Source organism: Carcharodon carcharias, chromosome 18 (assembly GCF_017639515.1).
Source record: "Carcharodon carcharias isolate sCarCar2 chromosome 18, sCarCar2.pri, whole genome shotgun sequence".
Classification (NCBI taxonomy): Eukaryota; Metazoa; Chordata; class Chondrichthyes; order Lamniformes; family Lamnidae; genus Carcharodon; species Carcharodon carcharias.
Window position 1 is genome coordinate 40827363 of NC_054484.1, and position 246485 is coordinate 41073847.

At 42.8% G+C, this 246485-nt stretch overlaps 2 protein-coding genes across 3 annotated transcripts; both read right to left on the bottom strand.

Moving 5' to 3' along the window:
- Nucleotides 1-4424: 4424 nt before the first annotated feature.
- Nucleotides 4425-65131, bottom strand: LOC121290768 (immunoglobulin-like domain-containing receptor 1). Of its 2 annotated transcripts, XM_041211660.1 has the most exons (8): nt 64927-65131; nt 28547-28717; nt 24481-24630; nt 22922-23041; nt 20389-20535; nt 14938-15072; nt 10483-11357; nt 4425-7383 (listed from the first exon to the last, which is right to left on the bottom strand). In XM_041211660.1, exons 1-8 carry the CDS (start codon nt 64970-64972, stop codon nt 7342-7344), a joined length of 1686 nt encoding a protein of 561 aa, XP_041067594.1. In that variant the 5' UTR covers nt 64973-65131; the 3' UTR covers nt 4425-7341. The 2 variants fall into 2 exon arrangements, with proteins under 2 accessions (XP_041067594.1, XP_041067595.1); XM_041211661.1 differs by lacking the exons at nt 28547-28717; nt 64927-65131 and adding an exon at nt 27666-27786.
- Nucleotides 65132-95795: 30664 nt separating this feature from the next.
- Nucleotides 95796-233746, bottom strand: ildr2 (immunoglobulin-like domain containing receptor 2). Its single transcript, XM_041210879.1, has 10 exons — nt 233625-233746; nt 168425-168801; nt 162953-163072; nt 122039-122095; nt 107917-108063; nt 106977-107126; nt 106380-106493; nt 102664-102859; nt 97678-98323; nt 95796-95831 (listed from the first exon to the last, which is right to left on the bottom strand). Exons 1-10 carry the CDS (start codon nt 233744-233746, stop codon nt 95796-95798), a joined length of 1965 nt encoding a protein of 654 aa, XP_041066813.1.
- Nucleotides 233747-246485: the final 12739 nt, after the last annotated feature.

Consider the following 246485-nt stretch of genomic DNA (forward strand, 5'->3'; position numbering starts at 1 on the left):
GTTGTAATTCATGCAAACACATTCCTTAAATATTGCCTATCCACAGTCAACCCATTTAGGAAGGTTCCCCAATCCATCATTGCCAACTCGTGCCTCATACCCTCATAGTTCCCTTTATTTAGATTCAGGACCCTGCTTTTGGATTCAGCTTCTTCACTCTCCATCCTAATTAGCAAGTCTATCATTTTATGGTCACTCTTCCCCAAGGGATCCCACACAAGATTGTTAATTGACCCTTCCTCATTGCACAATACCCAGTCTATGATAGCCTGTTCTCTAGTTGGTTCCTCAACTAGTAGCCATTACTAGTAGAGTGCCATTTTCAGTTTGTTTGGGATGCCACAAAAAATTGTCTGACAATGGTCCTTGGTACATGGGCAAGTCATTGAGATGTGAACAACTGGGGCATGAATTACATTATGTCATCACCACATTATCCAACAGCCTAGTGGAGTGAATGGTTTGTACTGTTAAGTCCTTCATTAACAACTGCTGGGAAACAAAGCAGGATTTCCAGGTCACAATGCTATACTTAAGGACAAGGCCATTGAGTGCAAGTTTACCCTCACCAGCTCAGATCATGATTGGGAGGTAAGTCCAAATGGCTCTTCCAAGCCATCGCCTATCCAAATTCACAGTTGCATGAAATGAGTTACTGGAAAACAGGGGAGGATGAAGGATATGCAAGTAAAGAGTTATCTAGTTTGACCATTGGATAAAAAGTTGAGGTTCTACATCTAAAAGAGAGAACCTGGTTTCCAGCTGAAATATCTAAGGTTATGTCAAGGGCCACATCAAGGGATCATATGAAGTGGTGACACCAAATGGAATGATATTACACAGAAATCAATGTCAACTCAGGAAGATGTCCAATTATGTCACACCCAACAATACTATCGCAAACAGAACACACTCAATGGTGAGATTTGAATTGTGTAGAAGACAATGGTCAAGACAACCATTGCGATGTTGTTATGCAAGATAGCAACACAACTATGAATCAAGACTACTGTGAAAACATTCAGAGATCTCAAAGAAACTTCAGTGACTAGATTGGTATTAGCAAACCACCTTTATGTTCCAGAGATTCAAACTTCAAAGTTATAAATTCACAATACACAAAAGTTTTACTGTAACATATATAATATTTTGAATATACGAATTGGAGGAGTAGGCCATTTGGCTCCTTAAACCTGCTCTGCCATTCAATAAGATCACAGCTGATCTGATTGTTGGCTCAACTCCACATTCCCAGCTACCTTCATTAGTCTTTTGACTTCCTTGCTAGTCAAGAATCTACCTACCTCCGCCTTATAAATATTCAATGACCCTACTTCCACCACTCTCTGGGGAGGAGAGTTCCAAACACTCACCACCCTCAAAAAAAAATTTCTACACATCCCGTCTTAAATGGGAGACCCTTTATTTTTAAATTGTGTACCCTAGATCTAGTCTGTCCCACAAGGGCAAATATCCTTTCAGCATCCACTTTGTCCAGTCGCTCAGGTTCATATATGTTTCAATAAAATCGCCTCTTATTGTTCTAAACTCAAATGGACAAACGCCCAGCCTGTCCAAACTTTCCTCATTAGATAACCACACCACCTCCCCCCGCCCCCATTCCCAGGTTTCAGTCAAGTGAACCTTCTCTGAACTGCTTCCAACACATTTATATCCTTTCTTGAATAAGGAGTCCAAAATTATAACCAGTACTCCAGATGTGGTCTCACCAGCACCCTGTACAACTGCAGCAAAACATCCCTTTTATAATCCAGTCTCCTTGCAATAAACTACAAGATTCAATTTGCCTTCCTAAGCACTTGCTGCACCCGCATACTAACTTTTTGTGATTCATGCACAAGGACATCCACGTCCCACTGTACTTCAGAGTTCTGCAATCTCTCTCTATTTCAATACACCATTTTTCTATTCTTCCTGCCAAAGTGGGCAAGTTCTCATTTTCCCACATGGGGAATTTTTGCCCACTCAACTTAACCCATCAATATCCCTATGCAGACTCTCTACCTCCTCTTAACAACTTACTGTCTTACCTATCTTTGTGTCAACAGCAAATTTAGCAACCATACATTCGGTCCTTTCATCCAAGTCATTAGTATAGATTGTAGTTGAGGTCCCAGCACTGATTCCTGTACACTCCACTAGTTACATCTTGCCAACCCAAAATGACCCATTTATGCCTATTCTGTTTCCATTTAGCTAACTAATCTTCTATCCATGCTAATATGTTATCCCCCAAACCATGAGCTCTAATATTAAATAAACAAGGATGTCATAAGTGTGTAATCTTAACTTTAAAAGCAAGGATGATGCTGCAATATATCTTTGTGGTATGTCCATAATCTGTAAATATCAGATATGATGTCAGCAGTCACATGCCACAGTAGTTGAAATGTGTTATTTAACCAAGCAAGAAATGTTAGTAAAAGCTCTCCAGTATATACTACTGCAATGTTTGAATAAGGAACTCAGTGTAGTTTTACCAGTCCTACTCAAGTGATTGGTGAGTTTGTTTGAAGAATAGAAGGAAACACAAGAGGTGCTATGTAAATATAAGTTCTTGTATGTGAACAAAGCCCATTATCTTGAGCCAGCTCAAGCCTGACTGGTGTATTATAATGCCAATTTTATAATTGATATTTCAGTATTGAAAAACAATTCTAAAACTAAACTATTAAATGTGTTAATTTTTTTTAAAGAAACAATTATATGTTTTCAGGGAGCATGCCCTTGAATTTACCTTGTTTTGCTGTAGGGAATATGAAGGTGTATGCAAATTCAAAATATTCCAGCATGCATTTCCTTATTTTCTATTGGGAATTTAAAAATAAATTAGCTTCTCTCAGTAATATATGTTGCTACGAGGATAGAGAAGTTTTCTTTAAATTGACAATTAGCAAAAAGCAGTTTTCAATGAAACAGGTGTTTTTGTGTCAATGTGCATGATGAATAAATGTCATAGATATTTCCTGGCCAGGGTTCGAAGAGGGGTCAGGGTGTGGAAAAAGTATGGCCCCACATTCCCCCTTGAAAATTAACCTCGTTCCATCAACACTTGTAGCCAGATTCAAATTTCACCTGCCAAAAGGATTAATTCCCAGGATCCAATAATGTTGGATATGGCTACATGTTACTTATATTTCTTTAATGCTTTCAACATAGAAAAATGTCCCAAAGTTCTGCACAAGTGCTATAACCCAAAGAAAATACATAGTGAGCCATTAAAGCAGCTACTCTGAGGTGGTGACCAAAAGCTTGATCAAAGACGTGGATTCTAACAAAGGTAGTAAAAAAGAGATAGGGAAGCAGACAAGTTTAGGCAGTAAATTCCGGAGCATGGACATCAAATTCAGTGAATAGATAAGATACAACAACTTAATAAAAGAGCATCCTGAAGATAATGAATTTTTTTCTTGCTGATATTATCTAATGGTCAGTTAAGAACATGAAATGCTTCCTCTGCAAAGTTCAAGTGGTCTTATTGAATATTGTCCAACTAAAATGTTAAATGATAGACAGGTCCCCTATTAATGTACACGTTTAATTTTGCATTCATTTTCACTTTCCCACAACTACAGTCTTAAGAAATAAATATGATGCAAAAGAAAATATTTATTCCAAAGTACAGTTCATTTGTATTAAATATAAGACAAAACAATATGCAAGACGATACTTTAAAAACTATCTGCTTCATAGTCAAAATTTGGAAATAACTCCAACTTGTTAGGTCTCCCAGTCTTTCAGACTTTATGAAAAATCTATAACACAACCACTTGTAATCCTTCCTTCCAAAATGTACATATTCTTAAGAGATTAAATTTTTTGGTAAATTTAGAATCTATAAAATACAGGGTAACTGAAACGTCCATATTCAGCCTCAGAGTTAGCATAATACACTGGGACACGACTGTAATGCAGTCTGCTATAGCACAGAACTCTGTATAACACAGGTGCTTCTCGGACTCCAAAATTTTCATTTAAATTTAATCGCCACCCAATAAAATGAAACGATGTCAAACTTAATTTCAGGTTACATTTAGAACTAGCCAATACAAATGGCAGCTTTGCAACAAATGAAGGGGCTTAGCCAGTGAAATTTTCCCATTGTAATTAAACACAGGTTTTTCTGCATAAATATAGGTCGAATTTTGGATAGGGTTATGTGTACTTGTACTGATACTCAGACAATTGGCCAGTGTAACAAATCCAAACTCTTAGGACATCCAGTAAGTTGAAGAAGTTAATGACACCGCCAAGACTGAGCCTCTGCCATCGTCCCATAAAATAATCCACTATGCAGAAGCAGCACTGAGATGGTTGGAAGCCAAGGAGAAGTCAACGACTGCAAGGGTGACGTAATTTCAGAATATTCTACATTTAGCAAAGGAAGAGGCGAGGCGCATACGTAAAATGTTAAAAATTGATTTATTTAACATACGCCCACCCATTCAATAAATGGACTTTGATTTTGTTGACTATGCGCTCTCAAAATAATTCCATAATCTGTATAAGCGAGAATTAACCATTTGTGAAGTTAAATCATCTGATTACATATGTACATTTACATTTGTTACAAGAAATAAAATTTATTTTAATTCAGTTGATTTCATTTTGTTATCAGGAGTTAATTTGTTTGCTTGCATCAAATCTGATGGTTTCTCTGTTTAGGCTGCCGTTTTAATTCATTTATCTGTAGTTCTGCGTTATTCTGGCTGCCGGTTTGGTGCTTTTATTATAACATGGTCTCACCTATAATATGGGCCAGGGAGAAAAATCATGGTTCTAGTGCGTCACCTGTTTCCAGGCCCCTTATCCCAGCACCCTGACCCTCACATCCTTTAGGTCCCAGAATTGGGAACCATTGTCACAGTGGGGTCAAACTGTTTCACGTTGTTCAACAAAATTTTGACTTTGGTACTCTATGCCTCTACTTATAAAGCTCGCCAAAAGCTCAGGTTTCATATGCTTTGTAACCACAACTTGTCAGACAATAACATACAACTTCATCATTCATATTATGCAACCAACTCCACTGCTTTGAACCTGGCACTCTACCATATCCAGACAGCAACATCTAAAAGATTTGAACCTCCAGCGCTACAAACGACAATCCTATGTAAAACTAAGAGTGACTTTCTATTGGTGTATTACTTCTGGCTTCATTTCCAAATTTAAAAATGGCACAGCCTTCTAGTAAATTCGTACCAGCCATTTCAGCTGCAATCATGTACTCTCTCTATCCACACAAGTAGGCTTTGTTAATAGAAAAATTACACTTTGTATTGAGTGATAAATGTTTTCACATTTTAAATTGAAACTATCCACACATACAAATGCCCAGTATGGAACAAATAATAGGAGAGCAAAGTGCTGCAGCTGCTGGAAATCTTGAAATATAAACAGAAAATTCTGGAAATACTCAGCAGGCCAGGCAGAATTGGTGGAAAGAGAAACAGAGTAAAGCTTTAGGTCCATGATCTGTTCTAGTTCTGCTGAAGGGTCATTGACCTCTGTTTCTCTGCACAGATGCCAGACGTGCTCAGCATTTCCATCAGTTTCTGTTTCTATTAAAAATAATCCCTTTTGCCAGCCCTCCAAAAAGCAGACTTCTCATGAGCCTCTCATTCCCCTCAGCAAGAAACCCAACAGCAGCTGCCTGAGATCCGGTTTGGCACACACTTAAAACATGAATTTCAAAAAAATGTTATGGTATGAAGAAAACAAAACGTTAAAGCAATAAATTGATCATTTAAAAAATGAGTAATTAATAAAAGTGACTATTAAAAAATGCCAAACAACTGAGCAAACTAATAAAACCTGCTTGCCTTTTGACATAAAAAAAGAGTTAGAGGCAGACTAGGTCCCAAGCCCTGGTCACCTAGGGGTGTGGGGGAAGGGGCCAGGACCAAGACCAAGTTAAGGAGTTGGGTTTAATCATTATCGACCTTGTGTTCATCATTGGTGGTTCACACTCCAAGCTGACCTCGGTGGAATTCAAATGAAAGTGGTGGTCAGAAGTGGATTGCTTTTCAGCCTGGATTTTCCTCCTCACCTGGACTAGTGTGTGGATAGGTTTTTGGGGAGGGATGATGACGATGACCATGATGAGGAGAAGGAGGAGCCAAAAAGGTTGGATGTGTGTGCACGCACACCTGTGTCTGTGGGGCTCATCTAATCTCAGGGTTCTCCGTCAACCTTGCACACACACCCTCACGTGCACTCTTTGCAGCTTTATTGAAAAGCCCAAACTTCTCAAGTCGCTCTTCCTAACTCTGCCTCCTCATCTTCACGATGTCCTGGTGAACCTACAATGCCCCTTTTCTATTACTTTGATATCCTTTCTATTTCAGGGTGCTCAAAATTACACTAGTCTATGTCTTGCTATGTCTTTCACAACCAGCACTTACTCACTCACCCTTGGGCCTGGCAGGTTTGGAAATTTTCTCATTGAGGCAGCATTCGGAACATATGTGATGCCACTTTCATGCTTCCCTTAGACCCCAATGTTCCAGCTGATCTGGGTCTCACTATTGCTGTAACCACCGTTCCTCGTCTGGGCTCACTGGCCTGCTGTGCCATCTTGGGGCCTGTAGTCTTTTACTGGGCTGGTGCCTACACAAGGGGTGGAGTGGGGTAAGAGTATGACCAAAGGTGGACTACATCACCCAGAGGGCACCCTGGTTGTGAAAACAAATTGCCACATGGACTCGGGCTCTTGCTCCAATAACCCTTTGTGTTACAGAACTTTGTCCCAGAGTGGAGTGTCCACTGCGCACTTGTCTGTGAACATAGAGGCAGGCAGGCAACTACTTGAGAGGAGGTGGTGCTGCCCAAGCTTGGGCCCCCATGACGGCATAGAACCTGGTTATAACCACCACCTCCCCACGTTCTCCAAGGCCTTGCTGTGGATCATGCTATCGTGGGATCTCAAAGGTAGAAAACATTTAATCGTTCTCGTTCAGCCTGGTACAACTAGGCCCAAAGAAATGGTTGGAAGGAACCTTATATAATCAATTCCCTGTGAAGTGTCGGTCATTTTTATTAAATTGACACAATTTAAACTACCATTTGTCCATGAATATCCATCTCTATTTTTGTTCATATTAGTAAAAATGGCAAAAGCTTCCTTGTCCATTGTAATTAGATTCTATTGCAAAGTCACATATTTGAAGCAGGTCTTGAAGTCATATAAAATTGGAGCTTCTGTTCTGTCTGCTGAAAGCCCAGGATGGAAAGATATGCTCAAAAAGGGATGTCAAAGGTTGCCATCTATATTACAGCCCACCCTGTACTTATTATGGAATATGACAAGGGGACGTTTCTTCATATCACTACACTTCTACCACTGCGAGAACTCCCCCGTTCCTGTTAACGAAAAACAAAATACTTCAGTCTCATTTGATTTTTTTTGTGACCAATACTTTATAAATACCTAAATTTTACAAGTTTTATTCATTTCATGCATTTTGACAAAATTAACGAAGGAAGCTGAATAAAGTACAAAGTCAGACATAGTATAAAATAGCACTTCAAGTTTCAATACTTGCAAGGAGGAATAGTCTTCCATCTCCAAACAATTACAGCATAATGACTCACAGGACCATCATTTACATTGCTTTCTGTAGCAAGATCTCTGCTATTGTATTGTATGTGTGTTTGTGAGTGAGAGAGAAAGATCACATTAATGAAATAATATAGCTAGGCTCTTTTATTAATATTAATGGTGCAAGTATTTTCCCTGTAGGGCGTGATTGCAAGTATGGCCCAGTCAAGGTCAGGAGCTTTGCTTTTAAGAAGAATCAGAAGTGTAAACTTCCATTGTACACTCCAGAGCACCCAAGCAACTTTTAAAAAACTCTTGATGGGACGTGGATGTTGTTGGTTAGGCCAGCATTTATTGCCCATCCCTAATTGCCCTTGAGAAGGTGGTTGTGAGCTGCCTTCTTGAAACGCTGCAGTCTATGTGGTGTAGGTACACCCACAGTGCTGTTAGACAGGGAGTTCCAGGATTTTGACCCAATGACAGTGAAAGAACGGTGATATATTTCTAAGTCAGGATGGGGAGTAGTTTGGAGGGGAACTTACAGGTGGTAGTGCTCCCATGTGTCTGTTGCCCTTGTCCTTCCAGAGGGTAGCGGTCATGGGTTTGGAAGGTGTTGTCTAAGGAGCCTAGGCGAGTTCCTGCAGTGCATCTTGTAGATGGTACACACTGCTGCCACTATGCATTGATATTGGAGAGAGTGTGAATGAGGTGCCAGTCAAGCAGGCTGCTTTATCCTGGATGTTGTCAAGCTTCTTGAGTGTTGCAGCTGCACTCACCCAGGCAAGCAGAGAGTATTCCATCACACTCCTGACCTGTGCCTTGTAGATGGCAGGCTTTAGTGAATTAGGAGGTTAGGTACTCACTGCAGAATTCCCGGTCTCTGACTTGCTCTTGCAGCCACAGTATTTATATGGCTGGTCCAGTTCAGCTTCTGGTCAATGGTAACCCCCAGGATGTTGATAGATGGTAATGCCACTGAGTGTCAAGGACAATGGTTAGATTCTCTCTTGTTGGATATGGACATTGCCTGGCACTTCTGTGGCAAATGGTACTTGTAACTTGTTAGACAAGCCTGGATATTGTCCAGGTCTTGCTGTGTTTGGACATGACTGCTTCAGTATCTGAGTCATCACAAATCATGCAATCATCAGCAAATATCCCCACTTCTGACCTTATAATGGGCCTTGGACACTACCCTGAGGAACTCCTGCAGCGATGTCCTGGAACTGTGATGATTGACCTCCAACAACCACAACCATCTTCCTTTGTGCTAGGCATTACCCCACCTGCAGAGAGTTTCCCTCTGATTCCAGTTGTGCTAGGGCTCCTTGATGCCACACTTAGTCAAATGTTGCCTTGACATCAAGGGCAGTCACTCTCACCTCACCTCAGGAGATCAGCTCTTTTGTCCATGTTTGAACCAAGGCTGTAATGAGGTCAGGAGCTGAGTAACCCTGGAGGAACCCAAACTGAGCGTCAGTGAGCAGTTTATTGCTAAGCAAGTGCCACTTGATAGCACTGCTGATGACCCCTTCCACCACTTTAATGATGATGGAGAGTAGACTGATGGGGCAGTAATTGGCCAGGGTAGATTTGTCCTGCTTTGTGTGTACAGGACATATCGGGGCAATCTTTCCACATTGCTGGGTAGATGCCAGTGCTGTAGCTGTACTGGAACAGCTTGGCTAGGGGCGCAGCTAGTTCTGGAGCACAGGTCTTCAGTACTGTATGCAGAACATTGTCAGGATCCATTGCCTTTGTAGTGTCCAGTGCCTTGATATCCCATTACTTGATATCCCGCGGACAGAATCAAATTGGCTGAAGACTGGAATCTGATACTTCAGCATCGTCTTTTGCACTGCTGTGCTGGGTTCCCTCATCAACGAAAATGTGGATTTGTGGAGCCTCCTCTTCCAGTGAGTTGTTTAATTGTCCACCATTCACAACTGGATGCGGCAGGACTGCAGAGTTTAGACCTGGCCCATTGGTTGTAGAATCACTTAGCCCTGTCTATCGCATGCTGCTCATGCTGTTTGGTACACTAGTTTTGTGGTGTATCTTCACCAGTTGACACATCATTTTTAGGCATGCCTGGTGCTGCTCCTGGCATATCCTCCTGCAGTCTTCATTGATCTAGTGCTAATTCCCTAGCTTGGTGGTAGATTGGGGGACATGCTGAGCCACGGGGTTACAGATTACACTCTACAATTCTGCTGCTGATAGCCCACAGCATGGTTGCCCAGTATTGGAGTTACTCTATCTGTTCAAACATCTATCCTATTTATGATGACGGTAGTGGAGGGTATCCTCAATGTGCCTGCACAAGGACCATGCGGTGCTCACTCCTACTGATACTGTCATGAACAGATGGATCTGCGGCAGGCTGGTGAGGATGAAGTCAAGTATAATTTTCCCTCTTGTTGGTTCCCTCACCACCTGCTCCAAACCCATGTCCTTTAGGACTCAGCCAGCTCAGTCTGTACTGGTGCTTTCGAGCCACTCTTGATGATGGACATCGAAGTCACCCCCCTCAGTGCTTCCTCCAAGTGGTGTTCAACATGGAGGAGCACTGACTCATCAGCTGAAGGGTGGAAACAGTACGTGGTAATCAGCAGGAAGTTTCCTTGCCCATGTTTGACCTGATGCCTTGAGACTTCAGAGTCAATGTTGAGGACTCCCAGAGGAACTCTCTCCCAGCTATATACCCAGATTCAAACCCGGGTCCCCAGAGGATTGCTAGTACTGCGACAATACCACTATGCCATTGCCTCCCATATCATAACCTTCAAACATGTAGTACACAAGAACAGATTAGAGAGTTAGGAAATTTTTTTATAACCACACTTCTGACAGATAGAAATGACTATGCTATAAATGTTCCGAAAGATACCTTATAAAACAATAAAAACCAATAAACTTACTGACTGTCGTCCATTATTAGATCTTCGTGTACTGCTTTGCTCTGATCCCCCATCTACAGAATGGTAGCTTGGGGGCTTCTCATGATACTTAAATGGCTTCTTCAAGGCTTCCAACCAGTCTGTCATTCGATCATCTGGTCGGACCCTGTTGTATCGAGAGTGGTTATCATAATCATCTAGGGAACTCCATGACCCTTGTTGTCTTCCACGAGGTGGAGGAGAATAGCTTCGATCTCTACGTCTATTTCTTCTTTCAGGTGAGTAATCTCTATTACTGCGGCGATGTGGTCTTCTTTCCTCCTCATAACCTCTTCTGCCCTGCCTCTGGTTTGACCCACTGGGTCTTGGCCTATCATCATTATCAGAGTCATCACTATAATCTCCATAATTTTGTCTTCTTGGAAGGTACTGACCTCTCTGCAGGCCATCTTCAAAATCATCTCTCCTATTCCCTTGAGATCGATTAGTTCTTCTGTCTTGTGAGCTCCTGCTGGATCTTGATCCTTCTTGAGATCTTTGATTCCTGGGGAGCCCTACATCCAAAATATCCTCATGACTTCTAGCCCTTCGCTGATTATTCCTTCGGGATGAGTTACTGGTTCGTTGTGATGAAGGGAGGCTAGTTTCATGGACTGCCTCCAATATGGGAGGTAGATGGATAACACGACGATCTACTTCTCTAATTCCAACTTCGTTTAGTGATGAAAGCACACTGGGAGGTGCACTGCCACTTGTACGGATTCCATTTTGTAGAGGCTGTATAGTATTCAAGTTTTTCACCTCGTTCTCTATGTAGTCCAGCATCTTAACAGAAGAATTTGGGTAGCCATTGTAAGGGACCATAGTCAATGGTATACTGTTCTTTGTGGAAAAATCTACATAATGGAAACAAAAAAAGGAAGATTAAATTTTTGAATAAAGGATTTTATTTGAAGGGGATAAAGTCACATATAGAACATATTTTTACTTTATCATGGACTGTGGTTTTAAGATTGGACTGTGGCTTTAAAAACTACCATGGGTGCAGTTTAAAAGAGATGTTCACTGGAGCAGGAAGAAGAAAATCTACAACGTTGCTATTTCCTGGAACATTATGTGCCAGGTTGGACAGAATGGTGCTGGAAAGGACACCTGGTTTAAGAGGGAAGTGCCTAGCGATGGCATTTTGATTGGCTCCTGACCAAGTGGCCAGGCTCTGTGTGAGGATAATGCAGTAGATCAGCTCCTAGCCTGAAAAGAGGAAAGACCTGAAACCTCTCTCTCCTGTGTTTTGTAAGACTCCAGTAATCCTCCCACAGTAGCTAGCTAGCTAGCTGCTCCTCATATCGCTGTATCCTACTTTCTTTGTTAGGAAGTAAAGGGGAAAAAGTCACCAGTAGAAACATTTAAAGCAAGTTTCAACTGGAGAACCAGAGACTGCAAGTGCTGGGAGACCACCTCGTGTCAGCCACAACAACCTCAAGGAATTTGGAAGAAAGCAATCAAAGTCAACCCATCTAATCCTGAAATCCGGATTGGTGCTATTGAACTGTTTTATCTCACCTGGTGCATATAAGTAGAGTTTAAGTTAGAGTTAAAAGTTAGCAGTTCATATTTCTCTTTTGCCACTGGTTACAGGCAATTTGTTTAATAAACAGTAATTTACCTGTTAAGTTTACAAACCTAGTGCTCATATTCTTTTAACCTATATTAAACAGTTAGGTAGAATTTGGGCAATCTGGTGGTCTAATTAAACTTCTCACATGTGTCTCGGCTCGGGGAGCAGTGCAGCTTGACACTACAGGGCACTGTCCCTAGTGAGTCGTGACAGTAAGGGAAGATAGTGATAGCAAGAGAATTATAGAGTTATAGAATGAGAGTCTAAAAAAAATGGCTAAACAAAGTGAGAGGAAATCCTATTAAAAATGAGTTAATACGTCAGTACAGCAATATACACACAGTGTCCATAATGTAACAAGGAGCTGGAGGCAATCGTGCATTGGGAGGGGCCAATTGGCAGAGATTACTGAAACACGGCTACAGGAAAATCAGGACTGGGAATTAAACGTTTCAGGGTATAATTACTGGAGGGAAAACAGGGAGGTGGAGTAGCTGTACTTATTTGGGATAACAATGGCAGTAGAAAGAGGAGACTCAGCAATCAGCAAGACAAAAAACAGAATCCACACAGATAGAGATTAAAGACAAAAAGGATCCATCAAGTGTGATCTACAGATCAGCTAATAGTGGAAGAAATATGCTGACAATGGGAATCGAGTCCAATGTAGAATAATCATCATGGGAGATTTCAAGTACCTGAAATTATTTGGACAGAAGAGCTATGTAAATGGAATAAGGGGATTGGATTTCCTCCAATCTGTCTAGGACTCCTTTTCAACCCAAAAGTCCAACATGGGAACATTTGGCTTTGGATCTAGAATTGGGAATAAACTAGAGCTGAGAGAACTAAAAGTAGGGAACATCTCAGCAATATTGGCCATAACATATGTTTGAAGATGATGATAGAGAAGAACATAACAATGATGAAAACCCAAGTTAACACACTGGAGAAAAATTGATTGAGGGGCTGAGAATAGAAGTTGTAGAACAACAATGGGGCACTTTTAAAATGGTGTCAATAGAGTGCTGGAAAATATATTCCTCTAAAAGGAAAGAACAAACTAAATAATATTGGGATTCCATGGATGAAGAGACGTAAGAGAACAGTTAATGGTTAGGAAAGAGGTATACATTAAGTATGTAGACAGCAGACAAGATTAGGAGGAAAGTTATAAAAAGCAATTAGAAAGGCAACAAGGAACACGGAAATCAAATTATCATTGAACATAAACCAAAAGTGCAAATCATTTTACAGGCATATGAATAAAAAAAGACGACTGATGGAAATAGATCATACTCTCATCCGCCAGCCCTCTACTCCCTCTGGGCCTGCTCCCTGGCCCCCTGCTGCCACTGGGCCTGAACTAACCACCACTGGTGTTCATTGCTCTTCCAATCACAGTTTGTTTCTGTCTAGTGAGCCTTTCAGCAATAAACATGGCAAAGAAACAACCTGTGATTGGAGGAGCTGCTCCTTGCAGAATCTTCTATTCCAACTTACCTGATTGAACTGGTATTTTCAAAACTGGCTCCGGGGACTGCATAGAGGGGCATCGTGAGCCACATCTGGACCGCAAGCCGTACATTTGACAAGCCTGGTATAAATGCATTTCAGGGAAAACTAGGCAAGCATACGAGGGAGATGGGAATAGATGGTTACGATCATAGATTTAAATTAGAAAAAATGTTAGGAGACTTGAATGGAGCATAAATGCCAGCTTGGATTGGTTGGGCCTAATAGCCTATTTCTGTGCTGTATATCCTAAGTAATCTTATTTAATAGGCTTCTAATTCTCCCACAGGAAGAGAGAGAATTAATCTATCCAGAAATGTTGCATGAATGGATGCAATACTTCAGCTGAGGCTGAAGACACTAGTTCAGATTCAGCTGGAGTTCTGAATCTGGTTCTGGATGACACACTTTAGGAAGGATATGAAGGCATTGGAGACAGTGCGGGGATGAGGAACTCCAGTTATGAAGAAAGACTGGAGAAGTTAGGGCTGTTTTCCTTGGAGAAGAGAAGGCAGAGAGATTTGATAGAAGTATTCAGAATCATGAAGGTCTGGACAGAGTAGATAGGGAGAAACTGTTCCCACTCATGAAAGGATTGAGAACAAGTAATTGGCAAAAGAAGCAAAAACGTGATATGAGAAAAAACATTTTCATGCAGCAAGTGGCTAGGATCGGGAGTGCACTTCAGTTGAGGCACTCAAAAGTGAATTAAGACTTTTATTTGAAAAGGAAGAATGTTACAAGAAGGCAGGAAAATGGCACCAAGTGAGTTGCTGATTTGGAGAGCCTGTGCTGACATAATGGGCAAAATGACCCCCTCCTGCGCTGTAACAAATCTGAGAGTCTATAATTGGGCGAAGCATATAGTGCAGATGGCCAACTGTCCAGTTTTGGAGCTACACCAATAGGCAAGTTTCAGGAATGGTAACTATGCTTTCACTATATGTTTCTTTTTAAATGCAGCAGTTATAACCCCAGATTGAGTCTGTATTTGAGTAGGCATGCATGTGTAGAGCTTCTTTTCCTTTTTCAAGTACAGGTTTTTAAACAAAGCTACCTCATCTAATTTTATGCAAAGTGGAAGGAAAAAGAAAAATTGTGTCTGAATCAGAATGAAACTTGGAGCAGTAAAAATAAAATACAATCAAAAAACAATGCCATCTTAAAGTTTTCTTCAGTGCTGCCTTAGCTCATTGTTAAAGTTATACAAAGTAAAGTAATACAAAAGGTGATGAAAAGGAAATATTACATTACCACAGAACTCTTAGTAACTGGGAGGGGAATAAAAATAAGCTATCAGTTCAAATATATGCAGTAGCACATTAATACTAGAGACTACATGCCTCTCTGAGATGGCCCATTCATGTAGAATGAGTTTAACTGGGAATGCCTTTCATCGTCACTGTACACAGGCCTATTAAACATCCATGGCCACATTCCCTTCTTCACCTGTTTGGCTAGCTGATGTCTTGCAAGCGCTAAATGAGAAAAAAAGTGTCCCAATTAACTATTTTATTCAAAAACATTCATTAGCAGAAGCTTCAGAAATATAAAATTGCTAATTAGTATATTATGGTTCATAATCTAAAACTGTTGCTAGAATTTCACTTAATAGCCAGGCATTAAATTGCAAAAGCAAAGTACTGCAGATGCTAGAAATGGGAAACAAAAGCAAAAAACGTTGGAAATACACAGCAGGTCAGGCAACATCTGTGGAGGAAGAAACCAAGTTAATGTTTCAGGATCTGTGACCTTGTCCTGATGAAAGGTCACAGACCTGAAACATTGGCCGTAACCTCCGACTAGCGTCAGAAAATGCTGGCCCACAAGAATTAGAAGAAATAAATGCACACTTACCTGGTCTTGAAAATAACATTGACACTTCCCTTTGCCAGAGTTGCTTGGGGCCTGCATCGAAAGACGCATCGCAGTGTATTCAAGGAGATCCCATGCCTTTTACAGCACGAGCTGTCGCAAAGCAGATAACTTTAAAGGACATGGGAAATTGACAGGCCAGGGGAAGGTAAGTGAATAGGATATCAAGATATCAAGGCAGGGTTTGGTGCGGGGGGATGGGGGGAAGATGGTGGTCCATGGAGGCAGGATGGGGATGGTGGTCTATGGGGGCAGGATGGGGGTTGGTTCAGGTGTGTGGGAGAGTCCTGTGGGGTCTTTACAATTGCTACTTAAATGTTAGAAGAACTTTTAATTCTACTAACTTTTTCTGGGTAACTATTGGTATAACCCTGGTGGAGCCATCTAAAGTTTGTGGTTTAATTCGTATTTCAGATGGTTTCCAGCGTAGCACAATTGTCCAGAGGAAGTGTGCACTTCTGGACAATTGCTGTGCAAACCCTTACCTGGGAACTTGCCAGAGGGATTCCCCAGCACATCTTTCAGGTACCCCCCAAAATCTGACGCTGGGGTGCGTGTTAGTTACAGACCAATAATTCTCTCTCTCATAGATGCTGCCAAATCTGCCGAGTGTTTCTGTTTACATATTACACTGCTGATCTTACAAATTTATTGCTGGCAAAACTAAACTTTCCATAATCTAAAAGTGCACTGTCCATATATTAAGGTGTTTGTTGGGACTAACGAGCTCACTTGCAATCTAGTAACTGTAATTAAATTCCTGAACTAGAATGTAACTAACAGAAGATTATGAACATTACTTTGTCAGAATTTCCTGTGGGTTTGGGGCATTAATGGAGCAGCTGGAAGGATATTTAACCACACTGGTGCCTTTACATTCATGACTGTCACAAATTTTGAAAGATTTAATGGATTTTGTTTTTATATATTGCGTGTGTCACATTGCAGTGTATTTCCAAGAATCTTTCCAGCTATGTATGGGTTTAATACCCCTCCAACTGTTCCATCGATGCCATAAATCTATAGAAAACAGACAAAATTTTGCACATTTATGACTGTTAAATGTATACATTTAATTTTGTAATATATCTCATTTTTCTATTTCAGTGGTGCCAAATCTAGAGAGATCTTTTTGAAAAGGTAATGTAGTTCTTCACGCTCCTAATGACAGAAATCTGCAATTCTCAATATTGTACAGGATTCTCCGTGTTCTCCGCTTATTTGCAAACTGGCCAACCTCAAATTTTATTCACTTCTAAATGAAGCATCAGGATACAATGGAAAAATGCCCAATTATAAAAGTGTCTATGATCAGTCAGCCTATTCTCTAAGAATGCATCATTCATTAATGTGAGCTCTGCCCAAAAGCAAGTCCTTGGCTGATTATCTGCTGCTGTTTCATCCTGGGGCATTTTTTTTTTTTAAAGCAGTTTTTATTCGTGGTAGTTTGCCACAGCCTTCCACTCTCAGGGGCAGGGTGAGGGGACAGGTACCAAACTTACCTCAGCCAGAACAGGAAGTGAATGTTGTTGGCACTATGCAGAACCACTGGCCATCTAGCCAACTGAGCTAACTGGCCCCCTTGTTGTCTCAAAGGACATCACAATATAAAAAAGATGCAGCTCTACAAATCCTGCATTGCGCTCACTCTTTCCTTCCCTTTGGGCTCAAGTTCTTTGTTAAATCCAACAGTGCGTGCTAACTGGGTGATTGCCGGCTGTCCCTCAATTCAAAGATGATGTCTACTCATGTCACGAGTTTCACTGTGGGTCTTCATGTGACTCAACAAGCTTATTCTTGACCCACAGGCCTTTGGTAGTGGGATCCAGAGTGCAGGGTTCACTTCCTTTTCTTTCCTTCACTGTTGCAGCTCTGCCTCGTTAAAGTGTTGGGGGCTCAAAAACTTGATTCACTTGATGGACGAGTTGTCTCCATTCTGAACGATTGGGAGGAAGTTGCGACCAGTCATTAAGGTCAATGCCACCATGCTTCAAGGAGAGCTGCAGAGGCCCCTAAAGAGTTTGCTTTGTCCTCCGCTGACACGTTGACCATTTGAGAGTTGAGAGAATAGGACCTGATAGGGGAGAGTGTTTTTGGCCATTAAGACCCCGTGGCCAGACCCAACAAAGTTAATTTTGTAGGGGTTTTGCCTGAATCCTTGTGAAGTTGGCTTCAAGAAGGAGACTAGTGTTTGTTCAACAGTCCTCCCACTGAACCTGGAAGATGTGGTGGATGCATTGCTGATATTTCTCTAGCCCTCCTATGTGTTGCTGATACACAATCCAGGGATCACTACAGTACAGGAGTGTGGTGATGACAAATGCCCTGTACAATAGGACTTTAATTGACTTGGGGGCCTTTGTTGGGAAACACTTGCTGCCCTGGTTTGTTGAAGGCTGGACTGCTGTAGCTGATCTGATGCTGGATCTCCTTGTCCATGGTGACCTTTGGAGAAAGGTGGTCCTAGAGTCATAGAGGTCTACAGCACAGAGAAAGGCCCTTCAGCCCATCGAGTCCGCACCGATCAAACAAGTACCTAACTATTCTAATCCCATTTTCCAGCACTGGGCCCATAGTCTTGTATGGCATCGCAAGTGCACATCCAAATACTTTTTAAAACATCATGAGGGTTTCTGCCTCTACCACCCTTTCAGGCAGTGAGTTCCAGATTCCCACCATCCTCTGGGTGAAAATAATTCTTCCTCAGATCCCCTCTAAACCTCCTGCCCCTTACCTTAAATCTATGCCCCCTGGTTATTGTTCCCTCCACCAAGGGGAAAAGTTCCTTCCTGCCTACCCTATCTATGCCCCTCAATTTTATACACCTCAATCATGTCCCCCCTCAACCTCCTCTGCTCTAGTGCAATCACATCCTTCCTATAATGCGGATTCCAGAACCGCACGCAATACTCTAGCTGTGGCCTAACCAGCGTTTTATACAGTTCCAGCATAACCTCCCTGCTCTTATATTCTATGCCTCCGCTAATAAAGGCAAGTATCCCATTTGTCTTCTTAAACACTTTATCTACCTGTCCTGCTACCTAAGGGGCCGGTGGGCATGCATACCAAGGTCCCTCTGATCCTCGGTACTTCCCAGGGTCCTACCATTCATCGTGTATTCCGTGCCTTGTTTGCCCTACCCAAGTGCATTATCTCACATTTAGAGATTAAATTCCATTTGCCACTAATCAGCCCATCTATATCCCCCTGTAATCTACGGCTATCCTCCTATTTACCACCCCATCAATTTTCTTGTCATCCGCAAACTTACTGATCAACCCTCCTACATTCAAGTCTAAATCATTTATATATACCACAAACAGTAAGGGACCCAATACCGATCCCTGTGGAACCCCACTGCTGCCAAGGTATAGGACATTCAACGTATTCCAGAGTCTCTCCTACAACATATATGGGAGGTGGAATATTTGGATGACCAGCTGTGGGCCAAGACAATTTTGTTAACATTCAAGGTCAGGCTGGGTTTCTTGTAAACGCAATTGAGGAGGTTGAGTGGCTTGAAAATCTGGTGCAGTGTGGGCAATGACACTGCAGCCATTTGCAAACTGTAGATCATGTATATCTATGGTAGTCAGTTTAGTTTTGGCACAGAGGTGACTGAGGTTAAAGAGTTTTCCATCTGGATGGTATTTAATGCTGACACCAGAGGGCAGTTGATCTTTGATCAGGTGAATAGCCACTATCAGGTAGCTGTAAATAGTATGGGGGCTAGCACAGAGCCTTGCTTGAGCCCAGCTTGGATTTTGAAGGCATCTGTTTCAGGTCTCCTACTCAAGACAGTTGCAGGCTTATCATCATAAAGCAACTGAAGGATGGTGATGCTTCCAAATCAGTGCACAATCCACAGAGCCTCACAATTTACTGAGTCATTGGGCTGAAGATGGTCACCAAATCCTTGGTGTTTAATCTATTTAAAAGCAATGGAACTGATTGAATATGTCTGATGAATTCAGAGAAAGGGAGCATGGTAGCTGTAGGCACAAGGTGGGAAACCTGGATCTAAATAACAATCACTTCACTGCACACACACTTTCATCACCATAAATGGAGAAGGAGAATGTTGGAAAATTCTCTACATTGTCTTTGATCTTTGAAATACTTTCTACTGTCAACTCTTCATTTATTTTTGGAATGTGAGCAACATGAGCTAAAGTCCATGTAGTACTGACCTGAACAACCAAATGGTGTGCTGGGCTACCTCAGAAGGCATTAAGAGTTAGCCAAATATCATGGTAAAGGAGTCACACAGTCCAGAGAGAACATTAGTGAACTAGTTTTTACAATGATTTGTTGCCTTTCTCCCTAGCACTGGCCCAAAAATCAGCAGATTATATATAATTTACAGCACAGAAACAGGCTATTCAGTCCAACTGGTACTAGCAATCTAGATGCCTGGGTTAATAATTCAGATAAGTGAACATGAATTTAAATTCCATCATCCTTCAAGAATTGGAATTCAGTTTCTTTTTAAATCTGAAAATAAAAGTTTGGTTTAGTATGAAATGATTGTGGATCGTGGCACTAATGTTTTTTCATGAAGGAAAGATATTGCCGCTACCCAGTTTGGCCTACATGTTACTCCAGCCCCACATCAATGTGGGTTGACTCTTAATTGCCCTCTGAAATGGCCTGGCTTGCTAGCAAGCCATGGTGTTATGCAAAGACAGGTAGGGATGGGCAATAAAACTGGCCTTTTCAGTGATGACTATGTCTCAAGAACGAAGGAAAAAAATTCATGATGAATTCCAAATTGTTAGAAATATACCTTTACCTTAATTTACACTATGATAGCCAAATAGTCATTGGATTGATAGCTGTAAATTCTTCCATGTCATTAGCTACCTTTGTAGGGGGAGGTGTAGAAGGAAGATAATTAATTGAAAAAAGACAGCTTTTACCTTCCTCTGGACAACAACAACGTTTTGGGCAGCAGATGCATTGGAGATAACAGCAGCACTTTTGTGGGCAGCACTGGCACCAACAGATACTAATCAATATGAATAATAGCAGGATACCCATGATAATAAATATCACCGTAAGCCAATCTGAAACAAAGAAAAAAGATAGGAATTAATAGACAGTATTGCAGAAGAATCTATTGCAGTGAAGGACTCCCAGTGTTCTGCTTAATACATTGTGTTCTGCTTAGTTTGAGTGAGGAGATGTATTTTCAAGAGAGCAATCCCTTTCAAATTATACAAATACTTTTTCATAAAACAAATGCAGTAAATGTACATTCACAAGTAGACTTGTTGCGCTGAAAAACTCTTTCTATGAATCCTCTCTCTTGCCTTTATTTCTATATGTTGTTATGCACAATTGGTTTGGTCAGTATTCACCATTGTATTGCGTTAAAGAGGAATGTAGATTACCATGAATAAATGTGTAACTGTGGCTGACTGATTCACTGACACCTGTCCAAACTACAATTTTCCAAGCATGTGCACGTATTGGGAGCCATGAGATAGTTACGAGAGCACTCTCAAGACATCTAACTGAAGTTATTCCAACTATTCAAATAGCAATATCCTCATGCCTACGTGAGGGAAAATTCCTGAGGCACTACCAATTGCAACATGATGCACAATTTAAAGGGCAGGATTTTTTCAGATGGGAGTTATCCTCACCCTTCCACTGAAGAGTTGGCGAGGAACACATCCCTGCCAATCAAGGCAGCCCTGCCGCCATTTAACACTTGGCTGGAGGCAGAACTTCTGCCCAAGGGAAGGGTGGAATTCCTGCCTAAGAGAGCTGCCACCCAACCTGATTAGTCAGCAGTTCTGTAGTCCCAACAGCACCGTCTGTAGCAGTGGCAAGGATTGGGACTACAAGCAGTTTCCAGATTCAAAGTCCCAGTAACCTAAGGACCAGATAAGTTGGGGGCCTTACACAGAGGGGAGAGGTTGAGTGAGGCCCAACGGGTGGGAGAGGGCATTGGAGAAAGGAGTATGCAGGTCATGATGGAGGGGCCAGGACCAGGGTGCAGGAAACACCAGCAGGGGTGTGCCCAATGTGGAAAGGGGGCCTTGAGGGAGGCGCTCCCCCTCCCTTACATCTGAGGCATGAGCAGGGTGGCCTGCTGAGCTTCCCCACTGCCCCTGAACTCCTCCTGCCAGCATCAAAATTGAGGCAGGGCAGAAAGTGCCCCTTTACTGGTCAATAATTGGCCACTTATGGGCCTCAATTGGGAGGAGGTAGGTGGACCAGCCACCCGAGTCCTTGTTCCCAACACCCCCCACAGGAAAATTATGGACAGGGTGGTGGGAGGGCCACCCTGGGAACTTTACAGGCGGCAAACACGCCACCAAGGGACTGGGAAATTCTGCCCGATGTCATTTCTCTCCAAATTATGCGATATTTATAAATATTTATGTCACAAAACGGGCTAGATTTTGCTGTAGCAGGGAATCTAATGGCAGCTATTGTTAGACAGACTTGCCCCCGCACCCTACAGCTCTAACTAATTTTCCCCCCAAGTAAGATGCTGAAACTGCAAACTGATAACAGTGCAGTGTGGGAAACATGATATCTCCTTAACCAAGATTTGAGGATTAGTAAATAAACAGAAGGAGGGTGAATTTGATATCAACTCAGGTGCAGAAAGAGGATTAAAGAGAAGGGCAGAAAGATTGAATTGAGAGAGAACAAGGAGAGGAAAAGCTAATTTTAAAAAAATTGACATTTTTTAAAAAGTCTCCCAAAACAATTCGTAGCATGAAAGAATGAGATGTTACACTTACAATCATTACTTTTCTGTGCCAGAGAAGTTGATTGGCAGTCATTAACACTTATCATGGTTTTAAAAGGGTACTCTCACTCTCTAGCCTTCAATATCTATAGCAGGTTTAGCTTGTATCTACTGTGCAAATATTGAGCAACTTTTAAGACATTTAAATGGTGAGGTAGATAATGAAAAGTTGTTTTCACAAAGCTAATGGTAGAGCGGCATATCTTGGGTAAAAGCATTTGGATATTCACACTTTACTCCATTTGCTTCTTTCTGAAGTTGCTGTACTGTTTACACAAATAACCGAGAGCCATCAGCCTCACCATTATTTTGACAGCAAAATAGGGTCTGTTACTTTATCTGTTTAAAAGTTAGTTTTGTAGGAAACACACATGGTTACTTAAAGCATTTGGAGAAGTTTTGGTTTTGAGGTAACAGTTGGTTTTAAACTGGTTGTTTGAAGGAAAATTAAGAAATTAGACTGGCTGCTTCAGTGTGGATTGCTGGCTACCGATTATTAGTAACTTTTCCTACCTGTTACAGTGACAATCATTAAAGATTTGAGCAAATCAATATAATTAAACAAATAGATAATGATGATTTAAGTCATTATGATGCTGCAGATATATTTTAGTGAAGTGACGTAATTATATGAATTGATAATTCAGAAAAAGAGCTTAACACACAAACAGATTGAAACATACGCAAAACAATAAGTCGAACTTCTTTGTCCGAATCCCCCGTCGTGTCTCCTGGTGCCTCAACAGTGCAGAAATAAACACCATGGTCCCACCACATCACTTCAGTAATCCACAGGTCAGCTCCTATAAAAGTAAATACGTGCACATTACACAAAATTGATCCAGATTGAATTATTAATTGATGCAGATTTGACAGAGTAATTTTCTACCATTAACTAAATAAATGGACTCTGAAAAGTATTTCATTTCATTTCATCCTGGGTCAGTAACAACCCTTTGGTTTTGCTGCCTGGGTAGTGTTTGAACTTGGGTTGTCCACAAAGTGCCACTCGGCATCCTAAAGCAGAAGGATATTGATCTCTCACTTGTGCTTGATTGAAATGGATAATGGTTATCACTTTTCTCCAGATAGTTATGATACTTTCAATGGCAGCACAGCTGGCAACAATTCATAGCTCAACTTTTCCTGTGCAATATTATGATCATCATATAAAGGTGACATCAAACATTGAGAGAGGGTGTGGGGTGGGGGCAGGATGACGACATTGGGTGTTGAATGGTAGTCAGTGGAAGAGTTGTGACATTTGACAAACAGCTTAAGGTAATGTTAGGACACAAGTTCAGCAAATAGAATAGAGTAGGGAGGGAAATTCAACAAAAGGCATTGTATCAGGTATCTCAGGATCCTATTGAATTTTAGTTCCTTTTGATGGGTATTTATAAAGGCACCGATTCCACAATGAAATGATCCATCCTGTCCCCACTGCCCCAATCTCCTCCCACCCCTCCGGGCAATGAGGTCTTGAAATAACCTTGGAAGTCTCAAAGCCTGAAAGATCCGTTGATATTCCTAGCAATAAATTCTAATGCCATTTTAAAGAAAACGTCTGCCATGATATTTTTCATTTCCATCTTAGTTTTATTCAAACAACTGGTAGGGTCACCATTGGCATTGCTGCACAATAGTCTTGTGTCTAGAATGCAGTTTTATGCTTACTTACAAACCTGGCCTATCCCTTCAAGGCCACTACTATAATCAGACAAATCCAAGTACTTGCATTTGGTTGTAAGCTGCTGAAGTAGAGGATAGTTTTAAGTTTCAGGCTCCAAGTCAATGACTGTTTTTGTGATTGGTTTCTGCAACAGTGTGATGTCTGGAACATGACAGATCCATGACTTGCAACTCGCATGAGTCTTATGCTGGATGATAGGGTAGATGGTAATTTGTAGTAAAGTGGGATTTCACTGAGCACCTTTCTCTTGCACTAACATGGCTTCTTTCAAAATGCCAAGGAACTGTTTCTTTAATGGGGACTCTCTGATAATTGGGATATTCTGATAAAAATGTATATAGAGAGCAAGTATTTAACAATGTCATTGAAGCTGGCAAGATCTTAACTATGCTATGCCTAGCATGTAGATCCCTAGTGCTAATAGAACACAGGTGAAACTTGTCAGCTAATAGCATCATAGAGTGTGATCTTATAACACCACAAACAAATACTTTACAATGGCTGGTAGAGAGAGAGAGGGAGGGCGGTCGGTCTTAACGTGATGCTTACTGTTCTGAATGGTAATCTTCCTTTGTCTGTAGTCATGCCCCAATATCGGCTCATTCTGTCCCCGTTTCTGAATAACAATTCGCACAGTCCGCTGGTCATCATGGCAGTCATTGGTTGGATCCTGGCCCATGCTCAACATAGCAATGTATGCTGGAAGAGAAAAAGAAAATTAATCACAAATCAAAGAGAATTACCTATTTCTTTCTTCTACTTTTCCTGAAATTAGTGGGCTATGGCCTGTTACACAAGCATCAGCAACCGCTGGGATTATGTAAATCCTTCCAAGGTGCAATTCAACTGCCTTTCAGAAGATTACAGAACTACAGCAGTAGAGAAGGTAGCCATTCGCTGCATCACCAACTCTATACCAACTCTGACGATCCAAAATGAATTCAATTGCTCTGCACTCTTCCCAAAGCCGTGCTGTTGTTTCTCTTTCAAATATTTCTCTCTTTTCTCTTAAATGATTCGCTGGTCACTATCTCAACCCCTTAATGCTTTGAATTGCTTCAAAGGTTTTGCTTTACAAACTTCCCTATACATTAATACATTTCCAAACCAGCTTGATGCAATCTGAAATTTAATCTAGGTAACCTAACCCTAATATATTGATAAAATTTTTAAATCTGCTAATTTCTGATCCCTATAATATTTTTACCGTCTTAATGAAAAAGGACCTACTTAAACTTAGTCCTTAGATACAAGCCCTCACCTATTTCAAATGTAGTAAAAATCCCTTTGACCTTCTTACCATCAACAGCCTGACTTTCCACTATCTAACATCAATACTCCTTCAGCAGAGATTCTTGTATGACTTGCAGTGTGCACGAATTCTTCTCATTTAGAATTCTTCTCATCATGTGGCTGATTTCTGGCTTCCTTATTTGACAAGTGTAGTTTTAATTTTGCTATTTCTCATGGGACAAAATTACCTACTGTATCTTTTAAAATAACATTAAGATGCTTTTATTTTTTTTTGCTTCTACTTAATTCTTCATCTAGTTCAAAGCTTTCTCTTGCTGGGTATTGCACAACAGTAACTTGCCTGACCTTCGAATAGATACAGCAAAAGGTCAACTATACAATTAACAGAATTTGTTTCTGATCAAATCTGAGGCACTGCTAAATAAATTTGAGGAACTTTGGTTGTGAAGATATATTGGAGGTGTTAGGACTGCTTTCCTTGCAGAAACGGTGGGTGAAAGGGGATTTGACAGAGGTGTTCAAAATCATGAGGGGTCTAGACAGTGTAGAGAAGAAGTTGCTCCTACTCGTGAAATGATTGAGAACAAGAGGACAGAGATTTAAAAGTAACCGGCAAAAGAAGCAAAGTGATAGAAAAACGTTTGCATACGGTAAACAGTTAAAGGTTTGGAATGCACTGAATGCAATGGAGACAGGTTCAATCAAAGCATTCAAAAGATAATTAGACTTTTATTCGAAAAGGAAGAATATGCAGGTTTATGTGGAGGTGAGAGAATAGCACTAAGTGAGTTGATCATTTGGAAAGCTGCTGCAGACATGGGCCAAATGGCCTCTTTCTGTGCCATAACAATTCTGTGATTCAGAATAAACTAATTCACATGACAAGATGGAAGCTTTGGAGAATTGCTAGCACTTTCAGTTCTCACTTGTTTGTTCATCATCTCTTCTCTCTACCATTGGGGTTCCCTGTGATTATTACATGTTTACTTCAGTTTTGCATGCGTGTCAAACCAACAGTTTTATAGCCATCTTTTTGTCCTCAACTGATTAAAGTGACAACTCAAATTGTTGATAAAAACTAGTTTGTCAAACTGCAGTGTCCTTTATATTCTCATTTTTGACAGCTATTACATTATTTTTGCATTGATAATGCCTCCTTCACCTCAGTATCTTCGCAAACTATTCTCTATTTTACTCCATTTCGTGTTCACTTTTTACACTAGTGAATGTAAATTAGAATGTTTGTACCTCAAATGATAAATAGCTTTTCAATGATAGAAAGGGTTGCCAACAGTCCAGATCTGTCTTACAGTTTCCAGGAATTAAAGGTCAATTTCCAGTACACTGGCCAAGAGCAATCCAGGAGAGAAATCAAAAGAACAATAAATAATTATGCTTTAAAAAACAAAAGCCTTTGAACACTTTTGTTCACTAGTTACCCAAAAATATTGGACATAGGAAAATGCTGTTGACAGAGTCAAAAATCATCCAATTGAGTAATGAAAAGTCTATTCATTTTCCTACTGGCAAAGGAATGCACTTCATGGACATGTCAGGCAACTAATAGCGGAGATAAGGTGATTGGCAGGAGGTCATCATGTGATAAAACCTATAACAATATTTCCAACCAGAAGTGGAAACCCTAATTATGGATTATCAAGGTACGTGAACAAATTTGCATTTATAAAACATCCCATCAAGACTCCCAAAATGTCCCAAAACACATCACAAATAAATTTATTTTTAAAAATTGACAATGCATTTATTCTATGGTCTACCACAGCAGCCATTTTGCACCCAACATACCACAAGGTTACCAACACTACAAGGTAGCTTTGCTCCATGTTGAATGAGGCATGTTGAACAGGACCCTGGGATAATTCTCTGCCTTCCTTCAAATAGTATTATCTGACCTTCAATATCTACTTGAACCAGTGGAACAAGCTTAGGTTCATATAAAGTATGGCATCTCAACAATGAAGAACTCCCTTGAATACAGTGTGAAGCATGTTAAAATCCGGAAGTGAAATTTGATCCGAAACTTTGACTCAGATGAAAATGTTGCCAACTATGTCAAACTGACCCTGTAAATATTAGAACTACTGTAGATCTGAGATAATCATCCTTGTCCAATATTCAGAGCAGTGTGCTACATTTCCATTTTCAATACCTCTTTCTTTCAGTAAAAACAACAGTAATAATCATGAAATAATACCAGCAAGTTAAAAGCAATCAGATAAATGCAGGCTGCTTAGTGCTTAAACATTCTTAGTGAACTTAGTGCTTAAAACATTCCTGTATATTTTGTCTCATTCTTATTACTAACTACTGAAATTTAAAATCTCTAGAAATGCAAGATACAAACATCTGAAATTTATATAAACTCGCAATGATAAATAGTAACACTTTATTTTAGTATGAAGCACTTGAATAATATGATCCTATGGCATGATTCTATTAAACAGGTACTGCTCACACACATTTGTGCTGTATTTCCATGTTTTCACATCAGATGGTGCTGTTGCATAGCTGAACATTTACTACCGAAAGATAGCCTTTTCCTTCACCAAATGACCTACTGAGTCTGTTTATTCAAGTGGGAGCTGGTTTCTAAAACAGTCACTTTACAAGAACATAAGGACAAATGGCATTTGACCTGAAGAAGAGAGATGACATAAATGTAAACTGTGTAAAAATATTATGTTTAGGATACAGGAACATGATGATGCTCTCACACAGGTTTGGCAAAATCTTGTGATGGTAACATAAGACCAACAGTAGGCCATTCAACGACTTGAACTTGTTCCACCTCTTCCCTCTCTCAAATGAACAGTTTACAACTGTTCAACAAATAGAGTTATCAACCTGTTAATGTTAACTTTGCTTCTCTGTTCTCAGATATAGCCTGACTTGCTGAGTATTTCCAGCATTTTCTGATTTTATTTCAGATTTTCAACATCCATAATATTTGGTTTACAACACTCACTGCCTGTCCTCATATATGAAGAACGGTCACTTACACAAGGTATCAGAAGCTATTGGTGCCTCCAGTAGCAAACAGTGCCCTCAGGAGAGATGGGGAATATAGTCTTACACATCAGTGCTTCTGAAGTTGGGTATTTAGCATGCATTCAACAATAGTCAGTATACTATAAAGCAGCAGGACTTAGTTTCAATACTTGTCACAAAATGAGTATAAAATACCAGCTTGGTCCCTTTATTCAGTGTTTAAAAAAAACATTATTTCAACCAATTTAAAACTCGTTAAATATAAGATTGCTAAAGATTATTCCAAAGATTAGTCAAAAGGCAGTAAGAAATGGGAAAAGGAAATCAGGAAATGTTCAATAGTAATACTTACATGAAGAATAGTACTCCATTATAGGATCTTTGCAAAATGACTTGAAACGCCAAGTGACAACGACATCCTGAGACTGAGAGGATGTTGAATAATCACATCTTAGAGCAATGGAGGAAAAAAGCATTGCCACACGTTGGGTCTCCTGCACCGTGACCAACAAGGCAAGACATGCTGAAAGAGAAAGTTACAGTTAGACTTTGGTTTGAACTGAATTACATTAAAATCATTCAATATGGTACAGAAATGGGATTTTAACATTACAATCCATCCTTTGGTAAATAATCGCTAAGTGGTGCAGGTCCATTAGTAGCCTTCACAGCAATATTTTTTTACTACTGAATAATGGAGTTTTGAATTTTGACTGGTGTATACAATCTGTTCATCTTTCAATAGCTCACATAAAGCAGCCTAGAGCTGCTGCAGAGAGTGAAGGCACCGGACAAACTATCCAGATGGAAGGACTCCAGAGCTGTCTTATTAATTGATCGGACAAATGTTTGAGAAATGCCCATTACGGAGATAGTTCTGGGAATGTTGTGCCAATATGATTTTCAATGATATGGACATCGCTTTGAAACAATTATTGAGCAGTCTTAGAGACTGAACATTGCAACTTCTACAGAAACAACATATTTAATCAAGGCAAATGATAATGAATTTTTTTAATCAGTGATTTGAAAGATATGAAGATTTACTTTTTTTAAACCCTGAACCCCCTCCTCCCCCCACCAACAAAACCAGTTTATCTTGCAGAACTAGGATTTTCCAACAAGAATACTATTGTGCAAGTACTGACTTGATTATTTAGGATTGTTGCATATTTTGGTTTGAAAACTACAGACTGCTATACCATACAACAGTTTTTTGTTTGCAAAAGGAGGGCATTTAGTATGACTGGATTTAGGAATTGAAGAAATTTTCAGAAATTCCCCTCAAGATTAAGGAGGATATGGCAGATTTACATAGTCCACATGCAAGGTTCTTAATTCATGCTTTATTTTAATATGGACAGAGCTGGGCTAACAAATACATGCATACAGGTCTTATGATCATTAGAAATGTTTGGTTGCTAACAGCCCACTCTCAATAAGTTAATAACCTGGACCCACAGTTTATCACAATTCAAAAAAAGTTCACTTTATTTTAAAATATCTTAGCCAGATTCATATTTTTGTAGGTTTACAATACCATCAAGATAAAGGAGCAGAGGCTTGTTTATAATAAGAAATGCAATAGATAGAGACCCGAATTCTTCAGTGACATTTGTGATTCACCAAAATGCTGAAAATATGAGCCAGTCTATGAAAAATAATTGCAGAGAAAGCTATCCCAAGATTTCTTACTCCACCTCCGATTAGAAAATAAATTCAGTGGGAAGCAAGAGGCTGGCTCAAAGTATTTGAGAAGCACCACTTTATAGCTGCAGCTTTTCTCTACACAAACAGTAGGAAGTGAATACGATACACTCACAAAAGTTATTATCCCAAAACCTGCATGTCAGCTTTGAAACTCCTAGTCCCAGCCATACATGGAAACATTTAATACTCCGACTGATCTGAATCCAGTCAAAGCAACAAGAGAGCAAAATGGCAGATCCAACTTTATGATCATGTTAATTAATCTGATATAGTTTTAAAATAAATCAAGGTCACCAATGATAAATTTCAAGTAAGTGGAAAGCAAAACTGTATAGAAATATCTCTAGTTAAGCCTAGTTTCTCTAAGGCACCACTTGTGGATACAATATTTAGATAGGAGTTTGTGTGTTTACAGCTTTTGTCAGTAAATTTATATATAATGCCCAATTCCATTTACCAGCCTGCATGTAAAAAAGGAACATTAGGAAAGCTAGCCCCTTTTGTCTATTTTCGAATTATCAGAATTACAAAGCAACCATTTGCAAAGTCAGACATGTGCTTAGCTTAAATGAAATGTTTATATAACTTCTTAAAATGTGGTGGTCTGTTATCTCCCAATAGATTGGAGATAATAAAGTAACAATGTGCAGCATCCACTGCACAAGATCTGTAAATCCCTCTGCTAATAGCATGAGTGATAGATTATGAACATCCAAGGTAAGTCACAAGAGAGAAAGAAAAAGAGAAAAAAAGGAGCAATCAATAGAAAGTCCCCATTTGGCTACCTGCTTATTATGACTATCTTTTGTTATGCAAACGATTTGATGGATGTGAAACTGGCAGAATTTACAAGTCCTGCCAAATGTGTATAATTGTACAGAGAATAATAAAAATACTGCATAAAATCATGTACAAGAGAGGAAAAGCCCAGGAATTCTGTAGTTTGTATTTTTTTGTTATCTTATCTCTGCTAAGTTTGTTGTTGTTATTTGGGTCATAAGTATGCGCCAGCACTTGGAACAATCCAATTACTTTCATTTCCCTGCTCTTTCACTACATCTCTGCAATTTTTTCTCCTTCAAGTATTTATTCAATTCCATTTTGAAGGCGACTCATCTATCTGTATTTACCATCCAATGAGGCAGTGCATTCCAACCAGAGCCACTTGCATTGAGAAAAAAGGCTTTCCCTCATGTTGCCTCTGGTTCTCTTGCTAATCACTTCAAATCTGTGCCCCATTGCAAATAATTGAAACTGCAATTAATCACTGTGGCTTTGTTTGATTTACACGTATGGTGCAACGGGACTACGTTTCATGAATTACCTGGAAAAACTCAGCAGGTCTGGCAGCATCGGCGGAGAAGAAAAGAGTTGACGTTTCGAGTCCTCATGACCCTTCGACAGAACTTGAGTTCGAGTCCAGGAAAGAGCTGAAATATAAGCTGGTTTAAGGTGTGTGTGTGGGGGGCGGAGAGATAGAGAGACAGAGAGGTGGAGGGGGGGGGTGTGGTTGTAGGGACAAACAAGCAGTGATAGAAGCAGATCATCAAAAGATGTCAACGACAATAGTACAATAGAACACATAGGTGTTAAAGTTAAAGTTGGTGATATTATCTAAAGTTGTTGAATTCAATATTCAGTCCGGAAGGCTGTAAAGTCCCTAGTCGGAAGATGAGGTCGTGAGCTCCCTCCCCCATCCCCATCCCCTTTCTGTTTCCCCCTTCCTTTTTTTTTCCAATAAATTATAAAGATTTTCCTTTTCCCACCTATTTCCATTGTAAAAAAAAACCCACTAGAGCTATACCTTGAGTGCCCTACCATCCATTCTTAATTAGCACATTCGTTTAGATAATATCACCAACTTTAACTTTAACACCTATGTGTTCTATTGTACTATTGTTGTTGACATCTTTTGATGATCTGCTTCTATCACTGCTTGTTTGTCCCTACAACCACACCCCCCCCACCTCTCTGTCTCTCTATCTCTCCGCCCCCCCACACACACACACCTTAAACCAGCTTATATTTCAACTCTTTCTTGGACTCGAACTCAAGTTCTGTCGAAGGGTCATGAGGACTCGAAACGTCAACTCTTTTCTTCTCCGCCGATGCTGCCAGACCTGCTGAGTTTTTCCAGGTAATTCTGTTTTTGTTTTGGATTTCCAGCATCCGCAGTTTTTTTGTTTTTATCTCTACGTTTCATGAGGTCACTCTGGCTTCTGGGGGAGTATAGTAACTACAGAACATTCCACTAATGGCTCACGGAAGGGAAAACAACATAAGTCCCTTCTGGAATGCATCAGATATAATTTGGATCAGTTGAATATGAAATAAAGTACATTTTTCCAAAAGAAGTCAGATCCATTTAATAGCTGAAAGGTGAATACTAAAGGTGAACAATCAGTCCCACAGGATTTAAAGCAAATTGTGGCAGTGGCCTAAGAGCAAAGAGAGCCCAAGCAAGATGCCAGAAGGGAGATCTTGCGTAGATCAGTAGAGTATCAATATCAGTATCGCTAAGGGTGATGAATTTCAAGAAAGCAAGTAAGGAGGTGAAAGGGGCATTAGTCAGAGTTAGGAACAGTATTTTTCCCAGGGAAGAAAAATGTAGGATGCAGGTGGGAATGGAAATGTGCATGGTGAAGATGAAAAGGTAATTAGATGCCAGTGAAATCTTGTGCAAGTTAAAGTGCTTATATAGAGGGTGAGGTGGAGAGTGTGATCAGTCACCTTATTTGCACAGTGTCCAAAAGAGATGTGCACCAACAAATTTTAAAACTGTTTGTACTGTATGTGCTGAGAAAGGTGAACATTACAATTTCACATCAGAGTGTACAGCAAAGAAATAGGTAATTCGGCCCAACTGGTCTAAGCCATTATTTATGTTCCACATAGAATTAGAAGAAGAAGGATAAAAGAAGGCTATCAACATACCTCATTACTGCTTTTTCCTTAAGTGCCTATCTAACTTCCCCTTAAATGCATCAATGTTATTTGCTATTTGCTTATGGTAGTACACCCTGGGTAAAGAATTCCCTCATACATTTATTAGTGCCTCTTATACTTAATGGGGCTAGATTTTTGTCTCCTAATGGTGGTGTGAATCAGATTGCCTAACACTGAACTTAATTTTTTTTGCTAGAAAAATAATTCGCATGCGAGGTCCCTTTGCCATAAGGTCAGAAGTGGGGATGTTGCACAATGTTCTGCACCATTCACAACTCCTCAGGTACTGAAGCAGTCCGTGCCTATATGCAGCAAAACCTGGACAATATCCAGGCTTGGGCTGACAAGTGGCAAGCAACATTCATGCCACAAGCGCCAGGCAATGATGATCTCCCAATAAGAGAGAACCTAACCATCTCCTCTGAACATTCAAAGACATTACCATCGTTGAATCCCCCACTAACAACATCCTGGGGGTTACCATGGACCAGAAACTGAACTGGGCCAGCCATATAAATATTGTGGCTACAAGAGCAGAGCAGGGGCTGGAAATTCTGTGGAGTGTAACTCACCTCCTGACTCACCAAAGCCATCTACAAAGCACAAGTCAGGAGTGTGATGGAATACTCCCCGCTTGCCCGGATGAGCGCAGCTCCCACAACACTCAAGAAGCTTACATCATCCAGCACAAAGCAGCCCCTTTGATTGGCAATCCATCCACCACCTTCAAAATTCACTCCCTCCAACAGTGACGCACAGTGGCAACAGTGTGTACCACCTACATGATGCACTGCAGCAACTCATCAAGAGCACCTTCCAAACCTGTAACTTCTACCACCTAGAAGGACAAGGGCAATATATGCACAGGAAAACCACCACCTGCAAGATCCCCTCAAAGCCAGACACCATCCTGACTTGGAAGGATACTGTCGTTCCTTCACTACTGCTTTGTCAAGATCTTGGAACACCCTTGCTCACAGCACTAAGTGTAGCTACACCACCACATGGGCTGCAGCAGTTCAAGAAGGTGGCCCACCACCACCTTTTGAAGGAAGCGATTAGTGATGGGGCAATAAAAACTGGCCTAGCCAGCAACACCCACATCCTGTAGAAGAATAATTTTAAAAAACCCACACCATTTTCATGTGGCCTTTGGCAGGTTGGGAAGCCTTGAGTGCAATACGCACTCACCTCTTCTGACAGGCATTCTGCTTTATAATGGAAATTGGACACCATTCTACTGTGTCAATTTCAGGCAATGTAGCTGGAAATGTTTGTGAAGATAGGAACAGAGTTAACATTGAGTCCAAACTGATGACTCGTTGGATCTGAAATGTTAACGGTTCTTCTCTCCACAGATGCTGCCAGGACTGTTGAATTTTTCCTGGAATTTTCAGTGTTTATTTCATATTTTGAGCATCTGCAGTATTTTGCTTTGACATTAATGCAGCTGGAAGGTTTGGTTGTGACAGCTGTAACAATTATTAGCTGAGTTTCAAACGCTAGGAACACATGACTGAGTTTCAAAGTCTGAAAACTGCTTCCACTCAGTTGGTGGTCTATGGATTCAAGAACTATTGAAGCTTTTAAGAAGCTGTAATAACAGAATATGCCTTTGATGTGGTTTCTTGTTTGTTTACAAACTTAATAGACACTCATTTTGCACTGGAGACTTTTTCCCCCGTTTCCATTATGAATGATAGGGTGTTTGAATTAATATTTTAAAAAGGTTTTTAAACAGGACTTCCCCACCCCCCCCCCCCGCCACTGTCACCCCACAATGATTTTAAAATAATTCCTTTTGCTATTGTATGGGGCTCCTAAGGACTACATGGTGCATATAGAGTGAGTGGCTGTAAGGACATAAGAAATAGGAGCATGACCAGGCCATATGGCCCATCGAGCCGGCTCTGCCATTCAAAAAGATCATGGCTGATCTTGGGCTCCAACTCCATTTTCCTTCCCACTCCCAATATCCCTTAATTCCCCAACAGCTGAGGTTTAATCAACAATGGGAGCTGGGCTGTTGCGTTGGAGAACTATGCACCGAGGTTGGCTTCCTTTTTGGCCTTCTCCTTATACCCTGCGCACTCCCTCTTGGCTTGCAAAATGCACTGTGAACCTGACCTCTGTGAAAAGCCAGGCCATGATCTCTAGGTTTGGGCTCCACACATTTCTCCATCCCTACCCTATCAAATCTTTTCATTGTTTTAAAGACCTCCATCAGGTCACCTGAATCTTCTCTTTTCTAGAGAAGAGGTCCCTAGTCTGTTTAACCTTTCCTGATTAATATATCCTCTCAGTTCTGATATATCAACTGAGTTCAAGCCATAGACAGAACCAAGATTTTAGAAGCTGCCAGTGAACACTAATCATGGATGTTGGCACATAAGCGTTCTCTGGGAGGTTTAATTAATCACTTACAGGCTGCCCTCTAGTTCTTGTTCCAGAAGTATCTCTTGCAATACACTACAAATTCTCAATGAACAGCCTTCACGAATGAGTGTCAGCTGTTTGCAAACTGGGATTCCGCAATATAAATGTGGAATATTCTGCAGCACAGTGCAGTCTATGTACAAGATGTTGCCACTAAATACTTAAAATACTGAAAGCATAATGAAATAAATTCCAAGGATGCATATAAAACCAGACTGTATTATGTTTCGAAAAGTACAATCAATGTGGTTGGTGTAAGGTACTTCAAATTCTCAAGCTTTGCAAAAATCTCAGTTCACAGACAAAAGAACAAAGGAACACAGAGGTGTTGAAGGTGGTGATATTATCTAAACGAATGTGCTAATTAAGAATGGATAGTAGGGCACTCAAGGTATAGCTCTAGTGGGGGTTGGGGGGCATACAAGATTTAAAAATAATGCAAATAGGTGAGAAAAGAAAAATCTATGTAAGTTATTGGGAAAAAACAAAAGGAAGGGAGAAGAAACAGAAAAGGGGTGGGGATGGAGGAGGGAGGTCAAGATCTAAAGTTGTTGAATCAATATTCAGTCCGGAAGGCTGTAAAGTGCCTAGTCGGAAGATGAGATGCTGTTTCTCCAGTTTGCGTTGGGCTTCACTGGAACAATGCAGCAAGCCAAGGACAGACATGTGGGCAAGAGAGCAGGGTGGAGTGTTAAAATGGCAAACAACAGGGAGGTTTGGGGGGGGCGGGGGGGGGGGGTAACATTTTGGCATGGATAGAAGATTGGCTAGCTAACAGAAAGCAAAAAGTTGGCATAAGTGGGTCTTTTTCTGGTTGGCAGGGTGTGCCACAGGAATCAGTGCCGGGGCCTCAACTTTTTACAACATATGTAAATGGCGTGGATGAAGGGACTGAAGGAGTGGTTGCTAAAATTTGCTGACAACACAAAGGTAGGCAGGAAGGTAAATTGTGAAGCGGACATAAGACGGCTACAAAATGACACAGATAGGTTAAGCGAGTGGGCAAAGACCTGGCAAATGGAGTATGGGGGCCAATGTGAAATTGTTCATTTTGGCAGGAAGAACAAAAAAGATTATCTAAATGGTGAGAGATTGCAGAGCTGAGATTCAGAAGGACCTGGGAGGCTTAGTGCATGAAGCACAAAAAGTTAGTGTGCAGGTACAGCAAGTAATTAGGAAAGCTAATAGAATGTTATCATTTATTGTGAGGGGAAGTGATTACAAAAGCAGGTAACAGCTTCTGTTGTACAGGGTATTGGTGAGACCACATCTGGAGTGTTATATATGATACTGGTCTCCTTAAAGGAAAGATGTAAATGCATTAGAAGCAGTTCACAAAGTTTATTAGACTAATACCAGGAATGGGCAGGTTGTCTTATGAGGAAAGGTTGGACAGGCCAGGCTTGTGTCCACTGGAGTTAAGAGTAAGAGGCAACTTGATTGAAAGTTTTAAGATCCTAATGGGTCTCGTTAGGGTGGATGTGGAGAGGATGTTTCCTCTTGTGGGAGAATCTAGAGCTAGAGGTCAATGTTTAAAAATAAGGGGTCACTCATTTAAGACAGAGATGAGGAGAGTTTCTCTCTCAAGGGTAGTGAGTCTTTGGAACTCTCTTCCTTAAAAAGGTGGTGGTGGATACCGAGTCTTAGAATATCTTTAAGGCAGGGCTAGGTAGATTCTTGATTAACAAGGGGGTGAAAGGTTAAATCAGGGATAGGCAGGAATGTGGGGTTGAACTTACAATCAGATCCGCCATGAACTTATTGAACAGCGGAGCAGACTCAAGTGGCCTACTCCTGCTCCTAATTCATATGCTCATGTGCATGTATGTTCTCTTCCCTCAAGGAACTAGGAAGCCCTCCACAATGATCAAAAGGTAGAGGAAGTAGGTGCTCATGGAGATCAATGTCAGGAGTCTATCACGGAGGACTGGGTGCAGTATTGCTAGAGGTTAAATAACTTCAAGCAGGTGGTTAAGGTCATGGAGTGTTTCCTTAAATGCCATATCCTACCAGCTGTACCACTAGCAATACTCAAGTCACCATCCTCTTCACTTGTCTCCCAACATTCTCTCTCACCCATGACTCAAATGTCATGTTGCTTCACCTTACCCACACACTCTTGACAATGTTGCAAGCCACTCACATCTCTCAATTTGCTCACAATGCCATCTAGTCAATTGTGGCAGGAGCATCATCCCAAACACATTGTAATATACTTATTGACAGACTTCCCTCTCATTTTCAGGACAGGGTGGCACAGTTAGATGCCTCCAGCAGCTGCATGTGCCAGCCCCCATGGAGGAAAGGATGTTGGAGATAATTGGAGTGGTCATCAGTGAGGCTGTGGCCAGCAGCTTCACTGAAGTCATCCAGGATGAGGACATGTTCCTGCCTAATGCATCTTCTCACATCTCACTTCATTCTTACCCCACAATTTGTTCTGATATACAAGTGCAGATGGTGCAACCATGCACCTCTTGCTTTCTATTCAGGTCCTTTTCCTCACCTCAAACCTCCCTTGTAGACTTATGCTTTTAGCCACCAAAAACCTGCCACCTGGTCAGCCAGTGGTGCCTGACACCAAAGCCAAAGGCCTCCAAGTAAGAAACACCATCACTTGATTTGACACACTCAGCCATCAGTCCAGATACTGGCATTATACATACCAGAAGGGTAAAATAGGGGCAGGATTTGCACACGTCACCAGGCATGTGTGGGCTGCAGTCAAGCAGGGGCAAGGATAGCTCAAACAAGGTCACAGACAAGTTCTTCTGTAGAGGACTCCAGTGAGGACTTTGATGGGGTGGCATACAGGAAGAAGCTGATCTTGGTTTCCATTGCAGCAAATGCAGAAGCCACCCAATGTTGGAATGCTGCTGTGGAAGCTCAGACTCGGGTCATGAAATCTCTGCTTGTTGCCGTGTGAGCCAAGTTTGGTGTCCCACAGCCATGATGACAGCAGTATGAACCTATGAAAACTACTGCTCAAAGGGAATATGGGGTCTCACAGCAGTCTAGCAATCTGCACTCCAGCAGATTACTAGAAATGCTGAAGCACTGTAGCACTAACCTGCTGCCTTCTCAGGATGACAGCATGTGTTCCATTCCATTACCATTCCACTAAAGCCCTTGCAATTGCTCATCAATGAGCCAGCCCAGACTGCCACCGCCTGTGCGGAGATAACAGTCTGAAGTGGAGGGCTTTTTGCAAGGCCACGTGCAGTCTGCCTCACTGAAAGAGGGCAGCAACATTCCCTCTAAGCTGTGCAGTTTTCTGGTTGCACAACAGTTACTGTGCAGGGGTCAAACAAGCTGCACATAAGAAGCAATCCATTTACAATGTGCACATGTACAGTCATGCAGAAATCTTAAATGGGACCACACAGTGCAACAAACAGTTCATGCATAAACCCAAATCAAGGAAGATTGCATCATGGCTGATAGACAGCGGCTGACCAGACACTGGGGTTGCACAGCCTAGGAGCAATAGGCCAGGCAAAGGCACCTGCAAGACAGGAACTAACCATGATTAGTTGAGTAACGTATGCAGTATTGAATGCCCTGTTGTATAAAGTTGGTTTGGAATTGTTATATTGTGGAATCTTTTATTTCTGGATTGTGGCCAAGAGGATATTTAAAATGGTCCACAACTAAGAGATAGCAAAATAGAGAAGTGTTGAGCAAAAGGGGTCTGGATATTCATCTAGAGGTGCTGGAATTTGATATGTTCACAGACAGCCCGTCTGGAATATGGATACGCCAGCTGTCTCCTCCTCCTGAAGTGGTCACTAATGCCCTGGAGGCAAGGACCGTCCACTTATAATGACCAGATTATCATGGATACAACAGACACAACAAATTAGAACATCAGCTCTGACTAGCACTGGAGGGCACCCACCAGCCTGCCTTGAGTAATCCAAGCAGTGGAACCTTTATTCAGCATGCAAGTAGTCTGCCCTATGATATTCCTCATGCAGCATGGCTTTGAGTGTAGATGGCTCTTATTTTATGAGCGCTGACCATGGAAGATGGGCTGGCAGAGCAGAGTCATCAGCCACACAGAGTGGTTAGCTCTGGTCACTGAGCAGACACTCTCTGGCTTGACATGGTAGCTCAAATGATGGAACTGTGGAGTGGCACATGATGAAAGAATCACAACTGTTGCCAGGATAGCTACATTCACCAGAATTATGCTCTGGGCATGACTTCACGTCGAGTGAATAGTTTCAGAGCATCTCGCATTACAATATGGTGCCCGCAAAGCCACATGTGGCAGTTGATGGCTCCCTGCACCATAGCAGGCTTGCTATCCTGGCAAGTTCTGCTCCCCCTGCTTCTGGTTTCGAGAGAAGACAATAAAAGTTACTTTTCCTGATCTACAGGGCCTCTGACCTCTCAGTTACAGAAATGGTTGGTGAATTGTGAAATGATGGTAATGTTTCCAGCTCTATCCTAGAAGAATCTGCTGATGTAGAAATTGAACGCTGTGGTCACCTCACGATTGCCATTGGTAGCTTCATTCTCACCCTCCTTTGCAGGTGCAGGTTCGGTTGCAGACCAGTGACCACCTCCCTGGTGAAATGTAGCTGCTGAACACACCACTCCTGGCATAGATTCAGGTTAAGTGTTTCTGAAAACTCTAGGTGGGTTATGCTTCCTGCTGAAAGCCCCCTCTTTCTGCAACAGCTCATTCCCTCTGGTGATGCTGTTCTATATCCACCAGATGCTGCAGTACAAGGGGGCTGCAACTATAGCCTCAATACTAGGAAAATGCGTACTCAGAGGCCTTTCAGATGCACACAACCCCTTCCAAACTTCCTGATTTTCCCAACTTTTCACAATTCCTCAAAAACAACTCACCTGTAAGTCTGGTGGTGATGCCTTTAAATTAGGTGGGGATCCCTTGTGCAGCTGAATGTGTGGCATGTTTAAGAGAGGGCCTTAACCAGGGCAGCGAGATAAGGCCAGAAACAGAAATAGCTGGAAAAACTCAGCAGGTCTGGCAGCATCGGCGGAAAAGAGTACAGTTGACGTTTCAAGTCCTCATGACCCTTCAACAGAATGAGGACTCGAAACGTCAACTGTACTCTTCTCCGCCGATGCTGCTAGACCTGCTGAGTTTTTCCAGGTAATTCTGTTTTTGTTGAGGGGAATTTTGCAGCCTCAGTAAAACCAAACTATGAGGCATAACCAGGTATCCCATAGACAACAATGTACCCTTATAAGGTAATGCAATAAACTTTTCAAAATACTATATACAGGTGTGCACGTGCTAAACGTAGCCATTTCTGAAATTAGCATATTAACATAAACTAAACCACAAATACAGAAGTGTATTAAATGGTGTATCACAAGACAAACAAATTTCAAAGCTCAGGCATTTAATCAATGCTAAAGCTTTGACCTCCTGTGGTTAGTGTTATCTGAACCTCTCGATTTGTTTGCAGCCTTAATCAGACACCCCTTGACAGCAATTATTCTAGATTATTTACTCTATTTTAGTATCAGATGTAAACAAATAGACCTTCAATTAATTGTTGGAAAATCAGGATATCAACATGTAAAAGGAAGAAAGCCAAGTGCACCAAGCTGCTTAGTGACTGCTTTTCTTATGACATGTTCATCATACAATGAGCAAAATAGAAGTATTACAGTTCAAAGACTTCAGCAGAAATAACTATATTCAAAGTCATATAAAGGAGGATAATTTAAAAATATACTAAAATAAATTGAAAATGGTTGAGCTTTTATAAAGTATTTTAGGACTGCTCCTGTGTCAGTCAGTAATTAAACAGGCATGGCAAAGGGTATAAAATCCAATGTATTCCAGTAATGAGAAAAAGGAGTGTATCAAAGGCTGGGATTCCATAGGGGAAGAGGGGATGGTGAATGTTAGAAAAGAGAGTTTGGAATATCGTGAAACTAACCATTGTTGAAACAGTTTATAATTAGTTGATTTTTTTTTTAATGGAAAGGAAACTAGATAGCTTTTAATATTCTTGTTTTTAAAAGGAACATCAAGAACAAGAATGGAGAAGCAGGATGGAGCAATTAGACTGGAAGCCCAATATTAACTCAAGGCATGAGTTCAGAACGGGGGCAGTGTTGGAATGTGGTCTGGACCATGTTAACCCCTGGGTCTCGCTTCCATTTCCAATGATGGCCTCTACCTGATCTTAACATGAACCTATACCCGACAGGGTGGGGTTTTGGTTGCCAAAACATTCCCCAGCAGTCAGCTAAGTATATTGTCGGGGTTCTGGAACCACAGTCAAGGGAGAGGGAGGAAGCCCAGTGCAGGGGAGGCCAAAGGAAGTCTTCTGCTCTTTCTGGTTCACAAAGGGAAAAAAATATATCTTCCTTTCTTGACCAGCTACTGCCAAGTTTCTCTGGTGAACCTGGCATGTGTTTGGGTCACATGACTGCATGGTAAAATCATGCCAGGGTCTGATATTTGCAGAATTGCAATGCCCTTGCCTGCCTATGGTAAGACCTCGCAAACTGCCAGAAACATGTCAACTAAGCTGGCAGTAGCAACCAACCCAGCTAGGAGAATCCGGTCTCTAATTTTAACTTCTTGATGCACCATCTCGTTGGCAGGGGTGGGAATGGGTGGAGAAAATCCATGTAAAAAAACACCATGCTGACTTGGTGAGCTTGTTTCTGTCATTACTTGTATCTGAACTGGGCACTTCAAACACAGCACATACTTGAACTACTGTTTTAAAGATCAGAAACTGTATTTTGTACAAAACATAATTACACATGGACTTCTTTTGGGAATATGAATATAAATGGGTTTTTAAAAAACAGTAAATGCTGCAGTTATAAGAAACAAAAAACATTTAGTTTGTTGCCCTTAAAGGGTTAACAAAAATAAAAGTTTTGAATGAAACTGAGATTAGGCTGCAACAGCTGGTTATTGCACAACCCACTGCATCATGACTGCTGGCCACCTTTGCTGTAAACAGTTTTACTCCATCTACAGCTAGTTAACAATTACCTACAATAAATGCTTGAGACGGTTTCATATTTCAGGATTGCTGCTAAGAGATGGCAATGCAATATGATAATCTTTGGCAGATTGCAAACAAACATGGCTGAAAAATTAAATGGCTCAATCACTCACTTAACGATTGGAATGCTAACTGTAAAGTAATGTAACCAGCAGATTAAATCAGAAAAATATAGATCAGTGCATTTCTGTGGTTAAGAAGTCTGCAAAAGACCTTGCCTAGTAGCGGGAGTGGAACAAATATAAATCAAGAACAAGAACATGGAGGTCACAGAGCTGTACTTCAATGCTTTTGTTCGAGGTCCTATTAAAAATCACCTTTTCACATTTGTTTCAAAACTGATTCCATTATGATTAGGATGGTTTCAGACCCCATATCTGGAGCATTTATACTACCCAGTCCTCAGAGTCAAGCCAGGGTTGCAGTAGGGGTTCTACAATTTGCTGTAGTATCCCAAAATAGGGAGACAGGACAAAATTGAAAGTAACCCAGCACTCCCAATCCTCAGTATCATGATAATAGCTGATTGTGGTTGTGGTCTCCATTATTAGATACCTTACAGTACTCTGGACTATACATGGGGTCATCTGACTGGGGGGGGGTTGAAGGTCAGATAGCACATATTGGAGCCTGTCTTGATAGAGTTCAGAAAGTGCAGATGTGTTCATGTTAGGAAAATGAGTTCTTAATAAAAAGTTAGCTCGGCTACAATGTCGACGGCTTGTGTGCACAATTTTTAAAAAAAGAAACAAGACAAGACATGATGTCAGAAGTAAACTAAACAACAGTTTGGAGGGCAATCTTGCCGAAAACTGGAGAAGGTACCAGAAGTAAATCGAGCTGTATCTCACAGCAACTGGCAGTGATAAAAAGGACCCTCTGGTACAATTTCCCATCTTTCTTCAAGTAGCAGAGGAAGAAGCCCTATAAGCTTATAACACATTCATGTTTGAAAGGGATGAGAAACAAAAAGACTTGAAAGATATAATGGAAAAATTCAAAGCCTACTGCAGCCCAAAGAAAAACAGCTCGAATGAAAGATACTGATTTTTTATGTGCTGGCAAGGCAGTGACAACATTAGTCAGTACGTAACTGAGCTGAGAAAACGAGCAAAATCATGTGAATTTGGAGAGCTTGAAGAATCACTCATCCGAGGTAGAATCATTTGTGAGATCACAAATGACTCTCAGAACAACTTTTGAGAGAAGTTGATTTCACGCTGGAGAAAGCAATAAATATCGGCAGGAGGGGCAGAGTCAACAAAATGCCAGATTAAAACAGATGACAGAAGATAAGCCACACCTGGTCAAGCAGTTAGATGCAGTCAAACAGAAACAGCCCCAGGAAAGAACAAACAGACAGCCTGAAGGTAAAAAGAGCAAAGCTGCCATTAAAACATTTAAATGCAGCCAATGCAGAAAGGAGCATTTACCACATAATTGTCCAGTCTACAGAAAGCAGTGTAAGAACTGTGATGAACTAAATTACTAAGATTGTAAATTGAAGAAAGTGCGCATGATTGCAGGTGACACAGAAACTTAACTTTTTATTGGTGCGGTAACAAATTCCAAAGACGAATGTAAGGTTGATTTAAAAATTGCCAACATGATGGTGAATTTCAAGCTTGACACAGGTGCACAAGCAAACGTCATTCCCGTAAGTCTGTATCGTAAGATAAGCAAAGAAAAACAGCTAACTAAAACAAAAGTGAAGCTGTCTACTTATACAGGTGAAAAAATTGCAATAGAAGGCAAACGTACTCCTAAAATGAACTACAAAAAAGTCTCAAGTATTTCCATTCATAATGGTGAAAATTTGATGCAAAACCCATTCTTGGAATCAAAGCTTGTGAAAATTTGAAGCTAATCAATCAAGAGAATAATGTCTGTCACCACTGATGACATCCTGAGCGAGTATAAAGATGTGTTCCAGGGGATTGGCTGCCTAAAAGGAGAACACACCATCAAGATTGATGAAACTGTAACACCCAAAATACACCTGCCCAGGAAAATACCAGTGATGTTGAGAGACCGACTGAAAGCAGAGTCGGACAGAATGGAGAAACTTCACATCAAGAAAACCGAAGAACCAACAAAGTGGGTTAACCTAATTGTAATGGCAGAAAAATCAGATGGAAATCTGCAAGTCTGTCTGGATCCCAGAGACCTAAACCAGGCAGTACAAGAGCGCATTACCAGCTGCCCACAGTAGAAGAAATCACAAGTAAGCTATTTAGTCTTGGAATAGAGTTCAGGCTTCTGGCAGGTCAAGCGGGATGAACGCAGCACCTATCTCTGTATCTTCAACACAGGTGATATAGGTTTTTACACTTACCTTTTGGTATTAACACAGCTCCAGAGGTGTTCTACAGAACAGTGAAACAGCTGTTTGAAGGATTAGAGGGCATGGAAACCTATATCGACGATGTGCTGGTCTGGGGAGCCTCATGAGAAGAACACGACCACAGACTGAGGCAGGTGCTGGCCAGAGCTAGAGAAAACAACCTCCAGTTGAAGAAGGAAAAAAGTGCAAAATAGGTCTTCATGAAATCTTGGGACATGTGCTAACAAGTGAGGGGCTGAAACCAGACCAGAGTAAAATCAAAGCAGTTGTGAACATGCCACCCCCAGAATATGAGAAAGACTTGGATGTTTTTGGGAATGGTGACCTATCTTGGCAAATTCATTCCGAATATGTTAGGCCTGACAGAACCTCTCAGGGAGCTTCTACAAAATGATGTGGAATGGCACTGGGAACAAAGTCATCAGAAAGCTTTGACCAGTCTGAAGAGAATACTGACCCAGGCACTAGCAGTGGTATGCCCAAATAGAGAAAGAATTGCTAGCAATTGTGTTTGGCCTAGAACACTTCCACCAGTTTGTCTATGGCAAAGACATGGAGGTACAGTCTGATCATTAGCTTTTGGAAGCTAAACTTAAAAAGCCCCTGAACTATGCACCACCAGGAATCCAAAGATTACTAATGCATCTGCAGGAGTACCAGGTCAGAGTTAAATACAAACCAGGCAAGGAAACGTACATCACAGACACTCTGTCATGTGCACACCTACCCTCATGGAGGAATAGGATAAAGAAACGGAAGCACAGGTCCACATGCTGGCAAAGAACTTACCTGTGGCTGTAACCAAATTGGATAAGATCAAGGAAGCAACCAAGAACGACGCCACCCTGATAAAACTGAAGCAGATTGTGTGGGCCAGCCAGTTTGCACATTGAAGCAGAGCCCCCTCTGCTCTACAAGAGTACTGGAACTTTCATGAGGAGCTTCTTATAGAAGAGGGAATACTTTTCAAGGGAGAAAAGATCATAATTCCTGCAACAGAGGAAAGAAATGCTGCAGCACACACAAGAAAGTCAACTCGGCAAGAAACATGCAGGAAAAGAGTGCAAGATGTATTGGCCTGGAACGGGAGCACAAATTGGGGAAATGGTGAATGTGTGTGCAGCGTGCCAAAAGTACAGTAAATCACGACAAAAAAGAACCACTTCAACCACAGTGTTCCAGAGAGGCCCTGGCAGAAAACTGAAGTGGACTTGTTCACATTTGACAACTGAGTACCTACTAGCAGCAGATTATTACTCAAAGTATTTTTGAGCACTGCTGAGAAATGGTAGTAAGAGCAGCATTGTAATAAATCATTTAGAATAAATTTTTGCTCGTCACGGTATATCTGAAGTGTTCATCTCAGATAATGGTCCACAATTTTCAGGCACTGAGTTTCGCAAATTTACATAGGACTGGGAGTTGTCACACTACGCCAAGTCCCAAATATCCACAATCGAATGGAATGGTGGAACGTACCATGCAGACCTTAAAACACCCATTCAAGAGGGCAAAGGCAGGTGGAAGAAACCCCTGATTAGCTCTGCTGGAATTCAGCAATACTCCGTTAGAGGGCATTTGATCATCTCCAACACAGCTTCTGATGGGGAGAAGACTAAGAACTGCTTCCACTGCACCCCAACTGTTATTTCCACAGCCAATGAGCTACAGTATGCAGGACCTGCTCAAACTGAGACAGCAGCAGCAGGAACAGTACTTTGATGGAGGCGCCTGACAACTGCCTGACCTGAACATGGGATTCAGTATGAAGGGATCTGGATTCCTACTGTTGTCACAGGAATCACAGAAGAACCAAGGTCTTACATAGGGCAGAACAAACGGACAACAGTACAGGAGAAACCGGAAATTCTTACAGAAAACAAATGGAACACAACCCTGCTCTGAACCAGAAAGTGTAGCTGAAGATCAAAAACCAGAATGCACCAGTGAAGCAGCAGATAACCAGACAAAGCCTGAGAGTCCTAAAACTATCCAAGGGGTGATAGTGACACAGAGCTGGAGAAGGCTCCTTGTCCTTCAAAATCACCTCTATCATCATTCAGAACATCCAGTGGAAGAATTGTGAAAAAGCCACAGAGATAAGTGAAGAGCAAAACAGACTGATCAAAACAGAGTGAGAAAGGATAGATAAGAGACTTTGTATACTTGAGCTGTAAAAAGTTTTTTTTAAAAAGGAAATGTCATGATAATAGCTGATTGCGGTTGTGGCCTCCAGTATTGGATACTATATGGCACTCTGTACTATATATGGGGTCACCTGACCCAAGGTTGAAAGTCAGATAGCACATGTTGGAGCCTGTCTTGATAGAGTTCAGACACTGCAGGTATGTGCTCATATTAGGAAAATATGTTATCATTAAAGTTAGCTCAGCTACAATGTCGACAGCCTGCATGCATCATTAGAACAAGAAACAAGACACTCAGTGTTTGTCAATGACACCTGGTGGAAAGTATTTGTGTACAGATTTTGAATGAGCAGAATCAGGCTTCAAGTATTTGAAAAGTTTACATTTGCTTTGTTACTTTAATATAAAGGCTACCGAGTGTAGCATCCATGCTAAAATACCAACGAAAGAGAATGTCATACAACTGCGAAAACCTTTGCAACAAAGATCTGTTGCAGCCAGGCCAAAAGAGGAAGTCATACAGATTCGAAACATTAACTGTTTCTCTCTCCATAAATGCTGCCAGAGCGGCTAAGTTTTTGCAGCATTTTCTGTTTTTATTTCAAAAGAGAACTCAGTTTGGCTTTGGAAACATGGGGCCTGTGCCTTTAAAATAATTACAACACTTCAATGATTCTATTGTAACAGTATGGTTTCACATAGCTACAGTAACTGATAACACTCTCTGGACAGTTATCATACTAACTTCAGCTCTTGTTTATACTGCACCCTTTTGGAAAGGTAACGTAACATTTAATTTTCATTCTTCAAATGGGAAAATATCAGTTTTCACAAACTATAAAAACACATGATTCAAAATATCAGGAAGCTCATAAAACCTCCCATCCATTACAGGAAACATAGAAGGAAAAAAACATTAGAGACAGGCATTAAGAAAGTTGTAATTTATTAATTGTGTACTAATTCCTGTATAATTCAATTGGAACATTCTTCATTAAACTGGCTGTTGTTGGAACAAAATGGGACAGTGACCCTTCCAAAAAGAAGCTTTGCTCATCATATTGAAATATCTACACAACATTTTAACTAATTTGCTGCTAAAATCTTCATCCAGGCCTTTGCCACCTACAGACTCAATTATTCAAATGCATTTCCAATTTTTGTTCAAATGCCCTTATGGCTGGCCTCCCATTCTCCAATTTGTGATCTTGAGCTTAACCACCCCTACGCCGCTGAGCTCATGAACCTAGATTGACTCTAAGTGATTAGGATGCTTTCAGACCCCAGATCTGATGCATTTATTCTACCCAGTCCTCAGAATTAAGCCAGGGCAGCAGTAGGGGTTTAACAATTTACTGTATTGTCCCGAAACAGGGAGACAGGACAAAACTGAAAGTAATCCAGCATTCACAGTCCTCGGTGTTTGTCAATGACACCATTTTTACTTTCTTATCCTCATGTTCAAATTCAAGAGCTACCTCTGTATCCCTCTCCAACCATACAACCCTCAGAACACTCTGCATCCCTCCAACTCTGGACTTGTACATAACTCTGCCCCCACTCTCTTTGCTTCACCATTAGTGGCTGTTCCATCAGTGTCAAGGTCTTGAGGCACGGAATGCCCTGCTAAAAACCTCTTTGCCTGTTTCTACTCCTTTACAACGCCTCCCAGCTCCTTAAGCAAGCTTTTATTAACTCTGATCTTTTATTTAGCTTGCTGTCAATTCGTGGTGTGAAACATCTTGGGACATGTTGCCAAATTAAAAGGCACTGTATAAATTCATGTTGTAATTACATATAAACCAGGCAAAAATGGTGATTAAGTGGTACTAACCCTTTAACTCCCTCTAAAACTTTAAATCCCAGAGTGGCTGATGGAACAAAAGTCTTCAGGCAGTTGTAAGTATTTTTACACTGTTTCGACAGTGAAAATGCTACAGGCAATATATTTAAAAGTGCTCTCAGGGTGTAGGTTACGCTGGTAACGCTGTGTTTTTTATTGCTCTTCCTACGATGTCCTGAAGGTTGTGCTGGTAGCACTGGGTAGAACTGTCCTTGTGCTGATGATACTCCCATAATCCCGAGTAACAGGATTTTGACCAAGAAACAATACAAATGGAGTGGAGTGACTTGGAATTGGCAGTGTTCTCATGAAGTTCTGCTCCTGTACTTTTTGATGTAGAAGTTGAAGAGGAGATGAGAAGGGCTATTGGTTTAAACTTGATAAGTTACTGCAGTACATCCAATAGACTGGATAAACTGCAGTCATAATGGTGGAATGGGTCTTTTTTTTCCTTTATTCTTTCATAGGATGTGGGCATCATTAGCAAGGTCAGCATTTGTTGCCCATCCCTAACTGCCCTCAAGTGGCTTGCTAGGCTTTTTTAGAGGGGAGTTAAGAGTCAACCACATTACTGTGGGTCTGGAGTCACATGTAGGCCAGACCAGGCAAGGATGACAGATTTCCTTCCCTAGCGGGCATTAGTGAACCAGATGGGTTAGTACAACAATGATAGTTTCATGGTCACCATAGACTAGCTTTTTATTCCAGATTTATTATGAATTTAAATTCCCCCAGCTGCCATTGTGGGATTCAAATCCATGTCCCCAGGGCATTAGTCTGGTCTCTGGATTACTAGCTCAATGCCATTACCACTAGGCCAACATTTCCCCCTATTTGAGCAACAGATATGCAATTGAAGTTAAAGGCAGAAGTCTAAAGCCAAAAAGTAATCTGATCTTTTTTCACACTGTATTCCCAATTGTCTTGTTTATACGTTGACAGATGTAAAAGATACACGATTTGAAAATCCAGGCTGCCTTCCAAAAGGATAGTTTCATCAGGATCTCGACCCTCTATTAAAAAGAGTGGAGTGTCCAGGATTGGGGTTGATATAAAATGATTGTCCCATAGGTAATGACTGCACTTCAAAAGGTAATCCATCAGTTGTGAAGATCTTTGGGATATACCGGAGATGCAATATAAATGTTTTTTTTTTTAAATCCAGCTTGGCTCAACACATAGCAACCTTACATTTTGAGTCAGAAAGTTGTACATTCCACCCCACCCTATTGCCAGTGCAATAGAGAGACAGTGGCTGTCCTTTGAATAAGACATTAAGGTGACAGTCCACCTGCCTGTTCAGTTGGGTGTGGAAGATCCCTCACACATGCTTCCATCAAAATCAACAATAGCTCATTCATTCCCATGCTTGTTATTGTTCCTTTTGTGCACAAAAGCCTACCACATCTTCCCAAATAAAAACAGTGGCTGTACCAAGTATTTACTCCTATGTGAAGTGCTTTAACACATTGGAGGCTTGCTAAAGTAAGCAAAGCCAATTGAGAACCTATTTTGGAATTGCATGCTCTTCCAAATTCGTCCCTTTTTCTAAAGGAAGGTGATAATTTATTCTGGTCTGCTGTCCCAAAGCCCACCCATCTTCCAATACCTTTCCCATTCATCTCACAGAAGCCTAGATAGAATGTGTTGGTGGGCGATTCAAAAAGGTGAAATCACAGACTAGCCAAACCCTGATTTAATAAAACACGCACATATGCACTTTCAAACTTATGTCACTGGATAGGCATCAGAAATGGGATTATGGATGATATTTCTTCCCAGCCAGTGGTAGTGATCTCACCATTGACCAACCTGAAATCATACCCAGAATATTTCCTGGGATTTTCATGGTTTCTTTGGCACAACATAAAATGCAATGCCTCCGAGGTATCAGTTGTTTCCTAAAATGGAGGGCAACCAGAATAGGTTGCATGCTTGAGGGAGAAGGAACAAACCAGGTGGCTAAAAATATTTCCAGTGCATAGTGACATACCAATTGTTACTTCTTGTACCTATCCTAAAAAAGTGAGGCCATTATCATAAACATCAGACATTAATTATAAATTCAATAGCTTTAGTTTCAATTTGCTATTGTTAGCTCTTGCTTAAGAAGTGCCAATATCTTTATCTGGTTAAGATAGAAGGCAATCCCTCGATATATTTTTTCCAATGGAAACAACCATTTGCTTTGCAGCTTTTAGCAGGATGTACCCTATACCAAAGGTATTTCCTTCAAAGGCAATACTTTATGCAGTTGGCTTTATTCTAAAGCCCCTTTCACTAAAAAGACTAGGACCTCTTTTTAAAAGGTTTTACAGCAGTGGTCTAGTGCAATTTATTATTTTTTATATTACATACTTTCGATGCTTGATCCTCTAGCAGATTTCAAAATTTCCATTCCAAAAATTCTCAATTCATCATATAAGGGCTCTTCTACTGTTGTGGGTATCCCCCTATTGTGGCCCTTGCCTTCCCATTTCATAGTCATCGCAATAGGCTGTGACTACTGAAAGTTAGTTGCCCCTCTTTCTTGTCACATACCTCTCCCTTTCTCCCCAAACAACATTTCCACCATTATCTTTGCAGGAGGCTGCAACAGTGCCTCCTACAGTCATTGCAGACACAAGCTTGTTGTCTTCTCTGAAGCTCATAAATTTATCGACAGCACTGAGAATGACATCTGCTTCCTGTTTAGGTTTGCTCATCATTCTTCAGAGTACCCCCGGCAACTGTCAAGTCTCTTTTCAAACACTTACTTTTGCTGTTTCAACTGTCTTTTAGCTTCCCGAGTATCAATCACAGCTGTGCCAATACTCAGGTTAGAGACATGCTGCTGTAACAGCGGTTAAACGCTGGTTACACAGCTCGAAATCTGGAACCGGCTGATTCAGTCTCTATTTAATCTCTATTTCTCTGGTCGGCAGATTCTTGGATCCACTAATTCAATTACTATCTCCTTACCTTTCTGAATAATAATCCCATCACCTCTGAATGCAAAAAGATGAGTGCCTTAAGCTGGAAGGTTTTTTGCCACTTTGATCTTCAATTTCTTCTGGCCCATCCTATGAACTCTATAACTTCCTTGTATAGCCTCCGGCCTCTGCAGACAGGCACCCAACCATCAGTTCTTATTTTATTTTGTTCAAGGGATGTGGGTGTCACTGACTGGACCAGCATTTATTACCTATTCCTAATTGCCCTCGAGAGGGTGGCAGTGAGCTGTCCTCTTGAACTGCTGCAGTCTATGTGGTATAGGAACATGCACAGTGCTGTTAGGAAGGAAGCTCCAGGTTTTTGAGCCAGTGACAGTGAAGGAGTGGCGATATAGTTCCAGTTCTTATATGGTGCTTGTATCTAACTATTGGGAAATCTGTCCAATTTCTGCTCTAAGATCATCAACAGTTTTGGACAACAAATTTATCTATTCTCATGTATTCATTCTCTGTTTTTATGCAAGTGCCTTTGATCATTGGTGGGTCTGTAAAGATCATCACATTCCCGAAAGGGAACCTTAACTCAAACCCTCCCAAGATGCTTGTTGGCCAGACTCGCAAGTTCTTATTTCCTTCCTTTCTTTCTAAAGAGATTATTAACAGGTCAAGTCCTGCCGCAGTCACCACTGTTTGTTTTGGGTGGGTTCTGAACCCCTAAATGTCATGGGAACAGACTAGCAAAAAAGGTCAGTCATGAGGTTACTTTTTGAAATAAAGTCAGAACAAGTTTTCAGATAAACTATAGCAATAAACTCAGGCAGTGATTTACAGACTAGCGCAGGTTACATACTTTGTATTATGACTGAACGAGGAGTGCACAATAACTTCTCTTCTTGCAGCTTTTGGTCTTTGGGCTCTTTTCTGTTGCACTCTTTTACCACACACACACACCACCACCCACCCCCTTGTTTCTTGTCTGGTTTGTTCTCATGTTTTCTATATTTCTCCATTGTGCAGATCTGATGGGGAGGCCCTCTTTCATCCTGATGCTTGTCTAATTAAGCCCTCCCTCATCCCAAATATCTTAGCCCTGTGAGCATAATTTCCAGCTATCTCTCATTTAAGCATCACTTCACTTACTTAAATGTTTTTCACATTCATCTTTGTGCAACCGTCTCTTATTTTAAGGCTCCAAGTATTACCCCCTAGAAGGGCATTGACTTTCCAAATCTGCATTTTCACATGCAAAAGTAATTCCCATTAACAATCTCAAGGTCCCAGTCTTTTTGTTGGGAGTAGGTTATTTTATTATTTGACAGTTTTCCCATGGTCCCACAACAATACTGTGCGTTATTTCTAAGTTTTCCTTTACTATACTACCAAGACAAGCTCCTAATAAAGTTAGAAGTTAATATCTAATAATAGATTTTAACAATTAGTATTCTGTTAACAGCCTAATATTCTTACATCACATGAGAACTGTATGATATTTACACAAGGAATGAGCAATGTTACTTTGGAAAAAAAAGTTTAAATAAAACTCAAAGGGTCAACTCCATGCACCGATATCTTCATTCCTTGAAAATCAAAAGGAATATAGAGATTGTAGATTGAAATAAGTCCCATGAAGGAATCATTGATTAATTTTTGTAGATTTCAATATTTCACTGATGTTCTTTTAAGCTGCCCTTTTCTATAATTTGAATGGTAAAGAATGGCAATATACTAGAATACCAACACTTGTTACTTCCCAGCACTTGTGCAATGCATCAGATTGCTTGAAACAATGCCATTATATAAATCCCATCCACAACAAAATCCATGGTTTCCTAAACAAAAACAGAGTTACTTGGAAAAACTCAGCAGGTCTGGCAGCATCGGCGGAGAAGAAAAGAGTTGACGTTTCGAGTCCTCATGACCCTTCGACAGAACTTGAGTGTTTTTATCTCCATGGTTTCCTATCAGGATCAGGTAAATAGAAACAGAAGGAACTCATGCGACCTCAGAACATCCCAACACAATGAATGAAGTGCTTTTTGAAGTGTAGTCACTGTTCAATGCAGGGAACTGCAGCAGCCAATCTATGCTTAGCTAGATTGCACAAACAGCAATAAGATAATCATCAACCACATAATTGATTGAGGGATAAATATCAGCCAGGACACCCAAGGGAACTCCTTTGGTTCCTCTTCTTTGAATAGCACAGGTCACTTGGACAAGTTCATTCAAGCGGCAATTTTTGAGGATGTTAAAAGGAAGAGAGGGAGGAGGAGCTGTTTAGGGATAAAATTATAGTGCTTAGGATCTGGGGGGCTAAAGGCACAGGGAATGGGGTGCACAAGAGGGCAAAGTTGAATGAATTCAAGAGGTCTTGGAGGTTGTAGAACTAGACAGGGTAACAGATATATAGAGTGGTGAACTCAATGGGATTTAAATTAGAAGGATGAGAATCTTAAATTTGAGGTGGATGAGGCAAATGATTCAATGTAGGTCAGTGAATAAAAACAAAAAACTGCGGATGCTGGAAATCCAAAACAAAAAACAGAATTACCTGGAAAACTCAGCAGGTCTGGCAGCATCGGCTGAGAAGAAAAGAGTTGACGTTTCGAGTCCTCATGACCCTTCAACAGAACTGAGTGAATCTAAGGAGAGGGGTGAAATATAAGCTGGGTGCAGGGAGAGAAGTGGGGGGGTGGTGTGGTTGTAGGGACATACAAGCAGTGATAGGATCAGATAATCAAAAGATGTCACAGACAAAAGAACACAGAGGCCTTGAAGGTGGTGATATTATCTAAACAAATGTGCTAATTAAAAATGGATGGTAGGGCACTCAAGGTACAGCTCTAGTGGGGGTGGGGTGGAAAGGCTAGCAGGGCATAAAAGATTTAAAAATAATGGAAATAGGTGGGAAAAGAAAAATCTATATAAATTATTGGAAAAAACAAAAAGGAAGGGGGAAGAAACAGTAAGGGGGTGGGGATGGAGGAGGGAGTTCAAGATCTAAAGTTGTTGAATTCAATATTCAGTCCAGAAGGCTGTAAAGTGCCTAGTCGGAAGATGAGTTTGCATTGGGCTTCACTGGAACAAAGCAGCAAGCCAAGGACAGACATGTGGGCAAGACAGCAGGGTGGAGTGTTAAAATGGCAAGCGACAGGGAGGTTTGGGTCATTCTTGCAGACAGACCACAGGTGTTCTGCAAAGCGGTCGCCCAGTTTATGTTTGGTCTCTCCAAGACCGCATTGGGAGCAACGAATGCAGTAGACTAAGTTGGGGGAAATGCAAGTGAAATGCTGCTTCACTTGAAAGGAGTGTTTGGGCCCTTGGACGGTGAGGAGAGAGGAAGTGAAGGGGCAGGTGTTGCATCTTTTGCGTGGGCATGGGGAGGTGACATAGGTGGGGGTTGAGGAGTAGGGGGTGATGGAGGAGTGGACCAGGGTGTCCCGGAGAGAACGATCCTTACGGAATGCCGCCGGGGGGGCGAAGGGAAGATGTGTTTGGTAGTGGTATCATGCTGGAGTTGGCGGAAATGGCGGAGGATGATCCTTTGAATGTGGAGGCTGGTGGGGTGATAAGTGAAAACAAGGGGGGGCCCTATCATGTTTCTGGGAGGGAGGAGAAGGCGTGAGGGCGGATGCGCGGGAGATGGGCCGGTCACAGTTGAGGGCCCTGTCAACAACCGTGGGTGGAATACCTCGGTTAAGGAACAAGGAGGACATGTCAGAGGAACTGTTTTTGAAGGTAGCATTATCAGAACAGGTGCGATGGAACTGAGAGAATGGGATGGAGTCCTTACAGAAGCGGGGTGTGAGGAGCTGTAGTTGAGATAGCTGTGGGAGTTGTAGGCTTGTAATGGATATTGGTGGACAGTCTGTCACCAGAGATTGAGACAGAGAGGTCAAGGAAGAGAAGGGAAGTGTCAGAGATGGACCACGTGAAAATGATGGAGGGGTGGAGATTGGAAGCAAAATTAATAAATTTTTCCCAAGTCCTGACGAGAGCATGAAGCAGCACCGAAGTAATCATCGATGTACCGGAGAAAGAATTGTGGAAGGGGGCCGGAGTAAGATTGGAACAAGGAATGGTCCAACCCTGACATTGTCATCAAACCTGTTGACAACCTGTTGTTGTCTGGCGCATCGACCTCTACCTCGCGGAGGCTAAGCGTCAACTCACAGATACTTCCTCCTACCTCTCCCTGGACCATGACCCCACCACTGAACATCAAGCCATTGTTTCCAGGACTGTCAGTGACCTCATCTCCTCTGGAGATCTTCTTCCCACAGCTTCCAACCTGATAGTCGCCCAACCTCGGACAGCCCGCTTCTACCTCCTACCCAAAATCCACAAACAGAACTGTCCCGGTAAACCGATTGTGTCAGCTTGCTCCTGCCCCACGGAACTCATTTCTCGTTATCTTGACTCCCTTCCCACCTACACCCGTGATTCCTCTGACACCTTACGTCACATCAACAATTTCCAGTTCCCTGGCCCCAACCGCTTCCTCTTCACCATGGACGTCCAATCCTTCTACACCTCCATCCCCCACCAGGATGGTCTGAGGGCCCTTAGCTTCTTCCTCAAACAGAGGCCCGAACAATCCCCATCCACCACTACGCTCCTCCGTCTGGCTGAACTTGTTCTCACACTGAATAATTTCTCCTTCAACGCCTCTCACTTCCTCCAAATAAAAGGTGTGGCTATGGGTACCCACATGGGCCCCAGCTATGCCCGTCTCTTTATGGAGTATGTGGAACATTCCTTGTTCCAGTCCCACTCCGGCCCCCTTCCACAACTCTTTCTCCGGTACATCGATGATTACTTCGGTGCTGTTTCATGCTCTCATCGGGATTGGAAAAATTTATTAACTTTGCTTCCAATCTCCACCCCTCCATCATTTTCACATGGTCCATCTCTGACACTTCCCTTCCCTTCCTTGACCGCTCTGTCTCAATCTCTGGTGATAGACTGTCCAGCAATATCCATTACAAGCCTACCGACTCCCACAGCTACCTCGACTACAGCTCCTCACACCCCGCTTCCTGTAAGGACTCCATCCCATTCTCTCAGTTCCTTCGCCTCCGTCGCACCTGTTCTGATGATGCTACCTTCAAAAACAGTTCCTCTGACATGTCCTCCATCTTCCTTAACCGAGGTTTTCCACCCACGGTCGTTGACAGGGCTCTCAACCGTGTCCGGCACATCTCCCGCGCATCCGCCCTCATGCCTTCTCCTCCCTCCCAGAAACATGATAGGGTCCCCCATGTCCTCACTTATCACCCCACCAGCCTCCGCATTCAAAGGATCATCCTCTGCCATTTCCGCCAACTCCAGCATGATGCCACCACCAAACACACCTCCCCTTCACCCCCCCCGGCGGCATTCCGTAGGGATCGTTCCCTCCGGGACACCCTGGTCCACTCCTCCATCACCCCCTACTCCTCAACCCCCACCTATGACACCTCCCCACGCCCACGCAAAAGATACAACACCTGCCCCTTCACTTCCTCTCTCCTCACCGTCCAAGGGCCCAAACACTCCTTTCAAGTGAAGCAGTATTTCACTTGCATTTCCCCCAACTTAGTCTACTGCATTCGGTGCTCCCAATGCGGTCTCCTCTACATTGGAGAGACCAAACGTAAACTGGGCGACCGCTTTGCAGAACACCTGCGGTCTGTCCGCAAGAATGACCCAAACCTCCCTGTCGCTTGCCATTTTAACACTCCACCCTGCTGTCTTGCCCACATGTCTGTCCTTGGCTTGCTGCATTGTTCCAGTGAAGCCCAACGCAAACTGGAGGAACAGCACCTCATCTGCCGACTAGGCACTTTACAGCCTTCTGGACTGAATATTGAATTCAACAACTTTAGATCTTGAACTCCCTCCTCCATCCCCACCCCCTTTCTGTTTCTTCCTTCTTCCTTTTGTTTCTTCCAATAATTTATATAGATTTTTCTTTTCCCACCTATTTCCATTATTTTTACATCTTTTATGCCCTCTAGCCTTTCCACCCCACCCCCACTAGAGCTGTACCTTGAGTGCCCTACCATCCATTCTTAATTGGCACATTCATGTAGATAATATCACCACCTTCAACACCTCTGTGTTCTTTTGTTCTTTTGTCTGTGACATCTTTTGATTAACTGCTCCTATCATTGCTTGCTTGTCCCTACTACCACACCGCCCCACCCCACTTCTCTCCCCCCACACCTTAAACCAGCTTATATTTCACCCCTCTCCTTAGATTCACTCAGTTCTGTTGAAGAGTCATGAGGACTCGAAACGTCAACTCTTTTCTTCTCCGCCGATACTGCCAGATCTGAGTTTTTCCAGGTAATTCTGTGTTTAGGTCAGTTGGTATGGTTGATGGGCGAATAGAACTTGTTTTAGATTAAGATATAGACAGAGTTTTAAATTGGTTGAAGTTCATGCAGGATGTATGATTGGAGGCCAGCCAAGAGATAAGTCTGAAAATGAAAAAGGCATGAATGAGGGTTTCAGCATAAGGGTTGACAGAAAAGCAGAATTCAGTAATTTTACAGAGATACAAATAGGTGATCTTTGTGACATAAAGGATATCAGAAGCTCAGCATTAAATAGGATACGACAGGGAAAAGGATGGAATTGGTTTCAGGGGTTATGAGGGATGATAGGCGATGACCTCAGTTTTCCTAATGTTTAACCAAAGAAAAACACTCATCCAGTACCAGATGTCAAACAAAGCAGTCTGTCAACAAAGCAGTGTAGAAAAATACTTATATTCATATACCATCTTTTAGGACCTCCAGGGGTCCCAAAGCACGTTACATTAATGAAGCACTTTTTACAGGAAATGCAGCAGTCAATATGCTATCAGGAAGGATTCACAAAAGGCAATGTGATGTGGCCAGATAATCTGTTTTAGCGATGCTGGTTGAGGAAGAAATAGACCAGGAAACTTCAATGCTCTTCTTCAAAAGCAATACCATGGGATCTTTTACATCACCCAAAAGCCAAGACCTCGGTCTAACATGTCATCTGAAAGACAGCACCTCTGACTGACACGTTGCACTGTCTAGATTTTTGTGTTCAAATCTGTGGAGTGGTGCTTGAGCCCACAACCTTTGAGTCAAGATGGATGTATAGGATAGAGCTGTGTGCCGTCATTTTACAAAACCTGACCCCATGTCTCTGGATGATGTCCAGAGCTAATGATGCAGGGGTTGGATGAAAAGCCATTGCTATGGATACTCTGATAAGTAAAAGAGAAATAAAGCTTAGGTGGCATCCCATCCAGCTGGACAATGGAAGATGAACAACAGAGCAGAATAGTGTAAAAGGCCGCAGAGAGTTTGAAGAGTACAAGGAAGGACAATGCACCATGGTCATAATAATAAGGGGTATGTGATTTTAATTAGGGTCTTTGCAGTGCTGTGGCAAGGCTAGACACCTCACTAAAGAGGCATTCAGATGTGGAGTTACAGGAAAGGTAGGGGGTGACATCATGATCAAGGACTTGAGAGGAAAGGTAGTGAAAGGCAGGATGGAAGTTTGTAAAGAGATGGGTCAATAATATAATTTTTGAGGAGGGTTGGGGAAACGGCTATGGTGGCAATGGTTATTTGAAAGGATGTTTTTCAGTCCATTGTGGAGTTTTACTTGGAGCTGGTGTACTTGGTCACCACTTTTGTCCCTTCCGATACGGCGTGCTCGGCCAGTTCCCCAGGCAGAAGCAGATGCACGGCGGTCTGGATCTCCCAGGAGCTGATGGTGCTGCAATTGTTGTAATGGGCCAGGCGGGAAGACTCACCCACAATGCTCTCAAAAATATTGCTCACGAACAAGTTCATGATGCTCATAGCCTTGGAGAAGATGCCGCTGTCAGGGTGAACTTGCTTCATCACTTCGTAGATGTAGATGGAATAACTCTTCTTCCCCGACTTTCGCTGCTTCTTCCCACCCTTTGCTGATGGTTTCTTTAAGGCTTTCTTGGCTCCCTTCTTGGAAGTTGGTTTCTTCCCATCAACCATCTTCAGCTTACCCAAAGAAAGAGGGACTACTTGCAATGGTCAATTTGCAGAGGTACCAGAAAGGGAATTTGGGTGATCAGGACTTAATGGAAATTGGGTCAAGGGAGCAGGAGGTGGCTCTCATGGACAAAATGAACTTGCAGAAGGCATGGGGATGATAAGAAAGAAACTAGAGCTGGGGTAAAGGGAAAGGGGAGGTGGCAGAGGTAAATGAGCAAGTGGTATCAACCTTAAGTGACAGTAGTCCCTGAGCTCCCTGCATTTGTTGGAGGCAGGGGTGGATGGTTTATAGCAGAGATCCTGGGGCTTGGCAGAGGAAAGAATGCCTTAAACTGCTTAGTGTGGTTCAGCAGATCCTCCCATAGCCTACAATTGGTTTAGCCATTCTGAAACCTTCAAGTTTGTGCTATTTGGACTCGGCAGGTGCCCTTGGGGTGAGAGAAATAAGGATTTTACTGAGGACAATCACATCAGAAGTGGTGAGGGAGTGGCTGTGCAGATCAACAACTACAAAGTGTCATGGTAAACTAAGAACCAAAGACTTGACAGCTAGGAGTTTGAAAGTGCCGTTGTCAATGTCTTGCGAGAAGCATTGGAAAGTGGTGGAAGAATGTGGTCATTGAAGAATACAGGATAGTGGTTGAAAATATCTGTGATCAAGACAATGTGGGTGAAAAAACCGTCAAGTGGGTGCCTAGGAATATGGGTAGGACTGTTTACATGGAGGGAGAGGCTCAGAGAGGGCTGCAAGGCATTGAAATCAGGGCAAAATTAGTTCAAATCACCAAGGATGAAGAGTCACTCAGTTCAGTGGTTGGGGGAAGAAAGGAAGGAAAAATGGAAGGTGGAGTAGAAAAGCAATTCTAAAGTTGAAAATTGAGGTGCCTGAATGAGAAGTGAAAGGTGACTGGGAATAAAAAGATCAAAGTGTGATTTGGTGATAAAGGTCTTGCCACCACTAAGGCAGTATGGGCAGGGCAGATCATAGAATCTGAAAGTAAGGTACAAAGCATTGGTAGCTGTGAGCCAAGTTTCACCTAAAACTGTCACTAAAATAAAAACCACGATAAGGCCTTTTTTTTCTTTATTCTTTCATGGGATGTGGGCATCACTGCCAATGCCAGCATTTGTTGCACATTCCTAATTGCCCTTGAACTGACCTTGCTAGGTAATTTCAGAGGGCAGTTAAGAGTCAACCACTTTTACTGTATAAAGCATAGAATGTACAGTAACAGGATGCAAAAGGATTGGATTCATCACTTCAATAGGTACAGCCTTAAGTATTTCTGATATTACTTGAGTAAAAACACAAATACTGATGAGGTTTTAAGCCTTTATACTATATTAAAACGTTGAAGCATTGAAATACAATTGTACAGGAAGAGTGATACCAGAGCAGCAACTTCAAACAGACCAACGTCCTTGACCTGCAGGCACAATGCAAATCAAAGAACTGATGCGGATATCAGACAACGCCTTTATTTATATCGTTAAACAGCCAGGACTATACCGAAACTCAACAGTAATGTGTTGTCCATTGTTTTTCAGTACAATCCTGATCATATGAAAGATATGTTGCATAGAAATCTGGCAATGAGAAGCTATAGAAAAGCTAATATTTTTGGCATAAAAAGTCTTACAAAATACTTGGCTATGATCCAATAGAAGATTTGAGGGACTGAATGGACTACCCTCATTCCTATTTATTCGGGATGAGATCAACAAAATGGCAAGTTGGAGAAAGAGCAAAATAAAGTCAACTAAACATTTGGTTAGGTGATTTGATCATGAAATTCACCAAACTATCACACCCATCTGAAAAATGTGGTATGTGAAAAGAAAAAGCATGGAAGTCCAAAGCCAGCAAAGCACATTAGAAAAAATCCTTTAGAATGCAGTAATACCTATCAACAGCACTGCAACTATCCAAAAAACAGGATGAAGTGCATGGGTCTGATCTTAATCTTACAGGATCCATGTAGATACAGATACTGAAAGCCATCAGAGAAACTCCTCATATTAGTTTCATTACAATCCCTGTAGAGACCACTAATGTTTAAAAAGAAATTTGAACTTCCAGCTAATAGCCAGAAAGGATGACATGACAGGATTTTACATTTTAAAACTTTAACTGTAATATATGACTAAAACACTTGACTAAACAAAAGTGTTTGTCATTTGTTACAGTAAAAGCTTTAAAACATGAAATCTTGGCAACTTATACTTTAAACTGCAGAAAGGAAGGTTCCCCTTTTATACCTATCACACATCACACTCTCCACAGAATGAGAGCCCTTCTGGAAAAAGTTCACATTTCCCCATTTTGCCAAGCAGTAACTGAGTGATCGCCTCCAAGTGCTTCCCTTAGTTTTTGGAAAGTTTCCTAAATCCACTACCAGCAGTAAAGTTTGTCCCAATAATTCTTTCCCTAGTCACACCAGGACAAATCTCCCAGATTCTTTAGATGGCTGCAGGATGCATCTTTTCAACTAGAGACTTTCTCCCTCCTACAGGTGGCTATGGTAATTCACAAAATCAAGCAGCCTCTGCTAACCATACAAAACTTCTGTCTGTCTGTCTAATGTTCTAGGAAAGCCTGAAAGCTGACCTTTACAATGCCATGGAAAATAATGCAGAGGAAGCCAATGTAAATCACATGGGCCTTGTATCTAGGTAGAAATGTTAATTAGCTATCTTTGAGCACCCAACTCTCTTGTTGTGGAACTAAATGAACAGTTTAAAGCACAACTGCTCACAACCAGACATTTTCAATATTTTTCTGGGACTTTGGAGACTCTCAGTCTCCACTGTTATCACACAGGTAGCTGTCATTGCATTCAAGCACAAATACCTTACACCTTTTTTCCCAGTAAAACAATCAAACCTTCCTTTGATCGCTAACAATCAAACCACCTGGGCTCACTGCTAGGCAGACTTCAGAATGGGTCACAGAATCACAGTACAGAAGAGGCCATATGGCCCATCAAGTCTGTACCGATACGTGAGAAAAACCTGACCTACCTACCTATTCCCATTCACCAGCACTTGGCCCATAGCTTTGAATGTTAAGACGTGCAAGTGCTCATCCAGGTATTTTTTAAAAGGATGTGAGTCAACCCGCCTCCACCACCCTCCCAAGCAGTGCATTCCAGACCGTCACCACCCTCTGGGTAAAAATGTTTTTCCTCAAATCCCCTCTAAACCTCCTGCCCCTCGCCTTGAACTTATGTCCCATTGTAACAGACCCTTCAACTAAGGGGAACAGCTGCTCCCTATCCATCCTATCAATGCCCCTCAATCTTGTACACCTCGATCAGGTCGCCCCTCAGTCTTCTCTGCTCCAACGAAAACAATCCAAGTCTATCCAACCTCTCTTCATAACTTAAATGTTTCATCCCAGGCAACATCCTGGTGAATCTTCTCTGCACCCCTTCCAGTGCAATCACATCCTTCCTATAATGTGGTGACCAGAACTGCACACAGTACTCCAGCTGTGGCTTCACTAACGTTCTATACAACTCCAACATGATCTCCCTACTTCTGTAATCTACGCCTCGATTAATAAAGGCAAGTGTCCCATATGCCTTTCTCACCATTCCACTAACATGCCTTCAGAGATCTATGGACACACATGCCAAGGTCCCTTTGTTCCTCAGAACATCCTAGTGCCATGCCATTTATTGAATACTTCCTTGTCAAATTACTCCTTACAATGTGTATCACCTCACATTTTTCAGGGTTAAATTCCATCTGCCACTTATCTGCCCATTTGATCATCCCGTCTATATCTTCCTGTAGCCCAAGACACTCAAACTCACTGTTAACCACCTGGCCAATCTTCGAATCATCCGCAAACTTACTAATCCTACCCCTCACATAGTCATCTATGTCATTTATATAAATGACAAATAATAGGGGACCAAGCACAGCTCCCTGTGGTACGCCACTAGACACTTGCTTCCAGTTACTAAAGCATCCTTCTGTCATCACCCTCTGCCTCCTACAACTAAGCCAATTTTGAATCCACCTTATCAAATTACCCTGTACCCCATGTGCCTTTGCCTTCATTAAGTGTCCCATGTGGGACCCTGTCAAAGGCTTTGCTGAAATCCATATAAACTACACTACCCTCATCTACACACCTGGTCACCTCCTCAAAATATTCAATCAAATTTGTTAGGCATGACCTCCCTCTAACAAAACTATGCTGACTATCCCTGATCAATCCTTGCCTCTCCAAGTGGAGACAGATTCTCTCCTTCAGAAATTTCTCCAATAGTTTCCCTACCACTGATGTAAGACTCACTGGCCTGTAGTTCCCTGGCTTATCTCTACAACCCTTCTTAAATAGCAGGTCACTTGATCCCCTTCATTTTTACCCTAAATTTAAAAACATAATCCCAAAATATAATAATCTTTACACATTTGTACAGTGTTAGGTGTAAACGAATGAGGGTGGTGAAATGAGAAAGCCTGTCCTAGAAAATAGCTCCTTCTGTTTGTTAAAAAAGACTTTATAAAATTCTAGTATCTTTAAAAAAGTGCATGAAATAATCAAGTGCTTTTGGGCATCCTGAGAAGTATTTAAAATTGCTCTAGGGAGCCCTTGCACCGGCACTTCTTAAAAAGCGTCTGAAAAAGCCATGACAGATATAATGATAAACAAGTTAGCTCTGCGGTGTCCAGGGGGTGGTTGTACTCATTGCAACGCGCAGTACCTGTAACTCAGGTATAGGAGGAGCTATGAAGAAGACGAGTCCACCCAAACTGCTCGAAAACACCCTCCATATTAGACCAGGTTAAGAACTGGCCTAGACGCCCCCTCCCAATCATCCAAATGGGAAATCACTTTGAAAAACGGCACAATTCTACTCGCTTGAGAAAACAATAGTCGGGCAGGAGATTCACGAGATACTTTTCCACAGAGGCTCTTTACAGGACTAGTGCCATCCTTTCGCTTTGGATTGTAGTTTGTTCAGTAAAAGCCGCACATCTAAATCCTCTGAAACACACCAACCGAATCCAATGGAGCGGTTTATTCAGTCACCCCCCGCCCCCCAAAAATATTAACTAAAGTCCTCCTGCCTATAACACTGACCTTCGCTCATAGAAGGAAGATGTTGATTTTTGAAGCGGCGGAGGTTTAACATTGGATCAATCCCAACTCACCTGTTCATCATAACCAGCGCGCAGGTGCGCCCAGGTAAAAAAAACCCTAGGTCCATTATTTGTGAGGATTAAAATATTGAGGCCATACTGTTCACACAACAGGTTAGTTGACAAGGACATGACCCTTTTGCACATAATCCAGGGAGGCTCGGACCAAGCGTGGTCCCCATCACTTCTCTTACCTGTTTGAGCGAAGGAGAACACGACGTAAACGCTGAGTTTCTTCATTGCTACTTCCTTCCAAATTCCTTCTTTAAATTCTCCGACCGTTTGCTTCGCTTTTCCAACTCATCGCAAAGTGCAGGACTAATTTCCGGTAATAAATACCACCGGCCTCTTGCTTTGGGTTGTTTTCTCTCCTGCGGAACCGGTTTATTGTGTCGAGCGACAGCGCTGACTTTGTTTCACAATAAAAGCCCCCGCCCCACGCTCACCGAACAGGTGGGACACGTGACTTCAGAGGTACTCCCTGACTGGCAGCCCGCAAAAAATGTGACCAAACCAGACTTCAAATAGATATATCCATTGTAATAAATTTATCTTTCATTTTTTTTTTCACTTATTCATTAAGGGGAGGCCATCGCTGGAAAGCCCATCCCAAATTGTCCTTTGAAGGATGGTGGTGAGCTGCCTTCTTCAACTGCAACAATCCACTGTCGTGGTTTTGATATAATCCAGCGGTTTGCCAGGCTATTTCAGAGGCAGGTTAAATGTCAACCACCTTGCTGTGGGGCTGGAATCAGTGTAGGACCAGCCTGGGTGGGAGGCGATGGCGTAGCGGTATTGTCGCTGAACTAGTAATCCAGATACCCATGGTAATGCTCTGGGGACCTGGGTTTGAATCCCATCACGGCAGAAGGCGATTGTCATAAAAACCCCAGGGAACCCCTTTAGGGAAGGAAATCTTCAATCTAGCCTACATATGACTCCAGATCCACAACAATGTGGTTGACTCTCAAATGCCCTCTAAAATGGCCAAGCAAGCCACTCAGTTGTATCAAACTGCTACAAAGCCTCAAAAAAGGAATGAAACCATGACAAAGAGCTGTGACATTGTATTAAGAAAACATTACCATTAGGAAAGTGTTAAACTTGATACTTGGTCAAACTTGAAAATAAGTAGGGGATAATGGCTTGAACAATGCCCCGCACCGGAAATGACAAGGGCAAACTCAGCCCTGTCAGCCCTTACTAACATCTGGGAACTAGTGCCAAAATTGGGAGCTGTCCCACAGACTAGTCAACTAGATAGTCATACTCACGGAATCATCTCTTACAAATAATGTCCCAGACACCACCATCACCATCCCTATCCCTGGATATGTCCTGTCCCTCCGGCAGCACAGTGATATACATTCAGGAGGGAGTTGCCCTGGAAGTCCTCAACATTGGCTCTGGACCCTATGAAGTCTAATGGCATCAAGCCAAACATGGGCAAGGAAACCTCCTACTGATTACCACGTGCCACCCTCCCTCAGCTGATGAATCAGTGCTCCTCCATGTTGAACATCACTTGGAGGAAGCACTGAGGGTGGCAAGGGCACAGAATGTTCTCTGGGTGGAGGACTTCAATGTCCATCACCAAGAGTGGCTCAATAGCATCACTACTGACCGAGCTGGCTGAGTCCTAAAGGATATAGCTACCAAACTGGGTCTGCGGCAGGTGGTGAGGGAAAAACATACTTGACTTCATCCTCACCAACCTGCCTGCCACAGGTACAGACAGTGTCAGTAGGAGTGACCACCATGACAGTTGTTGTGGAGTTGAATTCCTGCCTTCACCCTCCATCATGTCATGTGGCACTACCACCGTGCTAAACGGGATAGATTTTGAACACATTTAGCAACTCAAGACTGGGCACCCATGAGGCGCTGTAGGCCATAAGCAGCAGCAGAATTGTACTCAAACACAATCTGTAATCTCATGGCCCAGCATATCCCTGCTCTACCATTACCATCAAACCAGGGGATCAACACTGGTACAATGAAGAGTGCAGGAGGGCATGCCAGGAGCAGCACCAGGCATACCTAAAAATGAGGTGTCAACCTGGTGAAGCTATAACACAGGACTATTTGTGTGCCAAACAGCATAAGCAACAAGTGATAGGCAGAGCTACGTGATCCCACAACCAACGGATTAGATCTAAGCTCTGCAGTCCTGCCATATCCATTCGTGAATGGTGGTGGACAGATAAACAACTCACCGGAGGAGGACGCTCCACAAATATCCCCATCCTCAATAATGGGAGAGCCCAGCACAGCAGTGCAAAAGATAAGTTTGAAGCATTTGCTGCAATCTTCAGCCAGAAGCGCCGAGTGGATGATCCATCTTGGTCTCCTCCAGAGGTCCCCATCATCACAGATGCCAGTCTTCAGCCAATTCAATTCACTCCACATGATATCAAGAAATGGCTGAAGGCACTGGATAGTGTAAAGGCTTTGGGTCCTGACAAAATTCTGGCAATAGTACTGAAGACTTGTGCTCCAGAACTTGCCAAGCCCCTAGCCAAGCTGTTCCAGTACAGCTACAACACTGGCATCTACCCAGCAATGTGGAAAATTGCCCAGGTATGTGCTGTACACAAAATGCAGGAAAAATCCAATCTGGCCAATTACCGCCCCATTAGTCTACTCTCGATCATCAATAAAGTAATGGAAGGGGTCATCAACAGTGCTATCAAGCAGCACTTGCTTAGCAACTATCTGCTCACTGGCACCCAGTTTGGATTCCGCCAGGGCCTCTCAGCTCCTGACTTCATACAGCCTTGGTTCAAACATGGACAAAAGAGCTGAACTCCCAAGGTGAGGTGAGAGTGACTGCCCTTGACATCAAGGCCACATTTGACCAAGTGTGGCATCAAGGAGCCCTAGCAAAACTGGAGCCAATGGGAATCAGGGTTAAACACTCAACTGGTTGGAGTGATACTTAGCACAAAGGAAGATGGTTGTGGCTTTTGCAGTCAATCATCTCCAGGACATCACTGCAGGATTTCCTCAGGGTACTGTCCTGGGCCCAACCATCTTCAGCTGCTCCATCAATGACTGCCCTTCCATTATAAGGTCAGAAGTGGGGATGTTCGCTGATGATTGCACAATGTTCAGCACCATTTGCAACTCCTCAATTACTGAAGCAGTCCATATCCAAATAAAGCAAGACCTGGGCAATATCCAGGCTTGGGCTGACAAGTGACAAGTAACATTCACGCCACACAAATGTCAGGCAATGACCATCTCCAACAAGAGAATATCTAACCATCGCCCCTTGACATTCAATGGCATTACCATCACTGAACCCCCCACTACCAACATCCTGTGGGTTACCATTGACCAGAAACTGAATTGGACTGGCCATATAAATACAGTGGCTACAAGATCAGATCAGAGGCTAGGAATCCCGTGACAAGTAACTCACTTCCTGACTCCCCAAAGCCTATCTACCAGCTACAAGGCACAAGTCAGGAGTGTGATGGAATGCTCCCCATTTGCCTGGATGAGTACAGCTCCCACAACGCTCAAGAAGCTTGACACCATCCAGGACAAAGCAGCCTGCTTGATTGGCACCACATCCACAAACATTCACTCCCTCCATCACCGAAGCACAGTAGCAGTAGTGTGTACCATCAACAAGATGCACTGCAGGAATTCACCAAGACTCCTTAGGCAGCACCTTCCAAACCCACGACCACTACCATCCAGAAGGACAAGGGCAGCAGATAGATGGGAACACCACCATCCTGACTTGGAAATATATCGTCGTTCCTTCACTGTTACTAGGTCAAAATCCTTCATCAAAACCCTTCCTAACAGCACTGTGAGTGTACCTACACCACATGGACTGCAGTGGTTCAAGGAGGCAGCTTACCATTATCTTCTCAAGGGCAACTAGGGATAGGCAATAAATGCTGGCCCAGCCAGTGAAGCCCACATTCTGTGAATGAATAAAAAAAAAAGAACAGCAGGTTTCATTCCCTGAAGGACATTATTAAACCAGTTGGGTTTTTACACTAATCCAGGAGTTTTATGGTGACTATTACTGACACAATACCAACATATGGCACCTTTAACATAATAAAACATCCCAAGGCACTTCACAGGAGGATTATTAAACAAAGAATTACACCAAGCCAGGACAGATGACTAAAAGTTTGAGAAAAGAGGTAGGTTTAAAGGAGTCTCTTAAAAGAGGAAAATGGGGTAGAGAAGTATGTACCAGAGCTGAAGGCCTAGGAACCTGAAGGCACAGCCATCAATGGTGGAGTAATTCAAATTGGGGATGCACAAGAGGCTAGAATTAGAGGAGTGTAAATATCTTGGAGGGTTGGGGGACTGGAGGAGATTACAGAGATAGGTAGGGGGCAAGGTCATAAAGGGATTTGAAAACAAGGATGGGAACTTTAAAATCAAGACTTTGCTTAACTGGGAGCCAATGTAGGTCAGCGAGCAGAGGGGTGATAGAGGAACAGGACTTCCTGTGAGTTAAGACACAGGCAGTAGAGTTTTGGATGGCCTCAAGTTTATGTCTGTACAACGTAGAAGACCAGCTAGGAGTGTGTTGGGATAATCCAATCCAGAAGTAATGAAGGCATGAATGAGGATTTCAGCAGCTGATGAGCTGAGACAGGGGCAAAGTCAGTTGATGTTATAGAGATGGAAATAGGGGCAATTGAATAAGAGGTTGGAAGCCCAATTCGGGATCAAATGTGAAACCAAGGTTGCAAACAACCTTAATCTCAGACTGTTGCCAGGGAGAGAGATGGAGTCAGTAGCTTGGATTTGGATTTGGAGTGGGAACCAAAAACAATCTTCAATCTTGCCAATATTTAACTGGAAGAGATATCTGCTCATCTTGTCATGGGTGTTGGATAATTAGCAACAGTGAAGAAGTTGAGGTACTGGTGAGATAGAGCTGGTTGCTTGTTGTCAGTGTATATGTGAAAACTAATGCTGTGCTTTTGATGTTGCTGAGAAGCAGAATATAAATGAGAAATAGAAAGGGGCCAAGATCCTTGGGGGACATCAGAGGTAACTGTGCAGGAACAGGAAGAGAAGTCATTGCTATTGATTCTCTGGCTACAATTAGATAGATAACAATGGAGGGAGGTGAGACCTGACCCACCCAGCTGATGACAGCAGAGGGGTGTTGGTGGAGGATGATGTGGCCAACTGAGTCAAGGCCTACAGACAGGTCGAGAAGGGTGAGGAGGAAAAGCTTACCTTTACCATAGTAACAGGGAATATCATTTGTGACTTTGATAAGAGTTGTTTAGGTACTTTGGCAGGGGCAGCAACCTGATTGGAGAGATTTAAACATGGAATTCAGGGAAGATGGGAACAGATTTGGGAGGTGGCAACAAATTTGAGAGAAATGGAAAGTTAGAGATAGAACAATAGTTTGCAAGGATACTGGGGTCAGAGGTTGATTTATTTGAGGAGATGGGTGATGACTGCAGATTTAAAGGGGGAGAGGGATACTACCTAGAGAGAGAACCGTTTTATTGGCTAACATGGGAGCCAGGATGGGAAGTTGGGTGCTCAGCAATTTAATAGGAATAGGATTGAGGGAACAGGAGGTGGTTTTCATGGACAAGATGAGCCCAGAGAGGCAATGAGGGGAGACAGGAGAGAAAGATACGAATTCAGTGCTTGGACAGTGAGGGGCATTAAAGGAAGTTTGGCCAAGTGGGCTAGTGGAAAGGAGGGATGTAGCAGATCGGATAGTCTCGATCTTAGTGACAAATTAGTTGATGAGCTCCTTGTACTTGTTATTTGAGGTGAGGTTGGAGGGGACAGGGGAAAGAGGTTTCAGAAGATTGGATAGAGAAATTAAAGCAGGGGTTATTTTTGTATTCTAGGATGATCCTGGAATAGTGAGCAGATTTATCAGAGGGATGGCTATACCAGATGGCTGTTATATCCTTTCAAGTTTTCATCCCTTGAACTAAAATGAACTGAGATAAGAGCCATACGATGAGGAACAGCCATGGAGAAAGAGAGTAATGGTTTTATTGGGAGGAGGAGGTGAAGCTATGGTTGAAGAAATCGACAGCTGCAGAAATATTGTGAGGGTTGGAGCGAGCAAGAGAAACCAGCTCTTAATTCCAGATTTATTTAAATAACTGAATTTAAATTCTCCAGCTGCATGGTGGGATTTGAATGCATATCATTAGTCCAATAACATAACCACTATGCAACTGTACCTGTTAATCTTCACATTGTTTTTCACCCGGTATCCTGAGAATTGTTTCAACAAGCAATCAAATGCTCAGCTGATCGTTGCATTTGCCCTTACAGGACACATTGGGTGGAATCGTCCGTGCCTGCTGGTGCCAGGCATGTTCATTGGCATAAGTGGACAAAATAGCGAGAAGGGCAAAAATCTGTTTCACGATGCCATGAAACCAGTTTGCAATTGTCCACTCTGCCTGCCGATGTTGGGCTGTGTTTCCCGCCATCAGATGCCAGGAACCTCATTGTAATACACCAGCATATCATTATAAACCCAGCCCACCGGAATTGACCCACCCTCCCCTTGCCAGAACATCTGAACTCACCAGTGTGTTTTACAACAGCATATAAAAGGTGTGCACTTGGCAGGCTGCACTTTGAGGGGAACTTGGAGGTGAGTACACAGTAACATTGCAGAGCGCTCACCCAGGTTGCCTGTTGGACTTCAAGGTTGAGGTGCGTTGGCGGGGGGGGGCGGCGTGGAGCAAGAGCTGCTCTATGGTTGAGATGCATTGTGGGGGTGCAAGAGTTGTCCTGCGCTGAGGTGTGTTGTGGGGGGGAAAAGGCTGCACTGCGGCTGAGGCATATTGGTGGGAAGGCGGGCCAAGGGCTGCCCTGCAATTGAGGCACATTGCGGAGGGGAGGCAAGGGCTGCCCTGCAGGTTAAGGTGCCAGGAGGGGGTGTTGGCGAGAGAAGTGGCCATGCATTAAGGAAACTTTGTATAAAGTGACCATTCCTCTGCCGCTGAAACAGTTCAGATGCAGCCACATTGATACAATTGGAGTTGGGCCTCTAGCTTCTCTGCCCACTCAAGCAATGCAGAGACATCAAAGTGCTACCAAGTACTCCAGAGCTTTTCACCCCTCGGCCACAGACTGCAAAATAATGAGCATTTCAGTGGACTGCAGAACAATTGGATGACTGGGCACATTGCACAATATCCATGCTAAAGCTGGCCATGGAGCAGTCACTGGTGGAGGCGCTCAAAGCCCCTTGTATTGTCAACATCACAATTTGGACCAGACACCCCCATGGTTCAAGCTAACAGCGCAGCCTTGCATTGCAGGTTTGGAGAATGCCTGTGTCTGAGCTGAAAGCACAGCAGCAGTCCAGTGGGCAAAGCTACCGCCAATCGTCAGGTGAAATGAAGCGGAGGTGGGCAGGGTTTCAGGCAGCCATGCAACATACTGATCTCTGACCAACCAAGTGGTGGCCAGCACTCTCTGAGATGCGTTAAGGGGACTTCAGACTTAACCATTAGCTCTTAGTACACCCATGCTAACCCAAACGTCTCTCTCGCACTCTCTCTCATCCTGCAGGAGGAGTATATCAGGATCATGGAGCCTGGTGAATTAGTTGTATGCCTTGTGGTGTACAGAGAGCAAAGACAACTGAGAAGAGAGCGACAAGATGCCTGGCTGCGCAGAGAGAAGAGCAGCACCCGCTAGAGGAAGAGACAGCTGGGGCTCCCGCAAACGCAGCTGAAAAGCCAAAGCAAGTCATTGCTGATTGGTGTCTAGTGACATCGAGGGTCTGTAGATGCCACCTTTCATTCCTGCAGATGACCAAGAACCACTGTTGCCAAAGATTGCGCACATCTAGGGAATTGGTCAGTCACATCTGCCAACTACTGCAGGATTTGGCGCCACGGGCCAGTGCCAGTGCCAGTGCCAGTGGCCATGAAAATGACAGTAGCACTCAGTTTCTATGCCAGTGGCTCCTTTCAGGGCTCCACAGGTGACCTCTATGGGATATCACAAACTGCCACCCACAAATGCATCCATGAGGTCACAGATGCTATCTTCCTGAGGGCACACAACTTTGTGCATTTCTCCTGGGACCAGGACAGCCAGGATGCAAGAGTGATTGGATTTGCCCTGATGTCGGGTATCCCACAGGTACAGGGTGCCATCGACTGCACTCACATGACGCTCAGATCTCTGCTGCAACATACGATCAACTGCAAGGGATTCCATTCGCTGAATGTACAGCTACCACAAATGCATCCTGCAGGTCTGCGCACTGTTTCCAGGGAGTGTACATGACTCCTACATTCTCAGTCAGTCACTGATCCCTGACATCCTCCTCATGCACAAGGGCTACCCACGGAGGACATGGCTGATGACACCCATGAGGTGGCCTCAGACTGCAGCAGAGCAAAGGTATAATGAGGCTCATGCAGCAACTCGCAAATTAGTGGAGCAAACCATTGGGATGCTGAAAATGAGGTTCTAGTGCCTGGATTGGTCTGGTGAAGCCCTGCAATACAGTCCACAGAGAGTGTCACACATTGTCATCGCCTGCTGCGCCTTTTTCAACCTGGCACTGCTTGTGAGAGGAGCTGACTGGGAGGAGATGCAGGAGCTGGAGATCTCTTCTGATGAGGGAGAGGCCAATGAAAATGAGAGTGAGGAGGTCCTCGAAGGCAATGATGACAGGGATGTGGCCCTCACACTGGCCAGATGAGGCGGTCATGCTCGGGAGGCCCTCACAGCTGCTAGATTTGTGGTGGATGATGACAACTTGCAGTGAGAAGACCCCATAGATCCTCACATTGTATCTATGAACGTTTGACTCCAGTCTGGCTGACGGCAGCGCACATACCCTCTGTGATAATGCTCCTGTTGTGGAGATGCAGTGGAGGCCCTAATAGTCACTCAATTGCAGGAGGATGATGACAACATGCAGTGGGGACACTCCATAGATCTTCACATTGCCTCTGACAAGATTTGACTCCTGTCTGGCTGAGGGCAGCTCACTTGTGCCCTGTGATTAGAGTCATATCATAGAGATGCAGCCATGAAACTTTAGAAGCATCTGATGCTTTGTCTGCCTTCAGCACCTGAGCTCTTCAGGAGCACAGCATCACTGGTCACAGATGCTGAAGAGATGGGGGCTAGTCCCACCTTAAAGGTGCTGAGAGCACACAGAGAGAATGACAGAACTCTGTGACACCTGCCCACAACATTCTGGCAGCAATGACAAGCACCATTGAGGTGCAGGCGTCAGCAACATGTCCAGGGAGTGTGAGGCCGGACCATCACTATGGCCTAAAGGCTGCACAAAGCACAAGGAGGAGGCTGTGGACTGAGACACCTGCCTTTATCTTGTCCAGAAAGGTTTTACACTTGAGTGACATGAACCCTACTCATCAGAACAAGGAGCCCATAGGCAGGGAGACATTCTGGAGAGTTTATTGACAATAGTGAACAGTATGTACAAGTGGTTAACACCCGTGCTCAGTTAATTCTCCTTAACCTTTCTAACCGTGCTGCTACATCTTGGTGCTCCCCCGACATCCACAGTGGAGGTGGAGGCAGCCTGCTGACTGCTAGGCCTTGTTTGTGATGACCTTGGCAGGCATCCTCTGGAGGACCCCGGACCACTTTCGGGGTCCTGCTGTGTGGCAGTGGCACCCTCTTCAGCCCGTGGAGCTGGAGCAACTGAGGTCACAGAAAGAAAGGATTCGGATGGGCCGGACAGTCCCAGAGCCACCTGGATGGATGGCCCCAGGGGTACACCTGCTGATCTTCCTCCCTATGGGTGCCCAAGGCCCTTGGCTGACTACTTGAGGAGAAGGGATAGCTGGAATGGGATCGAGCTGCCCCAGACCCCTCCCACATACACACTGTTGGAGGCCAACTATGTCATCAGCGAGGAAGTTGAACCCGCACAGCAGTGCAGGAGCAACGTCCTGGACTAAGGTCTCCATGGCGGCGGCCATCCTACCAGTGTTGACCTCAATGCATTGGCATGCTGGTGCTATCACCTCAGCCTGAAGGCAGACAGCCTCCTCCATCGTGACTTGCAATCTGAGGAGTGTGGTGAACATCCCCTCCTGATATTTCCTAGCTTGCCTTTGTAGCTTTAGCAACTGTGACATGACCAAGTCCAGAGGCCCATCATCTGACTCAGGCTCAGCAAATTTCTGGCCTCCAGCAGTCCTCCAAGTGTTGAGCATGTGCGAAATCTCTGCCGCTTCCTGCTGCAGATAAGACAGTGCGATGTGCTCATCAGATTGTGAGAACTATTCTAAAGCTAGGTCACACCAAGGTGCTTGTCTCTGCACTGGTGTGAGTGAGCACTGTGCTGGGGCTTCAAGGAGGGTGCTTCCAGATTCCTCTTCAGAGGTTTCTTCAGGGCTTGGTTTAAGGCCTTGGGTCATGGACTCCATTGGCTGTTTCCCAGATGTGCCTGTGGAAGCAAGGTGAGATAATTAGTGCATGGCAGAGGCCTGTGAAATAGGATCATCACTCACAGTATGGTTGTCTGATGCATGTCGCACTGCTGGATCGTCACTTACTAGAGCACTGCTGACCTTGCCGTCAGCCCAGGACCCATCCAGATCCATGCCGGCCAGCTGGATGGCTCTGTTTTCAAAGTCCGTGAGGACCTCAATTTCAGGCAATCCCCCACCGGTCTGCAACATCTCCCTCTTGTTGTGTGCCAGCTTGTCCTGCATGTATAGAGATAGAGAGTGTAAGTAGGACGCCTGCCAGGCCAAATGATAAATATTCCTGGCCTGTGTGGGTGGTGAGTGGTCCCATGGAAGGAATGAGGACAATGAAGGTGTGTGTGTGAGAGTGAATGGTGATGTCCCTCGAACCAGTAGTGAGTGAGGGCCCTGTGGATGTGTGATGGGTTTGTGAGCGTGTGAGTTGAGAATGATGAGAAGAGTGACTTACTCATTCATCCTCTTGAGGCACTGGGTGGGTGCCCTCTTTTGAAGGGCATTGGCGCTGACCATCGCTGCTACCGCCTCCCAAGCCAGATTTCTGATGTTGCTACCCACCATCCACTGTGTCCAAATGGTGCTCAAGCAATGCGTCATTGTACCTGGGGACTGCAGTCTACTTGCCTTTCAGTGCCATGTCCTCTTTGCAGCAGTTATGGGCTAGAAGCACTGAGAGGTGTGCACGTAGCTGCACTTTAAATATGGTTCCGGGTGTGCTGAAGCGGCAAGGTGATGGTGTGGCAGGTGAATGAGAGCCCGCCTGCAATGGAAATGGCATGTTTCCCAGGAATGCATAATTAACGCGGCAGGTTTGGGTGATACAGTGTGAAAAGCTGCCATTGCGGCCGGCGGCTAAAACGTCGTTTTACCCACCCACTTCTGCACTTAGTGCAAATCTGGGACAATTCCACCCATTGGGCAGGATTTCGTGGGCAAAGATCCTGCCCAAAACTAATGGACATTTGGCTGCCTCTTTGAATTTTCTGTCCTGGCTGCAACGGGTACTACCACAGGAGGAACCGGAAAATCCTGCCATTGTCTATAATAATGAAAGAAAGTGAGATCTCCCATCTGAACTGTTCAAAGTAAAGACCATGGGATAAGCTGTTGACAGGTCGTGAACAGCTCCTTATCTACTTTCCAGATTGAACAGGAGATTTACATCAACTGATTACAACATGTTCAGTGCCATGAAGACAATGTAAAGTAATATTAGTTTGTGTTTCATAGAGTATAGCATCAAAGTCTGAGATCTGGTGAAGGGATAGATGGGGAAGCTATCCACTTGGTAAGAAGTAGCGATGTTTAGTGTCGAAAACATGGAAGAGTTTGGGCTGCAATGCTGTTAAAAACAGGGTCTGATCTAACCTGGTTGAAACAAGGGTGCAAAATTGATCATCATAAGATCAGTAAGGTTCTTCCAACACTTGAACAAATGCTCCAAACTACTTAATTAAATAAAAAAAATACTAAAGATGTTGGAAATCTGAAAACAAACAGAAAAAGCTAGAAATACTTTGTGGAAAAATGGAAGTCATGATGATGAATCATTGACCTGAAATGTTCAATGTTTTTTCTCCACAGGTGCTGCCTGACCTGCTGAGTATTCCCAGCATTTTCTGTTTTTATTTCCCATGGAAGTAGTTTGTTCAGAAAAAGGAAACACTGAAAAGGAACTTAAAGAACTGTGACACCAATCTAGAATTCAGTGAAGCAGCCTTTTGCAGCCACAAAATCATAAGAAAAGTCAAACATGAGAGAAGGCTTTTCAGATTATTGTATCTTGTTCAATTTACCTAGCCCAGGATCCAACTGCAATTGCATAAAATACTCTTAAAGTGTAGTAAATTATTCCAGCTATTACCTTCTGAATAAAGATTGTTTTGTAATATAGCTGTTTTACATTTTCTCTACATTAACATAGCAATGTAAGAAAAAATGAACCTTGGGCATTCACCCAAGTTGACACCACTTCGAGGTAGTGCGGCCAATTCTTAGCTCATTTCTACTCCACTTTCAGTGTGAGTAGGGGTAAGGAAAATCAAAAAGGAATCTCAACTTATGGCCAGAGGGCCACCCGTTGCGATTTTTGAGTGGAGTTTGATTTCAGCCAGTATTCTCACTGAAAAACAGGAAACAGCAGGAGAGGGCTCTGTTTATGTGGATTGCAAGCTTCTCTCAAATCTATGGCACTGTTGATGGTACAGACATCAGCGTGAAGATGAGCCTGCTGCCATGAATCACAAGGGCTTCCATTTCACTGATGGACAGATGGAATTACCAGCAGCACATCATGCAGGTTTGTGCCTACTTTCCTGGCTGTTGCCATGATGCTTCTGTCTTGCACCGGTTCAAATGAGGTCCAATCATGAAAATTATTAGACTTCCTGACTACATCATTGGGTGTGTGGAATACACGATGTACAATATGTAAACATTAGCTCCAGTGTTTTGATAATGGATGGTAGAAAAGTGAAAGTACAATGGTGATTTTATATTGGGGCTTAATTTTAATCCATTTATTAAGAAAGCAGGCTTCATGTATCACATTCTTTCATTTATATGTAAAAGTTGTCTCCATTGGGAGGGAACTCCGGAAGCTTCTTTGGCAAAAGAGGGGAAATTGAATTGATTTCTGATAAGGGTGGCATCAGAGCTGTGCTCCCTTGGACTGCAGTATGCAATTGTATTCACTGCTGAGCAGTTTACTTTCGTGGAGAAATTACCTGGGTGCATTTAGTGATGCAGGAGCAAAGGTGCCAAATCACTAGGCCTAGTATAATGCAGGACTATATTCATGGCTGAACAATGGAGATCAGACCATTTAGATTAGTGAATGTAGCCAGTGGATAACAGCATATTTGCTATTGGCTGCCATATAGTAGAGTGAGTACGTTACCTGACAAATTGGAAAATTGCCGGGGTGTCCTGTTCCCAAAAAAGGAGGACAAAGTCAGTCCAATCAATTACCACCCCATCAGCCTACTCTCAATCGTTTGACACCAAGCTTGACTTGGCACTGCTACTAATATTCCATTGTGCTGTTGAGTCAAATCAGTATGAAACAGCTTCCTTCTGGGGCTTCACACTGTTTCAATCTGGAGTTCTAGGCTGGGATGTTCCACTTTGTTTTTCTCTCTGTACATAGCCAACAAAGGAAAGTCTGCCAGAATTGCCACCAGAGATTGGGCAGCCTGATATGTGTGAGGTGGTTTATTGATTAGTGTAGCAAAATAATGAATTGTTTACTATTTACAGCCTCTGGGTGAACAGCATTAAAGCTAGTTCATTAACATTTTAACCATATGTTGCCTTTTTTAACTTATGTGAATGTACTAATGACACTATAAATTACCGCAATTAAAGTTAACTCTTTTTTAAAACCTTTCTGTGGAAAATGCTCACGAAATTCCAAAGCATTACAATTGGTAGACATCATTTTGTCCTGTGGTGTTTACAATTAATTATAAATTAATAATACATAGCAAAACCTCCAGAATACTTTTGCCTATTAATATTTAAGAGCTAGCTGATGCACCACCGACTTTGACATTGTACTGGGTTTAGAATTTAACCAAGTGAAATCTTTGGACAGTGAACTGTTTGCTGTGCTGTGTTTTACATATAGATCCATGTTAAAATTCATTGGGAATAAGTTTTAAATTTAGATTTCTTTGAATAGAAATTGATAACTGATTTGTCTGTTGCTAAATACTATCAGTAGGCTTGGTCTCGTTTTGAAGCAAATATTTGTGAATTCAATATATGCAGATTGGAAACTGGAGTTCATATTTGACACTAACAGGCCAGTATAATTAGAATTACCTAGCTTTGGATGAGAACTTAAACTAAGATCTCTACTTCCTGTTCTGTTGGTTGATAAAAAAAAATCACAGGGATTAGATTTTCCGATTGGTTTGCCCAGTTAGGATATAAAATAGATGTCACTGATCCGAAGATTTAACAGAGACCAGTTATGCCAGATCTCAGTCTGTTTCTTGCCCCATTCAATTTTCCAGTTAGGTTTAAACTGATGTTGAAACCACCTGTTAGTTTGAAGTTAATTATAGTAGCATTGGGCTTCCATGCCACTTAAACAGTACGTAGTTTCCCAACATTTGCATCCACCCATTTAAATTATGTGCCCAAAACTGCTAGGGAATGCTGTTTATGCAAGTACATTTCAAAAATCATGTAGTTATGTAGCAATTTTAATCTTTCCTGTTTCCACTTAATTAGAATGCTTTGTGTCAAATGCTCTGGCACTATCATTTTTTTGCGTTCACAACATTGTGACAGTAGGTTTCTGAATGGGAATGCCCTTTTACATTTTGGAGGAGGAGCAGTGGAACAATGCCAGAAAGGCAGCATCAGAGGCAGACTGTGCACAGCAATTGGTATCTTTCCACTCTCATTTATAGGCAGAGGCAGACCAACTTTAAAATGACAAGAGTGTGGAACACAAGCTCCAGGGCAGTAGAGAGCAAGCTGAGTTAGGCCATCTGCTGCAAGACACCTTCTACTTTACACTCTTTAGGGGTGGTACTGCTGTAATGATTATCTGCAGACTCGAGCCCTTTTCCTCTTCCGTCTTTCACATATAGAAATGCTATCCTATGGGAGAGCGATCTGGGGTGGCAAACAAAGCCACCTTCCTCACAACCATATTGTCCTGCCTCATCACCACTTCCATCAATTGGGGGTGTGATGGAGTGGTTGACTAGAATGTTGCTGCTATGCAACTTGCTCTCAGGTTTTCTGCCTCCATTTTTGTTGTGCCAGCACTTGGTTTTTCCTCAGGAATGTTGGTTACACAAATGAAGATTTGCAAAGGCTGAAATATACTATAAAATATTTGCAGCCATCATAAAGGCTTATCCACTTAAATGGCCGCATCCTTTTAAAATTGCTTATCACTATTTTAAACAGTCTTTATCACATGACTCATATGCAGTTTTAAGTTTCCCTCCCTCCTGTTCTGGCAAATATACAAAAGCCCAAAATGGCCAGGGAGCAGGAACATTTGATGTTAAATCAGGAGGGATCAGCACAGTAAGGGTTGAACAGGTGCCAATAACTCACTGAATTTCTATTGTTCAATTGAAGGCTCAGTTAAAAAAAAATCTAACCTCATGTTGCTAAGCAAAGTGATTGATAATCAACATGTTGTCCAAGTCTTTACCCCATATTTTTTTCAAAAGGTCCCACTGTAAATAAGTTGCGCAGTTTGACTGGGTTTCAGGTTAAACATTTTCTAATGGTGACGTTTTAATGTTTTCTTAATACAATGTCATAGCTTTATGTTCATATAACACAATTTATTGTAAACTTAAACACCATGATTTAAAAAATAATCAAATACATTGAAGCACATTTCAAGCATAGCTTTATGACAGCCAGATTTACTGGTGTAATCAGAGGAAATCTTATCAACACAGTTTAACAAATCCCCTGTGTGTACTACAGCACCAGACCACTTTCTCTGTCTTCGGGAAAAGATTACAACTGAATTAAACTCTCTTAGTTCTGGAAAGAAAAGTAAATGATTAATTTTACAACCAAAGGTATAAGAGCAACAATAATCAGAAAATGACAGTCGCAATTTTCATCCAATATTTGTAATTATAAGATTTTAAAGCAATTTAATAGAGAAAGTCATTTAACACCATTCAAACAATACATTGTTTCACAAATCTCAAATAACTTGCATTTCTGTTGCAGACTGTAGATGCTCTTAAAATGACTCCCTCTGGTTAGAAGTAGAATTGCCTTAATTACAGGTAAAATTTTCACTACCAGTACTGGGGCTTTCATTTTTGAACTCTGGGAGATAAGTCACTTGCCCTTCTTGGCAGTGTTAAGATAGTTCATTATGTTCAAGCCCCAGTGAGGATCACTTTGATTTTTAAAAACCAATAATTAGAGACAGACTCTAGCAGCAGTGTCCAAAGAAACCAACCTTAACTTTGATCAGAATTAGTTCTGTAAATTTTTATGTTGCTTGCTTCAATAAACAAATAACACTATTTCATATGGCATGTTCTTCTACAGTACATCCAACTTGCTACACATTACTTGAATTAATACTAAATACAAGTACAATATGCACCATAATAAGAGTTCCTGCTTTCAGATAAGTCAGTGATAGGTTCAGCTTTTAAAAGGCACCACAATAGCTTTGCAGAGGAATTAATTTATCCCTATTTGAAGGTATTTACTGGGTTCAATCTAATATTTTCTTATGTCAGCATAAACTGATGCTTGGGTTGTTCACCACAGTTATTGTGCAGTGCTGGTAAGTATACCAACTATAATTTAATATTTTGATACTCTGCCAATGTCACTAGATTTAATTATGATATAATTTTGGGGTATGTTGTAAATAATGGACAACTCTCTGAGATGGTACATGCTTTAGTTTGGAGAAATGGGGAATGGGAGGGAGAAGCTGAGAATATAAATTACCCTTTGTTACCTGTAATGTTATTAGTCAAGAAAATGCCAGCTTTGGTCATGATTTTTTTTTGTTTTTCAATCTTTCATTATCCTCCACTGTTTTTTTCTCTTCTTTGCCTTCTTGTACACCTTCATGTAGAGCTTTGGTAATGTCACATGGCTGTTCAATCACAAGGAGCATCACAATTGAGATCAATTGTGTACCTGCACTTTAGCAGCAGATTGGTGGATAGCAATTCTAAACAGGAAACCTTGGCCAATTTTCCTCCCTGCAACTGATAGCTGTTAAGAAGAGTTGTAGCATCACTACCCTCAACCTAGTTAAGATAGCTGACTAAGCGCAGCCTGACTAAGATTGAATCTGGGACTTTCTGGGCTGTACAGCTTACTGCTCAATGGATAGACACAGTAAGGCATTGGGAAAGTGACCTCCATAATTATGTTTTGAACATCTTGTTCATAATTTACATGTCTTAGAATATAATTTAATTTTAGGAATTAAAGTTTTAGCTGTAGAAAATGCGGGTATCTGGTTGAGTAACTGGTAAAAGCAACCCTGTAGTAAATTCAATTTAAACAAGCTTGGAGTTTATTACACTTAAAAGGTTGGGGCCATGTTTACTTGAGAGGTTAACAACTGGACAGGTAAGGCCATAAACAGCAGGTGGGCTTACTTAGCGAAAGAAATAGACTCATGGCTTTTGCAGTTATCCCAGTAAAGGATAAGTTATTCATGTGCTTTTTTTCCAAAATTGAGGAAAGCTTTGGAATTAAAAGGTAGTTAAATTGTATTTCTACCTGGGAACAGCGCATATGTCACACTTTCATAGAGATGCATAGAGCTAGTGAGATTCTTTGTTTTTGAGTTTATCTTTGTGAATCCAGTTAGGGCACAGCCAGCAGGCAAGGCTGGTTAATGTTTGGAAAAGCAGCTAAGAGACTGTGTCAACTTTGGGTCTTATGTACTTTCTTGGAAGTCAAAAGATAAAGCCAGATCTACACCTGAAGTAGAGATCTATCCCATGATGCAACCTGTGATTGGTAGCTGGTATTCAGTATAAGACAAAGTTGAAAAGGGGAAAAATGATTGAAAGATTTGGAAGACTGGAAGCTAAAGAAACCTACCCTAATCCTCAATGAAAGGCAGTTAACCTGGTTGCAGTTGGAGTTCTGGAAATAATCAGTTTGGTTGCAGTTTCAAACCATAACAGCAGGCTATTGGAAACGAAGAGGGTTTTCTAATGTTTAAAGCCATTGCTCAGGAGTCACAGGGAGGCCTGTGCTGGAGCTGTGGAATCCAGAGCCAGTAAGGAAATTGGAGGGTTACATAGCCAAAAGCTAACAAAAAGACCTCCATTACATTTTGTACCATAGCAAAAGCTGGAACGCTGACATACCTTATGAGTTATTCCCAGGAAAAGTAAATTAACCCAAGATTTCATAAGATAAGGGAACTCTTGGGAGGAAATTGAAAGTAGAACTGAGTTTATAGCATAAATCTTTATAATTGATTGTGTTAAATTAATGGTGCTTAATTCTTTTTGATGTACAATGAAGTTCGTTTTTGTCAAAAAAAAATGAAATCTTGTGGCGTAGTTCTGTCAGTTAATTGCTGAGTGTTCAGATTTTTTCTTTAAACATTAACGGTCCCTAGCAAGATCATGACGATAACATAGGGCTGAATATTCCCCCTGTCAGGAGGGTTGTGCGGGGGCAGGCAAGAGCAAGCACAAACCCAATCGATGCCCCTGATTGGGTGTGTGCCACTATTTTATGTGGGCAGGCCAATTAAGGCCTGGCCAGCATGATGCTCGCCTGGAATCGCTGAGTGCTCCCTGTGTGGGTGTTTGGGGGGGGTGCGGGTGGGCATTCCCTGAGTCTGGGTCTGTGTTCTTTCGCACATGTGCGTGAAAGAGCGCAGAAATCTCCCTGAAGCACAGAGGTGCCTCTGGGAGATTAGTTTAAGGTTCAAACATTTAAATAAAGAATTGAAAATATTTTAAGACATGTCCCCTCATGTGACCGTGTCGCATGAGCTGGGACATTTCAAGGAACATTAGTTTAAAAATGTATTTAATTTCTAAACACTTCATGAAACCTCATCCCACTTGTGGATGAGGTTCCATGAAAAATACGAAGGCTGCCTGGACTCTTCACCTGCTCGCCAACCTTAAGGTTGGACAGACAGCTCATTTAATTGATTTAATTAGTTTTAAACAGACCTTAATAGGCCTTTAACTGCTTGGCAGGCGCGCAGCTGAGTCTGCTGCATGCCCGCCAAACTGAAAATCTAAATGACGCACTGTGAAGCTGCGACGCCCACCCGACATATCTGTGTCATTTTACGCGCGGTAAGCAGGCCCTGCCCCCGCTCGCCGACAGGAAAATTCTCCCCATAATTTTAGCATTGGCATTCTGGTACTATTCATTGTTCCCATAAAAAATATTAGACTAAATTAATAAATAGAGTGGAAAGAGGAAAGACTTTTTCCACAAATTGAGCGGTCAGTGATGAGTGATGAATTTAAAAGAGAATGAAGAAAGAGGTTAGGAGAAGTTTCTTTACTGGGTGGGTTGTTGGAGCATGGAATACTTGACCATAGAAAGTTTTTGAGGCCAAGACCATTGTATATTTAAGCAAAAATTAGATTAATATTTGAAGCATAGAAAGGTACAGGCGGAACATGATGCAGTGGGATTTGTTTTGGAAGATGCAGTAAAATGATTGACCTCTTTCTCTCTTGTAAACTTTTTATGATCCTATCTCCTGTGCAGTTTCTCACTGGTAGCCCAGGACCTGAAGCATAACTTGTGATGGTTGGTGTTGTCCCCCTGCAGTGGAAATGCAACAGCAGCTGTGCTGTTTACTGCTGTAACATATCCTGACATATCCATGAGATAAAAGTATTACCCATCTTGTGATACCAAAATATGCAGACTTCACATATAAAATATTTGTAAAGCTACTACTTTGTGATACTTGCTAATGTGTTTTTTTTTGCTTCCTACCCTACAGCCTAGCCAATAAAGATTAAAGAGCTTGGAATCAGGTGTCAATTGAGTTTTAACGAGTATCTATTGTACAGTATAGGCCAGGAGCCATTTTATCAGATGTGGATTGCCAGCCCAGATGCCTGTGGGAACTGATATGTCATGGCAGAATTTCTCACAACAGGGGATGGCCCACAATGCATTGGTGGGAGAGTCTGACAGAGGGAGGGATTTTTTGGCCATCTCATACTGTTCTTCCATTATTCTTGGTTCATCATGACAGGTACCCAAAGTCTGTGTGATGGTTACACATAGGCAAAAATTTGTATTATGGGTGTTCGTTAAAGTCTGGTAGAATTAGGAAAGTTACATTTGTATCCAAGAGGTTGCAAGCTAAAAGCTTGAAATGGAGTATAATTTGATCTACTCACTTTCTGCTTTGGTTTATAGCCTAAAATGTATGGTCGGATAGAATGTTTATTCAATAACCGTCTGGAGGGTGGGAGAGTACAAAATGGTTAATGCAGTAACAACAGTAAAGTTATACTTTAGTTTGTAGAAATTGAAAACTCATTAATAGGAATGATCTTTGCCACAGAGCATAAGTGAAATATTTGGGGAAGTCATAAAGACAAAACAGGGATGCTTTATCAAAGCTTTCAAGCTCCTAAGAGATACAAATAAACATGAAACGTAATACATTAACAGAAATATTGTGGCAAGGGCACGCGGATTCAACCTCAGGAGCAGGAATATGTACAGGAGTTTGGATTTAACTGCCTCAAAAATAGCGAATATGTGAAAGACGCAGCTGACAAGACAGAAGAAGCAATTTGTGTCAGCAATTTCAGCTGGAAGCTGGGAAGATTTTTGGGAAAAGTAACTACTGAGGGGTTTTGAGAAAGATTGAAAGAAAAAGTTGCATTTGTATGATACCATTCACTTTCAGGACATTCCAAAGCAATTCGCAGTAAATTAACTGCTTTTGAGGTGTAGATACTAATGATTGCATACCTGAGAGAAATAGACTTTCAGGGCTACAGGATAGAGTGGAGGAATGGGAATGATTGGATTGATCTATACAGAGCTGGCATGGACTTAATGGGCTGAATGGCCTCTTTCTGTGCCATAATGACGCGATGACTTGATACTATTGCTATGAAGGTAAATAAGGCAACAAGATCCTAGAACTAAAATAAAAGACCTATTCATTGGTTTTGAGGGTTTCTTTGAGCATTAGGACCACCAAATGGACCACAACAGTTTGTCTTTACTTGCAGGGTCATATGTGCCAGATGCAAAGCAGTTATAGACAAGCCAATCTCCCATGGCATTGTGCATGCTAAGTCAGGGCCAGGTGCAGTCTTTAGGTCAAGCAGAGATAGAAGGTAGAGGTAACTCTGCCCAGAAAGAAAGAATGCGGAGGAGAGGTGAAGCAGATAATGATAGCCAGGGAAGAAGGATGAGATGGGGAAAATGTTGAGGGGAAAGGATCAGGGAGAGGTGGAGGATGGTAAAGAGAAAAGCGGGGAAGGGAGAACAAGCTGAAATGCTGTTCAGTGGATGAGGTTAATGTGCTGCTTTGTGGGAGATGGTGGGAAGGAGAAGTCTTAATGAAAATGAATTTGTTGTTTGGGCCTGAGAAGTTGACAGAGAGGTCAGTGGGTGGGCAGCAGGCTGGCAAGTTTGTATGTGTAGGTTGCAAGGGCAATGAGCTGAAATGGGTGGTTGAGTTACTGATGGATGGCGGAGTTATATTGATCTGTGACTATCTAGAGAGGATATACCTTTGAGAAGATGTGCACAGGAGGTTGAAGTCTAGGAGAACTGCAAGGTGTCAAAAAATATTGACATTTTTAAAAATGTCTTTTAAACTTTGATATGTGCCTTTTCTCAACCATGTCAACATGGCTGTGATTGAAATAACAGTGGCTACAAAAAGGCTGCTTGATAGTGTGACTCAACGGCCAGATCATGGAACTGCATGGAAACTGAACCAGGTTGTTTGGTGTTAACTCTCAATTTGTAACATAGGAGCTATTCTTTTAGTAACTAACATAATGTGAAACTTAACATTGAGGAATCTTTTCTCACTATCACATACTGGAGTAAGAGGTGCATGTAAATGTTGAAACTTTTATGATGGGTTCTCCTATTGAGATCATGTAACATGACTTTTCAATGACTTTTGAAGCAGAATGTCCCTTCCATTCATAATTTTCAATAAATATCCTGTTGCAAGCACAGTCTTGAAATCAATTTGAAGATTATGCTGGCAGAAAGCAAAATATTAAATAAGGCCCATTGTGTTGTTTGACTAACAAGTAGGTTATTCTATACAGACTACATAGGCAAAAATGATCTCCTTCCCAATGTAGCACTGAAATACAGGCAGCCCTCTATATTCCTAGTTACCGGTTCAACCAATTCAAGCAAAAATACTACTGTTTTGCTTTTCTACTATAATTTTTTCTTCCAAAACAACAATTATATGAATATGGCAAAACATTGGCTGCCACCATCATACAGTAGGTACAATCATAAGAAGAGGTATTCAGAGAGAAATACATGTGTAAAACGTTGATAATACAAATAATCTTATTTTCTTATATCAGTGTACCACATCAATCAAAGAGGAAAATTGGTAGAGGTTCAACCCAACCCCTCCTAGACCAGTAATAACACTTTCTTACTGGCATTCAGAAAGTGGTGGAAATTAAATACAATAGTTAGCAAAATATTAAATACCTGACTAAGCATTAAGTACCTGACAGTACTATTAATCAACTACTGCCAGACAGATAAAGAATGTCACCAGACATAACAACACTATTCTCAGATAACAACCACAGGAAATCACAGCCATTTTTTTCACATCACTGATGACAGAAGGTGGAATGAATATTAGACTGGCACTCTAACAGACCCATCTTTGAAAATGTTGAGTGTATATATGGCCTCTCCCAGGAGATTACATGGCTTTTGGGTGCAGGGGGAGTGCGTATATTGTAATGCACAAGGTACTGCAGTTGTTGGGGACAAACTGGGTGGACCAGTGGGTCTTTTCCCATCCATCATCGATCGTACATGTTCAATTCTTGTTGAGAGAAAGATTAGCATATATGAACATGTAGGAGACACATCTGATAGTTTGTATTGCTGATTTGATTTTTTTTTGCTTCTTCGTCATTGGAATAAGTCTCGTTTTGTAGTGGAGTGTGATTATCATACCTCCAACTGTTTCATTTTAATTAAGATATCCAACGCTAATCACCAGAACAGAAAACAGCTGCAGAATGGTACAAGATTCCAAACTGACACTGTCAGCTAACTTGTTCATTATATAAAATGCTGAGTCCACATTCTTCCCTTTGAAAACATTACAGGTTAGGCTTACACCAAAATTACCAAGCAGATTTAAAGTAGAAATTAGACTGACTTTTATTGTAACTTGAGCATTTTAGATTTTGTGAAACTGTGATTGCAGATATCTTGTTTATAATGAAATCAGAAAGCAGCTATCAAATGAATGATTGAAAATACTGTTGAGGTGTGAAACGTACTTGATTATAGGTTGGAATAATAGGCTACTTTTGTTGGTGTTTTAGTCAGATTAGTATAAGAGACCTTCGGTGGTTTTCAGTGCAATGTGCCCAAGTGGCAGGAAACATACTTAACTTGATACTCCAGTGTGTTCCAAATCTCAGCCAAGATGCATAGTGCTATATGAAAGCCAGTCACTCCCCTGATGGGTTGCAAAAATTAGATGGGAGTCTTTTTGGACCACGCTTGGCAAATAAGCCATTAATCCTGCCATTTGACCGCCGACAAGCAAGGCCCTGGAGGGACATGTTTTAGGGGACGGGAAAGCTGGGCAAAGTAATGGCATACAAATTCTGAATCCAAACCAATTGAGTGACTATTCAGTGAAAATATTTGACATCACACTTGTCCTTTACAAAACAAATGAACAAATGGCTTGTAGGGTGGGATTTGATAAAATATACTCACATTAAATTTAGTGAAATTTGGTTTTGCAAAGATTTTATCAGGCAGTTTCAAATAATGTGTTCAATCCTCAGGCACTCATCCTTACCAATAGGCTGTTTCTTGGCTGCTTCTCTCTTGAATAGAGCTAAGACAATAGATGTATGAAAGAAAGGTTAATGGGAGATATTTATCCACAAAGTCAAGACTGGATGTAGGTGATGTTCAACTGATCTTACAAAAAAAATCTACTTATGAAATTAATTACTGAAAATTATAAATGAATTATCCATAATGTTGGATTATCACACACAGTGGGTCCAAGTAGAAACGACTGTAGTCTCAATGAGTAATACCTTAAACTAATAGAAGTGGGAAAAGTCTCCCAATATTGTGGGGGTGATGGAGGAGGACACATTCCTTAAAATTCAAGTTTATTTAAGATTTTGGAACCTCTTGTGATAATGAATTCCATCAAATGAATATTATCTGAAAATTAATTACTGTAGTGATTTTATACTTTAATATGAGCTATTCAAAGATTTAAGAAGGTCTATGATAGGATGACAGCTTGTTGTGGAGTTAGGAGAAAGCAGTTTTAGAGATGCAGTAGATGTGGGGAATTGCAGGGGAAGGACCAGCTGATGTCAGCAGGATGTCAGGTTGACCCAGCTTGAGTTAGTCAAAGAGGCTGATGGAATCCAGGTCAGAAATGTAGAAGTACTGACTGAAGCGGAAGAGGATGGCCTAAGTTTTGTTGACATTTAATTGAAGTTATAGTTCAGTCAGGTCTTGAGATCATACAGGAATTTTGAATTTGGCAGAAACAAATGTCAGTGGAAGAGGTGGCAAGTTAGAGCTGTTAAGAGGATACAAGGGGAACCTAACCCCACAATGTCACCAAAGGCATAATAAAAATGATAAGGATAGACCCCTGGCATATGTCAGAGATGACAGTGGAGTGAGGCAGCAGTTGTTGCTAACAATATTTTGCCTTTGTTAAGTCAAAGGGGACCAGAAGAGAACAGTATCTTGTAGGCGGACCTCAGAGGAAACAAAATGGAAGTGGTCCATGGTATCAGATGTGGCAAGGTTAAAAAGGATCAGGAAAGATAGTGAGTCATAGTTGCATCACACAAGATATCATTTGAGATTTAGTTCAATAGGGTCTTTGCACTTTGGTCAGACAGCAACCAGACTTGGGGGGACTTGAAAAAGTAGTGTTGAAAGCATATTTTCAAGATGATAATTAATTGTTAGAAGTAACTATGATTTTTAAGTATTTTCTCAGTCAGAATGGGCTGAATTGTAACACCTAAAAACAGAAAGTTGGTGTCATGTTAAAATGTAAGGTATCAGAAAAAGGAACCCAATGTGCTAACTTCCAGTTTTAATGGAGGTGGGTGAGGGATGCCTGATTAACCCACTTGCAGGAAGCAGGTGGATCATTTAAAGATTATAATGAGGCTGTGTACCTTCATTTTAGCAGTCATTCTATTTTTAACAACAGGCAGCTGTATTTCCCAGCCTCAGGAAACTCAGCAGCTTAAAACTTGAGAGGTAATTTATAGCACTGCTTGTGGGCCAGGAGGAGCAGAAGTGTTTCATCCAGGCCCAAACTACACAGTAACATCCCACCCATCCCACCACGATCTATGTACACCCAACCACCATCGGACTCTCCTCTCCAACAATTAGAACCCCCCCGCACCACCATGGGCACCCATCCCATGATGAAGACCATCCTCTCTGTCCACAATTGGCCCCTAGCCCACAAGCTCTCTCATTCTCCCAATAGTCTACCTGGCTTCAGCCCTGTGAACCAGGCTTCCCAGCTCAAAGGCTTCCAGCATGCCATTCAGGTGTGGGTGGAACTCTGCTTAAAGGTGCCCTGCAGCAAAATCTTGCGGTACATTCTACAAAACCCATTCTTCTGGATTTCAGAACCTCACAACAAAATATCCCCCACTCCCAAATGACTTGTGCAATAGTAATGCTTTAATTTATAGTATGCCTCCTGGATTGCAACGTGTAGATTATTGCACTCAATCAGGAACTCAATACCTTCCACTAAAAAAACAGGCATTATGAATGCGAGGTTTTAAAAGATGGTTAAGTTTTAACTGTCTCTTTAATTCAAGGTAAAATGGGATATTGAAAAAGAGCATGTGACTTCCTGATAGTTCTGCTCGGTGATAAGCCTGTGTAGCCTGGTTGCCATTGGGACAGAGGGTCCAGGTCAAATGCTATTGAAATGTATGAGCCAGATGTAACCCCTGAGAGCAAAGGACTGGCTTGGCCATGGGTAGACCTGCAGACTCTCAGGCAGTTTGAATCAAAAATCCTGGACACAAGAGAGTGAGAGAGGGAGAGCTAGGAAAGCAACAGGGTAGATGTGGTTCTCTGCTAGCTACCCAGGAGAATGCTATTGAAGGTATGTCCTCTGGTTGAAGAGAAGGAACCTGCAGAGATTTAAGAATCTGGAAGATTCTCCCTGGTGAGGCCAGGAGGGGAAGTCACTGGAGTAGGTCTTGCTGCTGAAAAACTGTTCAAGGATTCTCAGAAGGCACACAAAACAACTTTTGACTTGCAACTCAGTGAAATGAGGAGGTGAGTCTGTTGGAAGCTGGGCGTACCTGTGGACTGGTTCCTGTAAAGACTATGATTCTGCGGAGACCATGCTGTAATGTATAAATGCGGCATAGGGTTTTGAGTGTAGGTCTGTCTTGTTCTTAACAAGCTACCAGGCTCTTTATCAGATATCAGAATGTGGTAAAACACTAATAAGCGATGCCTTTTCTCTAGTGTATAGTGTTGTCTACAAAGTAAATGTTTAGTTGCTGTTGATTTTAGCTTGTTTGTTATAGTAAAAATCTTAAAACTTGAAAACCTGTTGGGTGATTCTTTAGATTAGTCCCTGGGAGTTCAATTTTTATAAGTTATCAGTCTGTACATGGATCGTAACCACACCAAAGCTCAGTAAAAAAGTAATATGCCCCAGTATGGTGCTTAGGGCAGCAGAGCTCATCACTGAGTTAATTAGCTGCCCACTTGTTCAAGTGCCCATCTTGAGAAACTGGATGGAGAACATGTCCATTTTAATCCAAACTGGGGAGGTGGATGATGTAGTAAGTGTAAGAAATTGCAATAAGTCCCTTAAATCAGAGAGCTGTGATTGTAATGTTGCTCGGATAAACAGCAACTGTCAATCACTTCAGTTATGAGGGTAGATGGGTGAAGCTGGGGCTGTTTGCTTTAGAGAGTGAAGGTTGAGAGGATTTAGTGGAGGTGTTTAAAATCATGAAGGGTCAGGACAGATTAAATGGGAAAAATTGCTCCTATTAACAGAAGATTTGGGAACCAGAGGACACAATTTAAGGTGATTGGCAAAAAACAACCAAGGCGGCAATCTTTTTTTACACAGCAAGGGTTAGGAACTGGACTGCACTGTCTGACAGTGTGGTGGAGGAAGATTCAATTGTGACTTTCAAAATGGAATTGAATCATTTTCTAAGCAGAAGTTTTGCAGGACTATGGGCAAAAGGCATGTGGCCTGGGACTAGCTGAGCAGCTTTTACAGAGAGCCAGCATGGACATGACAGGCTGAATGGCTCCTCTGCTGTAAACTATTCTCTGCTGTAAACTATTCTCTAACTCTATGAATTATTTGAAAGAAAGCAGAACAGGTGTACCTAAAAAGCATTGCTGTTCCCCAGAAAAGGATAAGAACTCACTGGTCACAATAGAGATAAATTATTCAGCAGCAGGATTCAGCTGATGAAATTATAGCAAAATATTGTGTGTAGGTAGCATCAAGTGAAATGTGGTTTGCAGTATCTTTTCCATCCAATTCCTCAGAACAGGCATTTGAAAAGTAAGCATCCCAATAACTCAACAACAGACAATGCTGTAAAAACATGGGAGGCTATTAATTGACAGCATATTATTATGCAAGTTGTAAACTGACACCCACAGCAAGACCAACAGAAATATTTCTCTGTCAAGCTTGTTTCAGAGAACACTGATTGGGTCAATTATTTCCTTGCTAAAGAGCAGGTAAAATAAAATACAAAAGGAAATACAGTAAAGGCTAATTTGGTCTCGTCCAAAAAGTAGATGGAAAGTGCAAAGCACTATAAATGTGTTAATAGCTAATAAATTAGGCTCTTGGAACAATAAAATGGTATCTGATAAAAACAAGGCAGGTCCATTTTGCCATTGAAAAGAATGAAGATGCAAACTTGAAGCCAGAAAAGTTCTAATAAAACTAACAAGAAAACAAATTAACAGGCTAAATAGCTAATATGCAACTAATCAAGTAACTTAGTAATTGGTACTGACACCAATGATGAGGACTTGCAGCAGCTCTAAATTTTTGGGAGGCAAGAGTGAAAACCAATGCACATTCCTTAGCTAATTGTCCAAATTTAAGAGCGTAATAAAGTTCTTGGGAAATGTACTGATTAACTTGCACCAAAGCAGTGTGAATGCTAGAAATCTGGAATACAAACAGAAGATGCTGGAAATACTCAGCGGATCAAGCAGCCCCTGTGAAGAGAAACAGTGTTAACATCACAGGTTGCTGCCTGGCCTGCTGACTATGTCTAGCACTTTCTGTTTAAACCTCCAGCTGTGGATGAAATGAGAGAATTCAGACCCTTGAGGGGCCTCTTTAGAAATCAGATATTGTGCATTTTACAAATGGCAAAGCAGAAATGGAGAGCACTATGAAGATAATAGTCATTCCTGCTTACTGACTTTTCCAGAAAACCAGAAAAAAAATACAATTATTTAATATAAAATATTAAAACCTGAAGAGGCAGCATGTAGGATTAGTTTCTTTAGTTTTGGCTTGGCTCTTGTATTAAATGGTTTTGAAAAGTAATTTGCTCATATTCTTCAATACTGAACAATATCATTAATTTGCTAGCCATGGCCCAAGACATATGCTTTTAATATTAAACACTCTTCATTTGTACATTGACCATTACTTAGGTGTCTCTTAACTGAATTTAACAAACCTGCAGTCTTGAATTTGTGGATAAGCTTTCTTTAAGCATTTTCTGGGGAGCAGAAGTTTGAGGATGGACATTAGTGGTCGTGGACCTATGAACTATCATTTAGAAGGACAAGGGCTGCAGATAGACGGGAACACCACCACCTGCAAGTTCCCCTCCAAGTCACTCACCATCCTGACTTGGAAATATAATCACCATTCCTTCACTGTTGCTGGGTCAAAATCCTGGAACTGCCTTCCTAACAGCACTGTGGGTGTACCTACACCATACTGTAGCAGTTCAAGAAGGCAGCTCACCATCACCTTCTCAAGGGCAACTATGGATAGGCAATAAATGCTGGCTCAGCCAGCGAAGCCCACAGCCCTGAATGAGTTTTTAAAAAAGTAGTTGGAGAGAGTGGAGAGGATTAAGGTAGCTTTTTTATCCAAGGAATGAAGGAGCTAAGGGATACTGTTGAATGAGAGAGATGGGCTGAAAGTGTCAGTAAATATAAAATTGAGAAGCAAAACTGGATGGTTAAGAGGGAAGGGGTCAAGAGTCCTATGGGGATGGCTGGGTTTGGGGAGGATGGAGGAGAAACTGAATAGCAAGGTGAGGTCAAAGATGGATGGCAGAAAGGGGATCTGGAAGTTTGGTGGATCGTGAGATTTGAGGAGCTGTGGCTGCTAGATGAATGGTCTCAAGTTTTGGATGCAAACAAAGTCCGAGTCCCTTGCATTTTAAGTTTAGACTGAACAATTGGGAAGTGCTGATGTTTGAAGATGAAGCTTGTGGTAGAGAAGAGCAGTTTGAAGTTGTTTCTGCTCACCAAGAGATCTTGGAAAAGTAGTTTTGGCAAGGGAGTGGGAACAATGATGCAACTGGAGATGGCCCAGACAAAGCGGTGTTGGATAGAGAAGCAGGGTGAATGGCAAACAGATTTCGGTCTCCTGATTGGAGGTTGCAGAAGAAGTAGTTATATTAGAGGAGCTGTGAGTATGTGGGATTGTGTGGTATGTGGGGTGATGGGGACATCAAAGCTGGAGGAGGTGAGAAAGTCATTGAAAAGATTAACTGGGTGTTCATGTTCTTGCAGGCTAGGGTGGGAGAGTTCAGAATTATAGGTCTAAATTTTCCAGTCCCACCCACTGCGGGAATCATACTGGGCAGGATGGATAATTTGACGGACCAGCAAAAGGTCCGTTGACTTGGGGCAGGAATTTCTGCTCTCAAAATCCAGTCCATAGAGTCAGTGCCAAGAAATGTAAAATTGCAGCTATAGTTAATTGAGATGCTTAGGCATTGATTAAATGAAATACAGTAGATTAAAAGTTATGATAAGTAGTTAGCTATCAGGATAAACTAAGCAACTGGGGCTCTTTTCATTAGAATAAACAAAGTTAAGAAGACATCTAATAGAGATGTTCAACTTGAGAGGTATCAATAAAGTAAACAGAACAAAGCTATTTAGTAAATGAATAGGGCATAAATTTTAGCTTTATCACTAACAGAACTGAGGGAGATATTAGAGGGATTTGTTTAGGCAGAGGGTGGTTAAGAAATCGGAATCTACAGCAGAAACAGTGGTGGAAGTGGAATCCATAATGGCTTTTAAAAGGTAAATCGGTAAATGTTTGAAACAGGAAAATAGTTGAAAGACCATGCAAAAGTAACTATATTATTCCTTCAGAGAACCAGCACGGGTGATATTTGGCTACATGGACTCTTTCTGGGCTATAAATCTCCATGATTCTACGGTTTGTGTTTGATATTTTATAATGATGACCAGGATCTGGACCAAATTGGTATGGTAATGTCTACACTCCACTATATTGAATTAGTTACCCAAACAAAAAGGTTATTCCTAAATTCTAAAATATCATCAACCATGGCATAAATTGTGACAGGTTCTAAAGCCACCATAATAATATTAGACGCTGTACATGTAAACCAATCTGACAAAACTCCCAGAGACTCATAATACTTCAAAATATGGAACTGTGGCAGACAGCTCTAAGTGTTTTGCAATCTATTTTATCGAGTGTTGTAGAGCTCCCATGTTGAACAAACCATGTCCCAGCATTCTGAAAACCTTGGCATCTCTCATTTGTCAAGCAGTATGAACTTGGAGGCAGAATCTTCTCTTAATCCGTTTTAGTTTTACACCACAAGAGCATCTCTGGCTGGGAACTGATTCTGTAAGGCAAAAACATATTAGTCAACCAACCAAAGCCACTCAGCAATATTATCCTTCAATGTATTTGTCACGTGACAGAGCAAATTATATACTGAACATTTTAAATATAATTTTGACAGGTCTATTACAATTACTCAAAATACAAACAACATGACCAAAATTTTCAAACAATGTATTGTTTACTCAATATTCATGGTCAACAAATATAGGAAAATAGAAGCATTCTGTAGAATTAAATGTGATGGCAAACAGGAAAAGTCAAATCTGTTTGAATTTGACTTGTTAATTATGAACCCACTTAGATACCCCATGAGGACTGCAGAATATTCTGTAATATGCAACTGTCTATGGTTCTGTGGAACTCAGAGCATTATTGTGGTAAACATATTGTGTAGCATTGATGAGAACAGATAAACAACAACACAGTAATTGGCAAAAGAAGCAATAACGACATGAGGAAAACTTTTTACAAACCAAGTGGTTAGGATCTGGAATGCACTGCCTGAGAGTGTAGTGGAGGCAGATTAAAAAGAGAGATCACTATCCCAAGAGAAAGAAAAATGCAGGTCCATGAGGAAAAGGCTGGAGAATGGGACTAGGTGAATTGGTCTTGTAGAGAATCGGCATGGATATGATGGGGCGAATGGCCTCCTTCTGTACTGTAAAAATTCTCTGATTCTACGTGGACTATTGGTTGTGGCTGATGAATATTTCCCAGTCTGCCTGAAGCTAAAAAAGAGAGGCTAGGGTAACCGTTACTAGTCATTGGTATTTGCTGTAGCTAGCATTGTTGACTCCAGAGGAGTCTGAAAATCACCTACAGTGGCAGTTCTCTGGTAGCAGCTGTGCTACTTTCTTTCTGATGTAACACTTCTGCAGCCAGGCCTAGCTCTTATTGGACAGGGATCGAAATGTACATAAGGCTTATTTTTCAGGCTGTGTGTATTTCTTTTTGTTCTTCAATTAATTAGAATTCTTTAAAGCTTTTATAAATTCACCATACTAAGAAAGAAAGAGATCATTTTTCTGTTTGGTAAATGCTTTAAGTAAATGTTTCATGAGTAATTATATTACTACAGGGGCAATTTTATTTTTTTAAAAAATGCATAAGAGCAACTACAACGCAGTTACAGCGTAAAATAAATCACCACCTAATTCTCGCTATTTCTAAAAATAACAGAGGCCAGTTTACATTGTCGGTGGAGGTGGAAGCTAGTCGTGGTGAATTTCCTGCTTGTTACACATGCTGCATGATTTTCCTTTCTATCAACTTCATCTGCAAACTACTGCTGAAGGTGAGAATCAGTCCTTCTGTGTTTTAATGTGATGCTCCTTTTAGCGCAAAAGTGATGAAAAGCATAAGGGAAATATTTGTCAAATACTCACCTCCTTATATTAGAAAATTTATATTCTTATAATTTATTCCACATTTTTCCCCTTAAAATATAAGTGATTCTATCTCTACTCTGGTAACATCAATTACGAGACATATCCCACTGCATCCTGGAATGATTCCATTGCAAACAAGATTTCAAATCAGCTTGAGAGCTGCTGGAACCACACAATCCTAGGAATCATCAGTCCTAGGAACTACAGGCTGGGAGAGTTGTGTCCTCATAACAGGCATTATTGGATAAAGGCACAATGCTCTGCATTAGCATCTGTGAGACACCTGACCTTGGGATGGTTGGAGGTGGATGACAATAGTGATGCTGTTTTCCTGACCTGACGAGCACAGAATTCATTAGCACAAGACATGACCCTGGAATAAATTCAGTTTAAATCAAACTAATACATTTCTTAAAAAGAAATACAATTCATTACTGAAAAGATAATTGAACTCACAGCTTTCTTCTGTCTTGTTTGTTCTTTCCTCTCATGAGGGCACTCCATTTTCTGGTAGTAGACCCTTCCCGCCAGTTCTTCTGGCCTAAGCCTCTGCAAGTGCATTTCGGTGTATGGAGGCAGTGTCTCTTCCTCTTCTGTCCTGTAGCTTGGAGGTTTCCCATAATAATGGTCATTCCCTCGCTTGATGCTGGTTTTGGAAGGGGTTTCACTGCTATAGCTTTCATTATAAGATTTGCATTTGGCTTTTCTGTCCAAAATACTGTTCATGAAAGCATCATCATAGGCTCTGCCACCATCATTTGTGCACCTTAGTGGATATTCTTCCTGCCTATCTCTCTTCCTTTGACTACTATAAATATGTCCCTGGTCAGTGTCATACAGTTCATTCCTGCTTCGGCTCCTTTTGTTGTAATAATCATCCAAAGAGCTATCTTGATAGTGGTACCGGTCTCTGAGTGCTCTATAATATTCCCCTCTGTCAGCACCTTTTCTCTCCCACTGTTCTGGCTCCAGTGAATTGCCCTTCCTCCCCCTGTAACGGTATGATTCAGCAAATTGTTCAAGTTCATCCAGTGACCTTGTTTGGTCTTTGTCATGGAATTCAATCCTTTGTCTTTCACAAGATCGAGATCGAGACCGTGACCTAGTGAACAATAAAAGTGAAATAATAGTGGCTTTCTACTGCAATTCAAAACAAGCTAAATCCTGCTTTATGATGTACCTGTTTCTATTAAAGTTTATTTGCTTCTGTGGAATATGTACATAGAAAAAAGACTTATTCTTGACATGTAAAGCTTTGCTAAACAAACAGCATGTATAATATTCATGTTAATTCATTCTTTAGTTCCAATTTAGTTTTGGAATGTCTGCAAGTTGAGTACTCAGAAGTCAAATTTGAAAGTTATGAATAAAAATTAAATACTTTTAGTTCTCAGACTGGAAACCACTAAAAAATTGCAATGTCATTGTGGAGGACAAATTAATGAAATGCATCCATGATCATTTTCTAGATTAGTATGTCAAGGAACAGGCTAATTTGTATCCAGTATTGTGCAATGAGACAGTTAGTTAATAGCTGTGTAGTAAATGAGCCCTGGGGAAGAGTGACCATAATATTATAGAATTTTATAATAAATTTGTGAGAGTTTTAGTTAAGACCAGGGGCTTGGATCTGAACAAAGCAAACTTCATAGGTATGTGTTGCGTAAGCTGTTATGAATTCTGATTAATTGAAGAACAAAAACAAATGTACAGCCTGATAAATAAGTTGTATGTACATTTTGAACTGTGTAAGATAGATTGACAAATTAGATTAAAGGATATCTCTCTCTGGTAGTACCTCGAAGTGAGAAGGATGCTTTCTAGGAACATATCCCATGGCAAGAACCTCCGCGAGGAGTCTTTTAATGTTGGACAATGTTGTGCTGCAGCTACCACATGGTTCTGGTTGACCAAGAGGCTCTCCTGCTCTTACCATAGGCATATTGGAAGGATTTATAGGTTGATAATCAACATGTTTGGCTACGTTATGAACGCACATTCCTTGGCCATCAAGCCCCAAAGTGGGACTCAAACCCGGAACTTCTGTCTGAGAAGTAGGGAGGCCACCACTGCGCCACAAGACCTCACCATTAAAAGACATGATGGTAGATAAGCAATGACAAATATTTAAAGAATTACTTCATAATTTACAATGATGATACATCCATTAAGGAATAAGAATCCCACAGGAAAAATGATCCACCTGTGGCAAACAATGGAATTTAAGGGTAATATTAGCTAAAAGGACGAAGCTTATAATGTTGCCAAAAAGAATAGTATGGTTAAGATTTGGAAGGATTTTAAAGTTCAACAAAGAGTGACCAAGAAATTGATAAAGTAGGATGTGAGAAAAAACTAGCTGGAGACATAAAAGATTGTAAAACAGAAGAGATTAACAGAGACAGGTGAAGCTATAATGGAGAAAAAAGGAAATGGCAGAGGTGTTAAACAACTATTTTATATCTGTCTTCATGGTAGAAGACACAAAAATATCCAGAGATACTGGGAAATCAAGGATTGAATGAAAATCATGAACATGAAGATATTGCCGACAAAGAGACATGCTGTTAAAGCTTCTGTCTTGCACTCATCAGGACAGATTTGGAAGAATACCAAACCTCAAAAGGAACAATTTATACTGCATGAGAAGAGGGGCTGATCAGTTCACAAGTGGACTCTGATTAGTAGAGGTGTTGCCATGGAGAATGCACCAGGGAATCATTAACTGCTAAGTTTTTATTTAAATTCAAACCAGGCTCTATCCTGATTGGTCATGGCATTACCATGGGATATGAACCAGGGAATGGCTGTACTCAAGCTTTTGGAAAAGGCACAAAGCATGAAAATGTTCTTTTTGTTTGCAAAGGACAGGGCCCTGTGTGTGAATATATGTAGCTTCTAACACAAGTAAGTGAATCAGACTGCGAGCTGGACTGGTTATTAAATTGGTTATTAGTGTAATTCTTAGCACATATCAGAATTGTTTAGTAGGTGTGTCTAATCGTGGAATTACATCTAATGTTGAACACTATATTCTGAGTTTTGCAATCATGGGCTGGCGGAGTACGGTCAGTACTTTGCCTGTCGCAAACAGCCAAAGAGACCTATCGTTTGATACGATCCACCAGTTGTTGGCACCTCTATCCTGATAAGAGTATTTTCATGTCAGAGATTGACAAATTTTTAGGTACGAAGGAAATCATAGGATGCAGGAAGGCGTAGCTGAGTATGATCATCAGCCTTGATCTTTTTGAATGCCAGAGTGTTCTCAAGGGGCTGAATGACCTATTCTTGTCACTATATTTTGTGTTTTACAGTAGTTAAACCTGTTGACAGGAATATGTGCAAGAACCATCACTGTTTTGACTAGAAATTGCATCAACCCCATTATTTTTCTTCAGAGTAACCAGAGTTTGTTTTGTATATCCCTTTCCCCTTTAAGAGATAAAAACCTTTAAAAAGTAATGCACATACTCTGTCTTTGTCAGCAGGAATGCAACTTCCTTCAATATGATATAATATATTTATTTATTTATATATTTCCAGGTTATATTGTGGTATTGGCAATTTGATTTCTGTCATGATACTTGTGAGAATAAAATTAAGGTTTATACATAGAAAATGGAATAGGTTATTTTGATGTCAAAGTCCCAGCAACTACAACACCTTGCTGCCTGCACCTCCCATTTACTTATCATTCCTGTGTTCACTGACCAAAATAGCAACATCTTAATTCAGAATTTTCATCCTTGTTTTCAAGTCCCTCCATGGCCTGGCCCCTCCCTACCTCTATAAATTCCTCCAGCTTCTCAACCCTCTGAGGTATCTGTTCTCCTCTGATTCTAGCCTCCTGAATATCTTCAATTTTAATCTCTCCACCATTGGTGACCGTGCTTTCACTTCCTTAGGCCCTAAGCTCAGGAATGTTCTATTCCAGAAAGAAGATTGGTGAAGGATGATACATACAGAGTAAAATATTAGAAACATACACCTTGTAACTCAGCCAAGCCACAGATAAATGAGTGTCTCTATTCAGGTGCTCAAGTGAAAGCCCAGTTAATATCCACCATTATTTGTCCCCCAGATGTCAGCTGGGGTACCCTGGACACCCACATGAAGCAGGTGGGAGCCACATTACTGCATGCAAACCAGGTCCAGTTCTAACTCTATTTTAAGAACATACAAGGAAAAGCCCAAGTTAACCCTTCTGTATCAGAATGATGGAAAGCAGATTTTCCTGCCTAAAGTTGTGAAAAGGCAGAATCCTTTCTTAGCAGTACTTTTAATTGCTTCATTCAAAACTGATGAGGAATGAATTTCCAGAGGTTCTCCTGCTTGTCCACTGTAATTTCAGCAGAAGAATGGCAGAAATTACAGGAAGACAGCAAAAACACAATTTATATTGTTTTCTGAGGTTTATTGAGCTCTTCTGCCAAAGCTAAAGCAGATGAAATGGCGAATCCTGAACATTTCATTTGTCATGTTGATAACTTAGCTCTCCTTCAACAAGCTTAACTCAGGTCAGTTGCAATTCTGCTGTAAATGGTGGAATTTCTACAACATAGCTTTGACCCTCAATATCCTGTTAAAAATCTTTCACTTTGCAGCTGGGTGCTCTTTCTACTGGAATTTAATGTGCACCTTACAATCTGCAAAAGCAAGAGTTTAAGCGCAAACGAATATCATTATCTGCAAGTCATATACCATCCTGATTTGAAAATAAGACACCACTCCTTCACTATTGTTAGCTAACAGTGCAGTCTCAGCCTTGTAGGTCTGACGCCTTAGCCTCTTCAACCCTTCCTGACTGCTGGGATGCCAATCCTAGGATCTTCTGAATAATAAAAGCAGCTTTTGAGACCAAGTGGCAACAGCAACTCAATATTGGTAAGAAATGTGAAACATCGCACCCAATACTTCAAACTAACCCTGAATGATGCAACTTTAAAAAATTAATATATTGCTTACGCAGTTGGAAACTTAAATCTGGGAACTAATCATGTTACTATTATAGTTAGGCAAGTCTGAGCTCTTCTTCTAATTTACTAAATTAGTTTATGTACAGTTCATCAAATAAACATTAAAGGATAACAGTTATAATTATCCTTCAATTTCTCAGGTATTCAAATGACCTTTTTATATAAAGCAATGGTAGCAAACAACACTTTTGAGATGTCATTTCATATGTACATTTAGCTTTTTTTAAAAAAAATGTTTTGACAATTTACATGTGAGAATGTTTCTCTGCCCCCAAATATATCCCAGACAGCAATGTCATTTATTTTATAAAGAAGTGAAATGAAAAAGGTCAGGAGGGAGTTATGATCTCCGAGAAAATGGGTGGCCAGTAGTGTTCCTGCAAAGCTCTGCAGGTTATTGTGAAAAACATATAAATGCTTTAAGTGATGATTTTTTTTAAAGCTAAACATTCCATTGCTGTACCTGCTACTGCAGCGTTCATTGTCTCTCTTTTCTCTGCTCTTGAAATGTCCTGATCCTCTTGCCAGCTGAGCCCTGAATGCTGAGTCATTGTCCTGGGCAGTAATTGTGGGGAGCACTTGTTTTCGAGCCTGAGAAAAGGTCTGGCGGAAATCAGTGTCCTGATCGTGAAGTGAACTCAGCTCTGACATGTTACTCGCTGTATAATATAAAAAATTTAAAACATTGACTCATATCTTTTTTCTAATTTTTACTTGACAGTTTAAATTATAAACCGGTAACAGACAGAAGCAACACAGAATTCTCCCAAAACTGGTTTACGATGCAAATCGCAGCTGCATATTTGCATATGAAGAGTGAAAGAGATATTGAATTCAATTAAAAACATAACATTTTGGAAACACTTTTCCCACGGAGATGCTCTCTTACTGAACCCTGCAATAGCATCTGCTGAGCACCTGCTCTTGCACAATGTCAGTCTGCTGTTTGTAGAGCAGCTATTTAATACTAAATTATTGCTCACAGCCTGGATCTTCAAGGAAAAAAAGGCCTTGGAACCCTCAAAAGGCTGTAAATTAATAATTGCATCAGATATTTTGATAAAACATATGCATTTGCACTGTAACATCTAAAAACAAATCAAATAGCCATATAAAATTCACACCACATCACAGGTTTGGGCTTTAGCAGACAGCTCACATTTTCTAAGCAGTAACATTTCAGGCATAGAATCCAACTTTTCAGAGAAAGTCACTTTTACATTTTCCAGGAATGGTGCCTGCCCAAAGTTCTCTGAAGTCAACAAGGGCCTAAGTATTTCCCATTGAATTAATCCCTCTATGTAGAATCATAGAAAGGTACAGCAAAGATAGAGGCCAGTTGGCCAAACAAGTGCACTAGCTCTTTCGAACAGCAATTCCCCTAGCTCTGCTCCCTGGCTCTTTCTCTATATCCCTGTATATATTTTTTTCTCTTTCAAGTACTTAAGCAATCCCACTTTGAATTCTACTATCGAATCTGTTTCCATCACAAATCCTAACGACTTGTTGCGTAAAAAAAAAAAGTTTTTCCTCATGCTGCCTCTGATTCTTTTGCCAATCACCTTAAATCTGCATCCTCTGGTTATTAACCCTTCAGCCATTGGAAACAGTTTCTCTTTACTTACTCTATCTAAATTAATGATTTTGAACATCTGTTTCCAATCTCCTCTTCTGTATTATGAGAAAAACCACAGCATCTCCTGTCTATTTACATATCTGTAATACCTCATGCCTGGAACCATTCTAGTAAACCTCTTTTGTACTCTCTCCAAAACATTCACATCCCCCCAAAAATGTGGTATCCACACTTGGGCACAATACTGAAACTGGGGCAAAACTATGTTTTATAAAGGTTAGCGTAACTTCCTCGCTTTTGGACTCCATGGGCTAGATTCTCATGCCATTGTCCATGTTGGAACAGAGGCAGGTGGACTTAAAAAATGATAGGTATGACCTGATTCCAGAAGTCCCAGCCCCATTCCTGTCACCAGTTATGTTTTAGTAGCGTGGAATAAAGGTGCGGGAGGCTAGCCTGCATGCAGCACTCCCAACCTTACCAGCTCCATTGTGATTTTTCTCAAATCGGGTCTGAATTAATAGGCAATGTGATTCACAGCATGTTAGAGGACTAGTGAACCATGGAGGAGCCCTAGTTTGTAGTTGGGAACTTCTGACAGGCAACTTCAAAAGGAGTTTCTAACTTTGTGTTATAATGTAACGGTGCATGGTAAGTTAAATGTGTTCTTAATAGTGATTTTTGAAAGGGCTTTGTTTAGAAAAGATGTGACCAGAATTCTGAAAGTGGATAAGTCTTCAGCTACATTAGAGTACATCATCCACTGGATGATGGATGGATTTTCTGAATTGAACAGTTTTGAGATCCAGATTTTATGATGTCAATTGCACCCTTACTTTGATTTTTCTCATTCATTGATTGACAGGCCAGCCATCTGCCCAGCCTTTGAAGCATTGCAACAGATGGTATATCTGTTTCACTACTTCAATGTCTTTAATGTATTCAGTCAAGAGGCTTTGTTTTGATAGTTTTATGAGATCCTGAGAGTTTGTGTTTTTTTGAAGGATTTTTGAATGGCTAATTTGTTTATTTTGACAGTTTTGTGACCACTTAATGAGTTTTTTCAAGTGGTATTTGAATTGCTGTGGGTTTGATTGATGTTTTATGACCTCCTAAAATATTTAATTTTTTATGTGGAATTTGAATGAGTGTTTATTTACTTTCACAGTTTCATGAGCATCTCAGAGACTTCCTAATTTTGTTATAGAGCTCATGAGTTCTGTCTTAGTGGAGACTGGGTGAGTGGGCATGTGGTGATTTGGGGGTGCTTGGGGGTGTGGAGGGGACATGAGGGGTATGGAGATGGGGTGGGGGCTAGGGTGCCTAACACTCATGTACTGAACTCGGCTGATGTTCCAGGAAACCCAGGCACATTTCTAACCTCCCCGCTTTGGCATCACCCACCTCTGCCCTGCCTTGGAGGTGGCAGATCCAATTCTAGCCCATCTCCACAATGAAAATAGCATGGGTGGGCACTGCTGGACAGGAGGCAGGATCACAATGTTGGGAAATGATCCAAGTCGTGATTCCCACCTGGAAGATGAAAGTCTGACTCTATGCCTCTATTCATATGCTATATTAACTGCTTTGTTAACCTATCCTGCCACCTTAAAAAAAATAATTAAACACCACAAGGTCTCTCTATCCTTGTGCTCCTTTTAAAATTGTAGCATTTAGCTTGGATTGTATTGCTTCAGTCTTCCTATCAAAATGCAGCACCTCACGGTTTTCTGTATTGAATTTCATCTGTTAGGTGTCCACCCACTCCATTAGGCTGCTATGTACTCTTAAAGTCTATTACTATCTTCTTCAGTATTTATCGCACTTCCGAGTTTCATGTCATTTGCAGATTTCAAAATTGTGTCCAAAAATTGTCATCTGGCCATTGTGATACTCAGTTTATCTTCTGAGTTATGGGATGACAGAACAAATTGAGTTCTTCCACCTTACTGGTAACAAGCAGAGCTACTGGTTTACAGTGATCAATGAATCAAATTATTATTACAGATTCCCAGATTTGTGCAGACATTTTGGGGATTGCGTTACATAATTCTATGCTTTTTCTCACAAAAAATGCAAATGAGTGACTTCCATAATACCAGTAATTGATGACTTTGGTCCTCAAATTCTGTGGCTAGGTGTTTGTGGGGTGGGGGGTGGTGGTGGGTTGGAGAAAGGGAGGGACAGTTTCCAGCTCCAGCTATAGCAGAAGACCAGAAAATCTCTCATGGTAATTTCAGTGGCTTTGTGTAATATTGATATTTATATTCTGTGTGGAAAAGTTAACCATATCAATATAATTATTACATACTAAAATTGGTAGATGGGTCACTGTATTCCACTTCAAAATGCATACTTCAAAATCTAGTAGATTTGGGTAGTGGTGCCAGCATTCCTTTGATTCAAGGTGAACATGAGGTAATTTAAATAGCTGCTTTGCTAAGAACTAATCATGTTCAATTAACCATGGTATTGCAAACTGACATAAGACATTGGTGGCTGAAAGTCTCTGTGAAGTTGGCATTTTTGTTGAGCCAATCTATATATAGGAAAAAGCCACCCTAACCATGCCTCAAATCTACTTCAATACATATAACCCGTACGTTGTTCATATTTTCTCCGAGAGGGGTCAAATTGTGCCAGCTCCTTTTCCACATAGTAAAGGACCTTCATGGAGTCTTGTTCTTTGTTGGCTTGAATCCTGTAACCGCTACGGACTATAGAAGAAAGAGAAAAAAATAGCTGTATTACAGGAATCTGGTCTTAAGTCAATTTATATTTAATTGTTTATAGAATGTAGATGTGGGAAGAGTGGGAATACTCCACTCAGCTCCAAATTAAAACCACAGGCCAGAGGTGGGGTTGACACTGTCTCCCTCCCTCTTGCAGTTGCTGAACAGAATCACTGAAGGACTGGGCTATGGAAAAGGCAAGTTATGGTTCCTCTGACTCCTGAACAAGTGGAGGGGGCCGGGGTTGGGTAAATTGGGTAAAACCCAGGACAGGGAAGAAAGAGTGGTTGAGTGAATGAAAAAAGGCAAATTGTTGATGTTAGTTACTGACTTGTATCATTACTACTGGCTATTACTGTGTAGTTGTGTTTGGAGATTTGACTGGAATAGGTTTAAGAGCCTACTATCCATCCCCACACAAAATTTGATGTTTTTGATGATCTTTGTTTTTAAAAAAGTTTTTCTTACCAGATCCCCCCATGTCATTGTCCACACGTGCAGTTGGAGGCAGAGGCTTTGTATCAATTGGTGAGATGGGTACCCTAGGAATGTAGTATGGTGGATAGGCTGCAACATTGGGAAGATGTCCAGCTTTCACTGCTTTCCCAGCTGCGTACACTGGTAAAGAGAAACGAACAATGTTAAATATTTCTCTATTAATTTATAAAGGCCTTGTTGCCTACAGGCATATTGATTTTTCTTTCTTGCTTGACAGAAGACTGATAATTACTGAGCATCGCTTGTGCTTGAACAATTATTTGTGTGATACCCAACCTTTTGTTACTACTCATAACTCCTAACATGACCTCCTAAGTCAGCCAAGGACAGTTTCCACAGCTTCAATTCATAGTTACCTGAGTCACTTTGATGTTTCAGTGACCTTTGTATAATTTTATACAATGATGAGGCATTTTGCAAGTTTTTAAATTAATTCTTGTATAATCTGGTATCTAGAGTGTCTTATGGCTTGTTTTTCCCTTTTTCATGAGCTGATTTGACATTACACATGATATATCTTGTGTTATTTTAGCGTATAACATCATGTAAGGAAAGTATTTGGAAGATAAAATCTTTTTTTAAACAGGTGTTTAGCCTGTTTCATAGCTATATTCAGTCAACACAATTTCTACTTAGATCAGTGCATAGCTTATGCATCTTTTCATTCGTAACACACAAAACTAATCCTTTCTTAAGCACAGTCATAAGATTGCACAGTGGCAAAACAGAGACTGTTGTATTCCTTAGTGAGTGTAATTCCTGAAGATTATGAGCAACTACACACCCCTATTAGTCTTACATCTTTAACTAAATAAGCATCCCTGAAATATTTTAAAAGGCAATGAAAGGGAGAGGTAAAGTGACAGAAAATAATCCCTTTACCAACTGTACTGTGGAAAGGTGTACTTACAGGCTCGAGGGCAACAGCAGGACTCTGGACAACATGGGCAGCGGACATAGCAACAGCATGTGTGAGGACAGCACTGGCACCAGCATACACCAAGTAGGATAAGGAATATGAGAGATCCTGAGAGCACTAAAGCAACAAATGCCCATTCTGTAATACAAAAAAATGTAATGAATAAAATTATACAACAAAGAATTTTATCATCTTGCTGATTGTAATGATGAAATAACAATTGTTCTCATATCTCATTCACATGTTATGATGTGCTTTAATTAGCTTTCTATCCCTCCCTGCACAATGAAGCCTGCTGGATTATTTGTAATTGATTTAAATCATTGTGTTTGCTGATAAATGAAATACTTACTTCAAGCTCTGGAAAGGTGTTTGGTAAAATATTTAAATTAATAGCAGTTCTATAAAGTTTAAGACATTTGCAAGTGGTGGCATGTTTACATTATATGCTGATGCTTTAACTCACCATTGTACCTCGATAGATTTCATTATAGCTGATAAAAAGCCAGAAAGATTCCACAATGGTTAACCCATCCCCCTTCTCCTGATGTCAGTCACTCAGACTGGGAAATAATTCTAGGGGGAAAACTTCAGAGCCACTTTTCTAATGATACTGTTTTTGTTTGGATTCTGAGAGGAATAGTGAGTTCATTGCAGATGTCTACTCTGCAATATCTGGTACTCTTATCCCAGCATCAAACCTGTTGGACCAGCGGTGGGGAACCATTTTCTTATCAAGGGCCATTCACACAGAGACAAAATCAGTCATGGATCACACACACAGATAAAGAAAATAAATTAAGTTGGTTTTTATGAGCGAATACAGAAATGTTCAGCTCACCCACTGCTTTAATGCGATGGCTGAGTTTGCTTTTCCTTAATGAGCCTTGTTATGTCTGCTGGCACTGATGACGTTGCTACTCGCAACTGGCTTTTCTCTCTCTCTGCCTGGGACAACCAATGGAGCTGAGAGGGGGAAGTGGGTGAGCCACCGATGGAGCCAGATGTCCTGCTCCCTTTCTCCCCCGCCCTTGGTTACTCATACTTCACCACCCGATTGGCAGCCGGCAGCTTCCTGTCCCTGCCCTGTGCTCCTGCGCCTGGATTTGGGCCTCTCGCTCTCTCCCCACAGCCTGGGCTTCTGGTGCCTGTGGCTGAGGCTCAGGTGTTTGGACCAGCTGCTGCTATGTTCTGAGTGCAGCACTCTGGGGGACGGGGGGGAAGGTGGTGGTTGGGGGTGGGGGGGTGGGAAGGAGGAGGCGGTGGCGGGGTCAGATTTTGACAACTCTCGGGAGATGGGCTGGGAAGTGCGAGGCCTGAGACACATGCATCATATTGCACGTGATATATGTTTTTGAAAACAAAAACAATTACCTGGAAAAACTCAGCAGGTCTGGCAGCATCGGCGGAGAAGAAAAGAGTTGACGTTTCGAGTCCTCTTGACCCTTCAACAGAACTAGGTGAATCCAAAGAAGGGGTGAAAAATATGTTTTTGAAATCTCACCGCAGGTGGGATGAGAAAGTGCAACAGGCTGGATCTGGCTCTCGGGCCAGGGGTTCCCCGCCCCTGCGTAAGACCCACACAGAAAAGCTGCTGAAGTGGCCTTTCATCCTGTGAAATGGCAGAGTAAATGGCAGCAGGGAGGAAATCATAAGTATTGTGTCCTCCTGCTGGATCAGCGTGCTCACACCTCCAGCTGATTTTCTTCTCAGGGGCCAATGAGGCCAATTATAGTCCTGTTATCCTGGCTGAGCTCAGCTATCTCAGCTCAAACCTAGGGTATAACCTGGGCAGTGTGATTCAGCGTGGCTCAGCATTGCATACTGTGGGGTGTTCACCTGCAAAGCTCTGGAGGGAATGCAGGTTACTGTGGCTTTAATATGTTTTCTTAACAAAGTCAGAGTAAAGCATTAAAAAGAGTTTGAATGTGGATGCCTTAATATACTTGAAAACCAGACATCCTTCAAAAATGGTAAGTCTATAGTCCAGATTCCCCTCTCTCTCTTAGCTGCAGCAGGGGCCCACAGGAAAGTTGAGAGAACAGACACCAATAATAATAACAAAAGTTTTAGGTTGTAATTTAGAAATAAAACACTAAAAATGTAAGCTGATGAGAAACTACCAGCAACACCATCCACATAAAACTCAGGAGATTCGTTGTAAGAGTTTTGTACCATTAATCTTTTCTTTCATGACAGTTGGGGCAGAATCTTCCCAGTCCCGAGATGGGAGGCTTGGAGGTGGAGGGGTAGGCGGAGGGCTGGGAAAATAGCGGGACAGCTCCCCGACGCATTCCCGCTGCTGGGTAAGTTTAAAAGCAATGGGCAGGGAGATGGAGTAGCTCCCCGCTGAACGGAGGCAAGCAGCGAATTGGGTGCTTACAGCCTCAATTAGGGACAATATTAGCAGCTAGCCGATATTTTACCAGCAATGGAGCAGCCTCCATGTCTCGTGCAGAGGCTGCCGGCTTAATGGAGGCGGCCTCCCTATGGCAGTCTGGGGACCATTGGAATTGAGGCTCCATCCCCCAGAAATAGAGCTGTGGCCAGGAGAGTTGGCCCCCATGGTCCCAATAAACTATCTGGAGGGTTTTCCTCTCTGATCTGAGGGGGCCTGCCTACTTGGTCCTTCTTAAATTTCATTTTATAGCTATCCGTCGTTTAGCACTAAAATGGCATGATAATTGAAAACTTATTAACCGAAAATCACTTTCCCAATTAATAAAGGTAGGTTACATTTCTGATCTGTAATTTTTACATTTAAAGCCTATTAAAGCCTATTTAAAGCTTTTACCCTAACCAGCCCAAAAGTCTTCTTGCTAACTTACTACTCACCTCCCACTAGCTTCCCGCCTCCTGCTCGCCGCGTCCCACTCCTGACCCCCTCACTGCCTCCCTTTCCTGACTCCCTCACTGTCTCCCGCTCACTGCCTCCGTCTCCTTACTTCCTCACTGCCTCCCACTTGCTGCTTCCCTCTCCTGACTCCCTCACTTCCTCCCGCTCACTGCTTCACGCTCCTGACCCCCTTGCTCTCTCTCACTTGCTGCCCCTCTTGCTCACACTCTTGCCACCTCGCACTCTCATCACCCCTCTCCCGAGCCCTCACTTACATTTCTCCCCCTCTAAAATTGCCTCCATGGGGCTGGAAAACTGTGATCATAGTCTGCTTCTGCCCCTGCCTAAGCCAAACTGATGATGATGCCTTACTCCAATTTTCTCCTAGCTGGTCTCCCATCTTAATAAACTTAAGCTCATTCAAAGCTCTGCTGCCCATATTCTAACCCACATCTCGCTACTCAGCTCTCACCCTGTACTTCCTGACTTACATTATTTCCTATTCCCCCAGTGCCTCGAATTTAAAATTCTTGTTTCCATGTTCTTACTTTAATTCTGTAAAGTTCGCCAGCCTCAAACTGTCAGAGATATTGTTTTTCAGATGAGATGTTAACCTCTCAGGTAGATGTAAAAGATCCCATTGCAATATTTCAAAGGAGAGCAGTGAAGTTCTGCCTGATTATTTGGCGAATATGTATCCCTCAAGCAATATCAGTAAAACAGATGATCTGGTAATCATCACATTGCTGTTCACGAGACCTTGCTGACCACAAATTGGCTGCCATGCTTCGTTCATTACAGCAGTGACTATAGCACTTCATTGGCTGTAAAGTGCTTTGGGACATCCTGAGGTTGTGAAAATCACTATATAAATGCCTATTCTTTCTCTTTCTTTCAAATCCCAAGCCTTACATTCCTCTGACTCTGACCTTTTGTGTAGCTCTCCTCTCTTCACCCCACGATCAGCAGTTGTGTCTTCAGCCACCTAGGCTCCATAAATTGAAATTTTATACATTAATCTTTCCACGTCTCAAACTCCCACTCCATGTTTAAAGCCTTCCTTAAAAGCCACCTTTTTGATCAAGATTTTGGTCATTCCTCTAACACCATCTTTGGCTCTGCAGTTTTATTTATAAACTTATACCTTGGGACTTTTTCTACGTTAAAGTACAATATAAATGCAAGTTGTTATTTTTGTATGCCAATGAGCTGTAATGTGCTACTTAATGGAGAATACCTCAGTACCATCACCTGCATCAAAATGTATGAGGGCTAATGCAACAGCAGACATCATACATATCACATTCCAAGCGAGTTCAGAAATGTAATCTTTACTGGAGAGGTTACAGTGAGAAGGTCATCATGTCACACACATTCTGATCGCACCTCCATATTTAACCATTGTGGATGACAACTGGAAGGTCATTATTACAAGAACCAGCCTTACAGATCCAGAGGACTTGGGTCAAATCTTTTGAATCTATTCATTGGAAAGCAAAGGCCCAATGCAGTACGCAGAATTTCTACATCAGTAACTGTGACAAACAGTATCCCTTCCCAAACAAGCTTGCACAAAATGGCAATTGATCAGTAGTTAAGTGAACTAAAATAGGCAAGCCCCCTTCGTTTCTCAATGTAACTGAATCCCAGAGGGTCAGGACCAACAAATTACTTCAATGTTGAAATCCATATTGCTCCTAGTGCAATCAAGAACAGTGCCAAAAAATCCTAATGTCTTGATAGACACTTCCCATATATTCACCATATACAATGTTATCATAAAGTATATTTATCTTCTGTGGCATTGCACAGGAGAACAGGAACATAGGAGTAAGCCATTCAGTTCCTTGAGCCTGTTCCATTATTCAATTAGATCATGTCTGATCCATTCCTCGACTCCATTTACTTATCTTCGTTCCGTATCCTTTAATGCCTTTGCTTAACAAAAAAAAACTTAACAAGAGACGATAGATTTTAGATTGAAAATTTCAATTGAACCAATGTCTGCAACCATTTAGGAGAACCGTTTCAGATTTCCATTACCATTTGTGTAAGAAAAGGCTTCCTGATTTTACTCAAAAATGATAGCTTTACTTTTTAGATTATGTCACCTCATTATGGATTCATCCACCAGATAAGATAATTTCTCTGTATTTGCTCTTTGAGTCCCTTAATAATTTTAAATAGTTCAATTAGATCACCCCTGAATCTTCTAAAATGCAGGTACTGGAAGCCAAGTTTATGAAACCTGTCCTCATAATTTAACCATTTATGCCCTGGTATAATTCTGGTCAAGCACCCTTCCAAAGCCAATGTAACTTTCCTGAAGTTTGGTAGCCATAATTGAATGCGGTACTCCATATAGGATCTGACCAAGATTCTGTGCAATTGAACCATCACTTCCTTACTGTGATTATTTTTTGTACCTATTCACTAGCTTTCACCAATTTTGGTAAAAATTCCCATTTATCTCAGATCTAAAGTCAGCATTGGCTCAGTGGTAGTATTCTTGTCTCTAAACCACATGATCATGGGTTCAGATCCTACCCTAGAGCCTTAAGAAAATCAAGATTGACATTTCAGTGCCATACCCAGGGAGGGCTGCATTTTCAACACTGCTAACTTTTGAATTTGATGTTAAACCGAGACTTTGGGCTAAATAATACATCCCTTTGTGGTGGGTGGGACTAACACCTGGAAATGGGTGACTTTCCAACTCTTGGCCTTGCCGTCAAACTACGCCATATAAAATTATCCAATTGCAAGCCTGAAGGCGGGTTTGCAGCCTGCAAGCCCGAATATGTTTCTGATGTCCACCAAGGAGGACAGGATAGCAAGCATCCGCAGTTGTTGGCCGTGACCTGGAAGGAGGTCACAGCCACTCATTTAAAGGGCCACCTAGCACACAGTAGTGTCAGGTGACCTAGCAAATGTGAGTTCTCAATACATATTGTGAATTTAGTTCTAGAATATAGCAGCAGGCTTGGTTTTGGGCAAGTGTGAATGTTCATAATATTTTTCTGAAATATGCATAGTCCAAGTTGTTTCTTGCCAGTGACCATAGATGGCATACAATTTGAACATGAATAGGCTGTCAAGATCCTAACATGGAGGAGCTGTCTAGTTATAGCATGTTTTCCTCCCATCAATGGCCAATGCAGGGGAGCTAGGGGAGAGGCATGGAAGGAAGAAGAGCAAGACCAGTCCCAAGATTCAAATCCCTTCCCGCCCTTCTACAGGCTGCGTCCACCAGATCTGAACTCCTAATGCTAGCAGACGGGGAAAGGAGACCTCGCTCTGTGACACGGTCATCCTGGGAGGAGGTGGCAGCAGCGGTCAGCAGGGTGGCATCATGCCTCATACATGGACGCAATGCAGGAAGAAGATGGATGACCTCTCAAGGTTCACCTAAGTCCTCATTATGTGTACTCTTGAGGCAGAAAGCTACAGGGAAGGCTCCAAAATGCTAGAACCTTGTGAGGGCATCTGAGGTCCAAGGCAGCATTATGCAGCAGTGGCACTGTTCTTAGCACCGATGCCTTTGTGGAGTTGTCATAGTGGTTCTGTGGTGCCCAGGTGGTGGGTTTGGGGGGTGGAAGGGGAAGCCACCTGAGGAAGGTGCACAGCATCTTGCCTGTCAAGCATTGTGCTGATCATGCATTTCTCTGTCACCTTGAAGGCAGGATGACATCAATAAACCTAACAGTGTTAGTCAATGAAATGTTACACCCACTTACAGGAAAAGCGTGCCCACGGGATAAAGTGCCAGGGATAGAGGCAGAACTGGAAGTGGAGTCCCAGACCTGGCCATCCCAACTTCACAGGAGGAGGAGGCTTCTCTGTTCACCTCAACAGAATCTGAAAGGTCCATTGACAGACGCGAGATTGGTGGAAGGCATGGGTCTGGTCAGACTGCAGGTGTTTCAAACCAGGGAACAAGGGGAGAGGGCAAGTGCAAGGGGGACTGATGCTTGGCATGCTTTCACAAATGTAAAATTTGTCATCTTGGCACTCAAAAGGCAGGGAAGCTTCCACCTTATGATGTTGCTGCAAGTCTGTTTTAATGGTTGCAATGCGTCAGATCTCATATTGCTCAGCATTCTAATGTTGCTGAGTATTTTGACCTTGCAGACTTGTTGGTTGGTTTCCAATGCCAATTAAATCCCTTTTTTTTCTGTGCCTTCTGCACGGTGCAGCTTCTTCTGTGGAAGACGCCAGAGATGCTGGACCAACAATTGCCTCCAAGGATGAAGAAAAACTCTTGGAGCATGCAGCATCACATCCTTTCTCTGTACCAAGCACCAGCACAGATACTGTTTCCTCGGCAGGGATTAGCACATTGGGACAAGAACAGGTACAATCTGGTGATGGCACTTCACAGTGACACATGCTGATGCTGGAGAGAGTGGTGGAACAGGCTTCGGGCAGTTGGATGAGTGTCCAGGGTGATCCAGTGACTGATTCTGAGTCAGATGATGAGCCTCTGGAGTCGTCTATTAGGCAGCAGGTGCTGGAAGTCTAGAGCAAGGTGTGTGGAGATTTAGCAGATATACCAGAGGGATTGCGTGCTCTGGCCCAGACTGTGGCGGTGTCCATCCAGGCCATGTGCACTGTGATCAGACACTCTTCAGAGCCCCAAGCTTCCTCTGCGGACAGACAGGCAACTGTCCTGGAGGGGCAAACTGAGCACATTGTGGATGCAGTCATGGATATGCACTCTGGCCTGTACCAGCACCCCTGGCTCTGAGCTCAGGAGTCTGTGGGAATAGGAGCAACAGAGGAAGTGGGAGCCTGGACACTAAGCCAGTTAGGCAGAGGATGAGCGGCTACTGCCACCATCTGGGAGCACATCTCTGGGCACTTCTGATGGGGACAGTCTCTCCTCCACCCATCCGCCATTGACATATCCCTCATCTATTGCCACAGCAACAGAAGCTCCTCATGCCCTCTGTAGGAGCCTTCTAATGTGGTGGGGCCCTCATGGCCTCAACCACATGGAGGAAGCCTGGCAAAGTCATCCGACGCAAGGGGAGCAGCAGATCAGCAGCCCCTCTCTAGTGCAGCAGAGAGCAAGGTGGGAGCACTGCACTGGAGCACTAGGAAACGCTTTAGGAAAACTCCTTAATAGTCACCAAGCAGGTCACATGGGTGCATTTTGTATTTTTGTTCATTAGACATCTCATTGTGATCATGCTAATAAACCTTACTTTACTATCCCTTGTTCAGAGGTTCATTAAATGTGTAAGTGCAGTTGAAATTCTTTTGGGAGATATGCATGAGTTTTAATAATTGGGGATAGAGAAGGATGCATCCAATGTCAAGGACTGCATATGGTAAGTGTGCCGACAGAATGGTGACATGAATCTTACATTCTGCTTGTAATGCTGTTGAGACACATGCAATGCATGCATTCCTGAGGTCGGGACTTCATAACCTATTGGAAATTCTGCCTAATCGAGGCATCCTTTGTGTCATTGCCATCCAAGTAATCACTTCCAGGGCCTTGCACCCCTATGTCAGGGTGCTCCTGCACCTTGTCTTTGCCCTCATCATCAGTTGAATAGATGCTATCTGGCGTCTCCTCTTCTTCAAGGCCATCCCCTCTCTGAACGGCGAGGTTATGAAGGGCGCAGCATTGTACGGCCACGAGTGACACTCATGATGGAGCAATGCCCCTCCTGATCTGTCAAGGCATCTGAACCTCATCTTCAATTGTCTGCCCTATGATGATTCTGGTGCTTTTGTGACTGTCGTAGCTCCTCCACTTTTGTTCTCTGGGCCCTCACTGGAGTCATAAGCCACTTCTTCAATGGGTAACACTTGTCACCCAGGAGCCAATCATTCTGGGCATCAAGTCCACTGAATATGTCTGGAACCTGGGTGTCAAGCAGAATGTACAAGTCATGGCTGCTGCCCAGGTACCTGCACATACCTGCGTAATCCATCGATTATGGTCACAGACCAGCTGGATGTTCAATGAGTGAAATTCCTTCCTGTTAATAAATATACAGGTTGGCCAGCTGGAGCTTTTATGTGCGTATAGTCAATCACTCCCTGGACCCTGGGGAAACCCGCGATTGCTGCAAACACTCAGGCTCTTTCAAGTTGACTCTGGCAGTCCATCGAAAACAAAATGTAATTACCTTCCCTTCTGAACATTGTATCTGTGAAGACCTTGAAAAAAATGGTGTGCAACAGGCTGTGTAATGCTATGGAGATCTCCACATGCTACCCAAAAGGATCCAGTTACAAAGAAATTCAGCGTAACAGTCAGCTTTACAACAACAGGCATTGGGTGACCACCAACACAGATGGACAACATGTCACAAAGAGAGGTCCTGAGAGCCTGTGTCTCATCTGGTATTGTGTCTCAGTCAACTGAAGCTAGGTCAGTCTCTGCCTATACACACAAGGGACAGCATAAGTCCTTCTGCACCTCTATTGATCATGATGATTGCATAATCTTCTTGGTGCTGCACAGCTCTGCCACCCTCATGCACCACCAGGCATCCTGAACCTCCCGATCTGCCCTTCTTCCTCTCACTGTCAATCTCTTCCTCCTCCTATCCTCCTCACTGGAGGATGTGACTCCCACAGAGATAACTATTCCCATGTTTTCCTTGGTAAGAAGGCTGTGTTGCTGGTGAGGGTCTAAATTCACCTTCCAGCAGGAAGAATAAGGCTTCAAAATAAGAGAAGTACAAAATGGAAACTCCACTTTTTTTTTAATAAAGCACTGCCAGTAGTCACAGCACCCTGAAATGCTGAGTTCAAACTCAAGACTCAGCTGGAGACTTTAAACCCGCCCTAACAAGATAACTCTTTAAAGAATCACATGCTCCAAGCACTTTATTGCTCCCACCTCATATTCTTTGAGTTAATTGGGACATTAACAAGCTTAAATATCCAATTTAATTAAATTTGAATAAGGTAGGTGGGCTCCCGATTTCTAGGCCCACACACCTGCCGTATTATCCCAGATAGGGCATGAAGACATTGGGAAAGTAACTCAACATCATCGTGCATGATATTACATCGGCATGGGCACGGGACAGTCCTGTTCTCGGACTGTACTATTCATCCCGCTTCTCCCTCAGATGTTCAATGATCCCGTGGTGTTACTTTGAAGGGTAGGGAAGTTTTCTCCGGTGTCCTTGTCAGCATTTATCCCTCAACTAACGTCACGAAAAACAGATTACTTTCTCGTTTCTTTTGGTGGGATCTTGCTGTATGCATATTGGTTGCCACGTCACCTACTTTACAACAATGACTACATTTTAAAAGTACATAATTGGCCATAAAACATTTTGGGATGTATCTGTCAGATTTTTATATAAAATGCCAATTGACCAATCTTAATAAAATAATTCAAATAAGTGAAAATGTTTCATTCCATGCTGTTTTTTCTGGCCTTTCAGATACTTTGGCTTATTTAGATAAAATTTGGCCTCTTCCAAAGGGAATAAGCCAATCAAATCATGCAGTTGCCAATCTAGGAACATTTCCAGATAGCTCCAGAACCTATTTATAACATTTTCCCATAGGGAGTACCTGAGCAAAGGCTTTAAAGGGACTAGCCAGTTTAGTGGTTAACCACCATAAGTGTGCTTCAATCCCCAGACTCATGAGCAACATCTGAGATCAGCTTGTACATATAAATAAATGCATTGTTCAGTATAAATAGAACACACATCAAGGTCCAGTGGATCAGAGTAAATAAATCATTCATGTCACAGCTGACATAATTATCTCATCATTATAGCACTTGTGAATTATGCTGTCCTGCATCATTCAGTAGTTTATTTTCCATTATTCATGGAATTCTGACATGTATTTCTTATGAAACCCACTCAAAGTATTTTTTTCAAATCAATAGCAAAATATTTCAGGTAGTAAATCTCTCCTGGGAATAATGCACAATTTACCTCGTAACTCTCTTGATTTAATCAGACCATCCTGGCATTAAACAGCACCACACAAGATCAGCAGCAATAAGTAAAGCAGCAAGCAGGAAATATTGGTTCATTTGTGAGTTCTACCCCAAAACTATGCTACCATTCCTTTGTTTATAAAGCCCTTTGAGTGGTATGGTGTAAATCCACACCACTTTTCCTTTCCTTCTATAAACTACCTCATTAGTAAGTGAAATATTTTGATCTATCACTTCATATCACTGACTGCAAAATATTTTTGCTGCCTAATCCTAATATTTTCATTAAATTGATGCTGAGTTTCTCAGTGTAATCTTAATTCAGTTGATAGCATTCTCGGTTCTGGATTCAAGGCCAGATTTAAGTGAATAATCTGAGACTTTAGTTAAATTAAATTAAATTTAATTAAAGGAGCATTGCATTACTGAAATTGCTACCTTTGGTTAAGGCATTAAACCATGACTCTATCTGTCCGGTTCCAATGGATGATAAAGATTGCATGATAGCATTTGGCCACCATTCTTCTATCAGCCAAAGCAATTCATTACTGCTTGGGACCTTGTGTATAAAACAACTCATATTTAACTACCTAACAATAATTATCTTTCAAAGTCATGTATGTTAGAGTTTTGGGATGTTTATAAGAAATAAGGTAGGATGTCATATAAATGCAAATTTTATTAGATTTTGATTTGCAACTGCTGTTACTTTGTGACACATGGAAGTAGTTACTTCTAGTGTACGATGCTTCAGAGCATGGCAGTTCTGCATGTGTGATCTCAAAGCAAAATTGATCTTTCCTTTGAGGCTCAGAGAATTCTTAGATTGGTGTTTTAGTTGCATTATCTTTCTCTTACTTTTCAGTCAGTTGCTCTCATATAGGAATTCCAATAGTGGATAGATCTTTCCCTCCAATAAATTGTTAATTTAATGCATTCACAATGCCCTCTGCACTTTTTAAACAAAATTAATCTTATCTTTACAACAGGCCTATTTACAATGTTGCTATATAAACAAGCAGAGGAAATTTTCCCGCTCTGACTTAATCAGCTACATGATACTGAAAAGGAAGCTATGGAATCAATAGTACATTAGTAGCCTGGACTGGAACCTTGTTTTGACAATGGGAATCAGATAAATGGTAACAGCTCTGACCAAGGATCAATGGTTCTACAGAGTTTGGGTCTGTCCAGGATCTCCTACTGTTCACAATATTTCCCAAGCTGTATGGACAGGTAAGTACGAGAGAAATAAGCAGCATTCTGAAATGTCTGAAACAGTTATGCAGAAAGATTTAATGATGATAAATATCAAGTTATGCATGTTGAAATAGGAAGTATGAAATGTGCATAATGAGTTATTTCACAATAGGCCAATAGAATGTGGAACTAGGTGAAAGCTAGCTTCCTGGGATTGTCAATGGCACCTTTTTCAGGGTAGGTTAGTAATTCAGGGAAGTGAAAAGCCTGCAAGAAAGCTGGTCAGCACCAGCTGGAATCTTTTGGGCCTTATGACTGAGGTACACACTACAATTACCAACCAAATCATTGGGGAAACTCTTGGCAAAGAGTTGAAAAAGGAACAAGATTTTGGTGTGATTATTAGTTACTCATGAAAGTTTCTAGTTAATGTGATACTGTTATTAACAAAGTTAATAAAAAACAAAGCTAGATTTCAGAGGTCAGGTCAAACTAGTCTCTGAATGAAAGCAAAAAACTGCGGACGCTGGAAATCCAAAACAAAAACAAAAATAAAAATACCTGGAAAAACTCAGCAGGTCTGACAGCATCTGCAGAGAGGAACACAGTTAACGTTTCGAGTCCGTATGACTCTTTGAAGAGTAATATTTTTATTTTAGTCTCTGGATGCTCAGGTTAAATTAAAAGAAGTGGTGTCATTATGTTAGAATTGTTCCCATTGACTCCAGGATTAACATTGGTTACAACTCTGTGAGGTAAACAAGGTGGCATTGCTGGAGGCACCAACACTCAACTAAGAAGCAGTCTGGATCTTCTGGAGGCAGATAACTATAAAGAGGTTGAGTGCTCAGCCTGTTTCCCAATTGATAGCCTGTAAATGTTTTCTCCTATTAGTAGATAGGGCTTGGTGGTCAAAGATTAATTGCAAAATTAATTGAAACCAACTATGCATGAGGTTAAAAAAAATCATGATACAAGAAAGTAACACTTTCTCCTTCAACTTTCTGTACAGTTAACAAAGAAATCCTTTATGAGTGCTAAGGTGGCTTATTTGTGGGAATGTGACCTTATTTATGTGAGAATATAGATGTTTACAGGTGGATATTTGTATTATAGATTGTCAAGTAGATCATTTTGATGACCCCAAGTAAGTTAATATGTTAATATATCACCCCAACACCATGAACTCTTCTACAGTAACCATTCATGTGGCACCTTATTGAACACCTGTTGGAAATCCAAATGCACTACATCTACTGGTTTCCCTTTATCTACCCTGCTTGTTATATCTGCAAAGAACTCTAATAAATTTGCCAAACACAATTTCACTTTTACAAAACCATGTTGGCTCTGCTTGATGATATGATATTCTAAATGCCTTGCTACTACCTCCTTAATAATGGATTCTAGCATTTTCCCAATGACAGATGTTAAACTGGCCTATAGTTTCCTGCTTGCTGTCTCCCTCCTTTCTTGAATAGTGGTGTTACACTTGTAGCTTTTCAATCCATTGGCACCTTTCCAGAATCTCAGAAATTTCTTAACTTAAGGGAGAAATGATCCAGGATGGTGAATCTTACCTCTTACATCATTGCCTTCTGTTCCAAGATCAACTGTGTAGCTCTTCACTCTACCCCTTCCAATAACTGAATGTCCTTTTTGAAATAGGGAGACTAAACTGCATGTAATTCTTCATATGTGGTTTCATCAGGGCCAAATATTGTTTGAAAATGACCTCTTTAGATTTATACCTTATGCCTCACCCCAATATTCTGTTTACCTTGTTGAAAAACCTGTGAAAATGGTACTGATGGTTTTAATAACCTGTCCTCTAAAACCCCAAGATCTCCCTCCAATACTTTCAGTATATTCCAACTTATTACATTACCCAGATCAATCTGTCCTCTGCCAAGTCTCACATTTCCTTAGGTTAAAGTGCATCCACCATTTCTGTGCAAACTTGCCAAGTTTGCCAAGATCCATTTGATACATAAATCTCACTGCAGTCCAAAAAAAACATTAAGATAGCAATCTGCTTGAAAGGTCAGGCCTTGTGATCGCAAATAAACAGTTTCATAGTGAGTATAAATTGGGGGAAGGTGGGGTGGTGTGAGAGATAGAATAGACTTCAGAAGAAATACCAGTACCTGGCATAATCTCTACATCAAAACTGGGCAACAGATCTGCAACCACTTCACTCCTACCTAGAAAATCAGAAAGAGAGAGAAAGAGAAAGAGAGAAAAGAGAAAGAAATATGATTACTAAGCATGAATTGAGTACAGTTCAATCTGTACTGGTGACTGATACATGCTCAGTCTTTGAAACTACTGATGCTGGAGGTTAAAGCTACATTTGCTAACAATTGTGTTTGTTGAAATCAATGCCATTGACCAAAACAATTACCTCCTGTGGAAACTGCAGATTAGAGTAACAACAGTGCATATAGATTTGATTAAACACATCATATTGAAAGAACAGAAGAAAAGAGACTACCCAAAAGACGTTTGAAAAAAATCTGGATCACCAGGATTTCAGATAAACAATAACAAACTTCCCATTTGCTGTGGTGCACAAGACTAATAGGCATTTCAATTCATTCGGAAGTTTAGGTATAATGTTTCAAGATGAAGAATGATAGTACAAGGAAATGAAATATTACCCCTTTTTTTTAAAACCAGCAGTCAGGATCATGAACTTATGAATCCATTTTAGCATGGCTTGGGCTGGAGTGTAAACTCTATATGTTCAAACTCTTCCAGCATTGACCTAGATTTCATGCTATGTAATCAACTTGAGGGGAATTATCACTAGTTTGTTCTAGCTTTTACTCTTTACAATCTTTATATGGTGGTAGTCGTTCAAATGATTATCAGTGTTACTACCTCTAACGGTTGAGGATTACTGATGAAAGGATGGAATAGGTAATAAAGGGAAGGGTTGGCAGGATTATTGATCCATCGTCTAATTATTATTTTTTCTCATTCTGACTGATAACTACAGCTGGCAATGAACCTTGAACCAAGTAATATTCTAGCAATGTTCAAATTGAAACCATTTTGGATTCCCTGGTATTACATGACTGGTGGATGCCATGTTCTCTGAGTTATTAGCCATTGCTTATAATGCATGCTTTAAATTGGCATGAATTCAATGAATTATACTGAAATAATCAAAACAGATATTACACTAATATTTCCTCACTTATTTCAAGTATTAGATCGAACTAAGCCAGTTCATTTCTAGTGTTTTAACTTGAACTTGGGACTGAGCATTGTTTAAAAATCTAAACTGCAAAGTACTGAACGCATATTTGGATTCGTGGCTCTGTTTTTTAGTAAAATAAATTGGTGGGGAGGCAGAGGGCAGGAGGGGAGGGGTTTGTGGTAAAGATCAAACCATACTGAACCAAACCTGGGTCAGATCACAGTTCCTTAAATACACACAAAATGACAATGCTGGTAATTGTTGTGGAACACAGCAGCATGTTCAAAAAATGTTGTCATTTATTGCCACAAAGAAGCACCAGATGGCACTGTTATATTGAAAAAAACAGAACTTGCATACGATCCGGGTTAAAGGGTAATTAATGAACAGTTGAGGTTTTGCTTGGAATTGCTTTGATACACTTTGTGAGATTCTTTTTCAATAATGTGTCATCCTTGCTAATGTCATGTTTTTTGTCACATTCTTAACTTTTTTCTTAAAATAGTAGATTCATTTCAGTGGTTCACTTTTGAGATTCTCTTCAATCCTAAACTAGAGCCATCCAAAGAGGCAAAGGATGATAAATGTACCAATAATAGATGTAAAAGAACAATGCTTACAAGAGGTGTCTTGCTTTCCTTCTTGCATGGATACATTACACAAAATAACCAATAAAAAGAGTAGTAAGAGATTTCTTTAATGGCAAAAAAGTCAAAATTGGAAACCAAAAAGAAATTAAATACTGCAACATATTTGTGGCCATATTTGCAGTTATCTTTAATGATGCGGTACCTACTATGGCAACAAAGCAATAAATGAGCAGACTATGAGCCAAACTCCTTCCAATAGCATAATTTTTAATGGACTTACATTGAATTTGCAACACAGAAACAAACCATTCGGGCCTGTTAGCCTATGACAAAGTTTATGCTCCATATGAGTCGCCTCCCATCCTACTTTAAATTAAATAATGAGATACTCAAGGAAGCTTCCAGCTGATGGTTGGGCAGATTATAAATACTTCGCAAATAGTACTGGGGCTTGGGTAGTCTTGTAGTCTACAACCATTTACAATTGAACGATCCTCACAAGAATAGCTGGCATTGCACGAAATTGCCCCTTTAAATATAACTGTCCACAGATCATCAAAGGCCAAGGCCTGAATTTTCAGCTTGCCGGGCAGGCGCGATCAGCAGGTCCGGGAGCGGCTGGGAAATTGACCGCCAACCACAATCAGCCCCCGACCATGATTTTCACCCTGGCTGGCCAATTAATGGTCAGTCAGTGTGCAGGGTGCGCTGAAAAGCTCAGCGCTGCTGGGTTGGGGGTGGGAGGAGGGAGAGTGATGATGTCAATGCGAGCACAGGGGAGCACTGGCAGAAAGCTCCCTGAAGACAGAGAGCTGCCTCAGGGAGCTGAAGACCCGAAATCCAGGACACAAAGTTTATAAAATCAGGAAAACAATGTTCAAGCATCACAATCAGGGACATGAACGTATAGATTATAAAAATGCCGCCCACAGACTTCCAATTTTGTTTTATTTAATAACAGAAACCTCACCTCGCCCTTGGATGAGGTTTAATGAAAAATGTAAAGGCCACCTGGCCGATTCACCCATCAGCCAACCATAAGGTTGGACGGGCCATGAAAAATCAGAGACGATTGCGCTGTTAATGGGCTTAATTTCCCTCTTAATTGTCGGCGGGCACGCTTCCAACTTTTGCATGCGCCCGCCAACCATAATATCACGTGAGCTCGGGATGATGTCAGGGTGCTCGCCCATTGTCATCGCACACGATTTCATGCCCCATCAGGTCGGGTGTGTAAATTCAGCCACTATACATTCAGACTGACTGCACTAAGGTTAATTAGTAGTTCTCAGTTTGCTGCCTCTGTGATTAATCAGCATGATCAAAATGAAAATGAAAATTAGAAAATGAACATTCAGTAAGTCTATTTTTCATAAAATTCTGACAAAAAAGCCATTAGCTCTATTAAATTTTATTATTTAGTATGCCTACAATAAATTAAGATATTGCAAATACATTTTCTATTTTTTTAAATGGATCAGTAATTGCTGTATTTTGTGCTGGCTTAGCTCATTTAGTAGTCTTTGTACCGAGTCAGATGGTTTTCAGTTCAAACTTCACTGCAGCCTGACCGAATGGGTGCTGCTCTTGGGAAGAGGGTGTTAAACTGTTCTGATGGGTCAGGATGTTAGAGATCATGTGGCATCTTTTGACAAAGAACAAGGATGGACTAACTTCAAACTTCAGCATCAGCCACTAGCACCAAAGACAGATTGACTAGTCATTAATTTCCTTGCTGTTTGACTGTTCAGCATGCTGACCATGCTTCCCTGTATAACAAAACCTTCTGCACTTCAAAGTAATTTATTGTAAATAAGTTGCTTTGAAATGTTTCGGAGAAAAATATTCCAAAAGTATTTCTGAAGTAACAAGATATAAAAGTGTGCAATTCACTAATTAAAGCTAATAGCAGATCATTGATAGGAGGTTGACTGGTCCAATCCTCACCTTAACAAAAACAAAAATACCTGGAAAAACTCAGCAGGTCTGGCAGCATCTGTGGAGAAGAGCACAGTTAACGTTTCAAGTCCGAATGACCCTTCAACAGAACTAAGTAAAAATAGAAAAGAGGTGAAATATAAGTTGGTTTAAGGTGGGTGGGTGGGTGGGTTGGGTGGGGGGGAGGTGGAGTTGGGACAAGAAGAGCTGGATAGAGGGCCAGTGATAGGCGGAGATGACCAAAACATGTCACAGACAAAAGGACAAAGAGGTGTTGAAGGTGGTGATATTATCTAAAGGAATGTGCTAATTAAGGGTAGAAAGCAGGTTGAGCAAGGTACAGATAGCCCTAGTGCGGGTGGGGTGAGGGGAAGGGATCAAAATAGGCTAAAAGGTAGAGATAAAACGATGGAAGTACACTTAAAAATAATGGAAGTAGGTGGGAAAAGAAAAATCTATATAAATTATTGGAGAAAACAAAAAGGAGGGGGATGATCAGAAAGGGGTGGGGATGGAGGAGAGAGTTCATGACCTCAATATTCAGTCCGGAAGGCTGTAAAGTGCCTAGTCGGAAGATGAGGTGCTGTTCCTCCAGTTTGCATTGGGTAAAGAGACCTTTGAAGAGGAATCTGGAGGCACCCTCCCTGAAGTCCCATCACAGCACTCACCCATACCCTCCACCAATGCAGAGACACACACCTCGGTGGGACCTAACTTTAGAGTAGCCTCGGGATCACAATCTGGTGAGCACATCGCACTGTCTGATCCACAGCAGGTGGCGGCAGGGACTTCCCAGGTCCCCGGCACTTGGAGGACTGCTGGAGGCCAGAACGTTGCTGAGTCTGAGTCAGATAATGAGCCTCTGGACTCAGTCATGTCACAGTTGCTGGAGCTGCAAAGACAAGCTCAGGAACATCAGGAAGGGATGTCCGCTGCACTCCTCAGATTGCAAGGCACGATAGAAGAGTTCGTCTGCCTTCAGTTTGAGGTGATAGTGCCAGCATGCCAACACACTGAGGGCAACACTAGTAGGATGGCAGCCGCCATGGAGACCTTGGTCCAGGACTTCACTCCTGCACTGGCTCAACTCCATCACTGATGCCATAGTTGGCCTCCAACAGTGTGTATGCGAGAGGGGTGCCAGGCAACTCAATCTCACTCCAGCTACCTCTGCTCCTTGAGGAGTCAGCCTGGGGTCTCCGGGCACCCATTGGAGGAGGCTCCGCAGGTGCACACTCTGGGCCCATCCATCCAGGTGACTCAGAGAGTGTCCGGCCCATCCATTTCCCCTCTTCCTGTGACCTCAGCAGCTCTAGCTCCACAGACCGAGGAGGGTGTCACTGCCACACAGCAGGACCCTGAAAGCAGGCCAGGACCTCCAAGCCCCGGCCCTCCAGAGGACACCTGCCAAAGTCATCATAGACAGGGTGTAGCAATCAGTAGGCTACCTTTGTGGACCTCCGCTGTGGATGTCCGGGGAGAGCCAAGATGTAGCAGCAGGGTTAGGACAGTTAAGGAGAATTAGTTGCACAGCCTGAGCATGGGCGTTAATCATGTACATAATGTTCACTATTGTCAATTATCTCCCAAGAATGTCTCCCTGCCTATGGCTCCTTGTTCTAATGAGCAGTGTTTGTGTCACTCAGATGTGAAACCCTTCTGCGCAAGATAAAGGCAGATGTCTCAGTCCAGGGCCTCTTCCCTGTGCTTTGTGCAGCATTCAGACCACAGTAATTGGTCTAGCCTCACACTCCCTGGACACATTAATGATGCCTGCACTTCGGCAGTGCTTGTCATTGCTGCCAGAATGTAGTGGGCAGGTGCCACAGTGTTGTCTCATTCTCTCTGTGTGCTCTCAGCACCTTTTATGGAGGGGCTGGCCCCCATCTCTTCAGTATCTGTGGCCACTGATGCTGTGTTCCAGCTCCTGAAGGGCTCTGGTGCTGAAGGTGGACAAAGCACCAGATGCTTCTAAAGTTTCACAGCTGTGAATTATATGATATGACCCTGATCACGGAGCACAAGCAAGCTGCCCTTGGCCACACAGGAGTTAGACATTCTCAGAGGCTGTAAAGATCTATGGAGTGGCCTCACTGCATGTCATCATCACCCTCCTGAAATCGAGTGAATATTATGGCCTCCGCTGTGTCTCCATGACAGGAGCATTCTCACAGAGGGTATTCGCGCTGCCATAAGCCAGACTGGAGTCAAACATTCACAAATGCGATGTGAGGAACTATAGGGTCACCTCACTGCAAGTCATCATCAACCTCCACAAACCTAGCAGCTATGAAGGCCTCCTGAGCACGCATGCCTCATCTAGTCAGTGTGAGGGCCTCGACTCTGTCATTTTCTTGTCCGAGGAGCTCCTCAGCCTCATCCCCGTCAGCATCCTACTCATTGGAGGAGACGTGCAGGCCCTCCATCTCCTCCTCAGCCAGCTTGTCTCCCCATAGGAGCACCAGGTTGTAAAGGGTGCAGCAGATGACAATGATACATGATACCCTCTGCGGACTGTATTGCAGGGCTCCACCAGACCGGTCCAGGCACTGGACCTCATTTTCAGCATCCCGATGGTTTGCTCCACTAAGTTGCGAGCTGCAGCATGAGCCTCGTTTTACCTTCACTCTGCTGCAGCCTGAGGCCGCCGCATGGGTATCATCAGCCAAATCCTCTGCAGGTAGCCCTTGTCCCCAAGGAGCCAGCCTTGCAGCCTCTGTGGACCCAGGCAGAGTCCAGGGATCTGTTTCGACTGAGGACGTAGGCATCGTGCACATTCCCTGGAAACTGTGCATACACCTGCAAGATGCATTTCTGTTGATCGCACACCAGCTGCACATTGAGCTAATGGGAGCCCTTGCGGTTGATGTAGTCCACTGTGTGTAGAGACAGAGATCTGAGCACCACGAGTGTCAATCGCACCCTACATCTGTGGGAAACCCAAGATCTGGGCGTATCCAATCGCTCTTGCATCCTGGCTGTCCTGGGCCTGGGAAAAATGCACAAAGTTGTGTGCCCTTGGGAAGATGGCATCCATGACCTCTTGGATGTATTGGTGGGTGGAGCCTTGCAATATCCCACAGAGGTCACCTGTGGAGCCCTGAAAGGAGCCACTAGCGTGGAAATTGAACGCCGCTGTCATTTTCACAGCCACTGGCAGTGGATGCCCTCCATGACCCCATGGTGCAGTAACTGGCTGATGTGAGCGACCAGCTCCCTAGACATGTGCAGTATTCGGCGACACTGGTTCTTGGTCATCTGCAGGAATGAAAGCCAACATCTATAGACCCTGGGTATCACTAGGCGCCGACCAGCAATGGCTCGCTGTGGCTCTTGGGCAGCATGTGTGGGTGCCCCAGCCATCCCTTCTTCCTGAGTATGCTGCTCCTGCCTCTGCACAGCCAGAGGACTCTGAATTCTTCGCGCTGTGTAGGCCATCAGGTGTACAGCTAGTTCACCAGGCTCCATGATCCTGATGTACTGCTCCTGCTGGATGAAAGACTGAGACACGTGGTTAGCATGGGTGTGCTAAGAAGCAGTTCTGTTGAAGGGTCATGAGGACTCAAAACGTCAACTCTTTTCTTCTCCGCCAATGCTGCCAGACCTGCTGAGTTTTTCCAGGTAATTCTGTTTTTGTTTTGTGCTAAGAACCTCTCCTGGTTAAGTTTGACGGCCCCTGAATGCTTCCTGGAGAGTGCTGGCCACCACTTGGATGGCCAGATTAGTGTGCTGCATGGCTGTCCTCACAAGTCACCTCAGCAGCAAGGCTGCACTTACCCCCTGATCCCCCCTCCCCCCCATCACCAGTCAGACAGGGCGGCACTTAACCCCAACCACCCGGGGTCCCTGTAGCCTACAAAGCAACAGGCAACCCTGGCGAGCTCTGCAGAACATTGCTGTGAACTCACCTCCAGTTCAGCCAAAGTGCAGGCCGCAAAGTGCACGTCGCCTCTGTGCTGTTGTGATGGGCGATCCAGCCGGGGTGCAAGAGCCTGGCGGGTTGGCCTGAAAATGGTGCGCTGATGTATTACAATGAGGTTGCCAACGACTGATGGGGGGAAATGTGGCCCGTTGTTGGCGGGCTGAGTGGACAATCACTTCCTGCCTTCCTGAAACTGATCGCACCATATTGTCCGCTCACGCCATGTTTCATGCCCACTGCCAGCGGGCAGGGAAAATTCTGCCCTCAGTGTAATCGCAATGTTTCTGCCAGAATGGAATAAAGTAAAACTCTCGCAAATACTTGAGCATATTTGACTATTATATTATTTTTCTTAAGATAATTGTGGATGAAGGAGACATAGGGCAGAATCTTCCGGCTGGCCTGTGGGTGGCGGAGCCCACATGCCAGCGCTTAAAATGTTGCACGATTGTCCCGACGTCAGCGTGCGGCATCACAATATTTCGGTCGGCGGGCGCGCTGTGCAGTGGGACGCACACCCGCCATTAATTAAAGGCCTTGTTAATGCCATGAACTCTCAAACTGATCAAGATTTTGAGGGGCCTGTGCGAACTTTGGCTCGGCGCACGGGCCCAACAGGCAGGTGGGTAAGTGATTTTTTTTTACAAACCTCATCCAGTGGCGGGATGAGGTTTGACATCGGGTTTAAAAACTTTTAATAAAGTGTTTGTGTTCTTCACTAACATGTCCCATCTCGTGTGACATTTTCACATGAGGGGGACATGTTAATGATTTTTTAATTTTTCTATTTTTAGAGTTTCACAGAGTTTCAGCAATCTCCCTGATGCAGCACTTTGCCTCAGGGAGATGTGTGCTCTTTTGTGCGCATGCGTGAAAGAGTGCACTCTGACAGTTGGGGAATCCCCCCCACCCCGCCCACACACTTCCTGTCGGGCGACACGATGGGCAGGCCTTAATTCGCCCGCCACTTAAAATGGCAGCGGGGTACGTTTCAGCGGCAGCGATCGGCTCCCTGCCCACCACCGAGTCGTTCAGGCCCGCCCATCAAGGGCAAAATTCTGCCCATAGTGATACAGTGCACTATTGGAGGGATGTGGAAATTATAGAATTTCGGCCCCTTTAGCCCTAGCAATTCAGCCCACGAAGGGCAGGCAATTCTGTTCTTTTGGATTTATATTTCTTATATACAAGTTAGTCCTGTTTTCTTCAACTCTTGAATCTTAAAATTTGGTATGAACTACTCTTGGCAACATTGATTCACTGGTGGAAAAATCTGACATCAGAATACCTTGATCTGCTTGTAACCACCATTTGAAGTGTATTTCAATTAATAGGACCATTGATTCAAATTTTAATGTGGCATGCAAAATTCTATGATGTGCACCTAAGCGATCCATGGCTACAAGAAGCTTTGGCATTCTTACACTAATTCACAGTGTTGTGAAAATACCAACAGATTCTCAGTACCAGAACAGCTGGGCTCTATCAGTCCGAAAAATAAACAAAGTGTCTCAAGGATCCCAAGGAATGTGAAAACAATCTGAATGAATTAGTAGGTAGCAGAATTAAAAATGCCCATAGGAAATATCATAAAAGGAACTCTAAAGCTGAAGGTGCACAGCCCACAAGAAAAATGCATTTGCTCTTGATTTTAATTTACTTCTTAGAACAGTGTCTAATCTGCACATTCACCGGCTCACTGGATTTTCATTTCCAATGTCAAATGTCATACAGGTAGCATATTGTAATATTTTGCATGGCCTCTTATATCTGCAATCTGGAAAGTTTTTAAAATCTGATCCAATATTCCTTAAGGCAAACCTGTGGGGCTGGGGGTCGGGGTGGTGGGGGGTAGGTGGTGGATTGTGGTGGCTGCTAATTTTGACTTTGGGCCTTCGTGTTAAACAGGCATTGCTGATTCAGCCACCTGTTATGCATCCCTGGTAAGTTTGAATTCCATTGAGGAAATGTGTAATGGGCAGAGAACTGATATCGCCTGTTTTACAGTAGCATCCAGAATCACAGAATCACACAGTGCAGAAGGGGCCCTTAGGCCCATCAAATCTGCACTGACACGTGAGAAACACCTGACTTACCTACCAAAACAGGTTAAAATTACTCCACCATCAGTGACAAAAGGTTAAGACAGTTTGTTTTTAATAACAACTTGGAATGTATATTTCAATAATAGGACCATAAGACATTGGAGCAGAAATTAGGCAATTCGGCCCATCGAGTCTGCTTCGCTATTCAATCATGGCTGATAAGTTTTTCAACCCCATTCTCCTGCCTTCTCCCCGTAACCTTTGATCCCCTTACCAATCAAGGACCTATCTATCTCGGTCTTAAATATACTCAATGACCTGGCCTCCACAGCCTTCTGTGGCAATGAATTCCATAGATTCACCACTCTCTGGCTAAAGAGGTTTTTCCTCATCTCTGTTCCAAAAGGTCTTCCCTTTACTCTGAGGCTGTGCCCTCGGGTCCTAGTCTCTCCTACTAATGGAAACATCTTCCCCACATCCACTCTATCCAGGCCTTTCAGTATTCTGTAAGTTTCGATCAGATCCCCCCTCATCCTTCTAAACCCCATTGAGTATAGACCCAGAGTCCTCAAACGTTCCCCATATGTTAAGCCTTTCATTCCTGGGATTGTTCTCGTGAACCTCCTCTGGACCCTCCCCAGGGCCAGAACATCCTTCCTGAGATATGGGGCCCAAAATTGCTCACAATATTCCAAATGTGGTCTGACCAGAGCCTTATAAAGCCTCAGCAGCACATCCCTGCTTTTATATTCCAGTCCTCTTGAAATAAATGCCAACATTGCATTTGCCTTCCTAACTACCAACTCAACTTGCAAGTTAACCTTAAGAGAATCCTGGACTAGGACTCCCAAGTCCCTTTGCACTCCAGATTTCTGAATTCTCTCCCCACTTAGAAAATAGTCTATGCCTCTATTCTTCCTACCAAAGTGCATGACCTCACACTTCCCCACATTATATTCCATCTGCCACTTCTTTGCCCATTCTCCTAACCTGTCCAAATCCTTCTGCAGCCTCCCCGCCTCCTCAATACTACCTGTCCCTCCACCTATCTTTGTATTATCTGCAAACTTAGCCAGAATGCCCTTAGTTCCTTCATCCAGATCATTAATGTATAAAGAGAAAAGTTGTGGTCCCAACACTGATCCCTGCGGAACTCCACTAGTCACCGGCTGCCATCCTGAGAAGGACCCCCTTATCCCCATTCTCTGCCTCCTGCCAGACAGCCAATCTTCTATCCATGCTATTACCTGGCCTGTAACACCATGGGCTCTTATCTTACTGAGCAGCCTCCTGTGCAGCACCTTGTCAAAGGCCTTCTGGAAGTCCAAGTAGATAACATCCATTGGTTCTCCTTTGTCTAACCTACTCGTTACCTCCTCAAAGAACTTTAACAGATTTGTCAGGCATGACCTCCCCTTGATGAAACCATGCTGACTTTGCCCTATTTTATCATGCACTTCCAAGTATTCCGAAATCTCATCCTTAATAATGGACTCTAAAATCTTACCAACGACTGAGGTCAGGTTAATTGGCCTGTAATTTCCCATCTTTTGCCTCACTCCCTTCTTAAACAGGGGGGTTACATTAGCGATTTTCCAGTCCTCTGGGACCCTCCCTGACTCCAGTGATTCCTGAAAGATCACCACTAACGCCTCCATTATCTCTTCAGCTATCTTCTTCGGAACTCTGGGGTGTAATCCATCTGGTCCAGGTGATTTATCCACCTTCAGACCTTTCAGTTTTCCTAGCACCTTCTCCTTGGTAATGGTCACCACACTCACCTCTGCCCCCTGACTCTCTTGAACTTTGGGGATGTTACTCGTGTCTTCCACCGTGAAGACTGGCGCAAAGTATCTATTCAGTTCCCTCGCCATTTCTTTGTTCCCCACTACTACTTCTCCAGCGTAATTTTCCAGCGGCCCAATGTCCATTTTTGTCTCTCTCTTATCCTTTATATATCTAAAAAAACTCTTGCAATCTTCTTTTATATTACTGGCTAGTTTATTTAATCTTCGCCCTCCGTTTTTCTTTTTTAGTTGTCCTCTGTTGGTCTTTGTAGGCTTCCCAATCCCCTGGTTTCCCACTGCTCTTCGCCACATTGTATGCTTTCTCTTTAGCTTTTATGCTGTCCCTGACTTCCCTTGTCAGCCATGGTTGCCTCATCATCCCTTTATTATGCTTCTTCTTCCTAGGGATGAATTTTTGCTGTGTCTCCCAAATTACTCCCAGAAACTCCTGCCATTGCTGTTCCACTGTCTTTCCTGCTAGGCTCATCTCCCAGTCAATTCTGGCCAGCTCCTCCCTCATGCCTCTGTAGTTGCCTTTATTCAATTGTAATACCATTACATATGTCAATAAACTGTCAATAATCTCTGCATCCCAAAAGCCAGTGAACTGCATTTAAAAATTAATAACAACAACCTTAATTATCTAATTTCTTTGTGAGACAGACATGCAGCAGCAGAATTTCTTACAGCAGGGAGTAATCCAAAGTGTCTGAGGGACAAATTGATGGACAGGTGAATGAACAAGCAGAGGGATATATTGCAGCAGCTTGCTACAGCTCTTCAATTCCCTGAGATATACCTAGAGACTCCATACTGGTACAGAAAACGTCAAATATAAATTATAATAATCAATAGTATTTAGTATTGCAAGAAGTTTGTGAAATTTAGTATTTTTTTATTTTTGTACCTAAAAACTGATTTCAGCAGCAGATAAGATTTAACCACTAGTAGTTATTTTAACCAGCTATTATTGTTGTTAAAAATGTGTTTAATATGTAAATAATGCAGATTGTTAAAAATGAGCATAAATGTTAAATTACTGTAGTGTAACATGCTGTAAGCAGTAACACATGTAATAAATTATCCATTACAAGTACAATTGAGCCACAGGACATCATCTCAGTCTATCAAAGATCAGCCGTTTATCCCAATGACTAGATACTCACTTGTCAGCATCACCCACTCCAAACCAAGATGGCTAATAGAATTATCATTCTCTCTAGCAGTCTTGGTAAACTGGTGTGAGTATTGTTGGTAGGTAGGTGTACCTAGCACATGACTAACAGGAGCTGCAATGCATGCTATGCACTTAGAATGCCAAGAAGCAATCTCACCACTGCAGGACTAATAATAACTTTAAACCCTTTTACATTTGCAAAAGAAAATTATAAACATTTGGTATAATGATTCTAGTGTTGTGAATTATAAAATCAGATGTTTTAAGACCATAACTTTTTACTTGAAAGAGGGTTATGATTTAGGATATATCTGTCAATTTAGGATAAATGAGAGGAACATGTGATCTGTGCTGGAGTCTACCTGACTGTAAAAGCTGGGTGGTAATTCGTTAGGCTCAAAGGGAAGACTCAAATTGTGCTGTTCAAAGGGAGGTGACTGATATTTACATTTGAGGGCAATCACAGTTGTTACTATGCTCACAATCGAAAGGTTTTGAGCTTCCTGAAACCCACTAAGATGTTACTGGTATCAGGATTGTGAACAGCTGTGCTGAAACCTGCCCTTTTTGTGGTCAGAGATAGCTAATTAATACTTCTACTTGGAGAGAGGGCTAAGGTGTTTCCTGTTGCCATGAAGAAGGGAATAGCTGAAGCCATTTTGGGATCAAGTTACAGGCTTTCCTATAAACCTAGGAATATCATAGAGGCAGTTCACCTGTGATCTTGGACAGTTTGCAGCTCACTGACTGAGCCAGGGGAGCCAAAAGAGATAAATATTAGCCAGGCCAGTACCTTGGGCAGAGAAAATATTAACTTAATCGTTCACCATGTGGAATGTGCATGGAAGCTCAAGTTCAATTTGGAGACAGAGTTCATGAGAGGAAAATAGGCTGGAAGATTTACCTAGCTTGGAGCTAGTAGAAGATATCTACAGTAAGCCTCGTGGAAAACAATGAGTTGGCTTAGAGAAGGTCTTTCGGGCTGGAGCTGAAAGCAACACAAGTTGGTGGGTTACATCCTGAGTTCAGGAGGCAAAGGAAAATAATTTGGCAAGAGCTTTGGAAAAACTGGAGCAGGAGAATGGATTATTAGAAACCAGGGGTATTTCTAATTTTCTGGCAATATCACTGCACAGGAATTGTGAATGAAGTTCAAGCTTGAGCTGAAAAGTCCCAGACCTCACAAGGGAGCTGTGGAAAGTTCAAAATTAGTCCCAAGAAAGTGGATAACCATCAATAAACTGATAAGTAACCAAAGATTTTTTTGGGGAAGTTATAATGGAAATGGAGAGGTTCAGTTGAGAATGTTAGTCTAAAGTATATGTGGTTGTGTTTTATTATGCTTTTTGATCATGAAATCAATAAGAAATAGGAGCAGGAAGAGGCCATTCAGCTCATTGAGCCTGCTCCACAATTCAATAAGATCATGGCTGATCTGATTGTGGCCTTAACATCACTTTCTTGCCAAAGTATAATAATCTAAGACAGTGTTTATTTAGTAGTTTTTGTTTTACTTGATTCTTATATAGTAAAATTCATTTGTTTTAAACCCGTGGAATCTTGTGTCTTCATTCTTTCAGTAAATAACTGGGTGTTTGAATTTCTCTTTAAAGTTTAACGGTCTCTACAGAGATCATAATACTTGTTATAAAATGCAGCTGGACACTTGTCACTAATCATAACTTACATCAGTGGCATGTCAAGAAAGGCATCACAATGCTGGGACATGGAAGATGGCAAAGGCATTAGCCATTTTAAGAAAACAGGCACATTTTAAAAGATGAGTAGTTGCAAATATTGAGCAAGTTGACAAATTCACACTTGACAGGTTTTTCCATATCGATTATTTTATTTATTCACACATTATAGTCAGATATTACAACTGATAACTTTATTTATATTATCTTAAAACAAATACATAACTTCAATGCAATTTCCTTTAACTTTCCTTAGTATACAAAAATATTCAGGTAGAACTGATAATTTGCTTTTTGAAAGATTTAAGAAACATGTTACATATGAACGTTTTTCTGGCAGTTTAAAACAGCATGATTCTTGACGTAATTGCTTTCTTTTCTTCACTGCATCAGATTGAATAGAGTAAAGGAATCCAATTCATATTTGACCTTTGACTCTACCCTTCAGTTAACCCAACTGTTGTCATACCAACAGCAGATGAAGTTGAGAGACCCAACCAAATAACATTCCCTAATTGGAAGCCGTTTTTCTTTTAAACTTTTGAGGACAGCAGGTCATCACAGACACTGGTGTGTTTGTTTATTTAAGAAAAAGTTGACAACTGTGTGATAAAAGATAGTTACAGATTTATTGTTAGAAGATGGGAGTTCAATTAATTTGTTTATTTCTATTTTCCTGACTTTATTCTCCAAAAGCTTTTGAAACCTTCTATAAAGCAGCAGAGGGAGGCAGGCCACAAAAGAAGTACTTTTGAAAAGATCAAAGGCCTAACGGACGACAAGAGCCTTGCAAACATGGTTGCCATGGAAACTCTGGTAGCAGAGGCCTTAATCTTCAAAACCTTTACTGCTTACAGCTTATTATTTGTATCCTTACTAGGAATAAATCTGCAGTTCCTGTACCTTGAAATCAGAAAATGCTTTCCAATTTTTAATGGAAAATTGTTGAGTAGTGGCTAATAAGATGAACAACAAAACATGTTTTAAACTGTTAATTTAGGAAGGGCTAATAAAAATATAAGTTTTCATTATTTACAAAAAAAATTATCTTAAAATGGTTCTACATATTATAACTGTATTTTGATTATTGTCATTACCCAATGGACGCCTGCCTTTTTCTTTTAGATTTGCTTATCTCAGATGGGAAAGTAATTCCAGGTCTTATCTTTAAGTATAAATGAAGCATTACACAGAATAATTTTAGGCATGAGTGGGGGAGAGGATGGAGGTGGGAAGGAAAAAAGACTATGGAGTCTGGATGTCCTCAATCCAATCACATCGCCTGACAGTCAATCACCCAGCAGCACCAACAGCTGTAGTACACAACACTGCTTCACAGATCAGCTGGAGGTGAATAAGTGTTTCTGAACACTCAAAAGCGAGAGGCAAATGAGAGAAAATGGTGATGAACAATAAACGGATAAGCTAACCAACATAATGAGAAACTTACTGACCCATAAAGTCAGGTCACCGAGTGGCGGATTGTAGTTAATTAATCTCTCCACAGAGTTTGGTAGACTAATGCTGCATTTTAAGTTCTGGTAAGTCTCATTACAGTCAATCCTAATACATTTTACATGAATTTTGATAGATAAATTGCTGCACTTCTATACTAATTACACATACAAGCTATAACCCTCTCAATATGAGTAACATACCTTTACAACTACATAGATTTAATTCACTGTCAGCCAACTATTGTGAAGTAGTGACAATATTGAAGATCTATGCAATGTCATAAAGATATTTAATAGACTTTTTGACATCCTGAGGTTGTGAAAGGTGGTATATAAATGCAAGTTTTTCTTTCTTATATTCCTGATGGATAATTTGGTTTTGAGATTTGCCGTCCAGTAATAGGATAAACATAGTTTTTGATTGCTATGTTAAAAAAACAAACCTGCCACACAAGAATGTGCTCACTGTTCAGTTTTGTACTGCACAAAGGTGGTAGTCCTAACTATGTTTTGCAGGGTAGATAGAATCTAACTTGGTGAAATAAATGGTATTATTTTTAAAATGCTCACCACAAAAAAATTCATTTTTTCAGGCTTCCGTTATTTGCCGCCTCATTTATAGTGAGGTTTCAGTTGTGTTGAGAATTGGAAAGCCCTATTTCCCATGGATGTTTCCCCAACTAGAAAGGTGGTCCTACTGTACACCAAATTTTGGCATTACGTGTATTTTTTTTTAAACATGTGAACATGGACAGTTTTGGGATCATTTCTGCCAGCAAATACATACTCCTCCTTTGCACATTTTTCAGGTTAGATATTAGCCTGTTAGTTCTCAAACTCTGAATTTGGTGATATAGGCTCAAACATCAATTCTACTTTTTTTTAAAAAGGGATTGCTAACACCATGTATCAGAATAAAATCTTTTTTTTTTACTGTTCTAGAGCAGTCGAAAAGCCAAATTAAAAACATAAGAACAAGCAAAGACCATTAGTCCTAATATGCCTGCCTCACTTTGATAGATTTCAGCCCTACCTATCTGCCTTTCCATCAAAGCTTTCCAATGGACCACATCCTTTCCTATATATCATAAGTGTCAATGGGCCCATTTAAATGAGCAATGAGGCACATTGTTACTAACCACATGATCAAAGACTAAAGTCCCCTTCGGCTTGAATTTTGGGGCATTTCAGCTTGAGTGAAATATATATCACCATATTATCTTAGCAGGTAGGCAATGCAGGGAAAAATGAGCTAGAACTTTGTCAAAACTATGAGAATGCCTAAAAATACATTTTCAAATTACATCAGCAAATAAACAATCAAGGGTATGAGTGAACTAACCTCAGTATGTGTGTTAAGTTTAAACCCTTGTAACTGCACTATTATAGTAGGTTCACCAACTGCTTTGGTAATATCTAACCTGAAAAATGTGCAATTGAGGAATATGTATTTGCTGGCAGAAATGATCCCAAAACTATCCATGTTCAACATCACTACTGTAGTATATGGGTCTGGCACATATAGAGTTAATATGGGACTGAGTAAAGTACCACCCACACAGTGATGTAAGACAGCACATGACCCACACGCAGGGTCAGTCGAGTGTTGGATAGAGCCGTGTGTACCAATAAGCACGGACACAGCTCCTAGCTTGAATCCTTTACTGGATATTTGTACATAGTCTTTATTAACTACCAGAACTTACAGTTAACCTACATATGACTACTAAAACTTCTTCAGACCTACCAAACTGTACCCAACACTCTATAACAATTACTTCCTATGACACTGAATGAACTCCTGGGGCAGAATTTTGCCCTTGATGGGCGGGCGGGGAGCCGATCACCGCCGCCAAAATGGGCCCCACTGCCATTTTGGGTGCGCGGGCCAATTAAGGCCCACCCAGCGTGTCGCCCGACAGGAAGTGCTATGCGCTTATAAAAACAAAAAAACTGCGGATGCTGGAAATCCAAAACAAAAACAGAAATACCTGGAAAAACTCAGCAGGTCTGGCAGCATCTGCGGAGAAGATCAAAGTTGACATTTCGTGTCCTCATGACCCTTCAACAGAACAGAAGCTATGCGCTTCCTGTGCGGTGGGGGGAGGGAGAGTTCCCCAACTTTCAGAGTGCACTCTTTCACGCATGCGCACAAAAGACTGCACTGCTCCTTGAGGCAAAGTGCTGCCTCAGGGAGATCGCTGAAACTGTGAAACTCTAAAAATAGAAAAATTTAAAAATCATTAACATGTCCCCCTCATGTGAAAATGTCACATGAAATGGGACATGTTTGTGAAGAACACAAACACTTTATTAAAAGTTCTTACACCCGATGTCAAACCTCATCCCGCAAATGGATGAGGTTTGTAAAAAAATCACTTACCCGTCTGCTGTTGGGCCCGTGCACCGACCCGAAGTTCACACGGGCCTCTCAAAATCCTGGTTGATTGGAGAGTTAATGGCCTTAACAAGGCCTTTAATTAATGATGAGCATGCATCCCGCTGCATAGCGCGCCCGCTGACCAAAATATTGCTATGCCGCGCGCTGACATGCAGACTCCGCCACCCGCATGCCAACCAGAAGATTCTACCCCTGAAGTCCACACATGTGCAATGAGTGAAAATCCAGAAATTGTTTTCAGTGTTTCTATGTTTCCCCAAAGGGTTCTGCTGTTGAAGTACCCCAATCTGCAAGCAGGTAGAAATCACTGAACGAATAAGTACTTGGCCTTTTATGCTATTAGTCTTGCTCTAAAAACCAGCAAGTTACACCTGAAAAATTACACCTTATTGAATGATGTATAACTGGATTTTTTTAACAGACTGCTCTAAAACCCCTGTTCTCCATTCAAAAAGAAATCCAGATAATTATAAAACTATATTTTTAAAATTTGCTTACGATATATCAGTTTCTACCCTAATCCTAGATGTATGTTCCAATCATTTGTTACACTCAAAAAATTAAATTAAATGTGAAGGATAATCAATGTATTTTGTTGTCTGTTTGCTGAATGTGAGAATACTGCAAAGTGATTGGTTACTTACCCGGCTTGATGACATCACTGTTGCTTGATGCCTTTCAGCATGGCTTCTTGAAGGGGAAATCATGCCTAACAAATGTATTAGAATTCTTTGAGGAGGTAACAGGCAGGATAGATAAAGGGGAACCAGTAGATGTAATATATTTGGATTTCCATTAGGCATTCGATAAGATACCATACATTAGGCTACTTAATAAGATATGAGCCCATGGTTAGTGTTTCGTGTCTGAATGACTTCTTCAGAGCTGTATAGCTCTTCTTCAGCTCTGATGACGAGTCATACAGTCTCGAAACGTTAACTCTATTTTTCTTTCCATAGATGCTGTTAGACCTACTGGGCAGAATTTTCTGCCTGTCAGGCGGGCCTGACCCAATCTCCGGCAGGCGGGGAGCTGATCCCCACTAGAGAAGTGGGCCCCGTCGCCATTTTAAGTGGGCGGGCCAATTAAGGCCCGCCCAGCATGACATATGCCGGAAAGTGCTATGCGCTTCCTGTGCGGGCGGGGGGAGAATCCCCAAATGTTAAAGTACACTCTTTCGCGCATGCGCACAAAAGACCATACATCTCCCTAAGGCTTAGTGCTGCCTCAGGGAGATTGCTGACAGCTTTATAAACTTTAAAAATAGAAAAATAATAAAATCCTTAATATGTCCCCCTCATGTGACAATGTCACACGAGATGGGACATGTGAATAAATTTCACTGAAACTTTAATAAACTTTTTTAAACCCTACATGAAACATCATCCCACTGATGGATGAGGTTTCATGTTTATTCTATTGCCCGCCAGGGCTTCTGGCCTGCCCACCAACCTTAAGGTTGGACGGGCAGGGCCTTTAATTGTTTTAATTATCCTGTCAATGGCCTCAATTGGCCATTGACAGGTCGGCGGGCAGACAGCTGATCTCTCTGTGCCCCCGCCTTCCTGAAATTTTAAATGGGGCGGGATGACGTTGGGGGTTCCCCCGGATGTCATCCCATGTCATTTTGCCGACGGCGAGTGGGCCCTGCCCCCTGCTTGCCAACGGCAAAATCCAGCCCACTGAGTTTTTCCAGCATTTTCTGTTTTTGTTTCAGATTTCCAGCACCCACAGTATTTTGCTTTTATATAAGAGCCCATGGTGTTGGGGGTAGTATATTAGCATGGATAGAGGATTGGCTAACTAATAGAAGACAGAGAGTTGGAATAAGGGGGGCATTTTCAGGAAGACAACCTGTAACTAGTGGAATGCCCCAGGGATCAGTGCTGGGCCTCAATTATTAACAATATATATTAGTGACTTGGATGAGGGAAGTGAATGTACTATCGCCAAGTTTGCGGATGACACAAAAATAGATGGGAAGGCAAGTGGTGAGAATGACACAAGGAGTCCACAGAGGGATATAGACAGGTTAAGTGAATAGGCAAAAACTTGGCAGTTGGAATATAATGTAGGAAAATGTGATGTTATGCACTTTAGCAGATGGAATAGAGGAGCTGAATATTATTTAAATGGAGCAAGATTGCAGAAGGCTGCAGCACAGAGGGATTTTGGAGTCCTTGTGCATGAATTACAAAAAGCTAACATAAAAGTTCAACAGGTAATAGGGGAGAAAAATGGAATGTTGGTCTTTATTTCAAAGGGAATGGAGTATAAAAATAGGGAAATCTTGCTAAAATTATACAAGGCACCAGTTAGATCACACCTAGAATACTGAACAATTTTGGTCCCCTTATCTAAAGAAAGATATCTAGCATTGGAGGTAGTTCAGAGAAGGTTCACTATGTTGATCACAGGTATGGAGGGATTTTCTTACGGAGGAGAGGTTGAATAGGTTGGCCCTGTATTCATTGGAGTTTAGAAGAATGAAAGGCGACCTTATTGGAACAGAGAGCTGCCGGCCAATTGATTGGTTGTCAGCACTATCGTCCCAGTGGCGCTGCCGGGAGCATTGGCCACTGCTAGGACTACAAACAGTCTCACCAGTCTAAGTGTTGGAGCCCACAGGAACAGGAAGGGGTCTTTCACTGGGGATGGGAGGCCTGGGCAGGGTGAGGGAGAACCACGGGGAGTGGGGGAGGAGGGGTAAGACCTTGGGGAATGCACCCGATCTGGAAAGGGGGCCAGTGATGGAGGAACCCTCCACCACCACCCCCCTTCCCACTTAAGTCCCGAGCAGAGTGATCTTCCAGGCTTCCCCCATCCCTGAACTCCTCTTGCTGGCCACTCAAGAGCCTTAATTGGGGCAAGGGCAGGCGAGCCATCCTAGGCCTCACCCAGCCCCCCCAATAAAGTTGTAGGCAGGTTAGAGGCAGGTGGGGAGGAGGGTGGTGAGAATTTTATGGCCTCCCCACTGCCCTCCCACTACACTGCCTGCAAACCCACCAGTGGGGGACCATAAAATTTGCCCATTGCTACTGTCCCATCAAATGCTCACTATCAATTAGGGCAGAATTTAATGCTCTGACCTGAGGCAACTTTGAAGGCAGGGGACATTAAATCAGGCACTGTCCCAACTAAGGCCGAGGTGGGAAGGCTCATGAGTGGTCTTCCTGCCCCACTGTCAACTGAGGCCCTCAAATGGACAATTAATGCCCACTTAAGGGCCTCATTCCACCACTGTTGGTATTCAACCAGCGGTTGGCAAGGGAAACTTGCGCTGCAGGGAGCCCAAAAAGCAAAACCAAATTGAGTTTGCTTCCGAGCTCCCAGGGGAGGTCCCTCGTTCAAAAGCACTCAGTACCTGATTGAGGGACCCAGCATTGGGAAGTGGGGGTCCCTAAGACTAACAATCCCAGCCCTCACTTTAAACCCCCTCCCTCCACCCTGCAACCCCGAACCAAGCACCCTCCATCCCGCCCTCACTCACTTGCAGCCTGGATCCCTCGGCTGGGCCTTGTTGGATGCATTGGTGGCAATAGCCACCACTTCCGCTGTGATTGGCTGGCAGCTCTTGCTGGGTGGGATTTCTGCCCTCCGGGTCCTTGATCCCAGGCAAAGCCTGCCACAGGCCATTTAAGTACCTGTTTGGCAAGATCCCTGTTGTCTCGATTAAAGACCGCCCTTAGTTTCTGGCCACCAATCTCTCCCAATTCAAGTACTCACTATGCTAATCTACTCAGATATTCACCATCCCAATACTCTCTACTCTCCGTCATCTACTTTACAATCTTTCTCAGCTCAATGCCTTGCCCCTTAGACACTCTACCCACGCATTCTCATTATTTTCCTCCAGAAATTATTTTCAATTCCCTAAATCTGCTCACTCCTCCAACCCATTACCAACTCCCTGTATGCCCTGTCACATTTGTACAGATCAAGCACCTGCCCCCAAACCAAATATCTAGTCACTGTCTTTGAATAATCTCAGAGAAAGTTCACTTTGTTATAAATTGCAGCATCCTCTGAAATTCTGTGAACAATGGTATGGGAAATGAACTAGTAATATATTTAAAAATGAAATGTCCATCAGACACAGTGACTACACACCAGGGGTTGGGTATTCATGGGCCGAATCAGGCCGCAATGGGGGCAGAAGGCCAAAAAAATAGTGCATGATGTCCTGCCCCTGTTTTCGACATCCAAAATTTTCATGAAGGTTGAAGCGGTTGGGGTGGGGGGGGTGGGGGGGGGGGGTAGCATGGGACTGCAAACCTTGAGTTTAGCGCAATTAATTTTGCTAAAGGGCATGTTAAAAGCCCCACTTTCGATCATCATTTAAATTTCTTGGAGATTGCCGGCATTCCGGGGCTGTCTGCCTCAGACTAGCTGAAGGCAGGTTTGGACAAATCGGGTGTGAGTCAGGAAGGTAAGGAGTGTTTTTGCAGGTAAGTCTAGGTGCTGATCAGAGGTGAAAGGACTGAACCCGTATGAAGGAAAACTTAAAGCAGCCCATCATAGGTCAGGGGAGCAATCAGCATTAAAAACTTTGCCAGTTCACGTTCCAAGCATCGCATGGGCATCGGAATAGTGGGCAAGGTTGTTCGGACTACACCTGAAGAACAAGAAGCCTGTAGCTGGAAAAGGGTGCTGCATCTTCAGAAATCGAGGCCATTAAGGATGAGGAGGAGCAACCTGCACAGGAAGGATGGAGCCCCAGGTATCAAGGGGCCAGAGGAGAGAGACGGGATGGGGGCATGAAGGAGAAGGAGACACCACCCTGAGCGCAGGATCTACAGGCAGAGGCAAAGACATCTGGACATGGCTGAAAACCTGTGTCAAAGCAGACTGCGGCTCTCTAGGCAGATGCCATAGGCATCTGTGTCCTTATCAGTTCAGGCCTCACACCTTGCCCCACTGATCGCCATGCCCTGCCAGTAGCTGTCAAGGTAACCAGAGACTTGAATTTCTCTACTGCTGAAACTTTTCAAAGAATCAGGTATGGAACTCTGCAACCTCTCACAGGTGGCTGCACAGTGGTTCATCACCAAGCCGACAGGTGCCTTCTTTGGCAAGGCTGGACAACACATCAGATTCATAACTGATGAGGCTTCACAGGCTCAGAGAGTTTCACCACCATTGCTGGATTGCTCCAAGAGCAGGGCACAGTCAACTGCACTCATGTTGCCATCAAGGCACCCAGTGAATGACCTGTGAGACCCATCAACTGGAAGAGCTTCCATTATTTCAATATCTAACTGGTCTGAAACTACAGCAAGAGCTTCCTCCACATATGCACTTGCTTTCCTGGCAGTTGCCATGAATCCTTTATTTTCCACCAGTCCAACCTGTCTCAGAACTTTACTCAACCTCCAAACTGCGTGGATGGATCCTAGGGGACAAGGGAATTCCCTTGGTGAACTAGTTACTGACTCTCATACAGGAGTCTCAGACAGAGGCACAGAGGTGATACAACCAATGCCACTTGCTCAGCAGGACAACATTGAGTAGGCCATTCGGCTTCTGAAGATCTGATTCCAGTGCCTGGACCAGTTGGGTGGAGTTCTCCAATAATCTCTAACAGTGGTCTCAGTCGTTGTAGTGGTCTCTGAATCTCCATATCACAGTCCTCCAGAGAAGTGTGGACCTTGAGGACAGTGAGGGCCTGGAAGGAGACAGCTTATTGGGGGAACAGCAAGATGAGTATTTGGAGGCAGAGGGAGATGGCGGTGAAGAGAAAGGTGTCCTTGCTGGCCTATTCCAGCCAACCTCTATGAAGAAGAGGGCCTCTCTTCTTTCCCTCATGGCCTCCAGCATTAGATCCAGGTTGCCATCAACGAAGCAAGGGGCAGCCCTGCGCCGAATGCCAGGCCTCTGGCTCTCCTGTAACATCTTGCTTCTCACTGGTGAAGTGGAAGGCTTTGGCACAAACCAGAGATCTCTCCCTCAGGACAACTGGCAGCCTCAGTGATGATTGCTGTGGGTTGTCTAATCCCCCACTTAGACCATAAGACATAGGATCAGAAATTAGGCCATTTGGCCCATTGGGTCTGCTCCACCATTCAATCATGGCTAATAAGTTTCTCAACCCCATTCTCCTGCCTTCTCCCCGTAACCTTTGATCCCCTTACCAATCAAGAACCTATCTATCTCGGTCTTAAATACACTCAATGACCTGGCCTCCACAGCCTTCTGCGGCAATGAATTCCATAGATTCACCACTCTCTGGCTAAAGAAGTTTCTCCTCATCTCTGTTCTAAAAGGTCTTCCCTTTACTCTGAGGCTGTGCCCTCGGGTCCTAGTCTCTCCTACTAATGGAAACATCTTCCCCACATCCACTCTATCCAGGCCTTTCAGTATTCTGTAAGTTTCAATCAGATCCCCCCTCATCCTTCTAAACTCCATCGAGTATAGACCCAGAGTCCTCAAACATTCCTCATACGTTAAGCCTTTCATTCCTGGGATTGTTTTCGTGAACCTCCTCTGGACCCTCTCCAGGGCCAGAACATCCTTCCTGAGATACGGGGCCCAAAATTGCTCACAATATTCTAAATGTGGTCTGACCAGAGCCTTATAAAGCCTCAGCAGCACATCCCTGCTTTTATATTCTGGTCCTCTCAAAATAAATGCCAACATTGCATTTGCCTTCCTAACTACCAACTCAACCTACAAGTTAACCTTAAGAAAATCCTGGACTAGGACTCCCAAGTCCCTTTGCATTCCAGATTTCTGAATTCTCTCCCCATTTAGAAAATAGTCTATGCCTCTATTCTTCCTACCAAAGTGCATGACCTCATACTTCCCCACGTTGTATTCCATCTGCCACTTCTTTGCCCATTCTCCTAAACTGTCCAAATTCTTCTGCAGCCTCCCCGCCTCCTCAATACTACCTGTCCCTTCACCTATCTTTGTATTATCTGCAAACTTAGCCAGAATGCCCTCAGTTCCTTCATCCACGTCATTAATATATAAAGTGAAAAGTTGTGGTCCCAACACTGACCCCTGCGGAACTCCACTAGTCACCGACTGCCATCCTGAGAAGGACCCCCTTATCCCCACTCTCTGCCTCCTGCCAGAAAGCCAATCTTCTATCCATGCTAGTACCTTGCCTCTAACACCATGGGCTCCTATCTTACTGAGCAGCCTCCTGTGCGTCACCTTGTCAAAGGCCTTCTGGAAGTCCAAGTAGATAACATCCATAGGCTCTCCTTTGCCTAACCTACTCATTACCTCCTCAAAGAATCCTAACAGATTTGTCAGGCATGACCTCCCCTTGATGAAACCATGCTGACTTTGCCCTATTTTACCATGCACTTCCAAGTATTCTGAAATCTCATCCTTAATAATAGACTCTAAAAACTTACCAACGACCGAGGTCAGGCTAATCGGCCTGTAATTTCCCGTCTCTTGCCTCACCCCCTTCTTAAACAGGGGGGTTACATTAACGATTTTCCAGTCCTCTGGGACCCTCCCTGACTCCAGTGATTTCTGAAAGATCACCACTAATGCCTCCATTATCTCTTCAGCTATCTTCTTCAGAACTCTGGGGTGTAATCCATCTGGTTCAGGTGTTTTATCCACCTTCAGACTACTTCATCTCATCCGCTTCCATTCCTGCCCCCACAGGTCCTAATTGGATAAGAAACATGTCTCCATATCAACTAAGCACTCACCCCTCCTGTCAAAACCTGAACTTCAGTCAGTTTCCCAGCAGAGGCGAAAGTCCAGCTCCAGGTGTTACATTCTGCTGCAAAGCAAACTTGAAATGTCTTATGACGCTTCACAGGGATTGTAATTAGACCAAAATGGATGCTAGATCCAAACACAACAACATTATGGACACGGCCAAAGCCTAGATCAAAGAGCAACTGGACCAGAGATTCTGCCTCTAAATTGCACGTGAAACAAACAAACATATTCCAATCTGCAAAATTCCCTAACCAGACAACCAAATTCTGAATGATCTGAGCTTCTGTTACTTAACAGTTAGACTCTGTGGCCTTAAAGTGACACAGCTCCACCTTAACAAAATATATATTTGTGCATACATGTTATAAAGAAGCTCAACATTATCCCAGACAAAGCAACACCATCCACCTCCTTCAATATTTACTCCCCCAACACTGACACATAGTGGCAGCAGTGTATATATCTACAAGATGTATTGCAGCAACTCATCAAGGCTCCACCAAAGACACCTTACAAGCCCATGACTTCTGCCACCTAAAAGGACAAGATCAGGAGATGCTTGGGATCACCACCACTTCCTAATTCCCATCCAAGTCACACATCATCCTGACTTGAAGCTATAATCAGCTTTGCTTCACTATGGCTGGCTCAAATGCTGGAACTCCCTCCCTAACAACACTGTGGATGTACTTGCACTATATGCACTACAGTGGTTAACCACACCTTCTCAAGGGCAATTAAAGCTGGCCTTGCCAGCAATGCTCACATCCCAAAAACAATTAAAAATGAAACCACCCCACCTTATGCACAGCACATTATTCAACTCACTGTGATCAGTGCCATGGGAAATACAATCATAAGATCACTGCTCTCTGGGGAAGAGAATTCCAAAGACCAATGACCCTCTGAGAGAAGAAATTCCTCCTCCCCTTCAATGGGAGACCTGTTATGTGTAAACTGCACCCCCCCACCCCACATTATAGATTCTCCCACGTGGGAGAATCTACCCTTCAAGGCCCCTCAGCATTTATATGTTTCAATACGATCTACACCTCTCATTCTTTTAAACTTCAATGAGTATAGGTACGACTTGATTAACTTTTTCTCATAAGCCAACACCTACATTTTAAGAATCAGCCTAGTGAACCTTCTCTGCACTGCTTCCAATGCAAGTATATTCCTCCTTAAGTAAGGAGACCAAAACTGTACAGAATGCTCCAGGTGTGGTCTCATCAATGTACAATCGTAGGATTTTAATACTCCAAACCCCTAGCAATAAAGGCCAACATTCCATTTTTAAAAATGTATTCTTTCATAGGATGTGGGCATCACTAGCAAGGCCAACATTTGTTGCCCATCCCATATTGTTCCTGAAATGAGTGACTTACTAAAGCATTTCAGAGGATAGCTATGAGTTAACCACACTACTGTGGATCTGGAGTTACATGTCGGCCAAACCAGGTAAGAATGGCAGATTTCCTTCCCTAAAGGGCATTAGTGAACCAGATGGGTTTTTACAACAATCAATGATAGTTTCATCGTCACCATTACTGAGACCAGCTTTCAGTTCCAGATTTTATTTATTGAGTTCAAATTCCACCAGCTTTCCTGGTGGGATTTGAACCCGTGTCCCCATAGCATTAGCCTAGTCCTTTGAATTACTAGTCCAGTGACATTATCACTATGCCACCAAATCCTTCCTAATTAATTGCTGTACCTGCATGCTAATTTATGATTCACGTATAAGGACACAGATCCCTCTGTACTGCAGCATCCTGCAGTGTCTCTCCATTTAAATAATATTCTGCTGTTCTAGTCTTCTTGCCAAAATGGACAACCTACATTTTCCCAAATTATACTCCATTTGCCAAATTTTTGCCCATTCACTTTATCTATATACCTTTGCATATTCTTTGTATTCTCCTCGCAACTTGCTTTCCTGCTTATCTTTGTGTTGTCAGAAAATATGGCTACAATACAGTCAATCCCTTCATCCAAGTCATTAGTATAGATTGCAAATAAATGAGGCTCCAGCACCAATCCCTGTGGCACTCCATTGTTTGCTAACCTGAAAATGACTCATTTATCCCAACTATCTGTTTTCTGTTAGTTAGCCAATCTTCCATCCATGCTAATATATCACCCCAACATCATGAGCTCTTATCTTGTGTAGTAAACTATCATGTGGCGCCTTCTGGAAATTCAAATATGCTACATCTACTGGTTCTCCTTTATCCACCCTGCTTATGACATCCTCAAAGAACTCTAATAAATTTATCAAACATGATTTCCCTTTCACAAAACTATGCTGAGAGCATGACTGTATTACGATTTCCCAAATGTCCTGGGATTACTTCCTTTATAAGAGGTTCTACATTTCATAACAGATGTTAGGCTAACTGGCCTATAGTTTCCTGCTTTTGGACTCTCTCTTTTCTTGAATAGTTGTGTTACATTTCCGGTTTTCCAATCCACTGGAACCTTGCCTGAATCTAGGAAATTTGGAAGATTACAACCAATGCATCTACTATCTATGGAGCCACTTTCTTTAAGACTCTAGGATGCAGGACAGGGGACTTGTCAGGCTTTAATCCCTTTAGTTTTCCCAGTACTTTTTTCTCTAGTGATCGCGATTATTTTAAATTTCTCCCTCCCTTGATTTTTTACTATTCTTGGAATGCTTTTTATGTCTTTTACTGTGAAGGCATAAAAAATACTTGTTCAAAGTTTCTTCCATTTCCTTGTTTCCCATTAATAATTCCCCAGTCTCATCCCCTAAGGGACCAAGGCTCACTTTAGCTACACTTTTCATTTTTATATACTTGTAGAAGTTTTTACTGTCAGTTTTCATATCTCTTACTAATTTTCTCTCATACTCCAATTTCCCTGCCTTCCTTTTTAAAGACATCCTTTGCTGGTTTCTAAAAATTTCCCTACCTTCTAGCCTACCATTAATTTATTCCTCATTATACACCTTTTCTTTCAATTTTATACCATCCTAAACTTCATTAGTTAGCTATGGATGGTGCATCCCTCTTATAGAGTTTTTCTTCCTCAATTAAATATCTCCTTAAATATCTATCACCGTTTCTGCACTGTCTTACCTTTTAACCTATTTACCCATCCACTTTTGTCAACTCTGTCTTCATACCCTTGCAATTGCCTTTATTTAAGTTTAAGATGCTAGTTTTAGACCCATATTTCCCACAAACTGAATGTGAAATTCAATCATGTTATGATCACTCTTGCCTAGAGGATCCTTTCCATGAGGTCATTAATTAATCCTGTCTCATTAAACAATCTGTCTCAGCATGTACCGATATATTTATATAAACACTTTTTTTTAGTGTTGGTTACATTCTTTACTGGCATGCACTCCAATATGCCTTTGTTGCATTCAGGTAATTCATTGCATCTGGGAGCAGATCCAGGATAATCTGCCCTTGTGATTTTGAAGAAAGAGGAGATTTCAGGTAGGTAGAGACAGTAGCTCTGACTCAGATGTTTTTTGATCCAGTTTTGGTCACCATCCTAATGTATTCTTTGGGTCAGCATACATTTTTATTTTATTAAGTCTCTGTGAAGTGCCTTGGGACATTCTGCTATATTTGCTTTATACAAATGTATATGTTGTTGTTGATCTATTGCATCTGGGAGCAGATCCAGGAAATCCCCCCATGCTAACTTCAGATCTAGAATAAAATATTCACTTTTTTTTATATCTCCACGGGTGTGTAATTCTGCACAGTTGTACATTAATGACTCTAATAAGTAAAAAATGTTTATTTTCCTCCTTGCTTTTTGAAGAGTAGGAATGACCTGCTTTAAACAACTGCTTAACCTAGAAACATTTATTATAATAAATGGGTGTGCTTATAACATAAAACAGGAACATCATTTGCAAATAAATTTGAAATGATTTGGTGTTTTGGATTCAACCAATAACAAGTGGAATGTGATTTTATTCAGAATAAATGAGTGTATTTTACTTTTCAGATAAACACTTTTTAAAATCAGTCAATCAAATGTCTGTAAGCATCAGATTGCACTTGCTGTCTATGGGAGATAAAAATAACATGTGTCTTTCTTTGTAGATGTGTCCAAAGAAATACTGTCAAAATGCTGTCAACATATAACAAAAAAGATTCAGAGAAGCCCCTTGAATAACATGGAAATGAGTCATCTGGAATTTGTGTTTTCTATGACTTCTGATGTGTAGAAATCTTTGATTTTCATTCTGAATTCAAATCCATATAGAACAGCGTGGGATGCTTTTAAAATATAAAACCCACAGCTTAAGAAAATTTCTATTCATTGTCATCTGTATTCAGAATTGATTGGACATCCACAGGCACAGTCTCAATTTTTAACAATATATGCAAATTTGTTTCTCATCTTGTGGTGAATGACAGGCATATTATCTGAGGATTTTTAGACCATTGGTGACCTGCATTTATTGGCCCAGAGTTTGTGATTATAATCATAGTGAAACTGTCAGCATTGCTATCATGAGCGTATAAAACTGATAGCAACTTCTGGTGTTCTCACAGGCACAGTTAAATGAAAAAATCCAGAGGTTACTGTCAATGTTGCCTTGCTCGTCCCACAGATTACACTGTTCCAGTCCTAGCAGATGCAATCAGCACTGAATCAGTGATTTCCTGTGTACTTCAACTTCTTACACAGTATTCTCGTTGTAAAAAGCTAAGCCTTGATGAATGAGATGTAACTGAAATTTTAATGCTGTTCTAGGTCATTATAACTGAGGAACAACCATTCTGACCCTGAAAACCTAACTTTAGAAGTGGGATGTGTGGAATATTCCTCCATGATGAAAATTCCATAGATTCTTAAAATAAAAATTAAACTTAAAAAAATGATATTTCAGCAACCACTTTTAAAAGTGCAAAACAAAAACAGAATTACCTGGAAAAACTCAGCAGGTCTGGCAGCATCGGCGGAGAAGAAAAGAGTTGACGTTTCGAGTCCTCATGACCCTTCGACAGAACTTGAGTTCGAGTCCAAGAAAGAGTTGAAATATAAGCTGGTTTAAGGTGTGTGGGGGGTGGGGGGGCGGAGAGAGAGAGAAAGAGAAGTGGGCGGGGGGTGGTTGTAGGGACAAACAAGCAGTGATAGAAGCAGATCATCAAAAGATGTCAACAACAATAGAACAAAAGAACACATAGGTGTTAAAGTTGGTGATATTATCTAAACAAATGTGCTAATTAAGAATGGATGGTAGGGCACTCAAGGTATAGCTCTAGTGGGGGTGGAGGGAGCATAAAAGATTTTAAAATATTTAAAAATAATGGAAATAGGTGGGAAAAGAAAAATCTATATAATTTATTGGAAAAAAAGGAAGGGGGAAACAGAAAGGGGGTGGGGATGGAGGAGGGAGCTCAAGACCTAAAGTTGTTGAATTGTAACAACCTTCCTGACTGAATATTGAATTCAACAACTTTCGGTCTTGAGCTCCCTCCTCCATCCCCACCCCCTTTCTGTTTCCCCCTTCCTTTTTTTCCAATAAATTATATAGATTTTTCTTTTCCCACCTATTTCCATTATTTTTAAATATTTTAAAATATTTTATGCTCCCTCCACCCCCACTAGAGCTATACCTTGAGTGCCCTACCATCCATTCTTAATTAGCACATTCGTTTAGATAATATCACCAACTTTAACACCTATATGTTCTTTTGTTCTATTGTTGTTGACATCTTTTGATGATCTGCTTCTATCACTGCTTGTTTGTCCCTACAACCACAACCACCCCCCTCCACTTCTCTCTCTCTCTCTCTCTCTCCGCCCCCCCACACACCTTAAACCAGCTTATATTTCAACTCTTTCTTGTAGTTGAACTCAAGTTCTGTCGAAGGGTCATGAGGACTCGAAACGTCAACTCTTTTCTTCTCCGCCGATGCTGCCAGACCTGCTGAGTTTTTCCAGGTAATTCTGTTTTTGTTTTTGTTTTGGATTTCCAGCATCCGCAGTTTTTTTTTGTTTTTACTTTTAAAAGTGCAGCTGCCTTCACTCAGAAACAATTTTCATCTCCAAAACATGACTTGTGGGATTTATGAATTTAAAGAAAAGGTACTTTTCTGAACTTTTTCCCTACTTTAATGTAGGGCTATGAATCAAGTGTTTGTTTTTACAAGGGATTAAGTACTTGAAGGCATTAAAATGTATTTAATGGGCTAAATATACCTACTGGTGTTGTTGGACAGGTCAGGTACCCTTTTGGGATTTTGGAGAGTAGACGCTTATGTGCATAAAATATCAATAACGTTTGTTGAACTGTCAAGCTGTCAAGTTATTTAAGTCCCTGGCTCTTAAATTTTGAAAAAAACAGCCTATTGTGTCTTTCACGAGAAAAGAAAATCTGCATTTGGAATTTCAAAAGCTATTCGTTAACATCTGTTGTCTTCAGAATAGAAACTCCAGATTTCAACCAAATAGGGAACACAACCAAATCTTTTAGAACAGTAGCCCCTAAATTCCACTTCCTTTCCAATAATGTAAGAATTCCACAATTAAATTGGAACATTTCTTTGAACTCTTCAAAGTTAATTGATTGGAAAGAAATGATGTCTTCTGCTACCAGATTAAGAGGATTTTGATGTGTTATTTTCTGCACATTTCCCTTCCGAGGACTAATACTGATATTAATGCCCATCTAAGTGCTTTACAATGGGTGGTAACCCACACATTAAATGTGTTAACCAAATCTAATTTGATCGAAGAGTTAGCAGAATGAAGCTTCATGGGTTATTGAAATCCCTACCATGTTGTACTCACTTTGGGCAACATTGTGCCCAAAAAACAAGTTATCACTATAATGCCTGTATTCGATCTGATGGGGTTAATGGCCCTATTACCGAGAAATTACTGTTAAAATCTTGAGCGATGCCCATTTATCATGTTGACATATCAGTCTTCAATGTGATTTGTGCTTGTTACAGGTCACGATGCATTAGGGAAGAGTTTTAAATATTTGATTTTGACAGGGTAGATAGGAAGAAACTTTTCCCCTTAGTGGAGGGATCAGTGACCAGGAGGCATAGTTTTAAGGTAAGGAGCAGGAGGTTTAAAGAGGATTTGAGGAAATTTCTTTTCACCCAGAGGGTGGGGGGTATCTGGAACTCACTGCCTGAAAGGCTGGTAGAGGCAGGAACCCTCACAACATTCAAGAAGTATTTAGATGAACACTTGAAATGCCATAGCGGGCCAGGTGCTAGAAAATGGGATTAGAATGGATAGGGGCTTGATGACCAGCACAGACACAATGGACCGAAGGGCCTCTTTCTTTGCTGTAGAACTCTATGACTCTATAAGACTGAGGGTTATAATTATAATATTAGTACTACTTGATTGCTTTAAAAACTATCATTATCACAGTTTGGGGGGTGGTGAGGGAGGGCTGTAATTTAGCGATTTGATTGACCACTTGGGGAGGTTATTAAGGGATTAGCCAAATTTGATGTAGGGCTATGGATATGAATAGGAATATGAACTATAGAGGATTAAATACTTGAAGGGATTAAAATGTATTTAATGGGCTTTTATCAATGAGAGTTTTATATATATATAGTATATTGTGAAGTCTGAAATAGATGCTTCGAAATTTTATTTATTTCATCTCAAGATGTCTCCTTAGGTCTGCCCATGGTAGATACTGGATGAGTTGACATAGAGGGGAGGATGTAACAACAAAGGTTGATGGGTGGGGGCATGGGTTGACACAAGTTGGCTTTAAGTTGGCATAAGAGCTACAAGATGTCATGGAGATTGGGTAGAAGGGCATGGGTTAGCATGGAAGGTATGAGAGGCCCTGGAAGGGTGGGTGGGGGGCCGTGTGATGGCAGACATAGGCATCAATGGAGCATGGTGTGTGAGGGATTGTGAGGGAAGGTGAGGGGTGAGGGCTAGAGGGCCTTACTGTTTTTATTACAGCTGGGACAAAGCCCCAGAGCATTAAGGCAGGCCTTTCAAACAGCCGCCTCAGCAGTCGGCAGTGACTGTGACTGCCTCTGCACCATTTCTGGGGGTGGCAGGCCCAACTTTGGCACGTACCCAGGATCCCAGCAACAAAAACTGACCTATCAGGGATGTTTCACCTGAATCAGGTTCGTGGAGTCAGGAAATTTCCTGACTCTACGTTCCTGACGTGGGAGCAAAAATTTGGGCCAAAAGTTGTCTTCATAAGGGGTTTAAATTATTCATATGGCTTTTCAGAACAAAGAAAGGTTTGACAACACTGGGTAAACAAGGGAAGGTCTATAATTATCCAGGGGCAGAAATTTTCACTCGGTGGGCAGGGGTGTGCCCGACCCTCTCAAGCGAGAAATGATGCACGTTGACATTGGCTGAGCCTGCTGATGTCAACACACAGCCTGTTAAGGCCATTAAATAATCAATTAAGCTAAAGTTTTCATCGAACCTAACAATTGGACAGCGTGAAATCGCGGTGTGGTGCCAATCGCAGGCGGCGAGCAGCTTTCCCACTGCCCCCGCTGAGCCTGCTTGTCAAGGGCAAAATTCTGCCCCTTGCGTTTTTCAGATCTAAAGTTGGAGGTAATTGGTTTAAATTTCCATCTGGAACATCCCAGGAATGTCACGTCACTATGGAAATAGGTTATGCGGGGAGGTATCCCCTGTTTGGGTTTACCTGTATGTTTTCTTACAGTAACCATTAGTCATATCGGGTGCAACTTTGAAACTCCAGGCAGTTTATGCCTGGAGCCAGAACAGCTTGGAAACAGGCAGAGAGAGAGAGAGAATCTGCTTTAAGCTGTAAAGGAGCTGTGGGTGCAGAGCAGAGGGCCATCAGAAATCAGGGGTACTTCTAAGTTTGAATTACTAAGCATGAGGCCCATGTTTGATCTGAGGTGACAACAATCGTGAGGTGCTTAAGGAGATTTGGAGGGTTGCTTAGCTGGGTGTTAGTGGAAGCACCCCAAGAAATCTTATACCTCGGAGAATAGCAGGAACATAATCAAAGTGAATTTCAGAGAGCTGTGGCACACCTGAGTTTGGTCCCAGGAGAAATTAAGGAACCCTCAAGATCCTGGAATGTATAGGGCGATTCTTGGGTGAAAATAAAAGTAGAATGGTGTGTTCTGTAGAGATTTTCGGAATAAGTGTTACAAAATATAGTGTAAAGTTAGTAGCACTTGCTTTGTTTAACTCCACTACAGTAAAAAATTTTTGATTAAAATGTGAAATCTTGCAGTGTAATTCCATCAGCTGAAAACTAGGAGTTCAAATTTCTTTTTAAAAGTTAATGGCCTCATAACAGGGGGACAACTGGTTTAGCTATTCATTGCCAGATCTAGCTTGACCATAAAAAGCACCATCAGACCCTGTTCTTGACTGCTAATACTGCTCATTAATCCAGGATCATCCTGGAAAACAAAAACTGTCTGACTTATTTTATGTACTGTAAACCGTCCTCTTAAACTCCTCTCCCACATCCCCTCCACCCTCACCTCCTACAAGTGTAAGGAGGTGTCACGGATGACACAAAGATTGGCCGGGTGGCTAGCAGTGAGGTTGAGTGTCTTGGGCTACAGTAAGATATAGACGGGATGGTCAAATGGGCAGATAAGTGGCAGATGGAATTTAACCCTGGAAAGTGTGAGGTGATATACTTTGGTAGGAGTAATTTGACAAGGATTTATTCAATGAACGGCATGACAATGATACTAGGAAATTCTGAGGAACATAGGGACCTTGGTGTGTGTGTCCATAGATCTCTGAAGGCAGAGGAGCATGTTAGTGGGGTGGTGAAAAAAGCATATGGGACACTTGCCTTTATCACTCAAGACATAGATTACAAAAGTAGGGAGGTCATGTTGGAGTTCTATAAAACCTTGGTGAGGCCACAGCTGGAGTACTGTGTGCAGTTCTGGTCGCCACATTATAGGAAGGATGTGATTGCACTAGAGGGGTTGCAGACGAAATTCACCAGGATGTTGCCTAAGATGAAACATTTAAGTTATGAAGAGAGGTTGGATAGACTTGGGTTGTTTTTGTTGGAGCAGAGAAGACTGAGGGGTGACCTGATCGAGGTGTACAAGATTATGAGGGGTATGGACAGGATGGATAGGGAGCAGCTGTTCCCTTTAGTTGAAGGGTCAATCACACAGGGACATAAGTTCAAGGTGAGGGGCAGGAGGTTTAGGGGGGATGTGAGGAAAAACATTTTTACCCAGAGGGTGGTGACGGTCTGGAATGCACTGCCTGGGAGGGTGTTGGAGGCAGATTGCCTCACATCCTTTTAAAAGTACCTGGATGAGCACTTGGCACGTCATAACATTCAAGGCCAAGTGCTGGTAAATGGGATTAGGTAGGTAGGTCAGATGTTTCTCACATGTTGGTGCAGACTCGATGGGCCGAAGGGCCTCTTTTGCACTGTGAGATTCTGTTATTCTTTGGATGATCTCAATCTTAGTGACAGTCAGCTGCCTCTGCCACTTTCTCCTTTCCATTGCCCCATGTATATTGTATAAATTAAGGTGTCCGCAGGTGGGTGGGGGAGGAGCACTCATTAGATAATTACTAGGGCATGTATAAAGAGACACTGCCTCCCCCTTACGATTGGAGCTTTGGCGTAGAGGCTATTGTATGCAGCAGTCCCATGCAATAAAAGGTTAAGATGGTTCCAGGACAGTGTTTTCTATGGCCTGGGAGTCAAAGTCCGTGTTCCACACATACATAAGACTGTGCGAGGTTGCAACCCTTTCTGGCTATTTGAAAGGGTTGCTCCTTTCATTGCACTTCAGCCCCAAGCTCCTGATCTTGGACCACGCAGTGTAGAGGTGAGGGGGGCAGAGATGGAGGAGGACCTCCTTGTAAGCCTGCTCCTGGACCTGGCCAAAGCGGCCATCAACAGGTCCAGGCAATGGGCAGCTGAGGAGGTCATCTGACCCAACTGTCTGCCCCTCTACGGCAGCTTTGTTTGTGGCCGAGTGGCCCTGGAAAGGGAGCATGCAGTGTCCGCTGGTACGCTAGAGGCCTCAAGCCGTCGGTGGGCACCACGGGGGCTTGGGTGCGTCAACACCCCCGGAAATGACATTTTGATTTGATTTTGTAAGTTTCCGTTCACATTTTTGTTTTAGTTACAGTGCCCCACCAGAGGCTGTCACCCTGCCCCCCACCGCCGATTTATCGATTTTAATAGTTCAATTTATTTATTTTGTTTTTCAAAAGAGTATGAAGAGACACTGCCCCTCCTTTATGATCGGAGATTTGGAGTGGAGGGCATTAGATGTAGCAGTCCCATGCAATAAAAGATTAAGGTGGTTCCAGGCCATCTGACTTTTCTGTGGCCTGGAAGTCTGAGTCTGTGTTCCATGCATGTATAGACTGTGTGAGGTTGCAACCCCTTTTTGATTGTTCGAAGGGGCTGCTTCTCAAATTTTGGTTGCACTTCAGCCCCACGCTCCTGATCTTTGACCAAGCAGTGCAGGGGGGGGGGGGGGGGGCGGGCCGGGCAGGATAGAGGACCTCCTGAGCCTGGGCCTGGCCAAGGTGGCCATTAACAGGTCCAGGTAGTGAGCAATTGAGGGGTCATTCCACCCAACTGTCTGCCTTTCTTCTGTGGTTATGTCCAAGCCCAGGTGTCCTTGAGAGGGAGCACGCAGTGTCCAGCAGTGCACTTGAGGCCTTCGCAACCAGTAGCATCACAGGGGCTGGAGTGCATTATCTCCCCCAACAATATAATTTTATTTAATTTGTTAAATTTCCTTTAAAGTTTTGTTTTTGCTTTACAAAGCTGTTTGTTAATTAGTTCACTCGTTAATTTGTTTAATTGATACATTTAAAAGTGTATAAAGAGACACTGCCTAGAAAGTCACTCAGTTCAAGGACAATTCAGGATGGGCAACAAATGCCGGCCTTACCAGCAACGCCCACATCCCATGAAAGAATTTTTTAAAATTCTGCACTTTGTATTTTTCCTGTTTGTCAGGATCTCTGCTTTTATCCCTGGGGAGGCCACATGCAGTGTTCACTGGTCTGCTTGAGGTCTTCCGTGACCAGTGGGCACCGCAGGGACTGGAGTGCAGTATCAGCCCCGTGAATGATATTTTAATTTAATTTGCAAAGTTTCTGTTAAAGTTTTTGATATTTGTTACTCTTTACGGCGTTGTCAACTAGTTTATTAGTTAATTTATTGTTTGCTCAAAAGAGCATAAAGGGACATTTCCGCATTGAGGGGTGTTCCATTAGTTAATTACTTGTTTATCTGATTTTACTCAAAAGTATAAAGAGACATTCCCCTTAAGAGATCATTCTTTCATTAAATTGATTGATTTGTTTGTTTGATTTACTCGAGTACAAAGAGTTACTACCTTTTAATTTAATAAGTTTCCTTTGAAGTTTTGTTTTAATTTACTGTTAAATTATAGTACCCCTTCAAAAGTGGTTCATCATTGATTTATTCATTGTCTATAGGTTTCTCAAAAGAGAGTATAAAGAGAACACTGCCCCTTTAAGGGGTGGTTCATTAGTTAGTTTATTTGATTTTATTCAAAGGAGTGTAATGAGACACTTCAAGTTTCCTCTGTAGTTTTAGTTTCCAATACAGCACTCCTTTAAGGGGTTGTTAATTAGTTAATTTGTTTATTTGTTTTTGGTTTACCCAGAGTATAAATAAACACTTATTAACACTGGAGGGGGGTTGTTATAGGGTCAGGAGCTATAAATTTGTAATGTTAATAGAGTTGTGAAAAAATCTAAAACTGAGTAAAGATTGACTTCTGGTCTCCTCCTTCACCAACTGGCTATTGGCAGTTAACTGTCAGGCATTTGTGCATTCTCCATGGCAACGCCGCTACCAATCAGAGTCATCTGACATAGGTATTTTCTTGTGAATTGTCCTGATGAGTGCAAGACTAAAAGCTTTGACAAAAGTCTCTTTTTTCAGCAATATTCTGTCCTAATTATTAAACTGATGGTTTCCCTTTCAATTTCTACAGTCATTCATAGTCTTCCTCCTCCTCCTTCAGGTATTATGCCCTAAAAAGGCATTGGTGACCATGGACTTCCATTGGAATGGTCCATGAATATGTCTGATGAAACACTGCAGTGGTTTGCTGTTGCCTTCTGCAGTATGACTGACCAGGAAACTTGCTCAGTCTTTTCACCATCAAGCATGTTGTAAGGATTTACAGGTTGATATCCAACCTGTTTGGCCATGTTATCAACATACCTTCCGTGGCCAACACATCCTTGAGTGGGACTTAAACCCAGAGCTTCTGGCCCAGAGGTAGAGATGCTATTCATTGTGCCACAAGACCTGCTATTCATTCACAATAAGAGCGATTAATCATGTATAAGTAACAGAACTGCAATCCACATTTGGGCTTTCATAAATATTAAACTGATTATCAAAATGTTCATTTGATCAGGTTAGTGTGACTTTATTTATACAAATGTAAATGCCATATGTCAGCAGGTCCAATATCCTCTTTTTAGTGCTCAGTCAATGCCAAGCCACCGTTGCGTCTGAGCACCAAAACGTTATGTTCCAATCAAGCACAGACATGATGCACAGTGGTATGTCAATGAGATTTAAATGAAGCATCTAAACTTCAGCTGTCATGCTATTTTTTCCACTGTGCCAAGGCCCTAGTTTTTGTGGTTAACACTCCTAAAATTTATGATCTTGGCAAATTATTTTACATTGAATATTTAAATCTTAAACATATTTGCCAGAATCATTCTCTATACAGTAACAATACACATTTTGTAACATACTTGTATATCTTAATATACTTGTATATAATGATAATTGATCCAGATTTGTGCTTCAAAATAACTTTTGACAAAGAATCTATATGCAAAACAACAACTTGCCCCCTCCTTCCAAGATACCAATAGTTAAAGTTCACATCAACAGGCCCTCCGTCAGTGAAGGAAATAGGTAAGGTCTGAAGTTACTAAAGCCAATGTTCAAGCTGGAAGGCTGCAGAGGGTCCAGGAGCAGGTGGAGATATTGGGCTGAATTATAAGAGGTGCCAGATTACCCCTGGCAAAAAACTTGTTGGCTGTTAATAGGCTGGAGACAGGATTTCTGCCCCTCAGGATCAGGAAGTCTTGTCTCAAGAAGGTACCGGCCAATCAGATGCCGACAGCTCTCCAGCATTTCAGAACAGAGGTGTGAGGTGTTGGATTGGGATTTGGGTTACAGTCTCGTCAGGTGCCAACTTGGCAGTTCCCAGTGAGGGTGGCTGGAGGGATCTGAGGTTCAAGAGGTCTATGCGGGGATATCATGGGGGAATAGGGGGTGGTAAAACTTACAGTATGCTCTCCGATAGGCCCAGGGGCAGGGAAAGCTGCTGGACTAGCTGCTTGGTGTGGACCTCTCCCACTGCTGATTATATCCCAGCGGGATGAGGACTTTAAGTAGGAATTTATTGGCTACATAAGGGCCTCAATTGGCCCACTGGTGGGTGGGCCACATAACGCCATCCCTGCCACTGGTATAATTGCAATGGAGGAAAGGGGTGGGATATTTCCTGCCTTCAAACCCACCAGCAGGGGAGCATTAAAATGCAACGTTCTTGAAACTTAGGCGGAGTTTGATTTGAACAGGGCATTTAATAGCTAGTGAAAGTGTAGGCAATCAACACAACTTCCTTTTTTTCCCTACTTTAGCCAAATAATTGACTAAAGTATGAAAAATGGGTAACTTGTAACTTCATAATTAGGGGAGGGGAATGGTATTAAACACGTGCACTTTAACTCTTCTAGCTTTAATATCCAGTTCTGAAAATTGCAGCTGTGCAATAATTGAACATTGACAATATAACAAAGTTAAAATAATTTATAAGGAGTACAAAAGTTAAAAATTAGATTGTATTAACCCGTAATAATTTAGTATTTTGACCATTTTTACAAATAATTCCTTTCCAAAGAACTGTTTTAATGGTCTATATCACCACACCTCTCTTGGCCACTTACCTCTTACTCTACTTAACAAGTCTAAACAATACAAAAAATAATTTGCATTGAAATAGAGTGATAGATAAATGTGTGTGCATATTTAGGCAAAAATCCTTTGGGGTTAATCCAGTTGACAATTGCTATTTATATTTGGCTATAATCACGTTTGCATGCACCTGCTTAAATATATTTATTATTTCTACTCACCCAACACAAGAAGTTCCATTCTTTGTTCACTGTTACCCACAATGTCATCTGGAGTGATAACAGAGCAGTAATAAGCCCCACTGTCTCCCCAGTATAATCTCCCAATCTGGAGATCTGCATCTGTAAAAGATCCAACAGTGGTATCTAATTGACCTGGACAACATCAGGGGCCAACCTTCAGTCTACAAACGTACAACATGTTATCATTAATGTCATTTTACTATCCGTATTTCTTACTTGTTGATGAAGAATTCCTGGTTAACATTCAGTGCAGTAGGATTACTGCAGATAGAGCAGCCAATTTAATAATGTCACAGATGGTGACAGACAGCTGTAGTCTATTATAATTTGCAATTCTCAGCAGATTGAAAAGCAGGATCATCTTTTTAAAATTTCAAATATGATACTCATTGTGAAAATGATTAACTTAACAGGGGGTGAAATTTATCTGGGATCATGGCACAAACCAAGTGCAGTCTAAAGCAGGCTGCTGATTTGTTATCGTCCATCCTATACTACTTCCCAGGATAAATTTTACTGCCAAAATTTCTGCTCCCAATTTTTGTAATGTAATATTATATTTAAATATGTTTTATATAACCTGGATATTACTTTAAGGCCACAAGTTGTAGAATTTGTCACTTGGTGACTGGACTTAGATTCTAGGTCACTGTTAGCTTATACAATGTACACTTGAAGCTTTTACACTTTTCTTTGTTGGACAAGTACAAACTGACCCGTGTGTTGGAGCCACAGGTATATTAATGAACACAGGAACGCTCATTCATTATATGTGTAGTCAGACCCTTTGATGAAGTTGTCAAGTATCATCAAGAATAAGATATACAGTAACATAACGATGGAGAGTTCAAATTGTGGTTATTCAAATCCCAAGCTTAAATGTTAAAGGGGCTGGCACCCATGTGAGAAAGCTTCTATAAGACTGCTGGCAACATGCCCATAAACCCACAGCTGAAACCAAGCAGATGCATATAAGCCTCTAGAAGTAAAATGTGTCCAGCTATTCCCAAAAGCCATCAGGGAATTGAACACTTACAATTCCAACCAGCACCACTACATGGCGAAGATATCAGATGAAATGCAGCCCAAACATTGGCCCTCCCCCTCAGGTTATACATCACCCAAGAGAAGAGGCTAAATATGCTCCCCTATTCCAGCAACGCAATTCTACCAATGTGAGGGAAGTAGAAATAATATAATTTTATCTCGCTCCTCCCACTATGCATGTGTGTTGCTGGTTTCTTTAGCTCCTGAAGTAGAATTGTTATTCTAAGTTAATCAGGTAATGCCCTCTCTCAGGGTTTAGCTTTGGCACTCAATCTGACTAACCAGTTTCCATCTGAATATGTGTCCAATATTTGAAACAGTAGAGGGGTACCGGAGATTTATATTATATTTGAACTATTTAGGTAAAAAACAAACACCTAAGGGACTAAATTTGACAGCCCCAGATATGAGTATGGGGACAGCATTGAGCGATTACCTCAGGCCTGTTCGATGTAATACAGGAACGTAGAAACTTTTGTGCTGCCTTCTCATTATGATTTCTGTGTGTAACCAGTGTTAACCACACTGTTCACTGACTGCACACATCATCCAGGAACTAATTCTTTAAGCCTAGCCTGTAGCTCTTAAAGGGCAAGGGCAATTTGCCTGTTGAGGTGCTGACATCATGACAAATTGTGCTGTGCAACAAAGAACAATGGCTGACCAGGGGAGAAAACACGTACCAAGGTTTTCTGATCAAAGCAGTGGCAAGGAGGATGGATGTCCTGTATCCGTAAGAGGCCCTTCAGACACAGGTAGCCGTGGAGGTCAGTGCTAGGAATGCAGCCCCAAGGATCCGGATGCAGTGTCGCAAGAAGTTCAATGACCTCACACAAATGGCTAAGGTCAGTGAATGCATCCTCAAAATGCCACATCCCACCAATAGCCTCAGAAACTGTTCAAAACACCATAAACCATCACTCCCTACCAACAATCACTCTCAGACAATCATAGCTCATACCTAACATCCACATGTTCCACTGCACCCTCACACACTTCACACTGCTAAAAGCCTCACAGCCACTTTGCACAGGTGTTACACACTGTCGCTATTCAGCCATGACAGCCACATCAACCAAACATATTGTAGGAGACTCATTGACATTCTTCACTCGCTATTACAAGTGAAGGTGGTGCACAACTAGAAACATTAGGAACCAGAGGGGAGAGGCATGCTTGGACATTAAATCCCACATGGAGGGGATGATGGTGGCTATTACTAAGGTTATGGCCAGTGGTAAGGCTAAATCCATTGAGGATGATGGTGTTCTCATACCTAATCCTCTTTCACATTTCCTGCTCATCCCTTAATCACTTCTGATTTACAAGCTGCAGATGGTGTAAGCATACACCAATTTAACCACCCTCCCCCCCAACCCTCAACTTCCCCTCACCACAACTTTATCCTTATGCCTTTATCTTTGCAGATACCCAAGAAGTGCAACCTTGCAGACAGAAGGAAGATCAAGAAGAGAGTAATGAAGAAGTAAAACTGTCACTTGATTCATAGTCATAGCCACAGTTCAGATACTGAAACTGTACATACCTTAGAGGATAGCATAGAGACAGGGTCTAAATGGAATGAAACACAGCTCATAAATCCACTACAGCTAGTGTAGGGGGCAATGATAGCACAGCTGCCAGGTCACCAGAGGGCAAACTCACGCACAAGTTCTGCTGCAGAGAACTCAGCTGAAGGGTTTGAAAGGCCAGGATATAGAAGAAAGTTGATTGAAGTGCACAATGAAATGCTTGGTACATTGGGAAACCTGCCATAAAGCCAGCAGTTAATATCAAGGAGCATGGCAGAGTCTGCTACCAACCTAACAGGTGGCTTTGCGCAGACTTTGGAGCCATCCATTCCAGTGTAGAAGCAGTGGCCAACTCCATCACCACAATTGTGAACCCAACCGCGATGCAACATCTGATGTCTCAGCTTCCATTGCAACACAAACGGCCCCACCAGAAATCTGGAGGTTGCAGTGGAAGCTCAGAATGAAATCATGCAAGTTCAGGCTGCTGCCTTCATGACCATGGATACCAAAGTTTAAAGGAGTTTTGTAGGATCTCACAGCAGTCCAGCTATCTGTCCTTCTACAGATTGTTAGGATTGCTGAGGCGCCATCTGGAGGTGTGGCAGCAGCTCCATGGAGCACGTGCCTGCTGTCCTCTCTCAGATGATAGCTCATGTGCATTCATCCCATCCACTCTGCCAGTGCCCTTGCTGTTACTCGTCAGCCAGCCAGCACAGGCTGTTGCTGTGCATGCTGAGCTGGTGCAGTCTGAAGTCAAACCTTCTATGCACAGATCTGTTCGCAGGTGTCCTCCCAGGCCATCTGCAGTCTCCTGCACTGAACAACAGTAACCTGACACCAACCATTGAGGTAGCACTTTGTAGGAGCAATAGGAAAAGTAACAGCACATGGAGGACAGGCACTAAGGGAATGCACAAGATAGATTAGTTTAACTTTGTGTGCAATAAGGCGTGATAGCATTTATAAATTTGTCTTGGAACGTTTATTTTGTGTTAGCTTTTATTTTTGCGTTGTAATGAGGATGATGTGATAGTCAGTGACAGAGGGAAGGTAAGGAGCGTGGGACTGTTGGTAAATGGGGAATGGGGATTGTGTTTGCTGGTATTGCACTTGAATTAGTTCTTCACATACAGCAAGAGCAGAAAGGGACTATTTACATTGCTGCCTCCTCCTCCTCCTCATACTCTTGTTCCTCAGCTTCTCACCAGGTAGGACCATTCCTTCATGACGTCAAGATAATTACAAATCTTAAAACTCACTCAGTCGTGTACTGCAGGACTCCTATAGACTGGTCCAGGCAGCAGAATCATTGTTTCAGGGACCAATGGTCCGCTCTGTCACATTTCTTGAGGCAGCATGGCTCTCATTGTATGCATGATGGGAAAGTGTGAACCAGAGTCAAGCGCCATGTTGTCAGTTGATAGCGCTTGCTTGCCTAGTAGTTACCCTTTGTTTTGCCATGGTGGCTGAAACACAGATGACACAGTGGATTGCCACAGGATGAAGGCCTCATGATTGTTGCCAGAATACTGAGTATTGACCCACATGGATGCACTGCCTATGGTCTCAGAGCAACTGAGGGAGGGAGTGGAATCTCTTTCTGTTCCGGTATAGGGTAGAGTTGACATGTGGCACCTGCAAAGTCATGTGCATGCAATGATACCATGTACTAAGTGGAAGCCTATAAACCATTGTGCTCCCTCCACCTGCTTCTAGCTGAAGCAGGGAATAAAATTAAGTCTTATCTTCTTTTTGAATGGAGAATTCAGTGAACTTCCTTATGCGACAATGGACTGTAAACTTTAAGACGTCAGAAATATCTCTAGTGCTAGCCTGAAAGGAGCGAGATACATACAAGATCATATGTCCCTATAGTGACTTCATAGCCACTGTTCTGCTCTGAGGTTCGGGTTTTGGCTGCAGCAGGCGGCAGATATCAGTGGTGACCTCCTTAGTAAAGCAACGTGTTTCAAACAATGTTTCTTCCTAAGGTTCAGGCAACAGAATTGTGCCGTAAGCAGTTATGGCCTCCTGTTAAAAGCCCTTTGTCCCCTCCTTCACCTTCCTCTTCCAGCAGCTTGTCCTGCTGTTATGGACCCTCTGTTCATTCTCCCAGTTCTGCTGTATTCCAAGCCAACTAGTGTAGACATGTATGGGAGCAAAGTGGTTTGTGCAGTAACCTTGAACTCAGCAAAAGTTGAACTCAGGAGCTGCCTCATCGCTCCCTGTAGGCTTCTGAAATTTGAAACTATTGTGAAAAAATGTGTAGAATTGTAGTGGCAGACAGAAGAAGTAAACCAGCACCTAACCTATGAGGAGTTAATGATCCCTTTAAATAGCATTGCTGGAGGGTTGTTCAGGCTGCTTAACATATATTCAGCTGTGTGAGGGTAAGAGAGGGCATTGGCTGGCACACGGAGCTGCAAAATAGCAGCACCGATGCATGCTGATTGAAATCATGATTGGCCTGATCTGTAGACTTCTGGCAGTAGTCTAACTACATGCACACAATGAACTTGGAGTGCTTTGCATCAGCTGCATTAACACTGCTGACACCATTTTAGATCCCAAATGGCAGTCATATTGCCCCAAAAAAAGTCACTACTAAACTCAGTTTCATCACTATCATAAGTGGTTCAGAATTGCATCAATTGTGTAAAATGGGGGCCCGCGCTTACGCAAGCTAGGAATTGCACCAGGGTCAACTTAAAATATAATGTATAATTGTTCTAATGTGTATAAAGTTAACTTGTTATTTAAATATCTTATGCAAATAATTATGCAAGGAAAAAAATTGAGTGACTGCAACATCCAGTTAAGTTACCAGCTTGTTCATAGAACTTATTTTGTTAGAAACAAAGATCCTTACTGTTGATGATGGTGATTTCCCGTCCTTTGTAGTATTCTCCTAAAGTGACTGCAGAGCCCTGACGGGAAGCCACAACTCGGACAGTGCGACTGTTATCTGCACAGTCTAGATATGGATCCCATGTAGGATTTTGTTCTTTCTGGCTGATGACGTGTGCGGCTGTGCTGTGGATGCTGAAGGCATCTCTAGTACGGTCCTTGCAGTATGACTTAAAGCGCCACTGCACCACAGGTTGTTGCGCAGATGTGGTGGAGTACTGACAATGAAGAACAACAGGCTGGAACAACATAGCTATCTTTTTGTATTCTGAAATGGTCACTTGAACACCAAGGGATATGCCTGTAAGTATAAAGAAAATTGATTTAGTATGAAAAAGACTTCAGTTTACTACAAAGGTGTATTATCTTAAGTTCAAATTTGGCCACATTTATGCTTCAAAATTTCATTCAACTTCAATGTGCTGTCATATTCCTATTACATTGCCACAGTGATAACTGATGTAACAAATACCATTACAGAACAAAAACAGAATTACCTGGAAAAACTCAGCAGGTCTGGCAGCATCGGCGGAGAAGAAAAGAGTTGACATTTCGAGTCCTCATGACCCTTCGACAGAACTTGAGTTCGAGTCCAAGAAAGAGTTGAAATATAAGCTGGTTTAAGGTGTGTGTGTGGGGGGCGGAGAGATAGAGAGACAGAGAGGTGGGGTGGGGGGGGGTGGGGGTCGGTGTGGTTGTAGGGACAAACAAGCGGTGATAGAAGCAGATCATCAAAAGATGTCAATGACAATAGTACAATAGAACACATAGGTGTTAAAGTTAAAGTTGGCGATATTATCTAAACGAATGTGCTAATTAAGAATGGATGGTAGGGCACTCAAGGTATAGCTCTGGTGGGGTTTTTTTTTAAAATAATGGAAATAGGTGGGAAAAGGAAAATCTTTATAATTTATTGGAAAAAAAAGGAAGGGGGAAACAGAAAGGGGGTGGGGATGGGGGAGGGAGCTCACGACCTAAAGTTGTTGAATTCAATATTCAGTCCGGAAGGCTGTAAAGTCCCTAGTCGGAAGATGAGGTGCTCTCGTCGGGACTTGGAAAAATTTATTAATTTTGCTTCCAATCTCCACCCCTCCATCATTTTCACATGGTCCATCTCTGACACTTCCCTTCCCTTCCTTGATCTCTCTGTCTCAATCTCTGGTGATAGACTGTCCACCAATATCCATTACAAACCCACCGACTCCCACAGCTATCTCGACTACAGCTCCTCACACCCCGCTTCCTGTAAGGACTCCATCCCATTCTCTCAGTTCCTTCGCCTCCGTCGCATCTGTTCTGATGATGCTACATTCAAAAACAGTTCCTCTGACATGTCCTCCTTCTTCCTTAACCGAGGTTTTCCACCCACGGTCGTTGACAGGGCCCTCAACCGTGTCCGGCCCATCTCCCGCGCATCCGCCCTCATGCCTTCTCCTCCCTCCCAGAAACATGATAGGGTCCCCCTTGTCCTTACTTATCACCCCACCAGCCTTCGCATTCAAAGGATCATCCTCCGCCATTTCCGTCAACTCCAGCATGATGCCACCACCAAACACATCTTCCCTTCACCCCCCTTATCGGCATTCCGTAGGGATCGCTCCCTCCGGGACACCCTGGTCCACTCCTCCATCACCCCCTACTCCTCAACCCCCTCCTATGGCACCACCCCATGCCCACGCAAAAGATGCAACACCTGCCCCTTCACTTCCTCTCTCCTCACCGTCCAAGGACCCAAACACTCCTTTCAAGTGAAGCAGCATTTCACTTGCATTTCCCCAACTTAGTCTACTGCATTCGTTGCTCCCAATGTGGCCTCCTCTACATTGGAGAGACCAAACGTAAACTGGGCGACCGCTTTGCAGAACACCTGCGGTCTGTCCACAAGAATGACCCAAACCTCCCTGTTGCTTGCCATTTTAACACTCCACCCTGCTCTCTTGCCCACATGTCTGTCCTTGGCTTGCTGCATTGTTCCAGTGAAGCCCAACGCAAACTGGAGGAACAACACCTCATCTTCCGACTAGGGACTTTACAGCCTTCCGGACTGAATATTGAATTCAACAACTTTAGGTCGTGAGCTCCCTCCCCCATCCCCACCCCCTTTCTGTTTCCCCCTTCCTTTTTTTTCCAATAAATTATAAAGATTTTCCTTTTCCCACCTATTTCCATTATTTAAAAAAAAAACCCCACCAGAGCTATACCTTGAGTGCCCTACCATCCATTCTTAATTAGCACATTCGTTTAGATAATATCGCCAACATTAACTTTAACACCTATGTGTTCTATTGTACTATTGTCGTTGACATCTTTTGATGATCTGCTTCTATCACCGCTTGTTTGTCCCTACAACCACACCCCCACTCCACTTCTCTCTCTCTCTCTCTATCTCTCCGCCCCCCCCAGACACACACCTTAAACCAGCTTATATTTCAACTCTTTCTTGGACTCGAACTCAAGTTCTGTCGAAGGGTCATGAGGACTCGAAACGTCAACTCATTTCTTCTCCGCCGATGCTGCCAGACCTGCTGAGTTTTTCCAAGTAATTCTGTTTTTGTTTTGGATTTCCAGCATCCGCAGTTTTTTTGTTTTTATAAATACCATTACAGGCTTGTTCTGAACAAAATTCCTCCCATGAAATGATATGATCCTCTATGAAAGGATTTATGCTGCACTGGTTTATAATCACACCCAAATATTCACAGGAAAACTCTTACTTGCTGTTATAAATTTAGTTCTACTGTAGATACCTTTTTGGGCTCGGTTGTGTCAGTTATTCCCATAAAGGAGAGGAGTGAATTTTAAAGTGCATCATCTCACACTGTCCTAATCAGAGGGTACGATGGCCTGGTGTGACTATAATACCTTGCTTGTGACCTGTACTGGCTATTAAAGTTTTTCACATATTCTCTCAATGTGATACACTGCCTGATAAAAATTAATAAGCTGCCTATGGAGCAACAGTTATGATCAGGTTCATTTCATTCAATTAGTATAAATTAACTACTTACGGTACAAAATAAAAACTCGCCCACAACAATGAGTTATTTTGAATTAAACAAGTTGTCTTCTAACTAACATTTCCAGGCTCTTTATCCCACTGCTTGCACTCAAAGTTTTAACTTTAACAAAACCTGACTGCCATCACAGCCTCCCGTCTCATGGATCCACGTTTCTGTTCCTCCTACTCCACAAAAACTTAACATGATTGGATTGTAAAGAAAAACAGTTTCATAAGCATAGACTACAGTAAGAATAGCATTCTTCATTTTGTTGGGGTAGGGTTACACTGAATGGTGCCGCTATTTTAAAGAGCCTGGAGTTTCTTCAGTGGGTGAAGGCAATATTGGTTGTCAAAATAAAACACTGGATAATTTTCTCTCCCTACAACTTGTGTCAGAGGAAGATCCATCACACAAGACATTAATAATTTTGCTGTATAAGTAATGGGGCAGCTAACAGCACCCACCATTATGAAAGTGTAACTTGGACAGCAACCTTGCACGTGCAGTTAATATGGAAATCAGATGCTGCATCTGAGTTGGCATGTTTCTCCAACAGCTAAACTATACTCGCAAGAGACACAGTATTGAAATACATAGAATGATGTGAAGTTGCTGTATCTTAATGATAGATAACCATTGAACATACCAGAGAAAGGTAGGGCTTGTCCATTCCAGTGCAAGTATTACTTTTCCAATGGCATGATAAATCTTAATTACTGTCAAACAACCGCACTGACATTGAAAATTAACTTTTACAAATGGGGAGTCTCATTTCTTCAGATTTGAATTATTGTTGGAAATTTAAATGATTTTTTAAAACATCTTTCTTTGTTTTATCCATCCCTTATCCCACATTTCCCTCTCCTTAATTTGCTTTCTGTACATGATTTGGCATTAAACTAAATATTCTAATTGACACTTCCTGGTTCAGACTCTGCACTCCTCATTAATGATTCATTAATCTGATTGTTTGAGGAGATACACAGTTGCTTGCCCTGTTCACCCAGGTCCCAAATCCACTGTAGAAGGCACTGCAATGAAATGGCTCTTTAATTCGCAGTAGGTTCCAGTGCACAATTACATAGGGCAGGATTTTCCCCCGTTGGGGGGGGAAGTTGAAGTGCGGGCGCGTGGAGGCGCGCCGCCATATTACATGGGCGGGCCAATTAAGGCCCGCCCAGCGTGACATCCGCACAGAAGCACTATGCGTTCCCTGTGTGGGTGGAGGGAATCCCTAAACCCAAGAGTGTGCTCTTTCGCGCATGCACACGGAAGAGTGCACTCATCTCCCTAAGGCTACATGCTGTCTCAGGGAGATCGTCTCTACTGTACAAATTATTAAAGACAAAAAAAAATCCCTGACATGTCCCCTCATGTGATACTGATTAACTTATCAAAAAACTTTAATTACATTTTTAAAAACCTACATGAAACCTCATCCTGCCTGTGGATGAGGTTTCATGCTTTTTCTAATGCCCGCCAGGGCTCCTGGCCTGCCCGCCAACCATAAGGTTGGACGGGCAGGTCCATTACTGCCTTAAATGACTCTGTCAATGGCCTCAATTGGCCATTGACAGGTCGGCGGATGCACAGCTGATTTTGCTGAGCCCCCGCCTACCTGAAAATTTAAATGGGGCGCAGTGAAATCGGGAGTTCCACCCTACGTCATGCACCGCATTTTACGCATTGGCAAGCGGGCCCCACCCCTTGCTCGCCGACAGGAAAATCCTGCCTATTGGAAGTGTTGTGTAATGAATAGGATAAAAGCAAAAGACTGCAGATACTGGAAATCTAAAATTAACACAGAAAATGCTGTAATGAATGGCTGGTACTTTCATTTACCACTGAGAGCAAACTCTGTCCCCCAGTTTCTTTTTATTATGGATCTTAAACTTCCAAATATGAATGGAGAGTGCTAACTACTGAAGCAGGCTTGTTACTATATTTTATTTGCCATTCACTTGAAGCTCTCATGAACAAAAACAATATTCAAGCAAATAAATCCTGCTATCAATAGTAATTCAATTTTTACACAATCTCCATTTTAGTAGAGCAACTTATAAAACAGCATTGTTGTGGGCAACCGTTTGTATTTTGTATTGAATGGATAAGTTATACTAATTGAGTAAAATGAACCTCATCATAATTGTTGCTCCATATGTTTACCTCACTGTGAATTAAAGCAACTTATTAATTTTTATCAGGCATTGTATCGTTTTGAGGGAATATGTGAAAATCTTTAATAACCAGTACAGATCACAAGTGAGGCATTATAGTCACACCAGGTTATTGTATCTATTAATACTGAACCATAAGAATACTTATTCCAATTCAGACACAGATACAAGACTGAGAATCTGAATTCAAGCTTTACAATTGAAACTGCTAAATTCACTTCTGCAAATATTACATGTTTTATCATTTTTAAACAAAAGTTCATAATCATATTAGTGGCTACTTCGTACTAAACTGCTCTGAATTTGAAGACAATTTGACTCACTGAATTTTAATACGAATTGATTTTCTGTTCTAAGTTGGTTTACAAATGAATATTCCATGTACTACTTTGTGATATAGCTGAAAATTATTACTACACTGGGAGCATTTTATTTAGGTTTTCTGGCAGACCAACTGATCTGAAAACATGTAGCCAAACTGCTTTAAAAAAGATATTATTCTCAGATGTTACATTTTTCAGCTTACTGTCGGTACCTTTTCAGCATATAGGTAATGCAACAAAATTAATCTCGAATATAGGCATCTGTATTGTGATGCAAAATGTTATGACACAACTGTATATCAGTTTTCAACTGCTCATCTTCACCAGAAATTCAATAGCAAATAAGAAGAAATAGGAAATAAAATCAAGGGCAGAATTTTCGGGTCAGAGAGCGGGGGCAGGGCCCACTCACTGACACATAAAATGACGCAGGGTGACGTCGGGCATGCGTCCCGGTGTTACCGCGTGTCGTTTAGATTTCCAGTTTGGTGGGCGCACAGCGAATTTGGCTGTGCACCCGCCGAATTGTCAAAGGCCTATTAAGGACTGTTAAAAACTAGTTAAAATCGTTAAATGAGCTGCCTGTCCAACCTTAAGGTTGGCGGGCAGGCGAAGAGTCCAGGCAGCCTTCACATTTTTCATGAAACCTCATCTTCAGGTGGGACGAGGTTTCATGAAGTTTTTATAAATTAAATAAAGTTTATCAATAATGTTCCTTGACATGTCCCAGCTCATGTGACACTGCCATATGAGGGGACATGCCTTGAAATTTTTTTTTCCTTTATTTAGCTTTTAAAAACTTTATAACTAATCTTGCTGAAGTGCCTCCGTGTCTCAAGGAGACTTCTGCACTCTTTTGCGTGCATGCACAAAAGAGCACAGGCCCCGACTCGGAATCCACCCCCCCTTCCCCGCCCACACAAGGTGTGCATCATGTTGGGTGGGCCTTAATTGGCCTGTCTAGGCAAATTGGTGGCACAGATCCGATTGGGGGCGCCAATCGGGTTCGCGCCCGCTCCCGTCCGCCCCTGCACAACCCCCCCAACGGGGGGAAAATTCTGCCTCAAGAATCTGAATGGACTTGCTCCAATCCAAGCTTATTGTATATGGAATAACTTTCAATTTGTTTAGCTATACAAAAAGTACTCCGATTCTTTTATTATTTGGTTTATGATTCATTTATAGATAATTCAGAGGTATTTCTTCAGGTCAACTAGGTGTAGCTTTGGCCAATTAAATGCGTTAATTCAAATCTTAGAAAGTCACCGTGACAAAGTTGGATTTTGCCTGTGATGCCCTAATCTGATTTTTTTTTAAAGTTATATTTCTCTAATGTTAAAGTATTCTTTTTTCTTCAACAATAAGCCAACAGTTTGAAATCTTGCTCATTACTACTTAACACTTAATCACAGTAGGAAACAAATAATAGAGTTGTTGAGAGTTTCAGTGGAGAGGTGAATGAGGTACAGGGGGAATTGAGAAAATACTGCAGACATGGAAGTATGTGGCATTAGTAACAAATGCGATATGAAGTTTGAAGTGCAACTTGAGGTGGAAAAGACCAATAAGATTGCATACCATCTGAGCAGCAACCTGAGAAGTTGAGGATAGGGATGGAGTCAGAGCCAAGAGTATTGAAATTTTAGCAGGAGCCAAATAAAATTTGAGATTTCCCCAATATTCAACAGGAGTAAAGTACAAATCGTCCATAACTTAATTTCACATAGGGCAGTATTTTCCCTGTCTGGGGTGGGGGGGGGGGGGGGGGGGGGGGGGGGGGGTAGTGGGCACGGCTGGGCGGGTTCCCAATCAGTGCCCCAACGCAGGCAGGCCAATTAATCTGATGTCCGCTCGGGTCTGTGCAGGCAGGGGGGTGGGTTCCCTAAGCCAGGAGTGCGCTCTTTCGCACTCAGATCTCCCTGAGGCAAAGTGCCACCTCAGGGAGATTAGTTGAAGTTATAAAAATTTTTAAAGGTTAGAAAAAATTTTCCTGACATGTCCTCTCATGTGACACTGTCACATGAGCTGGGACCTGTCCATTACTTTGATTCAAAATTATTCCAAAAATTTTAAATCCCTCATGAAACCTCATCCCGCCCGTGGATGAGGTTTCCTGCTTTTTCGGAAGGCTGCCTGGGCTCTTCGCCTGCCTGCCAACCTTAAGGTTGGATGGGCAGGTCCATTAATCATTTCAATTACTTTTCTAAAGGCCTTAATAGGCCATTTTCAGGTTGGCGGGTGTGCAGCTGAGTCAGCTGCGCGCCTGACAAACTGAAAATCTAAATGACACGGAGAGACGTTGGGACGCACACCTAACATCATCCCGGAAAAAGCTGCCCATAGTCAAAACAAACATAGACATGGAATGGATAGTAATAGTCAGAATGGAATAGTAGAGCTGAGTGTCATCAGCATAAATGTGAATCCAACTCTGTCACTATTCAACATCCCATGTTTGCAAATTGAACCAAAAGAAATTAATGGTCTTGATCATTTAATTACAATCTATAACATTTCAGTTAGAACATTATACAGCATTATAATCCTTTAACTCATTTGTACTAGCCTATAATCTTAGTTAACTTACATAAAAGCAACAATTTTTGTACTTACCTTTTTTTATAAAAAAGAATGGGCACTTCATTATTACAGTAGTTTTGGTCATCGTGGCATTATAATGCAAGTTGTAAGCAAATGGAACCAAATAATCTTACTGAGATTTTTTTCAGATATTGAATGGTATAGATCCATCAATTGTTTTAACTGTAGAGTTCAATTCCTTTATTCATTTTGAACTTACAAGACTTTGGGTGACATGGTAGCATTACAAAACACTACTCCCCCCATCACGTACTTCTTAAAATGCCACAATGGTATCCTTGGAAACAAAGCTCACAACCTTTTTTGTGATACAAATAGGGGGTCATTTTAATCTCAAATGGCATACCTCGTGGAATTTTAAGTCTTTGTGGAACTCTGCATTAAGTTAATCAAAAAGACAAAACTATAATTACCTAGTTTATAAAAGAATAATGAAAATGACATTGTGGTTCTGCACATTGCTATGATTCTGCTCAGCAAATATATTGGAGAACATTTTTGCTGATCTGTACTGCTGCATGAGAGGATGTGTAAATTTAAAAAGTTGCAAAAGGCAATCAGTACAAAAACAATTGTTGCAATTGCCACAGAATAACAATTGGCCCATTGTGAAAACGTTAAAATATTTTAGTAAGTAACATTTTGGAAATTCCTAGTTGAAACTGATAAAGAGGTCAATATAATACTGTAATGTTTGGTCGCAGTAATAAACGACAAAATGACTTCCAAATCTTTCAAAATCATTCTACCTCTTATTAAACAAAACATAGTCCCCTCCAGTTGCCAGTTTTCTGGGAGGGATTGGTCTGTTAGCTCAAACAATGAAGCTCCGTTTCTTTCTGGTCCTTTAAGTGAAGCCAATGTTTATTTTGCTGAGATATGAGGCAGAATCCAGTGAAGCTCCTGAGAGCAGGAACTGAGGTGGGCAGGAACTTAATTGTGCGGGAGGCGAAATGTCAGTGTAATTTCCATAAACCCATTGAGCTACGTGTCCTGTCTAGGTATTCACAGGCAGAGGGATCAAGAATTCTGGTAGATCAAGGGTGAAACCGGGCTGAAAATTTTATTCTTTTAAGGATGAGGAGATAATCATGGGGCAAGAGGAAGATGTGCCAACAGGCTAGAAGGTTTTAGTGGTGCCAGGCAAAGCATTTGTGTTCCTTCTGCCCCACAAATATGTTTAAAAACGCACCTGCTTTTTGAGTGACCTGTGGTTCTTGCAGTGGTCTTTTTAAAACTGCTGTTTAGGCTGCTCAGTGCTATGTACCCATGTATGTCAATCTCATGAACCTTCACTCTCTCTAAGACAAGCATATCCTTCCTTAGGTACAAAGGCCAAAACTGTACTCAGTACTCCAGGTAATGTCTTACCAAAGTCCTGTATAATTGCAACAATATTTCCTTACTTTTTTACTCCAACCCCCTTGTAATAAAGGCAAACATATAATTTACCTTCTTAATATCTTAAAGGTTTTAAAACAAAAAGCACCTATCTTTTCACTGGCTTTTTGGAACAGGAATCAGCCCTCAAAGATCAGTCTGTTAGGCCACACCAACCAGTAAAAAAAGACAAAGGCTTAAAGGGGCCTCACAGCTGTCAACACTTGGTCAGAGCCATTGCTGCCTTTGACCCCAAAATTTCATCTCGCGACCCCTCTGAGGGGTCACGACCCACAGTTTGGGAAGCACTGCCTTAGCTTGTGCAAAAATCTTTTGTCTGGCACCTTATCAAATGCCTTTTGAAAATCCAAATATACCACATCCACTATGAAGGAAAATGGAGCACATCAAGAAAGCAGCAGTAATTACAGCACCATGATAATCGGTCGCCACTGTCTCATTCTCACCCAGCGGAATGATTAAATCACCACCAATGTATTACTATTTTAACAGAGTTGTTCATTCATTTACAATAAACTGGTTAAATGTTTCCATTAAAATTGTAGACCAAGGCATGCCATACGACTGTGTTAAATGTTTGTCCTCTAATTTTATCAACAATCATTTCTAGACTCCAGTGGGTTTAATTGGTGAGTGGAATAAATTCCATATCTGCAGCTTGACTATGGTTTGAATTTGGCTACTTGATAGATCAAGTGGAGGATATTCCAGTTCATATGGTTTGACTTTCTCTCTTGATGACACTAGACACATTTTGGTTATTAATCTCTGAAGTTAGAATGTAATAAATGCAGTTTTTACTATAGTGAAGCATTCATAAGGCACAAGTTAAGCTGTCTATTCAAGTACAAGTTGAAACAATACAAATTAAATAAGCTAGAAAAGAGTACTTGACCTTCCTGAAACAGTCTAGTATAGATTCAGCTGACATTGAGAATTCAGAAATGCTAGGCAAATGTTAGCCTGAAAGCATACTTCAGAATAGTTAAGGTGGATCATCTAGACAAACAGCTGAAGTAATGTGGCCTGCACATTGAAGCAGCAAGCTAGCACCATGAAGGCTGGACATTATATTGCCCACAATATCATTGAAGCCTAACCAATTAGGAAGAATGCTTGCAGGCAAAAAATTTTTGAAGGGGTACAGGAGGAGATCATCATTGGTAGGCAAGGTAATTTTGAAGACATTGGAAGTGTTTGGAAGTACTGTGGAGTGTTTTCAGAGGTGTTGTGGTGAGTTAGAATCATTACAGCGCATAAGGCAATGTGGCCTGTCGTAATCATACTGGCTCTCCTAAGTGGCAACTCACGTGCTGGCACTCTTTTGCCCTCCCCCCACATCCCTGCACATTCCTCCCTTCCAGATGTTTAGAAAATTTAGAGGATGTATAAAATTTACGGCACAGGAGGAAGCCACTTTGTCCATCTTGTTCGCACCAGCCGACAAACAGGCTACCCAGCCTAATCCCATTTTCCAGCACTTGTTCCATAGTCCTGGAGGTTACAGAACATATCCACCTGTTAAATGAGTTGACAGTTTCTGCCTCTGTTCCTGGATTTGTCAGGAAGAGTTGCTGTATGGGTGGTGGAGGATTAGATGACCTCCCAACACAAAAGCTGCACCAGTTATGTGGGCAGCATTGGAAGTGCCTCTGGGACTCCAAGACAACAGGCAGATGAAACAGGGGTTGCAGAGAGGGTCAGCTCTGCGCAAGCCCTCTGCCAACTTGGAGCCCAACCCCTCCATATTCTTTGACAGTGGCAGGAGGCTACCTGGCTGACCAGCCAATGCACCCAGCATCTTGGTGTTCATGCACATCAGCATTCTCCTGTCTGATGTTCCATCAAGGTCCTCGTTTGAGTGCCCTGTAGCTGAACTTGCCTGCAACATTGCTGTCCAGTGACCTGGCACAAGAACCATCCATTACTTCCTGCCCTGGCTGCAGCCCAGTTGCACCCAGTGACACCACATGCTGAGCCCAATTCTAAACTCGCCTTTAAATTAGTTCAATGCTAGTATCTGAGTTGATGCCTGCAAATGTCAGATCAAGTGACCGGGCCTCTTTATCAGTGCTGTACTGTTGCTTTCTTTCCCCCTCCTCCTACTAAGGCCACTATTTTATGCAGATAGCAATTTTTGGGTGCCTGAAAGCAGAAAATCAGAACAGGAAAGTTAGGTCAAGGAAGGGATTCCATCCCTCAATGTCCAGCTGGTGTGTGACCATACTCAGCACATCATTTAGCTCAATGCCCAGTAGACAGGCAGCAGCCATTCTGTGTCAGTCTACTCTACCATCTGCATCTGAGCTGCTTCATGACTTCAGTGCGCAACCCATGCACAAGTGAGCAGCATGCATTTAACAAGAGCCATACTAAATGTAATTGAGCAGACCATTGGGATGCTTAAGCTACTCTTGCTGAATGTACTACTACAGAGGAGCCCTGAAGTACTCATTTCAGCATCTTGCCACCAGGTATAAAGTGAGCAACTGAGGACCTATGATGGCAGCAGTCTGGTGGCAAAAAGCTGCACTTGCATGGTAACAAGTTGATCTTGCATGACCTCAGTCTGAGCTTCCACTGCGGTATTCAAAGGTTGTGTGACTTATGCTTGTGTTGCAATGGAAACTGAGTCATCGGCCATCAGGCATTGCACCATGGTTGGATCTTCAAGTATGCTTCTGGAATTGGCCACCATTTATACCCTAAAAAAGGACACAAAGCTCTGCCGGACATCTCCATGCTCCTCGATTAACTATAGGTTTTCTGGCAGGCCTGCCAATGCATTTGCATGCATATCCTTCAATGTTTTTCTGTAGGCTGCCCCTCAAATGCCTCATCAGAGTCTTCAGCAACAGAGCCTCACCTTTCCAGGAGTTGATACCTGTACCACTCTTTTCCCCCTTCCCTGGCTGCATGTCACTCATACCTAATGTCTTATCACATGCAGATACTGCCTCCATACTATCTTCTAAAGTACATGAGTGTCGATATCTGAGCTGGTGGTTTACTGGTGATTGTAAAGAGTGAGAAATTGCGTTTCTTCATAGTCAGCTTCTTCTTTGTCTTTATCACCTTTTGCTCCTACACCATTATCTGGCTAGATCTGAAAGGAGAAATGCACAAGAGCAGGGCTGTAGTCAGGGGAGGCAGGGGAAAAGTAAGAGGTGTCTGAGCAGAAAAGACATTGAATAATGGTGCAACAAGGCAGAGAGTGTACTCCCAAGGTTCTCCAATGTAGTACAGGAGTGCAGGAGGTAGTCAGCTGAAGACAGGTCCGCTATCCGTACACACCTAAAAGGCCCTCCAGACAGACCGTGCAAAGGGACTAGGAACAGATAGCCGCTTTGGTCAATGCCAGCAGTCTGAATGCAGTGCCACAAGAAGCTTGTGAGTAGTCAAGGTCAGTGTATGCATCTTCAAATTCCCTATCCTCACATCTGAATCACTAGCCTTAAATGCTGTTCAATTCAGCACCTTGCCTTTACTCACCTACCTATAGTCTCCATCAATCATGACCCATATCCTCCTCTACAATAATTGTGTTCTCACTTCCACTAACATTTGTAAAAAGAAAAGCAAAATATTTATTTGATACCTGCCATACCATCTTCCTCCACAATTGGACTCACTCCTTCATTCTGAGCAATCCTCTTTAAACTATTATTGTTTTTTATCCGCTTATAAAATCATATACTAATCTTCTTTTATCATCTCCCTACTACACAATAACAAATCCCTATTTATCTTTCCTGAAGCTCCATGTTTGAATGCCTTCAATCAGGTTTCTACCCCTGTTACAAATGACCTGATTGACAAAGGTAATCTTCTTCGACTTGTCTGCAGCTTTTGACATGGTTGCCCACACCATCCTCCTCCAACACCTCTCCATTGTCATTCAGCTATACGGGACTGCACTCACCTGATTTCATTCTTACCTGACGGTAGTCAGAGAATCACCTGCAATTGTTTCTCTTCCTGCTCCTGCAGTTATCGCTGGTGTCCCCCAATGATCCATTCTTGTTCCTCTCATATTTTTTAATCTACATGCTGCCCTTGGCAACATCATCCAACAACACAAATATCAGTTTTTAACATGTACACTGATCTCACCCAGCTCTACCTTGGCACTACCTTTTCCTGATCGCTCCACTGTTGCTAAATTATCTGTCTGCTAATCCGGTGTTACTGGATAAGTAGATATTTCCTCAAATCAAATACTAGGAAGATAGAAACCATTGGGCCAGGATTTTCCACCCTTCTGGAGATGGGCCAGGAGGCAGAAAGGCTGGTAAAATGGTGGTGGAGAATGTCAGGAGGAAAGCCTAAAGTCTTCCTGGTACCATGGGAAATTCCCAGAAACGGGAATGGTAACAGCTGGGTTGGCCACCCCCTGTCGGTGGATGGCCAAATAATTTAATTAAATAGCCCATTTTTGGGCACTTCCAACCCCTGCTGAAATTTTACCGCTGTTGAGACAGGCCCACACCACATGGGAAGACTATCAGGTAAATGGGGCGGTCTCCCAGTGGATTCCCAGAGGGTGGGCCTTTATTTCTGGGCACCTCATGGCTGGGGGGGGGGGCACCCAGTGGCACTAATACAGCTGCTGCAGAGTTCACCACTCTATTTGCCGCAGCCTGCCTGCCTGCCTAGCTCTGGTACTTTGAAAAGAATTCTTACCCACCTTTTGCAGGCACCTCAGCATGGATGGTCTTCTCCTTCTCCCTGCAACCTCAGCAGCACCCACTGCTATTGGAAGCCAGCAGCTCCGAGAGGCAGGTCACTGCCCTCAATTGGGTGGTGGTGAGTCCCCACCAGCAATATTGCTCCTGGGGTCCTGCCCTCCACCCGCATGGGCTCAGGACCCACATCTGGTCCCAGCAGCAGGACTTCACTTTTGGTGGTAAGATTTCTGCCATTATCTCTGAACTCCTCCACCACAAATTCTGCTCTCTAGCCATCCCTCTCTCCGGCAACTGTTAAGGTTGAACCAGGCTGTTTGCAATCTTGGTGTCATATTTGACCCCAAGATAAGCTTTAAACCACATATCTACACAATCACTAAGACCGCCTATTTCCACTGCAGTAACATTGTCCAACCTTGGCCTCATATCTCCTCCCTCATCTTTGTTAGCTCAGACTTGACTATTCTAACACCGCCGTGCACGCCCTCACTCTGTCATTTCATCCTCTGTAAACTTGAGATCATCCAAAGCTCATGTCCTAACTCGCACCAACTCCTTTACACCATACTTCTCTGCTCACTGGCCTACATTAGCTCACAGTTAAACAATGCTTTAATTTTAAAACTCTCATCCTTGTTTTAAAATCCCTCTATTGGTCTCACCCCTCCCTATCTCTAATCTCCTGCAATCCCACAACCCTCAGATATCTGCACAGCTTTAACTCTGGGCTGTTGAGCCTCCTCAATTTTAATTTCTCCCCCATTTGTGGATATGGTTTCACCTGCCTGGCCTCTTAAAGTTCTGGTATTCCCTGTCTCACCTATTCAACTGACTGCCTTCCTTTCCTCCTTTAGGAGACTCTTTAAAACCTACCTCCTTGACTAAGCTTTTGGTCAACTGCTCTAAGTATGTGGCTCGGTGTCAAATTTTGTTTTATACTGCCTCTGTGAATCAATTTGGATATTTTGTTACATTAAAGAAGCTATTTAAGTACAAGTTGTTGCTGTACTGCACTTCAATATTCCGAATGATCTTGAGTATTGATAATCCTAACATTTTTATATTTTAAAGGTTTAATTCATATTTAGTTGCTTCATCCACAGAACACTATTTTGACGCACTCCCTTTTCACCTTGTAGAGAATATTATTACTTTGTACTTGATGCATCTCATAATTACAGATTTCCCACTGCTATTCTTTTGGATTGATTTTCTAATTTTTCTGCCAGTTAGTTACAGTCAGGGTTGGGCACATGTTGCAGAGTGTGGAGGGAGTAAGGAAGAAAGATCAACAAGAACAACATTGGAGTAGTCAAGTCCAGAGGTGAAAGAGGCATATATGAAGGTTTCAGCAGCAGAGTGACTAAAGCAGACTGGCAATGTGACGAGGTAGAAGTGAGCAGTCTTCGTGACTGCAAAGGTTACGGGATGGATCTTAACTCAGGGTCAAATACAGCACGACGGTTGCAACCAGTCTGGTTGAGTCTAAGAGTTTTCCGTGCCCATTGGAGTCAGGCGTCATGGTGGGCATGAGCGGACAATGTGGCGGGAAGGCCAAAAATCAGTTTCATGCTGTCGTGAAACCAGTTTGCCATCATCTGCTTGGCCCGTCAATGGTGGGGGTGGGCTGCGATTCCCACGGCCGCACATCGGAAACTTCGCTTTAATACATCTGCGTATCATTATAAGCCCTGATACCGGAATCATCCCCCCACGTCAAATTTACCACCCACGTCGGCATGCCACTGCAGAACACGTCGTGACAAGTGTGATGTGCAGAAGTCGGGACTAAGCGTCAGGGTCTTGCTCTCATTGCTGGCAGCTGAGGAGCAGAAGATGCTTGAGCCCGACAGCAGTGGGACCCTGGAGGAACATCCATCGCATGTTGGTTGGATTCTGATGGACATGGCTCTGCCACAAAGCAGCTCACACAAAGTGGATGGTCACTGTTGAGGGTCTGCTTCGGGACATCAATGTCTTGGCCATGGTCTGCTACAGATGATCGCTGAGGTGGTGGAGAGGAAAGTGTAGGTTTGACTGGGAGATGAAGGTGTACTGGGGGTGAGGGTGGGGGGGGGGTCTGAAGTTGGGAGGGGTGGAACTATGATGTCGGGGTGGGGAGGGTGGTGAGGTTCAGGGGTGAATGATGGTGTTGGGGGGAGGGAGTACAGAGGAAATAGGGTGTAACGGAGAGAATGCAGCAACTAGGGAGGTAGCAATAAGGGGGAAGGAAGGTGTAAGGAGTGGGGGGGAATGAGTCCAAGGGGAAGAAGGAATTTGTGCGGGGACGGATACCTGGGATGGGGGAAGAAAGGAGTGCGCACAACGGGGTCAAAAGAGTTCTCATGGGGAGGAAGGAGTCCGGGGATGGGGAGGGCAGGGGAAGGAAGAGTCCAGGAGGGGGTTGGGGAGAGATGAAGGAGTCCGGAGCAAAGAAGGAGTAGGGGGAGGGGGATGTCCAGGTGAACATGCAAGGAAGGCATCTGTGCAGCCGATGACTGCCTCCTGGGGAGCGAGATGAGGGTGGGCATGGTAGAAGGGAATGGTGTGAATGAGAGAGGGCAGAGTGAGCCGGAAGGATGAGAGGGTGAGGGTACAACAGCAGGAGTAGATGGGATGGCGAGGATGGTTGGTGGGGACTTGGAGGCAGACACGGACACTGGGGTTGGGAAGGAGGAGGTCAGTGGTGTCAATGTGGATGAGGGTGGAATTCTTGAGAAGGTAAGGAACAAGATCATTCACCTGGATATCCTGGAAACAAAAGGTTTCTGGTTGGTAAGTGACAGTGGGGAGGTGGATGTGATGCCACGGGGTTGACAGTGATGGGGAAAGGAAAGGATAACTGCAAACAAACTTTACCAGTACCATGCTTATAAAATCAAAAGTAAAAGAAGCCTCATATTGGACGGGAACAGGTGCTGCATAGGACTGTGATTATTGGGTGGGCAGAGATGCAGGTCCGCTCAGATGGACAACTGAAAGTGAACTCCAACAGGCAGCACTGAAAATGCTCAGGACATTGAGATGAGTGTGATGGTGCTTGCATGATGCTCCGAAAGGCCCTGACACACACACACACACACACACAAATAGATTTTCGTGTTATAAAGTGATAAAATGTATTTACCCGTACAACCACTTGTGATCAGAAATTCTGAACTTTTCTAGACCTAACACTTCCTAGGTGCTAACCTGACATCCGCAGCAGGGGTGGAGACAGCCTGTGCAATTGTTGGTATGGTTGCCTCTAATGACTTTGGTATGTGTACTCTGGAGAGCCAAGGCTTTGAGGCCCCCAGCTTGCTTTGGCGGTCCTCCTGTGGGCCCAGCTGCTCCTTCTGAGGTGATAGAAGATGAGGTTGAGGAGGGTCACAGATAAAGGGGGCTCGGAGGGAGAGGACAGCCTCTGAGATTCCTGATTGGAAGGCCCAGGGGTGTCTAGCTGCAGCTTCTCTTCTCTTCGGGTGACAGAGGGCCCCGGCCTGGCTCCTTGAGGGGAAGGAGCACCTGGGGGAATGTCAAGGTGCCCCATTTCCCTCTTGCGTTATCACTGCGGGTTGAGTTACCTATAACTACCATGATGGAGTGCAGGTCTGCACGCAACCCCATGTTCTGCTGGACCAGGTGTCTGCCATCCTTCCCATGGAGACCTCAATGCACACACATGTGGGCACCACTTCATCAGAGAGCAGGCGAACACACTCCACTGACTCATGTGCCACGCTGTTGAGGGCTTCCAATAGCTCTGCATGATGTTCACCCGCCTTCTGCTGACTCTCCACGATGAGTTGGAAGGCTGAATCTGGAGGCTCGTCATCTGAATCGGACCTCACAGATGCGTCTTCCTCAGCAGTCCTCCAAGTGCCGGGGAGCTTGGCTAAACCTGTCTCTTCCTGCTGCAGACACATGCCCGTATGATGACCACCGGATTGTGAGCCCAATCCTGCTCTAGATCTAGGTCTCACCAAGGGTGTCTCTGTGCTGGTGGAGGGTGTGGGTAAGCGCTGTGATGGATCTTCCAGGCTGCTTATTTCCAGCTCTTCAATGGACGAGGTGTCCTGTTGGCAGGAGATGAGGACCTTAATGGAGCTGAGGAGCTGAGTGGCTGGATGAGAATTTCGGTAGCTTAGCAGAGCTCCCTGTGAACCAGTGATAATTAGTGCATGGCAACAGAGTCAAAAGCAGGAGAGAGAGCACTCACAGTTGCGTTGAGAGAGGGATTATATGGTGCAGGATCCTTAACTGGGTGTACAGTGCCGGCCTCACTGTCCCCGCGGGTATGGTCCACGTCCTCACCAGTCAGTGCAATGGCATGGTCCTCAAAGTGAGTGAGGGGCGCAATGCTGTCCACTCCATCCCTCGGTCTCCCCCTACTGCCATGAGTCAGCATCTCCTACATGAAAACAGGTGGAGAGAGTGTGAGCAGAACAAATGGTGCTGCGTTGAATGTTTGTGTGGTGAGCGGAGCCATGGGCAGGTGAGGACATGAGCTCGAGAGGATGTGAGCCTGATGGAGATGTGAGGGTGTGTGAGAGAGTTAGTGGTGTTGTCCCTTGAGGTGTGAGATGCTTGTGGATGTGTGATGGCTTTATGAGTGTGTGAGTTGAGAGTGATGAGAAGAGTGACTTAGCCTGGCGAAACAGGGAGATCATCCATCCTCGTTCGGCAGTGGGTGGCTGTCCTCTTTGTGGGACATTGGCGCTGACCACCGCTGCCACCACCTCCTATGCTGCATTGGTGACCTTCCTTGCTGGCCTTCATCCAGAATCAGCGTAGAGGACTTCACGGCGGGGCCTTCACTGCACCCAATAGGTGCTCAAGGGAGGTGTCGCTAAATCTGGGGCAGCACATTTCCGCCCTTTGGCAGCCATCAGCTTCCTATCCCTTGAAGAGTGCTAGGTCTTTGCAAGGGCTGCCTTTAAATATGGCACTCGGTTTACTGAAGGCCTGATGTTGTGCTGGGGCGGGCGAATGAGATGACTCCCGACCAGCGACCTGGCGTGTTTCCCAAGAATGCATGATTAATGAGGTAGGATTAGGACGATATGGCATGAAAAGCTGCCATTGTGGCCAGTGTAAAATGTCCTTTTTCCTGCCCACTACCACACTTAGGGCAGAATTGTCCCAAATTTGCACGAAGGAAAACAGTGTCTAACCTAATTAACATAGCCGCTCAAGGAAGTCTTCTATAAGAGTGAAAGATAGGATTGACTCACCAGCTAAATGCATTATTCCATTCAGTGTAAGATTCTCTGAATTTTTAAATTATGTTCAAAGTCCATGACAGACTAAATTTAAAGAAATCTTTTTTTTTTAATAAAAGGTCTTGCTCTTATCGAGGTTAACCCCTTAGAGCGGAACCCCTGCATCTGATCTCAAAAATATACAAAAATCATGGACATGTCTGCGGCCCAGACTTCAATCACCAGAAGCAGCCTGCAGAGATCTGATAGAGAGAAATGGAGAAAGAAAATTGGTTGTTTCAGTTAGATTTATTCAAAGATTAATAGCTAAATGCAGTGAAGCATACTACAATTTAGTGTTTTTTTAAATTTGTAATCTATAGGAAACCTGATTGAATCACAATTCCGAATCAAGAGACGCTTAGCAGTATTCCTCCTCCATCATTATCTTCGTAACGTTTTACCTTTTAGCTAAGAGTCTGTCTTATGTCTGGCAGGGCACAATTTTTAACTTTTAAATGCATGCAATTTTACAGAAGACTGCACGCAAAACAGTTCTTTGTAAAGTGCTAAGAAATACGAATTGGAACTGTTTCAAGTGACTCAGAGAGGTTGCTTGACGAGTTTCATCCTCTCTGCTTTGAAAATTCCTTTTAAAACTTCTAAGTTTAAAGGGTCACAGTCATCAAGAAATTCTGGCCTGGAGGATAACAAAAAGTGTCTTTAATGCTGAGAGTTAATTTTATATATTTTCAGAAGCTACATGATCTTATGGTGCACACAAGGAATATTTAGCATGATATTCCAACTGGTGATATGTTTAGCATCTTTTTATTTTTTAAGTGCTGGTATTTGGTATTAGCTACCCCTTGATAAAACAATTTCTCCACTGCCATTAATCATGCAGGTGGAGAGGAATGGCACACTGATAAAGGACAAAGTGAAAATTTCACTTAAAATTTCATTTAGAAGATATATTGGTGTTAAACAGCTCAGACTGCAAGGAGTAAAATATAGAGAGCCAGGGAAAACAGGCCAAATTACTGGCCAAAGGGTGGAATCAACACCACATCATTTCTTCTGACTATACTACATTCTTAAGAGTACACTCCTGATCAGTGTTTAAAGGTTAAAGGCTGTGGAAAGTGTGCAGTTAAGAGTTGAATATGCGATGGAAAAAGTTCTTATTTCCTTAAGTGTTCAATAATTTTCAATAATTAGGTTTAATCTTACTGTCACTTGTGTAATATAAAGGTCTGGCACATTCCGGGTTAAGGTGGGACTAAGTACAATACCGCCCACACAGTAATGTAAGAAGGCACATAACACAGACCCAAGGATCAATGTAGCATTGAACAGAGATGTGTTAAGGTCCAAGCATTAGAGGTAGCTCCTAGCCTGTACCCTTTACTGTACATGTGTAAATAGTTCTACTTGTTAATAAAGACTTACAGTTAACCTAGTGAAGACTACAAAGACTTCTTTAAGAGACACTGTTATGTAACCAACACCCTCCCAACAACTTAGCTGTTTGCTTCCTACTGGCCTACATTTGCAACATTCCTATTTCCATATTCTTCCATATACAAGTCCATTTCAAAAGAAGCTTAGAGATGTGTATTTTTTAAGAAAACTTTAAGCCCAACAGTTGGTGCCCTGGCAGATATTACTCAATTTAGTTTGACCACAATTATATTCAGCTCTATTTTAAAAACAATGATTGCTGAAATAAAAATGTTGTTAACATATATCACAATTTGAATATTATTAGTTAAGTTCTGCTTCTGATTTCAAATTTATCAAATATTATACATTGCTCCATTTATTACATTATCATTATGCAAATCAGTGGAAAGGATACCCAAGTACAATGCCCTTATGCTCAAGTATTAGTCTGGGTGGTTAATGTGTAAGGAAGTAACTATTTCCAAGTGAGTTTTTAAAAGAAGGTGTACAGCACAGTCACAGTGAAATAGTAATAGGCTAGATCACAGATGTGTTAGTTTAGTTGGCCATCTGTTAACATTGCACATGTATGATGCCTCTGGGTACTGTGTTTTGCAATGATATCATGTCCTTTTAATATCAGTATTGCAGCAGATTCTAATCAGCTCTAATGATGTAAGCTTTCCCAAGCCATCACTCTGTGAATGAAGCCAGTGGTGCACTTCGTGATTCAGGTGGTTAAGCATCACCTTCTTATTCTAGAGTCTGTTATATATCTCTGGGGAAGTTCACAATCTGTAGTGATGCTGAACTAGAAAAATCAGAAAATAAATAGATTAACAGTAGTGCAGAAATAGGGCATGCAGGAACATAGAATAAGTTCATTAGCCTTCAGGCAAAAAGTAGGCCAACTGGAACTTCTGTTATTGTCTAGATGCACAAGAACAGCTACTTATAAGAATTAAGAGGGCTACTCATAATTGTAGACCCAAACCCCATGCTTGATGCAGTGGGAATTAATCTCCATGGGATTCTCCCAATTTTCAACTGCAGTGAAAGATCTGCAAACCCCCAGAGAAACAGTTTAAATGTATTTTAGATTTTTGCTCCAGGGTTGATACAGATCTTCACTGAAGATATGATTTAAATCCGGGGTTGGATTTCATTGGGCTTTTTAGAAGAGAGATTGGAAGACAATATTGGAACATTTAAAATGTACTAAAATTTTCATTAAAAAATATTATAAATATATTTTCCATAGAATAAGGGTACAATTATTCATCCAGAATTATGGCTACACAAGTCTTTAAAAGAAGCTGCTCTTCCTCAAACTAACATTATGGAAACAGCCCTCATTCATGTTAGAACTTCCTTGCTCTCTTAGTTATCCCTTAACTAGAATTATATTAAGTCTAACCATAGTTGAATAGAACAGCTACCACCAAGGAACAAAGGTGAATTGAAATGCATTTGCACTGGAAACTGGACCTGAATCACCAAGTGCACAACTGGCATCATTCACAGAGTGATGGCTTAGGAAAGCTGACATCATTGGAGCTGATTAGAACCTGCTGCAATACTGATATTGAAAGGACAGGATATCATTGCAAGAACACAATACCCAGGGGCATCATGCATGTGCAATGTTAACAGATGGCAAGTTGAATCAAGACAATGTCAAATTTGATTGCATTCAACCTCTTTTACTTTCTCGTAATTTGCAATAAAAGTGTATGCATTATTTAGTCCCAAAATGCAACCTCAACTACCACTGTCCCCAGAATATTTTTCAAGCATTTCTAATACAAAACCCACCTCAACTGTGACTGTTTCCTTGGGCTGTATGCTGTGTTTTTCAATTCAATCATTTCCTGGTGGCTAAATTAATGTAATTCCAGTGAAGAAGCAAATAGTAAATACTATGATAGAAAACCAATCCTATTTCCAATAAATAGGTTTGGGGAAGAGAAATGTGCAAATTAGTGTGGGACAATACCATTCGACTTCATTCCCTTTTGGATTTAATTAAACAAGACATCTGAAATGTGAATTTACATTCCTGTCCAGCTATGAAATGAGCGTGCACTACTTGAGATGGTAAACAACATTTTCAGGACTCAATTGTGGCGACTGCATTACAGTGACTGCTGAAATCAGTGCAAGACCCAATTTCAAAATAAAAAGAAACATGCACTTTTGGTCCCACAGTTAAGCTAGCATCCATGCAGAGTTTTTGGGGCCAATTACATTGAATTGCAATGTTTATTGGTTTAACCTCAGCTTCTGTATTCTCCCACTGTTCATTGCTCTCAGTGGAGCGTCCAAGAGTTAGCTTCAATTATGGTGCCCCTAATCAGATGTGAGAGCTATTTAAAGAAAAAACCTTGTAAAGTGTTTTTTAAAATTATAGAGGTCGACAGCGCAAAGATGAGACAGGGCTTTATCCTGTGGAATTCCTTTGAGCCTTGAACTGCATTATAAAATATAAAAGGATGCAACAGCTTAGTTCATTGCTCTTAGAAATTTAGATGAATCAGAACATACAGTATTTTTAAAAAGGCAGCAGGTTTCTGCCAAACTAATTTATTCAGCTATGTTACATTAATTTTAAACAGCAAAATTCTAAAAAACAATTCTCATTGCATATTATTACAAAAAGAAAATGCAACAGCTGGAAGAGAAAAACAGAACAGCAAATGCAAAACAAATCCCAATGAGTCACATACAAAGTCATAAGGTAAGATGACTCATTGTGAGCAACACCATGGGTGATGTACTTACGACAGTTATTGTTTCATGGCAGTGTCAAACTTTATTCTGATATGTAACATCAGCTTTTATCCCTTTTGGGAAGTGGTGGTCTAGCTGAGATAATTCAGTGGAGGAGGTTGAATGAGGAGGTCACACTCCTTTTATTGTTCTTGCTTTTATTGTTCTTGCTCTCCTCCTCAAAAATGTCTAGCAAAGGAAGACTTGATACTACACTTTTGCTGTGTTTACTGATATATTCCTTTTTATCAATCCACCAGTTATTCCTTCCTCTGTGAATGCCTTGAACTCTATTGGTTGTCTCTGGTGCTTTAATGCCCGCTTCAATGGTGCAAAATTAGTCATGTGCAAATAAGTAAATTCTGTGTATATTTACATGTTCCCCGTTAATTGCAATTTAGCCAGCAAATAATAACAATTTGTACAGTGCCTTTAATATAGAAAATGTCGCAAAATGCTGTCTATAAAGACGCATTACTAACGGGGACAATGGATTGTAACTGATAGTAGGAACCCTAACTCAAATTCCCTCCATGACCCAGAGAAGGTCAAAACTAATGTTATCATCCTTATTATCACCTTGGGTGAAGTCAGCTATTTCCACCCCAGATACTCACTGGATATGCTTGCTTGGCTACTGAGGGAGTCTTTACAGAACATTTGTTGAACCATGAGCATCCTGACTTGACATGGTGAAACATGCAGCTCTTAATTCCTTCAATCCCAAGGAGCCTTAATATTGGTGGTAGGAAAGATAATGGAATTCTTAGTTACAGATGTACAGGTACTGGACCCCTTATCCGGCATCCCAAAATTTGGAAGAACCCGAAAGCCGGGTTCTGTGCTGGAAATTACAATCCCCATCAGCCATTGCTGTCCATCATATCCAGGTCACTGCTTGCTGATCCCCTGCTCTTTGGGTCTGGGATTAACAGTGGAAGCGGGCCTGATCTGCCCCTCATCCCTTCCTTCCTTTCCCCATCCCAGCTGGGTCCAGCTTAAGTTATCCTATTCCCCCCAACCCAGAAAAATTTGGAAAATCCCCATATCCAGTATACATCTGGTCCTGAGCTTCCCCGATACAGGTGCAGTACCTATAATAGAAAAAATATGAAGGGACCAAATATATAACAAAGATTAGTCTGCATGGATTCTAAAAACAAAGTTCATGCTTAACCACCTCATTTTAATTCTTTGAAGAAATAACAGAAAAGTAGATAAGGATAATTCAGTATACATAATATATTTGTATTTTCAAAAAGACTTTGATGATATCACATAGTAGGTGCGTAACTAAGGCCATAATGTGTTGAATCAGGGGACAAATAGCAGAATGAATAGAAAGCTGGTTACAAAACAGAGTAGAGATTAGAGATGCTTACTTGGACTGACAAATGGTGGACGCATGTTCCACAAGGGTGGATGTGTGACCACTGTTTGTTCACTATTTACATAAATGGTTTAAACTCAGGAATGGGAATGGAAGTATAATTTCAAAATTTGTGGATGACACCAGATGGGGAGGTGAAGCTAATACAAAGGAGGACTGCAAATGCAGGAAGATATTAATAAACTTGGAGAATGGACATGTAATTGGCAAATTAACATCAATTTAGGCAAGTGTGAGGAGATGCATTTGGTAGGAAGAAAGGGGGTCACATATTCCTTTGAAAATAAATGTCTTAAATCAGGTAGAGGAACAGAGGGATCTGAGGATGCACTAAAAGTAGCAACACAGGTTAATAAGACCATTAAAAAACAAGTAAAGCACTGGCGTTAATTTCAAGAGGGATACAACTGACAGAGATGTTAAACTTGTATCAAACCATGGCACAAAAAAGATTTACTAGAATAATACCAGAACTGAGAGGTTATAGTTATCAGAAAAGATTGAAAGGGCTGGGACGCTTTTCTCTACAAAACAGAAGACTGAGGGATGATCTGATCAAGGTCTTCAAGATTATGAAAAGTATTGGAAGGGTAAACATAGAGAAGATAGGCTGGGATTTCTCGGTCGGCGAGCGGGGGGGGAGTGGGGCCACTCGCCGATACATAAAATGGCGTGGGATGATGTCTGGCGGAACTCCTGACGCCATCCTGCCCCATTTCAATTTTCAGGACAGTGGGGGCTCAGCCGAATCAGCTGTGTACCTGCCGACCTGTCAATGGCCTCAAGGTCATTAATGTAATTAATGGACATGCCCGCCCAACCTTAAGGTTGGTGGGTAGGCCGGGAGCCCTGGCGGGAATTGGAAAAAGCATAAAAACTCGTCCACGGGCGGGATGAGGTTTCATGTAGGTTCTTAAAAATGTTATAAAAGTGTATTTAAAAGTGATGGACATGTCCCAGCTCATGTGACAGTGTCACATGAGGTGACATGTCAGGGAATTTTTTTTTCTCCGTTTTTAAGATTTTTTATTGTGGAGCTGATCTCCGAGGCTCAGGGAATCACTCCCCCGCCCGCACAGGGAGTGCATTGCGCTTCCTTGTGGACATCACGCTGGATAGGCTTTAATTGGCCCACCCACATAAAATGGCGGCGCGCCCCCAATTGGGGGTGCCGATCAGACTCGCACCTTCACACACCCACTCCTGAACTCCTCCCCCGACAGGGGGAAAATTCTGCCTATGGTTTCACTTGTGGGCGAGACCAGATCTAGGGGCTATAAATAGAAGATAATCATAGGGTATTCAGGAGAAACTTCTTCTAGGGGGAAACCATGGCATAGTGGTAATGTCACTGGACTAGTAATCCAGAGGGCCATGCCATTGCTCTGCAGATATGGGTTCAACTCCCACCAGGGTAGCCTCACAAATGAAGTGAAACTTATCACCGTTTGTTGTAAAAACCCATCTGGTTCACTAATGTCCTTTAGGGAGATAAATCTGTTCTTATCCAGTCTGGCTTGCAGAGTAAAGGGTTAACTCTGATAATAACAACTGAGCATGTGCGTAAGGAGCTATGCCATGGTGATGTCACTCAGTGACAGAAAACGAGTAGAAGCACTTAAGAGAAGAGTTGTAGCTATGTCCCGATGTTCTGTAACCTTGTGTCTAGTTATTTATGTAAATAAAAGAAAGACCATTGCAGCAAGATCTCTTCTAGAGCAAGAAAACCAATGTCTCCTGAGATAACCCAGCAATAACACGTGGCCTACATGTGATTCCAGATCTGCACCAATGTGGTTGACTTTTAACTGCCCTCTGTTCAAGGGCAATTAGGGATGGGCAACAAATGCTGGCCTTGCCAGTGATGCCCACATCCCAAAGAATTAAAGAAATACACAGGTTGGTTAGAACTTGGATCTTACTACCACAGGCGATATTTGAGCCAAATAGCATCAATGCATTCCAGGGGAAACTAGGCAGGCACATGAGGGAGAAGGGATTAGAAGGATATGTTGACGGGGTTAGATTCTTCTTGTTCTTCATATGACAATTTGCAGCTTTACAAATCAAAGTCTAAGGTGGACAGGCAAGTCACAAACCAAGTGTTGGTAGGTGGATTGCCTTGAATCCTACGGCAAATTTCTGTCCGCCACATTCATCCACAATGTGATGAACAGTCTAATCTGGGTGACCACAGTTGCATACTGGGCTGTCCTTGACATAAATATTTGTGGAGATGTGATGTCCTCGAATGGAGAGTTCCATTCCCGTTAAGTGTAGGCCACTGATTTTGAGGGAGGTCAAACCCTGCATGACCTACTGTTGGATTTCTCACCAGATCTTTGTTGGTGATATTAGTGTCAGCCCAGAGGTTGTGCCATTTGTCATTTTTGTCAAAACCTACAACACTCAAAGCATCCTATCTAATATACCACCTCCAGACATGGGCTGAAAAGGCAAAAAACACCGAAAGAGTTTGACTGCATTGAAGCCAAACCAGAGCTGCCAAACCATGAAGGTCTCGAGAACCTACTGAATGTGCAAGTCACATCATGCATACCTTTAAGGAGTTAGATGAAGAGGAGTGGAAGGAGACTCATTTGGAGCATAAACATTAGCACGGATCTTTGGGACGATTGCCGTGTTTCTGTGCTGTACATACTTTGTAAGCTAGGATCTTCAGATTTCATCGCCAGTGGCAATACCTAGCAGCCCAGTGAAATGAACTGACACAGAGTGAACACCAATGCTCAGACTTAACTCAATACTTTTCCATTAGGTTGCATTTGGGGAAATAAATTGTGAAGGGACTTAATTAAAGAAAAAAAAATTTGGGAGCAATAAAGAAAAAAAAAATCATCCTGAATTAAATGTAGTCTCCTTTTCTTAAGTTACCTGTATGGGGTATCCATTTAGTCATCAGGATAATTTTTAAAACAAAATGTTCTGCTTCAGGACCTCAAAAGCCATTGAAGGGGTTTCAAAATGTCATGCCTTTCATACTCAGCAGGAAGGAGATATCACATCACAGTCCCCAAATAGATGTGATTATAAAAAATATTGCAATTTATTGGCTCAAAATATTCTCTAAATTGCTGTTAACAGTTTTGTCATAGTAACAACCACAATAGTTCACAGAACTGTAACTTCAATCTTGGTGCCAAGATTTTGTTCTGAATGTCTTAAATTATTACTTTGATTACCCAGAAAGAGGGAACTATGCTACTTTTAGTAAAATTTAAGTTTGTTATGTACCAGATCTTAAAGTTTGGCATGTAATGTCTTTATAAATATAAAAGACAAAAGGATTATTCACACTAAGTTATTTGTTCTGCATTATTGCATATTGCTTCAGAGGAATTCAGTACTTGCAGTACTTTGATTTTTTCTTGTTTCAGTGACTGAAAATATTTTAGACCATTTGAATTATTTACTAACTAGCGATAGCATACAAAATCAAAGGGAGTAATGATAAATTTACACAATGCAATGCTTAAGCCAAAGTTAGTATACCATGTGCAGTTTTGGCATTCTATTATAGAGAGGGCATTAAAGCCATGGAGAACTTATGGTGGAGATTCACCACAATAATGCCAGGGATGGAAAACTATAGTCAAGAGAATTGAAATACTGGAATTATTCCTACTGGAGAGAAGTTGGAGGTAATTCATAAAGGTTGTTAAAATTATGAAAGGTTTTTTTATAGCATGTACAGGGAAAGATTATTTCCTGGAGTTGTGGACTCAAGAGGAGTGAACAAGTTGAGATCAAGACGTGGGGGCAGAGGCTGAAGTGATTTTTCTTTACAGAGGTTTAAGAGTAGGAGATATTTTGTTTCAGGCGTGCGTCCCAACGTCACCGTGCGTCATTCCAATTTTTGATTCAGCGGGCGCGCAGAGGAGTTGGCTGTGCACCTGCCGAACTGTCAAAGGTCTATTAAGGCCATTTAAAAACTAATTAAAATATTTATCGGAGCTGTCCGTCCAACCTTTAGGCTGGCTGCCAGGCGAAGAGCCCAGGCGGCCTTCGCATTTATCATGAAACCTCATCCACGGGCGGAATGAGGTTTCAAGGAGTGTTTAGAAATTGAATTTAAATTCTTATTAAAATTCATTGAAATGTCCCAGCTCATGTGACACTGTCAAATGAGGGGACAAGTCTTAAAATTTTTATTTTTCTTTGTTAACATTTTTTATAATCAAACTAATCTCCCTGAGGCAGCTCTTTTGCGCGCATGTGTGAAAGAGCGCAGGCCCCGAATCAGCCTACTCCCCCCACCCGCAAAGGGAGCACTCAGCACTTCCTGGTGCATGTCACACTGGGCGGGCCTTAATTGGCCGGCCCATGTAAAATGGCGGCACACAGCCGATCACAGGTGGCAATTGGCTGCGCACCCGCCCGCGCCTGCTCAGCCCCCCGACGGGAAGAAAATTCTCCCCTATGTATAGATGCAAGTTTCATTTAGGATCACAGCAGCCAAAGTTTCCTCCTTGGTTAATTGTAAGGTTCAATGCAAAATGAGTTTTGGCTATTTCTAACATGCAAAGAACTGCAGAGCAAAACTGTTCACTTAATTAACATTCTTATCCAAGGAGGACAAGAACTTTATTTTGGTGCAGTGGAGGACTTTTGTCTGGAGGTTGGGATTAAGGCACATTGTTTGGGATATAGAAAGAAATTTGCTCTAGCTCTACAATGCCTGAGCTGGGGTGTTTGACACTGTTGGAACCCACAAGAAAAGAACTGATTCTGTTAGGTTCACAATTTCAGATTTCTAATGTTTGAGACAAGGACTGTTGTTTAATTGGCATTTCCTTTGTCCTTTATTATATCATAATTATTCTGTGCATTAATAATTCTTCACCATTGCAGTTAAATCAAAATTTAGAAATGGATACATAAGCTCAAGGATCAATGTTTTGATCTGTAAACATCTCACTTATTTCAAATTTAGTGATAGGAAAAACATGTTGCGCTTCCCTGTTGTCTGGGAAATCAATTACAAAACTAGTTTTAAATTGCTCATATTCACCTTAAAATAAATCAATGATGCTTATGGGACTACTAGAGATACCACTAGAGATATTCATAACCTATTGCAGCTTCCAAACCAATGTGTGGAACTTTCAGAAAACAGCTTATGTTTTTTTAAGAAGTCTGGAATTACATTTTTCTTTCTCTGGCATCATGACAATTATCAGAAAAATTAATAAAATTGCTTTCTTCCATGTCAGTCATCCAAAGGTTGGATGATGGGTGTAAATTGTAAACACATTGCTGCCGAGATTGCAGTAAAGTAACCCCAAAGGGTACAATTGAGCAATTAAGCTCTCGAATGGGAAAATAGTCACGGGGGCGGGCGGCCTCAGACTGCTGATTCCAATGCTTAAGGCAGTGCGTCATGGCCACTCGGGGAATGAGGGAAGGAACTGTGGTTCCACAGGAGCATGAGCCGTTTGGGGGGGGGGGGGGGGGGGGGGGGGGGGGTGTGGTGGTGGTGGCGGCGGGCAGGCTGCAAGGGAGGCCAGCGGAGGGCCACTGTGCTGTTCGATTCTCCAATGCATGCCTTGCTGTCCTCCTCCAAGAGGTTTCCAGCCATTGGGATATGTTGTATCCGGATGATGGGAGGAGGGCCCTCCATATCAGCAGCCAGGCGTGGGAGGAGGTTGGTGACACTGTCAGCGCCCATGATGATGTGCAGCGCACTGGAAGGGTGAGTACCATGTCGGCCTTGGCCATTTGACCCAGAAGGTAGCCTTAGCCTTTCAGCGCCCCCACCCCCCATGTCTTGCTGTTGTTACTGCTTTGGGCATTTGGCGCACGTTGAGTGGCAAACAGGTACTGACCATGCTTACACCAGCCTTAGTGGTTGAGGAGAAGATGGGTTCTCCCTGTAGCATATGATAGTGTTTGTCGCATTTGAGTAATCTGGAGGCAACCTGCAGGGGAGGCCACACAACACATACTCAGAACTCCAACACATGTCATATTGATGGTGATGAGATGGTGGAAGGGGAGCCTCAAGGTGTTGTGGCCAAGTGCCATTTGCTGGCATCGGCGCCACACCTAGTTGCACCTCCTTGCCATGGGTGCTAAGACCCATGTGCTACTCAAAGTGATGGACGCCGAATGTGTCCAAGGTGGCCATTGGGGGAGAGGGTTGTGAGCAGCCATACTATCTTCTGGGGACTGATCACCAGTAGTGTGGACAGGAGCCGCTGGAGGCCTCAGATGGGCCACTGTGGTTGGGGTGTGGCGTGTGCATGCAGAGTACATGAGCGATCAGCCCCAATAAATCTTCTTCTCTGTTCTGCAGGCAAAAAGTTAACACAATCAGCGGGTCGCCAGAGGACTGGTGGTGAGCACGCCCTTCTCCAGTGACTCATGACCTTTGAAGAGGAGGCCATGGAGCTGGGGAGGAGGCAGGTGGCCAGTGCGGCAGGTGGCAGTGAGGCTGGGGTCCAGCGGCCAGGTATTTGAGGTCCACAGTCCCATCCACTCTGCTCACCATCCAAACCACTGATGGTTGCTACAATCATTAATCCTGCAACACTGCTCATTCACAGACTGAGACACTCTGTGGTGTGGGTCATACACAAAGGTCCCTCGTTCCCTTGATGATGCGTGTCTCCAGCACCTCCCAAAGTCACCTTATCCCATTTGTGATCACTATCCCCATGGCCTAACATGCCATGGCATCGCTGCTGCACAGCCAAAGACTTTTGCATCTTAGGGGGATTGGTACCTCCACCACCCTTTCGGCCAGTGTGCCCCATGTTACTCTGTCCAAAAGGTCCTCAGCACCTCACCTGTGAACCTCTTGGCACTCAACTTAAATAAATGCCACCATGTTACTCATCCCTGCACCAAGGGGAAATGTTGCATTCTGCCCACCCGTTCTATGCCACTCATAACGGTATGAAGGTCAATAATGTAACCTGTCAATTTCCTGTGATCCACGGCAAATGTCGCAAGTGTTTGCAATGTTTCCTCATCACTGCAACTATCCAGGCCAGTATGCACCCAGGTCAGGTACCTCTGCACTCTCCCCACTGCAATGGCACATAACATGCCATGTAGCATTCCTGAGGCCATCTGATCAGCCTGTCTGTATGCGCATCTAATGTTTGGGCCTCCTCTTGACTCTTTTCCACCCCACCAATGTTCGTCTCCTTAGGGTCTTGAAGGGTGAGCGACTTATGAGGCTGGGGGGAAAAGAATGAAAGGTTTAACTGACTGAACGTTAACTGATGCACTGTCCTTGTTGTTAATTTCAGCATTACCACCGCATGGCTGCGCCCATAAACACCGCAGCCCCCCCTCCATACCTGAGGCCCAAGACGTGCAACTTGCGACACATCATTTCAGCCAGCCAGGCACCTGCGTAGACACAAACACCTCGGTGGGGAATTTACCGTCGGCTAGTGTCCCAGGTCATTGTGGAGAGGGCACTTCACAATCGCTGGAGGAGGTGGTTAGGACAGAGAGTGCCAATGGCGCCAGCAGCCGGAGGGCTGCAGGGGACCAGGCACATGCTGAGTCCGGCACTGATGATGTGCCTCTGGAGTTGTCACCAATACAACAGCTGCAGGACAAGCGGCAGGAATTGTGTTTGCATCTGGCAGGGTTGCATGAGGGTATGCTTCAGTTGGTCTCTGCGATGGAGGAGTCCAGGCAGAGTGCACATGAAGGCATGAACCTCAGGGCAGAGCTTCATGCTTCCTCCACTGAGAGATTGGCAACTCTTATGGAGCGGGGTTCAATCGGATGGAAAATCTTCTGATTGGGTTACGCTCTGACCTGCAAGCCTTCATAGCGGTACTGGCCACGGGTGGTCATTCTCAATGTGGGAGATGTTCTGGGCATCAAGTCTCGGCGCTCGGTGCCCATCCATCTGCGGTGTGCAGGGAGGTCGAATGGGACCTCACGTTGGTGCAGCAGCTGCCTGTCGTCGCTGCGAGCTCCTCTCAGGGTGCTCCAGATGAGGGCAGCAGCTCCTCCACACCTCTCCCAGTCAACGTTGCTTCCGTTGAGGCTGCAACAATTATGGAGTGGCCAGTTCCAGAACTCCCAGGCAGGGCTAGCACAGGGTCCACGGGCCAGAGGACGCCAGCCAAGGTCATTGACGCCAACAGGATAGCAGAGTCAGCAGGCTGTCTCACAAGCCACTCCGACCGACGGGGCGGCACCTAGAGGTAGCACTCGCAAACGAAAGCATAAGGCACGTTAGTCACTCCACGGGTATGTCACTGGTGATTTTGTGTTGGCCTTGGAATAGGGAACAAAATTCTTATGCTAGCAATGGAGATGACTCTGTTATATTTTGGACATAATAAAGTCCACTTTTCTGACCATGGCTAAGGGTGTTTCCTTTGTGCTGCATTTTTTCTTTTTCACAGACATATCATGAGTGTTTGAGTGGACATTGATGTGTCTGTACTAAGCCCTTAGTTGCAGCTGATAAGGTGGAAGATGTAGCACCTAAGTGCCACGTGTGGAAGCGCCAGGCAATGCTGTTCCTTCTGATCCATGAGTGTGGAGCTAGCTGAAGGTTGGTTGGATTAAATTGTCCCTGGTGTCCCTGCCTCCTTGGTGTAGTAATGGGTCGGCGTGCAGCCCCTCATCATCGCCCTGTGCTTCCTCATCCTCTGAGCCACTGCTGGATTCATCATGTGCAGCCTTATCCAGGGCGTCAAGGTCTTCATCTTCAACTGTATCCCCCCTTTCCAGCGCAAGATTGTGCAGAGCGCAGCATGCTACCACTGTCACAGAGACATGATCTGGGGGATTCTGGAGTATGCCCCCGAACGGTCCAAGCAACGGAAGCGCATCTTGAGAAAACCAATGATTCTCTCCACCACAGCTCTTGTGGTGCCATGGCTCCTATTGTAGCGCTGCTCAGCTTCTGTTCTTGGATGGCGGAGAGGCATCATAAGCCACCTTCGCAGGGGATAACCCTTGTCATCCACCAGCCATCCATCCATCCGGGCTGGAGCACTGAAGAGCCCCGGCACCTGGGAGTGTCTGAGGATGTAGGCGTCATGGGAGCTGCCTGGGTATCTTGCACAGACTTGTAGAATCAGTATCCTGTGATCACACACTATCTGCACATTCATGGAGTGGAAGCCCTTCCTGTTGATGAAGGCACCAGGCTCACCTGCTGGTGCCTTAATGACCACATGTGTACAGTCTATTGTACCCTGGACGTGGGGGAAGCCGGCAATGGCCGCGAAACCTCTGGCTCATTGTGCCAGCCATGCCTGGTTGCAGCGGAAGTGGCTGAAGGTCAATATCCGTCTGAACAGAGCGTCTGTAACCTGCTTGACACAAGTATGGACAGCTGATTGGGAGATACCGCAAAGACCACCCACCGAGCCCTGAAAGGAGCCAGAGACATAGAAGTGGAGGGCAACTGTGAGCTTCAGAGCTGCTGGCATGGGGTATCCACCCATGCAGTTAGGAGATATCTCAGGACCAATCATCTGACAGATATAGGTGACTGTCTCCCTTGAGAGTCGGAGCCTCCTTCGGCACTGCACCTCAGTCATATTGAGGTAGCTGCTTCGCCGCCTGTATACCCTGGCAGCAGGATAGAGGCGTCTTCTGCGGCCCCTTGCACCTTGGACAACCTCTTGGCCCTGTGGCCCTTGTGCCTGTGCCTGGCGTCCCAAAGGTGGCTCCCCTGGTGGCTGATTGTCCAGTCCTGGCCTCTTCCTTATTCTAACCCTCCCTTCCTCCTCACAGGAGCTGCCTCCAGTGGAGATGTCAGAACCCATACCCAGGCTAAATGGAGGCCTCCGGAAAGCTGCAAGCCCGAGAAAGATAACTGTCTGCAGACTGGTTTCAAAGTACACAAAAAGCTCTTAGAAATTGATGTGAACTGCTAACAATCACACAGGCAAGTTTAAAACACTTTCTGCAATTAAAACTTCGTGGAAAACATGAACAACCCCTTTGAGTCCACATATCCCGCCAGTGCATGATTTATTAAAAAATCTCCTACCCGCCTGCCCGTTGGGCCTGTGCGCCAACCTGAAGTTCGCACGGGCCCCTCAAAATCCTGGACAATTGGCAAGTTAAGGGCCTTAACGAGGCCTTTAATTAACGGCGGGTGAGCGTCTACTGCTGTGCGCACCCGCCAACTGAAATATCGCGATGCCGCGTGCTGACGTTGGGACGCTGACGCTGCATTTTAAGCACTGATGTGCGGTCTCCACCACCCGCACGTCAGCCAGAAAATTCTGCCCGTAGTGACTGAGAATACACATGATGTCAACTTTCAGACTTTTATTATTTCTCCATGTAACTTTGATGCTCTATATCTTCTAGGTGCATACCAAGACAGACCAGTGGAGTCTTGATTAAATGGTATTAGTTCCTCTTTATATTGTGAATGGACATTTCAGTTGGCCTCAGAGGATGAGTGAGAGGTCATTGTGAAATTAAGATATATGAAGTACTATACTTGTACATAATCTGACCTAAATAGCTACAATTGAGTGTAGCAAAAGCTTTCAGTTGAAGTCAGTTTTTGGTTGAAGTAAAGTAGATCTGTAGCTAAGATACTTAAATATTGTGGCATATACTCTCAACAAAAAGTGAGGAACTATTGAAAGGTTAACAAATTTATAATTTTCCATGATAAACGTTTCATTGTAACTGAATGGCAGCTTTAATATCAACCATCAGTGTTAATAAAAGGGGAATTTTAACTTACTATTTTTTACTGTTTTTACACACATGTTGCAGGATAATTACTAATAAAATTTAAAGTTACCCAAATATTGTTAATTTTTCTGCCATTTTGTCAATACTACTGCTAAATCTTCAATTTATATCATGGAACAAATATAGAATTGTGCAGCTGCATTGAAGAATTAATGTTTATATTGCATCACATTGTAGACTGAGAGGTTTCAGGTTATTTGAAAGGATTTTCAGTTATCTATCTGACCTTCCACAATACGTGCAGAGGGACATAGCACTCAAGTCAAGTATTGTTTTGAAGAACTGTTGGGTGGTGAGCTAAGCAGTGAAACAATAATATTTACAGAGTTAAAGAAGTCAAGCTATTCATGCGTTAGGGCGTTGTAGGAATTTAAACTGGATTTTTGATTATCTTCCTACTTCAAAAAAATGTTTAGTCAAGGCTTTCTTCTAGATGTAGCATGAATACTAATAGCAATTTGAATGGTCAGCAATGTGGCATTGTGAATGAACATAACAGAATTTTTAAAAATTCATTTCTGGCAAGATTGACATTTATTACTTATTCCTGCTTGTCTCAAGAAGGTGATGGTGGGTCTTCTTCATAAGCCGCAGTTTGATACAACTGAGTGGCTTGCTAAACCACTTCAGAGAATAGTTAAAAGTCAACTACACTTGTGTAGGAGTGGAATCATATTTAATCCAGACTAGGGCAAGGGCAGGTTTCCTTCCCTAGTCTCCATCAAGAGAACCAGTTGGGGGGTTTTCTTTTTAACAATGACAATCAGGTTTTTTAATGACAATTTAACAGTTTCAGTAAAGATGACGATGAAGCTAACTTTTCAATTCAAGACTTTAAAAAAACTGACTTCAAATTCTCAAACAGTCCATGGTTAGATTGCTGTCACATTCCCTGGATTGTGAATCCAGGCCTCTGGAATACAAGTTCAGTAACATACCCATACCCATCATTGTCTCAGTAGCATGTCACAGTGTATAGTTACTTTCAGAATGTTCTGTTTTATTTCATCAGAATTACTAAAAATGAGGACCATAATAATGCATCTATATTTGAAGTTGCTTTTCTGTATTGCATTAATAAATTAGGGATAATACTGATATGTGCAAAGAATTTAAGCTGGTTATTTAAATAGATAGCTATTTTGGAAGGCATGATCAACAACATATTCAAAGACAATGGGCGGAGTTTTCTGTGCTCGCTGGTGGTGGGCATTATAGGTGCCGTGAGTGGCCGATATGGCGCGATCAGTTTCGCAACGGCGGGAAGGCAGGTTGCGATTGTTCACTCAGCTTGCCGACGGTGGGCCGCATTTCCCGCCATCGGTCATCAGGAACCTCATTGTAATACATCAGCACATCATTATCAGGCCATCCCGCCAGGCTTGCACCCCCGCCCATCCACGTTGGCGGGAAAGTAGGTCGATGTGCTTCACAGCGACGCAGAGGTGACTCGCACTTGGCAGCCTGCACTTCAGGTGAACTGGAGGTGAGCGCACAGCAACGTCCTGCAGAGCTCGCCAGGGTCACCTGTTGTTTTGCACGCTTCGGGGGTGCCGGTTGGTCAGGGTTAAGTGCCGCCCTGCCTCAGAGGCAACTTTTGAGGGTGAAGGGGAGTGGGGGCAAGTGTAGCTTTGACGTTGAGGTAAGTTGTGAGGGTGGCAAATGCAGCCTTGCCGCTGTAGTGGTTGGGGTGGGGGGGAGGTGGAGGAGGAGGGGTTGGAGGTGGCAGAGGCCAGGGGGGTGGTGGGTGTGGTGGTTAAGGGCAGCCCTGCCTCTGAAGCAGCTGGTGGTGGGAGGGGGGTGCAAGGGCAGCCCTGCCGTTTAATATAGCGCACAAGCATTCGGGTGGGGGGGGTGGGCAGATGAGGCAGGTGTGCTCGGGAGGCCCTTGTAGCTGCTAGATTTGTGGAGGATGATGACGACATGTAGTGAGATGACCCCATAGTCCCTCACATTGTGTCTGTGAATGTTTGACTCTGGTCTGGCTTATGGCAGTGCGAATACCCTCTGTGAGAATGCTCCTGTTATGGAGATGCAATGGAGGCCCTAGTAATCGCTCAATTGCAAGAGGGTGATGATGACATGCAATGAGGAGCTCCATAAATCTTCACACATGGCCTCTGAGAACGTCTGACACCTGTCTCAGCTCACTTGTGCTCTTTGATCATGGTCATATCAGAGAGATGTAGCCATGAAACTTTAGAAGCATCTGATGCTTTGTCCACCTTCAGGAGCTGGAGCACAGCATCAGTGGTCACAGATGCTGAAGAGATGGGGGACAGCTCCTCCATAAAAAGTGCTGAGAGCACACAGAGAGAATGAGACAACACTGCAGCGCCTGCCCACTACATTCTGGCAGCAATGACCAGCACCACCGAGGTGCAGGCATCAGTAATGTGTCCAAGGAGTGTGAGGCCGGACCATCACTTTGGTCTGAAGGCTGCGCAGAACACAGGGAAGAGGCCCTGGACTGAGACACCTGCATTTATCTTGTGCAGAAAGATTTCACATTTGAGTGACAAGAACACTGCTCATCAGAACAAGGACCCATAGGCAGGGAGACATTCTAGGGAGTTTATTGGCAACAGTGAACATTATATACAAGTGATTAACACCCATGCCCAGGCTGTGTAAGTAATTCTCCTCAACTGTCCTAACCCTGCCGCTATGTCTTGTTCCTCCCCGGACATCCGCAGCCTGCTGACTCCAACGTCCTGTCTGTGATTACCTTGACAGGTGTTCTCTGGAGTGCTGAGACTTGGAGGGCCCCAGCCTGCTTTCAGGGTCCTTCTTTGTGGCAGTGGCACCCTCCTCGGCCTGTGGAGCTGGAGCTGCTGAGGTCTCAGGAAGAGGGGAGTCGGATGGGCTGGACACACTCGGAGTCACCTAGATGGATGGACCCGGAATGCGCAGCTGTGGATCCCCTTCCCTTTGGGTGCCCAGGGGCCCCAGGCTGACTCCTTGAGGAGCAGGGGTAACTGGAGTGAGATCAAGCTTCCTGGCACCCCTCTCACATACACACTTTGGAGGCCAACTATGGTGTCAGTGATGGAGTTGAGTCTGCACAGCAGTGCAGGAGCAAAGCCCTGGACCAAGGTCTCCATGGCAGCAGCCATCCTACCAGTGTTGACCTCGGTTCATTGCAATGCCGGCGCTATCACCTCAGCCTGAAGATGGAGACGGACTCCTCTATCATGCCTTGCAATCTGAGGAGTGCAGTGGGAATCCCATCCTGATGTTCCTGAGCTTGCCTTTGCAGCTCCAGCAGCTGTGTCATGACCGAGTCCAGAGGTTCGTCATCTGACTCGGACTCAGCAACGTTCTGGCCTCCAGCAGTCCTCCGAGTGCCAAATGCCTGGGATGGGAAGTCCCTGCCTCCACCTGCTGTGGATCAGACAGTGCTCACCAGATTGTGATCCCGAGGCTACTCTAAAGCCAGGTCCCACCAAGGTGTGTGTCTGTGCACTGGTGGAGGATGTGGGTGAGAGCTGTGAAAGGACTTCAGGGAGGGTGCCTTCAGATTCCTCTTCAGAGGTCTCTTCGGGGCTTGATTGGAGACCCTGGGTCAGGGACTCTGTCAGATGTTTGGCAGATGTGCCTGCGAAAGCAAGGAAAGATAATTAGTGGATGGCAGTGGCCTGTGAAACAGGACACATCACCACAGCATGATCGACTGATGGATGTTGCACTGCTGGAACCTCACTTGGTAGAGCAGCGCTGAGCTCACCGTCAGCAAAGGAACGATCCAGATCCTCTCCGGCCAGCTGGATGGCTCTGTTTTCAAAGTCTGTGAGGACCTTAATTTCAGGCATTCACCACCGGTCTGTGACCTCTCCCTTTTGTTGTGTGCCAGCTTGTCCTGTATGGATAGAGATGGAGACAGTGAAAGCAGGATGCCTGCCAAGCCAGATAAATGTGCCTGGCCTGTCCAAGTGGTGAGTGGTCCCATGGATGGGATGAGGACAATGACAGTGAGTGTGAGAGAGTGAATGGTGATGTCCCTTGAATTGGCAGTGAGTGAGATCCCTGTGGATCTGTGATGGGTTTGAGAGAGTGAGAGTTGAGAGTGATGATGAGTGATTTACCCTGGCGGAACGGAGGAGATCATTCATCCTCTTGCAGCACTGCGTGGCTGTCCTTTTTTGAAGGGCATTGGTGCTGGCCACCGCCTCCCATGTCGGATTGGTTACATTGCTGCCCGTCCTGTGGCCAGAGCAGGGGTACAGGACATCCCGGCAGGCCTCCACGGCATCCAGCAGTCGTTGGAGGGACCCAGCGTTAAACCCAATGGCTGCAGTCATCTTGCCTTTGAAGGCCATGTCTCCCGGGCAGCAGTGGTGAGCTAGAAGCAACCAGCGCTGTGCTTGTGGCTGGCCTTTCAACATGGCGCCCAGTGTGATGGAATAGCAGGGTGATGGCAGGCGGGCAAATGAGGAGCCCTCCCACAATGGAAATGGCGTGTTTCGCAGGAGTGCATAAATAATGAGGTGGGCTCGGGATGATATGGAGTGAAAACCTGCCATCGCTGTTGGCGGGCAGCACGCCATTTTATCTGCCCACTACTGCACGTAGTGCAAATTTGGGAAAATTCCACCCAAAGTTTCTATCTTTGAGTATATCCATATCTTAATTATTTTGAACACATTGAGCGGGATCGTCCATCGTCTCCCATGGCGTCTTCCATGGGCAGGAGTGGAAGATATCACTGGATTGGAAAAGTCAGTTTTACATCATTGTATTAACAGTCCAGGATCATCTGGACTTTAACGGCAGTGCGCATTTCCTGCCACGCCATGTTGGGAGCACAATTTGAATAGATTTTAATGTCATTAATCCTCATCATAAAGGACACTCGCCGGAATCACCCTCCACGCTGGATCAATAGGCCACACTGACATCTAATTAGACTGGGGTGTTCCACAACAGTATTTAAGCAATGTGCATCTGGCAACCGACACTTCGCTCATGACTTTGAGGTTTGTTCCACAACCTAGCATCGAGCAGCGCCCAGGGCACTTCTGACTTTGTGCCAAGCTTTGCGGACAGCACCACATTGCTTTCAGTGGACTTTCAGAGGCAAGCCTGCACATACCAGACCAGCAGTAAGGTGGGGGTGGGTGTAAAGTGCAGCAGGGTGGGGGCTCAACTGCAGTTGTGGCGGGGCGGGGGGGGGGGGGGGAAGAGGGGAGAGCTAGACAGAGGCGAAGGAAGGGCCTGCAGAGCAAGGCCTCAACTGGGAAGGGGAGGGGCAGAATGGGGAAGGTTGCACTCAGACACATGACTGGGGATGGGGGAGGGGGAAGGGTCCTCTGGTCCATAAGGGGGAGAGTGTCTGTTACAGAAGGCCATAAGTAAGTTGGGGCAAGCATGCAGGTGAGGCCCTCATAGCCACCAGATTCCATGAGGAGGATGGCGAGTAGTTATTTGCTTCCTCTTGTACAAGTTCCCTCCATCATGGGCCAACATGAGCACAAGCATTGCCATCCCTCTTATTTCAGCCATCCACATTAATCGGAGAGTGAGCAGGTAGAAACATAGAAAATAGAAGCAGGTGTAGGTCATTCAGCTCATTGAGTCTGCTCCACCATTCTATATCATGGCTGATCCTCTTTCTCAACACCATACTCTCGCTCTCTCCCCATACCCCTTGACACCTTTAGAGTCTAGAAATCTATCAATTTCACTCTTAAATATATTCAATGACTTGCCTCCAAAGTCTTCCGTGGTAGAAAATTCTACAGGTTCACCACCCTTTGAGTGAAGAGGTTCTCCTCATCTCAGCCCTAAATGTTCTACTCCATATCCTGAGATTTTGACCCCTTGTTCTAGACTCCCCCCCGCCCCCAAGCTAGAGGAAATATCATCTCTGCATCCAGTCTGTTCATCCCTGTCAGAATTTTATATGTTTCAATGAGATCCCCTCTAATTTTTCTAAACTCCTGTGAATACAGGCCTAGTCGGCCCAATCTCTCCTCATACATCAATCCTCCCATCCCAGGAATCAGTCTGGTGAACATGAACCAGTTACATGTTAGGCTCACCGTTGTCCTGATCCTTTGAAGGATGAAGGATGATGAAGCCTCAAGAGCATCTGTCCTTTCTGAGATGAGGTCCTCTGGAGGAGAGCGTCCCAGCATCACATATGTCAGAAGGTGCTGCCCCTTCAAGTGTGTATCCAGAATCCCAGTTGCAACATAAGCCTACAAGAGGCAGAAACCGTTCCACAAAAATCAGTGGGCCTTAGCAGTATGCCTCCAGTCTGTCAAGTCTCTCTCAAGGAGACCCATCTTCAGCAACAGAACAATGCAGTCTGTGAAACCTCAACAGTGACACTAATAATTGACACATGTGCCAAGACAGCCAAGGATATTCCACAGGAATAACGGTGAGGACAACGGTGAGCCTAACATGTCACTGGTTCATGTTCACCAGACTGATTCCTGGGATGGGAGGATTGATGTATGAGGAGAGATTGGGCCGACTAGGCCTGTATTCACAGGAGTTTAGAAGAATTAGAGGGGATTCCATTTTGAGATCATTCAGTCCTCTGTCTCATCTTCATCTCCATCACATTGACATCCGGCTCTCCCAGTCAGGGATGTGGGCCTGCATTTAGCCAGACCTTTTGATGGAGGTGGAGCACCTCAGGGATGACCATGTTCACATACTTGCCTGCCAGACATCAAAATTCCTCCTCTTTAACACAAATAGTCTCCTTTAATGGCCAGTCCTGGCCCTTGTGAGCTCAAAAATGCAAACACACCATCGAGCCCCCAAGGTGACATTGATAAGAAAGAACACATATTGGTTTCTTTACATCCTCACTCCTAGCCCATTGCCGCCCTCACCATGGTCTTCCAATCAAGCTAATATATGTGCATCGAGAGCATCCTCACAAGGTTCCATTGAGTGCAATACATTACCATTTGGATTTCTCATCATTGAACTTGGTGAGTGTTTAGGTGAAGAGAAGCTAAGATGAACATATGGCCCAGCAATGCATCCCGCAAGCGCCAGGACAATAATGTAGCAATGATGGGCAAATCTTCAGCACATTGAGGTGGGAAGGTGCTCACACTTATTGATGAGCTTAGTAGCTGTATACTCAGAGAGTTGATAATGAGCAGGGCAGAAAGGAAAGTGCATGAGCCCTGAGAATGGGCTCATAGAATGAAAACCCTACCAGACATGCAATTCCTGAAACTATTCCCTTTCTCCAGGCGTTTCCACATCTATCCTTCTATAGTGCACCTTCACCTTTCAAGAATGCAGACAAGTTGGGTAAACACCTGAGCCTCAATCTTTCATAGCCAAGAATGAAGATGACATGACCCAGCAAAGCATGTGAATGACATGCCTTACACAAGAACACTTTACATTGAGGGTGAGGCATCACTGTTGTTAGACATGATCTGAGAACGGACACACACTGTGATGTGTTGGATGCAGACAACATCGAACTGTGGCACATGATAGTGACATCTGCCATAAGTGGGAGGGAGGGATAGAAACGTAGAAACTAGGAGCAGGAGTAGGCCATTTGGCCCTTCAAGCCTGTTCTGCCATTCATTATGATCATGGCTGATCATCCAACTCAATAGCCTGCTCCTTATTTCTCCCCATACCCTTTGATTCCTTTCGCCACAAGAACTATATCTAACTCCTTCTTGAAAACATACAATGTTTTGGCCTCAACTACTTTCTGTGGTAACAAATTCCACAGGCTCACCACTCTCTGGATGAAAAAAATTCTCCTCATCTCAGTCCTAAATGGTCTACCTCATATCCTCAGACTGTGACCCCTGGTTCTGGACTCCCCCACCATCAGGAACATCCTTCCTGCATCTACCCTGTCTAGTCCTGTTAGAATTTTATAGATTTCTATGAGATCCCCCCTCATTCTTCTGAACTCCAGCAAATATAATCCTAATTGAATCAATCTCTCCTCATATGTCAGTCCCGCCATCTCAGGAATCAGTTGGATAAACCTTCGCTGCACTCCCTCTACAGCAAGTACATCATTCCTCAGATGAGACCAAAACTGCACACAATATTCCAGGTTTGGTCTCACCAAAGCCCTGTACAATTGCAGCAAGATATCCCTGTTCCTGTACTCGAATCCTCTGGCTATGAAGGCCAATATACCATTTGCCTTCTTTACCGCATGTTGAACCTGCATGCTTATGTTCAGCGACTGGTGTACAAAGACACCCAGGTCTTGTTGCACATTCCCCTCTCTCAATTTATAGCCATTCAGATAATAATCTGCCTTCCTGTTTTTGCTACCAAAATGGATAACCTCACATTTATCCACATTATACTGCATCTGCCATGCATTTGCCCACTCAGCTTGTCCAAATCACACTGAAGCATCTTTGCATCCTGCTCACAGTTCACCCTCCCACCCAGCTTTGTGTCGTCTACAAATTTGGAGATATTACATTTAATTCCCTCATCTAAATCATTAATATATATTGTGAATAACTGGGGTCCCAGCATCGCTCTCTGAGGTACCCCACTAGTCACTGGCTGCCATTTGGAAAAAGATCTGTTTATTTCGACACTTTGTTTCCTGTCTGCCAACCAGTTTTCTATCCATCTCAATACACTACCCTCAATCCCATGTGCTTAAATTTTATACGCCAATCTCTTATGTGGGACTTTGTCGAAAGCCTTCTGAAAGTCCAAATAAACCACATCCACTGGCTCCCTCTCATCAACTCTTACTAGTTGCATCCTCGAAAAATTCCAGTAGATTTGTCAAGCGTGATTTCCCTTTCATAAATCCATGCTGACTCTGTCCGATTCTGCCACTGTTTTCCACATGCTCAGCTATTAAATCTTTTATAATGGACTCTAGAATTTTCCCCACTAATGGCATCAGGCTGACTGGTCTACAATTCCCTGTTTTCTCTCTGCCTCTCTTTTTAAATAGTGGGGTTACATTAGCTACCCTCCAATCTGTAGGAACTGTTCCAGAGTCTCTAGAATCTCGGGAGATGACCACCAATGCATCCACTATTTCTGGGGCCACTTCTTTAAGTACCATTTCCCTACTAATACTGATTTCTTTCAGTTCCTCCCTCTCACTAAACCCTGTGTTCCCCAAAATTTCTGGTATGTTATTAGTGTCCTCCTTCGTGAAGTATGTATTTAGTTGGTCAGCCATTTCTTGGTTCCCCATTATAAATTCCCCTGTTTCTGACTGTAAGGGACCTAAATTTGTCTTCACCAATCTTTTTCTCTTCACATACCTATAGAAACTTTTACAGTCGGTTTTTATGTTCCCTGCAAGCTTACTCTCGTACTCTATTTTCCCCTTCTTAATCAATCCCTTGGTCCTCCTTTGCTGAATTCTAAACTGCTCCCAATCTTCAGGTCTGTTGTTTTTTCTGGCCAATTTATATGCCTCTTCCTTGTATCTAATACTATCTCTAGTTTCCCTTGTAAGCCATGGTTTGGCCACCTTTCCTGTTTTACTTTTGCACCAGACAGGAATAAACAATTGGTGCAGTTCACCCATGCACTCTTTGAATGTTTGCCATTGCCTATCCACCGTCATCCCTTTAAGTAACGTTTCCCAATCTATCATAGCTAACTTGTGTCTCATACCATCGTAGTTTCCTTTATTAAGATTCAGGACCCAAGTCTCAGAATCAACTACGTCACTCTCCATCTTGATGAAGAATTCTATCATATTATGGTTGCTCATCCCCAAGGGGCTTCGCACAACTATATTGCCAATTATTCCTTTCTCGTTACACAATACCCAGTCTAGGATGGCCTGTTCTCTCATTGGTTCCTCAATGTATTGGTCCAGAAAAACATCCCGTATACACTCCAGGAATTCCTCCTCTACGGTATTGTTACTAATTTGATTTTCCCAATCTATATGCAGATTAAAATCACCCATAATTTCAGTTGTTCCTTTATTGCATGAGCCTCCAATTTCCTGTTTAATGCCATTCCCAACATCACCACTACAGTTTGGGGGTCTATATACAACCCTCACTAACGTTTTTTATCCCTTAGTGTTTCTCAGCTCTACCCATACAGATTCCACATCATCGGAGCTAATATCTTTCCTCACTATTGCATTAATTTCCTCCTTAACCAGCAATGCAACTCCATCACCTTTTCCTTTTTGTCTGTCCTCCCTAAATACTGAATAACCCTGGATGTTCACCCTGCAGCCACGTCTCGTAATCCCAACAATATCATACCTGTTTACATCTATTTGCGCGGTTAATTCATCCACTTTATTGCGAATGCTCCTTGCATTAAGGCACAAAGCCTTAAGGCTTGTCTCTTTAACATTACTTGTCCCATTCCCACTATTTTTCACTGAGGCCCTGTTTGATTCTTGCCCTTGATTTCTCTATCACTTTTCTTATTCTGCTTTCTGTCTTTTGTTCTTGTCTTTGATTCCCCTTCCTCTGACTCCTTACACAGGTTCCCATCCCTCTGCCATTTTATTTTAAACCCTCCCCAATCACTCTAGCAAATGTTCCCCCCTAGGACATCAGTCCCGGTCCTGCCCAGGTGTAACCAGTCCAGTTTGTACTGGTCCCACCTCCCCCAGAACTGGTCCCAATGCCCTAGGAATCTGAAACCCTCCCCTTCATACCATCTCTTCAGCCCTGTATTTATCCAATATATCCTGCTATTTCTACTCTGACTAGCATGTGGCACTGGTAGTAATCCTGAGATCACTAGCTTTGAGGTTCTACTTTTCAACTTACTTCCTAACTCACTATATTCTGCTTTTAGAACCTCATCCCTTTTTTTACCTATGTCCTTTGTACCAATGTGTACCACGACCACTGGCTGTTCGCCCTCCCCCTTCAGAATGTCCTGCAGCCACTCTGAGGCATCCTTGACCCTAGCACCAGGGAGGCAACATAACATCTTGGAGTCTCGTTTGCGGCCACAGAAACGCCTATCTGTTCCCCTTACACTTGAATCCCCTATAACTATTGCATTCCCACACTTTTTACTCCTCCCCTGTGCAGCAGAGCCAACTGCAGTGCAATGAATTTGGCTGTTGCAGCTTTCTCCTGAGAGGGACAGACTGTTACCCCCAACAGTATCCAAAGCAGTATATCTGTTTGGCAGGGGAATAGCCACAGGAGATTCCTGCATTGCCTGCCTAGTCCTCTTGCTTTGCCTGGTGGTCACCCATTCCCTTCCTGCCTGTGGACTCTTAGCCTGCGGTGAGATCACCTCTCTATACGTGGTATCCATGATACTCTCCACCTTGCGAATGTTCCACAGTGTCCCCAGCTGCTGCTCCAGCTCCAAAACCCAGGCTTTCAGGAGCTGCAGCTGGAGACACTTCCCGCACATATGTTGGCCCCGGGCACTGGAAATGTGCCTGGCTTCCCACATAGAGCAGGAGGAGTATGCCATGGCCTTGAGCTCTCCTGCCATGACTTACCCCTTTAAATTAAATTAAACCTTTTGGAAGATGCTTAATATCAATTACTCTTGAGCCCTTCTTCCCTGCTTCTCATTACAGAATATAGTCCCTACAAACGATGAACCACAGAACAAGATCTAAAAAACTATAAGCAATAAAAATAGTAAATGCTTACCCGGCCACACTCACGGTACTCAAAGGATCACTTCATTCCCTCCTCACCGAATACCCTCAGACCCCCTGCTCTCCCAGCTCCTCTTCAACTCCCGGCTCCTCTCGCGCTCCTCTTCAACTCCCGGCTCCTCTCGCGCTCCTCTTCAACTCCCGGCTCCTCTAGGTGCTGCTGACTGCCTGGCCCAGAGTCCCCCTCTCACTCTCTCCTCGTGTTATACCCGATTGAATACAACACAGCACAGCATAAAGAGGACACATACACAAGAGGAGACAAGAGAATGAAATGGGTGCCTTTCTATTTACAATGGCGAGAAGTATATACATGTGGTAAACAGCCGTGCCATCTTTGTGCTCCTAATATTTCATCTTCCGAACCCTACCGCTACATCTTGGTTTGTCCCTGACATCCACAGCGGAAGTGGAGGCAGCCTGTAGATTGCTATGCCCTTTTGTCTGTGATGACTTTGGCAGGCATCCTCTAGAGGGCCGAGACCTGCAAGGACCCGGCCTGCTTTGGGTCTCCTGCCGTGGAGCAGGTGCACCCTCCTTGGCCTGAGGAGCTGGTGATGGAACCACAGGAAGAGGGGGTTGGAATCGGCTGGACAGTCCCGGAGTCACCTGAATGGATGGCCCCGAGGTGTCCAGCTGCTGATCCTCATCCCTATGGGTGTCTGAGGGCCCCTGGCTGACTTGAGGGGAATGGGCAGCTGAAGTGAGATCAGGGTGCCCTGCACCCATCTCGAGTAGCCACTGATGGATGCCACCAATGCCTACAGCGATGGAGTGCAACTCTTGCAGCAGCACAGGCACTACGTCCTGGACCAAGATCTCCATGGCAGCTGCCATCCTACCAGTGTTGACCTCGGTGCACGGAAAGGCCGGTGCTATAACCTCAGGCTGAATGCGGACGGACTCCTCCATCGTACGTTGCAATCTGTGGAAAGCAGCTAACAACCATTCCTGATATTTCCCTGACTGTTGCTGAAGCTCCACCAACTGAATTGGGACCGAGTCTGGAGGCTCGTCATCTGATTCAGACTCAGCATAATCGTGGCCTCCAGCAGTCCTCCAAGTGCTGGCTATCTTGGATGTCCTTGCCTCTGCCTGCTGTGGACCAGATTGTGTGCTGTGCTCACCTGTTTGTGACTCTGAGGCTGCTCTAAAACTAGGTTTCATGAGGTGTGTGTCTGCGTTGGTAGAGGGTGAAGGTGAGTGCTGTTTTTTGCATCCATTTCTACAGTATCCCCATCTGAACTGCCTTCAGGGCTGGAGATGAAGGCCTGGCTCCAGGGGCACTTTGCAGAGATGACTACAAAAAGGAGCAGAGAAAATTAGTACATGGCAGGCGACTCAAAAACACAAAAATGGGCTCACAGTTTCATTGTCTGAGCATCAGCTGCTGCAGAATTCTCACTTGGGTGTGCGCCTCTGACCTCATCATTGCCAAATGAGTGGTCCCCAGTCCTCTCCAGCCAGCTCCTCAAAGGGAGTGAGGGATTTTATCTCTGCCATTACTCCATCGGCTTGGGACCTCTTTCTTCTAATGTGGGCGAGCTTGTCCTACAGATGGAGAGTTTGAGAGCAGGATACATGCCAAGGCAGAGGACAAGGATACCTGCCTTGTGCGGGTGGAGAGTGGAACTGTGCACGTGATGAGAATGTGAACAACACAGGATATGAGCACAGATGGAGATGTGAAGATGTGTGTGAGAGTGTGAATGGTGATGTCCCTGGAGCTGGCAGTGTGTGAAGTCCTTGTGCAATGTCATCCTGTGACTGGGCTTGCGAGTGTGTGACTTGAGAACGATGAGCTGGTTGACTTACGCTGGTGAAACGGATGAGATCATTCATCCTCTTTCTGCAATGAATGGCTGACCTCTTTTGTGCAGCTTTGACACTAACCACCATGGACACTGCCTCCCAGGCTGCTGTGAAAAGGTTCATGGACCTCCTCTGGCCATCACTGGGGGTACAGCACATCCCACCGGGCTTCCATGGCCTCCAGAGGGCAACCCAGCGAAGCATCACTAAACTTGGGCATGGCAGGCTTCTTTGCTTTGGGGCCTTTCTCTCTTCTGGAGCAATGCTGGGATGAAGAAAATGAGAAGGCTGTGCGTGGATATGGTTTAAATATGGCACCTGGAGCGATGATCCGCTGAGGTCATGGTGGGGCGAGCGAATCAGAGACTGCCCACCCACGATACGACATGTTTCCTGCTGATGCATATTTAATGAGGTGGGAAGCAGACAATACAGTATGAAAACCCACTATTGTCACTGGAAGGAAACATGCCGCTTTTTGCGCCCGCCAGCCTGCACTTTAGAGCACGGAGGGAAAATCCTGCCCATTGTGAAAATGACATGCATATTTCATAAAGCAAGTTTAATTTTTTTTCAATACTGTTAACCACTCCCAGTTTTTAACCCACTGTAAAAAAATACACATGAGCACAAAAGTCAGTCAGTAGATCAATTCGAAGTCTGGAAAATGGATGTACTTGTTCCCTGATGAAGTTAAAGGAAGGACCATTTAATCCAACAGTAAGAAACGAAGCCCTATGATGGGAGTAGAGAATAGTGATACACTTAATATAGACATCTCTCAGATTAAAATATTACAAAACACCTAATACAAACCTCCATTTCTATACTGTCAATAATACTTTCTGCATTCAATGCTAATACCAGGGATAGAGCCCTCAAGGTCATTGTATGATGAACAATGTTCAAATACTGAGCAGGAATTATGGATTTACAGTTATTTTGAACCAAGAACGGTCTCTGTGGAATAACTTGCCCCATATTTGTTACAGTGTACAGGCAGTATCAGACACTTTGTGATTTTTTTTGTGCTAACAATTAGAAATGATGTTTGCGCCAAAGAACTAAAGAAACTCCTTGGCCAGTATCAACCGCTCCTTGGCTCGAGTGGGTTCCATGGCTCCCTACGCTAATCTTCAAAACCTTAATCTTAGAAGAACATTCCTTTCATCTAGCAACATTTTGCATTTTTTAAATCTAGGTCCCAGAGGTGAAAGAATAATATTTTGAACCAACTACAACTGCATTACCCAGTTGTGCCTTAGCCAGTAATTTTGCATCACAGCTCAGCAGTCAACATTAAGATGTGCATATTGAGTGTTTGCCAATTTTGAGAAATAACAAAATGATGCAACCTCACCAGATATTTTGAAGAATACTCAAGTCCAGAGTATTATTCAACATTTGTAACAACTGTGAAGATGTCACTGCTGCAAAGATTTTGTAAAAAAAATTGCTGTGAAGAGATCAGGCCTCTATGAATATGGCACCGAAATGTAGCAATTGTAAGTAATTCTTCTATGATTTGCTATCTTGAAAATAAATTGTTGTTTAAACTTTTTAGATGTTTAGGCTGGTCACAAACTTATTAAAAAAAATGACAGTTGAACTACATTTCCATTGTCATGTAGCTGAAGCTGTTCTTAACTGTTACTAAACTGACAATTTTCCTCAATCTCTCTACGAGAATACATTGTGCCTTTAAGACTAACACAAAGTTCTTGTGTCCTTTATTGGGCTGAACATAGTGAAGCAGAATGGAATGTAGGACCGGAATGAATGTTTGTGTTCCTTTATATCTGAATTAATTAAAACATCATAAAACTTGGAGCAGGGCCATTGCTATTGTTACATAACTGGAAAATGTAAATTAGAGATGAATGATTTTGCTTTCCATAATTGGATAAGGCATCATTTGTTAGAGTGAAATTCATTTTTCTCCCAAAGAATTTGCTGCATTTTCCATGTTCAGATGTTCTTTTTAAGTCTCCCTATAAGATGCACCATTCCCTGACAGAGATGATAAGTGTCTTTTCCCTAGATTTTAGCCTAAGCCTCACTTAAGTTAATCATCAAACGTAGTGAAAGACTAGACTAGGTGCCCCATGATTTTCTCTTGCTTCTCTTAAAACAAAAAGAGTGAGAATGGAAATGGCAATGTGCAAAATGATTGCACCATTGAGTGGCAGAGTGCTCTGAAACACTAGGTCACCATTTTAAACACTATACCTTGAACACAGAAATTGCATTGGGGACATAGTGTTATAAAGCACCACATTTAATGGTGTTAACAGTCTGTTTCTTTCTCATCTCTGGAAATCAATATGGAAGGAACATTGTACAATTGCTCTCCATAGAACATACATGCTTGCATTAAATTTAATTCTGAAATCTTACCCTGGATGGAATTTTTTTTTTTAATTATGAGAGTCAATAAATCATGCTCTATAAATATAGAAGAGAGAAAAATATTGATTGAAATAACAGGCAGATCCTGAAATTGACATGAAACAGAAATGAGAAAAATGTGAAACGAGGTCTAACAGGACATGCTTACGCAGAGCTGATATTGGTTAAAGTGCAGTAATTGAGAGACGATGCTGGAATGTAGGTCTGATTGCAAAATGTTGCAGAAATAATCTATGCCTAAAACTCTTGCTTTAATGTTATTTAACATAAAAAACTTGTATTTTGCAGGAATCATTAATTCAGGTATGCAAATTATTGCTGACCTACCATGCGTATTCAGTCATTTTCCTGTTGCCTTTTTAATTACCAGCTAAAAAATGAAAATGAATACAATACTGCAAAACTCTTCAATTTATCTCTGAGTAGCTGGACAGGAAGCCCCTAAAATTGATCCCCAGTGTGTGCTGAATTAACTGAGCTCCACCAGGGCAGTGGTAGATTAGCACAGCAGCAATTAGCTTTGGTGTCCCTAGATTAGTAATGAGAGAATTTGATGAGAATTCCTTGTTTGCTATGAAGAACTGAGCACAAATGCAGCTGAAGAGAAATTATTCTATATTAAAATAGATCAACATAGCTGTAGTCTGCCATACCCTTACATTGTTTTTGATAATTTATATCCCATCGAGGACCAACTAAAAATAAATCATATGAGGAAAGGATTGAATCAGCTTTAATGTCCCCATCACCAAATTACTCAGTAACACTCACCGTCAAGGTGAATTAACCAAATACACATGATGAACTCTGTTTCTGTCCACAGATGCTGTCTGGCCTGCTGTGTATTTCCAGCATTTTTGTTTTTATTTCAGATTTCCAGCATCTGCAGTACTTTGCCTTTGAATTAACTATTAATTGGGTACCAGGGTGTGCCCATCACATATTCAACTCCTTCTTCTTCTTAGGCAGTCCCTTGGAATTGAGAATGACTTACTTCCATTCCGTTTCGATGAGTTCTGAAATGGCTGATAAAACCAATGTGCAATCTGCAGACTTTGCCACATGCGAGGCAGGTGCTGTTTGAAGGGGTAGAGGTTTGGGCTCTGATGCCTCAACTTTGCCTCTGCAGGCTCCTGAAGTGTCTCGATGCATTCAGGGCCTTCCCAGGTGAGCCTTCTCCATTTTGGTCAGTCACGTCTCCCATGAGTTGGCATGGATGTTTGACCTCTTCAGAAATGCTTTGAGGACAGCCCTGAAGTGTTTCTGCTGTCCTCCTGGGAGTTTTCTGCCATGACCGAGCTCCGAGTTGAGCAACATAAGTAATGCCACAAGAAAATTAACATAGAAGGCCTCCAAGATCCCACCAAGGTGGCCCTTTCTCAGTCAGTGCCTCACTGCCAACCTCTTGATCTGCAGCCATCAAGAGCTATAGTGGGATCCTTGTGCCTGAACAAACCTAAAGTTCACCATAACAAGCATCTGAGAAGAGGTCCTTAGTCTCTCTACTAGGAAACATTTTGACTGGTTCAATGAAAAGAACCAACAGAAAGAGAGCCTAATTGAGTGTAAACACAAGGCTTCCTTGACTGTACACTTCACTACAGCTCAAAGAAAATCAGCAGTCCCATAAGTGGCTGAAAGCAGCGTAAAACCTGTGACATAAAGAAGAAATGGTGGTCAGAAAGTGCGAAGGGAGATACTGCAACTCAACAGACACCAATGACTTGTGTGGTTTCTTCAGTTCAGTCAAGTAGATCAAGTACTCAAGGGTCCACCCCGCTGAGATTCAGTGATGGAGGGGTGAAGTATATTCGAGGCTGAGGTAGACAGATTTTTAATCAGTAAGGGAATCAAGGGTTATGGGAAAAATGCAGGAAAGTGGAGTTGAGGATTATCAGATCAGCAATGATCTCATTGAATGGTGAAGCAGACTCAATGGGCCAAATGGCCTATTTCTGCGTCTACGTCTTGTGGCCTTATCATAGATTATAGTCTTATGGGAACTCATCAAGGACAGGGAAGCAGTCAGTGCTCACTGGAGACAATATCATGAAGAACTCCTCAAACGAGGCTCTGCATTCAACTTGCACATTCTCAACTCCATCCTCAATACCCCATCCTGGCTTGATCTCAACACTAACCCGCTCCGGAGTGAAGTTGAAAAAGTCGACAGTTGAAAAACAAGGCATCCAGAGAAGATGAAATTCCTGCTGAAATTCTGAAACACGGCGGGGATACATTCCTGGCCAACCTCATATCCCTCACTTGGGAAGAAAAGCGCATGCCGGGGATCTCAAGGATGCTATGATCATGACTGTATTCGAGAAGGTAGACAAATCTGATTGCAGTAACTGCATATTGAGCTATACACCCCAGGAAGGAGTAAATAGTTTGTGAAAGCATGGGGAGAAAATTGACAAGAAAAAAAATAATTTGCAGCGAAGAACAATAATGGAATTTATAATTGCACACTGTCCTGCCAAGGGATGAGTCTGTGCTGAGGGTGTGGGGCCACACTAATGAACTGACCCAACAAATGTGGTCTCTCCAAGGCCTGAACAGACAAGTGCTCTTTGGGTATGCTCCGCCCATCAGGCAATGGGGATAGGGCAGGAAAATTAATCTCAATAACTCCTCATTAAATCCCCGGTGAGGTCACTGGTACTCAATGTTTCAATGCAATAAAATGTGCAGAAAAAAGATTTTTTTTAAGAGTTAATCATATTTATTTTTAAATGCTTGCAGTACTAATACCAAAACTCCCACTCAAGGAGTGGGAGTGTTGTTTCTGGGAATTGTCTATGAGGTAGATCACTTTAGCAATAAAATAGCTTGAATCTGCTGAATGTTTTTGACAGTTTTGAAATATAGATATAAACTTATTAGAACAATTACTTTAACAATCTAGAGGTGTTTGGGGTTTCAAATTATATTTCCATTGTCAAAAATCAGTAACTTGAACATGACAACTTTGTTTGTAATGCTGAGAAGCTCTATCCACTATGAAAATGACGAGAGCATAACAGTTATTAATGAAATTCCAACTAAAGACAAAAGATCACACAGGACACTAAAGAAACACAAGCAGACAACTGTCCATATTATGGACACATTGATTAACATTAAAATGGTACAACAACTTAACTCAGTTTTCTGAATTTTCTTCCACCTCTCCTCCTCTGCATGCAGTTGCTTAGCATCAACAGTTACAGGTCCGTAAAAAAGTAAAAGTTGATGCTACAAAACAATTTGTGGAGGAGTAGTGCACACTTCCCATGTCACCTTTGCTTTACTTAGCAGGTCTCTGTCATACTCTTTTATTCATTTTCAGCACCAGTTTAAATAAAGAATTATTGATGGCAGTAGGAATTAAAGATTTGAGAAGGTATGCATGGTTACTGCTCCTTACTGGCTAGCGAGGGGTGTGTGACAGCAGCCCAGTATGAACTCTATATCCTCATTCTTCTTGCTCTGTAAAAACCCCATGCCCCTATGGCAGTGCAGTGTGGGTATTGATATTCTGATGCACTGCATCCACACAGTGTCTCAAAAGAATATTTATGAATACAGAGGTTATAATAGTGATGGTTCAGTGGGTAAATACATTACTTGGTATACAGAATATTATATAGATCAAAAAGCTTTCCAATTTAATATTTGGTCTTTGCTCAGCAAAGCAGTAGTAGAAAGGCTGGGCCAGGTTTTGCAGTCACTGGTAAACAAATGGTGCCAGACATACATTATACTTACTCTAGGCCACAGACTCTGTGGAGCTTTGCACTGGAGCCTACATGATTATAAAGCCTTTTCCATTTAAATAGGGTGAACAACTGTATATCTCCTTAATCAATGTTATTGAAGAACAACTGTTATTAAGCAACGCAGAACATTTCAGTGCTAAATTGTGTTCAGAAAATGAAATAAAGAGAGAAATAATACAGGATTAAGAAAGAGAAAGCAAAAACATACATATTTTTAAAAATGTCCACCAATCATGAAAGGGTGAAGGAATTAGACTCAACACTTGTAAAAATGATTTTTTTTTTAGTTCCAGACAAGCTGTTTGGCAATAATTAAGACTTAGCATGCAGTAAAAAAATTCCTTATGCTGGAATGACCTAGCCCTAACTTTTCCTGGCATGTTTAGTGTTGCACCTATTGCATCAGTACAGAAATGTCATTGTGTCAGGAAGATATAATAATTATCATAATGTTATTGGAATTTATTGTAAAATAGAGTAATAGTGGGATGTGTGTTTGTGAGTGAGAGTGAGAGAGAGAGTGTGAGAGTGTGAGAGACTTAACTGGATTAAATGCAGCTTGTCTGAAGGCTTTGGTATAAACATGGGGGAAGTTTAGAATGTAAGATAATGGGACATTTGCGTTTTTAAATAAGCCAGACTAGATTGCTTTCAAAAGAGGGAGTGAAATGTGTCATCTAGCCAAGTGAAGTTTAGAAACAGTGTGTTTATTTTCCCCAAAGATTACTGGTAAAACTTAGTGCTTTGAGAGGTTTTTATTATCAGGAAGATAAAATCCAAAGACATAGTGAAACAATGGAAATTTGCATTCAAAGGGAAAATATGTATAAAGGAGTGAAGGCTGTGTGTAAGAGTAGGCACTTCAAGATCTTACAAGTGTGAAAAGCCTTCAGAATCTTTGCCTCAAGCTGCTATCTTCAAAGGACTGGTTAAGAAATCTCACTTTGAATTCAACTTGTTCAGGGTATCATGTTTCTTTGCCTGGGTCTTTTAAAATCTGCGTGTCTTGCAGTTGCCTTAATTAAAGTGTAGATTGATTAGGAGATTTAGAAGTTATCTTAGTAGCAATGTGTAGATCTATGTATGTATTTAAAAATCATTTCTCTTAATGTTTAATCTAGTTTTGTAAAATCTATAAGACTTGGTGGCCTTATTACTACTGAATTCAAGGTACTCATCTCAAAATTTATACAAACTGCAATGCAAGTTGTAACAGATGTTTCAAGTTTCCCTTTGGGATTTGAACAACTCAGCGTTTACCACTGGCTGTGCCATAACAATTGTATGTATTTGAATGCAGAGTCTCGTAACAAGGTAGTGTTATCACGAAGCTCCTGGAAGAGCAAAGTAACTTGGACAGCAATTTCATGATTTCTATGTCTAACCACACCGTTTATGGAAAATGCTGTCCAATTTACACTTTAATAATGGTGAAGTGCTTTTAACAAAATATGAGCCACTACATTTGGCTTCAGTATCTCTCTGCTGAATGTGAGGAACTCAGTTAAGGTGACTGCCTGATAACACTTAGTGCTGTGATGCCTTGTTAATTTAATAGTCTGCTGACTCTCACTATTAAAGGTTCACATATAAAGAATGGGAACTTGGAGGAAATAAGACAGTGAGCTCCTGGTGTCCTTGGAGCTGCCTCTCATGAGGCAGTCACTCCAGATGTGCAGAAAAGAAGAGGAGAATGTTGTTGGGGAAATAAGCTTGGAAAGTAAAAGTAAATGAAATACTTTCTCAACAAATTGTGAAAAATTTTCCAGCCTTGAACTAATTGTCTTAAAAGTGTTTTAATATTTTCTTTCACAATTCACATTAGCTAAAGTGGTAATTTGGATCCAAAATTGTCTCAGTGGCAGGAAGCAAAGGATAATGGTCAATAGGTAACTTTGTGACTTGAAAGCTATTTCTAGTGGGGGTTTCACAGGGCTTAGCACTGAGTCCCTTGCTTTTTGTCATAACTATGTATATTGATGATTTAAACTTAAATGAAGGGGGAATGATTAAGGAGTCTGCTGGTGGTATAGAAACTGACTGCACAGATGGTAAGGAAGAAAGCTGTAGATATCAAAGGACTGGTCAAGTGAGCAGAAAAGTGACAAATGGAATTCAATCCAGAAAAGTATGAGGTAATGTATTTGGAGAGGGAAGATAAGACAAGGAAATACACAATAAATGCTAGGATATTGAGAAGTGTAAAGGAGCAGGGGGACATTGGAGCACATGTCCACAGATCCTTGAAGATAGCAGGACAGATAGATAAAGTGGTTAAGAAGCCATACATAATACTTCCCTTTATTAGTGGAGGCAAAGAATGTAAGAGCAGTGAGATTATGCTGGAATGGTAGAAACTGCAAGTTAGGCCACATCTAGAGTATGGCTTATGGTTCTGTCACCACATTACAGGAAGGATGTGATCAAACTAGAGTGGTGGGGGGGGGGCGGTGGTGCAGAGGGGATTGATAAGGATGTTACCAGGAATTTGGCTATGAGGAAGGATTGGATGGTGGGAGAGGGTTGTTTTCCTTAGAACAAAAGCAGCTGATGGGAGTTTTAATTGAGGTGTACAAAATTATAAGGGGCCTAAAATAGAGTGGATTAGAAAGACTTATTTTCCTTAACAGTGAGGTCAATAACCTGGGGGCAGAGACTTAAAGTAATTAATAGAAGAATTAGAGGGGGTGGGGATGAAGAGAATTTTTTTTTGCCCACGTGGTGGTAGGGGGTCTGGAAATCACTGCTTGAAAGGAGGAGAAACCATGCATTTGAAAAATACTTGGCTATGCACTTGAACAGCTATAACCCACAAGGCTACAGACCAACAGCAGCAAACTTGGATTAGGCTGAATAATACTTCTTCAGGCAATACACATCATGGGCCTCTTACTCTGCCATAATTTATGGTTCTATGATTTCTGGAAAAGCTCTCTTCCATTTTTCACCTTTCCAATTTTCTTTTTCTACTGTTCTGCTGAAGGTAATGACACATGCAGTAGATGGTTCAATAGGGAGAGCTGTCTCACAGACTAGTCAAGCAACAACCTGACGTAGTCATCCTCACGGAATCATATCTTACAGATAATGTCCCAGACCCCACTATCACCATCCCTGGGTATGTTCTGTCCCACTGGACAGACCTAGCAGAGGTGGCAGCGCAATGGTATACAGTTGGGAGGGAGTTGCCCTAGGAGTCCTCAACATCAACTCAGGACCCCATGAAGTCTCATGGCATCAGGTCAAATATGGGCATGGAAACCTACTGCTGGTTACAATATTTCACCCTCCCTTAGATGATGAATCAGTGTTCCTCCATGTTGAACACCACTTGGAGGAAGCACTGAGGGTGGCAAGAGTGCAGAATGTACTCTGGGTGGGGAACTTCAATGTCCATCACCAAGAATGGCTTGGTAACACTAGAACTGACCAACCGGGCTGAGTCCTAAAGGACATAGCTGCTAGACTGGGTTTGCGGCAAGTGATGAGGGAACCAACAACAGGGAAACATACTTGACCTCATCCTCACCAACCTGCCTGCTGCAGATGCATCTGTCCATGACAGTATTGGTAGAAGTGACCACCGCACAGTCGTTGTGGGGACGAAGTCCCACCTTCACATTGAGGATACTCTCCATTGTGTTTTGTGGCACTACCACTGCGCTAAATGGGATAGATTTTGAACAGATCTAGCAGCTTAAGTCTGGGCATCCATGGGGCGCTGTAGGCCATCAGCAACAGCAGAACAGTACTCGAACACAATCTGTACTTCATGGCCCGGCATATTCCCCACTCTACCATTACAATCAAGCCAGGGGATCCACCCTGGTTCAAAGAAGAGTGCAGGAGGGCATGCCACGAGCAGCACCAGGTATACCTAAAAATGAGGTGTCAACCTAATGAAGCTATAACACAGGACTACTTGCATGACAAACAGCTTAAACAGTAAGTGATGGACAGTGCTAAGTGATCCCACAACCGACGGATTAGATCTAAGCTCTGCAGTTCTGCCACATCCAGTCGTGAATGGTGGTTGACAATTAAACAACTCACTGGAGGAGGAGACTCCACAAATATCCCCATCCTCAATAATGGGGAAGCCCAGCGCATCAATGCAAAAAATAAGGCTGAAGCATTTGCTACAATCTTCAGCCAGAAATGCCGAGTAGATGATCCACCTCAGTCTGCTCCGGAGGTCCCCAGCATCACAGCTGCCAGTCTTCAGGCAATTCGATTCATTCCACGTGATATCAAGAAACAGCTGAAGGCACTGGATGGTGCAAAAGCTATGGGCCCTGTATTCCGGCAATAGTAGTGAAGACTTGTGCTCCAGAACTTGCCACGCCCCTAGCCAAGCTGTTCTGTACAGCTCCAACACTGGCATCTACCTGACTATGTGGAAAATTGCCCAGATTAGTCCTGTACACAAAATGCAGGTCAAATCCAACCCAGCCAATTACCACCCCATCAGTCTACTCTTGATCATCAGTAAAGCAATGGAAGGGGTCATCAACAGTGCTATCAAGTGGCGCTTGTTTAGCAATAACCTGCTCACTGATGCCCAGTTTGGGTTCCGCCAGGGCCACTCAACTCCTGACCACATTACAGGCTATGGTCAAACGTGGACAAAAGAGCTGAACTCCAGAAGTGAGGTGAGAGTGACTGCCCTTGACATCAAGACCGCATTTTGACCAAGTGTGGCATCAAGGAGCCCTAGCAAAACTGGAGTCCATGGGAATCGGAGGAAAACTCTCCGCTGGTTGCATTCATACTAGCACAAAAGGAAGATGGTTGTGGTTGTTGGAGGTCAGTCATCTCAGCTTCAGGACATCACTGCGGGAGTTCCTCAGGGTAGTGTCCTCGGCCCAACCATCTTTAGCTGCTTCATTAATGACCTTCCTTTCATCATAAGGTTAGGAGTAGAAATGTTTGCTGCTGATTGCACAATGCACAAATTCAAGACTCCTCAGGTACTGAAGCAGTCCATGTCCAAACGCAGCAAGACCTGGACAATATCCAGGCTTGGGCTGACAAGTGGCATGTAACATCACACCAAACAAGTGCCAGGCAATGGCCATCTCCAAAAAGAGAGAATCTAACCATCATCCCTTGACATTCAATGGCATTACCATCACTGAATCCCCCCAACCCCTCATCAACATCCTGGGGGTTACCATTGACCAGAAACTGAACTGGACTAGCCATATAAATACAGTGGCTACAAGAGCAGGTCAGAGGTTAGGAATTGTGCGACAAGTAACTCACCTCCTGACTCCCCAAAGCCTGTCCACCATCTATCTATAAGGCACAAGTCAGGAGTGTGATGGAATGCTCCCCACTTGCCTGGATGACTGCAGCTTCCACAATACTCAGGAAGCTTGATACCATGCAGGACAAAGCAGCCCGCTTGATTGGCAGCACATCCACAAATATTCACTCCCTCCACCACTGATGCACAGTAGCAGCAGTGTGTACCATCCACAAGATGCACTGCAGGAACTCACCAAGGCTCCTTAGACAGCACCTTCCAAACTGAGGACCACTACAATCTAGAAGGACAAGGGAAGCAGATAGATGGGAACACCACCACCTGGAAGTTCCCCTCCAAGTCACTTCACCATCCTGAGTTGGAAATATATTGCTATTCCTTCATTGTGGCTGGGTCAAAATCCCGGAACTCCCTTCCTAACAGCGCTGTGCGTGTACCTACACCACATGGACTGCAGCAGTTCAAGAAGGCAGCTCACCACCGCCTTCTCAAGGACAACTAGAGATGGGCAATAAATGCTGGCCCAGCCAGCGGAGCCCATATCCCATGAATGAATAAAAGAAGTGAGTTTCCCTCCAATTCCTCACCTAAGAGCCAACGTTTCATCTGTGAGCTAGATAGTGAATGCCAATAATTGATATTGGATCATTACAGATGAACACGTTTTTGTTCTCATCTAAAATTAATACAGAAGGGATTACTGAACAATAATTAGAAGAAATGTCAGAATTTGAACTTACAAGACTGTGCTCCATTTTATCTTTAGTTCAACAAACATCAGGCACAGACCTTCAATTTTCAAAAGCTAAAACTCAAATGTAAACACAATGGGAAAAGGGAGAATAAAATATTCTGTTGAAAATATTACTGATGGTAAAATAGACAAACAATGGAGGACAATTCTGGCCAAAAACCCATTTGAATTCACACAATATAGCTAAATACCATATTATACTTTGGTGTGCAAGCATTAATGAAACAATATAAACTGACGTAGGGAGATATAATTCCAAAGATATAAAACGGGAAAGAGAATTAGAAAGTTAGAATATGTAACATAACAATCAAAAACAAAGATTGGCACATGTGCAAGAGACTCAAACATTCACAAAGGCAATATTCTGATGAACAGTGTACAAAACCTACATGAGCAAAAACAATGCAAGCATAATATTTCTTTCTACCTTGTATAAAATGGCCAAAATCCTAAACGTGGTCCATACTTATATAATACATAGACTATTGAGCTAAATAGAATCAGTTATCCTGGAGGTCACCAGTGAACTGGATCAGTCATATCAATATTTTGACTGCAAGAGTACTGCAGAGGTTGGGTAGTCTGTAACATGTGGTTCATCTGCCGACTACACAAAGCTCTTCCACCAGCCATTAGGCACAATTCTTGAGTGTATTTTTTAAATATGTGACGTGATGTTGTGCTATGAGCAGTCACATGTAATTATATCCATCTGATTGATAGCTCCAAGAGGATCGTATGGGCTGGGTAGCTTCTCAAAATTAGTAGTCTTTGCATTATTTTTCATAATGTAACAGTTTAAGGAGGCTGCCACCTTCTCAAGGGCAATCAGGGATTGGCGAATGAATAAATTTTAAAAAGTTTAGCAATAGGTAAAAGCAAATGGGCCCAGCTGCCTTTTTGGTTGACCTCTCAGTCTACCTGCCTTTGCCCTATCACCTCAATGCCTGAATATTTCTGACAGAAACACATCTTTTTGCTTCTTCACATCATTGTCCTATGAGATTCTCATAGAATCATTATGGTACAGAAGGCCATTCAAGCTCCATTTTGTTTCCTTCGCATGTTTCAATTTTTCTCTTATTTTCACTTTCAGACAGTAGTACACCTGCTGTGGGCACATATTTTGTTTCTTTGTTTATTTTTTTGCCCCACCACCATTCCCTTTGGCCCTGGAAGACTAACTCTTCTGTCAGTCAATCTGTTTTTCACCCTATCAGAGACCTTTCTTTGTCCTTGTCCCACCCACCTCTTGCTCAAAACCAGTTACATTTCTAACTTTTCCCAGTTCTGATGAAAGCTCTTTGACCCGAAACGTTAACTGTTTCTTTCTCTCTCCGTCTCTTGAGTATTTCCAGCATTTTCTGTTTTTATTTCAGACTTCCAGGATCCACGGTATTCTATTTGGCATTTTAATACCCAGTTACAATTGTTTCCATTCCTCCAGGAACACCAGTAAAGTTCCAGTGGTCCTACAAAAGTTTTGTTCTAGCCAGTTACAAAGTTCAACAAAATAATTGATTTGAGACCATTGGAAAGTATTTGTGTAGTTTTTGTTGCAAAAAAAAATGTTCTAGACTAAAATTGGAATTGTGTTTAAGGGAATGTATTAACTTGCTCAGACAAGCTCCGAATTCCGAGATACAATTCTCATTATTGATGCTCAGTTGCAGTATTCAGAATTTCTGAACTAAACATATAATTTATTTGGGAAAACAAGGTTATCTAACACAATAGTCACACTGCAAGGCTTTGCGTGTATGATTCAGTACATCATACGAGTCTTCAGAATGGCATGAGTCACGAAGTGCGCTTTAGAAATAGCATATTGTATGAATATTCCAGTAATTGAGATTTCAAATCTTTTATAGTCTCTAATAAAAAAATGTTACTGAAAATTTCGAAGGTTTTTAATTTAAAACGAATGGTCTCATTTTTGTTGAAAATTGGAATGAACTATCAACTGGCATATAATGTTGCTACAATAATTAGCATATATTATATATAGCACATATTATAGCATATATATTCATGGTTTTGGTGCGTATAACGGTTTAATTCATTCTCGCAAATTAATAACTTTGCTCTGAAGGATAGTGGACAAGTGCCGATTTTCAAATGAAATACTAGAGACATGGTGGACCATATTAATAAGTAGAATTGCTACTATTTAACGTAGGCAGGTAGAGAGACGATTAAAGGGTAAATTGTGAAACATCCCTAAAATAGCAGGTGATCTAGTACACGAGGTACGGAAAGAACGATAAACTCGTCGTTGGACAGCCATGTTCATTCATCGATTTTTTTTTGCGGGAGCTAGCGGTACCATCGCATTTACTATGAAGTTAACGTAGTTTAACTCTTACCTGCCAGGCAGAGAATGGGTATCCACCATGAGAATCCAGGGACCCGCATTTTCAGCGCCTTTTACATCCCAAATATTTTGTTAGAACTCGATATAATTTAATCTCCGATTATTAATTAAATTCCGATTTCCCATTGTAATCTCTCTCACTGCGTCGCTCTGTGAAACTGACAGACACAGAAGTATCAAGCCAGGCTTTAACTGGCACCTGTTACTCATCTACTGTGGCGAGGGGTGGGCATTTGCGTGTGTCTTAACACAAACAGATCTGCAAAGCGGAACGTGGCCTTAACCATTCAGATAAATATATGGCTTCCGTTTTGTTTCTTTAACAGTTCACATAAAGGCTTGAAATAATGTCGAACACACACAATAATTCAAAGTACGAGTATCTCAGATCCCCCTCTCTAACGATGGACTTTTCTCATCACATGACTTCATTGATGCTGCTTTAAGCTGTGCTGTAGCTGAAACTGACAGCGTTACAAAACATGTTACAATATATGCAGCTAATAAACTGCAGCCCTTTTCTATTCATTTGACAATTATCCTATTTTTATTACTGAATTTCTTCAAGCCTTTGTTTTTTATGGGTTTGTATGTATATATATTTTATATATAATAGATCTGAATTCTAATTAAAATGTACAAAGCACAGAAACTTCCGACTGTATAACACAGTTTTTAATTACTCTGAAACTGTGTATACTAATATATAAAGCCACTTTCCCCGATGTTAATTTCTTTAATTAAGAATGGCCGCTACATTATTCCCAATTTGAAACCTTGACGGTTTACAAACTGTATTAGATTAAAATTTGTAACGCTTGTTTACTTTTGTGATCTATCTGTATGTACAACATACAGGGTTACTCAATTTTACTGCTAAAGTGCAGTGAACTTGCAGTATTCAGAGACTTATCATCCAGCAGGGGATGGCCAGAATTCACAACCTTGTCAGGAAAAAAATGGAACAATAATCCTGATTCTAAATGCTACATTCCAATCTACTGGACTCCAGAACAACAGAAGCTAAATACAAACTGAGGTCATTCTGCCTATTTTAACTCATCCATTCAGCCAAAAAAAACCTTACAATTCATCCTCCTTTCTGTCATCTTGAATCAATTGAAGATTTTGCCTCTACTACCCTTTTGCATGTCGATTGTTCTGGGTGTGAACGTGTTCTTCATATTATTAGTTCGGATTTGACCTTTCACCACCTTTAGCCTAAACACTTTCTGACTCAGTAGTGCCATCAAACAAAGCTTGTTGACCAATAACATGCTGACCAACAATCAGTTCTGATTTTGTAAACGCTACGGGGCTCCAGACTACAACACAACCTTCCTTGATCCAAATATGTATGCAAGAGCTGAATGCTAGCAGAATGGTGTGAGTAGTTGCCCTTGACCAAGCAACCTTTGCAACTTCGAGGTCAAGGAACGTTCAACCGCCCTCCACTGCTTGGGTTTGTACCTGACACATGGGAAGATGATCATGGTTTTTGGAGGGCAATCAAAGTAGCCTGAGGACATTGTTGCAGGAGGTTCTCCCCGGTCAACCATCTTTGGCTGCTTCATACATGGCCCTCCCTTCATCATGCGGATAGGACTTCAGTTGTGTGCCGAAGATTCTACAGCAATTAACTTAATTCCCAATTCTGCCAATATTGACAAAACCCATTCCCAATGGGACTTCAACAACATCCTGGATTCATTTAACAAGAGGAAGATAACATTTGTGCCAAACGTGTGGCTGGCAATGACCATGTTCAATACCTCCCCCCTGACCTTCAGCAGCATCATTATTACTGATTCCTTCACCATTCACTTCTTGGGAGTTCCCAATGAGTGGAAGATTACCTGAGTCAGCTGTATCAACACAATGCTATAAGGACAGGTTGAAAGCTGGGTATTCTATGACACGTGACTCCCCTCATGATCCCTCAAAACTTCTCCACTACCTACAAGACTCAAGTTGAAATAATGGAACACTTATCATGGGCTTTGATAGGTCCAGCTGCAACAGCAATCAAGATGCTTGACATCATACGAGACTGAGTATTTTGTTTGATTGGCATCCCTGATATCTACTAAATATTCATCCCCTCCATCACCAGCACACTACCAGTTCTGTGTACTATCTACAGGGTGCACTGCAGAAAACCTACAGGGTTATTTTGACATCACCTCTCTTACCTGCAATCTCTAATGGCCAGTGTTACGATCCCTGTAGAGACCAACAATTTTAAGCAAGAGTGACAAACTTAAAGGAATTGCACAACATGATTTCAAGTTTTAAGACTTTTACTGTATCAAACAAACTAAAATTAACAGCAACTAAACATTACTTAGTAGGTAGCTAATATTCTAAACTATAGAAATGATAACCCTCATTCATATCTTAACAAGACTGATAACCTCAGTCTTACAGCATGCTTTCCACAGGATTACAGTCTTTATAGAAAACAGTCCGCAGTCATTCCCAGCTTCCAAAGGGTTCATTTCTCCCCATTTCGCTGAGTCATAATGTCCCATGACCATTGTACGGCCCTTTCCTCAGTTTTCAGAGAATTCCTGAACTGACTACCAGCAGTCAGATCCACTCCAGTGATTTCTGCTCCTGGCCTTGTTAGGGAAAAACTTCCAGTCTTTAGAGTGCCACAGAATTTGTCTTTTCGACCAGAGATCATCCTCCCTCCCACGTTCTGTCTGGTAGCTTGCAGAGGAATCGCAGCAATTTCCTCTCTGCTGACCAGATTAGCTGCACCTTTTGTAACTGTAAGACCACTCTCTCTCTCTCTCCCTTTCTGTCCAAAAACTCTGAGACAGAAAGTCTGTCCACAGTCAGGCCAGCTACTTCTGCTTTTGATTTCAGGTGTGAAATATGGCATGTAGGTTCGGTATGTCTTAACCTGGACTCCCTATCCCTACAGTAACCATCATCCTGCCAGTTGCCAGGCAAAGTCCAATCCAATTCACACCATCCCCCTTTTCCAAGACATTCTGTTTTCCTTTAAATTAAAAAAGGACAATTTAAACATAATCATCTGATAAAACCCTACATTTCTAACACTAGAATTACAGAGCTGCAATGTCATCAGAATATCTTCATCTCCTGGATCGCCTCCAAATCATATACTGTACTATGGGGTGAATCTTACAGGGGGGCCTTTTGCTCACCACCCAGCCCCCATTAGAAAAGTCAGCTGTAAACTGACTGACTTTAAAAAAGGCTGTCCCACAGTGATAGTACCATTACTCATGACCTTAACAAGCTTAGAATGGGACTTTCACAATCTAGTTGGCTGGCAGCTCTTGTAGTCCAAGCAATGCCAGAGCTCAGCTGTGGATACTGGTGTGACTGCAAGCAGTCCCACAAAGAAAACAGCATGGGTTCCAGACTCAGCTGAGTTTGGGATCTTTTGGGTGGAATGGGAGGAGGGAGGGGAGTTGGTTTCCGGAGGCGGGGTGGGTCGCAACAAATACGGGGTACCATCTCAATCACACAGGGCACCCCCAGAAGAGGTACACACCCTTTTTCCTTCCCGCTTTTTCACCAGTGTTGGTGAAAAAGTGGCCTTCCCACTCTCATTCACATTATGGTAGCGGAGGTGAAATTATGTCTTTAATTGCTCCTTAATTGGGCAGTTAAGTGTCTCTATATTCCTAAAGGCAGGTGGGGACCTTACCCAATCACTATATTAGGGGGAATAGGTTGAGGGTGGGCAGGAAGGTGGTGGGCTAGCTACCTGACATATTTTATGTGTCTCCCCACCAAAAACATACCTGATTGGTGGAGGGGTTGTAAAATTCACCTCTATGAATATATATTGTAATTCCTTCAATATCGATGGATCAATATTCTGGAACTGCCTACATCAGACCATTTTGGGAGCACTTCCAGCACAAGGAAAACAATGGTTCAAGAAGAAAGCCCACAAATACCTTCCCAGGGCAATCAAGCATGGATAATAAATATGGGCCTGAATTTTACGTTTGGCAGGCACCCGATTGGCTGGCCTGGGAACGGTCTGGAAATGGACCGCCAACCGTGATTGGCCCCCGACTGTGATTTCACGCTGGCTGGCCAATTAACATCCAGCCAACGTGAAGCGCGCTGAGAAATGCTCAGCGCTGCCTGGGTTGGGACAGGAAGAGGGCAGGTGATGACGTCACCGCGGGCACGGATGAACGCGACGAGAAAGCTCCCTTAAGGCAGACAGCTGCCTCAGGGAGCTGCAGACCTGAAAATCATCAAATGAAGGTTTTAAAAGTTGAAAAAAAGTGTCCATGCATCATAATTAATCACCTGAAAATAAAGCTGATAAAAGTGCTGTCCACAGATATTTAATTTAATTTTATTTCATGACGGAAATTGAGGTTTGGTGAAAAATGCAGAGTCCGCCTGGCCAATTTGCCCATCCGCCAACCGTAAGGTTGGACGGGCCATGAGAAATCGGAGACAATAGCGCCAATAATGGGCTTAATTGCCCTCTTGGTCAGTGTGCTTCTGACTTTTGCGCATGCCCGCCAAGCAAAATATCGAGCGAGTGCTCAATGACATCGGGACACTCACCCGATTTTCTGCTCGCACAGGTCAGGCACGCGCCCTCCCACAGGATGTAAAATTCAGCCTATGGCCTTAGCAATATTACCCACATTCCAAGAACAAATTAAAAACAAGAAAATGTAACCTATTAAGTAATGAGTTCACTGTCAACCCCAGGCCATTTTTTGTTTCATCTTTATCTGTGTACCATCCAAAGTTTTCATATATTACCCATGTCATTTCCAATGTGCAGTATTTTACAGTTGTCCATATTAAGTCTTATCTTCCACTGATCTGTCCATTTACAAATTTAATCCAGCTCATTTTAGTGTTTCCTCAAATTGGCTGCCCTCTTAATTTAATATTGCCAGTAAATTTATTACATTGCATTCAGTTTCTGAATTAGTCAATGATTTCGATTGGAAACATTAAGAGTTCCAACAATCATTGCTGGGGCACCCCATCCCCTTTTGCACAGCACATAGTCACTGCTTTCTTTCCTGCAGAAAACTTCTAATCCATATTCACTTTGAACTCGTAATACTTTCAACTTTTGTAGCAGCCTTTCCTGAGGAAGTGTATCAAAGGCTTCTTGTTATTTCTTCAAATAAGTAAAGGACGCTGAACAGGCACGAATACTTCTAAAACTATGTTTTGCTATTCATTCAGATATTATTGTCTGATAGTCTTCACGTTTCCCATTGAATTAATTTCACTATATTAATAGTTATTGATCTAAGAGTAACAGGTTTGTTGCCTGGTATAGATACATCACCATTTCTAATTGACCATGGGCCATCCCAGATTTGCACGAAATGTGGTAGTGGGCGGGTAAACAGTTTTATCTGTCGGCTGCAATAGCAGCTTTTCACGCCATATCGCCCCAAACCCACCACATTAGTTATGCATTCCTGGGAAACACGCCACTTCGATGGTGGACGGGTTCTCATTCGTCTGCCACGCCATCACCTCACCGCTTCATCACACCTGGTGCCATATTTAAAGTCCAGCCATGTGCACATATGTCAGTGCCTCCAGCCCACAACTACTGCAGGGAAGATGTCCATGAAAGGCAAAAAGACTGCAACACCCAGGTTTAGTGACATGCCACTGGAACACCTTTTGGAGGCTGTGGAGACCTGCTGCGATGTCATCTACCCCCGCTCTGGCCGCAGGATGGGCAGCACCATGACCAACCAGACTTGAGATGTGGCGGCAGTGATGATCAGTGCCAATGTTGCACAGAAGAGGTTGGCCATCCAATATAGATAGAGGATGAATGATCTTATCCGTGCTGCCAGGGTAAGGCCACCATCTCATCACTCTAACCTCACACACTCAAGCCCATCACACATTCACTAGCATCTCACACACTGCAAGCTCAAGGGACATCAGCACCCATTCTTACACACACCCTCACATGTCCATCTGGCCTCATCTCCTCTGGAGACTGCCCCCTCAGCCCTCACCATTTTGAGGCCGCTTGCATAGATCAACAGGTGCCCCACCCACATCCTGGATTACCCACCTTCCGGAGTACAGTCCTCATTCTGCAGCCTTTTCCCTTGCCTGAGGCTACTTCCCACTTCTTCCGCTTTGCCAAGCAAGCCCTAGCCCGGCAGCCATTGAAAAAGCCGCCCACACATCTGATAGGTAGAGACCTGCCCGTGAACTCCCCTAAAAGTGAAGTAGTGCAGTCTGTGAATCCTGGTACTGATGACTGCAAGTGCTGACCAAAGCAAAGCAGGCAAACAAGCCTTGAAGTCCCGAGCAAAGTGCAGCCAGGTGCATGTCGCCTATGTACTGTTGTGAAACATGTTGGCGTATCTTCCCGCCGACGTGGGCAGACGATCTGGGGGGGAATGACTCTGACGGCCATGCCTAATAATAATATGCTGATGTATTACAATGAGGTTCCCGACATCCAATAGCAGAGAATGTGCCCACCATCGGTGGGCTGAGCTGATGATTGCAAACTGGTTTCACGCCATTGTGAAACCAATCGCGCCATATTATCCGTTCACGCCACTGAACACGCCCGATGCTGGTGCGCACAAAAAATCCTGACCTATGTGTATAACTTTAGCCAGTTCCCAATCCACTACAACTCCCCCACATTGTAGCTTCCTCATGATGACTATCAACACATCATCTCTTATCTCTTAGTACCCTATGATATTTATAACTTATCATCAAGAATTTATTTGCTTTAATGTCTTTAAGTTTGTCTAGAATCTTCATCTTGCTGATATGGAAGTCCTTTAATCCATTTAGATTATCCCTGCTCATTGAAAGGGTGAATTTTTTAGTGCATCTTAACCTTAAACTAGGTTTCACCAGTTATGGTGGAAGTTTAGGAGAAGCCTCAAGCAACCTCATGCCATAGTCTTTTCTATGAATACTTTGAGGAGGTAATTGTTGAAAATGTGACCTCTTCTCTGTTTGTCCTTAATTTCTCTCCATTATGATCCTCTGAGGTATTCTGAGGTATTTACCCTGGCCTGATAGTCCTCCAATATGACGTGTTGCTACTGACATTTAGATTTGAATTTAAAACAAGTAATCCAGGTACAATGTTATAATTCCCGTAACTTTTAAAAAGAGATGTGAATTCCTAGTGATTGACTTAAAGGAATTGCATTACAAGATTTCACATTTTAAGACTTTTACTGTAACAAGCGAACCAGAATCAACCTGAACTAAACATTACTTAATAGGCAATTGATATTCTAAAGTATAGAACAAGCATTCCTTATTAGTTTCTTAACATGACTGATAACCCCAGCCTTGTTTATAAATTTTGCCGTATTCTCAGCAGAACTGTAGGCTATACAGGAACTGCTACAAATTTACTTCCAGCTCCAAGAGACTATTCTAGACCTGATAGTGTGCAGTGAGGCAGGATGTATTAAGGACCTCATAGTAAAGGAGCCTCTGGGTAGCAGTAATCATAACATGATTGAATTTTGCATAAAATTTGAGGAAGAGAAGAGTGGGTCAAAGACTAGTGTTTTAAACTTAAATAAAGTTTACAAAGGTATGAAGAATGGAACTGGCTAAAGTGAACTGGGAAAATAGATCAAAGGGTAAATCAGTACAAGTATAGTGGCAGACATTTAAGGAGATATTTCATAACTGTCAGCAAAGATACATTCCAGCGAGAAAAGAAGATTCTAGGAGATGAGTGTGCCAACCATGGTTAACTAAAGAAATTAGAGATAGCATCAAATTTCAAGAAAAATGTACAATTATGGGAATTTTAGTGATAGGTCAGGAGATGGGACAAGGATGACTAAAAATGTAATAAGGAAGTAGGAATTAGAATATGAGAGACAGCTAGCTAGAAATATAAAAACTGAACGTAAGAGTTTCTACAAGTATTTAAAAGCAAAAAAGTAACTGAAGTAAGTGTGGCTCCTCTAGAGAGTGAGTCTGAGCAATTAAAATTGAAAAATAAGGAAATGGCACAAGTGTTAAACAAATATTTTCTGTCTACCTTCAGGGTAGAAAGAAGAAATTATATCCCAGGGATACTTGTAAATCAAGGGCAGAATTTTCCCGTTGGCATGCGAGGGTGGGCCCCGCATGCACACGCGTAAAGTGACACGCGGTGATGTCAGGTGAGTGTCTGGACATCACCACACGCCATCACGATATTTTGTTGGGCGGGTGCACGTTCATCTCCGATGCGTGCCTGTCATTAATTAATCGGCCACTTAAGGCCCAATCATTGGCGATTTTTCAGCACCCATGCAATCTTCAGGTCGGCGCATGGGCACAACGGGCTGGTGGGTAGGACACATTTGTGTAAACTCATCCACGGGCAGAATAAGAGGGTTCAGTGGGGTTGTGAGTGTGCTCTGTCAAATATTGATATTTCAAAGTTACTGATACTTGCCTGTGTGATCTGCAATACTTCAAAATGCATACCAGCTGCTTGGTCTGGACTCACAACCTTCAGGTCAGCATTCTGCAATGAGAAATTTTTTTGGGCCTGCATGTTTCAGGAAGCCTTCCCTTAGTCTAGGAATGGGAGCTGAACCCTCCACTGGAGGCACCTCCTCTGAGGAGGAAGGGAGGGCTAGAAGGAGGAGTAGGCTAGAAATGCACATTCAGCCTCCAGGGGAGCCAAATTTGGGAGGTGATCAGGCACAGGCACAAGGGGTGCAGGGCCAAGAGGTAGTCCAATGCGGAAGGGGCCACAGAAGACGCCACTATCCTGCTGCCAGGGTATACAGGCGGCGAAGCAGCTACCTCAATTTGTCTGAGGTGCAGTGCTGAAAGAGGCTCCGTTTCTCAAGGAAGTCAGTAACCTCCATCTGTCAGATGATTGGGTCTGAGATCTCCATGAACTGTGTGGATGGACACCCCATGCCAGTGGCTCTAAAGGTCACGGTTGCCCTCAACTTCTATGCCTCTGGCTCCTTCCAGGGGTCACTGGGTGATCTTTGCGGTGTCTCCCAATCAGCTGTCCACACTTGTGTCAAGCAGGTTACAGATACTCTGTTCAGTCATGTATTGACCTTCATCCACTACCACTGGGACCAGGCAAGCCAGACACAGTGAGCCAGAGGCTTCGCGGCCATTGCTGGCTTCCCCCGCGTCCAGGGTACAATAGACTGCACACATGTGGCCGTCAAGGCACCAGCAGGTGAGCCCGGTGCCTTCATCAACAGGAAGGGCTTCCACTCCATGAACGTGCAGATAGTGTGTGATCACAGGATGCAGATTCTGCAAGTCAGTCATCCAAGAACAGAGGCTGAGCAGCAGTACAGTAGGAGCCACGCCTCCACAAGGGCAGTGGTGGAGAGAGCCATTGGTCTTCTCAAGATGCGCTTCCAATGCCTGGACCGCTCAGGGGGCCCACACCAGTACCTCCCAGATCGTGTGTCGCTGATAGTGGTTGCATGCTACGGTCTCCACAATCTGGCGCTGGAAAGGGGGGACTGTGGGCGATGAAGATGTAGACGCATTGGCTGTGGCTGCACACGAGGAGTCCAGCGTGACTCCGAGGATAAGCATGCACAGGGAAATGCTGACCCATACTCCAGGGAGGCAGGGACATGTGGGAGACTTTAATCCAACGAACATTTAGCTAGCACACCACATATGGACCTCCAGAACAAGCCTGGGCTGTAGGCTCCATTTTCGTGACCTAAGTACAAAATCTGGCTGGTTAGGAACATTAACTAAGGTCCCTGTTAATAAAGCATTACATTATTGGAAACATCCAACTGCAGAAGAAAAGAGGCGCCTTCAGCCATGGTGACATGTCTGAATTTAATATTGCAACCAAAGAAACTTAATGAAACAAAATGACAAAGGTATTAAAAATCACACCAACTCATAAAGACCTCATTGCAGGTCAACACAAAAGCACCACTGATAAACCCGTGGTGTGCCTAAGGTGTCTTACGTTTACATTTTCGGGTGCTACATCTTGGTGCTGACCCCTCGCTGGGAATGGCATCTGAGACAGCCTGCTGACTCTGCTGAACTGTTGGCCTCGATGACCTTGGCTGTCATCCTCTGGCCTGTGGATCCTGTGCTGGCCCCGCCAGAGACGGAGCTGCCAGTTCCACAGCTGGCATCTCCCCAGTCGTTGCAGCCTCACCCAATGCAACGGTCACTAGGAGAGGGGTGGAGGAGCTGCCACCTTCATCTGGAGCACCCCAAGAGGAGCCAGCAGAGATGACAGGCAGCTGCTGCGCCGAGGTGAGGTCGCTTCGGACCTCCCTGTTCACCATGGATGGATGGGCACCAAGCTGGGAAATTTGGTACCCAGATCATCTCCCACACTGGCACTGACCAGCTGAGGTCAATGTTGCCATGAGGGCTTGCTGGTCCGAGCGCATCCCCAGGAAGACCTGATGGGTCTCCTTGAGGAGCCTCTCCACTAGAGTCGCCACACTCTCCATGAAGGACGCATGGCGCTCGGACATGAGGCTCAATGCTTTGGCAACAGTGCGCGTAGACTCCTCCACCATGGACACCAAGCCAAGCATAGCTTCATGTATCTCCCCCAGGTGCTCCCACACACCCGGATGCATTTCCTGCGCTTGCTGCATCGTGGACGGCTCCAGAAGCACATCATCAGGCACCAACTGAGCATGTGCCTGGTCCCCTGCAGTCCTCCGACTGCTGGCGCCATGGGCACTCTGTCTCTGCCAGCTCCTCCAGCGACTGTGAAGTGCCCTCACCGCTGTGCCCCAGGACACTAGCCGATGTTCTAATTCCCACCAAGATGCCAGTATCTGCGCTGGTGCCTGCCTGGCAGAGATGGTGTGATGCTGGTGAGACTTCAAGGCCCTCGTGTGTGAGAAGGGGCCTCTGCTGCTCCTCCTCCCATCCTGCTCTGCTGATGCTGAAAGGAAGAGCAAGGACATTGGATCAGACAATGTCAATCTGCGTCCCTGGCCCCCGGATCATTTTGCGCTCATCCTTCCATAAACAATGGTCAAACCATGTTGCAAACTTCAATCACTAAACATTCAGCATTGCCATGGCTATTGGGAGAACAATGGTGACCTCACTGCTGGGCAAACATACCTGCCCATGGCACCCCAGTCTCACCGACACCAGTGGACCTGGGTGCATGGCGCCTCTCCAAATCTAGGGCCTCCTGCTCGAAGTGGCTCAGAATCACCAACTGTGCTGGCCTGTCACCAGTCCTCACCCGCTCGGCGGCATTATATGCATTCTTCTCCTGAAAAGGAGAGAAGAACATTGATTAGTGCTAATTGCACTTTCTTCACGGATGGCCCATCTCAACCAGAGTGCGACTTTGCAGGGCTCTAGTGTCTCCTCACCCTCCTTCACATAAAGATGCTAGGCCTGTTCACCCCCTCTCCCACTTGGCCAAATGCTGCCTACATCACATTAGTCACCAAATGGTCTAACCTTCCATAGGAAGAAGGTGCAAACACATGGAGCGTAGAGAACAGCAGATCGATCGGTGCCATGCTACCTTGAATCTCCCCTCCCAACATGTCATCACCCTGACTTTGACATGTCCTGGAGTTCTAGCTCTGCGCCTAGATGCAGCTCCTCCAGGTTGCCCCTAAAACAGTCATGTGGGTCTCAGTGTAACACATGCTTGCGGGGGCATAACCCATCTCTTTACCATCCTCTTAAGGTGACCTCGGCATGGGCAATATCTGCTGGCCCACCCAGCGGAGGACACGCGTCATCAATGATTCAATGCACTCAGACTTGGGTGGTGGTGGTGGTGGGGGCGGGGGGGGGGTGGGGGGGGGGGGGGGGGGTGGGGGGGGTGGGGGTGCATGGGGGAAAGCCTACCTGCTGGGTTAAGTGACTAATGCCAACATGTTACTCACCCTTCACGAATGCAACAGGTCACTGAATCGCTTGCGACACTGGATCCAGGTGCACCGCACCACGTCGCGGGAGCTCACCACCTCCGCCACCTCCTCTCAGGTACGTTTTATCATGTGGGGGGGGCCTCCTCCTCCCGTCTTGGGGTACCAGGTCCTCCCACTGTGCTGCCACCTCCTCGAGGAGGGTAGCAAGGCAATGATCGGAAAAACAAGGGGTACAGTGCCCCCCTGCCCTACCTCCTGCCTGGCCTGCTTACCAGCAGTGCTCTGGGGACCCCTTCCACTGGCCGTGTTTCACAGCCTTTGAAAGGTTGCAGCAGCTTTTTAAAACAGGCCGCTGGGTCGCCATTGGACCCAGCGCTTATTGTAGTCCCGCTGCCGCCCTCGGGAGCCACGAATCATGCTGGGCGGGGCTTAGTTGACCTGCTTGCGTAAAATGGAGGTGCTAGCCCGATCGTGGGCGGTGATCAGGTCCGAGCCTCGACGGCTCCTGCTCCGCCCCTCCGCCAGCCAGAAAATTCTGCCACAAGAGTTGAAAGGGAGGGAGGAACTTAAAACAATTTTTTAAAAAATTCATTCACAGGATGTGGGCTTCGCTGTTTATTGCCCATCCCTGAAGCCCTTGAGAAGGTGGTAGAGAGCTGACTTTTTGAACCGCTGGAGTCCATGTGGTGTAGGTACACCCACAATGCTGTTAGGGAGAGAGTTCCAGGATTTTGACCCAGTTATGGTGAAGGAATTGCGATATATTTCCAAGACAGGATGGTGAGTGGCTTGGAGGGGAACTTCCAAGTGGTGGTGTTCCTCTAGATGGTAGCGGTCATGGGTTTGGTAAGTGCCCTTGTCCCTCTAGATGGTAGCGGTCATGGGTTTGGAAGGTGCTGTCTAAGGAGCCTTTGTGAGTTCCTGCAGTGCATCTTGTAAGTGGTACACACTGCTGCCACTGTGCGTCTGTGGTGGAGGGACTGAATGTTTGTGGATGGGGTGCTAATCAAATGGGTTGCTTTGTCCTGAATGGTGTCAAGCTTCTTGAGTGTTGTTGGAGCTGCACTCGTCCAGGCAAGTGGAGAGTATTCCATCACACTCCTGACTTTTGCCTTGTAGATGGTGGATAGGCTTTGGGGAGTCAGAAGGTGAATCATTTGCTGCAGGGTTTCTAGCCTCTGACCTGCTTTTGCAGCCACAGCATTAATATGGCTAGTTCAGTTCAGTTTCTGCTCAATGGTAACTCCCACAATGTTGATGATAGGGGATTCAGCGATGGTAATGCCATTGAAAAGCAGGGGGCGATGGTTAGATTCTCTCTTGTTGGAGATGGTCATTGCCTGGCACTTATGTGGCATGAATGTTACTTGCCACTGTCAACCCAAACCTGGATATTGTCCTGATCTTGCTACATTTGGACATGGACTGCTTCAGTATCTGAGAAATCGCAAATGATGCTGAACATTAGCAAATATCCCCACTTCTGATCTTATGAAGGTCATTGATGAAGCAGTTGAAGATGCTAGGGCCTAGGACACTACCTTGAGGAGTTCCTGCAGTGATGTCCTGAAACTGAGATGATTGACCTCCAGTGGTGGTGCTGATGGTGGGGGTTTCAGCAATGGTATTGTGATTGAACATCAAGAGAGGTAGCTCAGTTTTCTCTTGTTGGAAACAGTCATTCCCATGAAAGGTCATTGATGAAACAGCTGAAAATGTTTGGGTCTAGGACACAGTCCTGAGGAACTCCTGCAGTGTTGTCCTGGGGCTGAGATGCTTGGCCTCCAACAACAGTCATTTTCCTTTGTACTAGGTATGACTTAACCAGCGGAGAGTTTTCTTTTGGTTTCTATTGACTTCAATGTTACTATTCCTTGATGCCACACTCTTACTGCTTTGATGTCAATGGCAGCTACTTTCCTTTGGAATTAATTTATTTTGTCCCTGTTGGGACCAAAGCTGGAATGAGGTCTTGAGCCAAGTGTTTCTGAATGAACCCAAAATGAACATCAGTGAGGTCAGGTAATTACTAAGTTAGTGCCACTTGAAAGCACTGTCAACTGCACCTTCCATTACTTTGCTGATGGTCAAGAGTAGCTTGAAGAGCAATGATTTGCCAGATTGTATTTGTCCTGCTTTTTACGGACAGGGCATACCTGGGCAAGTTTCCAAATTGTTGCATAGGTGCCAGTGATCTGGCTGTACTGGAACAACTTGGCTAGAGGCGCAGCTAGTTCTGGAGCACAGATCTTCAGCACTACAGTTGGGATGTTGTCAGGGCCCATAGACTTTTTTGTACCCAGTCCACTGAGTTGTTTTTTGATATCAGGTGAAGTGAATTGAATTGTCTGAATACTGGTATCTGTGATAGTGGAGTCCTCAAAGGAGGCTGAGATGGATCATCTACTTGACATTTCTGGCTGAAGATGGTTGCAAATGCTTCAAGTTTTTCTTTCACACTCAC

Excerpts from the sequence above, each read along its gene's own strand:
- ildr2 (XM_041210879.1), bottom strand. The coding sequence starts at position 233,746 with ATGAAGGGAGGGCCATGTATGAAGCAGCCAAAGATGGTTGACCGGGGA. Across the intron at positions 163,073-168,424 it reads GGAAATCACCATCATCAACA|ATGCAGATCTCCAGATTGGG; the intron begins GTAAGGATCTTT and ends GATCTTTTACAG. Across the intron at positions 108,064-122,038 it reads TGATGTAGAGATTATGCCAG|AATGGGCATTTGTTGCTTTA; the intron begins GTACTGGTATTT and ends TTTGTATTACAG.
- LOC121290768 (XM_041211660.1), bottom strand. The coding sequence starts at position 64,972 with ATGAAGAAACTCAGCGTTTACGTCGTGTTCTCCTTCGCTCAAACAG. Across the intron at positions 15,073-20,388 it reads TTGTTGTTGTCCAGAGGAAG|CGCTTGCAAGACATCAGCTA; the intron begins GTAAAAGCTGTC and ends TTTCTCATTTAG. Across the intron at positions 7,384-10,482 it reads CTAATAATGGACGACAGTCA|GAACGGGGGAGTTCTCGCAG; the intron begins GTAAGTTTATTG and ends TTTCGTTAACAG.